The sequence below is a fragment of the Trematomus bernacchii genome, unplaced genomic scaffold, assembly GCF_902827165.1.
Source record: "Trematomus bernacchii unplaced genomic scaffold, fTreBer1.1, whole genome shotgun sequence".
Lineage (NCBI taxonomy): Eukaryota > Metazoa > Chordata > Actinopteri > Perciformes > Nototheniidae > Trematomus > Trematomus bernacchii.
Window position 1 is genome coordinate 4,927,882 of NW_022987342.1, and position 288,358 is coordinate 5,216,239.

Genomic DNA, 288,358 nt, shown 5'->3' on the forward strand with positions numbered 1-288,358 from the left:
TTTTTTTTTGGATCCATTCTAGAGCAATTTTAATTCATGAGTTTATGAATTGTGCTTTGTCTAGCTTTCCGCTCAAAGCTGTTGTGCGCTAATGTTAGCCCCCATGACTTGTTACGGTCACTACGGCTAGCTATTAGCATGAAGCTAAACAATGACCATGTTCTTAACATCTCTCATTTGTCTCTCATAATTGTTTAGCCCTCTAAGTGATTTCACTGTTAGCAACCTTATCTTATATTATTCCACACAACACTTCATATTAATTAAGTATTTTATTAACAATGTATTCAAAAAAGGACTTTAGTTTAAGTTGTGCAGTTGATGGTGGTAAAACAACATCACACTCCACTGTAATATTCCTAGTTTATACAATAAGGATATTATTCATAGTCAAATTTGCTATTGGAAAAATGGGTTAAGGGCCAGCTGGAAAGTCAATTAAACCTGAGTTTCTGTGGTTAGTGGTCAGAAATACTTTGCACTTGGCAGGCAGGTGTAAAAGTGTGTAACTATGCAGAATGAAATGTGAAGCACAACGCTGCTTTTAAAAAGAGCACACTTATAATGTGTTTAAAGTCTCTTTACAACATATTAAACTTACAGGGGTAAATATCTCAACCGCCTGTCATTACATCTGCCACAAATAAATTAGAATACCAACGGACAATAACAATTTAGAGTTACATAATTAGACAATGACCTTTTAGTGTGTATCCGAATGTTGTGTTTTTCAAATCGCTGTGTCATTGAGAGGTTTAGGGAGACAACTCTGCAGACAGCGATTCAGTCACTGAGCCAGGAGTTTAAATGGCATCACATTAACGATGCCTCCAGGGTATAGACAGCATCTCTGTGCAGCATGTTTTTTAAACACCGGGCGGTCACTTCACTGCTGTCGTGTGGTTCTGACTGCCCCTGTGTCATATCCAGACTGTTTAATAGCCTCATAGCAACAGAATGACTTTAATTACTGTAATGAACAAAAAAAAACGAGCTCTCTTTTAATTCACGACAAAGCCAACCTGCATACGTTACATTACATTTCATTTAGCTGACGCTTTTATCCAAAGCGACTTACAATAAGTGCATTCGACCAAGAAGATACAAACTTGAAGAAAACAGAATCATATAAGTACATTAGGTTTCATAGAGCCAAACAATTTCAAGTGATACTCAACAGACTTTAGATAAGCCAGTCCTTTGTTAGTATATAAGTGCTTAGTTAGTATCAAAGTGCGTATTCTTTTTTGTATTGCTCGAAGTGGAGTCGAAAGAGATGAGTTTTCAGTCTGCGCCGGAAGATGTGTAAGCTTTCTGCTGTCCTGATGTCAATGGGGAGCTCATTCCACCATTTTGAAGCCAGGATAGCAAACCGACGTGTTTTTGCTGATGGGAACTTGGGTCCCCCTCGCAATGAGGGTGCAGCGAGCCGTTTGGCTGATGCAGAGCGGAGTGCACGTGCTGGGGTGTATGGTTTAACCATGTCCTGGATGTAGGAAGGGCCAGAACCATTCACAGTATGGTACGCAAGTATCAGTGTCTTGAAGTGGATTCTAGCAGTTACTGGAAGCCAGTGAAGGGAGCGGAGGAGCGGTGTGGTGTGGGAGAATTTAGGAAGGTTGAAGACCAGATGAGCCGCTGCATTCTGGATGAGCTGCAGAAGTCGGATGGCACATGCAGGTAGACCAGCCAGGAGGGAGTTGCAGTAGTCTAGGCGTGAGATGACGAGAGCCTGGACCAGAAGCTGCGTCGCTTTCTGGGTCAGGAGGGGACGTATCCTCCTGATGTTGTAAAGAGTGTATCTGCAGCAGCGGGTTGTTGCAGCGATGTTTGCAGTGAAGGACAGTTTGTTATCCAGGGTCACACCCAGATTCCTTGCAGTCTGAGTCGGGGAAACAACAGAGCGGCCGATGTTGATTGTTAGGTCAAGAGTGGGACAATCTTTTCCCGGAAGAAAAAGCAGTTCAGTCTTCTCAAGGTTGAGCTTGAGGTGGTGAGCAGACATCCACTGAGAGATGCCAGCTAGACAAGCAGAGATGTGTGCAACGACCTGGGTTTCTGAACAGGGAAAATACCAAATTAATTGAGTGTCGTCAGCATAACAATGGTATGAAAAACCATGCGGGCTAATGGCAGATCCGAGCGAGTTTGTGTACAGAGAGAAGAGGAGGGGACCAAGGACAGAGCCCTGAGGGACCCCTGTAGATAATTGACACGGGTCGGACTCGGACCCTCTCCAAGTTACCCTGTAGGTGCGGTCTTCGAGGTAGGAGGTGAGGAGGGAAAGTGCAGGGGGTTTTGTGCCACAACCGCAGAATCAGGACAAAAACCGCCCTACTCAGGGATAGTTTTATCCCACAGGGCATAATATTGCTTAATGCCTGAGCTTGCAATATCTTTATTGTTTTTTTAATTTATATTTAATTGAATTTGTATTTGTATATACACACCGTAGTTGTGTATATGATATGACAATTCACTTTTTGAATCTTTGAATTTGAATGTTACAGAGGTAGTTTTATTGTTTTATGTCCTATAACTATGTTGCAATGTTGGAGGAGCTTGGGACTTAAGATTTGAATTGCCATTTCTACACTTTAGCTACTGTGCATATGACAATAAAGCCTTTGAATTGAACTGAAAAAAAGTAAACAAAGGAGTCCAATGGTGGCGTTTCAGGCAAAGGGGGAGTGTGGTGGGAGAGAAACTCCCTGTGGAGGGAACTTTGGGATTTTAGCCTTTGCAGACCATTTACACGGACAAAAAAACTATAACATGCTACGGGAAAGGAAAAACACAAAAAACAGCTCCCTTAAATGTCTTTCATTTAGTGTTACCCTTACCCTAACCCTAATCAATGGCAGCTCCTTCAGTGATGCCACAAGCTCTGCTCTATTCTTACTCTTCTATTTGGCCAACAGTGATCACTTCCTTTCCATGGACAATTTAGAGCCATTGCCTACAGCAACATGATCTGTTGACCATGTGGCGCAGTGTGCTGATATATCCCCTTCTAATAGAAATGACAGATTGACTGTTTTGCTCGCTAAAGCCCTTTATAAAGCGATAGATTGCAGAGCAGAGCCTCTGCCAAAACCACAACTCTCCCCTATAAATCCAGGGGCCGACAGAGTGTCTATTTAGTCATAAATATGCATGGTGGACTCAATTACTCAGCATGTTATATGCACGGCCGTCCTACCCATAGTTTACTGTGAACCCCTTTCAGAAACAAGCGTGTTATTTATTTGGCTCAGGTGGAAGATTCCGAAGTGCAAGAGGTAATTGTCACCAGTTTTGCAGTGATTTGTTTTCAGGGCAGTAATGGCTTGTGCCATTTTGGAGATGGAAAACAATTAATTCTGCCACATGTGAAACGTGCACTCTACTAACATCCAGTTAGAGCATTCACGGAATCTTATTTTTTCCCTTTCTCCTCTTTTAGTGAGTTCATTAAAGGAAGCTTTGCTATAGAAATCCCCAGGAGCACATGCCTCTTGATAGAACAGATGTGTCCTAATATTCAGTCCAGCATACTTTCATTAATTCTAGCCAATATATCAGATACAGCCAAGATTGAAGATGAAGAGAGTTTTCTCTAAGTACATGTCTCTGATGTTTAACAAGAGCCAGTGAGTTGTACTTTAGCTTTTTAGCCTAAGGCAACCATGCAAAGTAAATCTAAAAAAAACATCCAGCCTTCCCTTTTAAAGTAGTAAAACATATATGTTTTTTTGTTTAGTTTAAACATATAGTTTTGAATCTGACTGCCTACAGTATGTAAGTTTATAATTATAAACAAAATGTCTTCATTATCTTTCTCTTAACTCTGAAGGGACCAGGCATACGTATTAAGCACAGTGAGATTGTTGCCTATTCTTGTGATTATTCAGCAGCATCTCAGATCAGGGAACAGATGCTAATAGCTGGTGCGAAGTGAGACATAATACCTATTAGGCATGCTCAAACTCAACTCAAAGACCACCCACTGTCTTGCAATTATTATGCGGTCTCTGCCTCGAATTATGGCTTAATTGAACTTTTCACAATCCTACCAGTGCAAACTATTCCTCGGGTCAAAGTTGACAAAATGGCGGAGGGCACTGAAACTTAAAGACATCATTAGCACAGATCCTCTCATAATTATCCTCTTAGGCTGGTGCCTCTGCTCAGATGTGAGGTCAATTACAAATACACTTATTTGCATGGAGGTGCATGTCATAGAGTGGGTGCAGTTTTAACCTCAGGAAAGAGAAGAAAGTTAACCATCAACTGTGGTATATACTCCAACATGTGTTTTTTTAGAGAAATATATCGTTCTTGATCAAAGGCACCTACAGGTCAATAAACTTAAGATGCTTAGCTAGACTTACATGCTATAGTGTGACCAGTAGCTTAAGGTGACAGTATTACTCTGCACTATATTTGCTACTGTTACACTAAACATGTCACGTGTAATCATCTAAATCAGGGGAGGGGAACCTTTTTCCTCTCAAGGACCATTTCAATTTTTTCAACATCCTCCGAGGGCCGTACAAATTATTGACCTCTGCTTAAAAATAAGAAAATCACAGCCCATTTATTTCGCCTTTCTTTCATGCTGTGCAAAGAAAAAGCAACCTCTTAATCCAGATATCTTACCATGACTCGCGCATGCATGCAAGTGCACGGTTGTGGCATGACTACCAAAACAGAAAGATATGGACACAAGATGTGTGCAAATGTATTTAGTTTCCTATCCATGTGAACATGATTTAAGTGGGGGGGGGGGGGGACCTAACCTCCTCTAGGGGGGTTCGGGGGGCATGCTCCCCCGGGAAGATTTTTTTTTAAATGTTGAAATTAAAAGCATCAATCTGGTGCACTTTGAGAGCAACATTAAGAGATCTATGGATACATCTCTCAACACCCATATGAAACAGAACTGTAAGCAGATTTTATTTTTCTTTATGGATATTATACAAATCACTCCCCTTTCAAACGGTATTCTTTGTAACAACCTTTTTTTACTGTCATAAAGTATTTTATACCAGTTTACTTTATTCTCTTATTTTTTTATAACTATAATGATCATATAAAGATGTGCCTTTACCTCACTGGTTGTAGAAGCTTCTTATATTCGTTAGCATAGCTAGCTAACCAGATGCTAATAACAACAAAGTTATTGACTGTATGATCAGTATGACAGATGAACAGATCGCCACTGGGCTTTCAACTAAAGACACAGCCACGCAAAAACTGCGGCATGTGTACGGCTCCTTATGGGTACTGCAATTTCTGAAGTGCCGGAGCGGCGGTCTGGTGCTCTCCGTCAGCACTACACCGCTGTCAGACGAGACATATACCACGTGATGACACATTAGGCTCGTGTTGTGTTCAAGGACCCTGACCTTGGCCAGGAAAAACAGGGACTCGCTTGTTTAATTCTTTTGCGGTCTAGATTTCTTTCATTTTTTCTTTTTTGCGTGTGTTTATAAATTACCTCGAGGGCCGTACCAAATGGTCTCGCAGAGGCCAGAGGTTCCCCACCCCTGATCTAAATTATAGCTATTGTTTGTCTGAAAATGTAATCTTTTAAAAGCTACCCTTACCCAACTGGTTGAATAATTATTGAAACCTTTAAAAAATAAAAAAGGAAATAGCTTAATTTGAAACAAATGGACACAGGGCTGAGTATTAAAGGGAGAATAAGGAGAATTAGAGATATTCAAATGAGAAATGAATTGCTAGTTTTGTCTATCCATAAGATTTGTTGACAATGTAAAATAACCTCATTCTTTAAACCAGCCTTACTATAATATTGGCCTGTTGAAGGCAACAAGCTGTAAACACATTATTGACCTATTATCACCATATAAAGATGTTATGGGCAATTTTTTTGCAAACAGTGGTCTATAAGGCAGTAGATAAAGTCCTGCAACATTAGCAGTAGTTTGGATTCATGTTTCTAGCAACCAATTCAAGTCCAATGCTAATCAAGACGCTACTTTACTTATTAGCTTTTTGAGTGTTAGTGCGTCCCAACGCCAAGTATAGCAACACTATGAGTAGTCTAGATCAGCGGTTTTCGAAGTGTGAGGCGCGCCTACCCGGGGGGGGGGGGCGCCAGAGAGCTTCAGGGGAGGCGCAGCGTGAGAAAAAAATAACGAGAAACAGTGAAATCTAGCTAGTTAACTTCAGCCGACTTTATGCGAGCGGCAACATGGATCGATTTTTAGTGAAGTTACCTAAAGTGAAAGAGGAGACAGCGTCTGGCAGAAAACGGAGTAAGTATGACCACGATTATTTGAAGCTAGGATTTTCATGGCTCGGTTCGCTGACGGCCGGCACGCCCTTTATTTTAATTTTTAATAATACTTACTTTGATCAAAAGCAAGTACCGGTCAAGGCTGCAGCCAGAGGATGATCTGCGTTTACAAGCCTACACATCTTCCGGCGCAGACTGAAAACTAATCTCTTTCGACTCCACTTCGAGCGATAGAATTACTAACAAAGAATTACTAACAAAGCACTTATATACTAATAAAGGACTGGCTTATCTAAAGCTAGTTGAGTATCACTTGAAATGTTTTGGCTCTATGAAACCTGATGTACTTATATGATTCTGTTTTCTTCAAGTTTGTATCTTCCTGGTCGAATGCACTTATTGTAAGTCGCCTTGGATAAAAGTGTCAGCTAAATGCAATGTAATGTAATGTAATGTTTACTCCCGTCTACATTGCATCCCCGCATCATCTGCCTGTGCGCATCAAAGACGCAGACTCATTGTTCCCACTAAAGTAGGGGTGAGTGTAATAAGGAGGCAAAGTTGACGTTCAGTGTGTTGCCTGGAGCATATAAGGATTTATCCACGATGTTGAAAATGTTAAAAAAATAAATAAAACATTTTTAAAACATAAAGATAAAAAGGTTTAGAAAAGTTGTTGTTTAATGTTTTAAGGAGGTGACGCTACTCAGCCAATCAAATCGGTGCAGTCAGTGAGTCAGCACGATAGATTCAAACACACACACAGAGACGAGACAAGAAGAGAGAAACAGCAGTGAGTAATTTCAAATGGCGTGCTCAAAAAAGAGAAAGGTAGACAGCGAAAACAGAGCATTTAATGACATTTTCTCTTACTGGACCTCTTTGAAATGCAATTGAATACCCCTGCATTATAGCAACAACAACAATAATAATAATAGCAATAATAACTGGCAGGGGGGGCGCGGCTGTTCTTATGTTCTCTGAGGGGAGGCTCACCTTCCCACACTTTGAAAACCCCTGGTCTAGATAGATGGTACACTCATAAGGAAAAAAAACATCTGGGAATGCTCACTTGTCACACATAATGATTGCCATCTGGGCTACAAAACAGACGCTACACGACTGGCCACGATTGCAGTTGCTCAAGGAAAAACAACACTACATGAATAAAAGTATTGCTTGTGTATTTGTCGCTTTTCAAGTAACTTACCACTATGATGGTGTCGAAAAGAGGCGACCGTTAATTATTTAGGGGTTATTGAGCAGTCTGTAATGATGTGCTACCACAAATGATCGTTGCTAGCTAGCTAACAGGGGGAAATGTAACTTCAGACGAGGGCACAGCAGCCACGTGCTATTTGAGACAACACTAAATTGTCTAAATTCACAAACTTCACTCAAGTTTATACAGTGTACAACATGACAGTGTGCCTAGGCAAGTACCCACATTTAGCCAAAGAAAAAGTATTGACGGTTTGAGGGAACTCAAGTGTTAAATGTCGTCTACTGTAGCTAGTGGCTAACTTTGAATATCTGATATGTTTTGTTCAGGGGGCTTATCAGAGCTTTGTCTATTGCTGAAAACAGCTGCCTGCTCTGGCTTAAACAAGCTTGGTAAGAAGTGAGTTTTATTGCACACTAGACTAAATGTAAACTAAAGCCTTTATAACTGCTTTCATGTGTAAGGCTTATGAATTGCATAACCTACATACTCTTCATTGGCTGATGCTTAACCTAACAATGTCTCTGTGTAACAGAGTGGTGACACAGGCTCTTTTAAAATGATCTGCCTGCCTGAAGCATCATTGAGTACAAAGACTCTCATCAGGCTATTCAAATAAAAGTGTGACATCTTCTGGAGTGATGCGGTGTTCCACATGTTCATGAATAAGTCATCTAGAGCACCACTGCTGCAATAAACAAATCGGCAAGATGAGCTCAAACTGCAGTAAGAGAATTGTAACAGATTGTTATTTTATAGTCTACTGACTCCTAAGAGAAAGCAACGCTATGTTCTGCTTTCCCTCTGAAGGTCGCAGACACTTTGAACATCCAGCACAGTGGCCTGAAAATGAGATTCATTAATAATTATCGTTGCCTCACTCGGAAGGATACTGGTAATGTTCCTGAGCAGCAAATATTAATATTTCAGCCTAGGTTGGAAAGCTTCTAAAGCTGTCACTCATTTGGACCTTCAAGTAGATGAAGACAGATCTTTCTCTTACTTTTACCTGGCTTTTTAATACTTTTTCCTCCTTTAATGGCTGATTTTGGTTTTGTAACTCATCATTTAAAGTGGCTTTATTATTTTTGGGGTTTTCCCTTTCCTGTAGTGTGTAGTATCGTTTTTTTGTGCATATAAGTCAGGGGTGGGGAACCTTTTTCCTCTCAAGGACCATTTCAATTTTTTCAACATCCTCCGAGGGCCGTACAAATGATTGACCTCTGCCTAAAAATACTAAAATCACAGCCCATTCATTTCGCCTTTCCTTCATGCTGTGCAAAGAAAAAGCAACCTCTTAATCCAGATATCTTACCATGACTCGCGCATGCATTCACGTGCACGGTGTGGCATGACCACCAAAACAGAAAGGTATGGACACTATGTGTGCAAATGTATTTAGTTTCCTATCCATGTGAACATGATTTAAGTAGGGGGGGGACCTAACCTCCTCTAGGGGGGTCCCATGCTCTCCCGGGAAGATTTGTTTTTAAATGTTGAAGTTAAAAGCATCAATCTGGTGCACTTTGAGAGCAACATTAGGAGATCTATGGATACATCTCTCAACATCCATATGAAACAGAACTGTAAGCAGATTTTATTTTTCTTTATGGATATTTTACAAATCACTCCCCTTTTAAACTGTATTCTTGTTTATTAATAACAACTTTTTTTACTGTCATATAGTATTTTATACCTGTTTACTTTATTCTCTTATTTTTGTATAACTATAATGATCATATAAAGATGTGCCTTTACCTCACTGGTTGTAGAAAAAGCTTCCTAGGATCTATTCTTGAGGCAAACCTCTCCTGTGACAAAATGGCATCCAATGTAATAAAAAAAGTCAATCAAAGAACTAGATTCCTATACCGGATCTCCTCTCTGGTAAACAAAAACACCCTGAAAACTCTGGCAGGAGCACTCATTCAAGGGTACTATGACTATGCTTGCACGTCATGGTACCATAGCACCTCCAAGGCGCTAAAAATAAAACTTCAAACATCGCAAAATAAACTGGTCAGACTACTGCTTGACCTTTCATCTAGAACCCACCTCACCTCTGCCCACTTTGACAACCTAGGATGGCTTAGAGTAGACGACAGAGTACAGCTACTTGCAATGGGCCTGGTCTACAAGATCCACTACACCTCTATGGTACCCATGTACATGTCAAAATTCTTCCCAAAGGTCAAGGAATACCATGATCATAACACCAGAGGGAGCTCCACAAATCATGTAAAACCCAGATTTGGCACAAAAAAAGGGGAATACACGTTTCGCAATTATGCCACATCAAGGTGGAACGCTCTTCCCACAACTGTAAAGGAAAGTAAAACTATACTTACCTTCAAAACCTCTCTTAAAGAGCACCTTCGGGGGAAAGCATTGCAAAACTGGCCCCGGTAATGGTACAAATCTCAACCTGTCGTACAATGGACAGCTTCCCCCCCCCATCTATGTATATACTCGCATTTTAGACTCTGTTACTAACTGTATATCTGTAGACTTGGTATGTCTTAAATGTCCGGTTAGGATGTATTAGAACGAAATCTAAAATGAAAATTGTAAATAAGCCATCTGTATGTAAAAAACCACCTGTATGTAAATTGTAAATAAGCCATCTGTATGTCAAATATGTCTTATATGTCTTAAATGATATGATGAATTGGAAATGGGGGACCCTGATGTAAACAAGACGAAAGTCTTTCTCTGGTCTGCATCCCCTTAACAATTGTATGTTTTGAGCTGTACTGTACTGTACCCAATATACAAGCTGTTAATAAACTTTTCAATCAATCAATTCAATCAATCAATCAATCTTATATTCGTTAGCATAGCTAGCTAACCAGATGCTAATAACAACAAAGTAATTGACTGTATGATCAGTATGTCAGATGAACAGATCAACTAAAGACACAGCCACGCAAAAACTGCGGCATGCATACGGCTCCTTATGGGTACTGCAATTTCTGAAGTGCCGGAGCGGCGTTCTGGTGCTCTGCGTCAGCACTACACCGCTGTCAGACGAGACATATACCACGTGATGACACGTTAGGCTCGTGTTATGTTCAAGGACCCTGACCTTGGCCAGGAAAAACAGGGACTCGCTTGTTTAATTATTTTGCGGTCTCGATTTCTTAAATGTATTTATTTTTTGCGTGTGTTTATAAATTACCTCGAGGGCCGTACCAAATGGTCTCGCGGTCCGTATACGGCCGGAAGTTCCCCACCCTTGATATAAATGGTCTGCTAAGGCTAAGGTGTCTCTCCCACACACTCCCCCCCTCCTTTGGACTCCTCTGTTTACTTCCGCAATATGATCCTGAAAATGAGCATAATATGTTGTCTTTAAGTAAATGATTATAAGCCAGCCTGATGAGTAGAAGCCAGAATTAAACCTTGTGAGTAAACAGCAGGTAATTTCAGTTTCTGCTCTAAATATTAGGAGAACGTGTCCAATCACTAGCAGTTTATCGAAGAGTAATTTAACCCCATAAGGATAGGGTTGGGCGGGGGGATTTCTAGGAAGGCAGAGCACATCTCAGAAGAATCTGAATGTTGCTGGTGAGAGCTGTCTTTGTGTTCAAAATATGCACATTTCCTAAACCGTATGAATGGAGTCCCTGTGTAGTGGAATGCCGCCTTTCAGACAGAGAAATCCCTTGTTCCTCTTCTGTTGTTCACTGACAATTACAATTTCAACAAGCCACAGGAGCTGCTTCATGGGTTATTATCTATACTGTAAGAAAATATCAATTTGTGGCTTTTTAAATTTGTATTAAAGGATTTAAGGAGATTACAAAAAGATTGGCCCCAAAAGAGTCATTGGAAACTGGGCAGCGGGGCATAAACTGCTAGTTAAAGTCCAGTGTGAGGAGAATAAATAACTATTTTGCTAACAAGTAATCTTGCAGAGAAATAGTGAACTCTGCGTAGAAGTGCTGGAGTTTCTCAGAAGCATATTCACACAGCTGGATCGATCCTGTCAAAGTTACTGTACATCTTGTTGGAGATGACAATATTACTCACTCTCCACATTCATTAGGGAGATCCGTCACTGCCATTCATTGGGGGCTTCATAGGCATCTTTAAATGGATTATCCAATTACTGCCTTTCAAATGCCATGACAATGCAGAGCAGATCTGCGGTCAGGCTCAGACAATTTGGGACACTGCTTGAAATTAAATTCAGGAAAAGGAAATGGAATCCTGAGTAACCACTGGTCTATTTCTGTAAGCATTTTATTTTATTTTTTTAAGGATTGGCTTTGATTTAGGCTGCAGTCTGTATATCAGCAGCTCGCATTGTTATGGGTGGATGGTTTTGCAATTAATGGCAGGCTGAGACACAAACATGCCAACAAGTTTGGGAAATTGAAAGATGCTGAACTCCGATGTTGAACCCCCTATTTGTGAGCCCACGGCAGGCTGATTGCTCCTGACCCCATGTCTGCTCTCTGCTATGAGTGAATACCAATAAAGTATTATGGTACGGGAAACTTATTTATCTTCAGGAACTTTACATTTCAGTCCAAGAAAGCCATAGCGCCATTTATAGCACGCCTCGCCTCCATTCTTTCTCTCTTTGACTTCTCTGTCTTTTTTTTTTTTGACTTCCGTCCTCTTTTCAACTTTTACTTTGATCCAACATTTATTTGGCGTCTTTTAACTCCGGGTCTTTTGTTTGAAACTGGAATGTTTTGGCTCGGAATAAAAGGACATCACTGTTACTTCCACTGAGTCCCACTGTTGTTTGTGTTAATGCTCTAAAGCTTTTATAGGGCTCAGGGTAACCCCGGGAGCTGCGGGGGGGAGCAACGTTGTAAAAGTTGAGAAAAGACACTTTATGAATCAGTGTCATTGTACAATGAAATGACTGGTTATTTTGAAGCAAAAAAGTTCAGGCAAGTACTTTGAGTTTAGAGGGCATATTGTACATGTTGTGCTTATCTGAAAAGCCAGACAAGCTACAGTCTTTAATAGAACTTTGAAAAAATGTCAATTAACATGTGTTGGTAGCACGCAGTGGTGGAATGTAAGTAGATTTAATAAAGACATTTTATGTTTCTTGTACTTTTGTTGAGTATTTCCATGTTATGCTAAATATACAGTACTTCTACTCTACTACATTTCATAGGCAAATTAAAGGTACGTTTACTCCATTACATTTAATTAAACATTCATAGTTACTCATTTAAATATAAAACATATGTTATGCTTGTATGATATGGTTTAGTATCAACTACTGATAAACCCAGCATTTTGCAAAATATCTCAAATTGGCTCCACTTTAAAACTACCAATTACCAGAGGTGGGGACTCGAGTCACATGACTTGACTCGAGTCAGACTCGAGTCGCATATTTTTTGACTTGAGACTTGCTTGACTAACATTGATAAAAGACTTGACTTGACTTGGTATTCATGACTTGAGACTTGACTTAAGCTTGAGACAGATGACTTGAAAGGACTTGACTGTTTAAAATTAAATATTTGCGTTTGTTTTTGTAGTGAGATATTACGTTTAGTTTTTTCGAAAAACGTGATTGGATGATTATAGCGCCGTGCGCGCAAACCTGGCAACCCAACCCACTAGACGGTAGGAGCGTCAGTTAACATGGCAGCGGCTAGCGTTACTCCAAAAATAGTGAAGTTTGGATTCAAGGATTATGTTGTCGATGACGCTAATAAGAAGAGAACAGCGGTATGCAGGGTCTGCAGCATAAAGATCAGTGACACGACCACCAATACATCCAACTTCATTCGTCACTACAAAAAAACCCACAGAGAAAGGTGCGTGGATGTGTTGTGTTAGCTAGAAAGCTACGTTAGACTTGGTTTCAAATCGATTAAGCATTGCAAAGAGAAGACAAAACGGTAAATGAACACTAGAACCGCCAAGGGATTCATTTGTACTAACCCTGATACTGACGGGCTGTCAGGAGAGAGAGAGAGAGAGAGAGAGAGAGAGGAAAAGAGATGCCTCGTTTATTTCCCCTGTGTTATTATCAGAAGTTACTGTAAACTGTTGAATAATGTAGTTCATCTACTTTCAGTAGTTTGTTTAAATGTTTTAATTATGTTGTTTTTGTTTGTAGAAGTGCATCATTCCTTGATTTATTGTAAAATGAATCTGAACTTTTTGATCTGTTATGATGATAAACTGAAGCAATTTCTAAATTAACCCAATTAAGTGAGTTTTAAATCGTCCTACTTAGTTTATAAGGAAATTATGAAGAGGAACAAATTAAATGATTTGAAAATGATATCTATGTAGGTGCTGACGCTGTTGGCGGTTCTAGTGTGAACAGACATTTAAATTAAATATGTGTAATGGCAAATGCCATATATGATTTTCTTACCTGGATTTCTGCCTTTTTGAACAGACTTTTTGATTGAGTCCTAGCTATATTGTCTGCAGTTCTAGGGTTAATATTAATCTAATATGATTGTCATCGGTCTAAATTAGATTTCAAATGATTAACTGTGTATGTAATGAAGATCATAGTGTGGGTTAAATCCATTTTCATAACCACTGTCTTTTAACTGATTTAAATGCGGAAACTGGGCTTATTCATCAGAATTTCTTATGACTTGACTTGCTTGACCTGAGCAATGACTTGACTTGACTTGCTTGACTCTCACCACAGTGACTTGGGACTTGCTTGATACTTGTAGGTCAAGACTTGAGACTTGCTCATGACTTGCACATGTAGGACTTACTCCCACCTCTGCCAATTACCAATTGCTTTTACCTGTAGTTTTGTAGTGACACAATATAGTATTATATAATGATAGAACACTGTAAAAAGAGCTGTTCTGCATAATCAAAACCCCTTTATTTTTTAGACTTTTTGTACATTTTTTTACTATACTTCTGTACTTTTACTTAAAAGGGCCCTATTATGCTCAATTTCAGGTTCATATTTGTATTTTGTGCCTCTACTGTGTCATGTTTCCATGCTTAAATGTTCAAAAAGGTCTTTCTTTTTCTAATACTGCCTGTGCTTTCACCCCTCTGACCAGAGCCCAGTCTGCTCTGATTGGTTAGGTCAGGGGTTCACAAACTTTTCAGCCCGCGACCCCCAAAATAAGAGTGCCAGAGACTGGCGACCCCCCCACCACGTGAATTGTCAACGGGTGGGGGGGGGGGGGGGGGGGGGTGCTAGTGCATTGTCATTCTACAGATGGCCAGTCCACCCCTGAAAAATGTCTATGCACACGTTATTATTAATAATAGTAATACAAATAACAGTGTTTCCCATACATCGACATACAAACCCCTCAGATCCTCAACTCCAGTGTGTCTCACTCATTAAGGCGAGACACGGCAGGCAAAAACATTTGATTCCATAAGATGTTTTCTTTCAGGCTTTTGGAAGGAAAACGTACAAAATACACAGGTGTTTATATTTAGGTGTTTATTTTACTATAGTTTGTCTATTTGCATCTGTAGATTTCTCCTAAATTTACCAAAAGTTAGCATTCTAACGTAACATAAAGTACCCCGACCGCTGTTTGCACCATGTAATGAGAGGTATCGTTGGAAAGCTCCGTGGGTTTTTCTCAATGTCAAGGAAGAATGCTCCAGAGCCACTATTTCAAGGATGCTACATCATCGAGTCCCGTCGAAGGACTGTTCCAATGTCCAGGCTCCTTGGAATTCTACCGAGCCCGGCGTCCTTCGTAGCGAGAAATTTCGAGGCTACATATGTGTATCCTCTACGGTCTTAAAATCTCCACAATGCTTTGCGCACGGACCAATTTCCAAATCTTTGGCGGAAATCGCACTCCATTTAAGGCGGGGCCTCGCATATGACGCACGCCTGTTCCACCATTCTTCGTTTTCCGAGGCTAGGAAGGATTCTTGCCTCGCTTCTGAAGGAAGTGACTCGGAAGACATGTCCTACCAAGGAAGCGTCCTCGACATTGAGAAACACCCCGTCTCTCCTGCACAATCTCATCGGATCCAAATATGGTCATTTCCTTTGTATCAGCATCCAATCGTGAAAGTACAAAGGGGTCTTAAACCAAAAAACTAAATCTCATTGGCTGGTGTCAATTTCTGACAACGTGATTCGTTGAGATGCGTCACGTGGTGTGCTTAAACACTTATTGGTTTAGTTTTCACTGGAAATTAAAATCTCAAAATGGCAAAAGAACAGCGAAAAAAACGTTCACAGAGAAGAGGACAACAATCAGGGTGCGTACGGGTGCTGGAAATCCTTGAAAATGCTTGAAATTGTACGAGGTGTTTTCAAGGTTTGAAAAGTGCTTGAATTTTGGGAATGGTGCTTGAATTTGGGATAAAGTGCTTGAAATTGTAAATGCTTTACTTCGCTTTTTAGATTAAAAGAAAATAAAGAAGTCGGAGCGCGCTTAATTGCTTCGCTTTTACATAAAACAGCTCCGCTCCGGCCTTCCCGCGCTATGCGCGTGACCGGCAAGTGTTTTTGTTACGTGTGTGACCTGGGCATTCTGATGAGAGTGATAGATGACAGTATGCCAGGAGGTTGCCGTTTCAACGAGCGTTGGCTAGCAGAAGACAAATACAAGCCATGGCTAAGACGAGGGTCAAGCGAAGCCCAAGAGTAGCCTCCTGCAAAGTGTGCAACAATAACGATGCGAGAGTCTGCGCTGACGCCACACACCACACGAAAGGTACGCCAGAGTAGAGCATTTTAGATTAGGCTATCGTTGCATGTAAAATACATGACACTTTTCTCTGTGCGCGGTAAAACAAGCTCGCCAAAATGGCTTCACTAGTCTGGCAGTATTTTAAGTGTCCGAAAATGACAATAAAATAGCGGTATGCAACGTGTGTGTGAAGCAGAAATCCTGCAGCTCCACCCGCTGTGACGGACCGGTGAGCGGAGCAGAACACACATTAAGAGTTAGACCTAACACACTTAGCTATTTTATCTACCTCTGGAACAAGCTAAACTAGTTATAAATATATTTATTCTTCACTGTCGGGTCGCTCATTACTGGATTATTAAACTTAGTTTTCTTTTCTAACATTTTTAATTTTTCATCCTCATGTAGAATGCTATTATGAAACACACATTTGGTTGTTTATAGCATAAAGAACATCTGATTTAATGTGAGGTAGGGAAATAATCATTTGAGTATAAGTATGTGTATATAAATATGTAATTTACAACAGCTGTAAGATGCTTGAAAAGCTTGAAAATGCACCTTGAAAATGCTTGAAAAGTGCTTGAATTTGACTTTGGAAAAGGTGTAAGAACCCTGAACAATTGTCACTTGCACGAAGCAATGTTAGACAAAAAACAAATGATCCCGAACATGAAATACCTTCACGGAGTGCGTCGAGGCGCAAGCTGTCATCCAAATAACAGCAGGGTTTAGGTATACACAGCAATCTTTAAAGGTATTTTTCTCAAAGTGAGAAAAGGTGCCCCTACAAATAGAATCAAATTCTGTGGGAAACACTGGATAATAATAATAATTTAAAAAACAATTTTTTTTTTTTAAATTTTTTTTAAATTTTAATCATCTCGACACCCCTCCTCGGGGTCTCGCGACCCCCACTTTAGGAGCCCCTGGGTTGGTGACCCGCTGGATAGAACACAGGGATTTTAGCCTTTCCAGACCATTAACATGCACACAAACCTGTATAACACACTACAGGAAAGGGAAAACCCCTAAAAGCATAATAGGACCCCTTTAACTTGTTATGGAGTATTTTTAGACTGGAATATGTAGGAGACCAGAAAAGGATGACCTTTGGAAAAGCTTTCAATCATGCTCTCTTTTAAGTTAAGTAAAGACAGAGGTCATATTCTCTGCCCTGACTTTTGCAAAGAACATTTTCCTTTTAATTCTTGAAGCCACCTTGTTGTGGATTCACAGTCCGATGGGGTACATACAAAGCAGACAGCTCAGCCCGCATCTGCCTTCTGCAACATCCTCACAAATCCATTCCTGCTATTGGCAGGATATCGATTCCCTGTGAATGGATGGTGAGTCCAGACGGGGACAGCAGTGTGAAGCGGTTACCGCATGACACACACACACACACACACACACACACACACACACACACACACACACACACACACACACACACACACACACACACACACACACACACACACACACACACACACACACACACACACACACACACACACACACACACACACACACACACACACACACACACACACACACACACACACACACACACACACACACACACACACACACACACACACACACACACACACACACACACACACACACACACACACACACACACACACACACACTGATAACTGTCTGCGAGCCATGTGGTCCCTGTCCATTGCAGCACCATTAATCCAATACAATATGTCTGCTTAATGCTGTGTGCCATGAGGAGAGGCAACACTTATCATTTTTAATGTCTCTGATAGGACATGGCCGGGGAGGATCGCTCCTAAAAATGGGAGAGTGTAATCGGACTTCACTATAAGAGCATAATTTAAAAGGGTCGTTTCACCCATATTACACAAAAACATATTTGCTCCTCCCCCTAGTAGGATATAGCCATGCAGATACTTTTAAAGTTGTTTAATGTTGCTACAACGGTGCAGTTGGTTGCAGGAGGTTGTAGAATAATATAGAGAAATTGTTCTTCAGCAAACCAAATAATAAGTGGTCAGGGCCAGGGCCGTATCCAGGATTTCCTAAATACCGAGGTCCAAACATGTTCGGGGGGTACCCCCCGAGATCTTTGGGATTTTCATGATCTAGTTAGGTGCTTTTTAAGTCCTGTGGGGGGTCACAAATTGGATAATATATTGATTTCAAACCATGTCAGTGGGCTGCAGCATAAATTATTTTTGAAAGTGTAATGCATAAGAATCAGTTGATTGTTACTATTAATGATCTGGACATGCAGAAGAGGCTAAAATGATCACATAACATTGTCAACATTCATTTTCCATGTCTCTCTCCTTTCCATAACCTGCACCCTCTCTTCCATCTTCTTGAGTCTCTCTGTCTTCTTCCTGTTCATTACTCTCTCTGTCCTCTACTCTTTCTCTTTGTTCAATCTCTCCCTCGTTGTTCACTTTTTGCTCCTCCTCACTTGTCGCTCCTGCCAGTGAATGAAAAGCAATTCAGCAATTTAGTTCATTTCACTTGTTTGCATTCTTTTTTAAATACAAATCTGTTTTGTTTGATTCTCAAAAGAGAACAAAGATGTAAGCAAATGGTGTTTTATACAATTGTATGTTATTATGACATCATAACTGCAATAGATGTATGTTGTTTTAAAATTATGCCTATTGTCTATAGTGTAAATGAAGACTATTGTTATAGATATATAGATAGATAGATAAATAGATGGATAGATGGGGTTATTAAGCCTACATTCTTTTGTGTGACTGTACCTGCAGTTCCTCCCTGACTTCCATCACTTTCTCTCTCTCTCTTTCTCTCTGCCTGTCCTGTCTCTTCCTTACCAAAGCTGAGCTTCGACTGACTGTAGTCTTTTCATTATATCTGAGTCAGTGTAAAAAGAAAACAATACAATGTTATATCTTCAATGTTTTACTCAAATTGAAATGAAAGAAAACCATTAAAACGTTTGTTAAAAGGTAATCCTTCTGACATTGGATGAATGTAATTAACTGTAGCTCTCTAGCTAGTTTATTCACGCAATTTAAATCAAAGTATAGCCTATAGCTGCAATATAAGTTAGTGTGCATGTTGTCGGACGTCCACTGACTAACGTAGAGCGTTCACACAGGATCTGCTGGTCATATGATGTCCTGATGAACAGAAACACAAGCAGCCCGCTGGACTCAGATCTCTAGATACCTCATCACTCCTCCGCTGCTCCGATACAAGTCCGGGCCATAGACTGGTCCGGGCTGCGGTGGTTTGTTGATACATGTCGTCGTCTTCTGTTTGCGTTAACCGAGGCTACGTAGTTATGCAGCGCCCCTATCGTCAGTAAATGGAGGTACTACAAAGAACCCCGTTTAGTGCAATTATTTCACAAGTTTTGTTATACACAGCTCGAAAAATATTACCGAGGTCCGGACCTCGGTGACCTCAATGGTGGATACGGCCATGGTCAGGGCTGGGTGGATTTGAGCAGACTCTGATCACATGCTTCATAATAACCCATGGAGAAAGAAAATGCTTCTTGAAGCATCATAGCATGAGTTCAAAAGACAGTATATCGCATGTTATTATTTATAAACATAAACCCATGACATAAACTAACAATCTTGTTACGGATCCTTTCGATTACATTTTTTTTTTTACTGAATTGGGCCTTTGACTGGACACACTGTTAAATTACTTACTCAGACCAACCTTAACACTTTGGTACATCATTTGCATCAGCCTGCATGACTTATCTGGCTAGATAAAAAGTATTGCTACTACATATAAATAAAAAAATAGATACAAAAACTCTTACAGGGGTTTTTCAAGAAAAATGTAGTATGAGAGCGATAACGTCACTTCCTGCCAAAATTACGTCCCCGCCCACTTTCCGGCAAAAATAAAGCATTAGAAAATATGTTTCTTCGATAAAGCTGAGTCATATATCAAACAACAAATAAATCCCGAGTTACGGTTTATTTACTTCCTCTACAGAAAAAAGGACAGTAAAAGAAACGATCAAGTTCAGAAAACACAGTTTAAGTGTAAGCCTGTTGGCGGCTGGTCAATAAAGGGCACTATTCATTTTTTACATTTTTTAAATAGAATGTATGCCTTATGTACAATAATGTTTAAAGGTCACGTATTATGCAAAATCCACTTTTTCATATATTTTATACATACATATGTGCAGGGCCGGCCCTAGACTTTTGGGGGCCCTAAGCGAGCTTTGGCTTGGGGGCCCCCCTCACTCTAGCGCGTTCTCACTACACACAACACGGAACCAACTTTTGTCTTATGATGTTAGCATAAGCACACATATTGTATAAATAAGCATGTAAACACCGTGGACCTAACCTCCTCTAGGGGGGTCCTCACCTCCTCTAGGGGGGTCCGGGGGCATGCTCCCCCGAGAAGATTGTTTTTAAAATATTGAAGTTAAAAGCATCAATCTGGTGCACTTTGAGAGCAAAATTAAGAGATCTATGGATACATCTCTCAACACCCATATGAAACAGAACTGTAAGCAGATTTTTCTTTATGGATATTTTACAAATCACTTAAACTGTATTCTTGTTTTGTCATATAGTTTTTCATTTATTCTCTCTGGCTGTCCATCTCATAATGTTCACATAAAAACTAGCTGTCAATAGGAATACCATTCAGAAGAATTATAATTTCTTGCAAATATCTGTCACAAAAAGAGGTTGCACATTTAAATTCAGGTGTTGTTATGGCAACGTCAGTGGCCACATTTACTGCTGCAAATACGTTCAAACATGCTGTCGACACGTAAAGCAGTGGCAACTATGCCACCATTTCAGCTGACTTTTTCTCAGAAATACTGTCACATAACATCCATATATTTCAGTGCTAGGTTGATGCTTAGCTAAGCTAACTATGAAACACTTTAACTGACAGGACTCAGGATCAACTGTGTACTGTAAGGTAGCTTCTAGCTTCATGTCGAACAGTAAGTCAACATTTCCCAGAGAGCTTTCTTTGAAATCACCAGGTAACGCTAAAAAACATTACATTTAGATTGTATGACAAAGTGTTTATTTAATATATCTGGCTAGCTATAGCTACTTGCTAACGGTTTAGCTTACCCCCGCGATTCAAAGTAACGTCAACGTAGCTGTAATTTATGCTTTGCTTACATGTTCGCATAACTTGGAAGTTTACTGACATTTACATACCTTGTTTACCTGGCTCAAGTGGTGGCTCTGGGGTTGTTGTGTGAGCCACCACTTGAAAATTCTCGTATTTTTTAAGAAAAAATGTTCTTATGTCCATCTTCAAAAACTCTGAGTCCAACTGACAGTTTATTTGAAACATTGTCACAGCTCACAGGATAGGTACCTGTCAGCCAATAAGACATGTTTATTTCCATTCAACTCTCAGGTTGGTCTGGTGCCTTGCCTCTGTTGCATTCACTGAACACGGGAAATTACAATCCTGCCGTCCTCTCTAGTGTCATGATGAGGTTCAGGTAAAGCACGGTTAATGTATTATATTATTGACTCAATAATATAATACATGACTTTGAGAGTAGGCAATCTAGGCATATTAACAAAATGAATTAAACATACTTATCACGGCAACGGTGTACTGAGTTTCTTTTTTTTTTTCATTTTTTCATTTTTTTTGTTGTTGCTAGGGGGCCCCTTAGTGGCTGCGGGGCCCTAAGCGGCCGCTTATGTCGCTTAATGGGTCGGGCCGGCTCTGCATATGTGCCCCCTCTGTGTAAAGAGATTCTGAAAGTTTCAGGAAAAAAGATTGTCTCTCTTTTTGTCCTGATCCATTTACATATAAAAACCTGTCTGAAAATGAGCTGATCAGATTTTGGCCACTTTATGATGTCATAACGATTTTTTGGCTTGTGTAAACATTAGCCAATCACCAACCAAGGTAACCGCCACCCACCTTATCACCTGAATCTCCTCCTAGAGCACCATTGTGTTTTTTTTAACCAAATATCTCTCAGAGGGGCGTGGGGAGGGGCTCCTTATTTTCATCTAAAGTAACAGACAGAGAATCAGCACTTTTGAAACAGGTCTGAAACAGAGGGGATTATGGGATGCTACAATGCATGATCTGTTTGGTGTTTCGACTCAAACACTTCAGAGACATGTTTTGTATACATCTAAGACCTATAATACATTGATGAAAAACAGTATAATAGGGGACCTTTAATATATAACATCTTAACCATTATTACAGTATGTTTCATGACTCTCTCTCGTTCTCAGTTAAGGTCAACCAAATGGTGACCGTTGTCACCCGAAAACTATGCAAGCAAAACATAAATTCAGCCAATTATCGTCCTCAGATCTGATGGCCAGAGGGCGACAAATTCAGCGCCCAAGGCAGTGGGAATACTTTGAGGTTTTAAATTTGATAAAAAATGGCTGCTTGTAAAAGTACTTCTGAAGACTCTCGACTTTGGAGCCACTTAAAACAGTTTATACTGTATAAACTATGTCCAGGACAAGGTGTTTGGAAGTTTTGATTTATAGTTAACCACACTGAAGATTATGGAGTTTTTTGTAAGGTCATTACTAGTCAGTCAGCAGCATTTGTAAGCCCTTCTACAACCTAGTCAGTAAAAGCTTCCCTGCAGTGCCAGCCACTTTGAATCTGTTGATTAGTCTTCTCATATTTGTAAGGCCTCAATTTGTCCACCCCCCTCCTAACATCACTAGAATTCATCATTCAAGGTGTTATTTTTCAAAAATGTTCTTCCCGGCGAGCACCTCATAATGATTCATATTTAATACAAAGGTATGATTATGGTGAAATAACTCTAACAACTGTGGGATAATAAATGTGGCAGAATGTGCAGCGCTGAGCTGTCATCACCACAGATGGGTCATTGAGAACATATGACACTGGCAGTGGCGGCCGGTGGTCTTTTTTTTTGGTGGGGCTCTTGACGTACCGTAAGTGACCTGTCCGGGGGGTCCGGGGGGTTTCCCCCCAAAAAATTTTTTCGAGAAATGACCCCTTAAATGATGACTTCTGGTGATGTTAGAGGGGGGGGGGAAAGGAGAAATCGAGGCTTAAAAATATGAGAAGACTGATCAATACCTCCATAATCTTCAGTGTGGAAAATATTATTTATCAACCTGAACATCTACTACTTTACCAGGAATTTGTGTTCTCAGAACTAGTCTGTTTTTTTCTTTCTTAAAACTGTTCATGTTTTATGAACCAACACCTTCACCAAGTAGCTTTACAGTGAACTGCATGTGAGATATAAAATTAATAGCATCTTTACAGTAGCATTAATTATAAATATTTAAGTGGTTCAATACAAGTCACTACAGCATTTCAAACTGAACTGTGAATAAATGCAATTTAAAAAAAATAACCACAGCACAAAATGTCATAAATTGTGTTTTTTCTTTGTTTCTCTGAGGATTATTTACAAACAGGCTTATTTACATATAGCAATAACTCAGAAATGAAAAAGCTACATCGTCTAACACGAACAACCACTTAGCATAATGATAATATATGTGTTATGTACAATGTAACTGGCAAGGCTAGAGCAAAAAGAACATAAAGTTTGCAAAAGGTTTAAATAACTTCAAGTATCTGTCTTCAGATTACGTGGAGGTTTTAGTCCGATGGGAAGCAGATTTTAAGCGACACCGAAGATAAACCAAAAATGTGGTGGAGCTGCAAACCGTGTAGTGTTGCTGGGACAGAACAGGAGCTATAACCGTTGGAAAATACATCACAGACAATGCAACAAACGTGGAGACAGAACAATCACTTCTGTGATAAATGCCCACTTATTAATAAACTTCTAACAACCATGGGAAACCTCCTCTCTACATATAAAGTGATATCCAAGCATGGGAAACAAGACAGCATTTACCTGTTTGCATCCAGCTAGCCAAGCCTTTTTTGTGTACCAGCTACTTGCGAAGCCTCGTGTATACGTTTTGTCTTTTTCACGAGATTGCTGCGATATATTCAAATCGGGTTGGTCCGGTCCAAGGTCTTTAAGCAACAATTTATCTGCCAAACTTCTCCTTTCGAAAGGATTGGAGATTAGCTCTTGAACAGAATTAGGCGGGGACCGAGGTCCGGAGACTCCACCTGCACACGAAGCCATCCTCATCAACTACTGCGTCAACCGGATACGAGTCACTGTCCAAACTACTCACAGACTGCACTGGGCGCTGACATTGGCGCCCGGTGACCGTCATCTTTGACGACGCTGATTGGCTGAAATTATATTTTCGCGGCGTAGTTTACACGTTACAGATAGCAACAGTCAGCTGCTAGTGGCTGCTGCTGCACTGGTTGAAGGCTCCTCTCTTAGCGCCCAGACGAGAGAAGGTGCATGGGCAAGGCCAGGCAGGAAACATGTGACTTATCAGTAACTTTAGACATCGTAACACAATTTTAAACGAGATTTTATTGTAGATTATACATTTTACTGATACCAATTATATAATATTTACCTTGTTCATTAAAAATAAAAATAAAAATATATATTTTTTTTTAAACATATTTTTTTTTTTTTATTTTAATTTAATTTATTTATTTATTTATTTTTTTTCAATATGGGAAGAGGTGGGGCGGCGCCCCTAGCGCCCCTATGGACCGGCCGCCACTGGACACTGGTCTTAAAACCAATGTGTCCATATCCAGCAGAACACAACATGTGTCAGTAGAGAATATGAGCAAGTTTTAAAAAGACGCATGACAATCCTTTAATCTTAATTTGAAGCAGCCTATAGAAAAAAAGACTCCCCTCTAGAGACCCATTTGGCTCGTTTTATTTGCCTTCTCTGCTGTGAACTAGGAAGCTGCCAGCTGGTTTAGTAGCTGTGACCATTTGTATATCCCTTTGTGCTCATCAGCAATCACCATAACCTCCAGTCATTAAATACAGAGAGCTGCAAGGCTGATATTAAAGAGATGAACTTCTGGCCTTGTTTTTTCCCAATCGTTCCCGCCGCTTAAGACTCTTGGGCTGCTTGTCGAGACAGGCAAACATGATGTCCCCTTTTTAACTGACTACTTAAAAATTCATTATTTGGTCCAGACTACATGTTTCACATTACTCGTTTTGGTTGGGTGCGCAATAAATGCAAGGCCTTCACATGATCCTTGAGGGACGCCGGATCGGTTGCGAAAATGCGCGCGGATAGAGATGTGTTGTGTAAAATCTTGTGCTCCTTTGTGGGCTGTTGAATTCTTTATTGCTGTTTAATAAGTCATAGAAGCTACCATCCCTGACACTGCACTTAATTGAAAACATATTAATATGTTCCAATTACAGCAAGCCCCCTGAAAGGATTGAATCCAAAAAGGATCAGCTCAAATTATCCAGTTTCATTTGGTAAATTAAGCGATTTACTTCCCCTGAAGAAAGGCAGCTGATAAAATATGCTCGGGAGAAAAAATAAATACCAGTATTTGCTTCTCAAAAAAAAAAAGTGCCTGTGAAGAGAAATAAAAGAGCAGCAGAACAAAATGACTACATTACTGACTGCTTTAATTATAGCGGAGCATATGGTGGACTATACAAATATGGAGAAAGTCAGTCCAACATATCCTCCATCTCTCAGACCTCAGCTCCTCCCCTATTCGTGCGGGGCTTCATTTGATCAAATCCTTCAACTTGGACCACTTTTTTTTACACCACACTGCATTTGAGCACCGCCACAAATGGCAGCAGCACTTCCTCTTCCCATATCCTAGTGGCAATTTACACCCATACAGGCAGGAGAGAAGAGTGGAGGATAAAAAGGACTTCTTACATCCTCTGCATCTTTCTCTGCCGCCAGCAATGGAGAAGGATCTCATATTTAGCCCAAAGTGGCACCTTGTGTTTTGCTTTTTGATTTTGATGATGTTCCATGCCGCCGAAGCGGAGATAACTTGCAGGTCGTGCCAGTCTGGAAATAAGTGGCGCGCTCGGGAATTAATGCTAAAATTCGACACGAGTGAGTCCGCAACAGGATTAAAGAGAGAGGTTGTTGGACAGGGAGACGGGGCAGGGAGATCTGCAAGTGCGGAAAGTGTGCGGCTCCCCTGCGCAGTTGGCTCCGTTGAATGCGCTCCAGCTCCGGCGGAACACACGGAGCCGAGACGGAATATAGACGCAAAAAACAAAAATGTTGAGAGCGAGAAAATGAAAGTTTCCAATGTCAAAACGAGTCAGGAGAGCAGCCCGGGTTTGACTTTTAGCAGAAAGCGTGCCAGGAGGAGCAGTGATGACGGGGAGGAAATCACATCCCCAGCCCAGAGTCAGGACCCGGGAGAGGGCGCGCGCAGAGTTCCGCGCTGGAGCGGAGAGGACCGTAGAGGAGCCGGCGCTCCGAGGCACGACGAGCTGAAAGTTGACAGCACAACGTTCGCCTTGACCGGGGACTCCTCTCACAACCAGGCTATGGTGCACTGGTCCGGCCAGAACAGCAGTGTAAGTGACTTCTTATGTCCACTTTAAGCATCACTGGACACAATCCCCCCCAGAGCATGTGCGCTTATGTTTGTCCGTCAGGTGGGCACGAGCCACCTCAGGAGAGAGTAATCTGATGGGAAAAATGTGTGTGTGTGAAAAAGAGAGAGTCCACACTAATTGTTATCATCATTTGTCTGACACTAAACATGTCATTTACCACATGAGAGGTAAAATACTTTCAGAAAGATATTATTCCCACGACCAATAAAGCATTTATTTTATTATGAAACCTTTAAATATAGAGCAATGGCTTAAACATTGTTAACTATTTTACCACATGAGGTAAAATACTTAGAGTTTCAGAAAGATATGAATCCCCTGTTCAATAGAGCATTTATTATATCATGAGGCTTTTAAATATAGAGCCATGGCTTCAAAATGGCTAACTATTTTCACCAGATTGAGTCATATTATCATGTTATTATAAGCCCTATCTTTCTTGAGTGAAATGGCTTCCTCTGGAAATTGTACAATGTTTCAAGTTTTTCCCCTGTAATTTCGATTTTACACATTCAAAATGATACTGGTCTGGTCATGGCTTTTATTATTTGAGTTGTAGAGAGAGACGGTGGGGGTTTAGGGTCTTTACTTCAGGAGCTTCTTCAGTGCGAGCAGCTGAACCGATGTCAGGCTGAAGCTGTTCATGTTGATCACGGAGCGTCTCTGACCAGAGGGCAGGATTCTCAAGTAGCTGCAGGTTATGGGAGAGGTTAAGCAATTCCAGCCGTCCCTCCTTCCTCCTCTAAAGCCAGGTTTCCTCCGCCAAAGGGCTGAAGCACCTGCCTGCTTCCTGGCCTCTTTGCTAGAGGGTGTGAGGTTCTTTCATTTAATTGCAGGAATGGGGAGATGAGGGGTTCTTTTATCAGGTGCTCAGACTCAAGAGTTGTTAGTGCAGATGCAAAGAGCTGGTTGTGACATGCAATATCCTTCATCTACCAAAAGCTGAGCGAAATGTGACACACATCGTAACTTGTTTTGTCAATCAAACAGTACAACATTTAGAGATAGAGAGCAAATCCTCATGAGGTGAAGATGTCCTTCACCTGAGTTCAGCTCCAACATGGATATTATTATAATGTCTGTATGTATAAATCACAAATTGAATAGGATAAAGACTGCAAAATATTCGAGTCGCAGGAAGCTAAATATTTGTGAAAGACTAAATATGTGTTAAAGTACCATTTTGCATTGCGGAGCTGCAAAATATCCCGTGTGTTAAAAATCACACCATGATGATATTCATATATTTTGACAATGATAATGAGGGCAATGATGCTAAAATGATCAAAATCAAAGAAGCTTTATTGGCAAAAAGACAATATTGCCAAAGCACATTGTACAAGGTGGTACAACAGAAAACATTAAACAATCATGTTACTTCAATTAATGCAATTCAAATTCAAGGAAAGAAACATAACTGATGGAGGATATCATCATCCAAATAGAAGTCATGATTATAAAATGTGTGGTCAATCAATGCTCTTACACATTTTTCAGCCCTAGATATGATTTAAGTTTGCATTAAAGTGCATATAGTTATTTTAATTCTGATGGAATCTGTAACTTTTTTATTTTGGGCAACCTGTGCCTTTATTGAAGTGATGGTGAGGAAAGGGTGACACAGAGGGCCTGATGGCAGCAAATGGTCCCAGGCCAGGTTGGACCCAGGGTCCTACAGTGCCCAGTACATGGGTTACCAGCTCTGCCAATTGTATACTATAGCGGCCCAGAATCCCACTTTTAGCCCGTCTTCTTGAAGCATTAATGTGAAGCGTGTCTTCCCCAACACTGTTGCTGGTATTCTGCACGGTGCCATCCATGGCCCTACACATTTTATCACTTGTGGTACCTGCTCCGCTGACTTTTAATGCAACATTTTGTGCATTCTTCAGAGACAACAAGTGTTCGCTGTAGGGGGCGAAGAGAAAGCTTTTTCTTGTGTTGAATCTGAGCATGAATACATGCTTTCTGTTGAATCCCATGTGATAATATCAGCCTAAATGCATTTTTAGATTATTGCTTTTAACTTTAATTAACATGGGAAGAAGAAAGTCTGTGGGCAGTAAAGCACTGGAGCACAGTTCAAATGTATTCGTTTGCTGCGGGCGCTGATATCTCAACACTTCTCTTCTTAAAACATAATTACCACAGAGTGAGAATCAAAGGGAAGAATATGGATTAAACATTTATTTTAGCCCAGAAAATGTGCGGCCCTGATTTTTTAAAATTTTGTTAACGTTTGTCCTTAAACTATTCTCTGTGAGTCAATGTCCTTACTGTTCCACCGCTCAATGTAACACCCACAGCACTTAGCCCTGTCTGTAACAAAGCCAATTACAGTCAAACACGTATCACCAGCTCCCATGCCCTCCACTCCGCCTCTGACTGAAACTCTATCCGTGCCTCAGGTGTTTCCGACTTGACAAACTACTATAGCTCACGACAAAAAGTGACCTTACAGAAGAGGCAAAAAATCCTGAAAATGTCAGAAAAATGCACAATTTCCATGCTTATTTCCTTTTTCTGCCAATTTGTGTTTACGCTCCAAACAAAACAGTCATTAATATTGAGCAGCCCTGTTTGATTTTGTGATGGGAATAGATGCTACTTGTGTAACTAGGAAACGATTTGCCCCTATTCTTTCAGTCGACACAAACAATTTACTCGAGGCGTGCGAGAATAGAGCATGCTAGAGTCGCTGCTATAAGCAGGAACAGACGTCCTCGCTCTTTACAATCTGAGCCGCTGTATAAATAAACAGATGACTCCACAACATGCCACGGAGTAAACGTGAAGAAGATACAGATAAGGGTTTGCTGCTCTTAATATTTAACCTTAAATGCATTTACAAAGCAGATCTTTTAACCGCCCGCATTACTGGGAGCATGAATGTCACATTGCATCTGAGGGTGTAATTATAACTCATAGTAGGGAAAGATGTAGTATGAGTAAAAATACATACACACAGCAGCTGAATGGAGTAGTAAATGATGGGAACATAATAAGCCAGGCATGCAGACTGGAGACGTAGACACGGAGACACCGCAGGCTTCACTCAATTAGCAGCGCCCTGTATGTGTGCTTGCAATATTAATTTAAATGAAAGTATAGGAGCAAAAACAAGAAAGTAAAAAAAACACTTAATTTTCCAATTTCACTTTGGGGAACGTTTTCAAGGGGTCAATGATCTGATCATGACTTTTAAAATAAAAATGTATGTAAGTAGCCTAAATAAAAACCAAAGAGGCAGTACGTCTAGCTATAATATATCAATCTTTATTTTAACCCTAATTCTGCCAGTAATCCCCATTATTTTAGAATAGTAAAAGTAATCTGATCTACATTTTTTTTATGTAACTATAAGGGAACATCACTACCTTTTTTTGTTTCCTGATTACATAATTCCGTTACATTTAATAATTGACTCCCAATGCCTGCTTGTACTACATTAGGAAATGTCCCAATGGAAAGAATGATCAATGTTTTTTTTTTAACTATTCCTTTCAGGATTTACCCTGTAATTTTGGATAGAATAAATGTTTTATTGGAATCCACTTTAAGATGGTTCCTTTGTTCTGTCTAATGCTTCTGCTACTGATTTCCCTTCAGTCTCTTTAAAACCAGTTGACAGCGCTCAGAGAACTGAATGTGGTGTGACAAAGTAAAATGATGTCATAAAAAGTACAACATCCAGCTGTTAAAGAACTACAGACAATAGCCTAATAGAGGTGTTACTCAAGGGATAACATTTATTATGATAGCCAGAAAGGCCTGAGCGGAGACTAGTGTCATAATAATTGGAATGTTCAATGGTGGAAGAAGTCCCTTTACTTAAGTAAAAGTATACTACAGTGTAGAAATACTCAGTTAAAAGTAAAACCCTTGCATTTATTGTTTGTTACCTAACTGAAAGTACAGAAGCATTAGCATCAGAATATAAAAGTACCACATCTAAGTAGTAATAATGCAGTACGGCAATTTTCGGAATAATAGCTTTTATATCACTGGGTTATAATAAGAGATCCATTAATGTGTATAAAGTTGCTGAACTCAAAGTAGGGTTTGGGTTAGTATGTCAACCTGTAATCTGGTCTGGTTCAGAAAATAAAGTCACTCCTGAGCATGTCTCCCTTAACACACTGGACTAAAAGACCCAACAGCAATACTGAAATCCCAAACTTCAAGACATCATTGTCATGAAAATGTTAACTTAAGTTAGGGTTAATAATTCAATCTGCAATCCCGACTGGTCCCAAAAATCAAGTCACTATTGTGCCTGTATTTGAACACATTTTTAATATTTACCTTTTCATCTTTTCACATCTCTGTCAGAATTATACATGGCCACTGTTTTCCATTCAACTCCTATCTTCAATTATGGAAACAAAGAGAAATACATCTGATCAAACAAATACCCACTGAGTTCTTACTGGCAGATTCTGAGAAAAAGGTTAAAGTCAAAGAGCAGTCTCACCGTGGGGCCCGCTGGCATATTGCTCAGATGGATATACAATATGCACCCGGACACTGTTATTTACATTATAAAATGTCAGCCATTTAGAACCATGTTCTGTGGATTCTGGCTGTCATATCGCCCATCAGTCGTAGAAGTTTACGCTTGAGCTTTGATGGTTCCAGAAACGTTTTATTGGACATGTCCGTCTGGAACATGAGGCAAACAGAAGCATGTCAATAAGAAATTAAACAGAAAACAATTTTTGTTGGATTCCAATGCTCAGTCTGTAGGGACTTGGCATTGGAACCTGAGGGTCATGGGTTCAAGTCCCACAACAGACCAGGTTAAATTTCCCTTGAGCTAGGCACTAGCCCCCAGCATTGCTCCCCGGGCCCCCCATTTCTCCCAATATCGGTTAAATGGAGTCTAAATCTCACTATGTGCCATGAACATGTACATGATGATTAAAGAGGAAATCATCCGAATCCTCCATTTCAATTTAATATATCAAAAGATTATCTCAAAAATGAATGAACAGTCTCTCACACGGTGCTCTTTGAAGCGTTGTCAGAAACAGACTCACATCTGCCGTCTCACACCAACTCTCGAGGTGTTGAGGAGATCTATTTCAGGTTGTGTATGCGTTTTGATAGCCATGGCAACGCCCAATTTACCGCAAACTAAATATTCATTTTTACAAAAGTTGCATATCTCCTCTGTAGTGGAGTTCTCTCCACACCATCAAGCCTTCATGATCTGCTCATTTCCAGACACCTGAGGGCTGTTACTGCCACGTGGAGTCGTAGGACGAGTTATAAATCAAACACAATCACAACCTGCTCATCCAAGATGGCAGGAATCAGACGTGTCATTTGGAACAGACATATGCTTAACTGACAATCGGGGAAAGTGGTTTCTGCTGAAACACATGGATTATTTCTACTTATGTTGATGCAGCCCCTCCAGAGAAAGATATTTTCTATTTTATGGTATGTAAGACTTGAGTGGAGGGTTACAGCGTAAATGACCTGCAAAATCGTTTGGCATTGTACTTGACTATTAGTTGTTGAGAGGAAAGACTTTTATTTAAACAGTTATTTGGGCCTGTCACTTTCAGATCTTTTTTCAGGTGGGAAGAAACCAGCACATGAGGTGTGTTTTTGTTGAAATTGAATTTTATGAATACTATCGTTAGGCCTGTCGCGCTAATCAATAAATTGACTTATCGTACGATAAATAAAAATGGACTCGATAACTTTTCTGAGCTCGATAAATTGCCGTTTACATGCGTGTTTGTTTACATAAGGATGTGACCAGAATTTTAGCCCGGCGTGCTGTGAGGGGCGGGGCTCACACACAGCCAGGTCAGGACACTCCGCGTGCAACAGTGTAGCAGCCAAATTAATAATATAGAGACAAGCAGGAGACAATGTGTGACTTACTCGAGGGGAATTTGAAGTTAAATGGAATTGGTTGCAAAACCTAATACCACATCTCCTGTGTGGGAATATTTTGGATTTAAGCCAAATCAACGAGGCGAACCTACGGACTTGAATGAGCCGAGCGGTGTGTCGCATTTGTTTTAAAAAGGTAGCAACAAAAGCTAGCAATACGACCAACCTTAAACTGCCTCTGAAACACAACCACCCCATTCTGTTTTCCCAGCTGGGAGCAGGCAGCTGGAGATGGAGAGCCCCCATCTTCCCGACAGTTTACAATCAAAGATGCATTTGCCCGACAATACAAACATGTTGGTGTTCCTTGCTCAAAATCTTTGAAAAACAGATTTGGATATGGCCTGTTGAGGCATCTGGGTCTTTGTATGGACAGTGGACTGTACACTTGACTGCTATTTTAAGGAGGTTTTTTTTGCTTGTGAGATCATTTGTGCTCATATTTATTTATATATATATGAGAGAGAGAGCTCTGTTTTCCAGCCTGAGTCTATTTAATTGATTGTTTTGGTTGTGTGTGATTTAATTAATTTTTTATAATTTAATTTGTTCTATTTATTATATATAATTTATATATTTGAATATTATTTCACATTTCATTTGCAATGTTGGATGTTCAATCAAAAGTTCTGTTTGAAAGGATGTACTTGAATTATTATTATATATTATCATTATGTCAGTGGTCTAAAATGGTCTTACAACGGTGCCGACAATATTATCGTTTATCGTAATAATTTCCGGAAAAATGTATCGTCCAACAAAATTAATTATCGTGACAGGCCTAACTATCGTACCACAAACACTCTGTAGATTTTGTTTTCAGTTGTTTTAAATATGCTTAATGAGTCACGTATTGATGTAAACAGTCACACATTTTGGATGCAAGTGATTGGGTGTATTTATTTTAGACGTACAATACTCAGTTTATATGCTTAAACTTCTGTCTATCCCTTTTAAAATAATGGAGAAAAAAAAACAGAAAATCGAAATCTTAACAAAGATTAGTTATTTTAATTATAGATAAAAGGTTTACTATACACTCTTGAGCCATCAATATGTTAATGTGGGGCTTAGATTTGGTCACATTTGATTTACCTGACAAGGACTTTATTTGAAAGTTCTGCGTCTCTTATGATTTTGTTTTCTTAAATCTGTTCTCCCTCTTGTTCCTTTCTCTACGCTCACATGCACCTCCTTGTGTCCTGGCCACATCGTCCCGTGTAACAATTCCAATGTAAGCTTCCAAATCAGGTTGCGAACATTCCGTTGCAACACGAGCAGAGTCTAATCTATGCGGTTCAGACCTTTAACTCAACACATCCTGCTAAGAGGAGAGAATAGAGGGGGGGGGGGAAAGCAGAATAGAAACACTGAAAAAAAAGAAACATAACCAAAGCCACTGTGTGGGCTAAGCGGTCCTTGGGGTACATGCCCAGGAGTGATCAAGCAGGCGGACGCTGTGATGCTTCAATAAGCAGCGTTTACTTGCCATCAGCCTGCCCGTAAACAAACTAGCTTCCCAGTTCTGCTTTCCTTTTAGAAGCTTAAAATCCCATGAGAAACTGTCACAAATAAGTCATTATTCCCTTTAATTTAAAGTTTAAATGCCGTAAAACTATCTTTCTTTAGAGGAGTCAAAGCCTCCCTATAGGCATGACAGAAATATACACTCTTTGGGGCACTCTCAGTCAAGCCTATGAGGCTTCAGGTACACACTTTATTTTAGTAAGTGCCCTTAGGTGCTTCTGAGGGAATCGTTCCTCTTGCTTTCACCTTTATGTTTCTCCCTCTTATGGTCTTTTTCAATCATGCAATGACAACATTTCCACTTGTGTAATTTTTCACCGCCCACTCACTCTGTGGCCCCTTCAATTTACAGTAAGTGGGGAGAATTTATCTTGTGCTGTACTCACATGAATTAATTCACCAGCAGCAGGGAGAACCTCATGAAGGGGACTGGAGGTTTATGAGTTACTAGTTCATTGGTTGCCTTTTTAGATCCATCTGGGGATATTAGCACACATGTTGGCATTGCATGGACAACTAGTGATGGAAAGTAGCGGTCTGAAAAAGTTGTTATCAGATTGTTTGATTTGAAAGTTAGAAAAATGTATCCTAATTAAAAAAAAGCTTGAAGGTGTGTGTAAAGCTGCATTCACATGATATGTGATTTTCTTTTTGCTTATTGGGAGATGCGGTGAAAACAGGAAGTTTAGTTTTGTTTCTTGGTTACCTCCCTGCTACCTTGCGGCGCTACAAACAGCTGTCTGGTATCATGTTAATGCAGCTTTGGGGGCGCTGGTTAGATGATGTTTGATCATCTAAAAAAATCACTTTGTAGCATACTAATGCTTTGGGCCAGGCTCAATGAACACATTCTAACCTAGCCTTGTGTTAGTGCTACGTCTTTGTTTGGCTTGGATTTTATACTTTGTTGCTGTGCTTAACGGTTCAAATATTTCAAACTTTCACCTTATTTGTTGGTGTCGTTCAAATAATGCAGCACAATGAGTGGACAGTTGTGTTTGCCAACACCTGTAAGAACCGTCCAATCAGGTACCGGTACTGACTTAGTACCGGTACCTGATTGGACGGTATTGGTATACCGTTAAGCCGCTGGACAAACGGTGCTGCTATCAGTATATGAATTACGCTACATCCTTAGTTTAAACAATTTTGGTTGGTTGGGAACCCTCATCCCATGTGACGTATCCGGTTTGAGTACCACTCTGATTGGCCACTGTGAATGCCACTCGTCATCTCTCCTAACAGCGCTCTTATTATTGTGAGACTCCTAGGGGCAGACCATAGGGGCAGACGCAACATCTTGCAAGAAACAACTTCTCAAGGCTTCTTAACATTTAACAACCTATTAATGATGCATACCCACTTAATGGGAAGAAACTCAGCTAACAGACAATATTAACCATTTTACCTACACGGAACAGAAGTCCAACACCAAGAGTCTAAAATCAACACTTAGCAAAACGGGCTAACGGGGCTAACGGCTACTTTAGCACATCACTGGCAAAAGCGATCTTTTCGACGTCATTTTATCTGCACAAACAACATATCACATGAAAGCTGAGATTCCACAGATTCCATTGGTATAGGTCTCATCACTGTACGACCAAAACTCACTGAACTAGCAGCCAAGAAAGAGCAAGAAAACAACTTCACTTTAAGTAGCCATGATGATAACTATGTCTTACCTTTGCTGTTTTGTGATCAAAAGTTGTGTTCAAGGGCATAAAAACGGTTAATCCAATGTCTCTGTGTAACTTAAAAATGATTATTGATAATCCATCATTACAATTATAAATAATAAACGCAATAAACGGATTATAATGGTTAGCCGACCGGAGCTTCCGGTTTAGGAGGTGCGCACGCAGCGTCTCGTTTTAACTGAATAATGGTCATGTTTGCATGGATTTATGAACTGCCCCTAATTACCGCACTCATACCTGCTTGGTCAACCCAGTCTCACGGCATTTCGTGTTATAGTCACAACATTTAATCTATTGATTCGTGTTCACCAACACGATTTTCCCCTTTTTTTCGTGTCACACAGAACGATTTTAAAAGCAATGTATTTCTATTGGTAGTATGTTTCGTGCCTGCACCACGTCTTTTTGTCCGGTCAGGTCTTGAAAGACCGGAAGCTGTGTGGTTCATAAAAACATGTTCTTACTCAATATCAAGCCACGATTATTGTTTTTATTTGAAATCGTATAATGTCGGACTGTTTTTGCCGTCCGGGAGGAAAATAAATGGGGCTCAGAGCCTCAGAATACTGAAATCTGTATTTTTTAAATCTTTTTTTCCTTCTAATTTGTTATTCTTTTCTAAATAACACACTGTTATTTACTCAACAATAACACACGATTATCCTTGTTTTTATTTATTTGATTAATTCTATAATCTCTTTTTTGGCGTCCAGCAGGAACTGATTTTTTTTTTACACACGTTCTTATTATACATCCATGATACACACCCACTGAACTGATTACCCAAGATCCTCAGCTATGGTTTAAGCTCGGTGATTGGATGTTTAGCCGCAATGCACGTTGGGATATGGTGTTAATGCGATATGAAATCCGAAAAACATTTAGGAGTTTAGGATGGCCGAAGACACTACACTACCCATAATCCTCAGCTATCGTTTGGGACTACAGTCCCGTTGCTTGACAAACCCCGTGATTAATCTTCAAGCTCTGGGATTGGATGTTGGAGTGGCAGTGTGCCAAGGTTACGCCGAGCGTCAGACAGCTCTTTGAAATGGAATGAAACCCACGGCAGATTATCCAAAACTGGACTCGAACGGGTCCAGCCCCACTCCACTACATTTATTTTAGATTCTGATTAATGATGTGAAATATATACAACCCTTGAAGCAGACTTTAGTTACACCTGAGTAACATTCAGGGAAGGTGATTGTCAAGTGCCAACAATCAGGCGAGATATTTGATAGTTGGTGCTTGAGAAAACTAAACATTTATCTGCAGATCCCTATAAAGTATATTCATTACTCGTTAATTAAAAACTGTATATAATGGCTATTTTGCACATCCCTTTCAAGATTTTTTAAGGTTTATGGACATATCATATTCACAACTACGGTGTAGTTATGCAATGAATGAAAAACTTGGGTTGCAGGTTCCTCAACAGTGCATTACAAGACATCTATCAATATGTGTGTACCTCCACCATTAAACTGTCGTATTCTGCACATTTCTTATACTATCTACATACATCTTATAAGAGTATAATTAATATGTATACTATCAGTTAAAATAAGTGCTTCAACATAGTTAACATTGCAGGAAAGCAATATATTAGACGTTAAGTACTTTGTGAGGCTTAATATTTAGCTGTAGATACCCCCAAAAGCTTTTTTCTTATTTAAAAGAAGACCTTAACCTAAAGTATTCTTTAATGTTTAAATAAAGGTTAATTCTCTTACAACCTCAGATCCAGTGCCTGGATACGGTTCCAGGTACCTACTGTACGGACTGAGGCTGGAAAAAGGAGTCTTTCTTATTATGGTCCTTGGTCTTGGAATGACCTTCAATCAAGCCTAAAACTGATGGCACTTGTCTCTATATCATGTTTTAAATTGAAGTTGTCTGAAGTCCTCACCACCAGCTGCTCTTGCAGTAACAAGTAGTGTACTTTTTTTACTGTCCTAATGTGCACAATGTAGTGACTGCTTTTTCGTCTTTTGTTTTCTTAGTTATGTTCTCTGTATTTTATATGTTTGTGTTATGTGTAACGTTGCTGCCTTCTTGGCCAGGTCAGCATTGAAAATGAGATTTTATCTCAATGTTTTTATCTGGTTAAATAAAGGTTAAATAAAAAATAATAAAAAAATTAATTTGTTTTTCTGTTTTGCACATCCTCCTATTAATATCTTTGTACATCCGGCACTAAACAGTTTTATTGTAGAGATCACTTACAGTATCTTCTTGATTTTTTATATTCTATATTTCTATCATTGATCTTCTACTTTCCCCCTATTTTGTATGTAAATATAACATATTCAACAAAAACAATCAATAACGTGCTTTAACCACTAGGCGGTGCGGGTTAAAAAACGGTCAAGTTTAAAGTGTTAAAGGTCCCATGTCATGCTTTTCCGGTTATTACCCGTCCCCTTGTGTGTTATGAAGGTTTTTATGCATGTAAACGCTCTGCAGAGTCAAAAACCCTCAAAATACAACCTGTAGCGAGTAAAACTCTAACACAGAAAATACCTCCCCAAAACGCCTCGTTGGAGATTTCTCATTTTCCATTGTTTACTTCCTGGGTACTGTGACTTAGGAATGGCCAGTAGCCACGCCCAGAGCTATGGCCGCACCCTCTGCCAGCCTTTCGCGTAACAAAGCTTCCCGAAACCTTTCAGGATTCATGTCGGATATGTACAGCGTAGGGCACTGAAGAACGATGCTGTTCCTACTTTGTTTGGACCAGCGGGAGTTCGGGTACACAACCTGTAAGTATTCATTGTTGTTTGTGTATTTATGATGTTTAAAACAAACAAGGTATCTACCACGACTGTTTAAATGGGTAAATGTTTTTCGGACTATTACGTTGAAATGCTCTCCGCAGACCCATGCTCACAGCGTTATAAACCTTTTTCTTACTCAATATCAAGGCACACTTATTGTTTTTACTTCGGCTGTGAGTGTTTGTCAGGATGAGTTTTGCTTGTTCTAGCTTTATCGCCAAGCCTGTCTGCTCCTCCAGCAGTGTGTGTGTCTGTGTGTGTGCGAGCAATGCTAACTGGGCTAACTAAGTTGCTAGCGTTTCCATATATCAACTCCAATGTTAGCAGATGGCCTTACATGTATCTCATAGCTGGAGAATGTCTGCAATCACACACGAAATACTCATAGACAGTATACTCCGGGTGATTTACCGTACGGTCAGTACATTATAGTTGGCGTTCCTGGCGTGTATGGTACCGAGCTACCGTTCATAGCGTGTATGCTACATAGCTAAACAACAAGGCTACCTAGAGCTAGACATGCTAGGGAAAACATTGTTTTCATGCCAGCTACAATGAATGACCAAACGTAGCAGACTACCCGTATAAGATTGCAATTGTAAACATGTTCTTGCTAGCCTAGACTAGCCATTGTTCATAGTAGATTGGCATATTACACTGAACAACTAGCAAACGTAGGTTAGCATATTAGCTGGCAAGCTAACTGTGTTGATTAGATAGATAGATTAGATAGATACACACTCCTACCACAACTACTACTAACGAATCTAAAACAACTAAGTTTCTCTAATATTTTGTGATTTGCATTTGATTTCGTCCAGCCAGATCAGGAAACTCCTGGCGTATCTGGCGGACAACACACACACGGGATGACCCACTCTGATGCCTCGTCCTAAAAAGCCCCGGCAGCCGCTTACAAAGCTGCGATAGGCAAGATGCCGACAACGCCTATAAGGGGAGGAATGGATGATATACAGTGTATATATGTATATTTACACATTCATTTTGTACATTTCTAAAAATAAAGTTTGATGGAAATACTTAGTATCCTTTCTTCCCTGAATTATTTGCTCCTATAACATATCATTCATATATAGCAAAGCATGATTTGATTTCTCATCAAACAGTAGTAGTTTATTACAGGTAAAAATAACTTACTCTTCTATAACAACAGTTGTAGGTACAGTTCGGTTAGTTAGCGTATAAAATATACGGCTGTACCGAGGCCAAAGACTGATGTTCCGCTGAGAGCGAGCCGAAAAAAGCTCTGTTAGACATGGGCGGAGCCTCTCTGGTGGTTGACTAATCAGAACAGAGTGGCCGAGCTGACCAATCGGAGCACACTGGGCTCACAGGGAGGGGGGGGGCAAGAGCTCCAACGAGCCGTTTAGTGGAGAGAGTGAATACTGCTGAATACACACACTTTACAGAGATGCTGTATGCGAAACCAATGTGAGTTTGGAAAAATGCACAGTATAAAACTATTTTAGTATACCTCAACAATGGAATTATGATCAGTGGAAATGGCCATGACATGGGACCTTTAACACAATAAATTATACTTTCCAGTATAAGTTTCCAGCTTAGTTGATGACGGATGTATTTTGTTATCCACACGTATATTTTTTTGATATTTGAACCTACACCTGCAACAGTCAAAGACAGGCAACTGTTGAGGAGTTGGAAAGGTCTGAAGATGTTACAAATAAGGTACACACAGCATACAATGCCATAATAATTTTGTATTATTAGTGTAGGACACTTATGTATGTATAACATCTGAAGATGTGTAGTTTTATTCATGTTTTCACATAATTTTACAGGATATTGCTATATTATTTCACATATTGTAGTTCTACACATTAATATCTGATTTGTAAAACATCATAGACAGAAAGGTATATCCGTCATTTAATGGTAAGCTATTGAAATTCTGAATCCATAGATGTGTCTTTCATCACCCAAAACCCCTGACTATTTACATTCTTATATTCAGAGAAAATCAGTAATATCTTTAAAAACTACAAGTCCCTGTCTATCAGCTGTGCACCGTTATGGTGTAAATATAACCTATCTACCAATTGGATCAAATATAAAAGTCAGCCGAATTAATGTTGATACTGCAAGGAGACGTATTGTGTGAAGAGAAATTGAAGATGTTGTTTAATTGCTGATATTTATGATTCACGTCACATTCAGTTTCGGTGGCAGTTCTTCCAGTTTGTCTAGAAGTCTTCTAATCAGGGCTCTATAAATAAAGAACTACGGCAGATGTGTCATATTTAATGCAGCCGAACCGTGTATTACAATGCCGTTATGTGATGACTTTCAAAAAGAAAAGCAAGCACACTCGGACCGACTAGAATAACCAAAACCTCCAAGACTATGACAGATTTAGTATTTACTAACAAAGGTGACAGAATAGAACATACAACTTCCTGACTGGTCTTTCTGACCATAATCTTGTTCTTTTTGCCAGGAAACTCACAAAAAAAAGGTTAATGGCCACACCTAAAACCCCTGCCTTGGGTTCACGGTTCATCCCCAAAAACCTGCAACAACATTTTATGGAGGCAGTGAAAATGATTAATTGGGGGGACACTGTCCTCTGAAGATATTGGTGAAAACAGTGATCTGTTTATATCTCAAATTAATGATACAATATCTTCCTTGTCAAGGAGAGGGTGCCTTAGGGACAGGAAGGAACATCATCTTCCCTGGCTGAATCTACAGTGCAGGAATTTAATGAAATCTAGAGACCAACTATTAAAGCAGAGCTTGAAATCTGGACTATCCACTGACAGACAGAAATTCACTCATGCTCGTAACAAGGTAACACAAACAATAAGACAGGCCAAAGCAAACTTTTTCATCAATATAATTGAAGGTGCGAAAGGTAACGGTAAAAAAGTTTGGCAAATCTTAAATAAACTATTAGGTAAACATACCAAACAGGAAAATAATGTACTAGAATTAAAAATCAATGATGCCCTGATAAAAGACCCTGCAGTGTTGGCCAACTCTCTAAATGAGTATTTCATGAATAGTGCTCTGGACATTACAAAGCTCAGTTTTTGACCTGGAGGAAATCACAGAGGTTGAGGTAAAACATATAATCTTAGGGTTAAAAGGTTCTAAGGCTAGGGATGCAGATGATTTAGACACCAACTTTATAAAAACACATATCGACGGTCTAATACAACCAATTACTATGTTAGTAAATCAATCTATCAGCACGAGGGAAGTTCCATCATCCTGGAAGGTGGCCACGGTGACACCGATCTTTAAATCAGGGGATAAGGCAATAATGTCCAATTACAGACCAATCAGCATCCTCCCCTGTGTCTCTAAGGTAGCTGAGAAATGGGTGTCAAAACTAATCACCAAACATTTAGACAAAGGTTTCGCTCCACTCCACCCAATGCAGTTTGGTTTTCGTGCTCACCACTCCACTGAGACAGCTAACTGTGTCTTTGTGGAAAAGGTTAAATGTATGTTGGACACGAGCCCATATGTAGGTGCTGTCTTCCTTGATCTCAGGAAGGCTTTTGACACTGTTGACCACCAAGTGCTCCTTACAAAGCTGAAGTATTTCAATTTTTCAGCAGATTCAATACAGTGGGTTAAGTCTTACTTATCGAACAGAAAACAGTGTGTTTTGGTCAACAGAGCCAAATCCCCCTACCTTGTGAACCCTGTTGGGGTTCCACAAGGTTCCATTCTTGGAGCATTACTGTTTTCTCTGTACATTAATGACTTGCCTAATGTATGTCCTGAGTTGAATGTGCAATTGTATGCCGATGATGCGGTCATCTTTGTACATGGGAAATACACTGAAATTATCTCATCCTGTCTCTCAAATGCTTTGGACAAGGTTCAACACTGGCTGAACAACATTTGCTTACAGTTAAATGCAAAAAAAAGAGTATGAATGATGTTCAGTAGACGACCAGTCAACATCGAAGGATCCAATGTGTTTTTAAACGGAGCAGAAATAGAACTAGTCCCCCACTTCAAGTATCTTGGAGTCATAATGGACTCGAACTTGACTTTTAAGAAACATATTAAGAAAGTATCCAATACCATTAAATTCAACTTGCAACATTTTAAACAAATTAGACCTTTCTTAACTGTCAATGCTGCAAAGTCATACCTCCACTGTATGATTCTATCCCACATTGAATACTGTTTGGCCCTCCCTTAGGGGAATTCATCCACAAAAAACACACTGGACGCTGCACTAGGTCAGAAACCAGAGGAGACTGTGAAGTCCACGGTAGACGGACCACTTTTGGACAAAATGTACTTTCCATTAAAGGCAGCTCATTCTGGAATAGCCTCCCAACTGAGATACGGGATTGTCCCACTCTCAATAGTTTTAAAGGTCAACTCAAAGAATGGTTGAGAAACAACCAGACGTGCAATCACCGCTAAATGCACTTTAACACAGGGGTATCTCCTCTTGCACTTTATGCATCTCTTGTATCATCTCTTGCACTTAATATGTCGTTGCTGCTATATTGTACAGCCATGTGGTAAATGGTATGCTCTTTTGCATATCATGTATTTATTTTTTGCTATGTTTACAAATGTCATGTTCTTATATGTTGTATGTCAGGATGGAAATTAGCTCAAAGCTAAAATCTGGCATATTTACACTTGAAGCATTATTTGTCTAAAGTGTTCATTAATGTGCATTGTCCGTATTCAAATAAACGATTAAATGAAATGAAATGAAAGTATTATTTTCTTTTTTGAAAAATGTTTTTCAATTTCATATTGCATAAACACCATATCCCAAGGTGCATTGTGGCTAACACATCCAATCACCGAGCATAAACCATAGCTGAGGATCTTGGGTAATCAGTTCAGTGGGTGTGTATCGCAATGATGCTCGAAATGTCCCTTATAGGCCTACGTCTGTTTCCGGTGACTTTATTTTGAAATTCAGTTCCTGATGAACGGCAAAAAAGCCAGAAATTATAGAATTAAACAAATAAATAAAAACAAGGATAATTGTGTGTTATTGTTGAGTAAATAACAGTGTGTTATTTAGCTTCCGGTCTTCCAAGACCCGACCGGACAAAAAGACGTGTTGCAGGCACGAAACATACTACCAATAGAAATACATTGCTTTTAAAATCGGGGAAAATCGTGTTGGTGAACACGAATCAATAGATTAAATGTCGTGACTATAACACGAAATGCCGTGAGACTGGGTTGGCTTGGTATGACATTGAAAAAGTTACATTAAATAATAAATAAAAATAAATTACTGTTGTTTAATCTTCACATCTGGTAATAATGTCTATAATTTTGAGCACCAAATCATTGAAAAGTATCGATAAGAGTATAGAAAAATACCGGTATCGATAAGCAGTATCGGTATCGGTATCGATAAAATCCTAACGATACCCATCCCTACCTGTAAGTGAGTTGAGACGGATCACATGCAACAGCACTTAAGAGTTGTGCGGCCAACATTTACGTTACATTTCACTGAGGTGATGCTGTTTGATTTACAATAAGTGCATTCAACCATGAAGTTATAAACTCATAAAAGTTAGGATCATGGCAGTAAGTTCGATTAAAAGAGACACCATTGAGGCTACTGCATTGGCTTCAAATGAGCCAAACATTTCTACGTACTACAGACATAAGTACGATTTACGGAAACAGATGTGTTTTTAGTCTGCAATGGAAGATAGATAGATTGATCTTCTGCAGTCCTGATATCAATAGGAAGCTCATTCCATCATTTTAGAGCCAGGATAGCAAACAGCCGTGTTTTTGTTGAGGGGTATCTGGGTTCCACTTGCATTGAGGGAGCATTGAGCCAATTGCCTATAGTAGAGTGAAGTGCACATGCTTTATTGTATGTTGCAGAACAGAAGATTACTGGATGACACAATGCTAGCAATTAGACAGTAATCTAAAAAGAGCAGAAAGCAAATAATGACCTTCCTGCTAGCTAACGCGTGCTGGTGACATATATCTACCACAAGAGCCAGGCTGGCAGTTTCCCCCACTTCCAGTCTTTCTGCTGGGCCAAGATAATTGCACACACATGAAAGTGATATTGATCTTTTCATAAAACTCTAGGCAAGATGCCAAATAATCATATTTCTCAAAAATGTCAATTTATGTCTTAACAATCAGTCATTTAAAGCTCTTTGCAGAAAGGACATTATTGAAGAGAGAGTTTGATTTTGCTCTTCAGACAAGTTACTTACCAAATTATGGAACTAAAGCTTATTTGATGTGCTGCAAGCTGAGTCTGTCATATCCTCAGACATTGTCAGAGACGGTGTCCTGAATTATTTTGACTAATGGGCACTAAGAGAGATAGAAATGTTGTTAAACGATTGCTATGAAGCTCATATTAGACAAGGCTGCTGCTTTTGGGATCAAAAAGGAAACCGCTATCAGGGTTAGCCTTGTCTTGTTTACTGCATATGACTACGTGGTACTGCAGTGCCATTTTCTCGTCATAAATATAAGTGCATTGTATTTTCAGCCACAGCTGGTGACATTACTGCAGATGCCCCACTGCCCTGTGATGTGATTGACACTTTGATGTGAATGATGGGGATCGAGGTGATGGGTTTGTGGGTAAGAGGAGCTCGGCACACTATTAGGAGAGAACTGAAGCGTGGCTAGAGGCTGAGCTGCGAGCCGGAGCACAGTCACATATCAGCTCTGGTCTGGACATTTGTGACAGTTATGGGAGCAAATGTAATGTATACACTACACAGAGAGTTTTAAGCAAGAGCAAGAAGTTGGATTCACTTTCAAATATCTGAAAAAGTCAAATTTGCAGGACGGAGTTCATGGAGATAAAGCTGATACCGTCACAAGCATTCAATTGCTGGTCATGGTGTTTATACATTATCTGCTTCCTTTGAAACCTCTTAGCCCTCGTAGCAATTCAGATTGACAAGGGTGATTTTTATAGCTGTTCAAGGCAGTCAGAGGTCTCCTTTCAGGCAGGCAGAGTCCCATCTCACCCGCTGATCAAGTTCAAAATTGCACGGGACATTTCAGTGGCACAAATTGAATCCCTGGCAATCTGTAAAGCGCAGGAATGTGTCTGAAAGTGAAGATGGAAAGAGGTGTTTCTCAAGTGCGTTGACTGAGAGAAGCAGATGAGATGGCTGGTACAACATGCAGCTACATCGTGGTAAAAATAGCCCTAAAAGACCTTGAATTACAAAAAAAGAGCAGGAGATAGATGGTTATTTGATTTAAACACGTGACGGTGATTGTCAAGCAGCTGTGTTTTCTTGCTCTGGTTGCGTGTGTTTCAAAATAAGACACGGCAAGAGACCTAGTGTTGCCCACTCACGCTCTTAAGTTTGACATGGCATACACTGAATACTTAACGTTCAAAGAGAAAGCAACTGAGCCTTTTCTTTTTCTTTACAACAACCCACACACTTCCTGGAATGGCATTCACAAATGACCCAACATAACAATCTACAAATCTTATAATGAGTCGGTATCACATTACCATCATTATGATCAATGGATCCTCCTGCCGCCTTTGTACAAATGCTGCTGCTTGAAAAATACAATACAAGTAATGCTATTTAGAAGATTTGCTAGAATGTTGCTCTGATCTTGCTTGGTGGTGAAGTTCACGCGATGACTCTTTTTCTGTCAGAGACCGAGGTTGTTCAGGTCTTATGTATGGCTTCCATTGTGAGTGTGTGAGTGTCTATGTTGGTGAGGAACCACTGAGTAAATTACCAACCGTGAGCAGACAAGCATTGGAAGAATAAAATGCGTTGAATATTTATAATTTGATAGTTACAAATACAGTCTGCTACAGAGTCTTTGTGGTTACTTATAATTACGATCTATGAGACACGACTGTATATTAATCAAACATCTGCCATTTAAAATGCTTATTTCTCTGTGTGACTAATAGCCACGTTAACACCTCTGTGCAGTGGAAGTGCATAGTGCCACATTAGTGCTGCAAATCAACACAATGCATTTTAATTGGCAATGCAAATTTCACAGTCCAATTCAATGGAGACCCTCACAGCTGATCCTGTAATTATGATGTTGTTTGATGTAAAGATGATTTAAAGACTCCTTGTCTTTGTAGAGAGACGTATGTAATAATTTGTTTACATTTTAATTTGCCTATAAGGTTGTTAATGGACTATGTCTAGCCTCTTTGTTGTAAAAAAAGGCATTACAAGTTTTATTGGTTGGGGGCGTATCATTTCTCTGCTGCTTCCATGCCTTAGTCACACTGTGAGAACCTTGAATAAAAAAAAAGTACAAATGATATCAAACAATACAGTAAGTGTATTGAAAGTAAATGATAATAAACACAATGACGGTTTGCACAAACATAAAACTAAATTCAACAGGTAGAACAACTTTTTTCAACATTTACTGACATATTGTATGTCGCAGAACAAAAAGGGAAAATCTCTTCAGCTTGTGCTAAACACGGGTCTTATTTCAGGCGTCTAACCTAAATCACAGATCACTTTTGAGATGAGGTAACCTGAAGTTGTAAGATGCTCACTAATTTCCAGGTTTTTGGACCTGTTCCTGCACCACTCTTTGGTCTGGAATGAATCACTTAAGATGACTTCTCACCTTAAAGGTAGGGTAGGTAATTTTGGAGAAACCGGCTCGAGATCGCTAGAATTTGAAAATACACAACCGGAAAAAATCTGCCACTTCCTTACAGAGCCCCTCCTCCAACACACACAAACGCGCACATGACCAATGAGGGCACGAGATAAGTTTGTGCACAGATGGAAGGCTGACAGGCAGGTAGGCCATCCAGTTATGATTGGTCGTACTTTTTACAGTATTACGGCTTCCACAGATGAATTTTTTTTATGGATTTTTTGTCAAAGCACTTCAGATATTCATTGCTGTCGGGATGTTAAGAGCATTCCATGGAATATAACAAAAAGTGTATCTCGAGCCGGTTTCTCAAACTTACCTACCCTACCTTTAAGTGATTCATAACCATAAATTGACTTTATGAAGCATCATTACTTACAACAGTCAACTTTTATGTTATGTGTTGACATAGGCAATGTGGCTAAAATAGAGTTTAACCAAAGTAAACACAGGGAGTGAAATATGTTTTGAGAGCGCTGTTTAACTCTAGAATGCAATGCACAACTAGATAGAAGAGCAATTCCAAGCTCGTAATCAAAAATATAACTTTGTGAAGTGCGGTGAAACTAAACTCTAACAAGTCTTGTAAAACAAAAGAAAGTGTTAAATCATAGCAAAAATGTATTTATGTTAAGTTGTATTGGGAGCTGCTTTCCAAAGTTGCACTCACTAACTGATAAGTATACAAGGATATTATAATTAATAACCCATGTAGTGTGGATTTATTAAACAGCTATGGTGCCTATACTTTATTCTAAGCATGCTTTGAGTGTAGTGTGTCAACAACGCCTTGATAACTAAATGTGATGATTTATGAGGCAACATCCCACATTCAAAAGCAGCACGGAGATAGAGTAGTGCCATTTTGATGCAAAACACGTCAATCAGGAGCCAAGGGTCAAAATCATCCAATTACAGATTAATCAGCTTTCTTTCACTACAGCTCATTATAGGCGGTGGTCTCTGGTTCTATTAATGACAACTAAACAGTATATGAAAGGGTATGTAAACAGAAGTAGAAGACATTTGGTTTTTACAGTCAAGTTTTCATTGTGCAATATGGTGATTTAATATCTCTTTCAATAACCTTTGCGGTAATGGTAAACATTATTCTGCATCTTCAAAGAATAATGCATCATGAGCCCTTCTGTGGAGTACAAGTCTGTGAAATCAAAATTTCACAGCTGCTACAGTATTTATTTATTTTATTTTGCAGATGAGTGTGAATGTATACATTATATAGTGTTCTGTACAAAATATGTGGACAAACCACACCGTCCTACATTCTTGCTGACTTTTGGCACCGGCTCTGCATGAACAGTCTTCAGTTTTCTCCTGCCAACGGCAATGCCCTGCAAGAGGTGTCCATGTGTTTTATGAACCAGGAATTCTTGCCCAGGGAAAGAAATCTCCTCCTGATTTTTGGCAGGCCCCATCTGTGTAAAGAGTCATCCTTGAAAAGACACACTGGGGACATATGAAGACATCTGGAGATACAGTACCTGCCACATCTGCTAATGTCTAAACACATTTACCTCAACCCCGTCATTAGCATGTGAATTAGCATGTATCCTCCAATGATGCTTTGATCGGCCGGCTCCCTGTGTCACCGCTGTTGAAGGTAGCATCCAGCCGTCCCAGTCCATTAGACTGCAGCAAAGTAAAGCTGTTGACAGCACAGCTACGGCGACAGAAGCTGGATCTTATTTAGAAAATATCCTTATTTTATTCATCATCATCATCATCATCATGCAACCTAAGTCAAGAGACCTTGTTCTAAAGTCTTACAGCATATCTGGTTGCTCATCCAGTCCTGAGATTTTGGAGACTGATACAAGTGTCTCTCACAAGGATATATGTGTGGGTTACCTTTCAACCCCTTCAAAGGCTTCCATAGGATAATATCTGAAATGAGTTCACATTTGACATGGAAACTGAGGCCAACAAATATAGACCGCCATTGAATTAGGCGCCTACTTAGACGTGGGATCTTGCCTTATATCTGCTGTATCATTGGTTGCATTTTTACCCTTCAATGGAGGTTGAGCATTGAGGGTCCAGGTGGCGAACATGAGGATGGGCTCGATGGTCGTCCTGAACTGAACGAGTTTCATTTCATTCATTTCAGGTCAGATTGCATGCTGCCCAGTATTTGGCTTTTCAGTAGAGGAAGTCTTTCTCTTAGAAAGTGATAAATTATCCCATGTCTTTGAAATCATTGACAGGTTTTTTGCGAGGATCCATTTCTAGCATTCATGGTGGGGTTTTTGGTGTTCGGCGAAGTCAAGATTGGTGATGTGCATATCTGGTATACTACAAGTCAAGTGCCTATTTGGACCTGTAATCTTTAATTAACAGCTACTTGAACGTTTACAAATAAAATGACGTAGTATCTGGTTATAAGTCAGGGTTTGGCTGGTACTATAGATGGACCTGTACTATACTGTAAATGCTCAACTGGTAAATAAGCTTTCTGCACCGATAATCCAGTCCAACAACAATGTTCTGTTATATTTCTTGCTCTTTTTTTATTGGATTTTGGAATTTTGCAGAAAATAAGATCCTTGGCAAAGGAATATTCATGATACTAACACATTTTGTTAAGCAGGATAGTTTCTACATATCACCACTTTTATGAATTTGAATGCCAAAACGCATTTTAGGCCACTAATGTTTGCCGTGATGACGTTTTCTAGTCAGCAACTGCTGTTTTTTACAACACATAGAAGCTTCAGATATTCACAAGTGGGGTATTTAGTGTTGTATTTTATGTTGTAAAATACAATTTTAAAATCTCTTAGCCATCTTATTCTAAACCTCATAAATAAAAAAACATTGATTTCGAGAGAAAGGAACCAAAACTGGTAAAATGGTAACTAATTTTTCTGGTTCTATGACTCATTCCTGCACCACTCTATATAAAAAGGGCATTATGTAGATTTTCTATCGGACCCACCTTGTTCATCATAATAACTCACATTTCCATTTATCATCCATCTATCAAATGCAAAATCTAAAACCAGACATTCCATTTTAAATCTTTGAGAAGTGTATTCTTCAGGTTGTTTTTGGATGTATTTTGTGTAAAGCACTGGAGTGCCAGTGGCAGGATGATAGATTGGATGAGTGTGTCTGACTATATATATATATTTTTTTTAATGTATTTGACAGGGACAGTGCACATTGATTGACATTTCTGTAAATGCGCCAGAGTTAGCCAACAGGCTATTTTTCATCTGTAGTCCCTGGACAGATGTTGAAAGTCATCCTAAAAAAAAATTAACTTCAATCAGGCGTTAGCTTATTAGTATTTCAGGTCTCTCTGTTGGACACCAGAAACAAGGGTCTATTTAATTCATTCACTCAGTAGTAAACAAGTCCAGGGGGCAGCAAGGACCTTATAAAGCGGGACTATATATTATCAGGAATCCTTCCCAGGGCTAACACGGGCCGAAACGAAACTCTGTGCATCAAACCTTTTAGACTTCATTCTGCTGCTGAGGTAATGCAGAGAAATGTAAAAGGAATGGCAAGTTCAACCGTGTGATCATCATTGTGTGAGCAGAGGTAGGCACTTCACATCTTTGACTCACCACTTGCCCGAGTGGAGGTATGGAGGAGTGCGATAGTGGGAGGAAGAGGAATATTTCATAGAATTCAGGACGATACCTCTAATATTGTAAGAATCTAAAAGGCGTTGTTTTGACAATAAAGTACAAACTTTAATCAGTCATCCGAACAGCTTTTCATTTCAGAAAGAGCTCTGAGCTTTTAAGAGTCAGTGGTGTTTTTGGCAGTAGTTTGATCAGTGGAAAGATAAGTTGTTACTACAAAAGAATAAACACTACCCCATTAATTATTCCACTCGTTGATGGCAGCTTTTTCAGATTTTATTAGTTTACAGGAAGTGTTAACATGATTTTGATTTTCAAATATTGAATTCCTTTTTCATTTTAATTGTATATTTGTATCAGAAGGACTTCAATTGAAAGCCCTCTCTGTTGGACATGTTTATAACAGCATCAGCCCCCCTAAATCGCCTGAGGAAATTATTGTAAGTAAACACCATTTAACCTCTTAAGGACGACGGTCCCCCCAGTGGACCCCCCCCCCACCGTTTTTTTTCGAGACTGTGTCTCAGGGCTTCTTAACATTTATGAAACTATTAATGTGTAGCACCAGATTAACGGGAAGAATCTCAGCTAACTGAAGATATGAGCCGTTTATACCAAAACAAACCACAAGGGTAATACCAAGCCTCTGAATTAGCACTAAGCGAAAAAATGCTAACGCACTTTAGCACAGAACTCAAGATAAAGATACCCTTATTACTTATCGTAGCTCCACATACAATATATCCGATTAAAGCTGAGACTCCACAGATTATATAGGTATAGTATCATCACTGAGCGATCCGAACTCGCGACAGGGGAAGCAAACACAGACATCACAACACGTACCTTTACGGAGCTTTTACGGGAGATCGTCTCACCGTATGTCAATCTGATCAAAAGACATTTTCAATGGCATTAAAACGAGAAAAAACGCGGCTGAATCGGTTGATCCATAGGTTAATAATGTATCTGTCGCTTTGAAAAAATTATTTATAATCCATAATTCCATTTTTATGTAAAAATCGGAGAGAAAAAGTTAGCTGCTAATGGTAGCCAACAGAGTGTATGCAGCTTCCGGTTTTAAAAGTAAAGGCAAACTGATGTTGGTGTTCTTATGGAATATTGATACTGAATATTGTCATCATTGTCCTTTATGTGTGCCTTTTATCTTTTCTTATGTATGCCTTTTATCTATTATTGTAATATTATATTTTATTATAATGTTATGTTTGCTGTGAAGCACTTTGGTAAACTCTCTGTTTTTAATATGTGCTATAGAAATAAAGTGGATTGGATTGGATTTAAAGGGGACCTATCATGCAAAATGCAATTTTGTATGTCTTTTATATATGTGTCCCCGGTGTGTCAGGGATATCACCAAGTGTCAGAAAACACAACCCTCTCTCTTTTCCTCCATACCCAAATCTCTAAAAACGGGGCTGCAACGGAGCTGATAGAGATTTGAAATTGTTCTGACGTCAGAAACAGGGAGCTCCGCCTATATGGGAAACTCTCCACCTATCAGGGGAATGGGGGGTTGGGCCACGGCCATTGCCGCTCGAAAGCGCTGGAGACGCTGTAGTACATATGCCAGGCCTGTAAGTGGCGCTGTAGTCTGCCACAAAATCAGCGAAGAAGACTTCTCACAGAATCAGCCCTTGCAAAAACATGAGGCATGGCTAAAATGCATGATCTGTTTGGTATTTTGAAAAAAACAACTTCACAGACATGTTTTATATAGGTATGGCCCTACAATATATTATTCAAATATGGCCTGATAGGTCCACTGTAAGTCCTTTCAATAATTAAGTTTCAACAAAGGCTTGTTAATGATTTCAAGAGAAACCATTACACAGCGTTTAACTATCTTAAGTCTACTTTTGCAGTAAATTAAGCTTTAACTGCACTGCAATAATTCACTCATTCATATATGAGGCTATACATCTCCTGAAATGCTTCCCTATTTAAGTGAGTTAGAATTTGTGAGTGTGAGTTGCACATGAATCTCCAGCAGAGCTGCTCTTTGAACTTCCTTTGCTCCATTTGGTAACCTTCCAGCCGGAGGACCTCCATGCTGAGTGGGCCCGTCCAAAAAGAAGTGCTATCTTTCCATTTCTGGCGGACTGCCAATGCATGCTTTGCCAGCTTTACCAGGTGCCTGTGGCCCCGATGTAGGGTCCTGAGTCAGGTAGCCTTCTTCAGGCCAGATGGCCCTTCCATGGCGCTACATCACTCAGCCCCCCTCCCCTTGAGCCTGAGTCCTTCTGGAGACCGCTTCTCATGAAAAAGAAAAAATTATAAAAAGACAGCAATACATGACGACAAACAGCAATGGGATAAAAATTAATTCATTACAAAAAGAAACTGTAGAAGTTGCTATAGTACAATATGTCCCATGCAAAATGTACATTATATCTATTCCCTTGGACTTAAAAAGTTGTACGAAAAATATCCTTCTAACAGCAGTCTGCCCAAGTTTAAAATGAAATAACAGCAATTCCTCACACAGTACGTTCAATCAGGACAGATTTCAATCCAAAATCCATCAATGAGCTTTACTGACCATGTAGGTCTTTTTCAACACTTCACCCAGAGGTTGATTGCTGTAAATGAAGAAAGGTACAATCAATGTTCAAATGACAGACTGCACTGCAGCATAGCATGCTGAGGGAAGTTGGTGCTCAAAGTGATCCACTCTCTCCACACAGAGTACACTCCCCCCGCAGGCCCTGCAAGGTCAAGGTTACTAGCAGAATAAACTGTACAAGCATATGTATTCACTATATCTGTAAAAAGTGGCTCAGTTCATATGAAAATTCCTCCGGGCTGCTCACAACCAAACTGTCGATGGAATGCTATCGATATGTGGATGGAGATTGTATGCATAGCGAATTTAATGGTTTCTATTACAAAAATATAACATTTAAAAAAAGGAGATAAATCTAATCTCAGAATTGAAATTTGACTTTTAAATCAGAAGAGTTTAAATAAATTAGATTTCCTTTTTTTGGTTATCACCAGTACCAGCACCATCGCTTCCTGTTCCCTTTTTTTAAAATGTTGGATTGGAGTTGAGTTGCAGAAGATGTACTGTATCAACATGATCTATAACAGCATTAAAGTGGTGCGGGAATGAGTCCGAAACAACTTAGTGGCATTTTACCACTTTTGGTTCCTTCGTCAGTGGTTTACCATAACTTCCTCCCGTGATTCAACAGTTTTTTTGATGTGTTTTTAGTTAGAAGTCTGAAATTAGGCCTGTGGTTAATACAAGCTGAACATATTTTAAAGGTTTTTTTCAACATAAAATACATCACTGGTGAATGGCGAAGATTCTGTCGTAAAAATGAACAAGTGGCTAAATAAAGTTAGTCAAATGAAAATTCAGTCAGCACATACATTAATATGCAGTATTCATTCATTAGAATGATAAGAAACTAATAAAGCCTTAACATAACAGAGTAGTACAGGAATGAGTCCTAAAAAAACATGTAGGTATCGTGTGTTGCCAATTATTTTCTGCAATATTCTGAAATCCAATGGAAAAATCCTGTTACTTTTTGTATAGTGAGCCCTTGCGATGCCAACTCCTGATCCGCCTAGAATAATTTGACATCACTCCAAGTCAAGTCCTAACGAATGAGCAGACTACCAATAAGACATCATGCTGGTGTATTTAAAGTAACACTTTAAAAAGAAGCCACTTCCCATATACAACATGGCACCTCTCACACTTCTCAGTGGCAGAGAAAAAGACAGAAACAGTGTTTGCTTTGTGTGGGGGTACTTCCTTACATCTCCCGTCTCTCCCCTCTTCCACTGTTTCTTTTTCCATCTCACTCTCTACTGTCAGATGTTGACTGAATCAGGTTAGGGATGGGCGGTGCAGAAACAGAGGCACTGCTGATGAAAATGACAATGCATCTACCCTGTTTTAGATATTGAGATGCATAAACTTGCCTTCCTCCACAGGAAAAAAAACATGAGCTTATGTAACCTGTAGAAAAAAAAAGAAAAACGAAAGGTTGGTGCAGGTGACTAGGAGTATTTGGAACGGGAAACAGATTTGAAAAAGGATTAAACAATTACAAGCACCGACTATTGAAATATTCATGTAAGTCAGAAATATCTCTCACAAAACGCGAAGATATTGTAATACAAATGTTTTCTGATTCATATGCAGCACAGAGACAAAAAGTAATAAAGCGCTTTGCAGATAGCGGCGCAGTGACAGAAAGCTCCACAGTTTTATTTGATGTGACTGTGACATTTACTGATTTGTTATTCAAATAAAGTCTGACACAATGAGCACAGATAGTCGTGACATTAAGGAGCTCTCTATCTGTTGTCTGCTGTCACTAGTTCCACCAACAAAACATCCCTATACCTTTTGTTAACTGTGGGTTCAACTAAGTCTACTTCATTTTTCTTCTTTTTAACTTTATTTGAATTTGATTTAACACCCATGTTTTACACAAAATGCTTAGACGTATAACAAACAGAACAGAACTGACACACACCAAAAGAAAACCAGAACTTAAGTACTCAGATCTAATCACAAGGATATGACACAGCTGTGGAGGGAAGGTAAAACACAAAGGCACCAGGTGAACAGAAACAGATAATCAAACATGAGGGAAAACCTAGACACAGGAAGTAAAACGGACATAACACAGGGAGGGAACACTTTTCAAAATAAAACAGGAAACATATAGATTGTGACAACAATACTGAAAAACAACAAAAGAAAGTGTCCATGACCTCAGTACTGACCATATTGTGTCATTTATACGCACTATACTTATGCAGTCCATTTAAAAAAAGAAATTTAATCTGCACAATTAAAAACATATTTTCTTAATGAAAACAGATATCTGGAACCCTTCCTTGTCATTGGTCCCAGTTCATTTTTGGTAAATGCCCCTTTGGGCCAATATGTTAACCATCTGTTTGGTTCAAACGTCTTATTAGCCAAGATCGGGTTTGGTCTACAATTGACAGAAAACTACGGTGGCCCTGAAGTGCAAGACACCACAGCATTTCACAAAACACTACAGCATTTCAGAAAACACAACAGCATTTCAGAAAACACTACAGCATTTCACAAAACACTACAGCATTTCACAAAACACAACAGCATTTCACAAAACACAACAGCATTTCACAAAACACTACAGCATTTCACAAAACACTACAGCATTTCACAAAACACTACAGCATTTCAGAAAACACTACAGCATTTCACAAAACACTACAGCATTTCACAAAACACAACAGCATTTCACAAAACACTACAGCATTTCACAAAACACTACAGCATTTCACAAAACACTACAGCATTTCAGAAAACACTACAGCATTTCACAAAACACTACAGCATTTCACAAAACACTACAGCATTTCACAAAACACAACAGCATTTCACAAAACACTACAGCATTTCACAAAACACTACAGCATTTCACAAAACACTACAGCATTTCAGAAAAGATAAGATAAGATGGACCTTTATTAACCCCCGTGGGGAAATTCAGTTGTACAAAGCAGCAACAGGGTAAGCGTTAAAAAACAGGACAGCAAAGATTCACACAGATTAATAAAATCAGATTAATAAAATCAAAAAGAAAATCAAGAAAAGAAAAAATTAAAATAATAATGATAATAATAATAAAAGACTATGAAATAGGAGATGAGTAAAAATAAGAGTAAAATAACTGTCAGCATATATACATTTTTATTTTTTATTTTTGACCCCTTGTTGTGCAGCCTGATGGCTACAGGCACAAAAGACTGTCCGAGGTGCTTGGTGCGTTGTCGTGGAGGAACACAACAGCATTTCACATTGGACGGAAAGGGTAATCCTTTAGGGAGAACACTTCTTGTTTGTGATTTGACAGAGCCAGCCAGAGAAGCACTGCTGTGATTGGTTGTTTTTGCTGCCAGTCAAGAAATGACGCTTCGTGATTGGTCAGCACCCGACAGCGCAACATGTTCCAACACATCAGCCGTTAGCTGTTAGCACACACTCAGAGCTCACAGCTCTTCATATCTGTTCAGAAACTGGACAAAAGTTAAACATGTACAAACCACAGACTGTCTATGTCATGGTGAATACAGTCGCTGCTTTATTTATGTCTGTATGACGTTGTTGTGAGTGTGGACGGAGCAGCTACAGGTTAGTTTAGCCTGATGGATCCGATTCCATTCAGAGATACGCCCCGCCCCCTCTCCAGCGCGTCTTGTTTGAATGACAGGAGCAAACACAGCTGACAGTCGCTGTGAATCTCAAGCGATTAGAGCGAGGCGAATATTGGTATAGTCTACCATAGTATTTACATGGAGATAAGCCCCTTAAAAACCATGAATTAATAAAGCATTAATTCATGGTTTTTTCGCATCGCTCTAATCGCTCGAGTTTCACCGCAGCTGTCAGCTGTGTTTACTCCTGTAAAAGAATTATTTTATTTCTATTGTGCACTCTAATCAATATTAATCAAACTATTGTTCGTTCATACATTTTAAGAATGGCGTTTATCTTTTTTGAGAATGAGTTCTTATTTTATTTATTTGGACCTACAACAGATGATACAAATGTTTGTGTCAGTAAATGTGTACTAACAGAGGCGGGGGTGTTTGTGAAAATAACGGGGACAGAGCTGGCTGCTTGTCAGACGATCAGCTGTGCGGTGTCATCACAAACGGACGTCGCTTCACGTGACGCTCCGGAGGAAAGGACGTCCCATTGCTCTTAAAACTCATTTCCCTGCTTCTCGTGGTTTCCTTGCGTCTCTCCATGCTTCCCTGGTGGGAGGGACTAGTCACAGGGAAACGACGCAAGTGAGGGACGCAAGGAATCCATTTAACCGAAGTGAGACGCAGCCAGTGACTTGTGGTTCATGTTTACAGCTTGTAATGATTGTTAGAGTGCAATCTATGAATAGAGCTTTACATTTGTGACAAATCATTTGATATGATTTGACTTAATTGCCAACTAAATAAGCAGGATACCCTGAAAAATAACTAAATAAGACAGTATTAAACATGGAGACTTTTGATTTTGGATCATTTTGTTGAATTAACAATACAAAAAGCAAAGAAATTCATTAAAACAGATTTTTGTACCAGGAATTATCACAAAGCCTTAATACCTCCTAGTTTAACCATGTGCAGAGAAATAATACATTGTAAAAGCTTATTTGCTAAATCAATTTTGAATTTGCATAAACTCAGTGACTCTGGTTATATAAAGGCAAGATTGAAAGTGGGTGATTCATTGACGACAAAAAAGTTCCTCGATGAACATCTATAAATAAACGTGTAAAGAATGAGGGAATTCTTCTTAGTACCTTCATGATAGCTCCAGCAGCTTCTCATGGGCAGGAGCGTTGACTCATAGAAAGGTTCAGAAAGCAACAGAACAAAGTCTAGACTTGTTTGAAGCCGTCTATTTTTATCTCTGCAAGATGTTTTTCTTGTTATCTTGGGAGGACTTTATTCTGTTTATATGTGCTTCGTATGCAAGAGCTTCCATTCCTCCACTGGGAATCCAAAATATTGCTAGTTCAAGCACTTTAACTTCATCTTATGGCAGGAAATGTGCAGCATGGCAGTTTTTTTTATTTCTATAAAGCTCCTTTTTCAGTGGCACCAAGGCACATCTAAGCAAGCGGATGTCTTTGTTTCTTCAGGTTGCTACCTTTTTATCGCTGTCCTTAAACCTGACTGCTGGGATTCCTTAAGCTCGACATTGTGATGGGGCAGCGGTGTGAAAAAAATAGTATTGTGCCTAATGAGATTTCCTCTTGCTTTTCTCTTCGCCCGGAGGCTTTAAGTGCCTTGCTTAGTTCAAGTGGAGGTCTTATTACCGTATTTCTCTATCCAAGGACTTCAGATTCACACCTCAAGCAAATTCCAGCCTGTTTGATCCCTCAGTACTGCACTGATGAGTTGATCTGAGGGTAAAAAAAAGTGCTTTACTTTCAGATGATGAGAGATGGAGGCATACTATAACTTTGCAGGTTTTAATTGCTTGAGAAACGGGGATCAGGTCAGAATGATTCAGGCATAAGACTGAATAAGGCGTTTTTGTCCTGTCAACCAGAACTCTTATGGTAAGGGTCATTACACCGTTTTAATTAGTCTACCTTTCAATGACAGGTGGTAGCGTCAATATATACATTTTCTGAATCTGCAACTGGTCCCTAACAAGGTTTTATTTGGTCTCTAATGCATTTTTTATTGCGCTTTGGCAATTTGATTATGGCTTCTGACTGTTCTTTGATCACACAGACAGCAAATAAGGCTATAGACATCCGGGGACAATTTCTCTATTTTTGACAGTTGGCTGTTTACATGAACCCAAACCAACATCAACCAGAGCTTCTGCATCAGTGGGTAATAAAGCTCCAGATAAAACAGATATCTCCAGCATCCATGAGGGTGTTGAACTTGGCTAATGGAATTCACAGGGGAGGAGAGTTGAGGCAGGTTTTTCATTACCATCAATCACAAAATTGTTAATTCCAGTGATTAATGTTGGCTTCAGTCTCCTTTGTTATTTCTGTCTGTCTTTATACACATATTTAGCTCATAGAGGATGGTTACAGCCAAAGCAATGTCACAGCAAAAAGAAATTAAGGCTTTTTATTCATATAAATTAATGTAGCTGAAATGAATGTGAATGCATAATGAGCAGGCTTCATTAACAGGGAGTGATTTAGGATTTAATGATGAATAGAAATGAACTGTTTGTTTAAAAATATTGTTTATTGGGATGGCAGCGAGTGGTTGGATGCTCACACCCCTAATTTAGAATTCAAGATGTTCCCGACTATAATTGGAATATATTACAAGGGATGTAACCAGAAAACAACAATATTTGAAAATGAACAGATGATGAATTCTTAACAGATGTGAACGGCATCCAAATGAACGCATTATATTGTGATTATTTGCCTATAGTATTGAGTTTTAATATTGAGACAATTTGCTGGGTTAATGTTCAAAAGTGCACAATGATAAATGGAATTTATAGTGTGTCTCAAAGCTGCACATTGTCAACAAGCGTTACGAATCAGCTTAAAAGTGCAAAATAACAGGTCAAGGTTAGGGAAAAAAGCAAATGACAATTTTAATTTTAGGTAAAATATAATATGTATAATATAAGTATATAATATGAAGACTATAACTAGTAGTAGAAATCAATTTAACAGAGAAAGTGATTCAGAAAATGGGACTTACAGGCACTTTAGACAAAGACATGTTGGTGAAATTAACACAGTATATCTCATAAATAAATTAAATGTATCACCGTCATTTATTAATGGAGCATGCTGCTGCGTACCTTCCAACAAGAAGCGTCTGTATGAGTTGCTTTTCACTTCTTATTACCTGCAGCAGATCTTAGCGGGTAAAGCATATTTAATGACAACATCTTGTGTGAGAAAGTAGAAGTCATGATATACATATACAATGATGCGATGTGAATTATGCATTGAGACACTCTACCTGAACCCGTCACCTAGCTGATGTTGTTTTGCCATAATTACAGTGCGGCACAGCAACATTTCCACTGTGCTGCATGATATACTGTGTTAATGCTTTTAACAGGTTTTATCCGAAGATGACTGAGAGGTTGTTGGAAAGAAAAGACAGCGGTTGTGAAATCAAACTTCTGTGCAGAAACATAACTCATCCTCACAGAGGCAGACAAGTGTGATTAGCACTGGGCTGCTTTGATCCACAACTAAACATTGTGCGTGACAAATCAAGAAATTAGATGAAATAGAGAGTTTGCAATCTAAACATATTTAGCTGCAAATTGGACAGACATCTGTTTTCGTTCCCATAATGCTGTTTTCTTCTCCTGTTCCCCCGCGTGGGGGTGATAATCCAGCTCTTGGCTGTCATTTGAATAGCATGTTTGTGGAGATCCCTGCAGTGTGAAACTTTGTGATGCGTTCTCTGATCTCCCCCCAGAGGATCATAAGTCTCTTTATAATGTCACAGACATTTTTTATTCTGACTGCGGCCCCCTCAGCACCCAGAGGAGAGGACAGGCTGTGTATACCCATCAGTCATTCAGTGTAGTCATTCTATCAGCCAGACATCAAACAGGTAGGAGATTCAGCTGTGATGTGCATGTGCACCATATTGTAATGCGTAATTACACCTCATAGTTGCATTGGGACAGATTTATGTTGCACCATAGGTGGGTTTGGATTTATTTTTGTATCATTGCAGAAAGATAGCTGTTTTCATTAAAATGAAATAAACTAGAATTAAATCCGCATGTGGAGCATTTACCAAGTCTTGGTCTAACATACTGTGTTCCAATGGGCTCCTGCTTGTAAAACTGAATTATTGTTTTATTAAAGGTCTTGACAAATTAAAACAGCTTCAGTTATTCATTGCCTTCAAGCTGTAGATGAGGTTAGCTGAGACACTCACATGTTTCTGTAGAGTCTCACAGATTCCTCAGTCACTGTTTTCACACAGTTTACACCTCTTTATGACACATACATTTGCATTTTTGAGCGATGACAGCAAAACAATGCATCAAGAGTTTCTTAACCATGTGTAAATGTGCTCATAAAAACACTTTATAAGCCATTTTTAAATTGGTTATATGTGCCCGTTTTAGTTTAAGGTCCTTTTCATTTCATCTATAGATTTGGGTTGGAAGCCATTTTCTTTTGGTCATGGTGAAATTAGAAATAAATGGTTTTGCTCTCGAACTGCTCCAAACAGGAGCAGTTGGCCAACATGGCTGATAATGGAATGTGTAGCTCCTCCAGGGTGATGGCAGAATAAATATTTTCAATATTGATGGAGAAGTTCCAATCGCTGCGCACGGTTAGAAGCTTGGTGTGTGTTCCTTCCAATGTGGGGAGGTCTTCAGAGTATAATACGGAGGTTTTAGTTTCGTATATCCAGTGGCAAACTAAGTATTAACATCATTTACTTAAAACACTTTTATAGCCCTTATTCAAATCATTGGGGTGTAAAAGTGAACTGCAGAGTTATTATCCCTCACCATTCATTTGACTGAGCCAAGACCAAGCCCCCCGGAAGCTGGACGTTGAAGTGAAAAATGTGTATTGGCCTAACAGTGGTACTACAAGTTCCGTGTCAGTCAATGTGTGCAAAAATACTTTATCTGAATGACCAACGTTGGTTAAGAGACATTTATAAAAAAAAAAAAATTGTTTTTGTTGCTAAATCAACCAACCAGTACGATCAGTTTAACCTGTTAAGCCCGGGAGCCCCCGCCCCCGGGACAACAAGCAACATCTTGCAAGAAACAGCGTCTGAGGGCTTCTTAACATTTAACAAACTATGAATGTGTCATACCCACTTAACGGGAAGAAACTCAGCTACCTGACGATATGAACAATTTGTACCGAAACAAAACACAAGTCTAACGCCGAGCCTCTGAATTAGCACTAAGCGAAAGAGTGCTAACGCACTTAGCACATAACTCACGGTAGAAATATTGTATACTTGGATCTGAATCGGATCTGCACAAACTCGATAGCATATGAAGGCTGAGATTCCACAGATTCCAATGGTATAAGTCTCATCACTGTGCGACCAAAAGCCAGCAAAGACAATACACTACTTCACTTTACGTAGCCAAAACGGCAAATACGTCTTACCTTTGCTGTTTTCTGATCAAAAGTTGTGTTCAAGGGCATTAAAACGCAGATAAACGCTGCTGAAGGTTAATCCCATGTCTCTGTGTCACTTTGAAATGATTACTGATAATCCATCATCATATTTATGGCAATAAGCCTAGTTTTCAGTTTTCAGTTTTCAGAGCGTAACATAGCTTTCGGTTTGGGCAAACTGCGTGCGCATCACTCTCACTCCTCAATGGTAACGTGTAGGTGGATTTAGGAACTTCCCCTCGATTCTATTGGCTCTAACGGTTAAAAAATGACCCCAGAGGTGTTTTTTTCTTCTTAATCTCTCTAAAAAGGTCAAATATCACTTGTTTTGCATCAATCTTGATACAGGGTACTTATTAAATGTTATTGTTTGGATTCCTAAAGCTTTTTGTCTACTATCCCATCATTCAAGGGTGGTTTTCACTATAAGTAAGGGTTTTTTTTGGACGGAAACTATAATTTGTTTTACTATGTTCAATCTGAATTTACTTTAAAATAAAAACATCTATATTGATTCTGACTTTACTACATCCAACTCACAGGTGTATCATTGCTTTGAGAATAAAGATTATTAATTGACCCCTTTTAGAAGTGAAGATATAGTCATTTGTTCTGGGCATGTCATTTTCGAGCCTGAAACCTGAAAAACAGGCTCAGGGCTTAACAGGTTAATAGCCCTTATTTAAATCATTAGGGTCTAAAAGTTGTAAAAAGCGCTAATAGCCATATCCAGTTATATCCCTCTCATTGAGCCGAGATCTGCCCTGACTCTACGGATTGGAGGCGTGGCTTGAGAAAAATACAAGTGTGCGTGCTCTATGGGCCCACATCGGGTACTTTTGAACTCCAAAGTTAAGCCATTTTGGCTCAGCAACTTTCATAGGAATGAACGGGGTCCCACCTCCAACTCTGGATCTAGTTCTGACATCCATGGTCGAGGCCGGCAGATTGGAGGCGGGGCTTAAGGAGAACTCATCCGGGTACCTTTTGCATCTACAGTAGGTGCATTTTGGGCCACTTAGCATCTATCATAGGGATGAATTGGGCTTTTCCTCCAACACTGTTTCCACTTTTCTTTATACATTCATGGTTCTGACATTGAAGTGACTGTCCATACCCATTCTGTCTTGTCCAAGTAATTTAAATCCTTGAGCAGCACTTGAAATTGAAAACACTTGCGTCTGACTGATATAGTAAAAACTTGAAGACAGGAGGCATTACCATTTGCACTGTATTGAAGTTCTGAAGAGGTTCTCAGCTTAAAATGCAATTCCTTTTTATTTAGTACTTTCCATTCACTTTACAGTGAAAGTGAATCAGAAGACTTTGCAGTGTATAGTGTGAGTTTGAAAGGAAGCCCTTTGTTATCCCGGATAAACAGCTGGTGGAGACAGACAGCTTTGTGCCCAACTGAAGCTCATTCTGCTTTGGGTTTGTTTTGCCTATCAAGGGGCTGCAGAGAATATAGCTTGATGGAAAATTGCATTACTCTGCATAATTACTGTGCATTATGCACCATAATTTGTCAGACAAATGTTTGGTCTCTCAGTTGTTACGTCATTTGCAATAGGGTATTTTTTTCAGAGGAGCAACAAAGTCTGTCAAGTCATTTGTAATTGTTCACACAAAGGCAATCTGATGCTTTTATTGCCTCTAACTGAAGTCATTTAATCTTATAATACCTTTAAAGGGTCTTGTCAGCTTACTGAAATATCAACATTTCTCTAATTGAAAAGAACAATCTTTTTTATTCTTTAACTCTTTTTTTCTCTTCAGCATGAATCAGGTAAAACCCCTTTATAATTAGCCTTTCTTTAAAAAGGAAGCCTTTTCTTTTTTAGAACACATTAATTATATATGATAGTGAGTGTAGCATCCTTTAAACTGCAGGGATTTCTGCCAACACTTTCTATACATGATGTTAATATATTCATAAAGCCATCATATTTCAAGCAACTGTTCATTATTTATAGACCCTAGTATGAGTTGCATCAAGTCACGAAGTAGAGCCAAAGATTTACAAGTGTATTTTTGAAAAGTTCTAGCTGCCTGCTGCTTCCCTTTTTACAGCTCGACTTTCTTAAGGTTGTACTTTAACCGGAGCTAAAGAGTCCTGGGTAAAATAAATACAGACAAATAAATAAACAATATAACATGTATGTGATTTGCTTTGACTGACACAGATGTTTTGGAAAAAAACACATATACGTATTCCCAACAAGCATGCAAAGCTCTATACAACGTTAGCTTTAGCTGCCATCGTTAAATCTGTCACTTGTGCCCAGGAGATCCACTGCTACAGGCCATCGCTACATTTGCTGTCTGTATGACTCAGGGCAAGCGGGAACTGAGAGAAACTCAGCCAGGGGCTTCTGGGCTTTCCACAACATAGGATACTTCTTATGATTTATGTGGATTGTTTTTTGTCCCTGTTAGCCTAATAAATCTGGGCACAGTCTGTCCATGGGGGGGGAACAGACTGTCATAGAGGATTTTTTTTACTGCACAGTCAGTGGCACTGTACATTAACTTTTGGAGTTATTGAGACCCTCTCTGGAACTTGCTTTTTCTTGGCTGTGTACCTTTGCTGTGTAGTTGTGTATTTGGTTTCCAAAAATGTGACGCAAACATTAAAAGTGAACGTGTCGAAGTTAAGGGTTTGCTCATTCGTGACCTTAAAATATTGTCGACTCCAGTTCAGAAAAATTATTAAAGTTATTATGAAATAAATTATGAAAAGTAAATGAAAGTCACAAATCCTTTCTATCGACATGTTTAAAGCTCCTAAGTATTTCTATCTATCTATTTTTACATATGAAATAATCAAAATGAGTCATAGGTAGATATTTTTACACAAAAGTTGCTTATTTGTTTCATCAGTGCGAAATGGCAGAGGTTTGATTAAGTTTGATTGACAGTGGCAAACCAACCCAGAACTGTCATTACATTTTGATCAAAATGTTACCAAAAGAAGTGCATTAGAAAAACCTTTATCCAGCTGAGCTCTGCACACTTCGGTTGAAGTGTGCAGAGCTCAGCTGGATAAAGCTTTTTCAACTTTGGCAGGAAATTGTATGCCTGTGTGGAAACCCATTGCTAATTTAGCAATATATTTTTAAAGTGATTTGACATTGCATTGAGTCAAACAAACAAATGTATCTGGAATAGTAAAAACTAATTACAGTTAGAAATACCTTAAAGGTCACCTATTATGCAAAATCCACTTTTTCATGTCTTTTATACATAAACATGTGTCGTGTCCCCTCTGTGTAAAGAGATTCTGAAACTTTCAGGAAAAAAAGATTTGCTCTCTTTTTGTCCTGATCTATTTATATAAAAACCTGTCTGAAAATGAGCTGATCAGATTTTGGCCACTTTATGATGTCATAATGTTTTTTTGGCTTGTGTAACCATTAGCCAATCACCAACCAGGGGCCCCCACCTTATCACCTGAATCTCCTCCTAGAGCACCATTAGGCGCTTTCACATCGGAGTATTTTTCCCGTACTTTTCCCTTTTAGTTCCGATAGTTCCTGGGATTTTGCGTTCACACCAAAAAGAGAACTTAGTTCATGAGAACGTTCCCCCCCTTTTCAGGCCCTGCTAGAGAGGTGGTACTTTCCTGGGGAGAAAAACGTTCCAATTTCTGATTTGCTGGGCGAATTGCAAACCACGCCCCGTAAAACTCTGAAAAGTTTTGTGAAGCCGCCATTGTATTTGCTGGCATTAGCATTATTAGCATTAGCATTAGCCCAGCGCACCAACGGAGAGAGACTAACTTATGGCAACACAAAAAAAAACATGGGAGAGGTGGAGATGAGGAAGGTGTCGGCGTTCTGGCGATTTACTCGGAAGGCTTCAGTAGAAGCTGCTGGGACTCCCAGCAGCTTCTACTGAAGCCAGTCCCCAACTCCGGGGACTTCCGGCCGGGGACTTCGGGTGGCAGTATACGCCGTGAAGTTGTTTGCGGCCTGCCAGTAAACCCAAAGCAGAAGAAGTGACGTCAGCGGCTTCATTTGCGTAATCTTCCCTCAGGGATTTATTCCGGTGTGAACGCGATCTGCTCTTTAGTTCCATGGGGGAACTAAGTGCTGGGAACCAAGTACGGCAAAGTATTTGGTGTGAAAGCGGCTAGTGTGTTATTTTTAACCAAATATCTCTCAGAGGGGCGTGGGGAGTGGCTCCTTATTTTCATGTAAAGTAAAAGATAGAGAATCAGCACTTTTGGAACAGGGCTGAAACAGAGGGGTTTATGGGAAGCTACAATGGGTAATCTGTTTGGTAACGAGCCAAACACTTCAGAGACATGTCTTGTATACAGGATTGGGTTGTAACGGAATACATGTAACGGCGTTACGTAATCAGAATACAAAAATCAAGTAACTGTATTCAGCTCGCGTTACATTTGAAAAACGAGTAATCTGATTACAGTTACTTTCGTAAACCTGAAGTGAATACATTTTGGATTACTTATTGGAATTATTGGTGGAAAGATTTCCTCACAACATTTAATATTCATTACTAAAGGTACAGCCGAATCATCACAGCGCACAAAACCTATTACCACCGCAGATGGACCAAAAAAGGGAGCGTTTGAAAAAAATGTGCGGGTCCGCTCAGTGAAACAATAACAACGAAACATGGAGGAACAAAAGTCTGCGTTTAAATCGTGTGTGTGTGTGTGTGTGTGTAGAGGTGTGTGTGGTTAAAACACATCAGCCCTGCAGGCTCTTTAGCCTTTCTAATGACTCTGAAGGTAAGCACAGTGAAGGCGGTGTGTGAAAGGCGGTGTGTGAAAGGCGGTGCGTGAAAGGCACTGCGCGCTCCTCTTCTCAGAGGCTGAGTTAACCCTCCCGCTGCCTCCTGGTGCTGCAGAGATTTCACTGGCAGGACAGAAGGCGACACGCCCGTTCTAAGCCGTGTCCCTCACTCCTCACATCCCAAGCTGCATCCCCAAAAAGTGTATTATGTTGTTACATCGTTTCAGATGTTATGTTTCAGTTGTGCTCTTGATAAGCCATTAAAACAGTAAAAACACGTTCAGTTTCCTTTTGCTTTTTGTGTCTCCTGTACACCAAAACATGGAAAAATAAAGTAATCCAAAAGTAATCTAAAAGTAATCTGATTACGTTACTTTTTTAAGACACGTAACTGTAACTGTATTCGGATTACTTTCAGAGCCATTTATTCAGTAATCAGTAACTGATTACATTTACAAAGTAACCCTCCCAACCCTGCTTGTATATCTGAGACCTATAATATATTGATGAAAAAAAGTATAATAGGGGACCTTTAATATTTTGTGATCACTTTACAGACAGCAGCTGTAAACAGTTATTGTTTGTTTGTTTGTAGCCTTTATTTATCCAGGTTAAAAAAATCCCATTGAGATCAACGATCTCTTTTACAAGGGAGACCTGCGGCACAATATTCAACATATCTGGAGACATTCATTGTTAAGAAAGGGGAATTAAAGGGTCTTAAAATGTAGGTTTAGGACTTTCGATAAACAGTCTTGAATCCATTCAATTTTGTTGGTTTCTTGACAAGATTCTCAGCACAAACTTAGGTAAGTATGGCTATAATATAGAATAGTTAACTTCAACCCCGATCATATTATGTGTGGGAAAGTTTTATCCTAAAGGGGAGCTGTTAGGAAATGTTACACAAACTATACAGTGTATGCTGTGTTTGGACTAATTACATTGTAAATGGATGTAGAATCTTAATGGGATGTGCGGTTTGTAACATTGGTCCAAAACCTCCTTATTGGCTTTGAAATCAAAATATTCCGCTCCAGATGAATTACCCCAGATCCCCAGGCCTTTCATTTGTCAGCACTAATGATCACCGTTCCCTCCCTCTCACTCTGCTGTTGTTTTACCTGTAATAATGGATTGATTTGCGACTCTCAAAGCAGCTGCGAGTGAGTGAGAGAAAGTTTGCATTGAACTCATTAAAGTTTGTATTATCCAGTGTTTAGCATACTGATCATAGCAAAAGGAGCCATCTGCTTGTGGGAACGGGGTCCCATCACAGCTCTGTATAATTTAGCAAATAAAGTTTGCCGCTCACGTAAAATATCTGCAATCTAGAGCGGAAGAGCCGAGGTTTGTGACATATGTAAACTACAAGGTGTTTTCAGTGAATGAACATCATGTAGATGATGTTTTCATTGGGTCCTCCTTGGTGCTCTCCATATCGTTTCGTTAATGGAGTGAGCTTGCTGAGAAATTAGATTGACTTGTTCTCATTAAAGTGAAATATTGTAGGGCTTTCCTGGAGGTCCTTTTTCTGTGTAACATTACCATTTTTCCCTCTTGCATTACAGAATGGTGTTCAAGAAAATGACATTGTTTTTAGGTTTGTAATGATTACAGATTATTATTATTTTATGCTTCTTTTATAATACTGACCTAACTTTTACATTCTTTACCAAAGATCTTAATCTTAAATTCCTTCAGAACAAACAATGGTGGTACGCTTTTGGTAAACAAGTCGAACATCTCAAGTGAGAAAATCGTAAGGTTTAATGGAACTTGATTGGATTGATTGGAAATAGATTTTGGTGAAACAGGATCCTATATATTGGACAACATTCTTTTTGTTTTTCTTCTGGTGCCGACTGTTCTGTGGTTTACAGATTTTCCTGATGGACAGAAAGCTTTGTGCTGCTTCACTTGCTGCCAAGATTAGCTGCTAACATTAGCTGCTAACAGAGCGGGCAGCAGAACTCTATGGACTCTGTGGCAGAGACAAAGAGGGGAAAAAATGATGTTTTCAGAGTAAGATTACAAAAAAGAGAGAAAGGAGAGCGTGATTGAGGCTGCCTTGGAAAAAAAGTAAATCTCGGATGTCGCAGACGAGAGCTTGGCAAAATCAAAAGCTGCGAGAGCTAACCTGCTATTTCTTGTGTTGTGTCACATGGTTGATGATTGGCAAAAAAATGTTACTCGCTAGTTTGGGCTAATAATGTAATCTTAACAAATGCATGTGTACAGCTATCAATAATTAGTGAATGCACTCCTAAACTGTGGATCTCATAAATGGTAAAAATATGCAAAGCAAAGGCAGAAGTATCAGTGTTGTTACTGTATAGCATCGTATAAATAGTTCTTAAATTAGCATGTGGCTAAGAAATAAGTGCATTTTTTTTAATCGAGGGTAGGCCGGTACTGTACGAATGCAGTAAACAGGAATGGTTTGTGCTTCTTTATTAAGCTAACCAGACCAAAAACATGCCCAAAGCCACAAATGTTGGTCTTACTGTAAAAAAGAAAGACTTTTCCAACAGCTAATCTTAACCCAAACCCCAATGCTCTTCAACAGTACATTGAGGTAACATTGCAATAGCAATACACATAGTAGGCTATGCATCAATCTAATAGAACTATCTGTACAAAGCTAAAAAGCTATGTAGAGCCAATGGGAACCAAACAGTTTTGTAATATTTATCTGTGGGCTCATTTCTATGAGTTACCATTCTTTTCACAGTATATACAGACTTTGATATGCATTGATTTACATTGATTGGTGGACCTTTAACCATAGCAGTATATGAATAACTATATTGTTTGTTGTTTTGAAGGCAGTGAAGAAATGTTTTGGTGTCTAAGATTTGACAATTTATGTGGTAGAAAAAAATCAGCGTTAGCAATCAATGAAATCCATCCCACATTGAAAACTTGCTAATTAGTAACATGAACGTTTGATACTTAAAGCCTGATCATTTGTTTGGATTCTTATGTTCTCTCTTGATTGCATCGTGTGAAAAATATCACATGGACAGCGAACCAACTTGACTGCTATCATCACAATAAACAATATTAAAGATGAAATAGGGCTCTAGTATTCAAATGTCAGCTGCGGATGGTCTTACATCATATCTTTGTGGACTGCTGGGGGAAGAAGTTGAAAAACACAAAAGCCATAGCTCCCGTGTTTTTGTCTGCCCCTCTGGATTTGCTGCAAAGCTGATTCAAAGACCTCCGTTGTATTTTCAGCCACTTTGCTTATTTAGAAGTCAATTTATGTGTGTCATATATGGTGCCTTTTCTATTTGTTTCAACTACCAAAGCTAGCAGCTTCGTCGGGATGAAACATGTTTATACCTTTCAAAGTTCACTGGGCTTTTATCTGTCCTGTTAAGAGGGTTTTAAGAGCCTTGTTAAGTTGCTCATTAATTCAGGTCATATTGATCTCACGAGGCCGGCCAAATACAATTTTCTGAAAACTTCCTCTTGACTGTTAATGCTTACATACTAATTATTTGTTGTATGTTGGGACATTCTACACCCTCGTCTAACCATTAGTGATCAATTGTGTTTGATATTTCCCTGCACGCGGTCATTATTTGATTCACTGCTGCAATTACTGCATGCTGGGTATTGATGCAAAGCTTTTGCTAGTCTCCGGGGGTTTACACTGTGTTAGTTAAATGTCTGACGGAAGATTTAGCCCTGATCCTCGTTAATCGTACGAGTTTTCATCCTTCGCTCGCCTCTTACATCTATTCTTGCTTGCGTCTTTGTGGATCTTTCAGTCGATAGTTTACTCAAGCAGTGTTTGATAATGTAATTCAAAGATTTTCTATCGTTCAGACCTTTTACCACCAGTTTTGTGGTGTCCAATCGCTTTTTCTGTGAGCCTCGTGTGTGAGACAAATCATTTTCCGGAGCACATTTGAAAAGCCAGAATAGATCAACGACCCAAACAATCAAAACATCTAAAATAGTTTCTCCCGGCATATTTCAGACATCTGCTGGAACTTTCTTCGTCTCTCCCTTCAACATCACACATAAAAGTTTGCTCTTCCTTTTCTCCTGCGTCTTTTGCCTTCCATAAATAAAGACGTATGTATATTTTAATTCTAAATGTACATGCAGCCCTATCTATCAACTCCCTTAGTTGCTGGGCGGAGTCATCAATTATTTGTGTATCTGCAAGCAACCCTCATGCCTCCTTCACATACAGTAGAGTCAGGGCACCTTAACTGAACCCACTGTAATGTATATATTAAACAACTATTTATTGTTGTCAAGGTATTAAACATTTGAGGCATATTCTTTTCTTTGTATCTTTTGTTTTCAGCAGGGGAGGTTGTTGTTAAGCTTGACATCTGAAACATACTTGTGATAAAGGTTGATTTGCATTTAGTTAATAAATGTGACCTGCTCTATCGAAATCAGTCGCCCGAAGACACATTTTGAGTTGTATACACTGTTGGAAAGAGGAGATTCCTAGCCTTCTAATGATATCAGGATTGTTTTTGTACTCCAAATATTAAGCAAAATATGTCACATTATATAATGACTGTCACCGAGTCATCATTTTGAGAAAAAGGCCTTCAAAGTTTCCTCTTCTCTGGAATCCATCGATCTGATTGATTATTAGCGGAGCAAATTATCAAAATACTACGGAGGGAAGATATTTTCGTTTGGATTACTGGTCTGGGGGAAGCTCGCGAGTGTGTGTGTGTAATGTGTGTGTGTGTGTTTGTGTAATTTTGCGTTTCTGTGTATTGTTTGTTTCCCGGGGAAAACACTCACGAGAAACACCGGCTGTTGTTATGCCTGCTGTGACGTCAAATTACTCCGTTCTCCGCTTGTAATTATGCCGTTACAAGCTTCATAGTTGTATTTATCATCTGAATTTGCCGAAACAAGTTTAATAGTCTGAAAGCCAAGACTTTGTTTAATTGAAATCAGATGAAAACAAACTGTAACGGACCCTGCCGTGTTATCTATGATTACTATACGCCTTACATTCATAATGTCAGCCGGAGGGAGGGGGGGCGGCGCTGCGGAACAGCAGAGTGGTGAAGGAGAGCTGTCATCTTCCCTTTACAAGCTTCAAAAATGTATTTATCGTGTGATTTTGGAAATAAAAGTTTCATATTCTGAAAGCCAAGACTTTGTTTATTTAAAATCAAACAAAACACCCGAACCCCGAAAAACTATTTTTTTACGCAAATCCTGTTTTTTTTTTTTAAATGAATCGTTGCGACTTCCGACTGATTTCGATAGAGCGGGTCACAAATGACGTAATAAAAAAAAGGTAAAGGGTTTTGCCCGTTTTAAATTAATGCACCAGCACTAACAATGGTTTGGATTATTTGAAATGTATATACCTGTATTTCTTGTTGTTCTGAGCTTGTATCGTTATGGTTTATTGCAGTTATTGTAAATCACTTTGGATAAAAGCATCAGCTAAATTATATGTAATGTAATTATAATCCTTTTAAAAGATGATAGATTTATAATTTTTACTTGTTAGATAGTCTTTGTGTTTTTTATTGGTAATGTTTACAAGAATGGGTTAAGCCCCGAGCCTGTTTTTCAGGCTTCATGAGTACATGCAACCCAGTCTCACGGCATTTCGTGTTATAGTCACGAAATTAATTTAATCTATTGATTCGTGTTCACCAACACGATTTTTGCATTTTTTACGTGTCACACGATTTTAAAAGCAATGTATTTCTATTGGTAGTGTGTTTCGTGCCTGCACAACGTCTTTTTGTCCGGTCGGGTCTTGGAAGACCAGAAGCTGTGTGGTTCATAAAAACATTTTCTTACTCAATATCTTACCCTAAGCCTATCCCTTTTATTTTAAATTGTATAATGTCGGAGTTTGTTTGCCTTCCGCGAGGAAAATAAATGGGGCTCAGAGCCTCAGAATACTGAAATCTGTATTTCTTTCTTTTTTTTTTCTTCTAATTTGTTATTATTTTGTGCAGGCACGAAACATACTACCAATAGAAATACATTGCTTCTAAAATCGTTCTGTCTGACACGAACGAATGTTGGTGAACATGAATCAATAGATTAATTTCGTGACTATAACACAAGATGCCGTGAGACTGTGTTGGTACATGATATGAGAACAAATATTTTAGGCAGTTAGTTTTAAAGCTGATCGGTGAAGGCATTGCCAATCCTTTGCAAGATCTGCTCTCAATATCAAATCACACTGGGAAGGAAAGAAAAGCTGATCTAAACGTTAAACCACAGCTCTGAACAATGATAATCCTTAATTATTTCATCCTGGGCTACTTTTAAAATCTAACACACACAATCCCACAACTTTGGCATTTAAATGACAGTAAAGTCTTTGCTGCAACACTATCACAATAGTATTATCATATAATCTTATTTTCAGGGGCACTGGCCTCCCTATAACAACCAATCCTCTGTTAAATGTTTTAAATATCATGGTATTGAGGGTCCTCGAATAATTTGAGGGTGGATTTACTCTAGCCTTGAAATGGGGAGAAAAGCTGCCATATAATATATAGCGATTCTACAGGGTCATACAACAATGCAACAACAAATGCTTCTAGTGATTCGCCTTTTTACATATTGTCCCAATTATCTGAAGATTTCAACAATAAAACATATAAATTGGGTCTGTAGAACAGCATGTAGCAGACATACTTATGTCAAATAAAAGAAACAGGCGTGATTTGGCATAGCTACTCACCAAACCACTCAAACCACCTCTGAGCACATTGAGTTATTCCCTATTCACTTTTGTTGCAAACTTAATAAGCTAAGTACCCAGATGCAAATTCAGTAAACTGGGCACAGCACACACCAAACTGTCCTTGTAAACAACAACAAAGAATTTCAATAATCACACAGGTAATACATTTGAGATAAATCGGAGATTAAAAAAGTATTATTCCGACACTTAATTACAGTAGTCAAATAAAAGCAAAATCGACTCTACGTTTTAGGTGAAATCATATTATGTCAAATCTCTAACAGATTTGACAGACTCTGGATAAAAGTTGTCTTTGTCTGAATAAGTGGGTTGGACCTAGCAGAGGAATGAGTTCACAGCACCTTCAGATCTAAATGACTCTAGTCTCTTACCAAATGTTTTTTTTTTAAAACAATTCCTAGTGTCCCTCCATGTTATCTCTTCCTGAAGCACCTTCTCACTTCAGGGACAGACCTCAGTCCTTTTAATCCTTGAGAAGAACAATGCTGTGTCTACAGTGATTGATCTGCCTGACCTGGCAGCTGGATGACATACTTCCATCTCTTATTCATCCTCCAGTTGAATGTGCAGAGGGACTTTTGAAGGTCAGGCTGGCAGGCATCATTCACAAGTGACTGCCTGGAGTGTTGTACAAACACATCAGTAACACTTTTACCTTTTATTCACATTCATATGTCAATTTGGGTGCTACCTTTTTCCTTTTGGTGTGTCCGCTCATTCAAAATGGCATTGCTGCAGTGAATTCACCAGCAAAGTTAGCAGGAGATATAAATAAAACTGACCTATAACACCAATAAAGTGGTGCAGGAATGAGTCAAAATCCAGAAATTAGTAAGCATTTTACCGTCTATGGTTACCACTAAATGGTTGACTGCAACTTCCTCCCGTAATTTAATGGTCAACAGTTTATTTAACATATTTTTGGTTCGATTCCTAAATAGAAGTGAGACTTAGACTTTTTTTATGTCATAATATACATCACTAAATAATCCCACTGATGAATGTCTTAAACTTCCTTGTGTGAATAAGATAGCGGTTGCTAACAAGCGGCTAAATAACTACAAAACATCATCAATATGAACATTAGCTGCCTTTAGCTTAGCGGTATTGAAGTGAAGTTGACCCTGATTTCCTCCCGCAATTCAAAGGTAATTTAATTATTTTTTAAATTAGAACCCTGTAATAAGATCTGCACCCAACATAAGCTTAAGATATTTTAACGTTTGGTTATAAAACATAATAAACGCCAGTTAATACCCCACTGATGAATGTCTGAAGATTCTATTCGTCTTAGGGCCCGGACACACAGGGCCGATTTCAGCCGTCGATGAGCGTCCTGTCGCCCTACTCAGATTGGTGTGTCCAGCACCGTCGTGTCTTTTCGGCCCTGCCGACACCTTCCGCCGCCGATTCAACATGTTGAATCGGGAGGCTGTCAGCAAAAGGCTGTCGGCAAAATAAATCACTCTGATTGGCTGTTTAGCTTAGCGAATCAGTGCATGAGAAGCGAAACTGAAGTGAAGAAGGCACACACAGATGGCTATTATTTTTAATTTTCCAGTACTGCACTAAACATGTGTTCGATTATAAGTCGTTATGTGAAACAGTCTGTGATGGACAAGAGTGAAAATGGAACGCACGCTATTTGTTGTTTGTATATATATCACGCAGTCTGTCTTCCGGTTGCCTCTTTTGAATGACGAATACACACTACCGCCGCTTGCTGGTAAGGGGAGTTATTGCCACTCAAGCATGCGCAGTGCGTACGTGCTACTTGGCCATCGGCTGAAGTCTTTGCGGTGTGTTCCAGTGCGACTTTTTGGCCAAGACGCAGGAGACGTGAGGCGACACAACAATCAGGTCCATCGGGACGTGTTCTTTGGTGTCAGTTTGGTGTGTCAGGGCCTTTAACAACAGCTATCAAGTGACTAAAACAGACTGCTACTAGATAAAACATGAGCCGCCTTTAGCTTAGCAGTGGTGACATGAAGTGGTACCACTTTACAATAAGACTACCTTTATAAAGGGTTTATGAATAGTTTGCAATTAATTTATTAATTAGGTTGTGAACACTTTATAAATCATTAATACGCTTTTATAAGACATGAGATAAACAGGGCAACTGTGACCGGTTGCTTGCCAAATAGTGGGCCCACATTTATCTGTACTGCTAAGCCTTATATTGGCTACCTAGCTTACTTCGTCTTCTTCATCAGCCAGCATCCTTGGTATCTGTTGCTCACTGAGTTGATACTCCCCCCTTCAATCTTGAAGTTTCTTGGCATCTCTTATGACCATTTATGAATGAGTTACTAACATTTATAACTGCCAAAAGGGAGCCTTATTGTAAAGTGTAAAACACATTCCCATTTATTGATGAGTCACTAACATTTATAACTACTGAAAGGGTGCGTTGTTTTTAAGTTTAATACACATGTCCATTTATGAATGAGTTATAACATTCACGCTGACCTAATACACATTTTTCACATGAAATGCAAAGTAAAATGCAAAAGAGCCAAGCAAAACATTTTATTCACACATGAAGAAAATTAGGACTCAAAGTAATGACTGTTTAGTATGACTGATACACATATTTAAACATAAAAGCTTTTCTCAGACATAAATGAAAGACTTGGTAAGACATACAGTAATGGTACTCAGACTGGAAAGGCTTTGTGTATATTCTTGAACAAGCGTTCAAGCAGTCCATCAGGGTGAGCAGAGCCAAGATGACCATTCAAGAACCTTGAGGTGTTCCTCCAACAAACTCTCTGTACGGTTTCCTCTCAGTCTACGGACATGTCCTTTGACGGTCGACCAAGCTCTTTCATTATGTTGGGAATGACTGCCAGTCTGGTGGTTCACAAACCACCTGCTGTGGTTTATGGTGAAGTGGTTGTACCCCATGTTACTCAGCACTCTCCTGTATGCCCTCCACTCATCACTCATGATGCTACTTCCTGACTTAACATGCCGTCTAATCAGAGGGACAAGGTGGCATCTTGATCCTTTCTCCACTAGTTTATCATTCCGAAGACCCATTTTTTCCTTCTCCAGGTATGTCCAAAGCGTCCACGTGCATACTAACAAAAAATAAATCATAACATCATCTTAGTGAACAACAAAATGCACACACATTACAGTAACAATTGTTGCACATCATTTTTCAAAATGCCATACTTGTTTATTAGGTGCATTGTATAACATAATTTAAGGATCATTATACAGTAATGGTCCATATTGATTTTTGTATTTATTTGTATTCTCTTGTACAAGAAAGTCCAGTCTATAACTGCCGAACATAGGAACTGGGTACAGTACCTTCTCCCAGACACAAATACTCAAATAAGTATCAGCATTGGTGTTACCAATGCTTACTATTTATTTGATACCAATTTGGTAATACAATTAATAAAAATAACAAGTTTTGGGTTCGTTCTTCAGATATGACTGTGACGTTAACGTGTAAGCTCAATAATGAACTCCCGCTCAACCAACCATATTGTAATATCTAAGTAATCATCTTGAAATACGACATTAATAATTGTAATATACACACATCCTATAGTGAGGTTAATTTCACATACACTACGCTGCTCTTCAACACTACTTTGACGTTAGCTTGTCTACATAATCGATCATAGCAAATTTAAATTAACCTTATCAATGCATAAAGTTACCTACCTAATAAAATATCTCTCTAACTTACAAGGATGACCTTATTTGACCAACCTCAAACAGAAGCCGTTTGTTCTACAGTATTATCCCACTTAATGCTTAACACTTCTCTATTACGTTTTAACTTGGAGGCTACGATTAGCATCGTTAGCACAGATGTAGCTACCACGTGCTTACACAGGGTTGCCAACTCTCACGCATCTGGCGTGTGACACACGCTTTCACTCTCAATATCACGCTCTCGCGCTGCCCAAACTATTCTCACGCCAAAAACAAGAATACGAAGACTAGAAACGGTTTTGAAAACTTTTGTCACGTAGTGATCGTCTTCTCAATAGAACATCTTTGATAATGTCTTCTGGCCAATCAGAATCACGATAACGGCGTGGTGTTGTTGCAGGAAGTCCCGACGGAGAATGCTTTTGCTGTAGTACATCTCTATATACATCGATACAACATTACGTGTTGATAGAAATCAACACGTAATGAAATAAGACCCCACGGTTTGATGATTGATAGGTGTGTGGGCTGTCTTTCATTTTGACACACAGAACAATGGGGGCTATCCACCCTTATCCACAATGTAAAGTAATTCACACAGCCTCTTCCCTCTTCTCTCTGTGAGGAGCAGCAGGTTCAGCTTTCAGAACAAAGTAACAAAAATCAAAAATGGCATTCATTTTTAAATGTGTAGTAATAGATTTATTTATTTTTCTTCTCAAGAAAGTACCAGAATGTGTATTTTATGTTAGTATTTAAAAAAATCTCCTGGGGGAGAATCCCCCCAGACCCCCCTGCAGGGGTTGGGTTTTCAGCATGTCAACTCTTTCACCTGTTGCAGGATTGGCTCCAGGTCGCCCTTTTTATTTACTACAAGACAAATGTGCCTTTTTATTTCATACAGTTCAATTTTGATTGAGACAGGGAAATAATCTAAACCTCACGCGTGGCGTTTCACTGTCAAGGGGGGCGATATAGCGTGTATGTAATTACATTGCAAATACTGACTTGAGCCCCACCACTGTATGGGTTAGCCCTACCATAGATTACCCAACAAAAATACTCTGGAGCGCATGTGCAGATCTAAGATCCAGTAGAAATGATAAAAAGTAAAAGTCTGCTCCTTATTGTTCTACTAGGCCAAAATAGAGTCAAAGAGTATATGAGAGTGAGAGTGTGTTAATTAATATATTTGGCAGTTTGGAGTAAGTCTGTAGATGTGTTTGTGTTTCATGTATAGACCTCTCACGATAATTAATTTTGTTGGATACATTTTCCCGGAAATTATTGCGATAAACGATAATACTGTCGGCACTGTTGTATGACCATTTTAGACCACTGACATAATGATAATATATAATAATTATTCAAGTACATCCTTTCAAACTGCTAGTCACATCCTCATGTAAATGGAAATTTATCGAGGTCAGAAAAGTTATCGAGTTCATTTTTATTTATCGTACGATAAGTCAATTAATTGCTTATCGCGACAGGCACACAATAAAACAGTGGAAACAAACATGTTTGACTTTCATTAGTGAATGAAACTGTGTGCCCTTTATAGTCTGTGTCCATTATTGTGTATTTGTATATATTGTATATATATCCTATATATATGCTAAGGTCCCGCTGCTGACACGATAGCAGTCACCGAATTAAACCCATGATATCAAAATCTCACTCCAGCCAGGTACCCAAAGTTGGCAACCCTGGCTTACATGCTAACCCAAGCCTTAACAATCATTATCATTAGCTGATTAAAAACATAAGCAACACATAAATAAAGTACTCAAATTTCAATTACCTTAAAACGGCATTCATGCACCGTCTGTTTTAAATGTGGAGCGAGTCACAATAGTCAGCACAACAAACACGGCAGAATTCAAGTTATCCCGGATGAGCTGAGCAAGCAGAGCTCCTGTAGCATCACGGAGCTGCTAGCAGAGAGACAGGAAGCTAACAGCAGCAGTCACTGGACAGACCTGTCACTCAATGTGACCATGCCCTACTTTATGCATAACTTTAATTATAAATGTTAGTAACTCATAAATAAATGGTCATAAAGAGATGCCAAGAAACATCAAGATGGAAGGGGGAGAATCAACTCGGTGAACAACAGATACCAAGGATGCTGGCTGATGAAGAAGACGAAGTAAGCTAGATAGCCAATATAAGGCTTCGTCATCTTGCCAAATAGTGAGCCTGTGTTGATGTATGAAAACTATGTTAGAACTGGTTTATAAATGGTTCTTAATTATTAATAAAGTGTTTACAACCTAATTAATAACCTAATTATAAACCCTTTATGAATTCTTTATAAGGGTAGTCTTATTGTAAAGTGGTAGCCATGAAGTCATGCGAATGTCATGTAGTTGGTTATAGCATGACGTTAGCTTTTTACTTCTGGCAATTGCATTTACACTTAAACAAATCATACAAGTGGTGTTAATATGAGGTGACCCTCCTGCTGAACAAAATTAGTAAGTATCATAAAGTATAATTTCATTTCTGCAATATTCCAAAATCCAATGAAACAATCCATTGCTTCTTGTTGAGGGTTAGGTTTATAGTTGCAATTGTAATTTCAAGGTCAGCCTGACAAAATAGGTCTTTGCTGCACACTCCAAATATTGATCAATTAAGGGAATGAAGAGTCAAATTGGAGGAAGCTATGAAGGCTTATTAGCAGTTGCACCCTTGACTTCTATTTAACCTCCTCTTCAGGAGCGCTCCATAAAACAGGAAACGATTGGTGACAAGAACCTGTGATCTGTATATATATATATATATATATATATATGTGTTACACAAATTACACATGTTTTCACAATTGCCTTTTTTAAGAAAGAGAGATAGAGTTAGGAATCTGTCGCAGGAACAATATTGTTGTTGTCATTATGTGGTATGCTCCCCTTAACATGAGGCTACTAGAGATCCCAAAACTATATTTTTAAACATTTAAAGTGTTTGCTAAACAATAAGTTGACATCACAATAAGCCAACATGTCATTAAGGGTCCGTTCCTTGTTTTTATTCGACTTGCGCTGAAGAGGACCAGCAATTAGTGAGAAAAGGCGCCACTCTGCTGTAACACTCATGTTATTTTTCCACTCTGTGAGCAATTCAAAGCAACACATTTAATATGCGCACATCAATCACTAATTGAGACTTCTTTTTTAAATTGCATCCATGTAAAAATACAATGAATAAAAGGCCTTTTCATTGAGAGAAAGAAAAAAGACTATGCTCTAGGGCCTTTGTGTCTTTGGCAGGCCTGTAGAAGACCTCAGTACGCCAACATTTTGTTTATTCTCTATGTGAAATTCTATGTTCATAAATTGTTTATCGTATGAATAACAAGTGTTAAAATCAAAGAAGTACTCTCCAGGTAAATCATTTAGCACATAGAGAATTCAGAAAACGCTGCCAGGCTTCGGGGGAAAAAAAAACTTTTGATTTCCTTTTGCCAAAAATGTGCAGCTGCTGCCTCCGGACCTATGAACTCTTTTAGAAGAAAATGGCATTGATGCATGTTCCCTTCTTGCGGGTAATGATTGATACCACCATTGGAAAGACTAAATTGCCACAATTTGTTTAGATCCTTGGCAGAGAATATTTTTGCATTAATGAAACATTATCAATCATTAGCATGGAAGTGTGTGTGTGCAAATTGGTCTCCCATTTTAGTCGGAGATGTGCTTCTCATAAAAAAACGAAAACACATAAGTCTTGTCATCCGCAGACGCCCAAGACGAGAAATTTGAATAAGGCAAATAAAACATGTAAGTGTGCCTGAGGCTCATACTTATCATGTTTCTGGGAGAAGTGCTGACAGCATGATTGAAAAAACAACAACAACTTCTACCACTTTTTTCCTGGAATACAGTTTGTGATCATTTACTGAAATGTTGGCAGTAGTCTTTCACTATGATTACACTGTCAAGAGAAGAGGCTTCAGCGTGAATATGATGAGATGATGCAAAAGACCAACAAAAAACAGACAGGTTGTTTGAACGCCGATAATATTTCTGTTTAGCAAAAGGTAAATTGTGGTATACTGCACATCATTTATTTTTCTTGTGAATATCATATTTCTTTTATAGTTTTTATAGTTTTTTTATATGTATTCATATTTCTTGCAAACAATTTTCATATTTTTTCTATTAAAATAGTTTTTACAGTAGTTTTATCTTTGGTCCTTTTTTAAAACTTAATTCCTCTTATTTACTTTTTCTTATTTTTTCACCATTATACACCTAATCAAGTTGCTTGTATGTGTTAACCTTCTTGGTAATACAGTACAACTCATTTTGATACATTCAAACTCATACAAAAATATTATTGCATAATTAATTCCAAATGAAAATGAGGCAACATACCAAAACAAGGGGAGAAAGTATACCTGCCCTTCATCAAGAAGATCCATTTTTGCCGTTGTCGAGACGAGTTTAAATATAAACTTTTACTTGATTAATGTTCTATAAATAAAATGAAATTTTCTAACTAAAAAACAAGGGTACACCAAGAATAGGATGTGAATGAAGAACTTGTAAACTGAGCTTCATGACATTGCCAAGCCGTTCTGTGACAAGCCTTTTTTCTTATACACAGGTATCATTTACTTTCTCTTACCTGTGATATTTAGTTCTGTTTGTCTGATTTCAGACGTTGTAATTATTGCAATAACCACAGAGTTGTAGGGACATAGAGGAACGGACAATCTCCCTCCTCTTAAATCTTTTCTGGTTCTGGTGATTTCACTGGAGCCGGATGTCAATGTAATAGATAGATTGGGAAACATATTTCTCCCTTTATTTTAATCCTGTATGAAATGTTCTTCATTATGATGTGCTACTCCTGTTAAGAAATCCTCCTCACAAAATATACACCTAATAATCCTCCACAGCAGAAACACTTAACTTTCTTCAAGTAAATGGAAATGTTTACACATAATCGCTCATCAAACTTGTTGTCTTCCTAAAGATCGATGTTCCCATCATGCTTTAGCCGATGTGATGCTGTCTGCCGCTGGTCCTGATGCTTCCTACATACAAATGAAATAGAAAGCTTGACATTTAAGTAAGTGCCATGCCTATGCTGTTTTATTTGACTCTACCAAAGTCTCTCATGTTCTTATCTTGGACGCTGACGCAGGAAGTCCTCACCATGAGTCTCAGACAGTGGATCCCGCAGAGGAACACCATGTATCATTCGCTTCTGCTGAGACCATGGGGGGCCCAAAACAGCCTGGGGCACATGTGGCAAGGAGGTTGTCATGTCTGTTCCCAGTATTTGTAAAGGACGCTTCTTGTGGCCAATCCCAAGAACTCATGCTGTGCTATTGAGTTATTTGGGCTTTTAGAAGGATCCTGCTGAACTGAAAGTCTTCTACAATGTGTAGTCATGTCACAGAGGATTGAACAAAATCAGGGGAAACTGATAACATTTGGTATTTTACGTCAAATGAAATGCTCCTTCACAATGTCAAAATGTCAAAAAGAATCAGGTACTATGTCTTTTTCTAACCACTTTTCCTTAACCTTAGTCACTAGGTTAAGGAAAGATGTTATCAGGATTTTTAGAAAAAAGCCACTGCAGTGCTAAAAGAATCAGTCTGCCATTACAGTGAGTGACGTAATTATTGATGGATGTTATTGATGTATGTCCGCTGTTGGAAAAATACAATTTTCTGTAGATGGACTACTAAAATCTAGATACTATACTTACCCTGCATTCCCTTCATGTTATTCCAAGTATTTCATGTATATTGCTGGTTTTATAAATGTGTACAACAGTAAAACAAATATCATTAACAATGTTTGAATAAAGGAAAGGAAATGGTTGGTCAGCCTCCAGTCTACTAGTAACCATCGACATGAATCCCGATGTATGATTGAGTGAAACAATTTGAACAAGTCTTACTTTAATATATGTTTAATTTGTAATGCCTTCCCATCTCCTAGTGTGCATATCATTCATTCAGAAAAATTGTATTAAAAAAAACATGCTTAAAAACCCTCACTAAACTCTTTATTATTTTTACACTAATTAGCGTTACGTTCAAAGTTCGCCTCTTACATATTTTTGAAAGCTATCATAGGGTATGAGTTGTAAAATGCTTAATAAGCAACGTAACATAACAAACAGGGTTTGTCGGTCACCAACGGTTGCATTTGTGAACGGCCGAATGGTGTGTCACTTTACATTTTGCGGCAGTAAGGAGTTGGATGCAGCAGTGTATCCTAAAGTACAAAAAAAAGAAAGTATTGAAGCTCCTTTCCTATCATCTATAGCAGGGGTTTTCAAAGTCTGAGAAGGTGAGCCTCCCCTCAGAGAACATGAGAACAGCCGCGCCCCCCCTCCCAATTATTATTGCTATTATTATTGTTATTATTGTTGTTGTTGCTATAATGCAGGGGTATTCAATTGCATTTCAAAGAGGTCCAGTAAGAGAAAATGTCATTAAATGCTCTGTTTTCGCTGTCTACCTTTCTCTTTTTTGAGCACGCCATTTGAAGTTACTCCAACTGTTTCTCTCCTCTTGTCTCGTCTCTGTGTGTTTGAATCTATCGTGCTGACTCACTGACTGCACCGATTTGATTGGCTGAGTAGCATCACCTCCTAAAAACATTAAAAAAATAACTTTTTAAAACCTTTTTATCTTTATGTTTTAAATATGTGTTTTAAACATTTTTTACATTTTCAACATCGTGGATGAATCCTTATATGCTCCCGGCAACACACTGAACATCAACTTTGCCTCCTTATTACACTCACCCCTACTTTAGTGCTGGGAACAATGAGTCTGCGTCTTTGATGCGCACAGGCGGATGATGCGGGGATCAGAGTCCTGCGGGGATCAGAGTCCTGCATTGGGTCGGTACCCGACGGGTGACCCGCAAAAAAAGTGATTCGCGGGGTGGTAAGATTCCTCAGACCTCTCCCCGCGGGACCGCGCATAATCATAACCTCTGCACCGCATCAATCTGCTGCTGAGCGCGCCACATTCGAAATGGCTGAGGTGAAGCTCTAGCGGAGAATACAGCATTGTAAATAACTCTTCCTCAAGAGCGAAATCCAACGTCTGGGAGGCTTTTGGTGTCATGGAGAAAATAACCAACATCCCACGCTTTTTGAGCCAAATACGCAACTGCGTGTGTTAATAATGGCATGTTTTCAGTGCTCCTAGGATATGCGGGTTCGGGTCGGTTTGCGGATCTTGTACCGACGGGTCGGGTCGGTTTGCGGAACTAATTGTCAATATGTGCGGGTGGCGGGGCGGGTTCGGTATTGCACGTTGCAGGTGCGGGGCGTGAGCGGGTCTTGAAAATCAGACCCGTGCAGGACTCTGGGGGGATGCAATGTAGACAGGAATAAACGCAGATCATCCTCTGGCTGCAGCCTTGACCGGTACTTGCTTTTGATCAAAGTCAATGCGGAAAACCCGCACTCACACCGGTAGGTGGAGGTGAAGGGAATGAGCACTTTTACAACCTTTTTGGCGAGGTGGGGGAACTCGGTCTCCACAGACAGCCAAAAGTGTGCAAGTGACACTTTACTCATCTTGTTCTCGTTACTTTTTTTTCTCATGCTGCGCCTCCCCTGAAGCTCTCTGGCGCCCCCCCAGGGAGGCGCGCCTCACACTTTGAAAACCGCTGATCTATAGAATTCAAACAGTTCTTATCATGGCTAGCACTTACCAAGTACTTTCAGGTCATTTCACTAGCATAAAAGACTACTCTACATCAACCCATGTCTTCACTATAAAGGAGGTATCACCAATGGGTATTACATGTTCAGTCGCTCTATCATTTCTTAAGGCATCTCTCCATATTCATAGAATTTACTGAGCTGCTTTTTTGAGGCAATTTCGCTGCAGCGTATGAAAAATGCACAGGCCAACTGTGTAACGCTGCTTCATATTGTGTCAAGTGTGAAGCTACCCACAGTCCTATCAACCCAGAGAGGCCACTCTCATTGGAGCTCTGCTGACAGCTTCCAACAAACCAGGGCCTCCATCCACTTCAAGGTATTTAAGATAAGGCCCAGGGGGGAGGGAGTGAGAGAGACCCAGAGAACATTTTCTTTTGTTATCAACCAGGCTGAAGGCTGTATGGGATTTCCCATGCGGCTGGGAGTGCAAACAGATCTTATGAGCAACTGGATGAGCAAACCTCTTGCACCACCAGTTGGACGGCTGCGCTTTGCACCATGGGACTTAAAACAAAAACCTGTCATCGCTTGCCAATCAGCCCCTTGGAGAACTTAATTCAATCAGCACAAGCTGAGCTTCCTGCGTTTTTACAGTTCAGCAGTAGTACATTTCAAATGCAAGATTTCCATTTCCCTTTAGACGTCATCATCACTTTCAAATCAAATCATAGCGACAAACATAATCCCTAGTTAAGTTTACGTACTGATGAATTTAATTGCGCCACATTGTTGCCAAATTGGATCAGAGATTTCAATCTTTCCCTGTGTTCCCAGAAGTCCTTGGCATATTGGAAAGGGCCTTACGACACAGGCTACAGTTAACACCTTGTCAGCAGTAACGGATTCCTTCTAATCTATTTGATCACATTAAAATGCTCCATAGCATGCAGTCGTGTTGCAGCAGGCTCTCTGCAGCGGCCAGTATTTAAAACGTATGTACTGGAACATAAAGAAATATCTACAATAATGACAAATCTGTTGTTTGTTTAGTAGAAACCTAGACTTCACATAGATTACATTTAGAAACACATTTTAGTGAACCAATTCAAAACTAAGATTCAGATAAAATGGTTCTACTACAAAGATTGGTATTTTCTCATTTACTAAGTATAAGTAGGACTTAAGTGGTTAGTAAGTACTTTCAGGCATTTCATTGTTCTAGACAAAACGTTCAGAATTGGCAACGTCCATATATATTTCTAAAGAGGATAAAGGGGCCCTTTTGAGATACTATTAAACAAACTAAGTTACCTTTACCTTTGGGTTTTCCCACTAAAATGCATTGTGTCTTAATTTGCAACAACAAAATAAGAGTTGTGCTATGTTAAATGACACAGTCACATAGCAATTCCAGGTGGAATTCAAATATACTTGTCATACAAACAGAGCAGGAACTCAATGAACACTGAGTTCTATACTATTATTCCACACGGTTCTTAAGAAAATTGTCTTTTTGGGCCAAAGGACATCACAGACTGACACAGATGTTGTAGTATCACCGTTTGGCCACTAGGGAGATTTGCTTCAATTTGAGCAGCACACTTGGTAATGGAAATTGGTCTCGGCTCAGTCAAATGAGCATTGAGATGACATAATGGACTGACACTAAAGCTGTTGTACCACCGTTTGGCCACTACGGAAATGCACTTCAATGCACTTCAATGCACTTCCTGGGGGCTTGACTTAATTATTTTGATTTTCACTCCACCAAAAGATCTACATTTTCTTTGACTACATTGGCTAAATAAAGCATTTGGACTTTGGATGAGACGGACCACTTGCTATCCCTCTAATTGCAACAAACGTATTATGACAGATGCACATATCGACTGCTTTTGCTCATTTGTGACACCATTGGTGAAACCATGGCTGCCATCTGTCAATCAACATGATTGTCTGTCAATGTTATGTTTTTTGATGCAGTTCCAAATCGAAGATGCTGATTAAAGCTGTTGAAAACATTTTCCCAAAAATATGAACTTGTGCTTTTTCATTTTAAACAACATTGTATACATCAATGTTTGGCCCTTGTGCTGCTCTGTTGAAAAAAATAAGTATCTTTAAGAAAGTATTCTAATAAAAAAGTTCTTTATATAAGTTGCAGAGACAGCAGCTCGGTGCCAGTGGGGAGAGGATGACTTTGGTGTCTGGCAGAAGTCCCCCCCCCCCAGCCCCCCAGTGGGACGGGCAGAATTTACATAACTAACATCTTGATTTGCTGTAAAGTGAAATTAGGTTCTGCGCGATGTTCAATTAACTCCGCGGAATCTTCTTGTAATTAAAACTCAGCGCTCCCCCACTGTTCAATAACTCTGTGCCAAGAGAGGAAAGAAAAAGACGGGGAGTGAGATGGAGTGAGAGGTAGATAGAAGGGGGAAGAGAAAAAAGATAAACTGCTGCTTCATCATGTTTTCATCAGACATGACCTTGGCAGTCATAATGGTGGGGCTGAAGATATCGCTGGAGAACAGCCATACTATCCATAAGTTGAAAGTTAATGTGAGGAGCATCAGGCCTGGTGGCCCCTTTATAGCGCCCCTGCCAGCTGTTGTATATAGATCAGGGGCCCCGGATGGGATGTTTCTCCTTAAAGTGATTACATAGAGGAGGGATTATGTCAGGCTATAATGTTGAGTACTTTTGCTTTTAGGATAACTATTTACTTTTCCGACACAAGTCCCCTGCTCTTTGGTAATTGCTGTAATTCCAGCATTTAAGAGGAGACAGGTCTTGTTATTCCTCATCCCTGTGGAAGGATTACGCTAAGAACAAGTGAACTTATTCCTCAATAAGCACCTCTTTGATTTCTGTTTTCCTTTGTTGAGCTGTGCTGCAGTGCGGTGATTCTGCACAGACGGTTGAAACACACATGTCATTATGATATGCTGTTATTCTAAAACTGCACTTTAGATCCCATCCTTTACTTTTTATGCAAGCCATTAATCCTTATTATACATTTGTGTGGAAATTGCAAAGTGAGAGCGTCTCCTTTGCTTATACAATGCATGTAAAGTGGCTGTTTTATGGGATCAGTTTGAGAGTTTTAACTGAGTCATAATCCCTAAATTGATCAAATTGCCTCCAAATGTACCTTAATGTTTAATTCATGAGAAATGAAAAGCAGGTAATACATTTCAATACAAGGGAAAGGGCCTAACGTTCTGCAACTGTCTGCCTTTTAGATTGTTTCACTTGCTTCTGAAATTGTGTGTTTGCTGATTTTGTCTCATAACGACCCAAGTGTACATAAAATGCATTACTTACCAGCAGATCGAAAGCTATATTATCATCTGAAAATGTGTTTTGTTCATTTTTTTTCTCATAACACTATTTTTTCTTTTAGTTTGTAAACTAATTTAAAAAAGATGCTGTATGATCCTGGCGCATTAAAGTGGAGCTAAGGACCATTTTAATTGTAAGCATGTTCTGCTTGCACTGGCGATTTCTGGTCCAAGTGTCCCTAGCTTACTATAGAATGGGTAGCATATATATATATATATATATAAATTAGGGCTGTCAGTCGATTAAAATATTTAATCGCGATTAATCGCATGATTGTCCATAGTTAATCGCGATTAATCGCAAATTAATCGCACATTTTTTATCTGTTCTAAATGTGTGTGTGTGTGTGTGTGTGTGTGTGTGTGGACACTGTGATGGAGCTATGTGCAGCTCAAGGCATATATGCTCGAATGGGAGCTGCCTGGACGCTGCAATCATGTTGCGCGCACTATCCGTGCTGAGTGTGCTGACTTTTCGTACAATGTCCCACTGTCTGGCTACCTGCATAAAGTCAAGTGCTCGGCGCAGTTGTCGGCGAAATGTCCTTGAAACAGCTCCTTATATCCGTTAGCGCAGCTAGCTAGCACCAGATGCTAACAACAACACCAACACGTAAGGTGTGCCTCGCTCGCGCGAGTCGCGCCACACATACACACTCCCTCCCGGTCCTCCCGATGGTCAGTCCGGGCCTGCCAGTGAGCGTGGAAGTGTGGTCTGCCACAAGCGGGCTGCAGGAGCGGGGCTGTCAGCATCAGCTTGTAGATGGTATTTTACACTCGATGCGCTCTGAAACTACGGCGGACGAGGACAAAAAATACACATGCGTTAATCGCGTTAAAATAATTAGTGGCGTTAATTTTTTTTTGCGTTAACGCGTTATTAACGCGTTAACTTGACAGCCCTAATATAAATATATATATATTAAAATCCTCTCTCTAGATTGCACTCCCTCGCTCCCTCCACTTAAAAAAGTGCATGTTGTGCACGTGGGGAGATAATGAACATAATGTTAAACCAACAGAGGGTTGGGAGGGGTTACCTGTATTATTTTACAATTACCAGTTACTTGTACAAAAATGTGATCAGTTACCTACTCTAACTATCACAACATACAAATAAAGGACCTGATTACTTTCCATTAACTCAACATCAGATTACTTTTACTTAAGTGTATTATTTTTAAACAACAGAACAATGTAACCTCAGAAAATGATCATACATGTGGTATCATAAATCTTAAATGGAAGGGTTAGGCCTACAAATGCTGTTTTAGTTTAATACATGAATACAAAAAAAATGCATTTTTATGTCAGGCAGGGGGGAATGTGAGCGAAGTTTGCGATTTTAGCCTGTGCAGAACATTTATGTATATGCACAAAAACCTATATAACAGGAAAGGGAAAACCCCTAAAAGTATAATAGGCCCTCTTTAAAAATGTACCAGTAATCTAATTATGTTACTTGTTACTTTTTTGTATCCTGATTACGTAATCATATTACATGTTGCAAGCCTGCACATAAAGGTCATTTGAAAAGTGGTAACCGCAATGATTATATCTCTGTATAAAAACAGGTTCAGGCTGCCTTTAAAATAAGAGACAGTCCCCTTTAAAGGCTTGGAAGCATCAGCGACAGTGTTGGCAGCATGTGTCCACTCGGGACACTCTGAAGCAGAGCCCCGTCGTGAGGCATTGCTCATAGATATCATAGATTTGCTGACAGTAATGGGGGCTGCGGCTGGTGGTGGGGGGGGTGGTGCTGGTGGTGGAGGGAGCAAAAGGCAAGATGCCTTCCGCCTTATGTCCGCACCGAGGCATCCTTCTTTGAGGATTTTTTTTTTAATCACAAGAAAGGTTAATCCTCAATCAATGAAAATGTAAAGCAGTAGCTTTCTGTTCTATTAGTGCTGATAGCAGCTTAAAAAGATCGCTATTGAGAGGCTCAGAGCACATTTGCAAGTGCCTGGCACAACTCCTAGTCGTGTCTCGCCCCGCTCACACCGGGGAAAAAGCTTCCTTTTACATTTTTGGACGCCCCTGAAAGGGTTGGGGAGATGCATCTATTTATGTTCTACAATTTCCCCAGCTGCTCGTGAAGGCTATTAGAGATTGTTTGCCTGATACTGTAATAAAAACCCAGAGTGGTTCGAAAATGAGTACGTTTTCTTTTCTAAATTTGAATCCTAGAGCATGTTTTTTATCACCTTACTGTGTTGAACAGTTATCACATTAGCATCAAATACATAATAAATGTAATTTCAAAGGCTGCTGCTCTTGTATCTTTTCCTTTCTTCTCTATTAATGTGTTAAGATCAGCAGAGTGCATGTTGTTTTAGCGATATTTTGTGTTGAACACAACAACAATTCTGCCGAGTCATGAAAATGCAACGTGGCTTGTTATGGTAATACTTCAGATAGCGTGTCAGACCCTGATAAGGGAAGTCGGGACATTATTCACCCCTTGAATCTATATGACTCTCACTAAGCTTTAAAGGCCCCAAAGAAATGCTGCATCAAAGGGAATCGGGTTGTGGAATAAAAGGCAACAGTTAAGTTCCATTTATGCAAGCTGCAATTCTTATTATGCATTGATGATAAACAGAAACTGTTTGAGAGATATAGCCTCTGAATGTATGTGTTCCTTACCCTGCTTTTTATTTATCATTAAAACATTTTTGCTACCGTGGCTCGGAGGGATTTCAATAAATAGTGTCCTTATACACATATTTTTAGAACAACTCAATGTACTGACGATCTAAGCAACCCCTAAACCTCCTATACACTCAAGATGGCAGAGGATGAAAGTGATGCTGGATCAGCAGATTCATTTTTATCAGGTGAACACTCGTCAATTGGTCCCCTATAAATCATATCTGCAGTGCCTCCAAGAAAGGCTCAAAGCAGATTCCCTCCACCCTGACACCTCCGTAATCACATTTGCCACCTGTTTTTGTGGCTGAGAGACATTTTTCACCACAGAGACACCTAATTACAAGTCATCTGATGCTATTTTTGTGAAATCATTATGGAATGTTGGAATGGCTTCCAGGATTTGCATTAGATTTGGTGGTGATACCATGTGTTTACAGCAGCCTGTCCTTCTACAAAAAACGACCAAATAGGTCGATTGTTCAGCAGCTTATTACGACCCATAGTCACGTTTTAAAGTGTAGCACCTCTAGTGGTCGTGTAAGAAACAACATGCTCCCGTTGATTGCAAACGCTCCGGAGGGTCGTTTATTCACAAATAACCCTCTCTGGAAAATTCTAAATTGTGAAATAGTTTGGCCATTAAAATGCTTGTTGATTAGATTTCTAGCGAGAAGTGTATATTGTACTTTTAGAATCTACGTCCAGTGGATGTGTAGGATCTATAGTTTGATAGATATTACGAAGATGATTTGAGATCTCACCAGGAGAACGTGTATACTACGTCTTTCCGCAGCGTCCATGTAAAGTTAGAGTCAACCCTCACGGGGTGAAAACAGTATTCATAATAAAACCGGAATTATTCCCCTCACTGTCAAATGATTACACAGTGATATCTGCGTTACTCATCCACTAAAACACATCAGTTTATCCTTGTTGATTACACAATATTGATTGGTTTAAATTGTGTTCAATGCTTTTGTGTTTTTAACCTTCGATTCGGAGAAGCAAATAGTTTTTTCGGAGTTTAGACACTACAGAGTTTCCGAAGACACTACACTACCCAGAATCCTCAGCTATCATTTGGGACTACAACATCCGCTTTGCTTTACAAACCCCGTGATTAGTCCTCAAGCTCTGTGATTGGATGTTGGAGTGGCAGTGCGACAAGGTTACGCCGAGCGTCAAACAGCTCTTTGAAATGGAATGAAACCATGGCAGATTATCCAAAACTGGACTTGGACGGGTCCAGCCCAGCTCCCCCTCCCCAGAACTACACATGCTGGCTATTGTGTTTTGCAACATGTTCTATGGCACGTCTCTACTGGGAATTGTAGTTTTAAAAGACGTTTTCGTATTTCCCATAATTAGAAGTTGCCAGTATTAAACTGTGTACACCCCTGGAGGTTTAGTGGATACGAAACACATTGGTGTTATCAAATTTAAAACATATAGTTAATAAATGGGTGAAAATTGCTTGTGTCCATAATGGGCAGCATTAATATACCCACATGACAGCTAAGGTCATGGCAGTAGCCATCGATCATCTTAAGATAAGATAAGATATAAGATAAGATATACTTTATTGATCCCAAGTTGGGAAATGTTTTTGTTACAGCAGCATGTACTACTTTGTTTACTCCACTACAATTCAGAGGTTAACCTGGTATTTTTACTCCACTACATTTATTTTTGTTACTTTGCAGGTTCTGATTAATGATGTGAAATATAAACAACCCTTAAATCAGATTTTAGTTACACCTGAGTCAAATTCAGGGAAGGTGATTGTCAAGTGCCAAAATAAACGATGCAATATATTAGACGTTAAGTACTTTGTCTGACTTCATATTTATCTGTAGATACCCCCAAAGCTTTGTTCTTATTCAAAAGAAGACCTTAACTTAAAGTATTCTTTAATGTTTGAATAAAGCCTTATTAGATTGTCTGTTTTGCACATCCTCCTATTAATATCTTTGGACGTCCTCCACTAGCTGTTTTATTGTAGAGATCACTACAGTATCTTCTTGATATTTTCTATTCCATATTTCTATCATTGACCTTCTACTTTCCCGCTATTTTGTATGTAGGCTACTCTTAATATTTAAATGTTTTCATCAAATATAACATATTCAACAACAAAATTCAATAACGAGCTTTAACCACTAGGCGGTGCGGGAAGATGTTACAAATAACACACAGCATACAATGCCATAATAACTTTGTATTATTAATGTAGGACACTTATGTATGTATAACATCTGAAGATGTGTAGTTTTATTCATGTTTTCACATAATTGTACAGGATATTGCTATATTATTTAACATATTGTAGTTCTATAGAACTACAATATGTGAAATAATATAGCTGATAATGTATATATATCATATATATTATATATGATATATATAATGTAATATATCAGATATTAATGTGTATACACATTAATATTTGATTTGTAAAACATCACAGACAGAATTATCCGTCATTTAATGGTAAGCTATTGAAATTCTAAATCCTTAGATGTGCCTCCCATCACCCAAAACCCATGACTATTCTCTCAACTCAGTATTTACATTCTTATATTCAAAGAAAATCAGTAATATCTTTAAAAACTACAAGTCCCTTTCTATCAGCTGTGCACCGTTATGGTGTAAATACAGCCTATCTACCAATTGGATCAAATATAAAAGTCAGCCGATTTAATGTTGATACTGCAAGGAGACGTATTGTGTGAAAAGAAATGGAAGATGTTGTTTAATTGCTGATATATTTATGATCCACGTCACGTATTCAGTTTCGGTGGTAGTTCTTCCAGTTTGTCCAAAGGTCTTCTAATCAGGGCTCTATGAATAAAGAACTACGGCAGATATGTAATATTTAATGCAGCCGAACCATGTATTACAATGCCGTTATGTGATGACACTCGGAATAAAGTATTATTTTTTAATTTTTTTAAATGTTTTCGGATTTCTTATCGCATAAACACCATATCCCAACATGCATTGCGGCTAAAACATCCAATCACCGAGCTTCAAGTTCGATGTTTTAGCCTATCAAAACCTCTGAAAAAAGAAATGTGTCTCTCAGAATCGAAAGGGAAAAACCTATGGGAAAAACCCAAAAGCATTGTACACAATTTAAAGCAATTAATGTTGTGTAATTAACAAGGATAAACTGATGTTTTTAGTGGATGAGTATTGCAGATATAGCTTTAAAATCATTTGACAGTGAGGGGAATACGGTTTTATACGAAACTTCGAGACCGGAAATACTGTTTTCACCCCGTGAGGGTTGACGCTAACTTTACATGGACGCTGCCGCATATACACGTTCTCGTGGTGAGATCTCAAATCATCTTCGTAATATCTATCAAACTATAGATCTGACACATCCACTGGACGTGGATTCTGAAAGTACAATATACACTTCTCGCTAGAAATCTAATCAAAAAGCATTTTAATGGCCAAACTATCCTACAATTTAGGATTTTACAGAGAGGGTTATTTGTGAATATACGACCCTCCGTAGCGTTTGCATTCAACGGGAGCACTAGAGGTCGAAAACTTTAAAACGTGATTATAGGTCGTAATAAGCGCTTGAACAATCTACCTATTTGGTCGTATGAGTCGGAGGACTTGTTGGTTTACAGAGATTAATTCACCTTGTTTTGCTAACATTGATGGAAAAGTTACTTGTGTAAATACTTGGACCTTTGTAACCATTGTGTCTGGTACTTTTTAATTACTTTGTTGTACTTAACTATACTAGACAATTTCTATCATGGTGGTGTGCTAGGTATTGTCCTTCAATTATGCTTGCAGCAGAAACATCCCTGTTAGCATGTTTATGGGTAAGTTTTGAGAGCAATGCTAGCAACTTAGCTTCATAAAGGAATGTTGGTTGACCACTTACATGTTTTCCAACACTTTGGAGGATGACAAAAATACATTTCCAGTTGTATCATACTTTGTATTTTATGCTAATTAGCAACTACTAGCATGCTTACAATGTTAAATTATACAGTGAACACGATACTAAGCATCAACATTTTAGCATTTAGTTACCAAGTGCATGGCTGTAGATTTTCTGTTTGGTTTTGCTGAAAATATCTCCCAAAAAAAATCAAGATTAAAAGGTTTTAAAATGTATTGCTAGCCTTAATGTTAGCAGCTGTTTTTCAAAAGCTGAACATTTCATTGAAAATATCTAATGTAATATTTTGTATTTATATGTTTAAATGATATCAGTATTATTATTTGTATTTGTCCCTCCAATGCAAACATGAACCAATGAAGTATGGTTGGTAGAGGTCCACAATACTGCTTTTGAAATGTTTTCAGTAAAGCCCAAAGCACAATAACCGTTCAAGCTCCTCACTCTGATTGCTTGGGGCTGTGAGGCTTTTGCCAAAAGTTTGCAAAGTCCATATTAGGGAGTAGAGGAAACAGTCTTCCACAAATTGGCAGGTCGGTGGGATGATCCCCAGCCCCTGCAGTCAAAATGTATAAGTGTCATTGGACAAGATACTTGACTTCAAATTGCTCCCGACCGGCATGGTCAACAGTGTTAAAATTTGAACAGGTGCCTTATATGTTCCATACCTCTCTTTGTGGGACGATTTCGACTTGTTGTAAAGCACTTTGATATGTTGCAAAGATAAGCGCTACATAATTGTGTCCAATTTACTATCTTGTTCTTGAATAAATAACGATGGTTTGTCAGACCCCTATTGCCTCCAAAATACTATTTGTTTTTATTCAAATCTAACTTTTCTTTTACTTTGTTAGAAAAAATACATGCAGATATGTTAAAGTGTGTTTAAGCATTTAGGCTACAGAAAGGCTAAACAGTTTTAGAAAATAATATATAATTAAAAATATATATTTTTAAACGTATTTGTTATTAACAAATAAATAATGCATATGGTTCCAAATACTGTCTGGATATATTCAACATATATTTATTTTTCACTTGAATTTTTCGCCTCTGTATGTGCTGAAACCACAAAACAAACGTTAATTTGAATACATCCTCAGGCTAAGTGTTTATTACATTTATTATTATTATTGTTATTATTTTAATTATAAAGGTTTTAAATATGTTTCGCAATAATTAAATGACATCACACACATAACAAGGTCAGAAGCAGATACTTTCTTATGTTCTAACCATTTGATTTCAAGACATTTTTGGCCAGGATATTGGTGGTAACAGTTTATTTTATGAAACAAAACATAACATGTTTGATGGGTCAGCTTCTCAGATGTACAATCCCTGCTCAGAGTGTGTGACAGCAAGTGCATGCCAACATTGGAGAAAAAGAACAGCGAGCTATAAATTGTTTTTGAAAAGCAGCCCTTGGAATGCTTTGTCAATGCCAGAGCTTGCAGAAAATTGAAGCAGAGTGAATGTGTCTGAACTTCGACAGATGAGATATCAAATTGGCGGGCAGGAGTGTGATAATCAGGGAATTGGAGAGAGAAAATTGCATCAGAATGGAATCATAAGCCTGGCCAGAAGTGAGGATTTGCTGATCCCTGACCTTCTGTTTCAGAGCTGAGGATTTTACGTAATGAGATATATGCAGTGAAACAAGAGAGCTGCTCCTGCTACACAGAGCACAACCAATGGATTTTACACATATTTAGAAATGTGCTGTAGCAGCGGTGGAACACACTAAGGGTTAAGGAGGAAGAATGACATTTTGTTGCAATAAATAGACCTTGCATGAAGGTATAATGTGCTGGAAGGCTTTCATGGTGTCTGATATTGAATATGTAATCCACTAGTCTTCTGTTACAGGAAACAGCTGCCTGGAATTAAACATAAAGGAAAGTGAATTAGCTGCAGATGCACTAACTACTTGATATGTTTATATACTCTACTATCACTAGATTTAGCTAATTGTTCCTCACTGAAGCTTGTTATATTGGTTGAAAATGGTCATTTATCGAAAAGAGGGTATTTTTCAGGCTGACACCTTGAACATCGCCACATCCATCCTTCTTTATCAATTACATGATAAAATTGTGTTTGGAGAAAGTTCGGAGAAGGTTAAACAGCTTGGGGTTGTATTTTCCTCAGTCAAGAGAAACACTTTAATGACATCATTTCATTTGGATAATTAGTGTAATAATTAACCTAATTGGGCTCATTATCTTCCTTTCACAGTCTGGGTGGCTCATGTTTTCAATCCTTATATTAATTCTTATCAGATAATTATAAACAATCCAATGACCTTCCATTTAAAACATTTAACTCAGAAAATGTGATTATGTAGCTTGATGGTAATAGCAATTTATTGTAATAATTGTATAATATGTGTAAAAACATACAGGTAGAGCCATCACCTTTTATGTTAGTCCATTATGTGAAGACAGAAAAGGTCATAACCCAACACTGACACATTATATCATCCAGTAGACATGGAGCAATATTAGCATTCATTCAGCTGTGTGTTCACAACACTTTTACCAAAGAAAAAACAATTTAACATTAACAAAAACAAATTAACAAGATGCGAAACACTTTTACAAAGCTAGAGACAAATTTACATTTTATTAAAAAAAGTTACATTTTATAAAAACAAAATTACATTAGCGAAACACTTTTACAAAAACTGAGACAAATTTACAAGTGTCGAAACACTTTAACATTTCCCGAAACACTTTAACATTTCCCGAAACACTTTAACATTTGACGAAACACTTTAACATTTCCCGAAACACTTTAACATTTGCCGAAACCCTTGAACAAACTAGAGAATCAAACCGGAAAGGGAATGCCCATCATACCAGAAGTGACGTGCAAGTGATTGACACAAACTTAAGTTTGTTTTGGCGGATAGACCGCCGGTACCTATGGACGGTACGAGTGTGTTTATGGTCGTTAAACATGTTTTGTCCGTTCTGTGGAAACCACCTGGGCCAAGTGACATGGTTTTGCTCATCACGATATACTTTCTCGTGCGCAAGAGATACGTTCTCGTGCACATGAGAAAGTTACATGTTCGCCAAGTAGGAAGTGGAGCTGTGCCTTTTACACTCAGCCTTCGATGTGTTTACCTTCATTAGACAGCTAAAGATGCTGCTTCGTTTTAAACACACACACACACACACACACACACACACACACACACACACACACACACACACACACACACACACACACACACACACACACACGCGCGCACACACGCACGCACACACACGCACACACGCACACACACATCGAACTGCCCGATTATTCCCCCTATTACTCGTTTTATGAAGGAGATGTCCGGTCCACAAGGCGCATGACGTGTGTGTTTGTGCTCTGCTCAGCTCCGCTCTGTGTGTGTGTGTTCGGTGTGTTTGTGAATGTCCGACACGGGCATTTGTTTTCAAATTACCAGCTTTGTTAAGTGTTTCACACTTTGTAATTGTCGATTGCACTTCTCAGCCACCGTAGATTTAAGAGCAGTCCCTTTCATGTCAAACCCAAGGATTTTAATACAAAAAAATTAGGGCTGCACAAACTATCATATTTTGTATCGAAATTGCAATACAAACTGTATTCTACAGACGTAATACAAATTCCTTGTTCGGTACAAATCCTCTTTCAAAGAAATACACCATTTGTTCTTCAATAACAATGTGAACAGTAGGTAGGTTAACCTTTAACCCTAACTTATGAACCATAATTAGGGATGTCCCGATCACCTTTTTTTGCTCCCGATCCGATTCCGATCATTTGATTTTGACAATCTGCCGATACCGATTTTTCCCGATCTGATCTTTATATTAAAGGAGAAAAGCATTCAAGTTGTCCCTTAAACCCCACGTTCTCCACCACAGATAACGGCTGGTCATCCAACGCGATGAATTCAGCTATCTTGGCTGTTATTTTTTTGGCCTTTTCACTGTTCTGGGGCAGTTTCTCTTTCCTTTTAAAAGTCTCTGAAAGTGTCAGTTGTTTCAGTGCCGTTACCTGAATGGCCGCTGTGTACTCGTTGTGTTGTTGTTGGTGTTTGTTTCTCAGGTGGCGTATTAGATTGGTCGTAGCTCTGTTCTTTCCACCACGTGGAACCTCCGCTTTGCAAACATTGCATCTGGCTGTTACACTGCCTTCGCTTTCAATTTTATAATACTTCCAAACTCCTGACATTTTCTCTGTCCCGACTCCCGAGTCACCAGCTGAACGTAGCCTCTCGTTAGCTTACTGCTACTATTAGACACTGCGTCCACTCTGTTGCCAGATTTGAGAGAAATAAGCAACCAGGTCTATGAAAACAAGCCCAAAAGAAGCAACACATACATGATGTTGTGTAATTTTAAACCAAAACTAAGGCCTCAGGATGACTTTAAGACGTCATTTTTGTCTTGTAACATTAAATGAAATAATAAAAATATTTTATAAAAAAAAAATAAAAAAAGATTCCCGATCCCCGATTTTTTGAAAATCACGTGATCGGCTCCGATCCCCGATCACGTGATCGGATCGGGACATCTCTAACCATAATCCTTTTTCTTAGATTTACAAAAATGCATATCATTGTATTGATTAATACATATTTTAGAGAGTTTCAGTAAAGAATTTGGCAGTAGATGTCATATCTGCGAGTTCAAAGTAAAAAGACAAATTGATGTCCAAATAAACCAAGAACAGTTGAAAGAACAAGCTTTAAAGACACATGGATATCTTGAGGCCTCTAATTTGGCCCCATCACATGTACCACCATACAGACAGTGCTCGGCCCTTATAACAATCATCCCGTGCTGTGTTGATGGGCTCAGCTCTGCTTGCTCCAGTTAGTTCTTGCCTCCAGCTCACCACAGAAGTCTGCCTAACTACAAGCATCAGGGTAAAAACAATTGAGCCCGTCCTGTCATTGAATCCCTGCTTAAAGAGATGGGGATGATTGGATGGTATGGTGGAAGACAGTGGAGGGAAACCTGCTAAAACAAGAAGTAGGAGAAGTGTGGGGAAATTGTATGGAGGGAAAACGGGGTGCAGCACCCTGTGAAGATTGACTGGAGATTGCAGAGCAGAGAATATACGTGGCAGATTGTGAGCACCATGGAAGAAACTAAATATCTGCACAATTCCTCCCCATTTACCAGCTGCACTCCAGAAATCCCTGAACTACAGGCCAGAGTGCACGGAAACACTGATTTGTTCAACCCTTTGACCACACACTCCCAGTGTACTGGTTGCATCCACTGGACCTTAAACCTCCCTTACCAAAACACAGGTTCAACAGACAGTGAAGTCAAAAGACAGAGAAAAGAATAAGCTATAAATAAACTCTTCAGAAAAGGCCACATTATGCTCTTTTATGGTTTTTCCTTTCCTGTAGTGTGTTATATAGGTTTCTGTTTATGTAAATGGTCTGCAAAGGCTAAAATCACAAAGTTCCCTCCAGAGGGATTTCTTAAGTGGATTTCATTTTTTAAATGCTTTCTATCCTGATGTTGCATGTTTTGTGGTAAATCAATCAATACATAGTTTATATCAAGTAACTGCATGGTAAACATTTTGTATACCAAAACTATGGTATTGTTCAAAATGAGCATAACAGTTTATAAGTTTATAAATGATGAGTTAACCAACTCATAATTTATTTAACAACTAGTTGGGTTCCAAATGGACCTTTACTCTCCATCATTATTATGCAGACAGTACTCTGTCCTGCCACTTTTTATAAATGTAGTCTTCATGAATGTGTATGACAATATCTTAAAATTAGATTTAACTTGCAATTTAAAAGACAGTGAATGATCTATTGAATGATATCAAAGCCCTGTGATGAAAACAGCTTTCATTGGAAAGCATTGGTATGAGAAATGAACATATCCATCAGTAATCATTTCATTTGTTTGCCAAATTTAGTGATTAATAAAACATTAACATTTGACTGTATTCCCTATTTGACCATTTTTATATTCCCTTTTTCTTTTTTCATGGTTGGTCTGGAGTCAGCTCCATACATAAAATATGTTTTATGTTGATTTGTCTTATTCTGCAAGAGTCTTATTCTGGAGATGAAATAAAGCTAAATATATTTATATGAGATTCATGAATGCATGAATGTACACAATGTACAACGATTCACTGGAGCAGAGACTAAGGGACATACAAAAAAACCCAACATCATAGCATTCAGTGACATCACTTTCAGGCTGTACACAGCAACAATTTTCCCATCCTGCACTTCTTAAAATAATAATGATAACAATAATGATAATAATAACAACTAAATTACTTTCAGACTTTATCGGAAATGCAGAGCATTCTGGGTGGTCAATAGGTGGTGATGGTGGTTTTATAGAAAAAGTATATTGATCTGTGTACACGGTGTATCACTGATTGTGCCATCTTTCTCAGGACTCTAGGAATTTAGAATATCACGCAATACAAACACAGATGCACAAGTTAAATATGAAATTGTTGTATAACAGAATAAGTGACAAAATACTTTGGACATGTCAGTCTGGAGTGTCTGAACACTTAGATAATATTACAGGTTTTATAGTATCTGTCACCCAAACTAAACAATCATTTGAAAATGTAACACTGGACATTTGGACCTTATGTTGATAGCATGTCATTCTTATTTGAGTGACACCCAACCAAGTTTCACAAGATGTACAGTAGCATCTTCACCAGGAAATATGGTACTGTATGCTTGATGGTAAAAAACCTTAAATGTTAAGTTATGCTACAAACTGATGATTTTACTAGGGTTTACAACTAATAATCATCACAGCAACGACTACTTCTACCTGATGAAGGAACTTTTTTTACCCTGCCATATTAATCTCTGGTTGTCTTTGTTGTTTTCCAGCGGTTAATGAGCACAACACCTGACTTATTTTACTGAATGAAGCATTTCTGAGATGTTTGCAAAACGCAGGTCAGGGACCATTTTGGCAGAAGCAGGATTTCGGATTGATTAGGTGTATCGCAGCTCGTAATTGCTTTGCATTGCCATTAACATTTAGACATGACATTTAGTTTTTCTGTTGGATACTGACTTCCAGTGTATCTTTTCAGTCTCCTTAAAACATCCTTTACTAAAGCCCCATTTCATTGGGATATGAGGCAGTCCTGTACAAAGTGTTATTGATTATATTAATCTATTAGAAAAGACTTTCTGAAATTTGACAACTTTTTACTTTATCACAGTTTTTAAGTCATCGTTTGCCATGAAATCCTTTTTTTGCCTTGAAAAAAACCTCCTTCAGAGGTCGGCCACTTTTAATTATAGAAGGCAAATATGCAGACAGTGAAATTGATCAGGCAAATGACATGCAAGTGCTGATAAGGCAAGTTTGGAAATGATTATAATGTTGAGCCTTGGTCCTTTAGGTGCCCGTAATGTACAACCTTTGCTAATCACAATATCTCCTGGATACACAACAGTAATTACATTTAGCTGAATACATCCAAGCTGAAGTACAACAAAGCCCCTCTATTCATATTCCTCTAACATTTGAAAATGTAATTTACTCAGCAGGAAAGTGCAGATTTACTGAGGATTGTCAAAGCCCACTAATCAATCTGCCCATAACTATTTGGCAAATTAGGCAATGACCTTTCACAGATTCACTATCTGATTTGATCGGATAAGTTTCATTTCATCAAGTCTGTATGGAAATTGACAGCTCTTCTCCCACGAAATCCAAGGCATTAGTCAGACAAAGGCACATTTTCTTGTTCTGAGCTTCCAGTCCATAACATATTTTGTGGAAAACATCCGTGTCTAAAGTCTTCTATTCATCCCTGTGCTTTGTTAGTTACAATATTTTGTACAAGGTCAGGTCTAAGTCTAATTATGGGTCTTAGACATGGTCAATAAGTCATTATTGATACAATTAGAGCTACTGATGTATGTGTCAGTTGGTCATTCTTACGTATATTCTCTCCGGACTTTAGCTGACCACAAGAAATCCTAATGGTTCCCTCTTTTCTAGCAAGCAAATGTGAGCTGAGCCATTGTTTTGTGGCTATAGAAAGCCACAGTAGGCAATACATATACTTGCAGATAACAGAGTGGAAAGTTATGGTTTACCAATAGGCGCTTTCACACCGGAGTACTTTTACCCGTACTTTTCCCGCTTAGTTCCGTTAGTGCCTGGAATTTTGCGTTCACACCAAAAAGAGAACTTAGTTCAGAGAACTTTTACCCCCATTTAAAAAAAAAAAAACATGGGAGCGGTGGAGTGATGAGGAGGTGTCGGCGTTCTGGAGGTGTCGGCATTCGGGGGGCTTCGGGTGGCAGTATACGCCGTGAAGTTGTTTGCGGCCTGCCAGTAAACCCAAAGCAGAAGAAGAAGAAGTGACGTCAGCGGCTTCATTTGCGTAATCTTCCCTCAGGGAACTTATTCCGGTGTGAACGCGATCGGCTCTTAGTTCCATGGGGGTACTAAGTGCTGGGAACTAAGTGCTGGGAACTAAGTGCTGGGAACTAAGTATGGCAAAGTACTTGGTGTGAAAGCGGCTATTAACTCTGGGGTTTATTGCTTTCCATGGCAGAGCTTTATTTAGAGTTTGCTCCTGCACCCTACGTGCTGCAATAGACTCCACATCCCCCTCCTAGTCAGTCCCTTATTAATTTATGCATTAACTTGGACCAGGTCCAGTTTGAAATTTCCATTGGTATCCACTAGGCAGTGCAAGCTCAAATGATACCACAGTAAGTAATTGGATGGTGTTAGAAATGCCATTAAAAACTATAAAACGGCTGGCAGAAGCAGGTCAACAATCAATCACTGTGGCTTCTAAACCTGGAGGCTTCCTCCCAGACAACATCACATTTCAGTTCCTTCTAGTTATTTTTAATAAAAATGTGCTTGTTTTTGTTTCCGGCCCCCTGTTAAGAATTTTTTTGATTTATAGTGTATCTTTGAGCTCCTATACAAACACTTCACATACTTGTAAGTCATCACTTTGGATGCATTAATACAAGTACAAACAGACATACATTCCTGGAATCAGTTTAGAACTGTAGTGTTAAAAATGTGTTTCCCCAAATAGATGTAATAGGATAACAGAACAGATACAATCCATGGATATTAGCTCTTAATATGTTTTTTCTGACAGTACTAAAGCAAAGCTTGTCCTGTGAACAGGGCTCTTACTTCCTAGAAAAACAGACAGTTTATCAATATATATAGAGATATTTGGTGTGTGTGGAAAAAAATATGAACAGCATGAAAAAACCTTCAAGACCTTTGAGTTAAATGTAATCTGTCCTATAACTTTTACGTTAGCACCAACAAGGAAAGTCATGGTATTTCTATTTATAAAGTCATTCTAAAAGAAACCAATGACATAGTTTCTAGACCAGGGGTCGGCAACCATTAAAAAAAATATCAGCGTGCAGACGATCGTGAATTATCAACGGGGGGGGGGTGAGGAGCTCGACGCTCGTGAACTGTCAACAGGAGGGCGGGGGAGCCTCGGACCTGTCAGCGCAACTTACATGATGCCGAATTTAACAAACAAATTTAATTAATTGGTTTAAACGGCATAATAATAAGGACGTTTTGTGATTCTCCAGAACACACAGATCCGCCCCTTTGTAGCATATTATTTCAATGAGCAGATCGCCACTGGGCTTTCAACTAAAGACACAGCCACGCAAAAACTGCGGCATTTGTACAGCTCCTTATGGGTAGTGCTTTCCTCTGTGGTGAAACGATCAGCACTGCACCACGGAGGAGTCGCCTGGAGTTAAAGAGAGCGGGGCTGCGTTGCGTGCATGGCTTCCTTCTGCAGGTAACGGGGAGACGCGCTCTGGCGGCGGTCTCGTTCAGGATCGGAAAATAAAATGTTAATATTTTGCACACTTATTCCACTTATTCCTAGTGTGCCACTGGTTACGGTACCGCGGGCCACCATTGGCACACGTGCCAGGGGTTGCCGACCCCTGTTCTAGACATTTGGTGACGTTATAAGCTTTTAACATTTTTCAGGGTCAAAACACATTCTTAAGGCCTCAATAATGGTTGTTTTGGCAACACCTGTGGTCACTTGTCTTAAAAAGTGTCCTTTATAGTACAGGAAACACATATTTAAACAAAAATGACCCATGTATTGACAATTCAAGGAAGCGTATACAACTTGAACAGCTATTCTGCAATTTCAACAAGAAGAAAAGCAGAGTTTATCTGTCTCTAGAATACCTAAAGAAATACTCAGCTGAGGGTAACTGACTGATCACATCTTTTGACACGATTCGACATGTCTGCATCTCGTTTCATCATATTTTCGTCATGTTTGCTCTAAATTTGTCCTCGTCAATCACACTTTTTCTCACTCCTTTGTATATGCTACAAGCATTGGAGGCAACTATAGAATGTTCATGTTCAACTCTAGAATGTATTATAGCATGGCATTAACAATACATAAAAGAATAGGGACATACAATAGTGGAGTTTCATATCATGTGATTTCTAATCCCAGGAAATCACCTCCCACAAAGAGATACAAAATGGGATCTGATACAATTCATCTCTAGGACCAAATCTTCAAAAAACACAGTTAGAGGTGAGGTTCAATATGATATTGTCTATTCAATCACAGTAGTTTGAGAAACCCATCAGTTGCATTGAGCTGCGGTTCAAATGTCTGGCCCCTGGTCATTACCACCATGCTGACAGGCAAGAGCAGATAGACATTGATCATGTTTACTCATGTCGTCGCCATTAACCTGCAGGTAATGACACCCATTCAGATCAATGGTTCTGGCTCTACTGTCTGCAAATGGATTATGTGGTTTAGAAGCCACTAAGCTTGTACAGATGATAACTTAAAGAGAGAAACGACTCAATTTGTCTGATACGCCTGCTTTCCTTTCACTCTCACTCCTGCCAAGCTTGCTCATTTGTCCTTGGATTTATTCCTCTAAAACGGGGCCAGCCTGCCTTCTGCCTGGCTTGTACAGGCGCACTGCAGCCAAGGCCACGGCTGGCCCGACAGCCTGGCCTTGAACGACTTCCTGTGTAGGCCGGGTTGAATCCTTGGTCAGGAATGGTATCATGAGGAGATGGATCGAATGCCAACAGTAACTCAATTACCTAGAACTCGAGTAAAATCCAACCGTTTGGTTATGACCTTCCTGACTAAAAGGAGAATCATCTCTATTTGTATGTTGTCTGCATATATGTACAGTAAAATGCTTTTCCCTGTGTACAACACATTATCATCTCATCAAATCAGTTCACAAACACTGTGATCATAACTTTCATTTATCTACAAAAGCTCAGCAGGTCACGTTCTTTCTTGAAAGCCTGTTTGTCTTTTATGTTATCTTCCATCTAATTTCCCTTTAAATACTGCCAGCCTCTCTGGTATCCCACACAAGTGTAGTACATCTATAATGCTGGCATGTGCGAGAGCAATTTACACAGCGCTTTGATGATACAGAAGCAGAAAACAAAAGAGGGTCAATGTCAGATCTGCGTTCTTGTCTTTGTTGATTAAGCCGTAGCAGAGGTAAGGTGAGCTGCTTCATTTTTCATTGCAGCCTCATCTAATCACCTTTAATCAAATGCAAATGGGGAGAATAGGGAATCTTTCATTCAGAATAATGGGAACAAAGGGAGAGATGAGAAGAACATTAGAGCTTGTTAGTTACCACGTTCAGTTGTCTCTTCAGGCAGCTCCTTAGGGGGCTTCTTTTAATTCAGCATCGCCTTGGGCAAGAGCTACCCAGCCCTAAAACGTCCAAACTGGATAAAATTAGGCAAAATCAATGAGGCTTAATTGTTTTTGAGAAATTGACACGTTCTATTTTTCCTTTGTTACAACAGCATCTTTACTGGATATTGCATGTTCCTTGATTGGCCTATTAATCAATTAGCTAAACAGATGTATTCCAACAATGGCAATTTGAATAATGAATCTTCTCTTGCAGCAACATGTCTCTGGTTCACTTCATCACAGTCCATCTACCTAACCAATATGATAGAGTAAGCTAAAACATGACAAAGATTGGCCTGCTTATCAGATTTATTTTCCACACTCCAAAAGCCTCTCTTTTTAAACATTAAAACTCCTGATCCTACTTCTCAACACTGCTTGGGGAGGAATACATCTATCTCTGGGGCTAAGCACCGCCTTCAGCAGTTCTCTCAAACTTCACAGAAGTTTATGATCTACCAAGCAGAAATGGGTTCCATGCTTTTTATTTATTGGCTCATATAAAAGTCATCCTTGGCTAACATTAAAATTGATAAAAGTAATCAGACTTCATATATTCAGTCTGTTGGTTGATGATTAGATTAGGGAGACGATATTTGTCTGACAAACGACGGGCCTATTTTAAAATTGAAGGACATCTTTTTATTATTCCTCTTTCGATGATTCCTTCTCTTTATTATTCCTCAATTGTATCACATTTTTAAGGGCCTTAACATACTGTCAAACGCGAATATATTTGGCACATCATTTAAACATGGTGAAAATGTACACAAAATGGGGTTCTTTTGCATGTGCGTGGCAGAATTGCTATATATACTACTACTACACTATATCATCATTTGGTGGGTAACACGTTGAGACGCCCATTTTCAATCTTTTGTTTGTTTGTTTTTTACATTTGAGGGTACCATACTTAAACAAACTCTATCCAAAGGTTACATTTGATCGACTTCAAATGTCGCAGTAAGATCTTTCGACTTTGAGGATCAAAATTCCATCATGTTTTTTGAAGGAAAATGTATTTGGCACCAAATTAAAACCTGGTAAAATGTAAAATACGGTTCTTGAGCTGGGGCGGGGCAAAATGGCTCAGCAGCGCCACCTAGAACAGCCTTTATATATGATTGTCCTATATGTATAACATTTGGTGAGTATATGTAGTGGAGACAACAAGCTCTATTGGAGGTATACAGGCAGTCGGCCATTTTGAATTTGATGGTGTTTTTTGGACATTTGAGGTTACCATTTTTTTGAAAACTCTTCCTTAGATTTATCTTGAAATACACTATATTTAGTTAGTACCATCTTAAGCGCTTGAAGATCAAATTCTATTGAAAGCTTTGGTCTCCGTGGGACACCCTCACTTTGGAATGGCGCAAAAAAGCCTTATGGATGTGCATGGACCGGCTTTCAATATGAATTAAGTTTACTATAGTGCAGTTAAACAAAGTTGTTGTTAAGCTTGTCATTCAGTGAAGGGACACACATTGCTCTTGAGTTATGTAGTGTTGTTATCAGCAGGTGTCCATGAATTTCTACTCAACAGTTGTGTCAAGTGTTATCTTCCCCTCACGACAGACTGCTAAACAGTAATTTATCATCTAAAATATACCTTCTATCAAATTGCTTTCAAGCTTTGAAAGTTTTTCGCAGAATTTCCCACATATATAGGAGCCCATAATGTATTCTGGTCTTCTCACATAAATTCTCCTTTCACACACATCCATTTCCACCCACACATGCTAACATTTTGGGCCTCTCACATACATTTTCCCTCTTACAGATAACAAATGTCACTATTATGCATTTTTAATACATATACAAATATTAATATATAATTATCTGGTGATTTATTGCAGTCTATTTGGAAGCGAGTAAAGCTTATCGTCTTGAGGTCTTGATGTCAAGACATAACTGAAACAAATAGTGTATTCTTCATCTGCTTTCATAAGCAGTCAGCAACAAATGATCCCTACAAGGACCTCAGTGTGTCGATTAACAGTCAACTAATCAATTAATCAAATTTGATTTACAAATTACACATTTGTCTCAGGGAGCTTTACAGTGTGTACAGCATACAACATCCTCTGTCCTAACACCCTCGCAGGGTACAAGGATAAGCTCTTAAAGAAAGCCAACAATTAATGGGGAAGAACATTGAAAAAACCTTGGGGTAAGCTACTGAGAATGGCTCCCTCTCACAGGAGGGAACAAGGTGCAATATATTTTGTGTGTATAGAAAGAAGATACAAATACAACAATCCAAATAACAAAAATTAACATTACGTAATTAGAAAAATAGATGGATCCAGCAGGATGCCAAAAACATTCCAGGTTCTGCCATTATAACTTAAAGCTAATGTACATATAGAAGCGTGACTAGGGGCTGGTTCAAATTAAGCCCGAAACAGCCCTAACCATCACATCATCTTTCACAAACCAAAATCTCTACAACCGTTTGGATTTTGGCCCATATGCAGTGTCAGCTGCCAAGTACGTGGGTTTGACTCCCGAGCCCGTGGGAACATTTGAGGCAATGTCATCCCCTCTATCTCCCCCTTTCACATCGACATCGCTGATAAAGGCCCTCCATGGCCCAAAACATTTCTTTAAAAGAAATAAAGAAAGTCAAATATTGTGTGTAGAATAACCCTTTATAACATCACTGCAGAGAAAAGCTTTAATAAGTTAACCAAGCAAATGTATAACTGGGTTAGGCTTACTATGTCAGTGAAAGGCAAGTATGACAAAAAAAGGGAAGTAAAAATACATATTCATACAGTATACACTTATGTATGTTTAAATGTAAATCAAAATATATATGACAAAATTATGATATTGCAATGTGCAAAGCATTTTCAAAATAGTACATATATAGAAAAAAGGCTGCACAATTAATCAAACTATATTGTCATTTTATTGAAATAGACTAGTGTAATATTCAAATATAAGTGTTACAACACATATCTCAGAGATATTCTGTGCTACAAATCCTTTTTTACAGACTTGAAACATATTTTTTTGGAACAGATCCTCTTGAAAGATCACACTATGATAGTTCTTTTAATAGTTGTCAATGATAATGACGGTTAATGAGCCAACATGATCAATCTCTCCAATGTCCTTATTCATATCTAAATTGCAATATCAGTAACATATTCGCAATTTGATTTTTTTTCCGAATCTGGCACCCCATGAAGAAATGAAAATACATGTATGTAAGGGTGAAAAATTATGTTTGTGTTTGAAAGTAGAAAGCATTTCCATGTAAGAGATCATTTAAGAGGAAAAATTATGTTTTTTGAAAGGCCCAACGTGAAAAACAGTACGTGGCAATATACACATAGAACATAAAAGTGAACTGTTCTCATGTACATAATTAATATACTGGTAAACTCGTAGTTGAGACGGAAATGAAGAGGGTTTGTAGCTCGGTCCTACTGTGTCACATCAAAAAAATAATAACGATGTGTAGCAATTATGTAGATTTAATCATTCCTCTGCATACTTTTAATGCTTATTACAAGTAAGCATCCCCTTGATGTCTTCCTTAAGCCTTTCATGTTTTGAAATGCATTAACAACTTCACACTTGAGAGATCGGCTCCTTAACTGCAATCGTTTTTATACACGATTTCCTAAGTGGGTTCACAACAAATTAGGAGCAGCGAATAGCTAAAAGATCAAGGAGAATTCACGGCGGAAACCTTACGACCGCTCATAAAAAAACAAAACAGAACCAAGGTGACAGGTGTGCGCGGATCAGAAGAGGAGCACATGAATCTGCAGGAAGTCACAAAGGACTTCCTCTGTATTCTGAGAGCATCTCTGCAAACATCCGGCTTGCAAACATAATCCGCTCGAAAACTGAAAATGTGTATGTTATTTGAAGAAAGAGGAATGACATTTTTAATCATTCTACGGAATAATGTAACACACTTACAAATAATGTTTTTCTACAGCCTCTGTCACCTAAAGAAATGGGGTAAATGAGGCCCCAGCAGACTGATCATATGCCGCTTATAGGAAGCCCAGATTGCTGAACATCAGTATACGCAGCGGCATATATAACCTCCCTGGGAAACTCACCTCCGACAGGTCTTGATCAATTTTTGATCCTGATAAAGACGTATTATTTTTAGATTTTTGTGACAAGAACCTCCAAACCCTGTTTCCCAAGATATGTTTTACTCCGGCACTAGCGATAGGCACAAGTGGTGAATCTCGCAAAGGAAGATGTGACAGGCTAATCCGAGAGGAGCGAGCCTGGTTCCATGAGCCTGACAGTTTGAGATATTTGGTGGCAGGTGAAACTTGTTTACATCATTATAATATGTGTTACTGCAGTGTTTTTCCTTTCGGAGACTTTATTACAGTGAAAATGTATTGATATAAAAAGAAAAGGCAAAACAGTTTCATTTTCCATAAGGCAAGAAACTATTTTTGTTCCTTTGATGCATCGCCTTCTGTGCTCTGATCTTTTATTTTTCCAGTAATGAAATTATGCAAAAAGATCTGTACCCTAGGGAAATCTGGTCTCACGTGATTACAAACATTTGAAGTGAGAAAAACAAATAGACCATAATGCCTTGCAGAACATGAACCCAGCACATCTCTCAGTTTGGGTGGCTAATACTCTGCATTTCATATTTGTTTATTCTGCCTTCATGTGCCCCAGGAAATGGTAATTGTTGTTTGTATATGCATGTTTGGGTATTTTGATTCATGATGATATTTTCTCTCCTCCATCCAAGGACAATTACCAAACAGTACAGGAGATAACAGTGTTTGCTACAAGCAAAGGCAAACTTTGATTAAAAAGAAATAATGGGGAGATATTTTAAACACCTAAAGCTTTGCACAGACACAGTTGTTACTGATCCCCACCGCGAGCTGAGACTTCCCTTTGCATGACTAATGTCTCTGCACTTTTTCTTTCTGTATTTGGAAACTGTGTAAGAAAACCTCTAGAGATCCATCAACACTGTTTTGAACCATACTTTTTATCCTTTAAAGTCATGTACATGGTCGAAGCCCATCAATTGATCAAACATAGTGGGCTTTTACCCAAATATTTTAGTTGAATTGTTTAAAAGGGAATGCAAAAAAGAACAAATAAAATGAGGACAATGCCTTAGACTGTAAAGAATATACACTGCCCGCCCAAAAACAAATCAACAACTGGATTTAACTAAGCCAATCTATAAGAGCCTTCCATTGGATAATTACTGCAGTGAATAATATGTTTCAGCTGGCAACAAGTTATTTAACCCTAGCTGATGGTGTTTAGCTTCTCATTTCTTAAACAACCATGTCGGAAGAAGACATATCCTGTGGTTGTGGAAAGGATGTCAATCCGTTTCAGAAGGGTCAAATTATTGGCCTGCATCAAGCAAAGAACACAACTAAGGAGATTGCTGAAACTACTGAAATCGGATTAAGAACTGTCCAACGCATTATTAAAACCAAATCAATGAATCCAGATTGACCCTGTTCCAGAGTTATGGGCTCATCAGGGTAAGAAGAGAGGCGGATGAAGTGATGTACCCATCATGCCTAGTGCCTATACCGTAAAGCCTTTAGGGGCAGTATATGATCTTGGGTAGCTGCAGTTGGTCAGGTCTAGGTTCAGCAAAGTTATGTACCAAAAGAATGAGGTCAGCTGACTACCTGAATGACCAGGTCTTTCCATCAATTGAGTTTTTCTTCCCTAAATCTCTAATTATCACTTATGGCCGCTGTTGGTAAAATGACAGTGAGCCTGGGTTACGCAGCAGAGCAAACAGCAAGCAGTTAGCGACCTAAACTAAAATACTTGTCTCCAAGGAGGGTCACGCCCTTAAAAATGCGTAACTTAAAACCTTAAAAAAAGTTAAAAGGGAGAGTTGTAAGCCCCTGTATAGTTGTCGAAAATAGGGAAATTAGCTTAAAGAAATTAGCTAAAGAGGAAGTCTTTTGTACCAGGCTGTAAACGTACTTCTTTGTCAAATTGGGCATTTAAAATGGTCCTATGGCTTTGAAGTAGGTTCAAGTAGCCATTTGGACCTTGAGGCATCAATGCTTTGCCCATGTTGTTCATATCATAATGATTTCAAAAATATTTTAAGTAAAGACAAAACAAGCAGACTCATGTAGTTGTGTTTGAAATTTACAGTATTGTCAGTGCAAATAGGAATAACATCATTATTAAGTTGCCTTTTTATATAACATGGTTTGCTCATGCTCACCGTGAGATTGGGCGCAGAGGCTTGCTCGAAAACAGATAGTTAGGCTTTGTTGCTATGGTTATCTCCCTTGCTGGCTTGTGCGATACTTTCAACTGGCATCTGATTGGTTGCATGTCGAAAGGTTCAACTGTAAACAAGTTCAAAGTTTAAATGATTTGAACTTTGAACAATTTCCAGCGGTGCGTGTCGCCGAGGGTAATGCTTCTGCCTAATAAGGCTCTCTCTAAAGAAGAGCCGTTTTTATTCGTATCATGTGAAAGTATCCTCACTTTTAACCCTAAAACATGCAAAATGGGTAAGTTACATTTCGCCCTCATACAATAGGGAAATAAAGACCAAGGCTGTAAAAATGTTTCTTTCTTTTGTTATATTGGGCATTTTAACATTGGGGTCTGTGGAGACTCAGTTTGAAGCAGGTTACTCATGGAAGTTGATGACTTTACTAAAGATGTTCGAGATATTATTAAATACATTTAATTTGTTGTATTGGTTTAACAAACCTTTTTAGTAAGCAGAAAACAAGCACACATGTTTTTGGAGTTTATCAGCAGTGGAAACGGGAATAATTAAACCCTAACCTTTTGGTATCGATCTAGGTTCAGACCACAGCCTTTGGAAAAAATCTCGGCCGCGGTTAGAGATTGCAGCTCTATCTTTCCATTAAGCATCTTGCCACTAAGATAACAATGTTCTCGCTGTTTATTTCTCCTGTTATCTTGACTGTTGTGTAGAGGGATGATCCTGATGCTACTCATCCATGTTAAATGTCTTTGACACTATCAGTGGACATTGTTGTGGTTGTCCTTTAGAGGATATACATCTACGAGGCCATCCTATCTCTTTTGCTCGATACAGCCCAAAGACAAACACACAAAATCAAAACAGTAAACGAAAGACTGCCTTCTTACTCCATGGGGCTTGATACAGCAGTATTTCAAAGAATATCTGTTAATTAAACGTCTCCATTCTTGAACTTAACACGGCCACCAGCCACCGACTCATTTTGATGCCTTCATGCTCCTCTGAACATCTCCAAACTGTCAGAAGAGGGTGTGTGTGCTCCCATCGGCGGACTCTGCCTCATCGTAGTATTTACAGTGGGAGAAGCCCCAGGCCTAATTGGCATGGTCAGTGATGGAGCATATGCACTTTCCAGTGGGAGCCCATCTGACAGGGCCACTCGCTGATCGCCTGCCTAGTCTCCATATGTGGTAGACAGAAGGGCCCGTACGCACACTGCCCTTCAACTAATGAAGCCAAGTCACCCGGATTATACCTCAGCCTTTTAGAGGACTTTATCCAGAATCCAGAGCCAGAGCACTTCCACTCACAGCTTGAACACACACACACACAACTAAAAGCCACAAGGGAAAACTTAGAGTTATAAAAGCATAACCGCTTCCTCACCTTCACCTACATCCAGACAGATACACAGACACAGGCTTGCAAACACACAGCAGAATGACTCAGGGATGCTGAAAACATAATTGCACCATTACCCTACCCTTCACCCCTCTCACATAAAAACGTTTTAGAGAAATATGAAGGGGGGGGCCTGGGAAAAAAAAGGGCAAGGGAATACAGCCAAAGAGAGAAGCTGCGTGTTGCGAGTGTGAATTCAGCCTCCAGCTGGGCAGCTAAACAGACATGGTGCGTCATTAGCATGCACAGGTCTAGAAGTCCTGTGTTTTAAGGTTATTCATTCCTATGAAGGGCCGTGTAGGCCAAAATTAAAACTCACCTCGCACACACACTACTGAAAACATCTGGCCTTGCACACACACTACTGAAATACTGTCATATTCACTACTGAACAACTCACACACAAACAACTGAAAATTAAACCTTGCACACATACTACTAAAAATTAACCTCACACACATACTACTGAAATACTCTCACATTCACTACTGAAAACCTCACACACACACTCCTGAAAACATTTAACTGAAAGGTTCTCAGTAGGGAATGTGCATGTGTTTCACCTATGTGTGTGAGGGGGATTCTTGCTGTAACGGAAGTCATTGTAATGAAACGGAAGTACCAAACTGCTAGTGGTCTCTCTGCTAGCTCCGTTAGCTCCGTTAGCTCCAGGCTGCTACAGGGGCTCAGCTGCTTGGCTGATCTGGAGAACTCAACTTGAACTCACCGTTTTCTCAGAGGGGCAAGAAGAAAATGAAAAGCTGATATCAGATTAAAGACCACTACAGGACATTCACTAAGAAACTACACTTTTATTGTGAACACAAAGTCAAACAGGACCATCATTTGTTTCTGACAGCTGTGCCCAGTATGGGCTCAAAGATGCAGTTTGGTGGTTTTCTTCATCAAGCCTGGTCCTCTTCCCAGAGAAAGACCGCTCCACCTCAGTCCTCTCCATCCAAACCCACAGACAGGACATCCGTCACACTGAGGTTTCTCCCAAAGTCCCTGCAACTATCCAACACAGTCTCACGGCATTTCGTGTTATAGTCACAAAATTAATCTATTGATTCGTGTTCACCAACACGATTTCGCCATTTTTTTCGTGTCACACAGAACGATTTTAAAAGCAATGTAAATAATAACAAATTAGAAGGAAAAAGACATTTAAAAAAATACAGATTTAAGTATTCTGACACAGAACGATTTTAGAAGCAATGTATTTATATTGGTAGTATGTTTCGTGCCTGCACCAAATAATAACAAATTAGAAGGAAAAAAAGATGACATAAAATACAGATTTCAGTATTCTGAGGCTCTGAGCCCCATTTCTTTTCCTCACTGACGGCAAAAAAACTCAGACATTATACAATTTAAAATAAAAGGGATATGGTTAGGCTTAGGGTAAGATATTGAGTAAGAACATGTTTTTATGAACCACACAGCTTCTGGTCTTCCAAGACCCGACCGGACAAAAAGACGTGTTGCAGGCACGAAACATACTACCAATAGAAATACATTGCATTTAAAATCGTTCTGTGTGACACGAAAAAAAGGTGAAAATCGTGTTGGTGAACACGAATCAATAGATTAAATTAATTTCGTGACTACACGAAATGCCGTGAGACTGGGTTGAACTATCTGGACACCACCCTGACTCAATTGATCCACACTGTGAATATGAGAGGGGGAAATCTGTGTAATAAATGCTTTAGACAATAAGAAATATGAAGTTAACTGTAAGGAGTGGCTCAGTTTTTATTTTAGATAAACAAAACCATTACTATATTTCAATATCTCACGTCTGAAAGTTTAATTTAAAAGAAGAAGAGGCCCCAAAAATAAAGATTGGTATATCAATAAATGTAGTTGATTTTGTCTTTTTTATTGTTTAAAGTAAAGTAGATAGAACTGGTACTTAAAAGTGTTAATACAGTCTGGTTGTGGAGGAGGCACACAGGTAAGAGCACTAACTACTGTAGCTACCATCGCATGTAACTAAGCTTGACTTGAATTTATTAAAAGTATAATTAAGTGACAGCAAAAAATCAATATTAAAGTCATGCAAAAATGTGAATCTTTGCTGGATCCACTGTTGCATTTACCACATATTATATATTTTAGAAACCTGAAGGCATTTATAGATTTGTATGCAAGTATTATCCCAAAAACTCAATACCTTAGATTATTATTGAAAGCTTTGCTGAATAGTTTCATGTTCACTTACCTTAAGCAACGTAAAACGTGCAGACCGGGAGCAGCACCGTTAGCCGGCTAGCTGGAGTACATAGGTTACTCTTATATTTACTTACTGTTAACTAACTAATGCTAACATAACTGTCGGCTAGAAGTACACAGCTTAATTAACCATATTTAACTGGCCATTGACCTCTCAGCCTGAAATATGAATCACTTGTCTTTAAAGTGTGCTATATAAATCAAATGTATTATTATTACTTCATTAAAAGGAAAGGTTCTGGCTCAATTTTGGCTTAGTTAGCTTGTTAGCTTATTGCAGCTGTGCATTTTGCTAGCGGGTTGCTAGGCCACCTCACGAGCTGCGCCAGGTGATGTAAACAAGAAATCCTCGATAGACCAGACCGTCTCAGTTTGTAGACCACTCAGTCCGGGGTCCAGCCTACTGTTTCTCTATAAATCATTATATAAATAATTTTCAGTTGTGTGTGTGTGAGGTGTTCAGTAGTGAATGTGAGAGTATTTCAGTAGAGTGTGTGCAAGGCCAGATATTTTCAGTAGTGTGTGTGCGCGGTTAGTTTGAATTTTGGCCTACACGGCCCCTCATACATTCCCCAGGACAATCCCTGCAATGCTTTCCAGCTACTTCCCCAATCCCTCTTAATGTGTTTTATTACAAATTTATTTATCAATTTTTAAAACAACAGAACATACTAAAACATAACTGTTCATGACAAAAGTTGTAAACCCACCAACCCCACCCACACCCCTTTTAGGTGGCATCCCCAGATTAAAATAGAAATACACAGCAGACTTTTACATTAATAACATGTATACACATCTAAGACATATGTATCTAGAAATTGGTTTTCTTATCAATATAACTGTTTACGTTAAAATACAAAAAACATGTCTACATACATAAACATATATAGATATAACCATATATATACATACATACACACATACATACATATACAGTATACATATAGTACATTAAAGGGGACCTATCATGCAAAATGCACTTTTGTACGTCTTTTATACATGAATATGTGTCCCCGGTGTGTCAGGGAACTCACCAAGTGTCAGAAAACACAACCCTCTCTCTTTTCCTCCATACCCAAATCTCTAAAAACGGGGCTGCAATGGATCTGATAAAAACTGATCCAGATTTGAACATTCTCTGACGTCAGGAACGAGGAGCTCCGCCAATATGGGCAACTCTCCACCTATCAGGGGAATGAGAGGTTGCCGTGGCATGGTAACAGCATGGTAACATGATGCTCGTGCCTCGCCCCCCTCCTTTGTAGGGGGGCGTGGTCAGCTGCAGCGCATGCAAAGACAGGGCTGGAGGAGAGCAAAATAGAGCAAAATGAGGCATGGCTAAAATGCATGATCTGTTTGGTATTTTGAAAAAAAAACTTCACAGACGTGTTTTATATGGGTATGGCCTACAATATATTATTCAAATATAGCATGATAGGTCCACTTTAAAATAGATACATATATAAATTCTTTCATACAATCATGTCAAACTAAATACACATACATAAAACCAATAAAAATACAATTGTGATAATAATTAAAAATGTATAGGCAATGGAGCAAATGGAAATAGACCATCTCACAACAGACTCTAGCTGACCTGTTTAGTTTAATGCTACTCTTATAATAAAGACATACATGTTTACAAAATGTCCCACTTATCAAGAGAAATGTATTCCTTAACCTGTTACGCCCGGTACCGGGCGGATAAACGCGTCATTTGCAGGAAACAACGTCTAAGGAATCTTAATATTTAATAAACTATGAATGTTGTATATCCATGTAACGGGAAGAAACTCAGCTAACTGATCTTTTTAAAAAAGAAATCCAAAAAAAAAACACAATGCTAACACTCAGCCTCTGAATTAGCCACGAGCGAAAAAATGTAACCTATCACTGCACCTAAACTCACTCATAACTCCCTTATTACTTATCCTGTGCATGCATTACCAACGCCTCGATTAGCATCTCCTGGAGACACAGAATCTGGGGGTGCCCACCTCAACTCTCAGTGAAAAACATTTGCGACGCTATAAACGAAAACGTACATCAAAACATGTGGCGCTAGGTAGCTACAAACGCTAACATGGCTTACCTTGGTCAAAACTGGTCTTCAATGGCATTAAAACGATAAAAAAACAATGCTGCAGTTAATCCATAGGTTAATCCAATGTGTCTGTGTCCTCTTTGAAATGATTTCTGATAATCCATAAGCAATAAAACTGCTTTTTCGTTTCCAAATGTCAGAGCGAGAGATCGCTTCACTCTGGTGCAAACCTGCATGCGGGAAGCCCCCACCGTATGTTTTCACAACGAGTGTGTGTGGGGGCCTCCCGCTTCGATTCTATTGGCTCTAACGGTCAGAAAGAGGTGTCAACAATCAAAATCGACCAAGGGGGCCAGAGATATGGAAAAAAAAACATTGTCACCCAAATCACCTCAGAGGTGGAGTGGTTTTGGCTAAACCTCTCTAAAAAGGTCAAATGTCACTTGTTTTGCATCAATCTTGATACAGGGTACTTATTATATGTTGTACTTTGGATTCCTAAAGCTTTTAGTCTACTAACCCATCATCCAAGGGTAGTTTTCACTATAAGTAAAAAAAGATTTTTGGACGGACACTATAATTTACAGTTTTTTACTATGTAAAATCTGAATTTTCTTTAAAATAAAAAACATCTATATTGATTCTGACTTTTCTACATCCAACTCACAGGTTTATCATTACTTTGAGAAAAAAGATTATTAACCCTTTTAGAAGGGAAGATATGGTAATTTGTTCTGGGAATGGCATTTTCGAGCCTGAGACCTGAAAAACAGGCTCAGAGCTTAACAGGTTAAAATACAAGAAATACATATTTACAGTATATACATACATAAATACACAAAAACATATATAAACAAAGACACATACATACATACATACAGTACATACGTACATAAAACAAATAAAATAATGATAATAGCAAACAACAATGGAAAATTGAATATACCATCAAACAAATAACCCAAACTGACCTGTTAGGCTTTATTCTACTCTTACTAAATAAAAACATTCTTGACCTATAATGAGAAAAGGTAAAAACGCAATCATAATCTTAGGAGAATCCAAGTAAACCATCAAAGATTTGAGATATACAAGTGATCAAGTTAGGGGTCGGCTGCCTTCATGGGTAATATATAGTGACCAGATTGTGTCATGCTTATTTTCCAACCCACGTACTGTATACCTACGTTTTTCCAAATCTTATACCAGCATCACTGTCCTGAGTCAATAACTATAGGTCTGGGGACTCCCTTCTTTCCACTTAAGCAGTATCAGACAATGGGCAAACAGTGACACATAGGCAATTTCAGCTCTGGTTATTTTCTGCAACAAACCCTCAAGATCGCTCCAAAACCCTGCAAACTGCGGGTCGGCTGAGTGCCCCGCACGATTACAGAGCTTCAGGGATGCAGATGCCGGCGCATACCTAATAAGCTTAATCACAGGAGCCCCCACCTCGCAATGTGATTCTGCGACCCAATGTGCATCTGTTTTCCTTGTACTCACAGGAACCCTGTGGAGGTGGAACTGTTTCACAAAGTCACACAAGTCATACAGTGGCTGGGCTGCTGCCTCAATAACCAGCAGTGGAGGAATCAGAAGGCGGCAGGCCAAGGGGAAACAGTTGGATATTGGCTGTGCACAGCGTGGAACACGACTTAAAGGCAACAAATATAAATTGTATCGACTCCGGTTGTTTATTTTACTTCACGCACTGGGAAATATCTTCCTGCATCACCTGCCTTGTACATACAGCTGTTTTCCCCGGTAACGAAGTCGGAGATAAGGATGTACCAGCGCATCACAAGCCATAAATGATGTTGAAAGGCATTTTTTTCCGTTGGCAGCATCTCCTCTTCGCCCACGCCATATCACCTGGACATTGTGCTGTGGGTTACTCACATGCACAGGGGTCATCAGATAATTGTCAAAGTCACCACAAAATATCTTTAGGGATTTTCTCACATTGTTATCAAAATGAAACAAAAATCCGGAGCAAGAGGAGTTAGAGCACTACAGAACTATAATGAAGTGAAACTGCAGCATTCCCTCTGAAGATTGTTCCCTGCCTCTTCTGCTTCTGCAGAGTTTTATTCATTTCAAATACACCTCCAGTCACAAAGTAAATAGATTGTGAGTTTCCGTGCTGCTTAACTTCTTTAATGCTCGGAGCAAAATGTGATGTTTCTGCCTCTGTTTCTCCCTTAAGACTTTGGCTGACCCACTTTCCCTCATCCCCAGCCCCTTGAGGGTGTTCTGTGAATAAGGAATATTTACGGTGGAGTGTTTAGAATCAATCTGATATGATTAAGTAATGAGTTTGAAACGAGGCTGCACGTGTGTATCCTCCGCGGTCTTAAAATCCCCACAATGCTTTGCGCACGGACCAATTTCCAAAATCTTTGGCGGAAATCGCGCTCCATTTAAGGCGGGGCCTCGCATATGACGCACACCTGCACACCTGTTAGCCTGTTCCACCATTCTTCGTTTTCCGAGGCTAGGAAGGATTCCTGCCTCGCTTCTGAAGGACCTGACTCGGAAGACATGTCCTACCAAGGAAGCGTCCTTGACATTGAGAAACACCCAGTGGAATGGAAGTTCCATTCCCTGCATGCAGTGATTGAAGACTACTAAGTACTTACTTAAGTAAATATTTGAGGTACTTGTACTCCAATTGAGTATTTGCACTATTGAGTTATTTTCACTCTGTGCTACTTTAGACTTTTACTTCAATTCTTTTATTTTCACTCCTACATTTATTTTACAATTTTAGGTACTAGCTATTTTAGCAGATTGCAGATTAAGATGAATAATACAAAATATAAATCATGCTATACTACTATAGGTTAAGAGCCCAGAAGTATATCAAGTAATTAAAATAAACCCAAACTTTACCAAGTGCAACATTGACATTTATAAATTAACAATTATAATATATTTTAGATATTATAATACATGTATTTCAATCTGAAATGGGCAATACAGCATTATGAAAACTTTAACTTGTTGTACTTGAAGTACATTTTGATGGCAATACTTTTGAATTTTGACTTGAGTCCAATTTTGAATGCAAGACTTTCATTAGTAACATATAATGTTTACACTGTAGTAATGCTACTTATATCTGATTACTTTTCCAACCACTGCCTGCATGCATACACGTTTAATTACCTTTTCTTGAATCCTGATAGAAATGTTCAAGGATTGACAGGCTGGTTTAAAGAACAGAAATAAATAGATTTTAGTCTTATAGGATTCTAATGATTCACAATTTACAAAAACAGATTATTTCCTTCATATGAAGCTAGATATTGCTACTGATGGACAGTAAGTGTTTCCTAAATAGGATTAGATTCTCGATGTGGCCGTAGCAGACTGGGCTCAGATTGTGTTGATGAGAGAGCAGCGCAAAGCTCACAGTGTAATACAATAGTGGCGGCTTTAGGGAGGGAGGCGGAAAACCAAATTATGGCATCATGTTATTTTATTACTACTTTCTAATGTTTAATCAAAAATAAGCAGTAAAACAATGGGTTTGTAGATGCATTAACAACCCTCTCGTGTGCGATATACGTCACTAGAAGCCTGAAAGTTTATGGAAAGAAAACTAAATGCAACAAAGTAATATGAAAAGTAATTAATGAAATAATTCATGTCATGAACCATATGACTTATTATTATCAATCTGCTCCACTGGAGAGACAAATAAAATCATCGGAAACAATCATCGGATCAGTCTGCAGTAATGAGAATGTAAACTTCCTCAAATAAATACATGACACAAACATAAATGTAATTCTATCATGATTTCTATGTTTTTCACTGTTTGAGGTGTGACTCTTTTGAAGAGGCATATTATGCTCATTTTCAGTTGGGAAAGAAACTGCCTCTGGAGGGAACTTTACCCTTTGTAGACCATTGACATGCACAAAAACCTACAGGACAAGCCTCTTTAACCTGTTAAGCCCGAGAGAACCCGGTACCGGGGCACTGCCGCAACATCTTGCAGGAAACAGTGTCTGAGGGCATGTTCATTTAATAAACTATGAATGTTTTATATCCATGTAACGGGAAGAAACTCATCGAACTGATCTTTTTTACTGCACCGAAAATCACTCACAAAACCTTATTATTTATCTTTTCTCCACATCCATGACATCGTTTCACATCGTGAGGTGACACAGAATCGAAGGGTACCCTCATTATCACTGAATTATACAACATTGCAACGTTATAAACAAAAACAGACATCAAAACATGTGGCGCTAGGTAGCTAAAAATGCTAACATGATTACCTTGGCTCTGTAGTCTCTCCAAAGTGGTCTTCAATGGCATTAAAACGATAAAAACGCTGCTGAAGTTAATCCATAGGTTAATCCAATGTGTCTGTGTCCCTTTGAAATGATTTCTGATAATCCATGAGCAATAAGACTGCCAATAAGACTGCTTTTCTGTTTCTAGATGTCAGAGCGAGAGACAGGTTCACTCTGATGCAAAACTGCATGTGCGAAGCCCCCACCTTTTTGTTTTACAACGTGTGTGTGGGGGGGACTCCCCCTTCGATTCTATTGGCTCTAACGGTCAGAAAGAGGTGTCAACCATCAAAATCGACAAAGGGGGGCCAGAGATATGGAAAAAAAAACATTTCCACCCAAATCACCTCAGAGGTGGAGCTTTTTTGGCTAAACCTCTCTAAAAAGGTCAAATGTCACTTGTTTTGCATCAATCTTGATACAGGGTACTTATTATATGTTGTACTTTAGATTCCTAAAGCTTTTAGTCTACCTTACCATCATCCAAGGGTAGTTTTCACTATAAGTAAAAAATAATTTTTGGACGGACACTATAATTTACAGTTTTTTACTATGTAAAATCTGAATTTTCTTTAAAATAAAAAACATCTATATTGTTCTGACTTTTCTACATCCAACTCACAGGTTTATCATTACTTTGAGAAGAAAGATTATTAATTTAACCCTTTTAGAAGGGAAGATACAGATGAAGCGTCTTATTTTGGACAGTTTAAAGTGCGAGGGTCGTGATCGGTTCATGCACGTTCCGTGATGGCCGGCCGGCCCCCAGTCAGACTTGATACCGCCCCCATGATAAATACATTTAATTATTGTGAAGCCAGCTGCAATGGATCATTGATCCACCAGGGGGTGCAGTGGGGTTCCACACTGGAGTCATGTGAAATCAACTTCTAAATAATAGATGTTGTTTAGTCGGAAAAAACGAACGAGCCGGCTCTCCCGATTTTTAATCCTAATTTAATCATCATCATTGATGTTTATGTTCGCCGAATTGACATGAAATCACTGACAAATATGAATATTCTGTATTCAACTTCATTGAAACGATCAGGATGGGTGTTATTTTTCCCCACAATGACCAAGTCGCTGCAAATGATCCCATGTATTACATGTACATGGCCACATTCTCAACAAAGTTACGTAACGAAACATTCTGTATTCCTTGCTTACTTTTTATTTAATGCTTTATAACAGCTGGAATAGTTCGTTTAGAACAGGCACCTCACTCGCAATCTGCTCCTCCGCAACGCCTACCACCTACCTCCGGCTGAAATTATGAATGTACAGTAAGGCATAGTAATCATAGATAACACGGCAGGGTCCGTTACAGTTTGTTTTCATCTGATTTCAAATATTTCAAATGTCTGAAGTTAATAAATACATTCTCAGTGTTCAAGTCAATAATAGTCATATAAGAAAAGTACTGATCTAATAACAGAGATTTTATAAGGACTTTTCAATGTTCGACATCGCTCATGTGAAATACAGTAAACTGGATGTTGTGGTGCCGAGAGGCGGGGTATCAAAAGTACAAGCTAAACTTTTATTTAGCATCTGAACACACTTGTAAACAACGTGATGCCCGGGAAGCGAAGACCCGGCGGAAACAGCTGGTCTGGTTCACTAAAATGTCCGTGTACAGTATATCTGGTACTAATGTATAGCGGATTTTTGTTAAGATCCATATGTCACGGATAGATATTATATATAGAGATGGGATGGCAGAAGGTGCTATATATATATATATAATTCCAAAGCTGGTAAAGACCTTTCAAATTTAGCAATAATAGTCATATAAGAAAAGTACTGATTTGTTCTTGAATATTATAATAAAATAAACACCGGCTGTTGTTATGCCTGCTGTAACGTTTACTTTCTCCGTTCTCCGCTTAAGTAATTATTACTTCCTGGTTAGCTTTCCGCTCGAAATTGAAATCTGAAAATGGCAAAATAACGGAGAAAAAAACGTTCACAGAGAAGACGACAACAATTGTCACTTGCACTTGTCATTTAGCATCTGAACACACTTGTAAACAACGTGATGCCCGGGAAGCGAAGACCCGGCGGAAACAGCTGGTCTGGTTCACTAAAATGTCCGTGTACAGTATATCTGGTACTAATGTATAGCGGATCTTTGTTAAGATCCATATGTCAGTAGAGATGGGATGGCAGAAGGTGCTATATATATATATATATATATATATATATAATTCCAAAGCTGGTAAAGACCTTTCAAATTTAGCAATAATAGTCATATAAGAAAAGTACTGATTTGTTCTTGAATCAACTTTTTTATGGAAAATGTTTTATGTAATTTTATTTCATTTTAAATAAAATGAAAGACATTCACAGTTAATGTAATTAGATATACATTATTAATGCCATACATTTTTAAATGTAATTAGATATACATTATTAATGCCATACATTTTTGCATAAATATTTATTCAGTATGATAGCTGTCTAACAGAAGTTAAATCCATTTCTCACTTATTCTGACAATGTACTTAACCCCAAATAAAAGAACCCAATAAAAATAGTTGTTAAATAATAGTGAAGTCACGTTGTAATAACAATAACTCATCTCTCTCGGTTTTTTTTGTTTTCTTTGTGTGCTTTGCCAAAAGCCACTGTGTCAAGTGTCCTAGTTGGGTTACCGTAACGAACAGCAGCCGGCTCTCGATTTTTAATCCTAATTTAATCGTTTATGTTCGCCGAATTGACATGAAATCACTGACAAATATGAATATACTGTATTCAACTTCATTAAAATGTTATTAACGTGCCTAAACTCAGTAATTCACTAAAAATTACTGATCCCTCCGCATCGCGGAGGGATCTTGATCCCTGGGTGTTATTTTTCCCCATAATGACCAAGTCGCTGCAAATTATCCCGCTTATTACATGGCCACATTCTCAACAAAGTAACGACATGACTCCCAATATTAATTAAAATGCTTTTATGGATTTAGAAAATATTTTTATTGATTTAAAACATAGTTCTATGTATTGATTTAAATTGACATGCATCCGCTAAGAAAAATAGTCCGTTGTTACCGTTTTTTAAACAGTCAGAATGAAACGGCAGCTCTCAGCTGTGTGTTCACACTCCTAACTCTGATCTTTCTTTTCCAACAGTTAAGTTAACTGTAGGTTACTCTGAGTGACAAGCTTACAGTTAGTGAAGTAACACTTTTTTTTTGTGAGTCACGACCTCGCTGTTTCATTCTAACATAACGCTCCAAATATATGACTGTTTCCACTCGGACTTCAATACAGCAACACCATTGTTTGGTTTCCATGGTAGCGTGTCTCTTTAGTAGCGTGCACTCCTTTCCTGTAAATTACAGGTCCAGCCAGGCAAAACAGTAATATGAAATATGAACGTTAGTTTTTAACTGAAATGATCAAATAAAGTCAAAATGTCACAGTGTTTACAAACATTGACCATACCGTTCACCAGCCCCCACCCCACTCTTTGTTTAAAACGAATTGGCCATCGGAATGTGTGTGTCCCAACCCCCCCCTGTGATATCTCTTCACAGGGGGGAGAGAGTTAGACGCTCGTGAATTGTCAAGGGGGGGGGGGGGCCTCTCTGCACGGAGGAGCCGCGGAGAAGTGAATCACAGTGATCTGCTATTTTAAAGTAAATTCAACACATATCGACCCTAAATATAGCATATATTAAGAACGAGAAAGTGTTAACATCGTTTTTTGTAAACATATGACCAATGTGCGAGGGTGATGACATCAGAGCATCGTCCTATGGGCTTAGCCCCGGACAGGTACAACAGGTATTCACTCAGAGGGGGGTAGTTACCCATTTACATGTCAAAAAGCAACATACAGTAGGCGGGTGGGGGATGGTGAACGTTTACATTTCTCTACAGCAGTGGTTCCCAAACTTTTTGTGCCCAAGGCACACCAAAGGACAAGTAAAAATCTCAAGGCACACCTATTGTGCGAAATAGCCCTTATAACACGTGTTATCACTCATATCATGTAAAATATCTGTAAATGTGCATAATTATTTACTAATGCCAAATAAAATGTATAGATAGAACAATCAGTGGTTCAAGTTAGTATATTCCTCAGTGTAACATATCCACTAGTTGCAAAGCTTAAACATTTTTATATATTTTTTTATTTTAAGGGAAAGGATGTTTTCACTACTCAGTTTGTCAACTATGTTACGGACAAACTTGATGTCATTACAATCATTTGATTAAGTCCTGCACTTCAAGTAAAATCAAATTTGAAAGGCTCTTGAGTCTATTCTACCATATATCCAAAGATTTTTTAAAGTTTAAAAAATAATTGTATTAAAGTTTTGTTTTTTCATGTGATATGTTCAGCACTGTCATTAAGTTTAGGGATATTTTGTATTATAAAACTACCATACAGGTCATTTTGATAGTTTTAAGAGATGTCATGTAAAACTCCAACCTGTGTAGATATACATTATACTATAAAGGATATCAGAAGCACTATTTTAGATATTTTAAATTTGAAAAAACGAGGTGCAACATAGTTGACAATGAAAGTCAAACATTTGACGCAAATAACATAGTTGACTGGACACATTATTAACCATCAGCACTATGTTAATTTCAAGGCAGAAGTGCAAAATTCCATTGATAATGATGTGTAATGACGTCTACATGTCGTACAAATTGTCAACTAGGTTACCTGTCAACTAAGTTACTACAGTTATTACAGTACTGGGTAACTCAGTTGACAGGTAACCTAGTTGACAATTTCCCTATTTTGACACATCATTTCAATGGTAGGCCTTGCCTGGATGACCACATGTCATTTTCTTGAACAGGTTAACATCACATTTGCACATATAATTGAATTAAAATCATTAAACAATTGTAAACCATAACAATGTACGTAACATTGTTGATTGTCAATGAGTATATTAATTGACCATGTGCTATTATACATAAAATATTGTAAAAATGTAGAGGTCAATCACCACAGTGTGTTCAAAATGTCTGCCAAAGAGGAACATGGCATCATGTAATGCTGGTGACATGGTATTGGGACAAACAATTTTTGAGTTAAAGGGGGAAGTTCTGTTAGTAACATAGTTGACAGAACTTTTGCGGACATTCATATATTAAGATATTTAAATTATTTAAAGGGGGAAATCAATTAAAAATATGTTATTATTCTTTAGTATTTAGACTTTTGAAATAAATGAATCATTTTTTAAATTTACTTTAATGGTTTTTATTCATTATTTTGAATCCAAGACACCCTCAACTGAAAAACGGACATAGCAAAAACTGACAATTTAAGAACATCATGACACATTTCAAGCTAAATAAAGCATAGGATGCACATAATGTTTGTGTGATATTATAACATGCTTTCCAATAATAGGCAAAATATGATATTTTTGAAGAAAATAGTTAGAATAATTATAATTATCATCAATGGACATGGAATGTACCCTAAATTGTAGAATCACTCAGCAGTTACATACACCAAACCTTCCAGTTATATTCCTATCAATATTATGAAGGCTTTTACAGAAGGGTTTGGTCATATATAATTCATAGCCTGAATTATATAACATTTTATAACTAAAAACATGGTGAAAATTGATATTTTAGGGCTGTTGACAGTATTTTCTGATTTATGGAGTGATACAAAGAGATATCCAAAATCCCTTCTGTAAAAGCCTTAGATACTAATATGACTACAAAATGAAACAATAATTTTGATCCTGGCTTTATCCAAAGTTCAGATTTCGGTTCCTGAAATGTGTTAAAATATGCGCATATTTCATGAAATAATGGTTCATTTGGATATTTAAACATGCTATTTCAGAAAACTTGTAATACAAAAAACAATTGCCTTATTGTAAGTAATTAACTGGAGAAATATTTAGCTGATATCTTTAAGTTAAAAATACCCTATTCACCTGGGGTGTCTCGCCTTAATTAGATGTTTGATAAGTGCAGATCACATAGTAAAACACGTACACAGATACATTATTTTGTATTTTTATTAAATTCGACAATGTCAATTTCACTTTCCACTATGTCCACCGTTGTTTTTCACAACCAATGGCAGAACTTTATTGAGGCCTGTAATTAGTCAACTACAGGTCTCTTGAGTCAGTCTTTTTCTTCCAAAAAGCTTGTGACAAGATGTTATTGCTCTTGGGGCATTAAAAACAAGATTTTAACTTTAGTTTTTTATATAATATCTGCATTTTCTATTGTGAAAAACTAAGTCTTAGTTATTTAATATATAGCGCCATCTCCTGGTTAAACCCTGAAATTGGAGAATAGTGGGAGGGCCTAACATTCCTGAATACTGGTCTTTGGCAGGCAACTGGCTGGCAACTGGCTGGCAGTCGGCAGGAAGCTGTATGCTGGGGTCCAAAATAAGAGGCTCCATCTGTATGGTCATTTGTTCTGGGAATGTCATTTTCGAGCCTGAGACCTGAAAAACAGGCTCAGGGCTTAACAGGTTAAATACTGTTAAAAGTTAGGTTAAGCTATATTTGGTTGAAAACTTTGAAACGCAAAGCCATAGAATAATACCCACACTTGACATCTGGTCCCAATTGACAATATCTAACTTGGAACAACTTGCTTGCAATATCTACTTCAGATGAAATCTGATTTATAGAATAAGAAATCCACAACACGTGGGAGAAAGGTCATTCAAAGACCAAGCATTGCTTCCACCATAAAAGATCCATGGGTCTCTCACAGTTTGACTGCTGTTTATTTTCTTTCCTGTCAATTTAGCTTTGAAACTGTTTAACTTTCTCATCAGACATTTGATCAATAGGTCTCAGTATTGATTGCTATACTTCTTTGTCTCGTTCTGCAGGTGATTTTGATGCTGACCAAACTATTTGACTTCAACCTCAACAGTGTGACAGAGAGTTCATTATGGAGGTAAGCATATCACACTACACGAGCTCGTAACATTTCTAGAAAAGCCTAGAGCAGCTGTGAGTTTGACACACTCGGTCAGAGGGGACTGCTGGGCTTATTTCTATATATGTTTTTATGTTTTCATTCCTGTGGTGTGAAAAGCTCCCGGCACTGTTTTTAGTAATACCAACACTCACAAGGTTTACATGATGTGGATTAATGAGACATTCAAAGCTTGAAAACGAGGCAACAGTCAAAAAATGATCTCCAAAACAGCGCGTCTGAGTTGCCGACTGTGTTCAATTGGTTTTAATGTCTGTGGGCACAAGAAATCCTTCACATGAAAACCAATAATCATCGTGACTTGAGCTTGCAAAGTTATCCAGTAAATTACCTCGACTGGCCTTGAACGCAGCGTTGCCTTCCTAAGAGCCTCAGTCGCTCTGACTCCAACCTGATGTAACTTTGGAGGGAAAGGAGATGCATAAATGTCTTTAGGAATACAAGTCAGAATCAAGAATATCTGCAAGTCACTGATTATCAAATGTATTTGGTATTACCAGTGTTGTCTATACTAAACAATGGAACAATCCTCTGTAGGAAAATCAGACGACCAAACAATGACAAGTAAAATGTAGAAATAAGCAAACTATCTAACATGTATTGTACATAGTTTACTTATACCTGCATATTTCTTGCACCGTTGTATCACTTATGATTATTTTTTGAAACTATTTTATTTCCTTATTTCTTTAGCCTTTGGTTTATTGTATGTTGCACTGTTGGGGGGTGGGGCCTCATATGTCCATTGCCAACAACTACTACAGTGTAGCATTGCACATAACAATAAAAAGTTGGAATCTTTAAAAAGGGCATCAACCCAGTCTCACATCCAAATGTCTAATAGCTTTGTAGTAGTGATGTAGTAGTTTCACCATAACGCCTCTGAAATTGTCAGATTGCTACTTTTTCCCCCATTAGTTTCTAATGGCCAGCATACATGTCACATGATCATCAAGATTATTATTCCCAATAGAAATGCAATTTTTTGGGATATCTTTTACTTTAAAATGTGTTTTGATTACAAAAAAAGTATATGAATGAATGTTTTTCAGTTGATGTGTATGATCTTTTGTTGGACAGTTATACCGTATAATCTTTTAGGTCTCGTAACAAAATCATATAGATGCAAAAATGTTCATGGTTGCCAGGGTTGTTGCTAAGGGGCTGGTATAGAGTGGTGCTATAGAGTGGTGTAGGCTCAGCATTGTAAAGTAAGCATCACAAGGGCTCTCTCTACAAAAAGCAATAGGATTTTTAGATTAGATTTTGAAATATTGCAGAAAAATTACATCTATGCCAAACACACTTTCACGATACTTGAACATTTTTCAGCAGTTTAACCTCCACATATTAACAGAACTTTTATGATTATTGAAGAGTAAATGCGATCACCAGAAGTCAAAAGCTTACCTTAGAACAGGGGTGACCAAACATTTTTCACTGAGGGCTGCATACATAAAGATAAAAGAAGGGCCGGGCCACTCACCAGAGATGAGGTATATTGCCTCATAAGTTAAGATATAAGTTAGCAAATTCCATTATACTTTTAGAATTTGCTTTTAATTTACAATTAAAAATGGATCACGGGCCGCAGTTGGCCCTCGGGCCGTAGTTTGGACACCCCTGCAATAGACTATAAACCAACTACATCATGGGCACATTTCTGTGCGCAACCGTTCGCATAATGAAAAAGGCGGCTAATGTTTGGGGTGATGACATTTAGTTGTCTCATCTTGTCACTTGTTAGCAACCGCTGTCGTATGACACATGGACATTCAAGAGTAGGGTAATTAATAAGGGATTTTTTGTCATCGAAAAAACTTGAAAATAACATAACTTGTGGACCTTATTGCTGGCATCGAATCTAAAAACACATTAAAAAAAACATTAACTTTGATACAAGAGAACCAAAAGTGTGTAAATGCTAACTTGTTTCCCTGTTAGCAGACTCATTCCTGCACCAATTGCTTAGTTTAATCAAAATGCACATGACGGCTGGCCTATAGAAATGATTCAGGGGAAAACAGTAACCGTCTCATTATGATTCTACATTTAGCACTGTGGAACAACTTAGCTATAATACATTTCAATGGGAGAAGATGTTGGAAGGACGAGTAAAGAAGTAAAGAAAGAAACAACTTATCAGCTAAATGGAGTTCATTCTCTCTACATCTTTTAAACTCAAACTATTGTCAAACTGTATTCTTTTTGACAGCCATATTTCTCCAGTGAATGTTTTTTTCCTAAACCACCTTGGATACTATTTAACATTTAAACACTTGTGATGTGCAGCTCTGTGATCTTCTCAACTGAACTTTGGGTAACACTTTATATTAAGGTACACAAATTAACCATCAACTAGTTGTTAATTAACATGCATATTAGCAGTATATTGGCTCTTTATTAGTCATTATAAAACACTTATTAATGCCTTATTCTACATGACCATATTCTACAAGTAATAGGCCATTAGTTGAGAGTCTTTCCTCAAAAACCCTCTAATTAGTGCTTATTTATTGCAAGTAAAGAAGTTCTTGTACATGAGCTTTGGTCTTAATATGCTCTGCTCAATATGGGCCTAATAAGGCAGTACTACCACAAGAATAGTAATTCTCCCATAATAACACTTAAAGGTGGGGTAGGTCATTTTGGAGAAACCAGCTCGAGTGCGCTAGAATTTGAAAATACACAGCCGGAAAAAATCTGCCACTTCCTTACAGAGCCCCTCCTCCAACACACACGAACGCGCACATGACCAATGAGGGCACGAGATAAGTTTGTGCACGAGATGGAAGGCTGACAGGCAGGTAGGCCATCCAGTTATTTTAGCCGGGCCGGCTAAAATGATTGGTCGTACTTTTTACAGTATTACGGCTTCCACAGATGACATTTTTTATGGATTTGTTGTCAAAGCACTTAAGATATTCATTGCTATCGGGATGTTAAGAGCATTCCATGGAATATAACAAAAAGTGTATCTCGAGCCGGTTTCTCAAACTTACCTACCCCACCTTTAACAAATATGATCTATTCTTATGTAACAAGACATGAAACTATAAGCGTTAATTGTGTCTAAATAACTCAAAATTAGATATTTATATCTAAGAATATGTTTTGGGGTATTGACAGTTCAGCTACCAATAGCAAGGTGATATTGACCTGTGTGTTTCATATTTGCGCATTTATATTTTTCTAAAATTTGTACTGAAGGTTAGACAGGAAACCGGGTACAGGAAGTAGGAGAAAGTGAACTGAATAGCATGGCAGTAGACTGCTACTAATTTTCCCGATGCAACCTGAAGAGTAAAAGGGTAAATTCCGTCAGAAAACAATGACTGTAAGTGTAAGTTTAAGCCTTGAACTTACACTGTAAGGATTAGTAACATGTATTGTGTTTATGTGATGACATTTGGAGATGTTTAAACACAATAGAGTGGCGAAGTCCCTCCCCTTCCGGTGGACCTCCATGGGACCTTATTTCGGAAAGATTATGTATTGAAGTCAATGGAGAGAGAAAGATTATCTTTCGATCCCGTTTGAATTGTGCCACGAATTACACATAGCCTATGATAATTTTGCAAGTCAAAAAAATAATAATGTGTCGTAAAACTGTGAAGTAACACATTTTTTTGTGTGAAACGCTCAATGAACTACATCTCTGGTCTCGCACAAAAACACACGTCACCAAGATGGCCGTCACTACTGTCTTGCCAAAAAACGGATTGACTACCCTCACTATCACCACAATGAAACACGTCCAGAAGAATGTCATGCAACGCTGCCTGCCTTCCTTTGATTCTTTCTGAACTGCCTGATCTTTTTAATGTTTAATGTCAACCATTTGTGCAGATAGCATGAAGTAGAATAGATCGCCGATGCTAATGTAGCGTTAGCGTTAGCATTTCTCCCCCAGGCTTAAATGGTGTATTATAGAATGATCACACCGGTGTGACAGTACTCTTCAAAGGGTTCACGAAATATGACTACTACTCTTACTGTTTAACATTTTGGGTTACTTAATGTTACTTCATGTTAAGGCTGATAAAAATGACAAGGCTAAGGCTGTAATGCTAACTAACGTGCTTGCTACTAGCTAGGTAGCTAACTTGATCCAGCCACTCCTGGTCCTTTCATCAGACGGGAAGCGAAAGAACGAGCAACACCCATTGCTGGTATGATAACAACCTGGTACTAAGCACACAGGCATCTTGTTAAAGTTATCTTATCTTAGCTATCTCTTATTTAGTGGAGGAAAACAATTGTGACATCAGTTATGACATCACTTAAGCGACTCTGGGATTTGTAGTCTTTCTAGTTGCGTATTTTTCATAGTCTTATATTTCAACAGTTTTACGACAAACTGTGACTTTTTTGACATGGAAATTATTTTTTAAGATTGACAAACATCATATGTGTAATTCGTGGCACAATTCAAACGGGATCGAAAGATAAGTTTTCTCTCTCCATTGACTTCAATACATAATCTTTCCGAAATAAGGTCCCATGGACCGGAAGTAGATGGGCGTGACTTCGCCACTCTATGAGAAAATGCGTTAGCATTCGCGCTAGCATTTGCGTTAGCATTCACGCTAGAATTCACGCTAGTTTTAGCATACACGGTAGCGTTAGCATACATGCTAGCGTTAGCCATACTAGCCTGTATAGATGCTTATTGCACAGCTAGCATTAGCTATATTTACCGTGTTTACACTTAGTGGTCCTATGTGACAATCTGTGTATGTTACACTTGCATGTATGAGATCATTAAATGCCTTGTAACTTCTTTGTTTATAGTTTCACTCCGTTTGAATGTCAGTGGACTACAAATAAGTCAATAAAGGAGCAGGCTGCTCATTCCCTGGCTCTCAAAATAGTTTGGCTGGCTGTTTAATCTATGTTCACACTGAGACAGTACAACACATAGAGAGAACAGTACACCTATTGTGTAAGTACATACAAGCAGGTCACACAGTATGATCACAAATACAAAGAAATCTGTTCAAAATCTGTTTTTATTAAAAAATACAGTCTGCATATGTGTTCTCAGCCTTGGAGAAACTTGACATGTTTTGGTATGTGTTTGAACCTCTCTTTAGTGGTTCATTAATAAAACAGATATTTGAACTTTGTTCTTGTACTGTTGAGGTTAATTTCAGTAGTTGTGTGCTATAATGTATTTACAAAGTGTGAAGAGGAGGCAACTTTAGAATAGGGAACCTGTTCAGGTCAATTAGAGTCAAAATACTAGCTTATTGGTTATGAACAAGACTTCACTTTAATATAGGGAACATATTCTTAGATATAAATACCTAATTAGAGTCAAACCACTATAGCTTATTGGTTATGAACAAGACTTCACTTTAAAATAGGGAACATGTTCTTAGATATAAAAACATAATTTTGAGTTATTTAGACACAATTAACACTTATAGTTTAATGTCTTGTTACATAAGAATAGATCATATTTGTTAAGTGTTATTATGGGAGAATTACTATTCTTGTGGTACTACTGCCTTATTAGGCCCATATTGAGCAGAGCATATTAAGACCAAAACTCATGTACAACAATTTCTTTACTTGCAATAAATAAGCACTAATTAGAGGGTTATTGAGGAAAAACTCAACTAATGGCATACTACTTGTAGAATATGGTCATGTAGAATAAGGCATTAATAAGTGTTTTATAATGACTAATAAAGAGCCAATATACTGCTAATATGCATGTTAATTAACAACTAGTTGATGGTTAATTTACCTTAATATAAAGTGTTACCGAACTTTGAAATGTGAAGGGCCAAAGTGTAAATATGTTTTGAAAGATCTATATAAATATGTCTGCAAGAATAATAACTTGAAAAGAAAACCTAAACACCATAAGATATACTTAAAGACTGTTCAAACATTGTAAACCCTAACTTTTATAGTGCTGTAACAAGGCTGTTCTGTCTGGTAAGTTTTATTCAAACTCACAGAATTGTTTTTAAAGTCTAGTGAAGACCCCAAACTTTGAAAACATACCAGATATGTCAGACAGGATTAAGAACAGGACACATAAAAAATGCACGAGGCAGCTAGATGATTTCCATTTGATGTAATGGTGCAGCCCCTAAAAACACAGCATCCTGGATTTGAGTGTTTCACTTGGTATACACATCATGTGTTTTCAATGAAGTGCGGAAAACAAGCTGATGCTCAGGCTGCTTATGTTATCTGTGATGTGTGGAAATGTGTCTTTAGAAATCTTTATAAACAGAGAAGGGAAAGGGGTAATAAAAAAAGGTAAAAGATTTATTGAACATAACACAAGTTGAGACTGGGTATGTTGTCCAAGTGTGACAACATTCTAGAAGAATACCCAATTCAATGCTTGCACAATTGAATAAAGGGCGAAGATAACATTTTATATTAAGTCTACTTTTTCTTATGACTTTGTAGAGTCTCAGCTCCACTAACTTTTTTGTATAGCCTCTTTTGTATAGATGGAGAAACCCGTCCTTGGGTTATGTAAGGAAAAAGCTGAGGTTATTACTTTTTAGCTTATTTCTTTATATTAAGGTTTAGCCTGGGGACCCCTTTGCAAGATTAAACATTTAATTTCTGCTACAAAGGAGAGATGTTAAGGCAATATACTTTGGACGCATTAAAACATTTTGTACCTAGCACTTAAAGAAGATGTCATGCGTGCCAGCCAAATAGGGATGAGATACCTTTTTATTTGTATTTATCTGTTTTCATCAGAATTTCAGACTTAGTGAGGTTTGCTGAGATATACACTCTTGGGCTATCATTGTTAACGCTTGGAATTCATCTGGAAACCTTAACGCATTAAAAAAGAAAGCCTCAAATTCTTCATTCCGCAATTCCAGCGCATATTTTTAGCAAGAATTGCATGGGAGTGAGAAGGCAAAGAAAGCACAGGAATTGGTAAAAGTGTAATGCACTGAATGGAGATCACTGGACATCCATAAGAACCATCATTACCTCGGTTTATGTATGCCTAATCTATTACAAATGGCAACTGCAGTCATTCTTTAAGTGAGGTGAAAATGGAGGAAAAGCATTTTGCCAAACCATGCGCCGGTTTCTTGAAGTTTCCCAGGAGGTTCAGGTTCTTTATTCGTACCCATATGTAGATTTATTAAGGTGTGGGAGATAGCGAAAACGGTCACCACTGTAGGAATAAATAATGCTCGCAATATGAATACCACACGAGCATATGCCCTGTGTAGTGCAAACTATACAGAGGGCGATCAAAGCGACTCTGTGACAGCGTCTTTTTCTCTCTCCTTTTTTTGGCCTAGTGTTGGTAAAAGGCTTCATGCCAATCACTAATAAATCATGTTATAATATAGTTGAAACAAATGTTCTCTTACCAGTATGTCATGCATTTTTGCGTTTTGTTTTCACATATTGTTATTGCAATTACGTTTTTTTTAACCGACTGCCACCATGACACAACCTTTACAGGGTTGATAACAATTTACACAAAGAAGTGGCCAACTCAAACATCTAAAAAGTAAAAGAGCAACATAGGGAATAGTACCCGGTTGACAGTCTTTCAGAATCTCAAGCATCTTTCCGAGAGGATTACCAAACATGAAAGCAACAGGACAACACGATAACATCGGGATTTCTCTGCAGAATAAGCTATCCAAATAGACGGCGCATACAAACGAGCAACTGAGCCGTGTAACAGCAAATTGAGGAGACTATCACCTGAGATAAATTGTGTGGAAAATGTGAAAAGCTTATGTCGAATTATAAAATTGGGTCATTTTATGGTTTTTGAATTTGTCCATATCTGTTGTTGCCTCCATTATTTTTTCCCATCTAAAATGTCATTGTAAATTTAGCATTGTGTGACTGACCTCGTAGAGGCCCAGGTGAGGCATTTACCCATGATTGGTGCATCTGCTACTGATGTGTCTTTCTTCTTTTTATAAATGTGTTGCCTTTGATTTGATTTAATGAGAAATCGGAGCAACTTCTGATGGATGGATGATTAAAGGTGCATGTGGGTAAGCAGACAGATTGACAGAAAGACGGATGAGCTAACAGATGATATACAATTTGAGAGAGCAAAGAGGATAATGACAGTGCAGAACATTAGTTGGCAATTTACAGCCAGGAAGATAGACAGAGCAGTAGAGATACTGATAACTGCATTTAAGATAGCCAATAAGTCTTTCAGCAATCTTGCACTCCTCGGGGGGAGTTTAAGGCTAAACTAGGCCCCTCTGCCTGTCGGGACCACGAATAGCAGCATGAGGTAACAGATTGAAACTTTTATAACTAGGAATCACGTGGCGCATTAAGAGAATGCACAAGTCTGTCAACCTGTCTATCACTGCTTCAGGCCAAAGGCATACGGTGCAAAGTATCTTACATTGGTAAGCTTTGATTTTTGGTTTTGCTCAATTTTTTACTTCACTTATTTACATTTTTAGAAGACATTTGTGTCCTGACCAAACCTAATTTATACTTCCAAATCTTACAGGCAAACCTCACTAAAAAGCCAAGGCTAAATACGGTCTGTTATCCATTCCTGATTGCTAATGCTAACGTGTGCCTGCCTTTTTATATAATATGCAAGCGTACTCTTTTTACTTTAATCTGCACTGTCCCTTTGCTGTTGTAATGCCGTGTTGGGTGGGCATTACAGGATTTCTGATTATGATTCTAATGCCAAACCAGAAACCAGACCAAACACTGGGTTTCGGAATTCCAAAGGGTTATGTTTGAACTGAACGCAAATTCAAAAGAATGTACTCTCAGATCTAACGGGGTGAGTTCAGAAACCTAGTGTTCAAAGTATGACGATAAATAAGTTGTGAAACATTTGACTTCCCATTCACAAGCTAACAAGATTAGTATTGCTCATTGTTTTAAAGTTTAACTTTTTCACCAAGTGTTCAGGTAGGTATTACAGATCTCCTATCATGCTATTTTTAGGCATATATTATTAGTCTCAGATATATACAAATATGTAAAAAACATGTCTATGTGTTTTGCTCAAAATACCAAACAGATCATGAATTTTAGACATCCCTCATATCCCACTATTTCAGCCCTGTTAGAGAAGTGCTGATTCTGTGACTGTAGCTGCTGGCCCCGCCCCCTTTAGAGCACGCAGGCAAGCTGTGAGCTGCAGAGGGAAGACACACATACTCTCTCCAGTACAGGTTAGCTCTGAGTGTTTGCGATGCTTGCTAATTCAAACAAAGACCATATGTGACCCGCTCTATCGAAATCAGTCGGATGTCGCAACGGCTCATTTCAAAATAAACGTGGATTTGCGTAAAAAACTATTTTTTCGGGGTTCGGGTGTTTTGTTTGATTTTAAATAAACAAAGTCTTGGCTTTCAGAATATGAAACTTTTATTTCCAAAATCACACGATAAATACATTTGTGAAGCTTGTGAAGGGAAGATGACAGGCACCTCTCGCTCGCAATCTGCTGTTCCGTAGCGCAGCCCCCCCTCCCTCCGGCTGAAATTATGAATGTAAGGCATATAGTTATCTAGATAACACGGCGGTTAAAACAAGCAACACTCTGCCGGCCATCTTAAAGCACACACCTAAAAAACTTTACAGGAAAAAAAAGTTGGAAAACCTATGCTCCACACTTTGTTCCATAGTAATACACTGACACTGTCCAACTGTTAGTGTAAGCATTAAGGTAAAACATCAAATAATTGACACATTAGTTGATGGCTGGTGTTTAACCTCAGACAATAGGGAATAATGTCCTTAGAGTCAACGGATCTATGTTCTTCAGAGCTATTTCAGGCAGCTTGTCATAAAGGGCTTTAGGGACGTTCTTCTCTGTTGCATATTCCAACCTTACTGATCCTCACTGTGAAGGACCATGGTACGCAAAACTAGGAGAGCAGGTGAAGATTGAAAAAATAGGGATTTTATTCACCCAAAATATATATACAGTTTAGTAATTGGTTACAAAATCAATTAAGATGAAAAATGGTTAATTATTTAATATTTATCAAAGTCCATTGCTAATCCATAGTTAAGTGCAGGGGAGCAAACTCTACTAAAAAACAGGTGGCTTAGGTGGTTTCTTTAAACACCCCTCAAGTTTTAGCTGAATGACACAGTTCAATTAGCCAGGCACATCTACATAGGCAGGTGTTGTTCAGCAGCTCAGCCTTTTGGCAGGAGCAAGGTGAGCTGCAAGACAAGACACTGACAAAACTGGGGTTAACACAAAACACATTAACAATCACTTAAAGTGTTTAAATGATATATTGTAGGGCCATACCTATATAAGGTATATTTATACGTTTCTGTTTTCAAAATACCAAACAGATCATGCATTTTAGCCATGCCTCATTTCGCTCTATTTGCTGTTCTCCAGCCCTGTTTTTGCAGGGGGCTGATTCTGTGAGCTGCAGCTGACCACGCCCCCCTGCAGGAGAGGGGAGCGCTCCGAGCGTGCTCTGATCAAGTCAGAAGAGGGGGAGGAAAAAGATCTCCGTCCTCCGTGTTTTATTATATTATTATATAGAGTCGTTATTCATTTGTTTTAAAGCTCAATAAATAACAAAGAAGACCTTTGACCGGCACTTTTCTAATTTTGTCCGGAAGATTTAAACTTTAACGGACATCTTGACCAGCGAAAGAAAACTGAACTGAAACTCTGCCGCACGGTCCCCTCGTTCCTTGGAAGAGGCGGAGAGGTGGGTGTTTGTAATCTGCTGGTGGACTAACCGGAGATAATTACAGTGCTTGCCTCGACGGGGAGGGATTGCTTTGAATTATAGCAGCAGGAGCAAACGCTTGCCTCGGGGAGGGAGAAAAAAAGCCACAGCGGAGAATAAACAGAAGGAGAACCATGGCAACCATGCGCGGGAAGTCTTCTTCGCTGCTTTTGTGGCAGACTACAGCGCCACTTACAGGCCTGGCATATGTACTACAGCGTCTCCAGCGCTTTCGAGCGGCAATGGCCGGCCGTGGCCCAACCCCACATTCCCCTGATAGGTGGAGAGTTGGCCCAATAGCCGTAGCGCCACCGTCCTGACGTCAGTAACGTGTTCAAATCTGGATCAGTTGTTATCAGATCAGTTGCAGCCCCGTTTTTAGAGATTTGGGTATGGAGGAAAATAGAGAGGGTTGTGTTTTCTGACACTTGGTGAGTTCCCTGGAACACCGGGGACACATATTCATGTATAAAAGACGTACAGAAGTGCATTTTGCATGATAGGTCCCCTTTAATGCACAAGATGGCGTGGCTCAATTTAGTAAAAATAAAGTTGGTTAAAAATGTGTTTAAAAAGGTGTCTTTCTATTTATGATGTTTAACCAAAAAAAACATAACCTTTAGGATGTGTGGTTGGTTCCAGCCTTCACACCAACTTGTACTTCCAAATCAGAGATGCAAACTTCTCTAAATAACTTAGGCTATATTATTTGTCTTTATTTGATCCATTACTGACTGCTGATGCAACACATTGGAAAATAACCTGACCAAACACTCTCTAAAAGTATAAAGCTCGATTGCAGAAATCCAAAGGGTATGTTTGGACTGATGCAACATTGGTGGTTAGGTTACTTACAAAGAACGCAAATTCAAAAGAATGTACTCTTCGATCTAACTAGGTGAGTTCAGAAACCTATTGTAAAGATGTTGCAGAAATATGACGATAAAAAAGTTCTGAGGAAAGGGAGACGGACAACTTCTATGCGTCGTTTTTTTTACCATCTGAAAATGTAACAACAAATCGCTGAAAAATGCTACTCTTGTTTCCACAGTAACACACTGACAGAGTCCAATTGTTACTGTGTTTGTGTAAAGGTAAAACATGAAAGAAAGGGCACATTGCTAGTGTGGGACCACAGACAATGGTGAGAATAGGGTGTATGTTCTTCATAGCGATTTCATCAGGCAGCTTGTCATATAGGGTGTTGGGAACGCTCTTCTCGGTTGAAATCTCCAATCTTACTTTTTAACCTGTTAAGCCCCAAGCCTGTTTTTCAGGTCTAAGGCTCGAAAATGACATTCCCAGAACAAATGACTATATCTTCACTTCTAAAAGGGGTAAATTAATAATCTTTTTTCTCAAAGCAATGATAAACCTGTGAGTTGGATGTAGAAAAAAGTCAGAATCAATATAGATGTTTTTATTTTACAGTAAATTCAGATTGAACATAGTAAAAAAATGTAAATGATAGTTTCCGTCCAAAAAAAAACATTACTTATAGTGAAAACCACCCTTAAATGATGGGATAGTAGACTAAAAGCTTTAGGAATCCAAACTATAATATAATAAGTACCCTGTATCAAGATTGATGCAAAACAAGTGAAATATAACCTTTTTAGAGAGGTTTAGAAAAAAGAAAACACCTCTGGGGTCATTTGGGTGTATTTGCCGTTTCTCTGGAACCCATTGGACAAATGTGGTGATTGTCATGGTTTTGGATTTATGTTTTAATTTTCCACCTTTTGTTTTGAAATGTTTTCCTCCTTGTGTCTTGTCTGGTCCTACTCCCTGGGCCGTTCTCATTTCATCAAATTCCCCTCCTCGACTCCCCTCCTCGACTCCTATCCTCGAGACTTAGTCCCGCCAACAGGAGATGCGAGCGGAGGAGCCGAGGAGGGGAACCGAGGAGAGAGGAGGGGAAGCAGCAGGCGGTTAGAGAAATGAGAACTCCTCTCCTCTGAGCGGTCATTTTAAAGAGACGTCCATTAATGATGACAGGAGGCACAGCAGTCCTCTGTCTGATGGACAGATGTGTTCATGACGACTTATATATTTACTTTTAATTCATTGACAGTGCGGTATAATGAGACAATAACAGGCTACAGATGCGGGGACACACACACACACACACACACACACACACATATATATATATATATATATATATATATATATATATATATATATATATAGATATATAGATATATATATATATATATATATATATATATATATATATATATATATATATATATATATATATATATATATATATATATATATATATATATATATATATATATACACATACACATACACAATTTCAGAATCAAACAGAGCACTCTCATAATAACGTAACACTATCAGAGACTGGATATATCCCCCCCCCCTCTCCCCTCTCTGGTCGCTACAATGAGGAAAATAAATTACGGGCCAAAAGTTTTATTTACAAGTATTAAAAGTAAGCAGAGGACACCAAACCAACTGAGACCTGTCTGTCCGCTGCATCTACGCACACACTGCACCACACACACGCACCTACAGCTCCTAAAGCATATAATCAGGCTACAGCCGTTGTGTAGTTTATTATGTGAAGCACTAAATGGTTTTAGAACAATATCGACTCTTTGTTTGTAGATATCTACTAAACTAAAGCAAATAAAGAGAGTAGGCCTGTTATACTGAGTGATATGATATATATTATACACACTGCTCTGCTTTCTGCACGGACCTCACAGCTGTTCTCACTGTAAACATCGCGTCGCGATGAAAGCAGTTAATAAAATAATATCCAGGGGATGCATGCAGAGCTGTCATTGACTGAGATAAGTCCGGCGGTGCGTCACGACTCTTTGAAACATCTCTGTTCCTGGAAATGCATCCACGAAGGAGCCGTGGAGGACCGTGGAGGACCCATCAGTGTATCCTCGGTTAGAGCTCCTCCAGAGAGCCTCCTCGACGCTCGATGCTCGGTCCTCGATGTGCATTTAGAGAAATGAGATGTCCTTCAACATGGCGCGCTAAAATTCATTTCCGGGTCACTACCGGAGGACCGAGGAGTCGAGGAGGGGGATTTGATGAAATGAGAACGGCCCCCTGTGTTTGCCTTCCTGTCGTTAGTTTCCCTGGTGTGTCTGATTGTGCCTCATTGTGTTCACCTGTTGCCCTTGTGTTTCTGCCTCCCCTGCCCAGCTGTGACTTGTCCTGTGATTACCCTTCTGTGTATTTAGTCTTGTCTTCCCCTGTGCTCCATGTCTGTTCGTCGTCGTCGTTTCATGTCCCTTCTACCTGTCGTCTATGCTTGTCCATGTCTCCTGCCTGTTCCCGCCTGTAAGTTTGTTCCTGTCTGTCGTGCTCCCCGGTTTTGTTTTTGTTAATTAGTTTCTTGTTTTTCTTGTCTTCAGCTTTTTATAAATAAAGCTCCCCTTTTGTTACCTTACCTTTTTTAGTCCTTTTTTAAACTGCACTTGGGTCCTATTTTTCCCAAACCTGACATGAGCAGCATTTTGCACCCACACATATCCACTGAATAGGCGATCAAAAGCCATGAGCAAGCCAACAAGTTTCACTCAGAGTCATCGTCCTTGAGAAACTGTCTTTTTTCCATTTTATGTAACTTCCATCATCCTGCTGGGGTTGGCCATTTTTATTGGTTCATGTTGAAAGTTGCTGGGACACTAAAAATAAGTCATTGGCCCCTAAATCAAGTGATTCTGTGACAAGGGCCTCTGAAGAGCCGATCAATAGCCTGATGATGTCATTTTCCCATGGTCCCGGCTGTTGATGGTTCCTGATGAATTATACCGGAGACTTATATCCAGCAGAGTTCGCCTGGTGGCAATTTATTTTCTCACCAGGGAACCAGGGAAAAATCTTAAAGGGCTAGTAAATGAAACATATTTGCCAGTGAATATATCTTTATTTCCATGGCTGTTTGTAAAACTTCAAGCATGAAGTTCTCAGTAATCTCCATCAAAACCCTTCAAACAAGGACTTAGTCTGGATTTAACAGCTACACCGAAAATAGGTGGAAAAAAAATCCGTCCGTGTGAATTATTTCTTCATTTGAAGTCACACGAGGCATTCTGCGGCGTCTTTGCTGCATTTTTAAGATTTGCATGCTTTGGGCTTTTTCTCTATCTCCATGTGAAATTAGAAAAGCTCATTGAGCTGAGCCTCAGACTGCTCAAAATAAATTAGACCTGACAGCTCACATCGCTCAAACTTTTGGACACGGTCTGAAATGCTAAATTTCAACAGAACACAAATGTTGCATTAGGACTTTGACCAACCTTTGAATATTTTAGCTCTCATTGAAAGCTGGTCTTGATTTAACTGTTTATAGCTGGTTAATCACACTTTTCTATGCAAATTAAGTGACGAAAATAATAAAGCGACTCTGCTTACCAGTCAAGTTAGAAAAATGTTAGTGAATGTAGCTTGAGCTTGATACCACCCTAAATTTGCCATGAAGTGGACCCTGTACTGTATATATCATCATGGCCAAATATCATGCTATTAAACATATGACAGCTAACATATGTATGGGCAGGTGGCAAAGACATTTCAGATATTTTTGTTCTAAGACAAATTATTGATCCATGCAAACATTAATTAATTTGTGTATTTCAAATTTAATTAGATGCTTGAGCTGACAATTCTCATGTATTTATTTGCTTTGGAAGAAAGACATTCAGTTTCCTGTCGCCTACATTAAAAAAATCACATCATCTGCTTCAGTTTTAACAACCTTAAAAAACATTTTGACTGCACGAAACTACACCCACTTGATACCGTTTTATTCTCCCCTGGTGTTTTTCCAAGCAGTGAGTATATGCAGATTAATGAGTGTTTGTTAGCCGTTTCTGTCATGCAAAGCTGCTTTTAATCTTCACGACAGACTTAAGAGCTCATTAAAGTTAGCGTCAGGCAGCACGACAGCCATGTGTACTGTGTCTGTAGCCTCTAATTTGAAAACTTTGACAATTTCTTTTGCAGATAATCATCTGTCATTTGATCTTTGGACAATCAGTAACAACATACTGTATAATAATTACACAAACTACTGTGTTTGCATCAAACTAGTCACTTTAACCACTTTGGAAAGATGCAGAAAAAAATAAAATGTGATCATTTTACTCTCACAATTTCCATGGGGTACACATTGTTTCTTAATTTTGTCATACTTTTAAATTCCTTGTTTGTATTTGTGTCTTTAGGTACCTATGTCTGCTCCACCATGCAAGCCCGATTTTACTGTGATGTTGTGCTCTTTTTATTTTTGCTTTAGATATTGAAAGCCTTTTTCTCAACCTGATAAAATTATATTTTTTGTTAAGGCCAAGCGGTGGTAAGGCAACTGCCTTGTCAGTCTGTGACGTCACTCGGCCCAAAAGACTTTCCTATTGACTTGCATTGGGAAAGACATCTGTAAATCCACTTATACATTTTGGTAAATCAATTAGCCTGTACAAACACTTGAATAGCCCTTGTTCAAATCACTGGGCCCTAAAAGTTGAAAAAACACATTAAAAGCAGAAGAATACAACAAATGTTATCTACCCTGTCCATTAATTTAACTGAACCAGTGGATTAGATACAGGGCTTATGGTAAACTATGGGCCCAAGACTGGGCTGTTTTACCTCCAGTTAGTCACACGGCATCTATTGCACGTCTGTCCGTCCTGGGAGAGGGATCCCTCCTCTGTTGCTCTCCCTGAGGTTTCTCCCATTTTTCCCTTTGAAATGTGGTTTTTCTCTGGAAGTTTTTCCTTGTACGATGTGAGGGTCTAAGGACAGAAGGTGTCGTTTTCTCATACTGATATTATGCACAAACTATGCTGTTGTATTTGCTGTAAAGTGTCTTCACTGTAGGGTATTTTTTATTATATGTACAGCACTTTGGCTCGACCAAAAATCGTTAAAAAATGTGCTATATAAATAAAACTTGATTTGATTTTGGGCTTCATGCACCACTGAGCAACTTTCACAGGAATGAACGGAGTCACGCCTCCAATGCTGTATCCAGATGACTTTGGTTCCATGGTTGAATGTGATTATTTACACCAGCAGTTTGGTTTAAAACAATTGCCCTTGGCTGGTGTGCACCGAGGTGTTTAATCAACATGCCCTTTTATCGGTCCATGTCATAATGCTATTTATTGAGCCACTTCAATTGTAGAATAATGACAAGTAATAGCATCAGATGTTTTATAATGAGGTATTAATCCAGAATAACATTTCTAAGTTACTCAGTACCAATAAAAGAGACTTTTTCCTGCAGCCAGCAGGTGAGTAAAAAGCTTAAAAATGTCCTGTTTTTTCTGCATGAATAGCACAAAAACTCCCGTAGACTTCATTTATACAGTCTTGCTAATAGCGAATTTATTCTGACGCTGTTTATTTTGTTCCTTGGCTCTATTTGAGCATGTTCAAATTATTCTAGTAGCATTGCTCTTTCATTATGATTTGTGTGATTGCATGGTTGCTTGTAAATACAAAATATTTATAATGGAACGAACTGATGATCCAGATGATGAACATCTGGATACAAAAAAAGGTTTTCTTTGGTTTTATTATGTGTTGTTTGTGTTCAGCAGTCCCCACACACTGACCATAATGATGTAGCCGCTGTTCTCCTTGGGGATTCATGTCGCTGCGTTAAACACAAAAGAGACTTAATAACGCAGATGCTCTTTCCCCTCTGCCACTGAATTCTCGAGGGGGGGGGGGGGACTTTTAATTGCAACAAGTAATTCATCAAGTGTTCATCAGACCTTTCTGATTACATTTCAGGTCAACTGACTACGGAGCAACGTACCAGAAGCTTAATGAGAAAGTGGGAGCAAAGACAATACTGAGTTATTTGTACGTGAGCCCCAACAACAAGAGAAAGGTAATGTTCATCTTTTCCTTATTCGCTTCAAATTTCATCATTGCCCTGATTGTGTGCACTGCTCTTGTTTCCTATCAACTGTTGGTGTGTGCAAATTCAAATACAGGCATGACTCATCATTATCTGTATTTTTGGCTGTCTGTCTTTTCCTCTATAACTTTCTGCAATGTCAGTTAGAGGCTTTGAACTGTAAGTTATTTATTAACAAGTTCAATCCATGTAGACAGAACTCGTAGCAAAGAAAATACTTCCAATATAGCTTGTCTATAGTTCCTCTTTTATTTCTGTCTTTCTGGAACTAGGCTAAATCAAGACCTAAAAGGATAGCAGATAACGATAGGTTCATATTTTCCTTCATGCTTAGCCCTAGCATTTACCCAGGTTTGGGTCAATTGACAGTTAGAACCATCTGTCTTTGTTAACTCCACAGATTCACCTTCCTCCCCTTACATGACTCTAATCAAAAAGGGTCATTTCCTCTGAGTTAATTAGTGTATAATAATGATTATGAAATTCAGCCCCACCTCAGTGTAACCCTGGCCACCCACCTGATCCAGTTAGGAGTAGCTGTCAGTGACTGGGAAATCCCTGAGGTTAGGTAAAGGTGTAAATCCAGCCGATGAGACGCTGACTGTGGGTGGAACATGAACATAGTGACTAAACAGGGAGCCTGGATGTCAAAACATTAGAGTACTGGGGTGCACACAGCCACAAACAGATGACATGGTATGTAGACTGACACCCATAATGTGGTTCCACATTTCGACAAGCTTTAGTTCTGCCTTGAAACTAGCATAGGCAACATTTAGCACAACTAGCTAATTGGTGTGCCAGGCAGATGGAAGCATATAAATGCTAAGAGTTGTGTTTAAGCTAGGGGAACTGTGTCGTTTCTTCACAGCTGTAGGGTGGAAAACATAGATTGTGCTAACGCGCATCGAATGGAATATTGCACATTACCTGGATGAGGAAAAGTAATTCTAGCTGCCTTTTAGATTGAAAGCAAAATGGGATAAAACTATTATTCAATTAATTATTTTGTTTAAAGCCTTTGTGACCCCTTTTTATTTGGAAAGTGTTTGTTCGGTCTTCTCAAAGAGTAATGCAAGTGTTTGAAGTTCCATATTTTCATAATGAAAATGTTCCACCAAAGTTCCCATTTGGCAAAATGCTGCGTTGGTCCTCAGAAAAGGGACCCTTTCTGCCACTTTTATAATAACATTGTTTTCTAATAGCCATACAATGTAATTATTTTGTTCTTTAATTCTTGGTTGCACTCACCAGTAGGTGGCTTGTCTATGCACATTCCTGCAAGACAGCAAAACCACGGTCTGTCATGAAGTGTGTTGTTGAAGTGCTGCAAGTCTTGCTTGTGAAGTAATACAAATTAAACATGTTTTTACCACTAGTTGTTGCACTCTAAATGATGGAACATCTGCCACATGTGTCAATAAAAGTCAATGACAAGACGCAGTCCAACACAGCCAGTGGTTTTTGCCCTTTCGACTTTTTGATAAATATCATAATCCAAATCATCATCAGAAATCCTTTATTAGTCCGACAGCGGGGAAATGTACATTGTTACAGAAAAAAGTGGCATAAGCAGTAGCGATGACGGTATATAAGTCCAAGTACGCATTACATTTCATTTTCATCCACTTGCAATATGCAATATACAACAAGTCCAATCAACAATCAAGATTCAAACTAAAATCAGCAATAATTGTTCAAGTACATTAGCTTTAAAAAGGCACATCATTATGATTGCTACTTCATTGTCTTCAAATAAGCCGACCTTTTAAAGTGCTACAAATATATAAATGGTTTTCTTTGTTTTTAACAATTTATTTGTATTAACAATGCATGTTCTGTAGGAGATTGAAAAATCGATGAAGAAGTTTTGAAGCTTTTGAGTACAGGAAACGAGCCAACTGAACAACACAAGGACTCAGTTTAAACAGTCTGAACAACCGGCCGATGAAGACCTGCAAACAACTTGACAGGTTGTTAATATCTCTCACAGACACTCAAGGAAACAAATAAAATGACAGACACGCATTCAAACCATCAGGGTCTTACGCACACACAGACTGACTTTGTCTGTCATCCTCGCGTCTTCTCTTACCACCCTCATTTACATACACATTCACACACAGGCAAGCATTCCAATTATCTTTTTCTGACACATGTTTACACCCCCTCTCTGGCTCTTATTTCGCTCGCACATTCATGATCCCCATGTTGCGAAGGCATGACAATTGTAGTGACCACGATATCCATTTGTTTTTTGTCCTTTGTTTGTGATTCACTCGTGGGGCTGACCAACGAATAGACGCTTGTAGTTTGAGAGAAAAAATATAAATGTCCAGATGCGATTGAAAAGTAAGATAGTTTATTCCAAAAAAGGCAAAAATAAACATTTTTAAACAAACTATTTCTTATATAAACTGATACTTCAATGTTAAAGGCACAAGAAAGAACCAAGCTGTGACGCTCCCAACCAGCAAGGTCTAAAAACTGTTTGCTTCAGTCAGCCACACCAGTAGGCTGCAGCACCTCTCCTTTTATGCTGCAGCATCTTGACCTGCAGGAGTAACGCACTCAAATTAAATAATAAATAATATACACCACAGAATCTCAGGCTATGTACTCTAAAAAGATAAATGAATATAATCTAAGGAAATGGCTCCGACATAACCGGCCTCTAATTGTATTTTGGAGTACCACAAAAACAATTATCAAATATCCATTTTTAAAAAAAAGGAGCCTATAGTCAGGATTTCTATTCATTTCATGAATCCAGTCATCTATCAATATGAGTTGTGTGGTGTTACTCATCCTGTCTACATGATATCATCGTGCCATCAGCGGAAGAAGACTCTTTGCTGCCGTCACTCTTCACATTCTAACAGCAGACAGATCTTGGTAATTGGCCTCTCCAGCACACTGGTCTGTGTTTTAACTTTAACAGCTCGAACCAGTCCTTTAGTGTCTGCCATAGCTTCTAGCACTCTTCCCAGGATCCATATCTAAGGAAATGGCTCCTACAACAATTGTAAAAATATGAAAAGGACTAAAAGTATTTTGCTTCACCAGCAGCCCCATGAGGCAATAATAATGACATGCATGTTACAAAAAAAAGCAGTTGGAAGAATAAGAAATAGAGACAACGTTGCTATTCTTAGGTGATTTAAGTATGACAATGTTGAGCTGATCCTGACAAGATGAGTCCAAACATAGCTCAGACCACATTGGTCGGATGGAGGTAATTACCAGTTTTACATTTGTAAAACGTTTTTTAAATCATATCCAATGTTGTATTCAGAACTTGACATTTATGGTTAGGGTAAATGCCTGAAAGCTATACAAACATGGATTCCTCAAATCAGCCAAAGTCTGTAGTGAAAGGTGACCCAAATTGTGTAGCTTTAAATGCAAAATGTTTTTACTTTCACCATATCTTAAATTACATCTGCACTTCATTTGGCTGTCAAAAATGTAGTCTTGTTATGTTAACATGCTAACGCTAAAATATAAGTTTGGTCACAAGTATCCTGTCATCAACTAAAGTGCTTGACAACATTTTTTTAACTGTTGTACAATCTGCTCTAGCCAAGCCCCATTAAGTGAGCCCGGAATTGAAGCACATTTTCGTAGTCACTAAACAGTGATAATACACTTCCACCTCAATCTTGACGTCATTTGGGCCCTACAATACTCTTTTTCCATTGACTTACACTGGAAGATACATCTGTAAATCAGCATATATTTGTATCTTTTAGGTAAATCAACCGCACACTAAAAACACTTGAAAATATCGAGATATATTTTTCCTCTCCATTCATTTGACGGAACTGAGATCAGCAGTGATGCATCTGCTCGGATGTGGGGGTTAAGGAAGACTCAAGTATATATGCTCTATGTGCCCAAGACCTCAGATGATTCGCATACTTTTTTTTATCTCGAGACAGGCCGCTTAAATGTATTAAATCCTGCATTTACATTCAATGTGAGAAATCAGGAGATCACCAAAGACATAGGCGTCTTTTTTTGTCATATGCACAGTAGCTACAGTGTAGAAATGCTCCTCCAGCATTGCAACATATATAGGACATAAAACAACAATTGAAAAAGAAAAAATAGTGCAAGAAGAAACAGTAGAATGAAATAGTTCAGATTATGTAGCATGACCAATGTGCAAGTAATACAGATGAAGTCAACTATATACATGTCAGAAAAATATATAAATACAATAAGCTAAATAATGCAGAGAATGTTGTAAGTCAATGCAGGAGCCTTTATACATGTGAATAGAATAAGGTATACAAGAACAGAATGTAAAATGTAATATTGTACAGTAAAATCAAATGAAGTTAAGGGCGGTGCAGCTGCCGTACCAGGCCGCTCAGGATGCTCTCTATGGTGCACCTGTAGAAGGTCAGGATGCTCTCTATGGTGCACCTGTAGAAGGTCAGGATGCTCTCTATGGTGCACCTGTAGAAGGTCAGGATCCTCTCTATGGTGCACCTGTAGAAGGTCAGGATGCTCTCTATGGTGCACCTGTAGAAGGTCAGGATGCTCTCTATGGTGCACCTGTAGAAGGTCAGGATGCTCTCTATGGTGCACCTGTAGAAGGTCAGGATGCTCTCTATGGTGCACCTGTAGAAGGTCAGGATGCTCTCTATGGTGCACCTGTAGAAGGTCAGGATACTCTCTATGGTGCACCTATAGAAGGTCAGGATCCTCTCTATGGTGCACCTGTAGAAGTTGCAGAGTATCCTGGAGTCCATGTTGAACCTCCTCAGCCTGCGGAGGAAGAAGAGCCGCTGTTTTGGTGATGGTGGTCGTGTGAAGAGTCCATGTCAGGTCCTCAGTGATGTGGACACCGAGGAACCTGAAGCTGCTGACTCTCTCCACCGTAGTCCCATTGATGGCGATGGGGGCGTGTCCCTCTCTCTGGTGCTTCCTGTAATCCACAATCAGCTCCTTTGTTTTGCTGACGTTGAGATGGAGGTTGTTATCCTGGCACCAAGATGTCAGGGCTCTAACCTCCTTACTGATCAGCCCGATGACGGTCGTGTCGTCAGCAAACTTCACGATGGTGTTGGAGCTGTGTATGGCCACGCAGTCGTGAGTGAACAGGGAGTAGAGGAGAGGGCTGAGCACGCAGCCTTGAGGGGCTCCGGTGTTGAGGATCAGGGTGGAGGATGTGATGTTTCCCACCCGCACTGCCTGGGGTCTGCCGGTCAGGAAGTTCAGGATCCAGTCACAGAGGGCGCTGTTGAGCCCGAGGTCTCTGAGCTTGATGACCAGCTTGGAGGGCACAATGGTATTGAATGCTGAACTGTAGTCAATGAACAGCATTCTCACATATGTGTTCCTGTTCCTCTGGTCCAGGTGTGAGAGGGCAGTGTGGAGGGTGAGGGCTATGGCGTCGTCTGTGGACCTGTTTGCTCTGTAGGCAAACTGCAGGGGGTCCAGAGAGTCAGGGAGGGAGGAGGTGATGAATGATTTGACTAACCGCTCAAAGCACTTCATTATGATGGAGGTGAGTGCTACTGGGCTGTAGTCGTTGAGGCTGGTGATTTTTTACTTTTTGGGGACAGGAACGATGGTGGAGTGTTTGAAACATGTGGGGACTACAGACTGCAGCAGGGACCTGTTGAAGATGTGTGGGTGTGGGAAGTTTGGGGGAACACATATAAAACACATCCAATCTTCATCCTGCAAAAAAGAGCAATACTGTACGAATTATACATAAAACTGCGTACAGAGAACCAACAAATACATTATTTATCAAACTAAAAACACTAAAACGACAAGACCTGGTTGACTATAAAACTATTCAAATTATGTTCAAATCCGCAAATCAACAACTAAGTCATATCCAGGGATCTTTCACACGGAGAGAAAACATGCACATGTTGAGAGGAAACTGCATTTTCAAAAAACCACCCATACGAACAAATTCCAAACTTCATTGCATCTCATCAAAAGGTGTTAGTCTGTGGAATAACTCTAATGATGCACTGAAATATTGTACAAGTCTATCTAAACTGAAACTATTATTAAGAAGCCAAATCATTAATGGTTATGAGGGGGACCTGTACAATCATATTTGTTATTTCTTGTAATTGTAAAAGTGATTTCTTTTTGATTGTTTTGTTAAAACATGACGCTGATGACGATAACCTAATATTTTATTTGCAAGGAAAATGTACGCTAGACGGGGTAGGACCAGAAAAGTGTTTTTAAGCTTCTTCTTGCCCCTGTTGAACATGACAGAGACTATTTGAGATTGTTGTTTTTTTTGTTTTTTTTTTTGTACTTTGTTATAATTATTATTATAAGTAAAAATATATATATATATATTATTATGTATGTTTTGTTTCTGACTAGTTCAATAAATTGACAAAAGAAAAAGAAAGAAAAAAAAAGATGTCTGTGAACACCTCTGCCAGCTGAACTGCACACACCCTGAGAACACGGCCAGGGGCCTTGTGTGGGTTAACCCTTTCAAAAGGATCTGCACATATCTGCCCAGTTAAAAAAAAAAAAGGGCAGGGCCTACAATTTGTGTGGACAATTATTGTGAGCAGCAAAACCAATGGAGATCCATCCAACAGTTGTTGAGATTTTACACTTAATTGAAACATCTTAATTGAAACTTGAGTGACAGAATCAAAGTGTGACATGGTCAAAGCATCAAACCAATTAAAAAATATTACAAAGAAACAGCTTGTTACTCTTAAACACACGCATACAACCCATTTGCACTTCATCCCAATCACACACTTGCATGTTTGTAAGGGAGGGTAGCAGGGAGCGCAGGTTCGCCACTCTCGCTGTCACCCCCGGCATGACGCCATGAGACTGATGTTGGTGGCAGACAAAAGCCCCTCTCTTCACCAATAGTGAAAGTAGATCAGGCCTCTGTGGCTGCAGGGGATGGAGTAAAGCACTGGAGTACCGAGAGGGAGGGAGGGAGAAATGGCACAGAGAGGGAAAAAGAGAAAGTGAGAAGAAGAGGGAGAAAGACAGCAAATACAGAGTGGACAGAGGAGAGGAAAATAACATGTAGAGTGACAAAGCAAAACAGTACAGAGATGACACCAGGGTCACCCATGAAGAGAACAGTCTAACAACATAGCAATTACACCAATTTTCATATTGTGGCTTCATACAAAGTCTGTACATGAGAGAGCACATTTCCAGTACACATTAGGGGGAATTATTTTGGGTTTTAGACAGAAATGTTGTGTGAGAGCCCATTATTACAGTAAATGGGTCGGGATGGTGAGTGCTGGTTAAAAAACAACAACACAGCCTCATACAAATGGGTAAAGCCTCTAATGGCTAGAAAACAAAGCGGAATATTCCAGAGGAAGCATATGAGTGACGGATAGATTCAGTCTCTGCTCTCTGCACTCTGTCTGTGAGTTCTCTTTTAGGAATACATAAGTGTTTTTTCTCAAGAATGTATTGACTTAAACAGCAATCGCTAGGCTCAAGTGTTTTCACGGCAAAGACCTTGCTTGTGTGTGTCGGGGTGTGCATTCATGTGTTTGCATGCGTGGCATTCAGAAACAATTACGGCCTTGTGTGGCTCAGACGGCAACAACAGGCAGGTGGGTGGAATATGAATTCACCTCAGACGAGGCCTCTCCCACTGTCGAGCTTCAAAGACTTTAGTTTATTGTTTCACTTTGGGATACAAGCACAGACTTTAAAGTGAACTGAATATTTCATGTCGTCAAAATGTCCTTAACAATGGCAATGACAAGAAAAGTTTAGCAGAAAGTATCCATCTAATAAAAGACCACAAAATGATGCAACTACTTCAATTTCAAACATAAACGCAGAAGTGACACGAAGGTTAGGTTTGATATCTCTCACTTTATTATATTTTAATCGAATTTGAAAGCTTCCTAATATTTGCCTTTGCTTGGATATTTCCCTTTTATTTCTTTACACAAAATCTGATTATGATACTCTGATAGTTCAACACATGTATGCACAATTTAAAATATATTCACTGTCAAAAAAGTCTTGTTCTATAGATTAAATTGGACGAATGGTTCCTGACAATTACAACAAGTTTCATCCCTTACAATTAAGCCACCCAGCATTTTGTTAGTTGAACAATTTCACTATCGGATAGCAGAAGGATTTTCTGTAGTTACTCTTTAGAGCTGTGATACAGAGATAGGAGCGTAAAAATAAATAAGGCTATATTGAGATAAACGTTGTGATACTGAGACAAAATTATGATGGATTTCAGCAATACATCGTCAATAAAAACTGCTATTCAACTACTCATGAATATTTATTGGCCATCAACTACTCATGAATATTATATTTATTTATTTATACCATCAATAGTATAAAAAACCAGATATGATTTTCTCCAAATCCTGAGACTATATTGGGTTGGCAATGCGAATCCCCAGTTTTCAACAACAGTTTTATTTTTCAGAAAGCTCCAAAACATATCTGAATAAACACTTAATAATGCCTTATGAAATCTAGCTTTAAATTAGTTAAGAATAAGCAGGCTAAAATGCTTATTTGAGTGTTTTCTATTTAGCCTAGGATAGGCTACTAACAAGATAGCCTTTTTAATAGTGCAGTTGTTATGTTAACATGCTAATGCTAAAGTTTAGTAACACACCCAGTTCTGTCCGTTTTTTACAGCTCTATGATAAGAGTATATTAGCGTGTTGTAAACATGTTAGCATGCTATGGAATAATTAATTTCAAAGTAAAGCTGACAAGAACTAGTTCTTAGGTAGTTTGAATTCAGCTCGAGAGTGGTGGGCTGCTATACTGAGAAGGATTAGGTACATTTAATATATTAAAGTGCTATTGCAGCAAAAATGAAGGCAATCAATATAACACAACCTAGCTTTGATTCACTTTCAATCCTGAGACTAAATTGGGTTGATAATGGTGTTTACCAATTTTAAACCTGTGAAAAGCGTTTTACGTTAAAATCCAATGTTGTACAACTTTCTTCTTTTTTTTTTAGAATGCTCAAATACATTTCTTAATTAACACTTCATAATGCCATATGACATCAACACTTAACAACTGTCACATTAGCATGCCAATGCTTGGCATGTTGGTTAATCTAGATTATTTGAACTGCATATCATGTCAAATCTGCTAAAATGCTTATCATTTAGTGTTTTCTGTTAGTTTTGAGGTAACCTTTATCCTATCGAGGTCAGGAATTTCGAACCCCACCAATTCCAATAAAAACCTCTAAACTTAGAGATAACCAAATATAAATATATTAAAGTGCTAAAAAACAGGTCATGAATACACCAGTATCAAAAACCTGCACAAGTGTTCTCTCAATCCTGGTTTGACATATTTTCATGCAATACATTTTGAGTTGTCACAGTGGGAAAAGCAGGTGAATGAATTCTGAATTTAGTCATTAGGCTGTTTTTAGGCGTTTCCTGTTTCTGCCGGAGAGAGGGGAGTTTGTCCCAAAGCTTGCCGCTGTATTTACTCCCTCCATCTGACAGGAGGGAGCCTCATTAGGCGCTTTCACACCGGAGTACTTTTCCCAGTATAGTTCCGATATAGTTCCGAAAATTTGCGTTCACACCAAAAAAATCCGGAACTAGAATTTAGTTCATGAGAACCTTTCCACCCCCTTTTCAGTCCCTGCTAGAGAGCAGGTACTTTCATGAGAGAAAAAGGTTCCCATTTCTGATTGGCTGGGCGGATTGCAAACCACGGCCCGTAAAACTCCCAAAACGTTTGGCAGTATACGCCGTGAAGTGGTTTGCGGCCTGCCAGTAAACCCAAAGCAGAAGAAGAAGAAGTGACGTCAGCGACTTCATTTGCCTAATCCTCCCTCAGGGACTTATTCCGGTGTGAACGCGATCTGCTCTTTAGTTCATCAGAACTAAAGAGTTCTGATGAACTAAGTTCGGCAAAGTACTTGGTGTGAAAGCGCCTATTGAGCTGCGAGTGTCACTCCACGTAGTTCACTCTGTCACGGAGGGGGAGTGTGTAGGGGTAGGGTGTAGGGCGTGGTTTGGGATTGGGCCTCAGTGTCCTGATGTTGTTCATGCTGTCTCGCTGTCAGGGCATGCTGGGACATTTCTATATAACCATCCATGGTTAATGTTTCTGATAACACTTGCTCTTTTCCTTTGACAAATACAAATGTCTGATCAGATAAGAGCCTTAATGAAACTTTTTTTGGACCATGTTGGAAAACTAATTGAGAGGATGTGTAATGATTAAATATTTCAAACTCAAAGTACGTAAGTGCAAACAAATTGAGTTTCAAAGACTATGAAATATTTTACAAACACTGCTCACATAATGATATAAAACAAACATGTTGATAGTTTGACCTTAAAACCCAAATGTGAATGAATAAACCATGCAAAAACAATGTTTTATTATTACTTGAATTGTACAGAGAATATAAATATATATATATATATATATATATATATATATATATATATATATATATATATATATATATCTATATATATATATATATATATATATATATATATATATATATATATATATATATATATATATATAGACAATTCTGGTAGCTACAGTACAGGTACAGGTTTGTCATTTCAATGTATTTTAAAGGTTGCCTGTAATTGCTGGTGGCGACTAATTTAATTTGGGCCAAGCTGTTCATATGATTGTTATGGTTAAAAATACCATATTTGTATTGTTTGGGCAACAGCTTTTCAACCAGATGTCGACCAAAGAGGAAAGATCATTTGAAAAAAAACTATTCATTAAAATCAAGATACTTTGTACTAACAAACCAACATACAGTAACGAGTGGACTAATATTGTTACATTTCAGGCTTCACAATAATATGTCCCATCCTGCTTTGGACTTTATAAGCTAAATGTTTTAAAACACTGGTTTCAAAGGTGGGGTTCCCGCCAAGGATTCACAGTGGGTTGCGAGGGCTTTGGTAAGACAAATTATATTTGGTCTATCCAAGGATTTATTTAAATTCTGTAAAGCAAACTTAATGAAACTCTTGTGTATATAAGTTTGGAGTATTATTTATGTATATTAATGGAATAATGGCACGGTGAAGATCACAATCCGCTATTTTCACAAAGCCTCGTCCGAGTCCAAGTATGCAATAAAAAAAACTGAGATAAAAGTACAAACAAGTAACAAGGACAAACAAAACACATAATTTGTCTTAAAAGCAGCCTATTATGTATGTATGATTGTTAGAGCATTATAAAATATGTCACACATTTTAAACATAACAGTAAAAGTAATCTCTGCAAAAGAGTGGTGCGTTAATGAGTCCTAAAATCCGGAAATGACTTTACCCCTTCTTGTTCCTTCGTCTCGAAGTCAATGGTTTTTTCAACAGGTTTGTAGTAAGATGCCTGAAATAAGATCTGTGATAAACACAAGCTTACAGGACTTTTACACTTTGTTCTACGCCATAAAATATGTCCGTAATTACCCCTCTTATGAATGTCTGAAGCTTCCACGTGTTGTAGAAACAGCAGTTGCTAATAAGTGACAAAATAATCTGCTAAAGGTCATCATTCCGACACAAGTCCACCTTTAGCTGAGCGGTGGAGATGCGCAGCTATGGAACCGTACCATAAACATGAACAGCCCACAAAGTTTATTTTTTGTAATAATCCGAAATCCAATGGGGTAATCTCACTACTTTTTGTTGAGGGAACCCTTGCGATGCTAGATATATCTTATTTTAATACTAAAACCTCCCTGCAGTTTATATACAATTTATCATTTTTTTTAAAGACAGTTATCTTATTGATTGAGTATAATTTGAAATATCCATAACATGTCACTTAGTCAGATGTCATCAGTTTACTACATGATAGCAAAGGGGTCCTTCAAGGGAAATGGTTGGGAAATAAATCCTTCTGCATGACTGCGTTCATCAGAAAAACAACTTTTCAGATTTCTATCACATCAGCTAATGGATCACTTTAAGACTGTAATTCAGCTAAGAGTTGTTGTCATCTGAACAGATGTACTGCATTTTCAATGACTACAAATCAGGGGAGATATTACCCCTCGAGACTAAAGGAATCAACATTGCAGCTTATTTATGTAAAATAAAATAATACATTCAAAAAGGTAATACATTATTTTGTTGGAACTTTGAACAGAGTCTAACACAAAATGCTGCATCAACCAGCTAACAGCAATGTTCTGGAGTTCCTGATGAAACAGGTCAAGAGTGATGAAGGCACATGCTTACACACCTGCAGCAATACCACCTGGTGCAAGAATTACATAAAGATATCAACACATCCTTTAACTTCACATTGCGGAGGGGCAAAGCAGGGAAATTGGTCTTAAAATGTCCCTATGTCCAGCAGCTTTTTAAGGACACACTGCATGCCAAATGAATCACAGTGAATCAGACATGCTTTGCTGGCCGCAACAGTGCGCTCACAGCGGTGGTAGCGCAATCGAGGACAAGCTAACAGATGATGGTTCTGTTCGAGGTGGTGGTGTAGGGGGTTGGCGGCGGGAGGGGTGGAAGTTGGTGGTGCTTAGAGGGGGGGACAACATCTGTCAGCCCTGAGGCACAGTCTCCAAATGGCTATGCAATGAGCAGAGAGGGAAGCGGCCCGGGAGCCCGTGAGAAGACACAGCGGCAGAGGAGGAGAGACAGGCCGATAGACACAAATACAGATGGACAGAGAGATGGGGGGGGGAGACGGAGACGGGATGACAGAGTGTGAGACACGGAGATGGAAGAGGGAACAGGGGTTGTAAAGAAGATGGGATGGGTAACTCTAGGTGAGCAGTGGGATTCCATCGTTATTCTTTTACGCCTTTACGGGACATTACCCACTTTCTCAGCAGGACTGAAAGCTAAACAATTCAATGCACCTGCCAGGATAAGGGACCTGGTTTCCCCCTCTTAAAGCATTGCTAACATAAAGTATAAATACATCCACACAATGGCATATGCTGGTATGTGATTTATTTATGGCCACTGTAAATAATTCATTATTTCCATAGCTCAAAGCGGATCAAGATGTCTAAAGTGGGAAGCTGCCGGTTAATTATCTAAATGTTTGTCTTGTTTTTGTTCATTCACGAGTAAAGGATCTATAAATCTGCATTACTCATACACGCCTTCAAACTTATGTACAGCCATAAGGGGCAGCTGTAGCTGAGATGGAGACCCAATTATCCTGGAAGACGGAAACTGACATGTTACTGTTTGTCAGGTCTGGCAGGGCTTTGCGTTAGCTAAAATGTCAGGCAGCATTCAATTAGCCGTGGGCTTAAATGCCTCCGATCAAGAGACAGTAGTTGAGTTTAATAAGTCGGATCAAACAGTTGAAAGCACCTGGTCGATGCAGCAGGGAGAAGAGAAGTCATAATTATGAAAATGTGTATCAACTATCTTTACTTTCATGTCCTTCACTTGGAGTAGCATCGATGGACTTTGATAGGTAGCATTTGTCATGAATATTAATGGGGAGATTAGATTTGATACGTGCTGTCAATGCCGAAACTTTACATGGATACACATGGATACCCTCGCAATTAACTCTTAAGTTATACTACCAGTCTACCCTTATGACTGTTAGCATTAGCTACGTTTAAACCATTGTATCTAGTGGCAGCTGACAGTAGATACAGGTATATGTGGTATTAAACTAATACATCAGTGACATAAACAAAAACATCATACAATGAGGTCTTCACCAGTGTATTTGACATCAGAAGGTATTAACTGCACACGTCCTGAGTCCTAAATTGCACTTACTTTTACTGAGTCTCACCTTAAAGTGCATATATATTTTTCCTGATAGAACTGTCTCATCAGCATTGCTGCACACTTCCAACAGATGTACTCAGGACTGCAAAGAATAATCAGATCTGAGGATGTCATCTATAGGTGTCCTATCAGCTGAAGGACATTGTTTATCACTTCTCTCTTATCACTTCAAGGGTTTCCAGTATAGTTTGATTGTCTGCACACAAAGCTGCTGCAGATATGTCGTTGACTATGCAGGTGCCCAAGTACATGTATTTGGGCTACAATTACACGCATTTCAATAAAGAGGGAATCATTTGCTTCCGGTTTTGGGCATTCTGGCTACGCATCACTCTATTCACCAATGGGTAATGTTTAAATGGATTTTAGGAACTTCCACTCGATTCTATTGGCTCTAACGGTTAAAAAGAGGTGTCAATCATCAAAATCGACCGATGGGTTCCAGAGATATGGAAAATGCACCCAAATGACCCCAGAAGTGTTTTTTTTTTTTCTAAATCTCTCTAAAAAGGTCAAATGTCACTTGTTTCAAATCAATCTTGATACAGGGTACTTATTATATGTTATAGTTTGGATTCCTAAAGCTTTTAGTCTACTATCCCATCATTCAAGGGTGGTTTTCACTATAAGTAATGTTTTTTAAAGAAGTGAAGTTATAGTCATTTGTTCTGGGAATGTCATTTTCGAGCCTGAGACCTGAAAAACAGGCTCAGGGCTTAACAGGTTAACTAAAGGATTGGATGCCCATAATCAACTTATCAGAAGCATTTAAAAGAGTGAAACATGGTATTGAGAATTAATAAAAGTAGTCTCGCTGATTGAACCCACGCAGAGCTTTATCAGGGCTTCGATGTCTACAAAAAAAACTTGCAAATAACGCAACACCTGTGATTGGGCAGCATTTCTCCCATTTTTTTTTAAGGCACAGTAATGTAATTTTAGGCAAAGCCTCTGCAAACGTAATGTTTATTAGAATCACTGCTCTCCATCCCATTTTATAAAAAAAATGTTTCACACACCAATTGCATCGTAATCTTCTCCTATTAAGAGACAAAACAAATGTTCCTACCTTCACTCCAAATCACAAAGAAATAATAAAATACAAATAACTGTTTGGAATAATGGTTTTGATCGAGTACACACAGTTTGGCATTGCTGTGGTTTCTTGGTGAACTTATTTTGAGTTTTCTCTGGGTTCTTGGCGAATGGGTTGGCAGTGACACCGGCAGATGTTGAGACCTTTAGCCGCTGCTGCTCACTGACATTTATCAACCTCCTGTGAGTACTTAACTCTCTCCTGGCTAGACCTGCTCACCTTTTACTGCCCTTTAGCTTCAATTGCGAGACTCAAAACCAGTGGATTCAGGTTACAACTTCAACAAACTCGTTGACGATGAGCGGTAATTGCATCGCCGCCAGTTCATAATTGCAATAGTGGACAAAGTATTTACAGCTTTTACTGAAGTAATTTAATAACACCAAAGTGTAGAAATAATAACACTTTTCACATGTACCATTAGCTAGTGCATGCATACCATTAGAACGTCAACTCACCATAAAACACTTACTAATGTCCTATTCAGCATAACCATAATTAACAACATCTAGGCCATCGGTCCTTACCCCAAGTGAAGGAGTTCAAGTATCTCTCCGTCTTGTTCAAGAATCAGGGTACAATGGAGCATAAGGTGGGCAGCGGGAGGGAGACTGCAATCACTGTGATGAAATGAGAACTGAGCCCGAAGGCAAATCTACCGGTCCATCTTCACTCCTAATCTCATAACAGGTTTTTCTCTGGAGGGTGGCTAGCATCTCCCTAGGGATGAGGTGAGAAGTTCCACCATTCCTTAGGGACTCGGAGTACAGTTGCTGCTACATTGCTAACCCATTTGAGGTGGTTCTTGTATGCTTCAACAGGAGTTCTAAAACGAACAGTTGCTGACAAACATGAAGAAAGTGCTACTCAGATTATAGGATAACTGGCCCTGACCCTCCACGTTTTCATTCAGCTGGCAAATACATATTTTAAATACAAGACAGCACTGACTCGTGCTCATTCTATCAATCCCAGTTCAAAACTGTAACCTCAGTCAAATTAATCAAATTAGCTAAAAACCAGTTTATTAACTTGTATTAAATAATTGCCAACTAAGTAGTTCTCATGGAGAAGCGAGAAAATTGACCTCCCAAGAGAGATTAAATCTCAACAATTTTCTTTGTTCCACTTTTTATAGCCTTTTCCAATCTGAACACTCTTAAAGTCTAACAACATAAACAAATCAATGTATTGCACGGTGGGAAATCAGGCATAGATTTATGGAGAGGAGTCACAATCCAATTACTGTGTGACTGTGTGAGATGGTAGGTATGAGGCTAATTTCATTTTCATTAATATTCTATCTTGGACTATTTACGGTACTGCATTGGCGGAATGAACTCAAGTATTCCTTACACATATCTTAACTATCCTCCAGCTGGCACGTATACGCTTCATTAACCTTTGTCATTTTCAACCTTTTTGGCCTCATAATTTAAAGTTTCACACACACACACACACACACACACACACACACACACACACACACACGCACAGTTTCACTGGCTTAAATGTTATTTTACTACTTTAATTGTGCAAGTGTGGATTCTTTACTTATTCAGTGCTGATGAGAAAAGTGTTATTGATAGGACTGCTATATTTCTAGGAAGCACTTAGATGACTGATTTTAACCACATTGTTTTTCAGAATGCTTTCCGTTATTTTTTATATTCCTAAATCCAAAAACAGGACATTTGATACCAAAAGTTATACTCAGGCCATTTTTGATTTTGCTTTGGGAGGAAACTAAAACTGAAAAAAAAAAAAAAAACAGTTACAAAACATGATTAACAAATTACATTTAAACTTAAATAGCTTCCGCACCATATTTTCCTGGAACTGAACAACATTATGCTACAGGAATCCTTTCCATATTGTAGCATCTGATCTTGAAAAGGTTTAATAAAATGTATATACATAGAAAAAGCATACTTTTTGCTTCAGAATGTAGCAATGTCCATATTTAGTCACCATGGTGTATGAATCTTTATATTTCATTGTATTTTAGTGTATACACATTTCTGTAAGCAGGCCAAATAATATCATACTGTGCGTCTGTAACCCACTAGTGACCAACACAAACATCAGTACATTTTAAGTTGTCTACTATTCCAGCTGAGTTGCAGTTCCAGGGAGTGAGCACAACGTTAATTGGGATTTGTAGTTCAGACAGCGTTTGAGTGCATTTGATTGGATTGGTCAGCATGGGGCTCACGCATGTGGCATTATATCTGCCTTTTGTGATTGATGAACTGCTGTTTGTAGTAAGTGCCATTACCCAAGTGAGTGCTGACAAATGACTCACTAGCATGAGAGAGCAGAAACACTTTGCTGTATGCTGCCATACTGAGCAGGATATTGACTGTGAGAGGAGTGTGTATTCTTTTTCTCACGGCTGTCTGATGATATAATAGGCTCACAGAGGTTGTCATGCCAAAGGCCATCTCTAGAGCGCATGTAAGCCTCTGTGTAGCGACTGAACTCCAGTACTAGCTCTTGTAGTGGCCTGTAATTGCTACATGTATTGCACTGACTGGACACCACTAGACATCAGTAGGAACCATTGGTCTAAAGGCCTTGACACACCAAGCCGATTTCGGCCGTTGATAGATCTCTGGCCGCCGATGAGCGTCCTATCGCCTTACTCAGATTGGTGTGTCCCGCACCGTCGTGTCTTTTCGGCCGTGCCGACACCTTCCGCTGCCGATTGACCATGTTGAATCTGCAGCGGAGGCTGTCAGAAAAATAAATCACTCTGATTGGCTGTTCAGCTTAGCGAATCAGTGCATGAGAAGTGAAACGGAAGTGAGGTACGCAAACAAACGATTAGGCACACACAGACGGCTATTACTTTTCATTTTCATCTCACCTGGACGCAAGAATTATACGATTATAAGTCGCTATGTGAAACAGTCTGTGAAACAGTCTGTGGTGGACGAGAGTGAAAATGGAACGCACACGCTATTTGTTGTTTGTATATATCACGCAGTCTGTCTTCCGGTTGCCTCTTTTGAATGACGAATACACACTACCGCCGCCTGCTGGTAAGGAGAGTTATCGCCACTCCCGCATGCGCAGTGCGTACGTGCTACTTGGCCGTCGGCTGAAGTCTTTGCGGTGTGTTCCAGTGCGACTTTTTGGCCAAGACGCAGGCAGTGGCGGCGCCAGGGTGTGGCTGGGGTAGGCTACAGCCCTACCAAGAAATGGCTTAGCCCCACCTTAGCCCCACCATGAAAAATGATGTTAAAGTAAGCAAAATAAAGTCCGCCAACTCGCGCGGAGTAAATTGCACAGACAGCAGTTAGTAAGATTGATTTCAGTAGCCACTTGTCTGGAAATACCGAAGACTAGAAACGATTTTAATAGAAATCAACACGTAATGAAATAAGACCCCACGGTTTGATGATTGATAGGTGTGTGGGCTGTCTTTCATTTTGACACACAAAACAATGGGGGCTATCCACCCTTATCCACAATGTAAAGTAATTCACACAGCCTCTTCCCTCTTCTCTCTGTGAGGAGCAGCAGGTTCAGCTTTTAGAACAAAGTAACAAAAAACTAAAATGGCATTCATTTTTAAATGTGTAGTAATAGATTTATTTATTTTTCTTCTCAAGAGAGTACCAGAATTTGTATTTTATGTTAGTATTTCAAAAGATCTCCTGGGGGAGAATCCCCCCAGACCCCCCTGCAGGGGTTGGGTTTTCAGTCAACTCTTTCACCTGTGGGGAAATTGCAGGATTGGCTCCAGGTCGCCCTTTTTATTTACTACAAGACAAATGTGCCTTTTTATTTCATACAGTTCAATTTGGATTGAGACAGGGAAATAATCTAAACCTCACGCGTGGCGTTTCACTGTCAAGGGGGGCGATATAGCGTGTATGTAATTACATTGCAAATACTGACTTGAGCCCCACCACTGTATGGGTTAGCCCTACCATAGATTACACAACAAAAATACTCTGGAGCCGCCACTGGACGCAGGAGACGTGAGGCGACACATCAGTCGGGTCCGTCGGGACGTGTTCTTTGGTGTCAGTTTGGTGTGTCAGGGCCTTAAATACGCTGACACACCATGATACATGTTCTGCACTCATTTGCTCTAGGTGTGGCAAAAAATGGAGGGAAGAAATGTTGTCGAACCATGCGTCCGTTTTTTGAAGTTGCACAGGAGTGAAAGATAGTGGAAAGGTTCACCACTGTAGGAACGAATAATACTTCCATACGAGCATATGCCTTGTGTAGTGCACATTATACAGAGGGAGATCACAGCGGCTCTCTAATGGCGCATTTCCATTGCAGCGCGTAGCTCGCTTTAAGCGTGCCGTGTCGTGCCGTCCCCTTTTTGGGTTGTGCTTCCACTAGGCCTCGTTCCGGCGCGGCACGGCGCGGGGCCACTTTTTCCCCTCTTTTCTGGCCCTAGAAAATTGTGGTTCTATCGGGGCCAACAAACAGGGCTGAGTCGGGCTGAGTATGCTAAACTAGAGAGAGGAGCGCTGGCAAGAGGGCTAGAACTACAACAAGATGGACATATTTGACCGTGATTTAATTGTAATACACGTTTCAAAATGATGCCGAAGTAACAACATACTGATACCGGTTAGTAAAAACCATGAATTAATGCTTTGTCAAGTCTGCAGACAGACGGCAGGCGAAAAACCTTTTAAAATTCGTGTTTTTCTAGATGGAGATTGGCTAAGCTAACGCAGTATATGCTCCGACCGTCCACACTCACAACAACGGCCTATACAGACATAAATAAAGCAGCGACTGTATTCACCATGACACAGGCAGTCTGTGGTTTGTACTTGTTTAACTTTTGTCGAGTTTCTGAACATATATAAGGAGCTGTGAGCTCTGAGTGCTCACAGCTAACGGCTGTGTTGTTTTTCTGGGGTTCTCATTGAAGATGACGTCACGGCTCCGCCTACACTGCGTTACTATAGTAACTACCCCAGTTCCTAAACTGTAATGGAAGCGCAGCATGAAGTGAGTCGGCCCTGTTAAGGCCCAACGCGGCCAAGCCGTACCGAGTGTGGCCGAGGCCGACCGTGTAGTGGAAATGCGCCATAACAAACTCATTCTTTTGTTATTGTTTTGATTTAAGGCCCCCTGGGGCAGAAAATGACATGTTTTGAGTTTAAATCTGATTGCCTTGAGGTTTAAATTAACTTTCATGAACTGAAAACAAACTCCAAAATCTGACTATTAGCAAACTAGACAATGCCATAGTAGAACTCCAATCACAAGGTGGCCACGCTCTAAAGCGTACTCTTTGTCGTTCATTTGACTCTAAATTGGACCATAATGTACAAAATGACCATCATGCCATTTAAGAAGACTCTTAGCTAGCTATTGAGACCATAAACTTATCAGGAAAAAGTTTACTGAGGTATAAAATCTAGTGAGTAACGGAGCTTACACACGGCGGCATGCGTTGAAGCTTCAACGCTTCTGCCCATTCACTTTGAATGGGGTGACGTCACGCTTCGCCGAACTGCATTGTGGGAGCAAAGCGTAGCTTTTGCTCGCGTTGCTCGCCTCAAAAGTAGAGCAATGTTCTACTTTTGAAGCTTCGACGGAAGCGTCAGCCAATCGAATCATATGCCAGTACAAGCTCTAGCCAATCAAACCGCTGCTTGTGTGTCCGGGGCGGGAGATTCATGTGATTGGTTGTTGGTCGAGCGTCAGACATGCCCGTCGGCAAGCATCAACGCACGCCGCCGTGTGTAAGCTCAATTTAGGCAAGTAAGGCAATTTAGTCATTGACTTCTATACAATCCAACTACTTGTTGCCCCTGCTGGCCATTTGAAAGAGTGCAAGTTGAAGGCACTTATGATTGACATCACTTTTCAGACAGGGAGATGATCACCTGATGTTAATATAGGGCAGCCTGTGTGTGCAAAATACTCCTTTCTCTTGTCTTGATTATGGTGGCAAAACAGTCACAGAATCATTTAAATAGAGAATGTAGTGAGATAATAACCCTGAAATATTAAAAGTGGGGGGTTGGGCCGAACAACGCCACTGGCTGTGGAAATTACACCCCTGGAGTGTGACTAACAATAAAAGATGCTGACCGGGCCTTTGTCTGATTGCTAAACATCTATATGTTGCACCTTAGTCATCATGCATTTTTAATGGGGTTACACCGTGGGGGAATGTTGGTTATAGACTTTACTCAGGAGCACATTTCCACAAGCGTCTCTGCTACTGTACACTCTCCTATTGACACGGTCCACTGATTCAATTATGTCCGCATCGGATATTACCTGGAGATTTCTATTTGATTTTGTGATTTTTCTTCCGTAGACCGTGTGAGAATTGCACGAGAATTTGGCAAATATGTGGGACCTCTAACAAAAGAAAGAAGCTCATGGGAAATTAGTGCTTGCTAGGCCTGATTGAGCATTGGCAGAGAGAGAATGGAGAGAGACAAACAGCAGAAATGTAAATGATGAGGCCCACACAGAATAAAAAACGCACACACACATTTGCTACATGATTTACCACACTGATTATATCATCAAGCCTAACAGAAACAACGTATTATTTTATCTATGGCATTATCAGTTGAAGTCTTACTGTCAATGACATGTTACCCAGATGCTTATAAGCTGCCTCAGTTGCAATAATACGCTTTACATTACAAATATAATCAGTCTCTCTGTATTTTTCACGACTGACTTTGCTTTGGTTAAAGAGCACATATTGTGCTCATTTTCAGGTTCAATATTGTATTTAGTGCCTCTACTGTGACATGTTTCCATGCTTTAATGTTCAAAAAGGGTTTTATTTTCCTCATACTGCCTGTTGTGTTGTGATTGGTCAACCGCTTAGAGATGTCCTGCCCCTAAGCCTATCATGAACAATGTGTTGGAACGCCAGCCAATAGAAGCGAGTGTTACACAGTGATGCAATTATGTTACAGAAGTAAACAAACGAGCCCAATGGAGGCGTTTCAAGCAGGGGGGGGGGGGGGGGGGGGGGGGGGGGGGGGGTAGGTGTGTGTGGGAGAGAAACTCCCTAGGAAGGAACTTTGGGATTTTAGCCTTAGCATGCACTAAACCCAATGTAACACACTGCTTGATTGGGAAAAGAAGAAAAAAAGAATAAAAGCGCCTCTTTGTTACTGAAAACTAATCTGTCCTTCTTCTTCTCTTCAGATCATGCTGCTGACTGATCCCGAGGTGGAGAGCAGTCTGCTGATCAGCTCTGATGAAGGAGCGACCTACCAGAAGTACCGCCTCAACTTCTACATCCTCAGCCTGCTCTTCCACCCCGAGCAGGAGGACTGGATCCTGGCTTACAGCCACGACCAAAAGGTTAGAGAGGTGTATTATGTAAAACAACAGAACAATGTAGCCTAAGAAAAGAAGAAACCAAGATATTTAGCTTTAGTGTCCTCTTCTCAGATATTTTATTTATAAGAAAACCTGCCTTTCATTAAACAAATCAGGCAGTAGGCGTATAGTTTCACACTTAAAGTATTAGCCTACAGAACAGTAATCCTGCTAGTAATCCCCAATTCGGAAAAATAACAGCGATCTGATTTTTATCGTTTTTTGTAACTGTGGGGGAATACAGTTACGTTTTTTTCTATCCTGATTACGTAATCCCGTTAGATGTAAATGTTACATGTCCATTTCTCCCAAAGCCTGCTGAAAGGGATCATAAGGAGCTGAGTGTTGATTCAGATGAGAAGAGATCCTGTTACACAAGAGAGTGACTCAAAGCACACAGTCAGTTCATGAAGTCCATTTTGGAGAGAGTTGGAAACACATGGATTGTATAATTCATGTTGGAAAAAAAAAAAACTGATACAGACTTTCACCTGGTATATAACAAAAAAAAGAAAAAGAACAACACACTTTTGACTTCTTAAGTCTACATTTTTGTATTTTTTACTTTTACAAGAAAACGTTTGGAATGACTCCTCTTTGACTTAAAATCTAGTTATTGACTTAACATTTAAACTTGATGATTGGTTCGTCATTTTGAATTTCTGACCGAAAAGATTTCCGCAGCATTTAAGAGGTAAAAAATCTCTGCGCTGGTGTTGCAGATGTGTTTCTTTGGAATGAGTGTTCCCGCTGACTAGAAGAAAACACAACCCTTGGAGTTGCACATCGCTCGAAATAGTCGCCAACCGCAGCTCCCAAAGTAAAAAAATGTTCAACTTTGACCTTGTTTACTGGTGACATTTCGACACTCGACTAATCAGATGATGTATGTTGCGGCGCGAGCTACCTGGGGACGTATCCATAGATTTAAATTAAATGGCTGTTTTCACTGCAATGCTCTGCTCCTGAACTCACGGTGAACAAAGAGTACATCGGGTAATATGTGAATGCAGCTTAACAGTGATTCATATATTATTTTATTTAGTATCATGTGCTCATCATTTAGATTTTTTTATGGGAAGAAAATGGCTGTAGAAATTAATGAATGTCTGGTCAGATAAATAATCATGTTTTTTGATCACACCACTTCTGGTCTCGTTAATGACAGTGGCGAGCCGTTACTTTTATACCTATGCCCTCTGACCCACCCCCCCTTCCCTCGAAAAAAATAAAAATAAAGAGTTATTACGTCACAACGTATACTTCAGCGGAATATCAAAACAACGGCCCGGGGTGCAAAACGCATCAATGAAAGCGACCCTCTACCACACAAAACAACACCTGTAAATAACCCAATTTGTGTTCTTTGAAATTGAAAAGGATATTGCATTGTGTTTGTTACTTTCGTTGCAGTTGTTTATATGTCTTAAGTGTAATTTGGCTTGGCTTCCTATTTTGTATGGACATGCTTATTGCTATGGAAACAACGTGACGGAGAAAAGCTTCACAGCGGGCGGAACTTGTCATAAAGTCCGCGATAATAAAACCCACCCATTTGGAGGGAAGATATGATTGGTCAATTGTACTGTCATTTGACATTCCTCTCTCGTTCAGTTACTATAGCGGGCCCTCTGTGAATTTACAGCAGGACCACCAATCAGCTCCTATCTTCACCTTGCGGAGACGGCTAAAGGAGCTTCTTTCATTTAACCCTTCACATTCCAATAGAAATTGATTAGGCAGATTCGAAGGATTTATTTATTTGGAAATGTTATTTCAAATACAATTAAATCAAGTTATTTTGGTAAAACTAATGGAAAATCTTTTTTTTTTTTAAATCTTTAAAAAACATATAGGCTATTAAATGTTTATAAATATTATTTTGTAGAATATCTTAGGCCCTGACGGCTCGCCACTGGTTAATGAGGTCAATCTTAAACGCAGCTTTATTATTGATCAGTCAAAAGTCCTTCAAAATTAACTTACTAGGTCTTAGAGCAAATGTTTTTTTTTATTAAAAATCGAACGAGGCGAAGTGTAATAAATTCATTAATAATTGTATCTTGAAAATACTGAAGCAGAGAGAGATACTTAAAGTAAGAAAAGGGAGAGGTCATGTTTAAAAAAAACTTTGAAATAACCGTTTGCATTAATAAAATGCTTTTCTCGTAGCTCAGCCCATTTGGGTCTAATGTTTCAGCTGTGATGAATAATGAAAGCATTCTCCTTTGCTGAGGAGACGTGTGTGTGTGTGTGTGTGTGTGTGTGTGTGTGTGTGTGTGTGTGTGTGTGTGTGTGTGGTGTGTGTGTGTGTGTGTGTGTGTGTGTGTGTGTGTGTGTGTGTGTGTGTGTGTGTGTGTGTGTGTGTGTGTGTGTGGTGTGTGGTGTGTGTGTGTGTGTGTGTGTGTGTGTGTGTGTGTGTGTGTGTGTGTGTGTGTGTGTGTGTGTGTGTGTGTGTGTGTGTGTGTGTGTGTGTGTGTGTGTGTGTGCGCATGCCCGCCCCCTGCCTCTGATTTGGCTTTCCCTACTCGAAGGAACATCTAACAATCATTCCAGCGAGTATAATCCCTCTATCACACACTCCTACACTTTTGTGGTGCGATAACCCACAAACACCATCACATTTCTAAATTAACTTTCAAGTTGTGTTTCCAGCCATTTTTTACTTTAGTTTACCTGTTTTCGAATTCGGCTTCGCTTCCAACTTACTGACTATAAATGACTCAGACTCAATGCAGTGAATGAATAAATATGTTTTTAAAAAGGGGCCTGTGGCACCGGGGCCAATCACAACCTTGTTACGCCACTGGTGTGAGAAGTACCCAGAATGCTTTTCACATTTTCCTCTAATTGTTTGACAGTGGTTCTGCTAATTTCACACAGAATGTATAGAAGAATATTAGGTCATTTTGGTATTATGAATTAAGTAGAAAGCATTTTACAGACCGTGAAGCTGGAAGGTAGTAACCTTTTCTGAAGACATTAAAATAAAATGTCTATAGTTTATATTAATTAAGGAGGGTACAGAGAGAAATGGGAGTTCATGTTGTCTGTATTTTGCAATATATTTTGCAACACAGCGTTGTAAAACAAAATTAGATCAGATTAGATAAGATTGTATTTACTTTATTTATCCCAAATTGGCAAAATTGTTTTGTCACAGTAGCAGAAAGTTAACAGATATTCCACATGAGTCAAAACAAATTAATATAATAAAAAAAATACAAATAGAAAAAATTAAAGATAAACATAAACAGTAAATATATACACATCAACAGTAGAAATTATATATATTGATAGAGAATATCTAAATAATACACAATATAAAAATACTGAATAAATGTGTATACTCTATAATAGACAAAACTAATACAAAACTGAAAAATATAGATATATGATACTGTAAACATTACGCAAGTTTTTTTATAAACATTTAAAATATCCAATAAGGGAGCATGAGCACAATATGTACAATATGTGAAAATGTCCAAGCTCGTTAAAAGGGATAAACAGTTGTATCTCATTATCCTACAACAGTTATCAAAAAATACCAAACTCGTTTTTTGGTGGAGTTTGGAGTTCTTCATTTGTCGCCTGAGGAAAGAAACTGCTCTGTAGTGTGAGGGTAAGACAGTGAATACTTCTGCAAGTCTTGCCAGACAGCAGTAAGATGTACCGGTGTGACTGGGTGGTATTTGGGCTCTTTGCAGGCACCACTTCTCCCCAATATCATTGACGCTCAGTAGATGGGTACCAATCATGTTCTGTACACTTTTAATCACCTGCTGCATTTCCTTCCTGTTCTCGGCTGTGCACTTACCATCCAAGTTTGTCATATTTTCTGTCAGTTCGCCTTCTCTAGCTCCTCGGTAAAAGTTAACTTTTTTTAGGTTTTGCTAAAAAACACAGCCGTTTTTCACCAGGATGCCTAGGTGTGTTATTACTATGTCAGGTTGTCTGTGAAGGAAACTTTAAAGTCTCATAGCTGCTTCAAATCTGGTAGATGATCGTAGTGTAATACAAAACCTTAACAACAGCGAATCTTCCATGTCTGCAGTCATGGATGTTCAACATGAACAGGAGTGGGCCGAGAACACAGCCGTTTTCAATAGAGTAAAGGAAATGTGACCACCAATCTGAACTGCCTGATGTCTGTTTGGGAGGAGGTCCAAAATCCAGATAAGTGTGCCAATAAGTATCATGGGCAATATTAAATTGAATGCTGAGCTGAAATCAACAAACATCCTCATAATGGGAGCAGTTGTTATTTTCAAGATGTTTGAGGCTGAGGGTAGGGCAGTGAAGAAGGCATCCTCTGTGGGTGTGAATGGAGAACAACTGAAGGGCGTCCTTTGACAGAATTTTTGACAGATTTTGGAGCCATTTTGAAGGTTTTGGTGAAACGGGCTATGTTGTACAAACTAATCATGCTGTTTGGTCACTCCCTATATTACCCCTCTTCTGCTGAAATCCAGTTGAGTTCCGTGCTGGGGCTAGTTTGGTTCGCAGTTGGTTCAACTTGCATACAACTTAAGAACCAGTTAGTTGTTCAACCAACTAGAGCCAGAGAGGTGATTATCCCTCACAAAAACCACAATGACAGACTACGCTAGAGATGTGCTAAAGTTGCTTTTGAATGTTGCCTGGATGAATTGCAAGCACCTCTTCTCCAACTTAAAGGAGACCTATCATGCTATATTTGAATAATATATTGTAGGGCCATACCTATATAAGGTATATTTATACGTTTTCTTTTTCAAAATACCAAACAGATCATGCATTTTAGCCATGCCTCATTTCGCTCTATTTTGCTCTCCTCCACCCTGTCTTTGCATGCGCTGCAGCTGACCACGCCCCCCTGCAAAGGAGGGGGCCGAGTTACGAGCGTCATGTTACCATGCTGTTACCATGCCACGGCAACCTCTCATTCCCCTGATTGGTGGAGAGAGAGTTGGCCATATAGGCGGAGCTCCTCGTCACTGACGTCAGACTATTTTCAAATCTGTATCAGTCTGTATCAGATCCGTTGCAGCCCCGTTTTTAGAGATTTTAGGTATGGAGGAAAAGAGAGAGGGTTGTGTTTTCTGACACTTGGTGAGTTCCCTGACACACCGGGGACACATATTCATGTATAAAAGACGTACAAAGGTGCATTTTGCATGATAGGTCCCCTTTAATCTCTTCTCCAGAGTGACATGGCTAATAGTATGCTGCTATTTTTCAGCATTTTCCAACCGGTGTAGTGATTTACAGCTTGCGCTCCACTGGCGTATAGCCTACCGTCTGCTAACTACAGCTGACTGTCTCACCACCAGTAACGTCCCCTGCTGCATATTTCCTCAGAAATGTATTTTTGTCCGCTTTAAAGTAACAATTTTTGGCACAGTAAATACAGGATTGTATAATGTTACATTTCTTTTGTTATATAGAGGATATTAGCATAGCCACCAAAGCACTCTTGATCACGTAAATCGAGCCCCAGCCCCTGACTTATGCGGCTTTTTGTTCTTTGTGCTGGCCGAGCTGGTAGTTGGTGCTGGAGTTGAACCAGTTTTTGGTGTTGCCGCGTTTGAAACACATAAAAACTGTTTCGCAATCTGGCACCGGCTCCCAACTGGAACCATGAACCACCGCATTGGAAAAGGGCCTACCCACCAGCTCCCCAGCCCATGCCCTATCTGGCACACATTGTCTCCACCGAAAACGTGCTTCTCTTTCTCTATCCTTTTGGCAGTTCTGTTGCATTTGTTGATTGCGAGACCTTTGGAGGTTGGAAAGGCTGCTTGGACCCTCCGCCCCCTCACCTCCCACGCCTCCCGCTCTCTGCTCTTCCCTGTCACTTGCTTGGCTACATACTAACTCGCTGCAGGAGGATAATTAGTCAAAGTGATTTGCTGCATCCCCCCCACTCCCCCACTCTCTTTTGCCTGCATCTGCTTAGCACAGCTTGGCATGGAAGTCATGGAAATGTCAACACTCGTGCCGTTTGTTTCTCTCCTTTTAGACATGACAGTATACACACACCAGGTGAAATAGACACAACAGATTTGTAGTTTGTATCTGCCCACTTTGGAGTGAACCAATGAATCGAATATAACGGAGGAAAATATATGTGCTTCACATTATGTCAGATCATGCCTCAATCAATTTGACTGTCATTTTAATTGGTGTAGGAACATTTAAAGTCTTGAGCACATTTTTGTCCAGGAAATATCATTAACAGTCTTTTATTGTAAAAAAATATAAAGACGCAATAAGGAATTTCCAAAATAAAAGACGATTATTGAGTTGCCGTCAGTAACAGTTAGGATTTAAGGTGGAGATCCTGTTTTCATGGATGCTTTAAATGCAGGCCGCACTTTACCCTACGGGATAGAGTAAATACATGTAATTAGAAAACAAATGAATATAAACAAAGAGTTTTTCTGTGAATAAATGATTGTTTACACATCATGCATGGCTGCTCTTGCTTAAAATTAATAAAAGTCCAGCCCGAAACATTGAAATAAGTTTCATGCCAGCTGTGAGCTCCAGAGTAATCTGATGTATCATTGTGCTTTGTCAGAGAATGCAGGTTTGTTTGGAGACAAAAGGACATCAGTGAGGTTGTTGAGCAGCTAGGAGTATATGTAGGCAAAATGCTAAATGAATAATTTATTTGGGGTTAAGGAGCCGCAACAACCCTGCCGTTGACATTTGTTGGAATGCCATTATTTCCTGTTATCTCTCGACTTTTAAATAACACACAAATGGAACTCCATTCATCTCAATCACATTGAAATGGATGTTTGACAAATCAAATAAAAACTAATTGCATGGCTAGAAACAACAAGTCGGAAAAGCTATCTTGATATGTTTTGGTCCGTTGGGGGAACCAACCCTTTAATATTTATTTAATACGTTAATCTATTAAAATAATTCAAACTCAAATTCTGATGGAACACAATCTTCACAAAAGTCACACAACAACCATTGGAACAAATAAGGGGGTTTTAACAGTTCATTTTATTCCGAAATTGTTCACACATTCTTTGCCCGTAGTAAAATCGAGCAGAGCAGTGATTTACTGACTTGTGAACAGTGGTTGGATTGAGAACACCCACCACGCTTGGGATCCTCTCCTATTATCCCACGCCCATTCACAGGATTATTACAGCAAGGTTCATTTGTGTCGGGCAGGATTACCAACGCCTTGCATCTTCCTTTATGCTTCTTTTCATAGCTAGGTGGTCATTGTGTGTTTGTGTGTGTAGCAGTTATCTCTATAAGGTTTCTGCAGTAGTCTTGTGGGAAAGCAGGCAGTACTACTTGTATTCCAAAATGTCCTGAGGCAAAGTTTTTGAATCTGCATTGTCTACAATTCTTTATTTGGAGTTCTTTATCTGTGGATTCAAATAAAGAACTTGTACACACAGTATGTGTGTTATTTGTGGTTAAAGGGATTACTAAGTAATTGTATCGAAGTGTGAAGACAAACCAAAATAAATATCCTGTGCAAACGCACATCGAAAAGGCTTGGGTTGTACAAAATGATACATTTGATTGGCTGTTGAGTTGGTATGTGAATACTTACTGGTGTATGGTTGTCTTGCTACAGCTCTACAGCTCGGTGGAGTTTGGAAGGAGATGGCAGGTGGTTCACGAGAGAGTGGCTCCCAATCGCTTCTACTGGTAAGTACAGACATATGGACTTTCACTAGCAATGTTATTTAAAGATTTAATGAAGGAGGTCCAATGAATGGATGTTGGGTGGGGGGTTAAAGGCGCATTCCCGCTGGTAGAATAAGACATTCAGAAATATTGCAGAAGTTGAATGGGAAAGCATTAGAGGAGATGGGTACAGAGGGTGAAGGGATGAAGGGCCTGAGGGGTGAAGGGAAATAGGGTTGAAGGGATAAGGTGAGTTAGGGTTGAACTGATTTAGGGATGAATGGATGATGGGGTTGATGAGGTTGGTGAAGTTATGTGGGTGAGGATGAAGGGATGTGGGAATGTGGGGGTTAATGGGTGGAGTGGTCAAGGGGTTTGCATGATACCTGGTACCTGTCTTTGTGAATACGTTTGTAAATTGTACCCCTGTCATTATGTTGTATGTGTCCTTTTTGTTTTCTGTTACATGTGTAACCAATGTGCGGCAGGTCTCCCTTGTAAAAGAGATTGTTGATCTCAATGGGATATTTTACCTGGATAAATAAAGGCTACAAACAAACAAATGATGATGAAGGGCTGAAGGAAGTGTGGGATGAAGGGTTTTCTGGATAAAGGGGTCGATGGGCATGGGGTTAACGATGTTGTTGAGGATGAATGAATGAAGGGAGTAAGTGATGGAGGTATGCAGGGAGGAGGGGAGTAAGGTATTAAGGAATGAGGGGAGGTAGGGATGTAGGGATGAAGGGGTCAATGGGTGTAGGGGTGAAAGGATGTGGGTGAGGATGAAAGGATGTACTGTAGGGATCGATGGGTGAAGGGATGCAGGGATTTGACTAAGGTTGAGGTAGGACAAAAAAGCAACATAGTTGCCAATATAATGATACAAATAATGCTGCTGACAAGCTAACTGGTTAGCATCCTAAGCTAATGTAACAATAATGGTAATGTTTACGTATACACGCTGACACTACAGCTTAAGACAACAGCCACATTTTTCATTCTAACCACCTCACAGCTAATACTGTTTATTTAGCTAGCAGGCAAAATGTGAAGGCGACATTAGTCATTAGTCATATTGTTTAAGTCAAATCTTTTTTTGACTAAAGGTCTTCTAGGATGTTAATGAACATGAATAAAGACAATTACTCTGGCACTTTTGCAACGCTTTTTATAAATCAGCTTTTATTTGATTAATTCGAATTTTAAGGTTAAGACATTTTTACATATGCGCACAGGATTGGCCCATTGTTAGGAAAGCATAGGAAAACTATACTTCCTGATAACACAAAACTAAAAGACTGAACAACACTATGGAATCTTGAACATACTGTAAATATGTTCTTAACACACTCACAATAATTGCGTGACAACAACTCTTATGTTAAACTAATCTAATGAAGAGCACTTTTGACATTGTGAATGTCCTCGACAGACTACATCTTCTCCACAAAGGGAGGAGCATTTGAGCCAGAGAGGTTTTTAAGATTTGTATTATTCATGTGTCTGACATGCTTGATCTTGCTCTTTGGCAGACAGTTACATTATATGACCGACAGTGTTCAGCTGTGGTGAGAGGCTTCAATCTGAGTCTTGCTATCCTTTGAGACGAAACAAAGTATACAGAGATTCAAACCATCCAATGGTTCCTCTCAGCAAGGCCCTATTTCGATGTGTATCTTGAATTGTTCCATAGTTATTGTTTAATCACTTCAGATTAAAGGTCACCTATTATGCAAAATCCACTTTTGCATGTCTTTTATACATCAACATGTGTCCCCTCTGTGTAAAGACATTCTGAAAGTTTCAGGAAAAAATATTTGCTCACTTTTTGTCCTGATCCATTTATATAAAAACCTGTCTGAAAATGAGCTGATCAGATTCAATCAATCAATCAATGTTTATTTATATAGCCCAATATCACAAATGTTACATTTGTCTCAGTGGACTTCACAGTTTGTACAGAATATCAGTATGACAATACAGAAAGATTTTGGCCACTTTATGATGTCATACCGATTTTTTGGCTTTTGTAACCATTAGCCAATAACCAACCAAAGTAACCTCCCCCCCACCTTATCACCTGAATCTCCTCCTAGAGCACCATTGTGTTCTTTTTAACCAAATATCTTTCATCTAAAGTAACAGACAGAGAATCAGCACTTTTGAAACAGGGCTGAAACAGAGGGGATTATGGGATGCTACAATGGATGATCTGTTTGGTATTTCGAGCCAAACACACGTTTTTTGTATATATCTGAGACCTATAATATATTGATGAAAAACAATATAATAGGGGACCTTTAAGTCTTACAAAACGTTTAACTGTTACATCTACCATTAGGGTTCCATGCTTTAGAGTCTTTCCCTCAGCTAAATGGTCTCAGGCCACAGGTAGTATCCAACTCACAGGAATCTACCATGTCTGGCCTCTATACAATAACTAACAGTAACAAAGGATTTTGCCTCAACAAACTGTCAGGGTGGTAACAAGCTGGGCAGCCAGGAGTGAAGGGAGCCTGGAGTGCTGATGCTGCAGAAGCTGTCAGAGTTCTATTTTGGGACACGACTGTGTGGTAGGTGTGGTGCTAGCCCTGGTAATGAGGCTGCAGAGCGAGCTTATGTCTGCCGTAAATGAGGCCACCCAACATGCAAAGAAGACGAAGAAGCTCATTTTCGATTTGGTCAACCTGAGCAGTTCTTGGTCACGCAGCACAGGTCAGCTTAAGTGGAACTAACCTTCACTCATTGAGCTATAAGCTAGTTAAACCGTGGAATGTCTCGCATATGACACAACACATCTCTACAAAACATCTGGAGCTGCCTGAATGTCATATTTTCAGAAGGGTATTGTTCCACCTGGTGTGACATCTTTTCTCCTCAAAAACCAAACAGCTGTCCAAACTAATGTCGTACACACACAGAGAGACACTACTGTAAGCTGTCAACCCTACAAGCTAAGTGAGCTTCCCATCACTTAGCGGTAAAACCCCACAAACCATATAGCTGCTTTTACTCAAAGGGTTATTCTTTTCCTGCCGCACACTGTTCTTGGCACCTGAATGGATTATTCAGTGGGAATGCAAATGCGGTTTGGATAAGTAGACTATCCTATTCAAAGTTGTGTTTCATCTTGGAAATCCCTAATACTACCAATAAGTATAATGATTAGGAGCCATAGTGGTCTCTCACTGTGCCTGCTCCTCATTCACCTCACACAGGCAACCTTTATTCCTTTTTCTCTTTATGCGTGTGCTACCTGCTCCCCCACCCAGCTCTCCCTCCATGTGTGTGCTGCCTTTGCCTTTCCTCTCATCCCCCAGTCTTTTTAATACATATTTAATGCCGTAATGATTATATGCTATTCCATCTGTGGACATCCCTACTGTAGAGGGAAAATCAATGGCTTCTCCTCTACTAATGATGTCAGGAAACGTCTTCTTCCATTCGTCTAAGGGGGGGAAAAGGACCTTCTGGGAGCTATAAACATTTAGATCACACAGTAAACCCCCAGGTCATTTTTGCTCACACTTTAAAGTGCCATCAACAATGAAGAAAAGGCAATATCTAACTGATGTTTACCACAACTGCCATAGCACTTGTCTTAACCTCTCTTTAGTTACATTTGTATGACTTTGCAGAGTGCAATCCATCAGGTCAGGTTGCTGCTACAGTCCGCCTGAAGGCAAAATACCGGTGGTGATGTTCCTGAAACACATTTGTCTGCCTTTCAGGTCGAAAATGGGTTTGGACAAAGAGCCGGGCTTAATTCACCTGGAAACCAGCATCTCTGAAGGACGTGAGTAATTGAATTCCGGGTTCAGAGCTCCATTTTCCTGTGTCTTTGTACTGTATCCTGAGCAGTGTGCTAAAGTAGAGGGGAATTGGGAGTTGTGTAGAGAACTCGGATAAAGAGTAGTGCAAGGGGACAGCAGAAATGGTCGAGTCCGGGGACAGACAATGACAACGGAGGAAAAAGTAATGCATATATTAGAGTGCTTTTAAAAGCAACTGATTTAGCTCATACTACAAAATAACTATAATAATGGGATATTATGGGTTGATAAATAGTATTTGGTTAAGTGAGTCTAATTTAATAATGCTTAGAAAAAATGTAGTTATTATTATTATAAATATATTCATTATACTTTTATTAAACTATATATTATTCTTATTACTATTATTATTGTATTAGTCCACTGCTTCTCAAAGTGTGGTCCGCGGACCACTGGTGGTCCGTGAGGGCCCCCTAATGGTCCGTGAGTATATTGGTAAAATTTCACATTTTAAATAAATAAATAAAAGTTGTCTGCACTCTCGCGGAAATATCTCTGCAATGGAGCGAGCTTAAGTTTCACGTTGGATTGCATGATATAGCCCAGCGCAACACCTTCATCACACATGTTGCCACTTGTTTGTACCATTTTCAGGCGATTTATAATCTGTTCTAGAAAAACGATGTGATTTTGGATATTTGTGGAGTTAGGTCAGGCATGGGCAAACTAAGGCCCGCGGGCCATCCCGTTGGGCTTTTTAATACGGCCCGCCGAATATTGGTACAAAATTGTCCAAATTATAGTAAAGACCGCATTCATTTTGCCTTTTTCCTGCAATACCCAGCATTTCAGTTGATCCCACTAGATGGCGCACTCTAGACACAATTGATCTTTGCTGGAGTCGGCAACCTGGCAAGATCAAAGAACCAAATACGTCACGCTTACGTTGGAGGGGGTCGAGATTAACCTGAGCAATAACAGTTCATAGCGAGTACAGCGAATACAAGTTGTAACAAGCAGTAGCGCTGAGCAAAGTGACTAGAACGCGACCACACACTTATTAAAAACACTTATATAAAGTCAGGCAAGAGGCAACACTAACCAGGCTTAGTGTGATTCTGTTTATTTTACCTTACTTTAATGACCATCCGTTCGCTGTTATTGATCATTGTGAAGAGGCAGATGTTTTCCTGTTGTTTTGTATTATTGCAGCTATCGGATGGAATCAATACATGGGCTACATGTGGCCATCACAAGTAAAATCATAACGAAAACTACGCCGGTAAAATATGCGTGTAGATAACGGCTTATGCCACAAAATGATAGCATCAAGTAGTCAAGATAGTCTGATTAGCTTCGGTTGCTATGCTAACATCACCTGTAGAATGCCAGAGAAACTTTCATAACAGCGTTGTGATGCCAAACAGCGTCAATTCAGACTGAAACACATTCACTGATGGGGATGGCGGATATTTATCAGCTGCTTGTCTGACAGTCGGACAGTGAATACTTTACAGCGGCCGTTGCCACGAGTTAACAGTTGACTAAACTCCGGTGGACGAGCAGCACTGCAGCAGGCAGTAATGCAGCTGCACCACATTAATAAACAATGAACCACGGCACTCTGGAGAAAAGTATATGGTTGGAGAAGTCGTTCTTTAATTTAATCTAGCTTCGTATGATTAAAAACTACCCGACGCAGTCCTCTAATGATGTTGTTGTGAGCGGTGTTGCGGAGAAAATCAACGACGTAAAACGCTGTGTGGGTCATAAAAAGGCATGTAAATGGTTATGTCATGACGCAAACGATGACGCAATAATTCACCTTTGAACCTAATTCACCTTTGAACCTGCATCTGAAACAATGAGTGGCCCAAAGAAAAGAAAAGTCGACATTGAGTGCAGTGTTTAATGAGGAGTGGACAGCTAAATATTTTTTCACCGATCTGCTACTGGCCCGGCCCGTCTGACACATTTTAAAACTCATAGTGGCCCCCGAGCCAAAAAGTTTGCCCACCCCTGAGTTAGGTGGTCCACGAGTGTTTTTTTATTGGTGAAGTGGTCCTTGGTATGAAAAAGTTTGAGAAACACTGTAATTAGTCGGAGTCAAAATAATGATTTGGGTGCATTGTTATTTTCATTTTTGTAATTATAATAATGTTTATACTATGATTATACCTTATTATACTATTTATTATATATTATTATTATTATAATGTTGAGTGTCTGAAAAAAAATTGTTTGTTTGAATTATTTTTTATTAATGCAAGTATTATAATTTAGACATTGTAAGTATACTTTAATATTATTACTATTATTATTATTATGAATTTTTGGCAAATTAGGCTTCAGTGTTGTCAAAGCTTGACCCATACCAGGGTTTGAAAGTCAGGATACCTCAGTCCCTACTACAATTTAGACCCTTACATTTTAAAAGCTGTATCTTTTCACCCTAACTTTTGTACAGATAACTGTTGTTGGAGTTTCCCTTTAATGAATAAATGTTGGATTATTTTTCTTAGCTTTCAGAAAGTCCATTAAGCATCAGTGCCACTGTTCTGTCAGAACACTTACACAATAGAGAAATGCCAATCATGCAAACAGACGAAGCAAACACCAGTGTTGTCAGATATTACGGTTGCACACACAGCCACAGACTATCACTATTGATCATGTGCTTGCAAACAAAGCAGACATATATTTGGCAGAGGCTAACGTGTGGGGACAGGCTCTCACCCAGCACTGCGATTGAAGGCAAAGAAAGCAATTGGCCTCTCCGGTCATCTGTCTTCCCCCTCTGCTGCCCCCCCCCTCACTGGGACCACTTTATTGACACGAGTAATGTAGGAGGCCAAAAGAAGCCGCTTGGCTCTGGGTGAAGGCTGCCTTTCTTCATTGGCTAATACCATCACTGATGCCATGGCTTGACGTGTGTGTGTGTGTGTGTGTGTGTGTGTGTGTGTGTGTGTGTGTGTGTGTGTGTGTGTGTGTGTGTGTGTGTGTGTGTGTGTGTGTGTGTGTGTGTGTGTGTGTGTGGTGTGTGTGTGTGTGTGTGGTGTGTGTGTGTGTGTGTGTGTGTGTGTGTGTGTGTGTATGTGGTGTGTGTGTGTGTGTGTGTGTGTGGTGTGTGTGTGTGTGTGTGTGTGTGTGTGTGTGTGTGTGTGTGTGTGGTGTGTGTGGTGTGTGTGTGTGTGTGTGTGTGTGTGTTGTGTGTGTGTGTGTGTGTGTGTGTGTGTGTGTGTGTGTGTGTGTGTGTGTGTGTGTGTGTGTGTGTGTCTGGAGCAGAGGCGCTGTATGTCACCTGCAAGCTGCAAAACTGCACAGATGCCAACAAGGGCAAACCATTCCCGGGCTACATTGACCCCAATTCTCTGGTGGTGCAAGATGAGTATGTGTTTGTCCAGGTGAGTAATTGTCCAGTTTGCTCAATGAACAACATTATAGCAATGTATGAGGCAGAAAGTATTTTGTAGGACATTTTCCAAGGTCATTCTAGGAGAGATGCTATTAGTGCAGCTTTATGTGTTGCTGTGGTGTCTCCAAAATGTTTTCACTCAACGGTTTCATCACTTTAAGGTGTCAGCCGCGGGGAGGCCAATCTACTATGTGTCTGCTAAAAGAGATGTCTTCACACCAATGAAGCTACCCAAGTACACACTGCCCAAGGTAAACACACCGCCTGATTAGAATTCAACTAACAAGATCTTGATGATTAAAAAATAATGAATGGATCATTGGTATTGATCCCAATCCTATCATAGGTCACCAATAATGTACAAAAGATGAAAAAAGGAACATATTATGCTTATTTTCAGGTTCATATCTGTATATTTTAAAAAGTACTTTATTTTTCTCCTACTGCTTATGATGCATCATCAAGCCCCTCATTAGGGTCTTAAAGTTGTAAAATGCGCTAAAAGAGAAGTTCAGAGTTATTTTCCCTTTACATTAATTTGACTGAGCCAAGTGAGAGCGAGATTTGAGGCAGGGTATAAGGAAAACTCAAGTGCACATGATCTATTGGCCCAGATACGGGTACATTTTGAATCTACAGTCACTCAATTCTGGGCTTCATTTGCTACTGAGCAACTTTAATAGGACTTAACGAGGCCATTCTCCGACGCTGTATCCAGTTCTCTTTATACATTCATGTGCAGCACCTCTTTTCACCATCTGAATGAAACGATAGCCCGGTCTGCTCTGATTGGTTAGCTGGCTGGCACTGATGTTAGTGGTCAACTGCTTAGAGATGTGCCGGAAATGTCCCGCCCCTTAGCCTATCACGTACATTATGTTGGAGCGCTAGCCAATAGAAGCGCAAGTGTTACTTATCGATGTCAATTTGTAACTGAAGTAAACAAGGGCCAATGGAGGCATCCAGGCAGGGGGTTGAGTGTGTGGGAGAGAATTTGGGGAATTTAGCCTTTGCAGACCATTTATATGCACTAAAAACTATATAAAACACTACAGGAAAGGGAAACCCCTAAAAGCACAAAAGGGCCTCTTTAAGATTTAGTTAATCCTGCAGTTTGTCGACTTTTTATGCAATCAATGGCAGATAATACTTCCAGCTTTGTTCGCTGAAGTTGCAGTGAGGCGTCACTTCATCGCTGTCTCCGCCTGACACTCCCCCACTTTGTTATTTATGGACAAATCAAGGCCAAAAGTAACTCTCACAGTGTTTCCAGAATTGTTATTCCGTGCGGCTCAGTGTACGCATGGCCCTGGCTTGTCACGTCCCCATTGACAATTAGACATGTTTTATTCAATCAAGCCCCAGGCGCCCCGGTTGCTGTCGGCTCACTGCGAGGTGTTTTTTGGCACAGTCAGAGGTAGATGAAGCGCGCAACCAAACAGCATGGCCTCAGCTGCATAATCTCTGCCCAATAAGCCTGACAAAGGTATAACGATTGTAGTATCCTCTTAGTTAAAATATGGGAAAATCAGAAGATGAGGCTATTCTGATTATTGACTATGATTAAACCCAGCATGGGGGCAAAAACAGTAAACAATGTAAAAGCTTGGATATTTCACTTTGAGAAACAAAGATTGTGTTTCTGATTGTAATGGGCACATTAAAATCAACTTCAGAGAGTTTTTTTTTTCCGGTTAGCTGATTATATATCCTATTCATTTTGGAATAAATAAAGGATTATATTTAAAAGAAGGTGCCTTTCATTTAAAGTTACACTATGTTCAATGTTGAGAATACAGTAAACTATAGAATTACGGCTGCCAGCATTACACATACTGCATTCTGCTCAGTTTCCTGATAAAACAAGTATATTTGTCATTTTAAAGAGGCCCCATCATGCCTCTTGGGGTTTGTACCTTTCCAGTGAGTTTTGATGTTCCGTGTGAAGTGTTTGTGCATGTAAATGGTCTGCAAAGGCTAAAATCCCAAACTTCCCTCCCTAGGGAGTTTCTCTCCCACACACTCAATACACATCACTATGTAACACTCGCGCTTCTATTGGCTAACATTCCAATACATTGTACGTGATAGACTAAGGGGGGGAGACATCTCTAAGCGGTTGACCAATCACAACCGAGCCATCCAGCTAACCAATCAGAGGAGACTGTGCTCTGGTTTCAGACAGAGGGTGAAAAGAGGTGCTGCAGCACAGGCAGTATGAGGAAAATAAAGACCTTTTTGAACATCAAAGCATGGAGACATGTCACAGTAGAGACACACAATTAAAATATGAGGCTGAAATTGAGCATTGATGGCCGCTTTAAGAGATTCAGTACATGTTCAAAACGAAATACATTTCAAGTTATAACAACCTTTTTTTTCTAATGAAATACCAAATTATTTAAAAGAAAATTAGCTGTTGAAACAAAATATGGCTACACTTTATTTTAATTTAAACAACACAAAAATCTCTTATAAACAGGAAACACATATCTTACATGACAGCATTATAAAAAAAAAATGCCTAAAAGCCTGTACATAAAGCAAAACATAATAAAAGGGAATATTTAAGGACTATAATACACTGTGGTAACCTGTTACATTATGTCTCATACCCTACTGGTATTAACGTTGCCTCTCTTCCAGGACCTGCATGTGATCAGCACAGATGAGAACCGTGTGGTTGCGGCAGTACAGGAGTGGAACCAGAACGAAACCTACAACCTGTACGTGTCGGACACGTCGGGGGTGTACTACACCCTGGCTCTTGAGAACGTGGTCAGCAGCATGGGCCACGAGGGTAACGTCATGGTGGACCTCTATGAGGTAAGCAAACATGACTCTGTTTTAGTTTTTGATCAGTTTACCGCACATCCCCAACGTCCCAACGCAACCTCTTGCTGTGTTCTTTCTGGCCAATTTACTCTTTTTATATAACACTATCAAATAAAGGCGTGCTTGATGGGTGCTCAGCCTGCAAGTTTAATATGAACACTGATCAATATTTTATAGCTGGGAGGCAGAGATGATGAAATGTACTTGTTTTGTCACTTTGGAAACAACCCCTGCTGCTGTAGGCCTACAGTCTTCACAGTGCATTGTGTGAATACGAAGTAGCTTCAAAGTGCTGACACTAACAAAAGTAAAAGGGGGGGATTGTGCCAGGGATATGGATTTTTGTAAGGCTGAGATTATTTCTTTCTTTGATGAATAACTGCAGATATTACTTCACAAAATGCACCTAATCCAAAATGGAAAAAAAGTGTGTTGGGGGCTAATGTTGAAGCTTAGTTATTGGGATTTTAAAGACATTGCCGCACTAGCTGAAAGTATATCTCTCTATCTGAATCATATAATTAAGCTGTTGATGATGCTGCTCATGTCTTGCCGTGGCCTTGGCGTTCAAATCAAATCCACTGCCTTGATTGGGGTCGCCACCCAAAACGTAGGATATGCTAAATCTCTCCTCCAAGGGAGATTGAAGTATCTGTCAATTACTAAAGTGGAGTTTCATCGGCTCATGCGACTGTCACTGACTCAATTCAGTAGCCCTGAGCTATTCCTAGGGCCCTCCAACAAGGAGTCAGATTCATTTAAGACACACATTGATTACTCAAAAGTCCCCAGACAGTCAATCATTTCCCACTCAGTGTTTGTTTTTTGTTGGGAATACAGAATAGGTAAGCTGTTGCAGGGTTAGGATGGTTGATTTAAAAATGTATTCTGTTGCAATTACAAGTGACCTGCAAGAAAATATAACCTAATCTGAGTATCACAATATAAAAGTAATGTAACCTGATTACTTTCCGTTTGTTTTGGGCAGTAGTTTATACACCAACAACGAAACACATGAGCACATACTAGAGTTTAAAAAAGCAGAAATAGCTGAGCTGACAGAAAATGCTCCGTTCTAATTTATAAAAATAATAAAATTCAATAACGTGCTTTAACCACTAGGTGTCCCTTTCTATCAGCTGTGCACCGTTATGGCGTAAATATAACCTATCTACCAATTGGATCAAATATAAAAGTCAGCCGAATTAGTATTGATACTGCAAGGAGACGTATTGTGTGAAAAGAAATGTAAGATGTTGTTTAATTGCTGATATATTTATGATCCACGTCACGTTTTCAGTTTAGGCGGCAGTTCTTCCTGTTTGTCCAGAAGTCTTCTCATCAGGGCTCTATAGAGTTAACTACGGCAGATATGTAATATTTAATGCAGCCGAACCGTGTATTACAATGCCGTTATGTGATGACTTTCAAAGAGAAAAGCAAGCACACTCGGAATAAAGTATTATTTTATTTTTTTTAAATGTTTTCGGATTTCACATCGCATAAACACCATATCCCAACGTGCATTGCGGCTAAACCATCCAATCACCGAGCTGAGGATCTTGCCTACGTCTGTTTCCGGTATTGTTTATGACGGATGTATTTTGTTATACACACATTCCTTCACATTTAAATTTGAATTTACATTAAAATGTTTTTAAATATAACTACGGTTCTAGTTGAAGAGTTTGTAAATTAACATGAACCCAAGCTGTTGCCTGGCAACGCAATCGCACAACGTCACGTCCGTTAATTCCACACACATGGATTAACATCGATTTAATACATTAATATAGCCTTTCTTTCTGCTAAAAGAGGTGTCGACCAGCTGGGGCAACACGAAAATCGGCGAAATCGAGTGTAACTATTACAAAATAAATCATTATTATATTAATATTGACAATAACAACCGACCGTCGGGGTAGCATTTGCTTGGCATTTCCGGATATTTCTCCACTGGTTGGGCCATGTTAACAATACCGTGTAACTCACGTTTGAAGGGACGAAATCGTGACATCTTCACGTCTCCCAGCATGGTAGATCGTCACATGTTCACGTCTTGCCGTGATACCGGGTTGGATTAGAGATGCAGCTTTATCTTCATATTAAGCATCTTGCTGCAAAAATAACACTGTTTCTTGCTGTTTATGCCTTTTCATGTAACTGTAGGGGAATACAGTTACCGTTTTGTGTGTCCTGATTACGTAATCTCGTAACACCCCAAGCCTGAGCATGTGTGTGTATTTTCTGCATTGTGACTCAAAGATACAGAAATGCTTACTATCTTTTGGACATGTGAAGTCTGTTTTCAATCGGAGCTGTCTAATTCCCCAGGTAGCTGGAATAAAGGGGATGTTCCTCGCCAACAGAAAGATGGATAGCCAAGTGAAGACACACATCACCTACAACAGAGGCAGAGACTGGAGCCTCCTGCAAGCCCCGAGCAAAGACCTGAGGGGCAACAGCATCCACTGTGAGCTGGTAAGCATCTCCGTTCATACATGTTTTTGTACGTGTGCGATTCCATCAAAGAGCAGCCCTGACAGGAGTTGACTGATCCCGCCAGCAATGAGGGGCCGAGCTCAGAAAGAGCAGCGCCCGTCAAAGCTGAGTGCTCTGAGGCTGTTATGCTGAAAGGTCAGCCATTTTGATTCAGTCCAATAAGCTGACCTCCCCTTTAAACTACAAAGACAAAGAGGTGTCAGACAGAAAAGCTTCTTACTTCTTGAAATAATCGGAAAGTTGGGCAAGTCTAGTCGTATTTTCACTCTAAAGCAAATTTACCGAAGTTAATCTTGCTTTGTGTCTTGAGTCAGACAGATGGGTTAGGGTTAGTGGTTGGTGTCGGTGAAAAACACCCCCTACAATAATGTTATTGCAGGGGGTGGAAGAAGTACTCAGATCCAATACTTAAGTAAAAATAGTACAGTCTAGAAATACTCCATTAAAAGTAAAAGATTGGGTTTCAAAATGATACTTAAGTGAAAGTACAGAAGAGCCCTAAAGCTGCATTCACATGATGCATGATTTGCTCTTTGCTCAGAGCGAGGTTGGGCGCAGAGCTTTGTGGTGATGACGGCTAGTTAAGTTTAGTTACTTAGGTAACACCCATGTTACCTTGCCTTGCTACAATCAACTGTCATCTGATGGGTTGTGCATCAAGAGGTCAGCGCTACATGAGGTCAAAGTTGCGATAATTTGAACTTTAAAAAAGCGCTGGGCCCAACAAAAACTTAGAGCGATGCACAGCGCTAGGGGTTGCTCTTCAAGGTAGTCGTGATACACCGCTCTCTACATAGAAACATAACGGCAACGCCAGCGCAGAACCATTTTGCCATGTATCGTGTCAGTGTAGCTTCAGCTCCTCTTCAGCAGGCTTTTTAAATATTCCTAAAGTCCCTCAAAATAAATGAGATGAACCAGCTTTTATCCACTAAACTCCCAAACACTGGAACACCCTACCAGGATATATAAGAGGCAAACACTTATTATTATTTTCATTTTTTTTAACAGCTAAATGTACTTAAAGGTAGGGTAGGTAAGTTTGAGAAACCGGCTCGAGATCGCTAGAATTTGAAAATACACAACCGGAGAAAATCTGCCACTTCCTTATAGAGACCCTCCTCCAACACACACGAACGCGCACATGACCAATGAGGGCACGAGATAAGTTTGTGCACAGATGGAAGGCTGACAGGCAGGTAGGCCATCCAGTCATTTTAGCCGGGCTAAAATGATTGCTCGTACTGTTTACAGCAGCGGTTTTCAAAGTGTGAGGCGCGCCTCCCCTGGGGGGCGCCAGAGAGCTTCAGGGGAGGCGCAGCGTGAGAAAAAAATAAAGAGAAACAATGAAATCTAGCTCGTTAACTTCAGCTAACTTTATGCGAGCGGCAACATGGATCGATTTTTAGTGAAGTTACCTAAAGTGAGAGAGGAGACAGCGTCTGGCCACCCCAGTTGGCAGCTTTGTTTTGAAATAAAAGTTGTGGCTCATCGGACATTTATCAGAGAAAATCCCTGATGTCCGAGTGCAAGTGAATGCAGCACAAGACGCGAGCCTTGTAACCCTGGCGCGAGCGAGGAAATGTGATTGGCGGCGATTTCATTTGAACGGGCGGCAGAAAACGAGAAGCATTCGGACCCAAGTACACGGAAGGAATAAGGTATTGCGGTCTACAATGACAGAGAAGAGACTGTCAAGTTTGGCTGTGCTCAGCATTGAATCAAAACGCACTAAAGCTTTGGATGTTAATACGTTTGTGAGGCGTTTTGCTGAACAAGATGGTAATCGCCGCATTCAGCTGTAATAGGCATGCCAACTTGATGCTCTGCTCACGGATGACTCGAGCATTAAAAACTGTTAAGATGAATGACCTTACGTGTGTACATATATTTTTTCTTTGTGGGGGTCTGCCCTGAGAAAGTCAAATAAGATGGTGTGTAAAACTACACTGCCCAGACAAAAATAAGTAACCACTTTGATTTAACTAGGCCAGTAGGTAAGGGCATTCCACTGGATAATAATACCCCTGCATTATAGCAACAACAATAATAATAATAATTAAAGCTGCTAGCAGCGTTGAGCGGGTCTTCGACGCTCCGCAGGCTGTTGTCCGCACGTCGACGTGTGTGTCTAGGTGTCTCAAGGACTCGGCCGTTGGCAAACGTGGGAAGTTTCAGGCCGATCGGACAATGTATTTAGGAGTTACAGCAGTATCATAAACATTGTGTTTGATGGCGAGTGATCTGTCGCCATGGCAACGGAATTTGATGACACCCCATAATACGCCTAGATGTGTTGAGGGCTGCATCGTTATCAAACCTGTGAAGTTTTGGGCCGTTTGGAGCATGTTAACTGGAGTTATGAGAAAACCGTGTTTCACGGCGACCATTTTGTTACCCTGGCAACGACATTTGACGAATCTAAAAACTGACACGTATATGTCTCGAGGGCTTGACGGTTAGTACACATGTGAAATTTGCGGCGAGGGATGCGTTGCCATGGCAACAGCTTTTGAGGAAAACTCACTATTGTCATATTGAGGTGTTGAGGGCCGGACCATTAACTGTCATCTGCAGTCTCGTGCCGTTTGGACCATTTTCCATTGATTTAAGACAACATTGTGTTTTATGGCGAAGGATACGTTGCCACGGAAACGGCATATGATGACATCCCATAATTGGCGTAGAGCTGTTGAGGGCCGGACCATTAACTGTCATCTGAAGTCTGGTGCAGTTTGGAAGCTTTTCCATTGACTTAAGAAAACTTCGTGTTTTTTGGTGAGGGATGCGTTGCCATGGAAACGGCATACGGTGAGATCTCAGATTTCACGTAGAGCTGTTGGGGCATGGACCGGTGATATAAAAGTGAAGATTGGGGGACGATGGGACCGTGTCCATTGGAGTTACAGCGACACCGTGTTTTATGGCGAGGGATGCGTTGCCATGGAAACGGCATATGATGACATCCCATAATTGGCGTAGAGCTGTTGAGGGCCGGACCATTAGCCATCATCTGAAGTGTGGTGCAGTTTGGACCATTTTCCATTGACTTAAAACAACATTGTGTTTTATGGCGAGGGATGCGTTGCCATGGAAACGGCATACGGTGAGATCTCAGATTTCACGTAGAGCTGTTGAGGCATGGACCGGTGATATAAAAGTGAAGATTGGGGGACGATGGGACCGTGTCCATTGGAGTTACAGCGACACCGTGTTTTATGGCGAGGGATTTGTTGCCATGGTAACGCCATATTAAGTAACATCAAATTTGACGTAGAGCTGTTCAGGGCCGCAGTGTTAACCATCATGTGAAGTTTGGTGGCGTTCTGAGTATGTCAGTTGGCGTTATGACATCATCGTGTTCCATGGCGAGGGATGGCCGAGCATCGAGCGAACGCGAACTTTGGCGCCAAATCACGGCTATGCCGTACGAAAGAAAAAGACTTCCGTGATAACTTTGAATTGCCCATGTCTCGAGACGCTACCCGACAAATTTCGAGTCGTACGGATAAAGTCCCTGGGAGAAGATAGATTTCGTGCGGAGGACGAAAAACGCGATAAATCGCGTTTTTCCGACGCCAAATTCAAAATGGCCGGCTTCCTGTACGTTATTTTATACCCCTCCAAGAGGCTTTTTGGTTTGTCTCCGCACCCTAGATATGCGTAGCGAGTTTCGTTCGTTTACGTGAAAGTTAAAGTGGGGGGAGTTTACGTTAAAAACGGAAGTGGGCGTGGCCTACGCAATTTTTGACGCAAAGTTCCGGAACCAATTACACATCTGAAGTTGCACCACTTCTGACGCGCGTGCAACATTTGGTGAGTTTTCACATATGTTGCGGGGGTCAAAGGTTTATCGGTCGCTGCGCGACCGATTTCAATAGGGTCTTCGCCGACCTAGGTCTCAGACCCTAATAATAGCAATAATAATTGGGAGGGGGGGCGCGGCTGTTCTTATATTCTCTGAGGGGAGGCTCACCTTCCCACACTTTGAAAACCCCTGGTTTACAGTATTACGGCTTCAATAGACGAAATTTTTGTATGGATTTTTTGTCAAAGCAAAACTAAAAGGTACTCATGAAGCAGAACGGCTCTATTCACATTATTTTAATAAAATAATGATGTGAATAATAAATTAGGTAGTTTTTTCACAACAAAAATTCCTAAAACAGCATTTTAATATTGTAAATGTCAATTTGGAGTCAATTGTAGAAACTTATACTTCGCAAAAAGGTTTCGGAGATGTGCCTGGTGCTCTTCTTCAGAGGAGCTGGCGACAAGAATGTCATCTAAATAGACCAAATCAAATCAAGTTTTATTTATATAGCATATTTATAAACGATTTTTGGTTGAGCCAAAGTGCTGTACAAATAATAAAAATACCCTACAGTAAAGACATTTTACAGCTAATACAACAGCACAGTTTGTTCAGAATATCAGTATGAAAAAAAAAAAAAAAACGACACCCTCTGTCCTTAGACCCTCACATCGTACAAGGAAAAACCTCCGGAGTAAAACCCACAGTTTAAAGGGAAAAAATGGGAGAAACAAAGATGAATGGCATGTCTCTGAGCGCCAAATTCATCAGCCGCTGAAAGGACTAAGCTGCATTCTTAAATTCAAACGGCATACGCAGAAACTCGAACAGCCCGAACGGCGGAATCACCGCAGTTTTGGGGACGTCCGAGGGGTGCACCGGAACCTGGTGGGTAGCCCCGCACCAGATCCACCTTGGAGAAGACCAGCTTGCCCGCCAGGTGTGCAGAGGAGTCCTGGATGTGAGGGACCGGGTAGCGGTCTGGCGTAGTGGCGTCGTTAAGGCGGCGGTAGTCACCACACGGTCGCCAGCCGCCGGCTGGTTTAGGGACCATGTGGAGCGGTGAGGCCCAAGGGCTGTCTGAGCGGCGGATGATGCCCAGATGCTCCATGTTGTCGAACTCCGACTTGGCGACCGCCAGCATGTCAGGGTTGAGCCGCCGGGCCCTAGCGGAAAAGGTGGGCTGCGTCAAGTCGGGAAACTCACTGAGAAGGCGTTGAAACTTGTCACCCTGTGAGAGTGAGCTGGAGAGCCCGCTGAATGATGCCTCGCCGCGGACACATGCGAACGAGGCAAACGTCAGTGCGTCCACCAGGCGGCTGTTCTTGACGTCCACCAGCAGTCTGTGAGCGCACAGGAAGTCTGCGCCGAGGAGGGGGAAGGAGATGTCAGCCGTAACGAAATCCCACTTAAACCGCTGGCCCTCGAAACACAGGTCCACTGTCTTTGTGCCATAGGTGCGAATAGGGGTGTCGTTAGCGGACGTTAAAGGTGGGCCGTGGCCCCCACCAGCGGCGTCTTCCACCATAGCTGGCAGGACGCTCTGCTGGGCGCCAGTGTCACACAGGAGTCTGCGACCAGAGAGGGTGTCCCTGATGAACAGGAGCCGGTTGGATGTGCCCACGCTCGCGGCCACTACTGAGCGCAGGCCTTGGCGTTTCCCGTTGCCTTATAGTTGCAGGGGGAACGGCACTTCTTCGCTTTCGCGCCGAAGCGTGTATGGAAATAACACACGCCAGGGCTGGAGCGGCTGTCGTCGGCCACGGGGCTTCTGCTAGGTAGCATGCCTCAACCAGGGAAGATGCCACTGCGTGTTGGGGCCAGCACCTCGGGGGTAAAACGCTGGGTGGCCAGGAAGAACCGGTCAGCTTCTTCGGCTAAAGCACGGGGCTCAGTAATAGCCGTGTTAGCGAGCGCTGTCTGGATATGCGGCGGCATGTGCCGAAGAAACAGTTCCATGAACAAAAAGTTGGGTTCTTCCGTACTTAGCAGGTTGAGCATCATCTCCATGTGGTCGGAAGGCTTGCTGTCTCCCAGGCTATGAATAGCGAACAGGCGTGACAACTCAAAAGTCTTTAGCAGGAAAGCCTTGAACGCTGCATATTTATTTTGGGCAGGGGGAGATGTACTTGGTGCTATGATTTAAATGTACTTATCAAAATGAAGATTCAAAATTACTTGCAAATTCAAGTAACACATTAAATGAAAGGAGAGATTTTGAGTAAAAGAAAATTATTAGTAATTTCTTGTATAATTTAAACACAAAATCATAGTATGATCGTTTTTATCAGTGTATGAAAACAATTGCCGTTTTTTGATAAACCAATTAGTGATTGTGTGGAATGCCGAGCCCCTCCACACATATTGTACACTCATTTGTCAGGAAATGTCAGAGTTTTAATAAACCTCTAAGCAGCCAGTCACAACACGGCCTGCACTTCTGGCATTCTGCCGGGTCGTAATGAGAATTGTGTCGGTAAAGGTTAACCCAATCAAAATTAATGGTGAAAGCAGCCAATGGGGGAAATGGTGTTTGTGATAAAACTCGGGACTTGGGAGGGTTGTGCATCTACACAACAGCTGTTTTATTCACAGGCGTCTTTTGAAGAGTTTTGATAAGTCTGTGATTTTTTTTTCTGCAGCCCTACTGTTCATTACATCTCCATCTACACGTCTCCGCAAATCCCTACACATCTGGAAACATAGCCAGCAGGGACTCAGCGCCGGGGATCATTGTCGCGTCAGGTGGGTGAGAGAATCTCTTTGAGTGACATGTTGTTTCTCTTTTCTTTGTCTACTCAGAGATCTGAGGGTTTTTTTTCTCAACAAACAAAACCCCTGTTGCAACCCTTCCTGGGCTTTTTGCTTTGTTTATTACAAACTAATTAATAGATGTAATCCCAAGCAGGTGTGGTAGTTTTTATACTTTTTGAAGCCATTTTCATTTTAGTATTAAAAAGAGCAAGCACTGCAAAAGGCAAGTCTCAGCCAATTGAGATGTAAAATTGCATATTGTATAGTTTGCTTGAATTGAATCCAGCTCAGAACAACAAAGGACATACTGTACCGTAAGAGAACTTTTGTTTTTATTGGCAATGACATTCACAATCGAGTGTCTTTTCCCAGTCCATGGACGCAGTAGATAGTGTTACGCTAACTTGAAGAGACAAAGACCACGAAAATCACTTAGACTCACAAAGCCAAAAAGAAATGTGCCTCCTTCAGTTAGTCGAAAATGTTGGCACTGATGTCTCCAATATGTCACTGCTGCTTTCAACGCTATGCAATTACATTTGGCTGTTTGCATCTTTTTGCTCTTTACTTCTATTCTCACTTGTTTTTCCTTATTCAGCATCAGGACATGACTTCCAACAGCGTCTGACAACATGCATGTGTCACCTCACCTTTGAACAGGGGCAAATTACAGAACAAAGCACTACATAATCCTTGTTGGAGCCCTCAGGAACAATGATGATCTCATCATTGTTTCTGAGGACACAGGGGAAAAAAGCAGTGACTCTTATTGACTCAGTGGAGAGAAAACTAAAGAAATTGAGGAATATAAGACCAACAGTTCTTAAGGTGAATTCACACCTCAGTGATATTTATTCCCACATGGACCGGCACTGTCAATAACACATGAGCATACGCCTCTCGTGTCTGGAGATGGTGTCTAGACCTTGGTGAAAAAGGTATTAGGGATTTTGGAAAAAACAATTGTGTGATTTAGTGGGATCTCTAATATTATTGAATCTATAAATTATGCGGGAAAATCTGGTATTGTTTTATATTGAACTTGGAAAATATGCAAGCAAACCCTAAACCTAGCCCCACTTCTTATTCCAACCACTAACGATGGTAAGGACAAATTTAATTATATTACATTATGGCTCTTATTCTGGTAGTTTTGGCTATTGTTTCCACCACTTACTTACCCAACAACTTCAAGTGAATTGTAGGGAAACAGCAACATTGCCAGACCAGCAGCGTAAGGAGCACACACAAGCACACAGCTATAATTTCCTGCTAAACCAGTACCGAGTGCGTTAAAAGAGGTATAGTCTAAGATAGATTCCAGTTATTTATTTTTCATTTGAACAATGCGATACACAGAATAAGCAGGTTCAAGCATTGGAAGTATGGGATGAACCATCGACTCAAGTTACTTTTATTAAGTTGGCATTAAAGCTGCTTTGAACAATGAAGAAAAACTAAAAGCTATTTTTTTGGTTTCAAATTGTTTACTTGCATAGGGAAAGTAACAGAAAAGTTGGAAAAGAGGACAAACAAAACCAACACGAAAGAAAAGGTTATCCTCTCCATTACCATTAGCACTTATGCTGTTACCCTAAGTTGTAGTTCAAATAACATGAACTATCATGTTGGACAACAGTTATGGCAGGAGATTGAGTACTGAAACTCAAGCAAAAGTAACCCTAACCCTAAGTTTGTCTAGATATGGACAAAACCTTAATAGCAACCTGTACTGCACCTGTGGTGTGTTTCACATGTATACGCACCTCAGTTCTGCAGTAAGTTGTGAAGATCAGCCACTGGAGGCAAGAAAGATTGAGATTTGAAGCTGGAGTTTGGTCCTTCTCTAAATATATGGATTGTTAAGCAAACTGTTTCTCAGGGAGGGCTCCCACAAGGGGACGACTGAAACACTTACATTACTTTCCTGCCTCGTGTTTAACCACCTGGCACCAATTACAGGCTAAATTACAACAATTACAGCAGTCTGCACTGCATTAGGAAAGTTCGTCTTAGGTCAGAACTGCTGAAAGATGAAAACAGTAATCTGGATTTATTGGTTGATTTAGGGGTTTTGGACAAATGTCGTACTACATAGTGAATCTCCTGGAGCCGTGTAATTACAGCCTCAGTCTGCAGCTGCAGGCTGGAGCCCCCTGCAGTATTACCACTGCTGTTTTAAAGGCTCTTTAAAAATGTTTTGGATTTTATTTGTTCTCAAGTGGAATTAATTTCCTCTGTCTGCATTTTGCCTCATCTCCAGGAACCATCGGCGCAGAGCTCACCTCCACCAACATTAGTGTGTACGTCGCCTCAGATGCAGGAAACACATGGAGACAGGTGAGGGTGCTTTTTTTATTGGAATAATAATTCAAATCCTATGACGCTACAGCTGTTTTGCATGTTATTTATAATTTATAATATGGTGAAAAAGTTATTTGAAATGTTTAAACTTCAAATCTGCTCTGACATTTCCGATGGACATGGTTTACTGACATTGGAGTGCTTTTGTTGTTAGGAGGGTCATGATCCTAGTAGTTGATGTGTTTCCCGTTTTATTTTAAAGTTTGAAGTGTTCTCCCCCTGTGTCATGTCTGTCTTTTACATCCTGTCTTTGTGTATTTTCCCACTTGTTTTGATTTTCTGTTCTGGTCCTATTAGGGCCACCTCTTCAATTTTGTTTGATCCATTCATTTGTTCTTCTTGTATTGAATTTCTGGTTGTTATTTAGTTGTTAGCGAATACTTGTATGATGTTCAACAGGAAGTTCTGTTCAGCTGTGTTTGTCTTGCCTTGCCTTGCCCAGACTACTCAAATTATAATTATTTGTTGTTCCTTTCAGTGCATTAGGGTCCACCGAACTCTACAAAACAATACATATTTGTACATTTTAAGTGTATATTAATACATATATGCATTTATACTTTTAATTCAGTTAATTCATATTTATGTTTAGTGCCAATTGGATCCTGGTAAGACCAAGCCCCACGAAGTGTGCTGGACGTTGAATCAAATGTTTGCAGTGGCCAAACGGTGGTACTAGGGCTGTGCAATTAATCGTATTTTAATCGCGATTACGATTATGGCTTGCGACGATTATGAAAACAGCATAATTGACAAAATACGATTATTTTGCTGGGTGCGCTTTCGCCCCTCCCTAAAAGCCCACTCGGCCACGTGGGAGTGACATGTGTGAGTGTTCAGCGCGAGCGAAGATGTCAGAACAAGAGCAGCAACTCGTTAAAAAGAAGGGTAAAACTATTTCCACTATTTGGAAGTACTTTGGCTTTCAGGAGTCCGACGTGGAGCAAAACAAAGTACAGTGCAGGATTTGTTACCAGGTTGTGTTGGCACCACACGCTAACACAACCAATCTCTTTAATCATCTGAAATACAACCACAAAGTGCAATACGACGGGGCAATAATACAACAAAAAGCAGACCAAAAAGATGCCCGCTCGACTTCATCCACAACATCATCACAGTCATCGATTCAGGACGCATTGCACAGAGCAACGGCCTACGCGACGAGCTCGCAGAGACACAGAGATATTACAGGTGCCATTACATTTCACATCGCTAAAGATATGTGCCCAGTTAGCACTGTTAGCAACCAGGGCTTTAAGCAACTTGTCAACACGTTGGACAAGCGTTACGCGATGCCGTCTCGGTATTATTTCAGCAGGTCTGCGCTGCCTGCGCTATATGACAAATGCCGTGGGGAAGTTGAGAGAGATGTGGCTTCAGCTGACTACTTTGCCACCACAACGGACCTATGGTCTAGCCGCACCATGGAGCCATACATGAGCCTCACAGTTCATTATATCGATGCCGATTTCAATTTGAAGACAAAGTGTCTCCAAACCGCATTTTTCCCTGAAGACCACACGGGGCAAAACATCGCCCATGGACTGAGGGAAGCGATGGCTGCTTGGGGGTTAAAAGAGGATAAACTCGTCTGTATGACTACGGACAATGCCGCAAATATAAAGCTGGCGGCTGAGGTCAATGGATGGATGAGGCTCCAGTGTTTCGGGCATAGACTCCACTTGGCCATAGGTGAGCAGGATTCCTTCCTCCTGTTGTATGTAATATGTCATTTTAACAACAGCAACAACAATAATAGCAATAGTAAGTCATTAACATTGATGATCTCTCTCTTAATATGATAATATTAATTACATATTATTATTATTATTATTATTATGTTATGTGTGAGCTACTCTGTCATCTCTCTCTTTTTTTTCTCTCTCTCTTTCCCTCTCTCTCTCTCTCTCTCTCTCTCTCTCTCACACACACACAACACACCAAATTATGCTTTGATGAAGATCATGATTATCATCATGATACTAAATAATATGTATTTGTTGTAATCTTAGAGAATGCAATGAAGGATCCCAGGATCGGCCGTGCAATGGGGCTTTGCAAGAAGCTGGTCAGCAGCTTCTCCTACAGTTGGAAAAAGAAGAGGGAACTTGCAGTGGCACAGCAGCAGCTGAATCTGCCTGAACACTCCCTAAAGACAGAATGTCCAACCAGATGGGGATCTAGGCAGGCCATGATCGACAGGGTCCTCGAGCAGCAGAAGGCCATTGCCCAGGTCCTTTCCAGCGACCGAAAAACCAGACATCTCTCCCTCACGTGGCAGGACGTTGATGTACTGGAGGCAATCAATAAGTCGCTTAGCCCTCTGGTGGAATTCACAGACGCACTTTCTGGAGAGAAGTATGTAAGTGTGTCTTTTTTTAAACCAACCCTGCACCTCTTCAACAACTCATTGCTGGCAGTGCAGGAGGATGACACAGACCTCACAAAAAGCATAAAAAAGAAGATACTAGACTATCTCAATGATAAATATGATGACGCAGCGACACAAGAGCTGCTTGACATGGCCTCTGCCCTGGACCCGAGATTCAAGCTCAAATATGTCAGTGAGGACAATCGAGGATCCATTGAAGCCAGCCTGACAACTGAGATGAGGAGGGTGATGACACTCATGGTAATAATAATAATAAAAAATAAAAATGTCAGATTTGACAGTAAATACAATTAAGTGAATGAATGTGTTGTCAAAGTGTTATAATGTAATTCTAGGTATAAATGTTAATACCCATAACCATTTAGTCTGATTAAACATGTCATTCTTATTTTCTTTATAATACTCCAAGGAGAACGCCCCTCTTGAGACGGCAGCGGTGCCTGCAGATGACACGGAGGATGCTGCTGCAGCTGCACCAAAGAAGAAAAAGAAGGGACTGGGGAGCTTCTTCAAGGCCACCGTAGACCAAGCTGCAGAACCTCAACCTGCTCTGGAAAAGGACAAGGCCATAGCTCTTGAGCTACAGTCCTACCTCCAGGCAGTGCCACTGGATGCTGAGGAGGACCCACTAAAGTGGTGGAGGGAATCCCGGAAGTTCTACCCACGGCTCTCCATCCTGGCAAGGAAGTATCTGTGCATCCCAGCCACAAGTTCCTCTTCAGAGAGGGTCTTCAGTACAGGTGGCAATATTGTCACCTGCCTGCGCTCGTCTCTGAAACCAGACCATGTAAACAGGCTGGTTTTTCTTGCAAAAAATCTTTAAGAGATGACATGAGCAGCCCTACCAGCATTTGCCATGGTGGCCATGTTGGCTATATGTTAAGGAGTTGTCAGTAGGTTGTGACAGTGCACTGCAACATATTTGATTTAATTTATTTTGGTCTAATTTATTTTTATTTATCATATTAATATATGTTTTGTATGGTTTTGGAAGTGCGCTCCATTATGTGTTGACCTTGTTTATTGGTAAAATATTATTTCTTTTAAAGTTTAATAAATGGTCAATGAATAATCGTCAAAATAATCGTGATATCAATTATTGACCCAAATAATCGTGATTATGATTTTTGCCATAATCGCACAGCCCTAGGTGGTACTACAACTTAGTGTCAGTTCGAGTGGTGCAGGGATGACGTATTTCCCCGGAAGTAAACTCCGCATGGCCACTTGTTAACAACCATCGTTTTTCAGACACGTAAACTCTTCAAAAATCACCAGTGGGGTCACTGCTGATGTATTTAATGTCGTAGAACAAAACGTGATCCGTCTCTTAAATTTGTGTCAACCACAGACCTTATTTCGAGCTATTTTCCAAAATCCTATGGAGAAATCCCATTGGCTCTGAGACGAGGGAACCCGTAGTGGTAAAATGCTAACTCACTTCCGGGTTTTAGGACTTGTCACTGCACCACTCAATTGGGCCCAAAAATACCTTTTCCACATTTACTCTTTTTAGACTAAATTAAAGGAGAGGTGTCATGCTTTTCCGGTTATTACCCGTCCCCTTGTGTGTTATGAAGGTTTTTATGCATGTAAACGGTGTGCAGAGTCAAAACCCTCAAAGTACACCCTGTAGCGAGTAAAACTCTAACACAGAAAATACCTCCCCAAAACGCCTCGTTGGAGATACGTCATTGTCCATTTGATTCTTCCGGGACGGCATGATGTCAAGCCGTACCCGGAACGAAATGGACCAATCCGTGGAGCCGTTACGTTACGTCCGCGGAGCCGTTACGTTAAGCCCCCGCTGATTGGTCCAAATTGCCCAATCCACGGACTTCCTCACACACACATCTGTGTGCAGGGAGCAGGCAGCTCAGCTGATTTCTCCTCCCTGGCTGCAGGCTGATAACAGACAGTTGGGATCGCGGCGAAATTCTCTCTGCAGACCCATTCTCACAGTGTTTATCAACCTTTTTCTTACTCAATATCAAGCCACACTTATTGTTTTTACTTCGGATGTGAGTTTGTGTGTGCTCAGGATGAGTTTGGCTGTGTTTCGCTATGTATCCTAAACAAGGAAACAACACCTCCACGGAGCTCAGCGCGATTCACAACGTCCCGACCAATCAGAGCACACTGTGCTCACAGGGAGGGTGCGGGCTGGAGCTTTGGGAGCTACAACGAGCCGTTAAAGGCAGAGAGTGAAATTCAGTGAATACACATACTTTACAGAGATGCTGTATGAGAAACCAATGTGAGTTTGGAAAAATGCACAATATAAATCTATTTTAGTATACCTCAACAATGGAATTATGATCAGTGGAAATGGCCATGACACCTCTCCTTTAACTCCCCAGTACAAACACTTTTATAGCTCTTTTAAAACCATGAGGGTCTAAAAGTAAAATGCAAGAAGACCCGAATCCAGATTTATTTTCTATCTTAATTAATTTTCCTCAGCCGAGATCTGCTATAACACTTCAGATTGGAGGCGGGGCTTAAGCACACAGGTACGGCTACGGGTACTATTTGGCTTCATGCGCTACTGAGCAGCTTTCATAGGAATGAACACCCTGTCTCCAACACTGTATCCAGATCTCTTTGTACATCCATGGTTAAAACACTTTGTACACTTTAACGATTATGTAAAATTAATAAATTAATTTTCCAATAAATTAAAGCCACCATATGGACGATCATGAGCTTACTGACCTATCCCCTCACTAAGTATATCCTCCTCCTCACTTGCTCTCACTGATTTCATCATACAGCCATTTATTAAACATTACGCACTAGCCAGAGCTTTTTAAGGTCGATAATCAAATTAAATGTTAAGAGTTATTTGATTCACTTCCAGCCTACAGTGCCTGTGGGTTGCCTTTACCTCACTTGATCCTAGCACTCTCAATTTATGGGCCTTGTTTTTAATTAAACACGGCATTGAAAAATAATAATTTGGAGGCTGATGCAGCAAGTTCGAAACAGTGATGTGTATTGTGTTCAGGGTTGGGAGGGTCACTTTGTAAATGTAATTAGTTCCTGAAATACTGAATACATGGCTCTGAAAGTAATCCGAATCCGAATACAGTTACGTGTCTTAAAAAAGTATTCAGATTACTTTTAGAATACTTTTGGAATACTTTATTTTTCCATAACAGATGAGGGTATATTTTGGTGTACAGGAGAAACTTATTTTACTGTTTTAATGGCTTATCAACATCTTGGTGTCATTCTGGAATATAGTCCTTTAATCCTGTCTTAAAACTTTCCTTAGAATATTTTATGAATTGTAAGGTGTTCTTGGGTGCTTTGAAAGGCGCCTCTAAATAGAATGAATTATTATTATTATTAATTATTATTATCTGAAACGATGTAATAACTTTTAAAACTTGTTCCAGTCACTTGCCCCACGCATTCAGCAGCAGCAGGCCATTCACTTTGATTTTATCCCGTTATGAAATGTCATCATTTCAACAACAAAGAAATGCTACATAAACGTTATCTTGCACATGTTATCGAACCATCTCCGTTTCTAACTTTCAATATATTTGAAAAGAGATCAATTTTCAATTCAATTCAATTCAATAGCTTTATTAGCATGACCATAGTTACATACAGTATTGCCAAAGCTCTGTATAGTTGCAACATCTATACAAAAATACACACAAATAAACAGTTATAAACAAACTGCTAAGAACATGTTTTGTTTTTTGTACAAGGAATACAGATTCATATAATACATTAATACAAAATAGAATATGATATATATACATAAGATATATAAGATGTGAGACCTGGTGTATCTGCTCATTCCGATTCCCTCAAACTGTGGCAGGCAGAGACAAACTGTCCTGCAACAATGCAGCTCTCTTTATATTCCCGAGAAGTATTTTTATTTTTTCATTTTCATTTTTAAATATTTGAGGATGCTTATGATTGAGTTTTGGGAAGAATTTTTTCCGTATAGGTTCAAAAGTTGGGCATTGTGTGAGGAAGTGCTGCTCTGTCTCCACAGCAGTTCCTCCACATTGTTGGCATGATCGCTCCTCTTTTGGCAGCCATGTTTTCTTGTACCTGCCTGTTTCTATGGCCAGGCTGTGAGCACTCAGTCTGTACTTTGTCAACATCTTCCTGTGTTTAACATCAGTCACTGTGGTCAGGTAGGCTGCCACAGTGTACTGGGTGTTTCTCAATCGCGAGTACGCTTGCTTGGTAGCACATGTCTGCCGAGCATCTTGCTTCAGAAGCGAGTCAAGAATACTTCCTGGCATTCGGAAAACAAAGAGTGGAACACGCTAGCAAGTGTGCAGGTGTGCGTCATATGAGAGGCCCCGCTTTACATCTTCCACCACAGATTTGGGGAAATTGGTCCGTGCGCAAAGCATTGTGGGGATTTTAAGACCGCGGAGTCTACTCATGTGCAGCCTCGATATTTCTCGATTGAGAAACACCCACTGTCTTTTTAGGGCCATATAGCATTGCATTTTACTTTGTGTTTGGGATTTAGTGTTCCAATAAGTGAGGTAGTTTTTTGTGTGTTTTGTTATAATTTGGTTGACTCTAATAGTTGTGGGCTCAGACTGGTCCTGAGGCAGAACACAGTTCGAACCGGTTTGTGAACAGAGTGTCAGGACCAGCTGAGAGAGGGGACTCTTTCCCTTGTTCTGCATGCGGGGGCGGGGCCTCACAGACACGCTGCATCTTTCTCTCTCTCTGTCTCTCTGTCTCTCGCTCACAGACATGCTGCAGCGCAGTGCACAGACCTGCCGGTAATGAATATTACATGTTGTGAGGAAATATTTCCACCAATAATTTCAATAAGTATTACAAAATGTATTCACATAAGGTTTACGAAAGTAACTATAATCAGATTACTAGTTTTTCAAATATAACGCGAGGTGAATACAGTTACTTGATTTTTGTATTCTGATTACGTAACGCCGTTACATCTATTCCGTTACAACCCAACCCTGATTGTGTTTGTTTGGTGTGTTATTTCTTGGCTCACTCGAATGATACAGTGTGGGTGTGCAGTGGTGTTGGACCTGTACTCGTGTAATGGGCCACTGCAGTTGAAACTCTTTCTCTGTGCCTTCCTGTCGCTGCAGATCTTTGACGAGGAGTATGCAGTGCTGTATCTCGACCAAGGAGGAGCCTTAGTCGCAATAAAACACACTCCACTTCCCATCCGACACCTGTGGTGAGTCATTATGACAGAGACGCCACTTGCCACAGCATGACTAATTCCCTCGGAGGAAGCCTCAAGACTTAAGTTAGTCAAACAAAGGCAAATGAGATTGACTTCGAACTGGGGGATGATATTATTCAAGTTAGAACCCCCCCCCAAGCCTAGGAAAAGTCTGCTTTGACAATTGCGTTCAATATCACGTTTACGTGTTTTAAGCCTTAATGAGTCTAGCTTCTGTTGATCAGTGTTCACTGAGCAGAGCTCCTCAGCCCTGCTTGGAATATGAAATAAAGTTGTCAGACGACTCTCAGGGTCATTAGCTCTGCACTCAGTCGGGGGGGAATAGTGTTTGCGCCTTGTGTAATGGCTGTCTGTGTTCCCAGGTTGAGTTTTGACGAAGGACAACAGTGGAAGAAGTACAGCTTCACCAACACGCCTCTGTTTGTGGACGGGGTGCTGGGCGAGCCTGGGGAGGAGACTCTCATCATGACGTGAGTGACAACAAATTTGTCAGAATGGAAATCAATCAATTACATGGAGAAATAACAACATATGTCAAACTCAATTTCATCGCGGGCCACATTAGCATTATGGTTGCACCAACGGGCCGGTTGTAACTTTAAGACTATATAAAAATACTAGGGCTGTCAGTCGATTAAAATATTTAATCGCGATTAATCGCATGATTGTCCATAGTTAATCGCGATTAATCCCAAATTAATCGCACATTTTTTATCTGTTCTAAATGTACCTTAGAGGGATATTTTTCAAGTTTTTAATACTCTTACCAACATATGAGTGGACAACTATGCTTTATATGTTTGTTTATTATAATTTGAACATTAAACACAACAACCTCTGAACATTACAAATATTCGCCTCAATTCACCCTGGAACCTCTCTCATACAACAATACTGTGTGTGTGTGTGTGTGTGTGTGTGTGTGTGTGTGTGTGTGTGTGTGTGTGTGTGTGTGTGTGTGTGTGTGTGTGTGTGTGTGTGTGTGTGTGTGTGTGTGTGTGTGTGTGTGTGTGTGTGTGTGTGTGTGTGTGTGTGTGTGTGTGTGTGTGTGTGTGTGTGTGTGTGTGTGTGTGTGTGTGTGTGTGTGTGTGTGGAGAGACACTGTGATGGATCGTTGGAGCTATATGCAGCTCAAGGCATATATGCTCGAACGGGAGCTGCCTGGACGCTGCAATCATGTTGCGCGCACTATCCGTGCTGAGTGTGCTGACTTTTCGTACAATGTCCCACTGTCTGGCTACCTGCATAAAGTCAAGTGCTCGGCGCAGTTGTCGGCGAAATGTCGCTCCTCTGTTTTCATTGAAACAGCTCCTTATATCCGTTAGCGCAGCTAGCTAGCACCAGATGCTAACAACAACAACACGTAAGGTGTGCCTCGCTCACGCGACACATACACACACCCTCCCGGTCCTCCCGATGGCCAGTCCGGGCCTGCCAGTGAGCGTGGAAGTGTGGTCTGCCACAAGCGGGCGGCAGGAGCGGGGCTGTCAGCATCAGCTTGTAGATGGTATTTTAAACTCGATGCGCTCTGAAACTACGGGGCGGCCGAGGACAAAAAATACACATGCGTTAAACGCGTTAAAATAATTAGTGGCGTTCATTTTTTTTTGCGTTAACTTGACAGCCCTAAAAAATACATATATAAATATTTAATATATATAATGTATTATATTACATTATTGCCTCTGCATTGGATTATTATGGGATAGGGTAATAATAATTATAATTAACTACGTCTGAAAGAAGAAGTCTAGGGCAAATAATTGCAAGTCTCTTCAGTGCGCATGTCACAAAATGATTTAAAAAGAAAAGCCAAATTCTGGAAAAAAAGTCAAACTCAAAAAAAAGGAAGTGACATTTTGATAAAAAAGTCTAACTTCAGATGCATTGTGGGAGATGTAGTTTATGGGCAACGTGCTTCTGTAAATCGACATGTAACCGTATAATAAACATATTGTGGGGGAAACTTCTGTGTGGCAATGCAGTGGGATTCACCGACTCAGGAAGGAGACACGGTGAGAGTTGGAGCTTTTGATGTCAAACACTGATGGGTTTATTCAGAGTATCGGCCGGAGGATTCGCATCACAAATCACGAGTCAGAGGGTCTGACTTCACGGTAGAGTTGCCACGTCAATTCTGAAGAGCCTCTCTCTATGTTAGACCTTTTAACTGGTTCACAGAGAGTAATCAACATCTCTGAAGGAGTAGACTAAACAGCTGGGAACACTGAACCACTTGCGTCCGACACTCATGGCCTCAAAGATTTCACATCTTAGAGTCCACAAACACCGATAAAGAAGTGCCTCAGCGTTCTCACAACAATTACCATTCGTGCCAGACAAGTTGACCGGTCACAAACTGGTGACAACAACACATATGGCACCAAGGCCTTTCCTTAAAGGAGATAACAGATGTCAGAGTAGATCATAAAACGTCACAGAGCAAAAGGTTAGATATCTAGAAGAATTATTCCTTAACACATATTATATTATTTGCAAGCTCTTGTGGGGCCACAGAAAATGAAGTCACGGGCCGGATTTGGCCCCCGGGCCTTGAGTTTGACACCCCTGACTAGGGATGGGTATCGTTAAGGTTTTAACGGTACTACTACTTTTATCGATACCGCTTATCGGTCCGGTCTTTTAACGGTACTCTTATCGGTTCTTTTGGAGAGAAAAATGAGGTAAACTAACTATATGTTGTATGTCAGGGACTACGGATGGAAATTAGCTCAAAGCTAAAATCCGGCATATTTACACTTGAAGCTAGGGTGACCAGATGTCCCGCTTTGCACGGGACTGCACAGCATTTTCACGACTTTTGGTGCGTCCCGCAAATTGAGACGATGTCCCGCATATTTCATTTTGATTGGCCAAAACGCTTTTCTGCCATTATGATTATGTTTTAAACGGCATTATGTAAGTTGCGCTGACAGGCGACAGAGGTCCACAGTGTACCCCCCCCCCCCCCCGTTGACAGTTCATGCGTCAACATTACATTTACATGTCCCACATTGTCCCACACAAATATACTCTCTGTCCCACTTGTGGCTTTCTGTCACCTGGTCACCCTACTTGAAGCATTATTTGTCTAAAGTGTTCATTAATGTGCATTGTCCCTATTCAAATAAACGATTAAATGAAAATTAACAAATTGTGAACAAAACTAACATTGCTTTTTATTTAAATGAAATGCATAATATTTCACATCAACAGAAACAACAACGTTTTAACAAATCATATTAAATAATCTGATGACAGAACTGTGAACAGAATGGCTGAAACTTTAACAAACTAAATAACTCAGTTCCCTCTAATCATTAACCCATGTTTGAATCATTGAGTTAGCTCCGTGTGTTGCTGCTAGCATACATAATATACCTGACGTGGAAACGTTACTCGTGGATGGGGCTACAGAGCTACTAGAGAGACAGTCGAACCCGGTGCATTTCTCCGTCTGAACGTGGTGCACTTTTGCAAGATGTTTAGACAAATTGCTCGTGTTACCGCCCTTACATGCTAAACTCTTATTGCACTTTAGGCAACGAGCGAGACGGGTAAAGTTTAACCACACCTCGGAGCGCGTTCTCTCCGCCATCTCCTCCGTGTGTGTGTGTTGCTGCATGTAGCAGCTGCGTGTGTGTAAACTGCCCCGCCCCCTCGCACACAGGCGGGGGAGAGAGATCTCTCGTCTGGATTGGAGAGATCGAAAATACTAAAAATGACGCATTTTGCAGTCTTTTTGCGTATTATAAACGGAGTTGGCGACACTAAAACTGCAATATAATGTTTGTGTAGCAATAATACACATGACATATTTTTTAGATGTCTCCAGTACCGATAAAAAGACCGATAACGTCGGAGCTTAACGGTACCACGGTCTTTAATAATTCAGCCCCGGGGCCCGTTTAATACCGGGGCTCGGTACCCATCCCTACCCCTGACATATAGCCTCTGTGTATGTGTGTTTGTGTGCTCCTTAACACGTGCATCTATATCTAAGTCTGCAAGATTCAGCATTTCCCGACTGCCTGTTTTTCTTTTCATGAATAAAAGAGATCTCTCTCAAGGTCTACCCAACATCAAAACTGGCAGTCTACGAATTATGATCACAGGAGATCAATGCTTTGGCAGCCAGCGACAGCATGACTGTCCATTTGAAGAACATGAAGGAAAATGATCAAAAAAATGCCTGAGAAAACAGACTTTGGTCTGAAGAAGTTTTAACAGCATTATGAAGTCATAGAGTGTTTGGTATCATTCGCCCTGTCCTCAGAATCCAGATTTACCAAGATTCCTTTTGTGTTCTTTCACATTTATTAATAGAATAATAGCCCAGAGCTGGTGTGCGTGCATATGGTATGACACAGCGCTTGTCCCGTATTGCAGCAGAGATTTAGGGCTCGGGATGTGCTGGGAAAGGGTTTGCACAGCCATTACATCAATGTTTCAAGACACCTGCCATAAATGACAGTCTGACAGTGGGCTCTGTAGTCAGCTCTACAGGAGAGTGATAGGGCGCAGCTGGAGAGACAAGGAGGGAGAAAGAGAATAGGGAACATGCACAGCAATAGTCTCAACAAGAACAAAATAAAGGGTCGGTGTAAAGACAATGCAGACATTTTGTTTTTCTTCTTGAGCTAAAGAGCTCTGCGCTGGCAGACACACCATTAGTTCTCATAAGATTATCATGCACTGTTTTCTTATCAATTTGTACTCATTCTCACAGTAAGTGCCTGTCGTGGTCGGGTGCCTCCAGAGCTAATTGACAGATTGATTGTGATAAATATGTTGCGGTACAAATGGTGAGGGGGTCAGAGAAGAGAAACACCCACTCAATTTAGCCGGAGATGGAAAATTATCTGGTTAATCTCATAACCTTGGATTGTGATTTGTTTCTGACCATTCAAATATGGGTATTCATTATGATTAGACTTTCAGAGGGAATAAGCTTCCCAATGTACAAACTTACAATACAAACAAACTTAAAATGTAAAACTGGGCATTTTATTCCAGTTCCAACTTTTAGAGGAAGGCTGGCAGTTTTCTATATAATTAAATGTTAACAAATCCCAAATGAAGTAGAAAACCAACAATATACCAAAGTGCAAGTATGCTCCATCAAATTAATTGTCAAATTGTCCCTCCAACAATTCCTCTCTGATTTTTTTTCCTTAACCCAGTCTTTACCTGTAACTGTCTGGGTTTTTCTCATATAATTTGTTTTCTCATAAAGTCACTATTCTAATCTTTAAACAACATTTCTGTTAGTAGTTATTTGAAGCATGTTTTTTGTATAACAACCAACATCATGCATGTTTTTTCTCCAGGATATTCGGCCACGTCAGTCATCGCTCAGAGTGGCAGCTGGTGAAGATCGACTTCAGGTCCATCTTCAACAGGAGGTGTATAGAGGAGGACTATCAGACATGGCACCTTCACAACCAGGTACGGTACATGCTGGCAACCCTAACCCTATAACACACACAAATAAAGCCCCTTTAAATAGTGTTTGATACAGTGTTTAAACTCATCGAGCAGCATGCCTCAGCCTCAGGGGTAATGTGTGATCACTGGCTGCTTTTAGCCTGGCGCTTCAGTGAGTGGACTAAAAGCTGGACATCTCTGAGTTCCCAGAGCACTTATGCAGATTCTCCCGCCTCTCCTGCTGATGCTCTGAGTCAACCGACTCTAACCCCCCCGCCATCGCATACATTAAACATGCCTAAAGAGCCTTCAACATGGCCGGGGCCTGGAGCCCAGCCAGAGTCTGGAAAGCATGACTTTATTCACGGCCCCGCTCTGTAATTGGTTCAGACACCCATATGCTCGGAGCAGGCTAATGATCAAAACATATAGCACGGAAGATGACAAGAGTCCAAGCCAATTACAGGGCCAACTTACCGGGAATGTAGATGTACTGTATTTCCGTCTGCTGCAAGAAAAAACTCAACTTTACCTCAAAACGGAGGAGAGTATTTGTGTGAAAAGTTAATGACATTTCTAAGCAGCTGGGAGTCTTTTTGTATATACAGCCAGATTTTTGTAGAGCATCTCACTACTGACACCTAATGCACAAAGCCAGGATGTTCAGGTCATGTAAAGAGAGGATAATAGGATGCAGTGAAACAGTCTGGAGTTTGTACTCAAACTGATCTTATATTCACGTTTCATGCATAGATAAAAGGCTAAAAAAGGATTGGCAGCATTTTCCCCTTATTATTCCTTCATCTAAGAAATAAAAAACTCTTAAAAATAACTCAAGCAGCACATTCTATTGTGTGACATTTGCAACGCAGGAACAGTTGTTCAGTTTAGCACACCACACAGCACAAGGCCGTAAATATTCGAACAGGAAACAGGCCGAAGTTAAACAAGGCAGTGGGGATTTTCACACAGTGAGATGCCCACATGGTTGGTTGCATCGTGTCAATTATTTATGGTGGCAAGTTACAAAAGCAGCTCATTTTTTTAACCCTCTCTGCTCGTGTTTCTTCACGGATCGGGTCTCCCAGGGCAAGTCCTGCCTCATGGGAGTGAAAAGGATCTACAGGAAGCTGAAGCCCTCGTCCAGGTGTGTTATGGGAAAGACGTATTCTGTTTCTATGACGTCTGGCCCCTGTGACTGTACTGAGGCTGACTTTGAATGGTGAGTTTATTTTATTTTTTTACCAATCCCTTTTAAGACCAATTTTCTTTTCCCCTTGTTGTTGTGTAAAATGTTTTTAATCATTTATTTGGTTAAGTACATACTCAACCAGATGCAGTTAAAACTGATAATTGATAAAAATCCACGGATCAGAAAAATAGCAACAAACTGATTAACAATAGATAATAGCATACAGCTAAGATATAAGGGATACATCATTAATACTGATACGCACCATCATTGTCAAATCTTACTACAGGATCATTACTAATGTTTTGTGTCCTATAACTCCCTTTTTTACCATCATTCATCAAAGATATGACATGTACATGTCATTTACCAGAGTCTTTCATTCTGAAGTCATTACCTTTTAACCAGTTTGTTGTAATTGTCTAATAATTGCTACTCTTATTTCGAAGAATAATATGTTTTGCTTTTTCTCTTATGTTTTACCAAGTAATAGTATAAGTGGGTACTTATTGATGGAAACTCCCAAAAATAGTTGACAATTCTCTTATAGCTAACTCCCAGAAACCACTTCAAACTTCACAATACCTAAATCCATGACTATGGATTGCTTTCTGCTCACCACATTCTCTTTAGCATTTTGAAGTATTTTGTGCGGACTTTGGATTTGGAGTGTCTTAAAATACAGAATAACAACTGGAGTAAGCTTTTTACAATCTGAGAAATAGTCCTCATGATGTGCATAGAGACTACAAACAATTAATGCAAGGTATTGGTAACAAACGGAGCTTGACCAATCATTACAAATAATTAATGGACTGCATTTATTTAGCGCTTTCCCAGTCTTTACAGCCCCTCAAAGTGCGTTTACATACCAGTCAGCATTCGCCCATTCACACCCATTCATACACAGGGAGGGGCTGCCATACAAGATGCCCCCTGCTCAGGTAGACTCACATTCACACACATTCATACACAGGGAGGGGCTGCCATACAAGATGCCCCCTGCTCAGGTAGACTCACATTCACACACATTCAAACACCATTGGTTTAAGTTTCTTGCCCAAGGACACATCGACATCTGGAGTGCAGGTGCTAGGGTTAGGGGACTAGGGTTAGGGTTAGGAACCATCAACCTTCCTATCAAAGGAAGACCATATAAACCCTGGGACGTTTTAATGAGAGGACTGTTTTTTTAGGAAAAGAAGAACCCAGGAATGTTGGATCTTGAGCTAAACTACTGTCAAGTTCGGCTGCAGTTGGTTCCATTTTGACTGTTATCTCCGGAAAAACAGTGACAGACACTTTGGAATGCTGCTAACATTAAGCCTCAAAGAAAGCAAAAGCAAAGCAAAATCAGCTCGGAATTAAAAAATAGAGATTTTTTCTTTATCCTGTCAGTGACACCAAGACTTAATGCTATTAGAAATGGCTTACAAATGAGTAGTTTCTACATTTCTTCATTCATTCATTTTTATTTTTTTTATTACTCAAACAGGAGTAAATAACACATTATTTGGACTCTTTTAAACTCTGGAGGATTTCACATTTGTAGTATTATTCCCTATTTTGCTTTTTTGGACAATGGGGTACATTACAAGCATATTCAAAATCAAGTATACTCACTTTGCATTCTGACATCTTTGAGTAAATAGGGTCTTATAGGGAAGTTAGAAATACAGAGCAAACAGATGCAATCCTATATCACTATACAGCTCCTACTGTGAGCACTTCCAAGCCTTCCGAACCAATACAGACAATGACAAAGAACGAAAGAAAAACTAAATAGGAATGAATGCACAAGTGTCATTAGCAGATACTGAATTGATTGTACCGGAATACAAATGATAATTCAAAGATGCTTTGGTGGCTGCTGCTGGTGAGTCTTTCTAATACAAGTGTAGCTCACGAGAATGTTTTCTACACATCCTCACAACCTGCTTTTTTAGAGTCATCAGCAGTATTTCATTTTTTGTCATGCTTTGGTCCCAAATCTGGTCTCCTGAGCAAGCCGGCTCTCGGAACAAGCACCATCAAAACCATAAATCACTGAGCCTAATAGCTTTCATTAACAATCACAACAGTTTTGCATCTGTGTGCATGTCCCACTAATTGGGGCAATTTGTCGCTATCATTTTGGCGACATAGTGCTGCTCTCCCTTTTAATTTGTAGGACAAACAACTTGTGGGCTGTGTTTGAAAAGCACCAAAGTGGCGCTTTTACTTCTCTCAAGTCTAAACCAAAATGACATAATTTTAGGTTTTTGTTTCCCAAGATTCCGTTTGAAATACAGAGATGATGATATGTTTCAACAACACAGTCTCACTCCCTGATAGTCCAATAGCGACGCTTGGTCAGGGTCCTTTGGCGTGCAGTTGTGACGCACCGAGTCTCCTTCAGCTTCATAAACGGACGCAAAGAGCTTTCAACTGATTGCAATGTATTCCCATCGGCGGCGGTATTTGACGCTCAGGGAAGCACCGCATCGGTCCATGTGGGCGGCAGTTAAAGGCAATTTTACACCCGGAAGTAAGTATTCTCTTTACTGTCGATTGATTTTACAGTGATATCTGCACTACTCATCAACTAAAAAAAAATGGCTATTTTGCACATCCCTTTCAAGATTTTCAAAGGTTTATTGACATATCATATACACAACTACGGTGTAGTTATGCAATGAATGAAAAACTTGGGTCACAGGTAGGGATGCTCCGATCGCCAATTTTGGGGCCGATCGCCGATCGCCAGAATCAGTATCTGCTGATACCGATCGCCGATCCGATCGAGTGGGCGGGGCCTAAATGGAAGATTTAAACATCACTTTAAATCTTCCATTTAAAGTGATGTTTAAAACTCAGTTAATGGGGCTCATTCACTGGAGCTTCCACAAACAACAATCAACTTAATTATTACATTCAAATTATGTATATTATTCAAGTTTACATTCACTTTGGATAATAACACGGGAGAAATGAGCAAGCGCTCTCTTTTCCTCTCTCTCCCTCTCTCTCTCTCCCTCTCTCTCTCCCCCCTCTATCTCCCCCGCTCTCCCTCTCCTGACAGCCCGTCAGTATCGTCTCATGCAGCTCGCTGATCCAGTAATGTGTGAGGCCGACAGTGAAGAATAAACATATTTATAACTAGTTTAGCTTGTTCCAGAGGTAGATAAAATAGCTAAGTGTGTTAGGTCTAACTCTTAATGTGTGTTCTGCTCCGCTCACCGGTCCGTCACAGCGGGTGGAGCTGCAGGATTTCTGCTTCACACTCACGTTGCATACCGCTATTTTACTGTCTTTTTCGGACACCTTAAAATAATGCCAGACCGGTGAAGCCATTTTGGCGAGCTTGTTTTGCCGCACACAGAGAAAAGTGTCATGTATTTTACGTGATGCGATCGGCCCTCGCGATCGGCATGTTTAGAGAGCACCGATCGATCGGTAGAGAGTGAATATCGGCAGATCTCGATCGGTGACCGATCGATCGGAGCATCCCTAGTCACAGGTTCCTCAACAGTGCATTACAAGACATCTATCAATATGTGTATACCTCCACCATTAAACTGTCGTATTCTGCACATTTCTTATTCTATCTACATACATCTTATAAGAGTATAATAAATATGTGTAATATCGGTTAAAATAAGTGCTTCAACATAGTTAACATTGCAGGAAAGTTGATTGTCAAGTCCCAAAACAAACCATGCAATATATTAGACTTTAAGTACTTTGTCAGGCTTAATATTTATCTGTAGGTACCCCCAAAGCTTTTTGCTTACATGTATTTAAAAGAAGTCCTTAACTTAAAGTATTATTTAATGTTTGTCTGTTTTGCACATCCTCCTATTAATATCTTTGTACATCCGGCACTAAACTGTTTTATTCTAGATATCATTTACAGTATCTTCTTGATATTTTCTATCCTATATTTCTATCATTGACCTTCTACTTTCCCCCTAATTTGTATGTACTCTTAATAATTAAATGTTTTCATCAAATATAACACATTCAACAAAACATGCAGCAGACCTTAGGCAAGGCAAGGCAAGGCAAGTTTAAGCTGTCAAGTTTACAGTGTTAACACAATCAAATATACTGCTGTTTCCGGTTTAGTTTACGACGGATATATTTTGTGATCCACAGACGACCACTCATATATTGTTTTGATATTTGTCACACAAAAGCGATAGGAAAAACCCACAGCAACACAGAAAAGATGGTCTTAACATGAACCAGTTAATAAAATATAATAATATCAAACAAAATATTACTATTAACTTTATTGTGAAATTAAAACAGAACGGTAAAATAATAGTTTCCGGTCTATTCTGAGGCCCAATCTCTGTAGATAAATAAAGAACTAAACCAGATGTGTAATATTTAATGCAGCCGAACCATTTATTACAATGCATTTATGTGATGAATTTCAAGCAAGCACTAGCTGAATAAAGTAGAATTTTATCTTTTACGAAACGTTTTTTTCATATGGAATGCAGTTGGAGGTCAACCAATCACAGGGTTTGTCGAGCAAAGTGCATGGTGTAGTCTCAAACGATAGCTGAAGACAGGGTGCGTACGGGTGCTGGAAATCCTTGAAAATGCTTGAAATTGTACGAGGTGTTTTCAAGGTATGAAAAGTGCTTGAATTTTGGGAATGGTGCTTGAATTTGGGATAAAGTGCTTGAAATTGTAAATGCTTTACTTCGCTTTTTAGATTAAAAGAAAATAAAGAAGTCGGAGCGCGCTTAATTGCTTCGCTTTTACATAAAACAGCTCCGCTCCGGCCTTCCCGCGCAATGCGCGTGACCGGCAAGTGTTTTTGTTACGTGTGTGACCTGGGCATTCTGATGAGAGTGATAGATGACAGTATGCCAGGAGGTTGCTGTTTCAACGAGCGTTGGCTAGCAGAACACAAATACAAGCCATGGCTAAGACGAGGGTCAAGCGAAGCCCAAGAGTAGCCTCCTGCAAAGTGTGCAACAATAACGATGCGAGAGTCTGCGCTGACGAGCCACACCACACGAAAGGTACGCCATCGTAGAGCATTTTAGATTAGGCTATCATTGCATGTAAAATACATGACACTTTTCTCTGTGCGCGGCAAAACAAGCTCGCCAAAATGGCTTCACAAGGCAGTATTTTAAGTGTCCGAAAATGACAATAAAATAGCGGTATGCAACGTGTGTGTGAAGCAGAAATCCTGCAGCTCCACCCGCTGTGACGGACCGGTGAGCGGAGCAGAACACACATTAAGAGTTAGACCTAACACACTTAGCTATTTTATCTACCTCTGGAACAAGCTAAACTAGTTATAAATATATTTATTCTTCACTGTCGGGTCGCTCATTACTGGATCAGTGAGCTGCAGGAGATACTGACGGGCTGTCAGGAGAGAGAGAGAGGGGGAGAGAGGAAAAGAGAGCGATATCGGTATCGGCCGATACTGATTCCGGCGATCGGCTCCAAAATTGGCGATCGGAGCATCCCTAATAATTGTATATGATATGTTTTATAATGATTGATCATGAAAGTGTTATCAAAGCTGGTAAAGGTGCAGCTAGTTTGAATGACTTTGTATACTACAGAGTAGCTTGTGAATTTACTCCAGGTGGAACTAAAGTCTGATTTAACACTTGATTATATTTCACATCATTCATCCACATCTGTAAAGTAACTAAAGGTATTAAATACATGTAGTGGAGTAAAAGTACAACATTTACCTCTGACTTATGTTTACTGCCAACCTAAAAGTACCTCAAAAATAGTAATCAATAATATATTGAAAAGTTATTTGGCTGATTGTTTTATATTGGCTCAGCCAGGTTATATGGGATGCCCAGTCTACGTACAGATGGGTCACACATTTTGAAATATTAAACTTAGTTTTCTTTTCTAACATTTTTAATTTTTCATCCTCATGTAGAATGCTATTATGAAACACACATTTGGTTGTTTATAGCATAAAGAACATCTGATTTAATGTGAGGTAGGGAAATAATCATTTGAGTATAAGTATGTGTATATAAACATGTAATTTACAACAGCTGTAAGATGCTTGAAAAGCTTGAAAATGCACCTTGAAAATGCTTGAAAAGTGCTTGAATTTGACTTTGGAAAAGGTGTAAGAACCCTGTGAAGATTATGGGTAGTGTAGTGTCTTCTGCCATCCTAAACTCCGATACAACTATTTGAGTCGAAGGGGAAAAACACGAAACCATTGTACACAATTTAAACCAATCAATGTTGTGTAATTAACAAGGATAGTCTGCTGTTTCTGAGTTGATGAGTAGTGCAGATATCACTGTAAAATCAATTGACAGTAAGGAGAATACTAATTTCCGGGTGTAAAATTCTCCGATATCCAATGGGAATGGACGCTCACATTGCCTTTAACTGCCGCCGACATGGACCGATGCGGTGCTTCCCTGAGCGTCAAATACCGCCGCCGATGGGAATACATTGCAATCAGTTGAAAGCTCTTTGCGTCCGTTTATGAAGCTGAAGGAGACTCGGCGCGTCACAACTGCACGCCACAGGACCCTGACCAAGCGTCGCTATTGGACTATCAGAGAGTGAGAGTGTGTTGGTTTCAACATTAACCTGTTACGCACCGCCCCCCCGGTACCGGGCGGATAAACGCGTCATTTGCAGGAAACAACGTCTAAGGAATCTTAATATTTAATAAACTATGAATGTTTTATATCCATGTAACGGGAAGAAACTCAGCTAACTGATCTTTTTAATTTGTTTTTCCAAAAAAAAAACACAATGCTAACACTCAGCCTCTGAATTAGCCACGAGCGAAAAAATGTAACCTAAAACGGCACCTAAACTCACAATAACTCCCTTATTACCTTTCCTAGATGCACAGCCAACCCCTCGATTAGCATCGCCTGGAGACACAGAATCTGTGTAAAAAACCTCAACACTCAGTGATAAACATTTGCGACGCTATAAACGAAAGCGTAACATGTGGAGCTAGGTAGCTAGAAACGCTAACATGGCTTACCTTGGTCAAAACTGGTCTTCAATGGCATTAAAACGATAAAAAAACGATGCTGCAGTTAATCCATAGGTTAATCCAATGTGTCTGTGTCCTCTTTGAAAGGATTTCTGATAATCCATAAGCAATAAAACTGCTTTTTCGTTTCCAAATGTCAGAGCTAGAGATAGGTCCACTCTGCTGCAAAAGGACATGCGCGAAGCCCCCACCTCTTCTCTTCACAACGTGTGTGTGTGGGGGACTCCCCCTTCGATTCTATTGGCTCTAACGGTCAGAAAGAGGTGTCAACCATCAAAATCGACCAAGGCGGGCCAGAGATATGGAAAAAAAAAACATTTTCACCCAAATCACCTCAGAGGTGGAGTGGTTTTGGCTAAATCTCTCTAAAAAGGTCAAATGTCACTTGTTTTGCATCAATCTTGATACAGGGATATATGTTGTACTTTGGATTCCTAAAGCTTTTAGTCTACTAACCCATCATCCAAGGGTAGTTTTCACTATAAGTAAAAAAGAATTTTTGGACGGACACTATCATTTACAGTTTTTTACTATGTAAAATCTGAATTTTTTTTAAAATAAAAAACATCTATATTGATTCTGACACTTCTACATCCAACTCACAGATGTAACCTTGCTTTGACAAAAGAAATTATTCATATAACCCTTTTAGAAGTTAAGTTGTAGTCATTTGTATTGGGCATGTCATTTTCGAGCCTGAAACATGAAAAACAGGCTTGGTGCTTAACAGGTTAAATTATTTACTATCCTTTGATCGATTTGTCTGTGAGTGAAAAGAGCCATTATACAACTATGTCGCACTTGAAATGGTGCGTTCATCATTTTTCCAACAGCCTCAGGATTGTTTGTTTCCGTTAGCGAATCCATCCTGGTTTCTAATTGGATAACTGTTTCTGTTTTTTGTCTGCTTCCATCATTACAGTGATTATGGCTACGAGAGACGGACCGACGGCAAGTGCACCCCCGCCTTTTGGTTCCATCCATCATCCATGTCCAGGAGTTGTACCACAGGGATGACGTTCCTGAACAGCACCGGGTGAGCGCAGGACGAGAGACTAGAACAGGCGCACGTATTCTCCATAGTGACTCGCAGCCATCAGGCAAAATGAGTGGTGCATTTGCGCCGTATATCTCTGTGTATGTTAATTAGTTTCTCAGGGACAACAAGGACAGGCTGAGAAAATGTGAGGCTGAATGATCAAACATGCTACAAGTAATAACCGCTGGTAGTGATGTGATCCACTGTGGGTGAAGAACAGTTTGAGTCATGTTTGAAAATACTGTGAATTCATTATTATATATATATATATTGTTCAGTGTAGGCGGGTGTAAGTAATGTGGCCTTTCAAGATTGTACTCTCTTTAACAAAACAACCTTCCTTTCAAGGTCCATTTAAAGCAGTCCTAGAGGTTTTGAACATGTCTTACAGTAGATACAGATTTAAAACATGTGTTATCATTTGCCAGTGCAGTGAAATAAGTGCACTTAATAAGAATTCTTGAAATAATAACTCTGGATGATAGAAAACTGACAAATGTCTTGAAATAGAAATACATGTCAAGTTTACACATGTTGTGGTGTCCTGCATAAGTATATTGAAGCTTTCTTTATTTGTCCACCGGCAGCTACAGGAAAGTTGTCTCCAATAACTGCACGTCTGGAGTCAGTGTGGAGTACACCTCCCGCAGGCAGCAGTGTCCCATCCAGGCCCCCAAAGGTCTCCACCTGGTCACCAGTGAGGGCACGCTGTCAGCCACTCTGGGCACCAATGTCACCTTCCTGGTTTTTCTGGAGGAGGTAAGCGGTTTTCTGTTCATTTTTAAAAAACTTCACAAACTGTCACACCATACCAAGCATTTGTCACATTCTTATTTAGCTCTCCTGCTAGGTGAAAACTCTTTTTTTTCAGTTAAATTGTTAGAAATATGGCATATGGAATTGCAGTTAGCAGCTGTGGATCCTGCTTCATTACACTTCCGTATGTCCCATGACTGGACTGTTACTATGGAGACAAACACATGCTCAACTCCAACCATGTTATGTGCATACTCTCTTTACATACACTCACAGTTATATCATTGAAAATATAAAAATAAAACCTTCTGCTCTCCCTGGCCAGCTTGGTGACACTGCCATAGGACCAAGGACAGTGATGTTACTGACTGAAGTTCTGTACTTAAAGTGGTACTACACCCATTTCCAAAGTAATAGATTGTTGTTCGTAAGGTCTATGGCAGTGCAACATGTTAATTTACTATAACATCTCCAAAATCAGAGTGCTGAAACTCAAATGTTCTTGTCAAATGTGCCTAATGTAATGCCATGAACTGCTCCAGATCCCAACTCAACAATTGAATCTTTCCTCTCTACCGCCTGGATAAAGCAAAATATAGAGCGTTTTTTTTTTTAGCTATATAGCTATTTAGCTAAAAGCCATGGAAAATACTCTAATTCCTAATTTAAGGCATAACTTTACTTGACTTGTTGGTACTTTTCACTTTACTACATTTATCTAAAATCCACCTTACTAACCCTATCAAGATAATCATAGATAAATCTAACTAAATGATATCCTAAGTATATTTTATGTGTTCAAACCTCCCATTACAATGGCGCTTACATGCTAGTCATTTGTTGTACTTCAATAATAATATAAAGTTTATAAGGATATACCTCTCTGAAGGGGGCAGTTTTGCCCAACAAGTACATCACCATCTTAAATCTAAGACTCTTGTGTTTTTCCTGAGTGATACAGATACTTTTACTTATTTAAATATATTGATACATTTCCAACACTTCCCATGGATGTGTAACTGTAATATAGACGGAAACAATTTCCTTCCAGCATTCATGAGGGGCATCTCGCAGTATTGTTATGATAAAAAATCCCATATTTCCTAAAGAGATTTTCTCCTTATTTCCTCAAGTAAATCTGTAGTTGCTAGTATTACTAAGAATTTTACACATCAAAATCTATTCACAGATTAATTTATAAACAGGTGTTGCAACCCAATCATTAGGATTCCCTCCCGCAATAGCAGTACTTAATAATTAAAGCTATATAGACTTAAATACCATTAAGTGGACATATCTATCTAAAGTACCATACATTATGATAACTACAGTAGGACCACAAAAACGACCAATACTCGGACCCTGCAATGAAAGTGTCAAGCTTTAGGACATCATTTCACATCTTTGTACAAGAAGAACAAAGTGCCATGGTGGAGTGCGATGTTACAAGGTGTTTGAACCTGAGAGTATCTGTGGGTTTGATGTTTCCAGGGCGACGGGGCGAGGACAAGCATTACCCTGGACTTCGGAGACGGCCGCGCTCTGACCTACTCCAACGTGAGCTCTATTGAGGACGGGATCAAACACGTCTACAAAGCTGTGGGAATATACCGAGTGACGGCCACAGGGGAGAACATCCTTGGCTCAGAGACAGTCATGCTCTATCTGCATGTAACATGTAAGATACTGAATTTGGCGATATTTGGTGTTATTAATGTGCATATGTATTTATTAGGATAGAGTATTTAGAGCTAATGCTTGAAACTGATGTCTTAAATCACTGGTTTAAGGAAAACAGAAGATGAACAATACTGGCATATACAAGGGCGCAGTCACATTGTGTGCCACCAACCGTTCTGCCAAACTCTCCTCCAGTCTGCATAATTAACTGATTCTTAACCTGGTCATGCTCATGTCTGTCTAGAACTAGGGTTGTCAACGTTAATGTGTTAATGCACACCAATAATCTGGAAACCTTAACTCAACGCAAATTAATCAAATTACCAAAATTGACCCCAACTTCCTCCTGAAGTTCCATCGAATCATTTTAACCATGAATTGGATGGCAGTGAAAAATCTAAGAAAGCAGAAAAATGGGCGCAAACATGTATTTCACTGACAGGAGACCACCAAGACGACCTCAGTGTAACTGCAAACCCAATCCAACGGCAGCTCCACTCATTTGGTTTAGATATGAGAATGAAAATCGAGGGAAGGCATTTGTTTGAACCATGTGCTCGTTTCTTGAAGTTGCACAGGAGTGGGAGATAGAGGACAACGCTGTCTACCACTGTAGGAACAGATATTGTATGATAGCAGCAGTAAGATTGCTGACATACGAGCATATGCCCTGTGTTGCGCACATTATTCAGAAGGCAATCACAGCAAACGTGACAGTAGCTTTAGATAAGTGTCGGGAAATGGTCGAACTTGCCATGCCAATAATTCAAAATGTTATAAGAATGTAAAAAAACATTAGATTTTTCTTAATAGTTTGCGTTGTATTTATTTATATCTAGAAACGTATTTAATCTCTTGCTGAAATACAAGTAAATTTAAGACTTGCAATTAATCATGATATATCACAGATTATTATTGTTTTATCCTAAACCTTTTAACTACATGTCTACACTCCAAAAACAGTGGCACCACCTAAAAATTACAATGGACGTCACAATTGTAACTATCTCCTAACACTAGGACGGATCAAATGCAGAGAAAACATTTTGTTACTGGTACCTGCACTATGTAATGACAATAAAAGTAAAAAAACAAACAAATCTACCTGGTGTGACTTAAGACATACATATCTTCTAATATTTGAATATATTCAAAGGAATGATCTAAAAAATTACTTCTCTTTGACTCTTTCTGCTTTCCATTTTTTCACATTCAGAGGAATTGCGGCTCTCAACTTGTACACGGTGTACCACATTCTGTTCTTTATCTCTTCACAGAACATCCTCCCCTCCCATAACCAAACAAACAAGCGAGATAGAACAAATCCCATTAAACTTCCACTCAAGTCAGTATATGCCTCACAGCCGCTCAGCCCGTGGAGCCGCTGCAGCCTCACATGTAACGGGCTGACCACCCCTGGTGTATTCTGGGGGTGACAGATGTAACGTAGCTGACTTATTGATCAGGGAGCGCCGCTGTCCCCGCCAATCTGTCAATCCTGTGAGCCAGCCAAACAAATAGAGCCACCGCAGGCTCCCGGAGTGCAGCAAATGAAAAATAACACACATATGGCAGCTAACGGTCCCAGCGCAGGACGGAATTCTGAATAAACTCACCCTGCCCTCCTACTTAAAAACCCCACTCTCCACCTCTTTCTCCTTCATTTCAAAGTTGGTTCTTTCATTTTTTACTTGTTTTTGGAGTTCTGTGAAAATGTGCTATATCTGTGTACCTGAGTAGGTCAGCTGGAGCATATCCATCTCTCAGCTCCCTTTGTGGCGGTAAAGAATAAGGAAGTGAACTTGACTGCTGTTCTGCTGCCCAGCCAAGTGGGAACGGTCACCTACATCTGGTGGATCGGAAATAACACCGAGGTAGTGTACACTCAGGACTTTCCAACTTCTCTCTGGTACGCCTTTTGCCGATTGCAATTAAGTAGGTTGCTGACTCTTCAGCTCCAGAATGCGAGAATTGTTATTTTGCTAAGCAATTTTTGGGCATCCAGGTTGCAGAATATTATGGCCTTGTTAATCAGAGAATATCAGAGGCACAGCCTAATTACTGATAGCCAGTGAAGTGTATCCTTCTTTCATTATAACTCCTCTAACTAAGGTCAAAGACTGCCTGATCAATCCCACACATAAATGAGGTCCGAAAATACAATTTTCTTTAGTCTAACCGGTTCTACCGAGTGATCTAACCATGCAGAGAAACAACACGTAGCTAGAAATGAATGCAACGACCGCTGTATGTGGAATTTTCCATACTGTTTGTTAGTGTTATTTTTCTCTGGCCCATCTTTGGTTGCACATTTATGGAGTGGATTTATAGAGCTCAGGATTATTTTTGAAATGTTGTACAATAACAGTATATTGCTACCCAGAAGAAAATACAAGAATAGCAGGCTAATTGGCTAACTCGCGCTAGCCTCACAAGCTAGGCTACATATTAGCATGCTAAAACATGTTTTAGATTACACTTTCATCAAGTGACTTACAATAAGTGGTTTTAACCATGAAGAAACCAACTCAAAAATCATGCAGGTAAATTAACCAAAATTGAAGTGGTAGGGTGTTTATCTTTGTTATGCGTAAAATGTCTCATGTTTAAAAATCCTGTACATTTGCAACACAGAGTGATTTCACATCGATGTGTGCTTCACTTCAAAGCCGTTTTCCTCTAGTTAGTGCATTCAATATTTAAAACCCAGGAAATTCCTAAAGAAAATGTAAATCAGACAACTTTGGAGTTCCCAGAAGGCGGTTGTATCACTTGTCCTTTGGCAGAGGTTAAAATAGACTTCAAACCTTTAGCTCTGGTGCCAAGCTAACATGCCCCAGACCAGTCTCATTAAGCACAAAGAGAGGGAAATTAAGCAAATCGATGTCTCAGGCAGAGCACTAAAGCTGCGTTGGCACTAACTGGTTGGCATCAGCTGCTTCTGACATGCTTCAACAGCTGGGAGGCCACCAGCTAACAAGTAATCTCCAATCATCTTCATGCAAGCAGTGTGGTCGTTATGAACTGACACTTTTTACTATTTTGCTGATATGCAGCTCATGCCAATGCTGGTTTGCTGCCATAGCTCTAGCACTACCATAACCTCCTTGTTCTATAATAAACTTTAGGTATTGAGATTGAGGGTTAATGCTAGGGATGCTCCTTGCGCCAATTTTGGGGCCAATCGCCGGAATCAGTATCGGCCGATCGCCGATCCGATCGAGTGGGTGGGGGCTATGGGGATCTTCCATTTAAAGTGATGTTTAAAACTCAGTTAATGGGGCTCAGTTAATGGGGCTCATTCACTGGCGCTTCCACAAACAACAACCAACATAATTATTACATTCAAATGAAGTACATTATTCAAGTTTACATTAACTTTGGATAATAACACGGGAGAAATGAGCGGAAGCGCTCTCTTTTCCTCTCTCCCTCTCTCTCTCTCTCCTGACAGTATCGTCTCATGCAGCTCACTGATCCAGTAATGAGTGACCCGTCAGTGAAGAATAAACATATTTATAACTAGTTTAGCTAGTTCCAGAGGTAGATAAAATAGCTAAGTGTGTTAGGTCTAACTCTTAGTGTGTGTTCTGCTCCGCTCACCGGTCCGTCACAGCGGGTGGAGCTGCAGGATTTCTGCTTCACACTCACGTTGCATACCGCTATTTTACTGTCTTTTTCGGACACCTTAAAATACTGCCAGACCGGTGAAGCCATTTTGGCGAGCTTGTTTAGCCGCGCACAGAGAAAAGTGTCATGTATTTTACGTCATGTGATCGGCTCTCACGATCGGCCTTTATAGAGAGCACCGATCGATCGGCAGAGAGTGAATATCGGCCGATATCGATCGGCGGCCGATCGATCGGAGCATCCCTAGTTAATACATGTGTTTATCGGGAGGAATTTGTTCTCCAGCAGAATCCTTTTCTGAAAGGTCCTTCTGAAACAGAGCCTTTTTCAAACAAACACAGCTCCACACCCAATTGGCTATACATGCTTGATTTCTTGTTGATGTGTCCCCGACTGAATTCATAGAGACAGTAAAGATCAATACTAGGACACTGTTATTTAATAAAAATACTATTATAAATATCTCAGAATCTTATTAAAATCAGAATACTTCATTTATACCGGTGAAAATAAAATGTTGTGACATTTGTTCCTTTTATATTAGAATTAAAATATTTACCAAACATTAATAGAAACATTAATAGAAACGTGCAATAAACCTATAACATTTAATATGATGGATATATGTATATATATGGGAAACACAAGTAAAATAAAATAAACATAATAAACATTTATGAGCACTTCCCCATTATGCATTCAAATGCATAATGGGGAATGCAGAAACCTCTGAAATGCGATTGGAATGAAGATACTTCAAAAAGCAACCTGCTTTTTTCTGGACCAACAGAAGCACTGCACGCTTTAAGTCCTGTTTTACATATTCTCCACTGTGTCTGTCATCATAATTGTAGTTGTGTAAATGTGTTTGCTCAATGCCAACAGGGGCCTTCCACAAGGACAGCCAGTTATGTCAGTGGGTAATAAACCACAGCATTATTAGCATCTTATAGCTATTTGAAAAACAAATGGAGACGTGAGTAATGACAGTGAGGAGAGGCGGTGTCGCACAGGGAACTCTCTGCGGGCCCGACACTTTATTCAGCACAGCAGATTGTTGCCAAGCTTTGAATGTGTGTGTGTGTGTGTGTGTGTGTGTGTGTGTGTGTGTGTGTGTGTGTGTGTGTGTGTGTGTGTGTGTGTGTGTGTGTGTGTGTGTGTGTGTGTGTGTGTGTGTGTGTGTGTGTGTGTGTGTGTGTGTGTGTGTGTGTGTGTGTGTGTGTGTGTGTGTGTGTGTGTGTGTGTGTGTGTGTGTGTGTGTGTGTGTGTGTGTGTGTGTGTGAATATTTGACAGCGTGCCAGAAGGCTCGCACCTCTGTAGTGTAAATAACAGCAGTGTGACATCGGCCGTGGATAAGGGGTCTCTCTCTGGGACCTCCAGACTCTGACTCTCTTCATCTCCCTCTCTCCTACTTTCCATCTCCCTCTTTCTCCCTCAGCAACCGGTAATCACCCTGGAGGGAAGTGTGGCTTGCACGTTCTCCCGGGAAGGCATCAATGCAGTCACTGTGCAGGTGTCCGCAGGGAATATTATTCTGCAGGACAGAAAAGCCATCGCTGTCCACGGTGAGCCAACTCTGAAACTCCACCTCCGCTGGGAATTTGTATCTCTGTAAACACAAGTTCACTCAACACAATTTACTTAATAATACACAAATAGATTTTACTTTGCAGTATACCATGTTGTGTTTTTATACACATTTGACAAACAAACAAAACAGACAATAGACAGCCTCAAGGCTCCATTAATTCAAAAACAATTTAAAACAAGCACATTCATTATAGTCGCTTTATTAGCATTTCTGCAATAGAGTGGTGCAGACCAGGGCCAGGAAGTAAGCATCTCAAGGGCTCCCTAGACAAAAAGCTATGGGATATCCCCATTGGATTTCCTGGCTATTGCAGAAAAATAAGCCTTGAGGAAAACTCACATTTTTGATATTTATTACATTTTGTTCAGTAGGATAATCTCCACATATTAACACCACTTTATGATTTTGAAGGGTCAATGCAATTGGCAGAAATAAAAAGCTAACGTAAGGCTAAAAACGTATCAGCAACGCTAAGATAAGGGCAGACACATTTCAACGTGATGACGTTAATTAGATTATTTAGTCACTTATTACAAACCACAGTTTTTATGACAGAGAAAAACATTATGTTTTATTATTATGACACTCAGAGATTCACGAGTGGGGTATTTTATTAAGTTCATGTTCATTAACAAAATGTGAAAATCTCTTAAGCTTATGGCACAGACCTTATTACAGACTTCTAACCACAAACACGTTTAAGTGGTAAAATGCTGACTAGTTTCAGGGTTTTAAGACTCATTACCGCACCACTCTATGTTGCTCTGACTTTTTTATCTGAGGGATGGCCGCTGGAACACATTTCTTTTGATACCCTTTTTTTTGTAAAGTATATCCTTTATCGTTTGTGCAGAAGGAAAAAATTCCCTGTGCAAAGGGTAGAGGCTGTCGTTGTAACCCTTGTCTAAAGGGATCCTAGGTGAAGATGTGATTCACCAATCAACCTTTTAAACCATTTAATTATTAACCGTATGTTATTACCTCTGCAATAAGGTTTGGTTTTTGGCTCGGTTTGTGTGTTTGTTTTTTCTGTTTGTCAGCAATATTATAGAAAACTGGTACCAGATTTTCATTTATTAGGTAGAAGACTGATAGACTGCATTTATATCAGTTTTTAGGTACGCAAATTATGATTCACATTACAAGATATGGCATTTAAGTTGCATTCATATATTGTCGGAATAATGGGCAAAACACAAACCCTACTGAGAAAATGTATTGGCTTTGCCAATGGTCTGCACTTTTTGCATGTTTTTTTAATTTATGATTCTATAGTTATTTATCATATTGTACTTCCCAAGTGTTACCACTTTCCATGAATCGGCTTGTTCATGTGAAAAAGATTTGTTATGAAGTCTTATAAATAATGTATCAAGTATAGATAAATAATTAAGCAACTTTTACCAACTGTTTACTAGATTATACACAATGCAATAAAGTATTAATAGAGGTTTTTATGACAACATAGTTCAGCAGTACTTGAAGAGATTTGAAGACACTGGCGATAATATGGAATTATACTTTAAAGATGGTCTTAGATTTTGGTCCACCTGAGCTAAGGATAAGTAAAAGTAGCTCACACAAATGTATTTTCCTCCTTGCAGAATATTTCCGCTCTCATCTGCTCGCCTTTTCATCAAACCTGGACGACCACAACCCTGATGTTGCAGAATGGAGGCAGGACGTGAGCCGAGTCATCAAGAAGTCTCTGATCCAGGTAACGCTCTCTCAGGTCTTCTCATGGAAACCGATGCTTTCCTCCAGTAAGTGCTGTCAGCACTCGCCTGGACCTCTGACGGTCTATTAGTGCAGCCTGACCTCCCTACGGCTCTGAGACATGAATCTGACTTTTATGATGATAAATGACATGGCAAGATGGAAGAGAGGGGGGAAAAATACAGTTCAAGAGCATGCTGATTGCAGTGGCTGGCACACACTTGGAGTTCAGGGCCGTACAGGAACAAGGCTGGGGATGTTGTGTACAGAAGGATAAATGTCACTCGGTGCCTGCACTGACCTAAAAGGACGCGAGTGCTTTCAGACATGTGAAATGTAAGACATGATTCAAACTCCCAGCATGCAATGTGAGGTACATATTTTTGCCTCATTAACTTTGTTTCTTACATCATCCGCTGTACGTAGATTCTTTATTCCTAGCAACAAGCAATCTGGGCCTTGCATCACACTTTTTTTTGATCGTGCAAAAATCAAAATTGATGCCAAAACTATATTCGGTTTTTCAGTCTTCAGTGAACACGTCTGTTTTTGTTATTTGTTACTGACATCATTTGTTCATGACAACCCCAGCCTGGAAGGCAGAACACCAAAGGAAGAACAATTTCAGTTGAAAATATGACATGATATCTTAAAGCATTCACATTCACTGCGGCAAAACAGCGCAAGAGCTGGAAGAGGAACCAGAGGATTTATTAACTGACATGCTTTCTATTTGTTTTAAGTTCCTTGCAGTAGAACAGCAACATCTTAGCATCAACACCAGCAACATCATGCTGCTAAAGTGGTCAAATGGTTCTACTTAATGTGCTTAATGGATTATCAGATGATGATCACACAGATAGATAAAAGCCCTTGTGTTAGTACAGGCAGATACTCATTAAAAGCAATGGTTTAGATCTGTTAATATACATCATTTAAATCTAACAGATGACAAATTATGATGCAATTAGCTCATATCATGCGCTTCATAACTTAAGATAGACAATATTCAATATTACGGTAACAGTTGACGATGCACTAATGCCCTATAATCATCTTTAGTTTTGTTTTAAGACACCTTGCACTTGACAAATATTGTTATATTGTGATCTTAACAAAGGGCCCTGCACTGAAAAAACTGAAATGTAGATTCAACAAATGTCACATAAATGTATTTAGTTAGTTGAAATCAATAGGTTCAACTTAATGTTATTGCTTTTAACTAAAATAATAACTAACTAATATAGTTATATGAAATGTATTGACATAATTATAGTTTTGCTAAACTATGGTACTTCTACTTTTTTTTTAAATGTCCTACTTTGCCTATTTTTAAATCTTGTTTCAAGACGTACTTGTTCTCCCGTGCTTTTGCAGACCACGTATAAGAGTTATCAATCCTGTATGAGAGTTTTTCAGTCTGTGGCTATAGGTTTGGTTTTATAGTCTCGTGTTTTTACATTGTCCTATCGGTTTTTTCTAAATGTATTTATGCTGCTTTTTATAAATGTATTGATGTACAGCACTTTGGTCAACTCTTTTGTTTTTAAATGTGCTATGAAGTTGGATTGGATTGGATAGTACAATATCTGATACTTCTCCCCCTCTGCCTACAGGCCACAGGTGTGCGCGACGATCAGATCTTGGTCACCATCCTCCCAGGTTTACCTACAGCTGCAGAGTTTTTCCTTCTACCCGACAAACAGCTCACTGAGGGCAAAGCGGAGAAGAGCTCTGCTCATTTAGATCAGGTGAGTCAACAACCTGCTCCCTCTGCTCCCGTCTCCAGACACTGCATGTCTGGGCGGATATATTTCCCCTCGTTATCCTCATTGAAATTCCACCATGCTAAAGTTTGAATCAAATCTTTGCTTTTTCCTGCCTTTGTGAGTCATGGGTTGATCCCTTTTTTTGCAGCAGCAGCTTGTCCAGTAATTGCTCCCTGAAACAAAAGTTCCTCCTTCCTCCAGCAGATGTCAGTATTGTTCCGTTGAAGCCTTTCCAGGTCTTTCGGCGAGTCTAATTTTAGAACACGCCTGAGGAATCTCTGCAATAGACTCATCAATAAGCCTGACAAGTATTAACAAGTTATCACGGGGAATGGCTTTTTAACTCCCTCTAGTCACATCCTGTGGGGGGGTTTGAGGCAGGAGGGAGAGGGGGGGTTGGAGTCTGGGGCCAGACAACGAAATTGTCCTGCTTGATCAGTTCAGTGAATCACAAGTGTATCAAGATGGACCAAATTAGCTGGGAGCCCCACGTAATAGATAATGACTGATAATAATGTTGGACCGCCTCTCCGTGGGAAGAATTCCACAGGCATGTGTATAGGGAAGGAAACTGGAAAGGAAATCAATTCGATCTTCCTCTTCCCTCCCTCCGCTCACACCTGGTTAAACTCCCGCAAAGATCCTCTCCTCGACACGCTGATGATAAATCCTCATTCAAGGTTGGCATCTTAAAAGTGTAGAACGCGCTCTGCTTAATACCATGTATAATTTACTGACCCTGGTATACAGTGGGAAAAAGTAATTAGTCAAAGCATAGTCTAAATTTAAACTGCTAAGAAATATAAAGCACGGGAATGAAGCTCTGCAGAAATTAACCATGGGAGGCTGTGGCTCGGTGGATAGTGCGCTGAACTTCAAATCAGGGGGTTGCAAGTTTGAGTCCCACTGCAGTCAGCATGTCGTTGTGTCCCTGGGCCAGACACTTCACCCCAAATTGCTCCTGTGGGGATTGCCCACAGTACTGAACGTATGTAAGTCGCTTTGGATAAAAGCGTCTAACAAGTGAAATGTAATGTAATCATATCACAATTAATTTGGCAAATGAGGAAGATAAGATAAATGAAGCCGAGGAAAGAAGAGGAAAAACTTGGATGTGCAGAGAGAAACGGAACATTTTGTTTAGTTTTGTCAATCCATGTATGCTCATAAAGGCAGATTAAATAGAGAAAAACTGTTTTGTGGTTTTGGAAAATCTTTCAAAAAGAGCCACATTTCATTTATTTGGGAAAGGATTAAAGCCTCGGGATAGAGATTATATTTGCGTGAGTAAAGGATCTAGGGGGAAAAAGGTTGGGCTTTCTACAGTTTACCTTCGGGTCAGGGTAATCTGCCAGATTTATATCAGAGTTAGATGCTCTCACTGCAAGAGGTTACTTGCCAGTCTGGAAAGCAGAGATCAAGTGAGGCAGCATCCTATGCATTATGCATCGCCTGAAAAAGGTCCCACAGACAAAGAGTCTTACATAAATAGGAGAGCTCAGATGGGGTTGTTGGTGGAGACAGTGAGGTTTCTTTGGGTCACGGGCACTTACAAATAATGCAGGTATCACTCCCTTTAAGATGTTCTGAGTTTAAAGTGCATCAAAGTATTCATGTAATGTGCAGTATGTAGCCACTTTAATGTTGTCTTGTCATTTTTCTGTTCCACTTGATGTATTATTTTTATTTATTTCAAGAACTGCACTTGTTATATAACTAAATAACTATGTTTTATTTGAAAAGCGTCACTCATTGTAACAAACTTGCTTTGGGTGGCATGGTACGGTCCTCAGGCATCATGTTCAAACATAAAATGCTTTATGAGGATTGCAACCAGATTGTAGTCACAAAACAGTCGCAAAAACAATAACCTTTCAAAAATATAAATCTGCATTTCTCATCAGAACTATAAAGCCGTTTAACCAATTATTTTGTTTTGTTTAACTAAATCGACAAAAAAAAAAGATATTAGCGATTTACCAAAATTAGCAATTGGCTGATAGCTGAACATTTATTAGTAAAAAATGCCGTTAAAAAGTCTGAGTTGTGTTTCTGTTTTGCTCTTCACAAACCCTTTAGAAATAATCTGCGTAAACATGACTGTTTGCTAACGTGTTTGACAAATCAATTTTACAAGGTGAAAATTGGTCAATGTTGTGTTGGTTGCTTGTTTTGCTGCTCCCAAGTGGCCAAAAAAGCCATGTATGAAGCCTTTATCTGATTCAGCTTGTGATTTTTGCTATATTATTTCACAAGAAATAATCAAAGTCACAAAAAATAACCAATAACACACCTTTGTTACCTTATCTTAAGCTACATTTCGTTTCACAAAGTGTTTCAATTATGTTAACCACCTGTTGTTCTTGGCAACTGACTATCAGGCTAGAATATTTGTGAGTGCTTTCAAAGGCAAGTTATATTTGGACTCAATTATGTTTGTCTGGCGTACAATTAATTGGATGAATCATTTCAAAGATTGATCAAGAACACAACCCGATTTGCTCTGAAATGTCAGAACACAGTTAATAAGTCAAGGAAGTCAAAACCATTGATAGGTGAGACTGAGGTTTGATGACATTTTCTACATACAGTTTGTTCTACTGAATAAAGCTAAGTTTTCCAAATCCTGTCCCACTCTGTGTCCCCACAGCTCTCTGAGGTTTTGCTCAGCGCCTTGAATCAAAACCTTGTCCAGTTCACGTTGCGGCCAGGAGTCCAAGTCACCGTGTACGCAGCACATTTATCAGCAGGTAAACCATTTTGATTGTGTCTGTTAAGCCTGGTCTCCTAAAAATAACATTCCCAGACATGAGAACTGCATTGTTAATTTATCTTGGAATATGTTAGTTTTTGACTAATCAAAAATCATTAACAATCAAAGTCTGCTTAGGTATGACTGTAACAGGACTTTACCCAGGGAGATTGGTTTTCTCTGTGAAACCAAAAGTTGTGTAAAATAACAAACATAGTTTTTTCCTTACGATATATATTGTTACCATGCATTGTGCTGAAAGTTTGAATAAAGTCGACTTTACTGACCTCGATTAGCACTCACCCTTAGTTGGCAACCAATCAGATTACAGTGGTACCAAGCGCCGCAAGCTAGCATGGGAGGTTTACAATAGAAACTAAGCTAGCAAGCGAGCTAGCTGTTTTAAACCGCAAGGCTCTGGGCTCTACTTAGTGGTGAGCAAAGAGCAAATTGATTATCAAGGGAAGGAAGGCTGCTTAAAACGGAGGAAATTATTTTATTCAAACATTGATGCAGTTTAGCTTTATGGGATGTCATTTTGTAGGACACAGGGTTTTTGTACATGTGCTATGTAAGTGGGACAGAACATAAAGCATCCAGACTATGAGGAGCCCTAGATCAAGTGAACAGTCAGTTATATTTTTATAATTTTTCTGCACCCGTCAACTAATAACCCTGTGTCTGATTGGCTCCCACCATGTAGCTACACAGAGACATTCAGAGAGTGAGCATCGTTACAAGTATGTGTGCCTCTTCCTATTGGGGATGCTGCTACTGTCCTAAAGGGGCTTATAAGATAAAGAGTAAGAGATACTACTGTATATTAAAAATGATTAATTTATAGGTGTCAATTTTCTTGTGGACTGCTCATTGCATGATTCAGTTGGGTGGAAATACAGGTTGTGATAGTGTGTTGTGTTGCTAATACTCCACAAATCTTGTGTCCCTGTCTCTGCAGCGCCCCTAGTGGACACCAGCGAGAACCACAGTGGCTCTGCTATGCTAATGCTGCTATCAATAGTGGTTGTGGGCTTAGCTGTATTTGTCATCTACAAATTCAAGAGGTAAAGTGTTCACGGAATGCAGAGGTGGAAGAAGAACTCAGATAATTGTAGTAAAAGAAGCGATACCTAACTGTAAAATACTGTTATTAGTAAAAGTCCTACGGAAGAGGATTAGGGCAATGGTTGAGAATATTTGAGAGATAACCGAAAGTAAAAAAAAAATTCTGATATCAAAGTCAAAATTGTGAGAACAATTTCAGAATCCTGAGAAAAAAGTCAGAACTGAGAGAAAAACCATTAATTTCTGGCAGTTATTGTCTTCCGTAAAGTCCTTACTTGAAGTCCTACCTAAGTTAAAAGTACACAATTCTTAAATTACCAAAACTAAAAGTACTTATCTTGGGGAATAGCCAATTTCAGTGATTGAAATGCCTTTCTTTACTGCTGCTAGATATCTTAACCTATAATTAAATGAGTACGGATATTTAGAGGTTAATTATTTATTTGTATTAGCCTATAATCTGAATCTATAAAGTAACTATAGTTGCAACTAAATGTAGTGGAGTAAAAAGCACAATATTTACTTTCTAAAACGTAGTGGAAGTAGGATTAATTTAAAACGTTCAAATTGTATATGTACAGTACTTCAGTAAATGCACTTTATAACATTCCATCACTGATGAAATGTCATGTCTATACAGTCATCACGCTTTAGCCTAGGTGATAGAGAGGTGCTGAACGGTGTCATAGCGCTCTGACAGCTCAGTAAACAAAAGCTGCCTGCGAGGCTCCACAGAAGGCTGAAAGCTGTCTGTCAAACATCTTTACCGGCGCACAAAGCGCTTCTCGGAAAACAATCGGCTCACATCTGTGGATATCCTGGTGAGAATCTTTTGTCTGGTCATTCTTCGCAAAACAAATGTCAGTCAGGCTTCAGCCGCAATCGATAGTAAGCCTTTTGAATGCGGGCAGTTGACCTTTCTGAAATGTTAAATAATGTCCAAGGTGCAGTTTCAAGGGAAAATGGCACGAATGGTCATGGAGATTTACAGACAGATTAAAAAATCAGATATACAAACCTGCAAATTCACATCATCAAACAAGCTGGTGAAGTAAACAGGAATATTGCCTTGTTGCAGATGGTAGCATACTACCAATCCTCGGGTTGTGTCCTTTTTTTAAATTAAGGGTTCTGTCTGTATACGTTGCCTCACTGTAAATCTTTCCTCAAGGAAGATCCCAGGCCTCAACGTCTATGCGCAGATGCAGAACGAAAAAGAACAAGAAATGATGAGTCCAGCTAATCCTACAGAGACCACGCCAAGCTCACAGCGGGACTTGGTGCATTCTTTGGAGATTCTGGACACAGAGTTTAACTCACGGCCCATAGGTAAACACCCACTCCAGTGTTATCTCTTATTGGTGGTTGGCATTTTCATTTTTTGTTCTCCATTTCTTGCCTTTTACCATTGTGAGTGTTTTTGTTCTTGGGACTCATCCTGTGCTTTTTGTTTTGTGTTTCTCAGAAGTGAAATGATCCGGCCAAGTGGTGAACAACAGCTAAGCAAAAATGAGTATGATGAAAAGTGCAGCTGCTTCAAGCTAAAACTAGAAATGCATTGTCCTCATACTGTCGCATTTTAATAACCTGAGAATACAAATGGGTAACCAATGAAAGAATAATCTAGAATAAAAAGCGGTAGACGTTGCTAAGCAATCTCCCATTGGTGGTCAGCTGGGTTGAGATCAGGTGCGCTGAAGGCCTTAGCATATCATTTGTGTAAATGACATATTCATTACAACATTCAGTAAACCTTTGTAGAAACAGATGCTCTTTTGCATACCAATTCTATCATCTATTCAATCAATCAATCAATGTTTATTTATATAGCCCAATATCACAAATGTTACATTTGTCTCAGTGGACTTCATTCAGTTTTTTTCTCTATCATTTGTCACCCATCTGTGTATTATGATGTATTTTCTGTCCTAACATAATTGTGGGGGAAACTTCTGAAGCAATTGGAGTCAGGACTCAGAGAGACACGAGGAGAGCTGGAGCTTTGATGGCAAACACTGATGGTTTATTTGGAGCTTCGGCCGGAGAATTCACAAGACATGTCGCACGGGCCACGAGTTGACCACAAGGTTGAGATGCCACAATCAATTGCAGGGGTATTCAATTGCATTTCAAAGAGGTCCAGTAAGAGAAAATGTCATTAAATGCTCTGTTTTCGCAGTCTACCTTTCTCTTTTCTGAGCATGCCATGTGAAGTTACGCCGACTGTTTCTCTCTTCTTGTCTCGTCTCTGTGTGTGTGTTTGAATCTATCGTGCTGACTCACTGACTGCACCGATTTGATTGGCTGAGTAGCGTCACCTCCTAAAAACATTAAAAAATAACTTTTTTAAACCTTTTTATCTTTATGTTTTAAACACATTTTTTCAACATTTTTTACATTTTCAACATCGTGGATGAATCCTTATATGCTCCCGGCAACACACTGAACATCAACTTTGCCTCCTTATTACATTCTCCCCTACTTTAGTGCTGGGAACAATGAGTCTGCGTCTTTGATGCGCACAGGCGGATGATGCGGGGATCAGAGTCCTGCATCGGGTCTGGGAGGCTTTTGGTGTCCTCCTAGATGGAGAAAATAACCAACATCCCACGCTTTTTGAACCAAATACGCAACTGTGTGTGTTAATAATTGCATGTTTTCATTGCTCCTAGGATATGCGGGTTCGGGTCGGTTTGCGGATCTTGTGCCGACGGGTCGGGTCGGTTTACGGAACTAATTGGCAATATGTGCGGGTGCCGGGCCGGATTCGGAATTGCACGTCACGGGTGGGGGCGGGAGCGGGTCTTGAAAATCAGACCCGTGCAGGACTCTGGGGGGATGCAATGTAGACAGGAATAAACGCAGATCATCCTCTGGCTGCAGCCTTGACCGGTACTTGCTTTTGATCAAAGTCAATGCGGAAAAGCCGCACTCACACAGGAAGGTGGAGGTGAAGGGAATGAGCACTTTTACAACCTTTTCGGTCTCCACAGACAGCCAAAAGTGTGCAACTGACACTTTACTCATCTTGTTCTCGTAATTTTTTTCTCATGCCTTGCCTGAAGCTCTCTGGCGCCCCCCCAGGGAGGCGCGCCTCACACTTTGAAAACCGCTGATCTAGTTCAATATAGTAACTGACACCTGTTTCTTTCTCTGTTCCCGTTTATCCACAGGATGTATGAAACCTCATGTACATGTGAAATTCTCCACAGAACTCCCCACATACATCGTCTAAACTCTGGACTGGATTACCACTCCAGCTGCGTCATGGATATTTTTTAACATTCTGGACACAATGGTTTTGAGCTTTATACCTCTGCATGTTGGACCCTGCTGACACATACTGTGCTCTGTTCAAACCTGAAGAAACTGTGTACAGGTTTTTCATTCTCCTTCGACATGTGTCTGATAAATTAAACATTTTCCCATTTATTTATACAAGTCAGATACATAATTCAGAGGGAACGCCAGCATGAACTAGAGAGGATAACAAATTAATTGAACAACAATATTTTGGTTTTGCCTACATATCTGAGATTGGTTTGCTGTTCTATGAAGCTATCAGCAGTAGTGTATTATTTATTCATATGAATTGATGAAGTGAATTACACATTTATTTTGTAAATCATGACCGTCTGTTATAAATGTGTGTATTTTAATAACAAATGTCATACTAAACAGAAATGCTGTTGTAAAATGTGAATAGGGTAATTCAAAGCTTTTTGGTCCATTGTCTCTTGGGAAGCTGATTTATGGCACAATACACATTTTCTACTGAAATCTACTGAGTTTGGTTTTTCTGGTTTTATTTAACGTTTGCTGTTAATCTAATGCTTCTGGTACTATTTACGATACATACAACTTTGTAAAATGTTTCGTGCTTCGGAATAGGAGATTTCTCATTACCAACGCTACACCTTCAGACTGCAAGTGATCCCTACTGTTACAACTATTACAATAACTATTACACCTTCTAGGAACGGAAGAAGAGGACTATCCCATAAAAAGGAGTGGTTGAAGTGGCCACACCCCAATCACAGCCAACCTCACCACTGGAGGCAGAGTTCTATTTATCAAAGCTAAGATTTAAGGATGGTGCTGGAAATAAGATACTTTGTGGGAGAATCCAAAGAACATGGCAGCGAGAAAGAGAGAGAGACAAAGAGAAAGTGGTACGGATAGAGATGGTAGAGTGCTTTTTGGGGCCACGATGCATTAAGAGCATTGTACTGGATTGGATGGAATAAGTTGACTTCCTGAATACTTAATGTGGCCAGTCAAGCTCAAGGCCGGCTAAGGTTGGTGACACATTTAGGCTAATGTCCTGACTCGCTCTCAAGTAGCACCTTTCTCCATCCCGGCTCATTATACCAGGAGCAGGAAAACTAGAGCGCAGATGCTACCAGGCTACATGGATGGTTAGTTTGTTCAGAGGAATGGGAAGCCCTGCCGTTCTCTGTTTGTGAAATCTGACAGATGTAAATGCCTGATTGATGTATTTCAAATCTTCTGAGGCAACCTTTCCATATTAGTTGTTCCCCCTTTATTACTTTTTGGATGAAAAAATACAGAAGTGTGATTCTGTCAACTTTGGATGATTTTTTTTCACAATTGTACAGACATAGCTGTACATGAATTGCCACCATGGATTCACCTACAACACAATCAATAGAATGTACAGAAAAGCAACGATTAGGCACTTAAGGTGTTTTCACAAGTCATAGTCTTTTCAGCAAGTCCAGATCAAAGTGATATTGATACTTTTAGTTAGTTTTCTATTTAGCGTGCTATGGTTTCATAGTGCATAATCATTCCATCATTCTATTTGGTCAGACATTTGGCAGTAGAATATAGTAAAACCACCAGCCGGAGATAACACCAACAGAGCAACATGGAAGATAAACATTCCAAAGAAACGTTTGGTCCTGCTTTCATGTTCCCACCAAACACATTTGGAAAGTCTTCGAAAACCCCTGTAGTTAAGGCTCCAAGTTCTCTCGAACTCATTACAACCTGCCATGTCGTTTTAGATCCAAAACAGTCAGCCTTTTATCCTCTTCGTTTTGGTTTACTTTGTGATATTCAGTCATGTTACGTTCTCAATGGAATCAAAATACATTAGGGTTTGCTTGGAATCGTACTCGAATGCGGACAAAAACTACCGTTACAAGACTTTTTCAGAGAGTTGGTCCAGAATTGCTTTTTTTGGTCCACACTAGAGTACTTTATTCAGAAACTGCCTAAACTAACTTAAATGCAAAGCTGCATCTTCCTGGTAGAAGTAAACCTAGCAGCGATTAATTTTGGATTCTCATGTGAATGAATATTTAAGACTTGGTGGGATTTAGAGGTAGGTCAAGGAGTGTGTAGGGAAATCTATTGTTAAAGTAATTGGTAGTGGGTGGATTGCTTACAAATTTGGATGACCAACCAGACAATATTGGTATCCAAATCTGTGGTATGCAGAAACTCGGAGGGACCTTAAGGCTCCAGGTTCACTGTGTACCAATTAGTTTCTGATAATATTTAGTGTTCAAATATGTTTGTTTATGCTGTATAGCATATACTTTAGTATAGTATTCATTTACATTGAAATGATGAGGACATTAAGGGAATATTTCCATCATTACCGAGTGTTAAGGCCAAATCTTGGAAAGGGGTTCTGTTCGAGGCTTTCCTCCGTGAATTCGGTGGTATCGTGCCACATGGAGCATTTTTCACGTTACCAATTACTGACTACAATGTTATTTCAGCCATGGTTGCTAGATATCGCAATGCTAGCTAACAAGCAAGCTATGTAGGAAGTGTTGCTGCCCACAGTGGCTAGCTAACAGCTGGTTAGCTAGCCACTGTGGTTCAGGTATCTTCTGGTATCAAAGACTAGAAGCAGTTCATTTCCAGAGTGATCTGCACTTTTGAATTCAAGTCTCTATTGCTAGTTAAAGTTGTATTTAACAGAAAGGGTACAATCAGCTTTCCTCCAGTGAGTCAAGTTGACCCTTGACCTTAACCCTTTCCCAGCTTGTTGCACAACTGTTGAGACTTTGAAAAGTGGGTTGACCCTAACCCTTAAACACTTTTAGGGACACTTGGTTGACTTTGTTTTCAAATATTTTCCCTCCCCGTGGGCCTACTAACCCGTGCGTATTTTATATATTTTATCTTATATTTTACCAGCACTTATCTTTAAAAGCACTTATTTTACTAGGCACTTTTATGTATTTATTTATCATTTTTTCACACTAATTTTACCTGCATGCCGGTTTTAAGCAAGGTCAACCTCGGTACTTTTAGCCAGATGTTTTTAATCCACTTACCAGGTCTTTTACCAGATGTTGTGGGACACAGCCTCGGACACTCTACCGGGGGGGACCCCTCGGGGGGGGCAGGAGTACAGGTTTTAACCCCGCCGCATACGCTCTGTGCTTCAGCCGCTGCTCTCTTTTATCCCTTTTATTGCATTTTCTTTAAAACATGTTTAAACACAGACTCCAAACAGGGCTTTTATAAACTTTTATTGGTTTTATTACAGGAGTTTTTAAATAGGTTTTTAAACTAAAAATATTGACCCGAGAGCCACGCTGCGCTCCTACGGAGCACCGCGCGTTCCCCAAAACCCTAACCCTTTCCCAGCTTTTTGTACAACTGTTGAGACTTTGAAAAGTGGATGGTGCCCCTTGCATCTGTTGAGTCTCTGTTCTCTCAGTCCTTAGGTGTGGATGGGGCATGTTATGTCAAGACACTACCGGTGTGCATCACCCTCTATGTGGTTGACCTTTTTTTAGATGAAGCGTTACTATTTCAAAATGTAATGTTAAAAGGATGTTGGTAACAACTCTGCTGCCATTTTCATTTTTTATTGTAGCTGTGGCGTTTACCACGTCTTCCATGTTGGCAGGACATCATTTGCACTAAGCTACTGTATGATGAACAGCTTGAGGAGACGTACCGTAGCACCGCATCCCCATGGTCAGAATCAACTGCAGTACAATTCCAAACTTAACCCGATGGAACACGAAATTACAATATAGGAGGTCCGTCATGATAAACAAGCTAACTTCCTGTCTCTGGGGTTCATGGGGAGGAAAAAGGTTGAAAACAGGAAGTCCTCCTGGTCAGGAGGCTGTGATGTAACCTGAACAGTACCGAAGGTGATAGAACTAGCTTGAACCACTCCTGCCTCCCTCTCTCCCTCTGTCCTTTCTCTCCAATCTCCTCCTCCCCGCAGAATTAGCAGATTATTATTTTTGTAGAGAATAGATGAATAACGATAAAAAAACGAGTTTTATTACTGTACAGCTTTGGATAAAACAGACGGTAAAGGTGGTTACAGGTGTTTTTGTTTGACCTCAACTGTGCTGTGTGTAATTGTTTTATGCATTTATAATCATATTTATTAAATGGAAAGAAGTCTGTTAACTGTGTTCTCATTTTCTTACAATATTTGTAAAGAAATACTATGTATTTGAGGAAGTAATATTCAACCTATAAAGACAATAAAACAAGCATGTGTTAGTTTTTTCTTCTACACACGTATGAACATTTATCTACAAATGTTGACATTTGCAAAGATTTAAGAAAATAATTGGGGCTCAACTCATCGTTTACTGCTTTCAATTGCATACCATTGTGATCCCTATAGGCAATGACACCTGTTACTAAAGATATTACATATGATTGAATTACACAAACATAAGTATACCTTAGACCAGGGGTCAGCAACCTTTTGATATGAAGTGCCATTTAAAAAAAAAAATGTAATCAGTGTGCCAAATCCACATTAAGATTATCATTAATTGCAATTATCAACATTTCCAACGGGTCTGTAATTTTATTACATCAAAGTGCATACAGTAGCAACATTTAAAAGAAATCAGCCATCCTTATGAAAACATTCACATCTGAGTTGAAATCACTAATCACCAATGATGATTAAGCACCAATATTCAGCAATAAACTTGCAATGTGTTAACAGCAAATGTCAAAACAGGTTAATTAAATGTAACAAACAGAAACATGAGCAGCAAGTATGCTCCCATCCATATGAAAACATCCACATCCGATTTATCACACAACGGGCAGGCTTTTTTTTTAAATATTGAAGTTAAAAGCATCAATCTGGTGCACTTTGAGAGCAAAATTAATAGATATATGGATACATCTGTCAACACCCATATTAAACAGAACTGTAAACAGATTTTCTTTTTCTTTATGGATATTTTACAAATCACTCCCCTTTTAAACTGTATTCTTGTTTTACTGTAGAACAGGGGTCGGCAACCCCTGGCACGCGTGCCACCAATGGCACGCGGCACCGTAACCAGTGGCACACTAGGAATAAGTGGAATAAGTGTACAAAATATTTATTTTATTTTTGGATCCTGAACGAGACCGCCGCCAGAGCGTGTCTCCCCGTTACCTTGCAGAAGGAAGCCATGCACGCAACGCAGCCCCACTCTCTTTAACTCCAGGCGACTTTATGCCGCTTTCCTCCGTAATGCAGTGCTGATAGTTCACCACAGAGGAAAAGCACTTCACAAATTGCAGTACCCATAAGGAGCTGTAAAAATGCCGCAGTTTTTGTGTGGCGATCGATATCGGCCGATACTCACTCTCTGCCGATCGATCGGTGCTCTCTAAAAAGGCCGATCGCGAGACGTAACATACATGACACTTTTCTCTGTACGCGGCAAAACAAGCTCGCCAAATCGCTTCACCAGTCTGGCAGTATTTTAAGGTGTCCGAAAATGACATAAAAATAGCGGTTTTGCAACGTGTGTGAAGCAGAAATCCTGCAGCTACCACCCGCTGTGACGGACGCGTGAGCGGAGCAAAACATACAGAGTTAGACCTAACACCAACTTAGCTATTTGATCTACCTTTGGAACTAGTTATAAATATATTTATTCTTCACTAGTCACTCATTACTGGATCAGTGAGCTGCATAGAGATACTGACAGGCTGTCAGGAGAGAGAGAGAGGGGGAGAGAGGAAAAGAGAGCGCTTCCGCTTCTTAATTTCTCCCGTGTTATTATCCAAAGTTAATGTAAACTTGAATAATGTAGGCTACTTCATTTGAATGTAACAATTATGTTGGTTGTTTGTGGAAGCGCCAGTGAATGAGCCCCATTAACTGAGTTTTAAACATCACTTTTCACGAGTGTTTTCGTCGAGCTCTTCAACCCCCACCCCCCCCCCCCTGTGATAATTCACGATCGTCGGCAACGCTGATAAAGATTTTTTTTAGAATGACACTTCATATCAAAAAAGGTTGCCGACCCCTGCTGTAGAATAATACCTACCAGGCCTACTGTTTTTCATTTATTCTCTTATTTTTTTTAACACTATAATGATCATATAAAGGTGTGCCTTTACCTCACTGAGCTGAGGTTATCTGAGCCTCTCAGTCTGTCAGGAGAGAGCTCTCTTCCACCTGGTTGTAAAAAAAGCTCCTTATATTCGTTAGCATAGCTAGCTAACCAGATGCTAACAGCAATAAGCCACACACACAGAGCCGAGCTTCAATGACACACAGAGACCCAGAAGTAGTTGTACTGTAATGTAGCATATTATTTTTGATGGCGTTATTGTATGATCAGCATGACAGATGAGCAGATTGCCACTGGCTTTTTCAACCAAAGACACAGCCACGCAAAAAACTGCGGCATGTGTACGGCTCCTTATGGGTACTGCAATTTGTGAAGTGCTGGCCACGGCGTTCCGCTGGCTCCGGCAGCATTACACCCCCGATCGTTTCACCACGTAGGAAAGCAGCAGAAAGTCGACTGGAGTTAAGAGAGCGGGGCCTAGAAGTTATCCTCTCTGCGCTGCGTTGCGTGCATGGCTTCCTTCTGCAGGTAACGGGGGAGACGTGCTCTGGCGGCGGTCTCGTTCAGGATCCGAAAATACAATTTAATATTTTGTCACCCTTATTCCACTTATTCCTAGTGTGCCACTGGTTACGGTACCCGCGTGCCAATGGTGGCACGCGTGCTCCTAAGGGGGTTGCCGACCCCTGCCTTAGAGCTAAGGTTAACCAGGGGTCGGCAACCTTTTTGATATGAAGTGCCATTTAAAAAAAAAAAAATTATCAGCGTGCCAACGATCGAGAATTATCAACGGGGGGGGGGGGGGGGGGGGGGGGGGGTGTTGAGGATGTTGAGGAGCTTGACGCTCGTGATCTATCAACAGGAGGGCGGGGGGGCCTCGCTGCGGGGAAGCAGGTGTGTGGACCTGTCAGCGCAACTTACATGATACCGAATTTAACAAACACATTTAAATAATTGGTTTAAACGGCATAATAATAAGGACGATCGTCCGTTCTGTGATTCTCCAGAACACACATGTTATATATTAGGGTCATGCAGAGTGAGATGAGATCGCTGTCCCTTTAAGAGAGAGAGAGAGGGGTGTGGCGTGTGCGTGTGAGTATGTTTCTGGAAGTGAAACGAGGCAGCAGAAAAACAGAGGTCTGTGATGTATTTTGTGAAACAGACGAACAGCTAAATAAATGCAACGGCCTCTCAAGAAGAGCTCGCCTCTCTCCAGTCATTTAAGCTAAAGTGGGTTATTGAACCTGAAGCTCGTTGCTTCTGCCCTCCTCGACTACGGTCTGGGAGCCGACAGGAAAGTTCAACACACAGATGGCCAGTCCGCCCCTTTGTAGCATATTATTTCAATGAGAGATGAGCAGATCGCCACTGGGCTTTCAACTAAAGACACACACAGCCACGCAAAAACTGCGACATTTGTAAAGCTCCTTATGGGTACTGCAATTTGTGAAGTGCTTTCTTCCGTGGTGAAACGATCAGCACTGCACCACGGAGGAAAGCGGCAGAAAGTCACCTGGAGTTAAAGAGAGCGGGGCTGCGTTGCGTGCATGGCTTCCTTCTGCAGGTAACGGGGAGACGCGCTCTGGCGGCGGTCTCGTTCAGGATCCGAAAATACAATTTAAATATTTTGCACACTTATTCGACTTATTCCTAGTGTGCCACTGGCTACGGTGCCGCGTGCCAATGCTGGCACGCGTGCCAGGGGTTGCCGACCCCTGGGTTAACCCATTAATGCAATGTTACCAGAGATCCAACACTTCACTATGTAGCCTTTTCTGTCAGAACACAAAAGCCTTCCAATCCGAAGAAAAATATTGTGCTTTACAATACTACGGATAAAATAAAAAAACACTTGCCTTAAGGTACATTTAAGATCACAGAAAATGGAGACAACAGAGCTAAATTGATGAAGAGCAATCAGCTTCATTAACAAAATCTGAGATAATTCAGTGTTACAGACCTGAAATCTAAAGAGAAAGTAAATACATCACTGCAACTTATAAAGACAATTGGCTCCTAGTTCAACCATTGCCAGCTTTTGTCAAGTATGTAAAGTCATACAATAGATTTGTTTTTCGGCTTGTAAATGGTTCCTTTTCACTGATCATCTTGATTACATATCAACTGTTCTCTGTGATTATACCAATCAGTGTAATAAGGTAGGTGTTTACATGGTTCATGTTTCTCATCAGACACAAATGATGGCCATGATTTAACATCCACAACTACATGGTGCAAATAAAAGAACAAAATAGTTACATGATGACAATGTAACAACCATTTCAGTAGAATTCATTAAAACATCTTTAATTAAATTAATGGAATCAAACATAATTAAAACACAAGTATCATTTAAAACGGTATTGTATTTAAATACATGTATAAGGATGGCATTTATTAACCCTTTGGAGTCCTAATTTGGCCGTTTTCGCATACTTTTGATTTGTCTTACTAAACCCCATTAAGAAATGTTTGGCATGTCAATGTTTGGTATCTTTTTTTTAAGGACAACCTCACCTATATAACCTGATAGTTATTTTATTCATTTTGAGATACTATATGAACATATTAGACCCAAAATCACAAAAAAACGTAAAAACGGATTTTGAAAATGATATAATTTTTTATATAGGTAACACAAACATGCACAACGAAACAATTTGAAAGCTGGAAATATATACATGGGATGTCACTATGATAATGTGAAAGATTGATTGAGGTAGTATGAACCTATATACAAATGTTATGAACAAATAACAGGTGTATCCATAGGCGTTTTTTCCTCATTTCTCAAGTTCTGTCAACAGTGACACAGTAGGCACAACAACACATTTAAAAGCTTAAATAATGTACATGGGATTTCATTCTGATAAGGCAAAAGTGTTATTATAAATATAATACAAATATATATATATATATACACATTATGTACAAAAATCAGTTTGTTCTTTCTTTATCTGTGCCACCCTTCAAATCAGTTTCTGTCAACTACGACACAGAGGGCAACATCACAGGCCTTGCACTTCCAAGGTGTGAGGTTCCTTCTCCAGTGAGTTTCATGGCAGTGTTGGCAGGTCCTGCGTCATTGTGTGGCCTTTTTCCTCACATCTGTTGCCGCAGTGATAGCAACAGGAACACGATGAGCGCTCCTGTTGATGGGCAGTCCTGTCTTTTCAACTCCACACAGCTGGGACACCAGATCAGCCATGACATTTTTGTGGGTCATGTGCTGAACTTGCTGTGTGTTGCTGACATCACAGTGCAGGATGTAGGAATTTGTGGTGGCGATGTCCACAAAGTGCATGAATAGGGTCCTATACCAGCGAGCTGTTTTGCGGTGGGTGGAGTAGTACTGAATCAGTTGGTCAGACAGGTCTACTCCACCCATGTTCTTGTTGTAGGCAATGATGGGGGCGGGGCAAGGAATGTCCTTCACTGCCCAGTGTCCATCTTCACCCTTCACTCTCCTCTGGACTGCCTCACCTGAAAACGCCGGATGGATTGCAGAGCACACAGACACTTCCCGTGTGTCCATCCACTTCACAAAAACCAGGGGGCCCTCTCTGATCCATCTCAGTGCACCTCTTTCAGAGGGCATTTTCTCGCCCACTTGGACACCCTTTCCTATTGTCTCTGTATGTTCCACACGCTCCAAACTTCATGCTGGCCAAGTCAATGAACAATTTGGGACTAGTATAAAAATTGTCCATGTAAATGTGGTATCCTGTGCCGAGATATGATGGTTGGATAAGCTCCATAACAGCATCATAAGAGAGTCCATTTGCAGTGTGTGTGTGTGCTTTACCATGATAAATATTGAAGTTAATTGTGTAGCCATTCCTTGACTCAGCCAGCACGAAGAGCTTCATCCCCCATTTTGTGGGCTTGTCCCTCATATACTGAGTCTTTCTTGGGTGATAATACAAATTCTTTCTTGGGTGATAATGAGCCTGGAAGGCACTTCTGATCTCGTCGATTAGAGGCTTGACCCTGAACAATCGATCGTGGAGTGGTGTTCCTTTTTTGTGGTCATTCTTTACATCCTCCTCTGGATCACTGGGGTGGATATTCCACATAAGGGCCCTGAATCTGTCTCTTGTCATCACCATAGCTGGAAACGGCACAGACATGATGTGGTTTTGCTTCCAGTAGTCTTGTATGCAATACAAAGGCACAAGGGCTGTGTATATGAGGAGGCCAAGGAACTGGTATAGTTCCTCAATACCAACTTCAACCCACTTACATTTTCTCCCCATATTTAGTTGTTTTGCTGCATATCGGTTGGTATTCATGCAGAGTTTTCTCATTGTCTCCCTGGTGAAGAACAACTGGAAGTAGTCCAGGGGTGACATATCACCTGGGACCTGGGCTCCTGGTGTTCTGCGGAGCATAAACCTACTGGTGTGTGGGGCAGTATCAGGCTCAGCAGCTGTTTGCCAGGGCTGTGGCTGTACTGGATCTGGACCTGGACTGGTCTACTCCCCCACGTCCTCTACCACGTCCTCTACAACGTCTACTCTGTGTCTCAGTTGATCGTCCAGGCTGCTCATCATCTCTGTACATGTACATGACAATAAAACATGTACAAAGATTCAGGAAAATTCTATATTTTATTAACTTATAATATTTATTGTCATTATTTATATTTATATTTATATACAGCTCTGGAAAAAGAGACTTAAAAATAATTGTATTTAAACACATACCTATAAATAGTAAAACCAGAGAAACTGATAATACTACAATGGTCTCCTAATTTTTCCAGAGCTGTATATATATATATATATATATATATATAAACACGGTTATAATCCTGATTTTATATATATAAAAGGATTATATATATTATTATATATTATTATAACAAAAAGTCTTGTATCAATACCAATACTGTATCAAAAAGTTTTCATAAAGACATACTTCTTACCTCTCGTCAATCTCGTCAAACAAAGGGTCCTCCACTCCATCATCACTCTCAGACTCTGAGGATGAACTGTCTTCCTCCTCCTCCTCTTCCTCCTCCATGTCAAAAAACAAGCTTATAGCTTGACTCACGTTCAGAGTTCTCTTCATCATAGTTGAATCTTCAAAACTCTAAATCTATCTAACTATATCTAAATTCTCAATGTTTGTCTGTCACTTTACTTCAATCGCCGTCTCTCTTCGTCTCCCACCGTCTCTCTTCGGTTCCCGCCGTCCCTCTTCGTCTCTTTTCGTCTCGTTACGTATCACTCCGTTTACCTGATTACCTCACCCCCTCCCTGGTAAATACATCCTGTTGAGCAGGATCTACAGTTTCCAGTATTTTCCGTTTCGTAAAATGATCAAATACGGCGAAGATATTAAAATATGTGCTTCCATTTTTTATACTTTTGAAATATATTTGTATTAACTTTATGTCATCGTATCTCCGTGTTTACTGGGTCTTTTTGCATGAAACAAAGACTGGCATATAGTTTCAAGCCAGTACTTTCGACGGAAACACACGGCAATGTTGTCCGGACTGTTGTTTTTATGCGGCACCGGCTTGAACAGGTCATGTGATCTGATCACGCCGGCGTGACGGTCGACTCCAAAGGGTTAAGGATGGTATTGTTAGATACCAGTACAATTCCATGATTCTCTACACAGCAGATCCTAATTACTTCAATATACACTCCTTTATCTCGTTTGCATACCGTCTAATATCTACTTTAAATTGTGATAAAACATCTCCTTAACCCTCTGAGACCCACAGGGCTGTATACGATCCCAAATATCACGTTGTGTTCAAAGCGTCATAACTTATCAGCTGTTTCAGCCAGAGACATGCCGTGTTTTTCCTCTTAAACTACAGAAACGACAATAAACAACTCTGTTAAGTTTTTCATTGAGAGGCATTTACTTATTTTGGTGAAACGAATGTGCGTAGAGTTTTAAAATATGCGGATAGTCTCACCTTGATTCTGGCGCATTGCTTATCATTTTATAGATCTATTCTCATCCACCATCTTTGTTTGAGACGTAAAGAGTGAACAGTCACGCTTCTGAATCGGACACTCTGAGTGGATGCAGTCAAAGCCAATCGGAGTCTGATTCAGAGGGTTGCCTGTCAGTTCCGTTGTTATGTGTACTGAAACGAGAGCCGGTATAATTCCACGCGCAAAAACAAAATAAGAGTTGGAATACGTTATTTTAGTGTCTTAAAAGTAGACTGAGGTATGGCAAGGAAGTTTACTACAGCTGAGGCTTTGGAGCTGATTGTTCAAGGGGACGATGTCGATGAAAATTCAGACGAAACTGCTCAGCATGCCATGTGTGATTGTGGACAGGAACTGCCATGAAATATATATTGTGTAGTCTTCAAAATGGGCAGGACAAAAAAACGCCCATGGACACTGCCCAAAAGAATGGGCATAACTAATGAACAGAATATGTTAGAATCTTCTAATCAGTTCTGATACAATGATAATAAATGTGTGCAATTTTCAGTATTGAATGTTTCTTTCAATGTTATGGTTAGCAGTTATTTTTAATGAAATAAGTAAAGAATTAAAGCTCCGGTTTTTATTTATTTTTTATTTATGAGCAAATATCCCCTATTATAGTGTATATACGTCTCTAATGAGTGACATATATCATTAGCTGAGGTTGTGCTGATTTCTGGGATGTGTAAAACTTGATTATACTGTAAAGAAATTACAATTTATAAGGCAAAACACAAAAATATACAAAAACGGAAATGTCCTATGTGGGTCTCAGAGGGTGCTCCAATTCTTAAATTGGTGAGAACAAATCAATTAATAGATTTGGATTCTACCAAATGATAAGCCCTAATTACTTTTAGTTGACTGTTTTGGAACTTAAGAAATGTAGAAATCTTTAAACTTTGAATGTTCTCACAAAGACTTTTATGAGCTTTTCTGGTATTTTCCTCTAATGCCGCGTTTCCACTACAGCGCGCAGCCCGGTTTAAGAGGGCTGTGACGTCAGCGGCCCGTTTGTGGTTGCGTTTCCACTTGGCCTAGTACCGGCCGGCTGGTCCTAATTCTCAGTTTTTCTGGCCTCATAAAATCGTGGGGCCAGGGCCAGAGGCAACCGGGCTGTGTTTGTGACGTCAACGCTCTCGGCTGCTGATTGGTCGGAGAGAATCGTCACAATCTGCGCGCGAGATAATCCATTTTTACAAACAGCATTTTTGTTAACGGAGGAGCTACAACAATGGCAAAGAAAAGCACACCATGGTCGGTCGAGGAAGTGACGACGTCCATTATATTGCAGATGATAAGGTCCAGCGGGTGCTCGACGGGACAACTCGCAATATCAAAGTCTTTCAGGAGGTCTCTACACAGACACTGGACTCTCCAACGGCGTTACTGGAGTCTGCATGGTACGTTTTTGCTAACGCTGTGTTATTTGCTTGAAAGCTTTGTGTCCCTGCTTTGTGTCCCTGCTTTGTGTCCCTATCTGTTTTAAAGCTCACTTCTAACAAATAAGTCTATTTTATCCTTACATTTATGTTCGACAACCCCGATGGAGCCCCGAAGGCTAGCTAGGCAGATAGCATTAGCGAGAGCTATTGTTTGCTAACACCATATGTGCCATTGTTTACGTTCAGTTTGTCTTTTCTATAGTTGTTGTTGCTATTTATAGTATTGTGCTGCAGTAGTTTGTGGAATTTACAAGTCATGTTTCTGTTCTAGATGATTACATTGGGACTAGCGAGGAGGAACAGCGAGGAGGACACAACGTCCTCTGCATCAACAGCACAAACCGAGGAGGAGAGGATCTGGCCCTGCAGGAACGGCAACTGGCCCAGCAGAATCAATGCCATGTCTTATCTTATTGCTTGTTGATAAATAATTGCACCCACCAGCGATCGCACAGAAGATGGCATCATCTAGGCGTCCCTCTGCAGTCAGAAATATCATAAACACCATCGTCCACAAAGCACTGTACAGGGGTTTATGGATTTAAGAGAATACTTATCACAGTGAAACCTTTATCATCTGTTGCAATTAAAGCAAATAAGAGAATAAATACTTGGTTAAATAATACATTTTAACTCTTTAGCAGGACAACTCTGCATACTGTTTGAAATTGAGTTTGCTAGCTTGAGGTCCTCCTCTAAAACATAACATTACATAATGGTATTAAGAATACATGATAAATACATGTAGAAAAATTACTCAATTGTAATACCCTCGTTGTGCTAGACTCAAACACATTGCTTATATATTTCAAAGAGAAGAGAACAAAAGAAAACACCTATACAAAGAGAGCGGTGCACAGCGCTTAATATTTACTTGCACTATATTTCTGTTGATCTGGGTTATTGTGTTGCACTGTTGGAGGAGCCTGTGACCTAAGATGTTCATTGTCATAACTACACTAGCTATGTTCGTATGACAAAATAAAAAACCTTGAACCTTGAGGCTGTGTCTTTCAGACAAACCATCATAATCATATTATTTTATGCTGTGGATACTTTAGCCTCCATCCATGTTAACAATTTTTTACACTTGCATTTATGAATATAGTTCTGTTGTGTTTTACACTTTTGTATTTATGTTTATAGTTTGCTTTGATATTTGCTTAATTTATTAGATTATTATTATGGGGGCAGTACTTGTGCTTGAAATTCAAATATTTACTAAATAGTCAATTCTGATAACATTTTTTTGGTTTAAATAATTTGACAAACACATGTATGTGAAAAAGAAAAGATGTATTTATGTTCAATACAATACAATGAATATTTAGGTATTACACGTAGGTTTTCCTCAGGCATCCTGAAGTTCTCCACCCACTGAGTGTGTGAAAGATGGAACAATCACATTCCACCACTCGGTAGCTCGGTCGGTAACTTCTGAAATACACAAACAAAAGCATACATATTTTAATACGTAAAAGTGGTAGCTACAATTAATTAAATACTTGAAATACTTTGGTCGTATAGGGAGAGTGAGCCTAAACACATTGCTAGTTAGCGAACGTTAGCTTACCAAGTAGCATTGTAGTTAGTAGTGATTCGAGTCGTCCTGTAGTCTCTGCGGCGTAGGAGGACTGCCCGAACTCTCGCGTCAGCTTCTTCTATACCTCGTCTTGCTATACGTCGCCTCTTTCGAAACAACTCTTGTCTATTTCTTGTGATAATAAACCACACAGCAAAAAACAAGCAAACGATCGCTTTCACATCTCCATTGTTGTGTCGCATTGAAGATGACGTCACGGCAGTTTTAAGCAGCGTCGCTCCGCCTACACTGTTACTATAGATACTGACCCGGTTCCTAAACTGTAATGGAAACGCGCCACAAAGTGAGCTGGTCCTAACGAGGCCGGGCGCGGCCAAAGGAGGCCGAGCGGGGCCGAGCGAGGCTGTGTAGTGGAAACGCGGCATAAATTATTTATAGAATACTTAATCGGGAGAAACTTAAGCAAGTCATTTCTATTTCCCCTTCCGAGGGTAATTGAGACCATTTTGTCAAGGATTCTCTCGAAAATAGTGAGAAACTGAGTCATTAAAGATCCATCCATCCATCATCTCCCGCTTATCCGTGGTCGGGTCGCGGAGGTAGCAGTTCCAGCAGAGAGCCCCAAACTTTCCTGTCCCTGGCCACATCATTAAAGATGAAGATCTTAATTTGGGCAGTGATGTAACCTTATGAAGTTCCAGAATATAATGATGCCGAAGTGAGTGATTAAGTGCAGAAAGGATATAAGTAATTACAGCTGGCTCTTTTACACTTATAACTGTGGCTCCTAAAATATTAAAAGTGGTAATAATGATGATGGCCGCAGTTAAGACAACACTAACAGACTGATAGTTGAAACGCTGCCCGTCTCCTGTTGAGGCATTCAGGGAACAGGGTTGGGATTAATTATCCCTTTACATGGTTTCTGTATCCTTGGGGACATATTCATTTGACAGGCTGTGTCCATGTGTAAAATGTGAGCAAAAACAGTGTAATTGCAGTGTAATATGACTGTAATGTTGGTGTTATATGGGTTTATTATGTTATGGGTCCTAAGATATTCTACAAAATAATATTTAAAAACATTAAAAAAAGATTTTCTTTTTTTTAAATATTTCTTTAGTTATATTTTTCATTAGTTTTACCAAAATAACTTGATTTAATTGTATTTAAAATAACATTTCCGAAGAAATAAATCCTTCGAATCTGCCTATTCAGTTTCTGTGTGAATGTGAAGGGTTAAATGAAAGAAGCTCGTCTCTGCGAGTAACTGTGAAGATAGGAGCTGATTGGTGGTCCTGCTATGAATTCACAGAGGGCCCAGCTATAGTAACTGAACGAGAGAGTAATGTCAAATGACAGTACAATTGACCAATCATATCTTCCCTCTAAACGGGTGGGTTTTATTATCGCGGACTTTATGACAAGTTCCGCCTGCTGTGAAGATGTTCTTGTTTCCATAGCAACAACAACTTCCTGTCAATAGCGTAAACTCCCCTTCAAAATAAAAGCATGCCCATACAAAATAGGAAGCCAAGCCAAATTACACTTAAGACATATAAACAACTGCAACGAAAGTAACAAACACAATGCAATATCCTTTTCAATTTCAAAGAACACAAATTGGGTTATTTACAGGTGTTGTTTTGTGTGGTAGAGGGTCGCTTTCATTGATGCGTTTTGCACCCCGGGCCGTTGTTTTGATATTCCGCTGAAGTATACGCTGTGACGTAATAACTTTTTTTTTTTTTTTCGAGGGAAGGGGTGGGGGTCAGAGGGCCTAGGTATAAAAGTCACGGCTCACCACTGACATGAGCACATACTAAAGTTTAAACAAAGAAATTAAAGCTGAGCTAACATAAATACTCCATTTCATTTAATACAGTTAAGCACATACACTATGAACATATAGGTTCACCTACTGAATACAAAAAGAACCAATGAACCAAAGAAAAGCTAATTCAGGCAGTAGGCGTATAGACACAGCAGGCATATAGATAATTATATATCACTTTGCCTAATGCCTTTATGGAGGCGAGAAAGAAAGTGTATCCTTCTTGGCAGTTCAGAGTTTCTGTCTCTGTCAGAGGGCTAGTTATCATTCAAGGAGATTTTACTTAACACTAGAACCGCCAGAGGTCGCTGTATACCTAAAACCGCCAACGGGTCAAATTTACCCGCTATTGATTTTCAAGGTACAATGTTATTTTATTTATCATGTAGAACAGTGAGTTTTGATCGCACAGGGATGAAACTTATACCAATAGAATCTGTGGACTTGTGCAGATAGCATGACATATAAAATATCGCTACCAGTGCTGATTTAAACGCTTGGTGTACTGTTCTCGCTAGATGTTCCAGGAATCTAGCTATTCAGTCAGCATAAACATGAACTTCAAATAATTCCAGGAGGATTCCAAGCTCCTGAATATTCTTATATTCTTTATTGTAAAACTGTAACACACAAGAAAAATACATTGTTTTACAGTTGCAATGAGATATACATGACAGGTATACAGAAACAACGACATAAATGACCATGCTATGATAATGCTAGGCTAGTTAGACAGCTTACAAGGCTAACAAACTAATCTATTTTATAAGTGAAGAGAAAACAAGAGTTTAGCTAAATGCTAACAGTGCTAAGCTAACAACGAGCTAATATGCTAAGCTAACGACGAGCTAATATGCTAAAGAGGCTAAGCTAACGACGAGCTAATACGCTAACGGATTACTATTACATTGTCATTGACATGAGGCGTTAGCTTAGGCCTAGTGGTGCAGATGAAATAAACACTGTTCTACATTCATATAGTTTCAACTAACATATTTACTTACAGACAATGCACTTAACAAGTCTCCAGAAGATGGATGCAGCTAGATTGTGGAGCTAACAAAACGGGACTGCCACATGTAATTTCCCAACTGACTGACACAACTTCCTGTATGACTATTTCGTGTGATAGATAAAGCTGCGCTATTATCACTCGTGAAGTAAAAAGATATGATTCTACACTGTATTGAAGTAAAAAGATATGATTCTACACTGTATTGAAGTAAACATGTATTATTTTGAATTGTATTTTAGTGAACATGTATTGTTTGAACTGTTTTAAGTAATCACAACGGTTTTAAGTAATCACATATATAGAAATGATATTCTCTCTTACAACTCACTGACCCAGAGATCCTGTTTCACACACACACCGCTCCTTTTCACCCCCACACACACATGTTCTTTTTAAGGTCGTTATGGACATCATTATATATGTGCACAAAGGTTTAATTGTTTGAGAAAGAATAATTTATGTGAAAAACTCCCATGGGAAAGTAAGGGAGTGAATACCGGTGCAGAGATAAGGTTGACTTTTGACCTTGTGAAACTTTAGAATCTCACGTTCTGGTCAGAACTCTGATTCGCTGTATTGAACCCGACCAGGAGTGAATCCAACCAGTAAAAACACCTGGGGGATGTGAGCAGCTCATACAGCTCCTCCTCACGGACTCTCTCATTCGCTTTGGAGTAAAAGGGGAAGGGAAAAGTCAACACATCTCCGCCCCAAAATATGATTATGAATACTGTTGTTTTTGAATGTAAAATGCTTTCTTGTTTGGTGAGTTGGCAGGTCCCGATATCTGTGTCCGCATCGCATCACAAACCTGAAGTCAATTTCTTCTTGTTTGATGAGTTGGCGGGTCCCGACACCTTTATCTGCATCGCATCACAAACCTGAAGTCCGGAGTACTCTGTATAACTTGTATATGTGTTTGGTTTCCTACCAGAAGTAAACTCAGATAATTGTTATAATTTTTGATTCCGGTGTTTTCAATTCCTTTCTTTATTTAATAGAGATTTCAGCCTCATCCAACGAACGGCGCGTAGCAGAGGGGGTGGCTATCAGCCACCACAATAGGTGTTCTGCTCCAACACTCGCCACTAGGGGCTCCCACAAACACACAGCTCTATACACAGAACACAACACTTGGTGTTAGACTTGTGTTTTGTTTAGGTACAAATATCTCTATCTCTCTCTCTATAACTATCTATCGATCTATCTATAACTATCGATCTATCTATAACTATCTATCTGTCTAGCTCTCTATCTCTCTCTCTCTCTATCTATCTATCTATCTCTCTATCTATCTATCTATCAATCTATCTCTCAATCTATCTTTATCTATAAGGAACCGCAGTAGACAAAAGGCGTTGCTATAGCAACACGTCATGTTTACGCTGCATTTTCTATGAGGTAAATATTACCCGCTGGCGGATATAGGTATTTCAGTCAGACAACTCACGTGTTTCTTTAACATGTTTATTAGGAGCAGCATAGTTGAGTTTGGCGCCTAGGCTCGGGTCTCATCACTCCACAGATATACATAGCACGATGAGTGATGATTAAATAACTAACCCCCAGAGCCTACAGGTGGAAGCTGGGGTGGAAGCTGGGGTGGTGGTGGGGCAGGCAAGCAGCAGCGACGTAGAGTAGCTGCAGCAAAGCAGCAGCAAGCAATGCATAGAGAGAGATCTGGCAGGTTAAATAGAGCGGCATATTAAGAAGACTCTGTTTGGTTGGTTGTAGAGTGGCAAGGGGCGTTATGTATGAATGCAGCATAAGTGCTCGAGTTGACTGCCTGAACTAGCTCGCAGGCTTCGCCCCATTTCAGTCAGACAACTCACGTGTTTCTTTAACATGTTTATTAGAAGCAGCATAGTTGAGTTTGGCGTCTAGGCTCGGGTCTCATCACTCCACAGATATACATAGCACGATGAGTGATGATTAAATAACTAACCCCCAAAACTGCGTGGAAATTAGATACTATCCCCCAAAACTGCGTAGCCCGAGCCTGACGCTGGTGATGTAAATCTGATAAGTAGAGGGCCTGGCGAGCTGCCACGTGGCCATTCCCCCTAAGCACAGCGGCTTTAAGTGGAATATACTACTTAGTGAGACTGCTATGTGTAGGCCTGAGGAATAGCCCAGAGCCGATTCTTCCCCGAGCACAGCGGCTTTGAGAGGAATATACTACCTATATATGCTACCTAATGAAACGGAGGGTTACGTATTGTAACCCTAGTTATATAAACACAGGCGGAGCCCTCTACTGGACTCTATGGGTACTACTCTCTATCATGCTGTGCGTGCTTTCACCTACTGAATTTACGTAAACGTAGCCGGCCAATCGGGGCGAGCCTACCTGAATGCGCGCGCAGGCCCACAGTATATAAGGCGGCTACAGCCGCCGCCCCACTATCCTATACACCCTTCAGCGAGCGGACTAGGAAAGACAGGGCCCCCAGGTAGAGGGCTCCGCCTGTGTTTATATAACTAGGGTTACAATACGTAACCCCCCGTTATATCTCACACAGGCTCCGCCCTCTACTGGACTCTATGGGTACAGTGGGCGGAGCCCCGATGTATAAACGCCCTGTCGTCCAACAACATCGACCCACCACACCGTCCCTGACCGGCTTTTGGCTAACATCCACTGCATCCCCACTTCCTCCCATCCGGTTGTAACCGTGGAGAAGTCGGGGCCGCAACTTGGATAAGGCACACTCACAAACACTTACCTCGTGTAGAGTGTGCATGGAAAAAACTGTGCGGAGACTCCGTCTGGAGCCTACCGCGCACCATGTTCCCCAGGTCCCTCAGGAGGACGGGAAAACATAAGTGCACCACATCCCCCACACTCACACACGCTCCGTGTAGAGTGGGCATGGACAATAGTGAGGAAGGCTCTCCCCGCCTGCCCATAGGCAGGCGAGGAGAGTCCTCCAGCCCTGTATGGGGCTGATTGCGCACCATGTCTCCCGAGTCCCTCAGGAGCATGGGAAAAACACAAGTGCTTTATGTCCAGGGGGGGGTCAAATGGGGGTCAAATACCTGCTGACCCACAGCCACCCCCCTCTCACCAGTCATGCGTTGCCTCGGCAAGCACCGACGACGAGAAGGAGCCAGACATGTCCAGGAGATAACATTTTATGAAGGGGCCTGGCGTAGACCAAGACGCCGCCGTGCATATATCTTCTACACTCACGCCGCTGAATAAGGCTGTTGACACAGCCACAGCCCGTGTAGAATGTGCACGGACCCCAGTGGGGAGGGCTCTCCCCGCCCGTCCATAGGCATGTGTAATGCACATGCATAGCCATCCTGTTAGGCGCTTCTTTGAGAGGGCTTTTCCAGCCACACCATCCCCAAAGCACACAAACAGTTGTTCAGTGCGCCGAATGGCAGCCGTGCGCTCTACATAGCATGCTAGCGCACGCACTGGGCAGAGGAGGTGCAATTTAGCCTCCCTGGCCCCAATATGGGGTGGAAGATTAAAGCCACCTAACTGAATAGCCCTTGATCTGAATGAACTTCTGATACTCTTAGGAGTAAAGGAGGGGTTCGGCCTGAGTGTCGCCCCGCTACGGTCACCCCGGATCAAAAGACAACTTGGGTGTACCAACAGAGCGGTCAGCTCGGACACTCTTTTAGCCGAAGTCAAGGAAAGTAGCAATGCTGTCTTCCATGACAGTGCTTTCAGGGAGGAGAGCTCCAGAGGCTCAAATGGTTCTGTGACCAGAGCCTCGAGCACCAACGGCAGGTCCCACTGCGGGGCGGAGGCGTGCACTACTGGGCGCTGCCTCCTGACCCCCTGCAAAAACTGCGCCATAAGCGGCTGACTGAAGGCTGACCTGCCTCCAAATCCCTCATGGCAGGACGAAATGGCTGCTGCATACACCTTAATTGTGGAATGAGCCAGCCCCCTGTCCACCAGTATCTGTAAGTAGGTAAGAATAGAGCCCAGCGTGCACGACGGAGGCTCTAGACTCCTTCCTTCACACCATCGCCGGAATCCCGCCCACTTTGGCCTGTAACAAGCTGTGGTGGATTCTGCTCTTGCTGCTTGGATAGTCTGAATAACGTTATCAGACAGCCCCACCTGTCTCAGCCTGTCCGTCTCAGGAGCCAAGCCTGGAGAGGTTGGCCCAGAATGGGTAACGCCCCTATTGCACCTGCTTCCTGAGACAGCGCTCCCCAGACCTGAGGAATCGCCCAGGGCTGGCCCACCATCATCTGTGTTACCCCCGCGTTACCACGGCGCCAGGCGGCGATCTGGGGCCACCAGGATGATTGACAGCTGTTCCCGCCTCACCCTCTCCAGGAGGGGGGGGATAAGGTGCAGCGGTGGAAAGGCGTAAAGTAAGTAAGTAAGTAAGTAAAACTTTATTTATATAGCACCCTTCTCAACACGAATGTACAAAGTGCTTTACAGTACAGTACACAATTCACAGTACAACTAAAATGTAGAATAAAAGGCATAAAAAGGCATAAAAGAACAGCAGGTAATACATAGGATAAAACATAGGATAAAACACCAATAAAAGACAGCTACTAACTCACCTCCTCCGATGCCCCAAAGGCCTGACGGAAGAGGTGGGTCTTTAACTGCCCCTTAAAAATCTCTACTGAGGCAGAGGCTCTTAGTGTCTGGGGGAGTTTGTTCCAAAGCCTTGGGGCCACCACCTCGAAGGCACGGTCCCCCTTAGTTTTTAGCCTGGTTCGGGGCACCCTTAGGAGGCCTTGCTCAGAGGACCTCAGGGCCCGGGTTGTGCTATGAGGGAGGATCAGGTCATTAATGTAGGCTGGGGCTTGGCCATGGACAGCTCTATATGTGAAAACCAATACCTTGAATTGGGTTCTGAGATGGACAGGGAGCCAGTGCAGGGCAGAAAGAATCGGAGTGATGTGGCATGTTTTTTTGGACCGAGTGAGCAATCTGGCTGCAGCATTTTGGACCTGTTGTAACCGGTTTATTGATGTTTTGTTGAGGCAGGAGAACAGAGCATTACAGTAATCAAGCCGGGATGAAATAAAGGCATGAATAGCCATCTCCATTTCTGTGTTTGATAGAACCCCCCTGAGCTTGGCAATGTTTCTGAGATGGAAAAAACAGGTACGGGTCAGAAGTTTTATGTGTTTGTCTAGTAGCATAGACTGATCGAAAGTTACACCAAGGTTTTTGATGTTTGCCCTTATGTTACCACTGAAAGAACCCAGGTGGCTTGCTACCTTAGAGGCGATGTTATCAGCCGCTAAGATCAAGACTTCCGTTTTTGATGCATTGAGCTGTAGGAAGTTGCTTGACATCCAATCCTCAATTGCAGACAGACATGTGATGAGAGTGTTTACAATTTCCATTTTGACGGGTTTGAAAGAGATGTATATCTGGATATCATCTGCATAACAGTGATATGAGACACCCTTGAATTGGCTAATTATGCAGCCCAATGGGAGCATGTACAGGGCAAAAAGAAGGGGGGCTAAAACAGAACCCTGGGGCAGGCCGCAGGATAGGGGAGTGCTGTGTGATGAGAACGGGCCCACCGCCACGGAGAAACTTCTCCCACTGAGGTACGAGGCAAACCACTGGAGGGCAGACCCTGAGATGCCTACCCACTCCCTGAGTCTATCTAGCATGATGGCGTGGTCCACCGTGTCAAACGCTGCACTCAGGTCCAACAACACCAGAACCACGCAATCACCTGCATCCGATGCCATCATGATGTCATTGGAGACCCTGAGGAGAGCTGATTCTGTGGAGTGGTGTTTTCTGAAACCTGATTGGAATTTGTCATGGATTTTATTATCATTCAGAAATGTATTGAGTTGATTAGCAACAACTTTTTCTAAAACTTTTGACACAAATGGGAGCTTTGAGATGGGCCTGTAATTATTCGGGAGGGAGGGATCTAGATTGGGTTTTTTGAGAATGGGCTGAACAACCGCCTGCTTAAAGAATGATGGGACGGAGCCGGAGACAATGGAGATGTTTATAATGTGGAGCAGGGGTGGAGCGACACACGAAAAAACTTCTTTTAGCATAGACGTTGGTAAGGCATCCAGAGGGCTTGAGGAAGATTTAATAGTGCTCACTACAGCGGTCAGGTCGGCTATAGTGATGCAGGAGAAATTACTCAGCGTGGCCTGCCTAACTGGACAGATAGGGAGGGGGGAGTGGGAGGGGTTGATGCTCGACCTCACATCAGCTACCTTGTTTATAAAAAAGGTGAGAAAACGGTCGCAGTCGTCGTTTGAATAAATAGGAACTGAGGGGGTGGACGGGTTTACAATGGTATTTATGGTTTTAAATAGTACTCTGGGGTTGTGCTTACTAGAGGAGATGAGGTTAGAAAAATAGGTAGCCCGGGCATTTTTGACCAAATTGTTGTAATCGCAGTAAAGGTCCTTCAGATGGAGACGGTGTACCTGGAGGTTAGTGGTTTTCCACAGCCGCTCAACTTTGCGGCAATGCCGTTTCAGTATACGGGTGTCCTCTGTTAACCAGGGGGATGTGTTTACAGCTAGGGAGCTGCGTGTCACCATGGGAGCGACGTCATCTAAAATGGCGGAGCAGTGTGTATTGAAAGCATTGACTAGACAATCAACGTCATCAACATGCGACACCAAAACATTGTTGTCGAAAGCTGTTACAAATTTCTCAACCGCTGCGCTATTTAAAATACGCGAGGTTTTTACTCGCTTCCCCTGAACATAAGCGTTATCCAACGACATGACAAATAGTACGGCTTTATGGTCGGAAACAGATAGGTCTTCGATACAAACATTGCTGATATTTAGACCAATTGTGAACACGAGATCCAATGTGTCAATAATAAACCGGAGGAGCCAGGCATGGAGGGAGGTGGCAGAGACAGTGGTATATTTTCGCCTGTTTGGGGAGTTTATATCCAGTTTACTTCAAACTTTTTTGCTTCGTATGTCGGGGGCGGGAGATTTATGTGATTGGTTGTTGGTGCCTTGCTCGCAAAAAATCCCCAAGCTTCAGATACGCCCACCTCCAAGATTTTTTTAACGCTGCTGTGTGGACGGTCCGTAAGAGCTGCTGTAACTGGCTGCCACTAGTGCGGCGCCGGAACCGGCGAAAGTATCCTGGAATTCATGCCCTGAAGCGCTGTTTTAACCTCGAAAAGGGAGGACAGAATGGCAGAATCGTTGTTATCCGAAACAGCTTGTTTCTGCTTTTTTGGGGGCAAATTGACGACTGGCTGAGAGACAGCGCACCTCTTAGCAGTAGCTTTCCCCTTTTTAGGAGCGCTGGCGTTCGACTGTAGGTTAATTCCAGAACTTTCATTTGCCAGGAGAAATTGAAAAAGATTCTCGTGGTTGAAGCCAGACGGGACTGGTATATTATTACCGTACAGCTCATCGAGGATACGATGTACTGGCCATCCGGCCAGTCGTTTCGGCGTGATGCGAGGGGTGCGAGAGCTGCGGCTCGTTCCTGGGGCGTCTGAGTCTATCTCCGAGCCAGCCTGTGTTTCGGGATAATGCAGACTTCTTCCCCCGAGGATGTTGAATCAGTCCCGACTTCGGATAAGGCAGAAGACATTGCAACGTACAGCAGCAACAGCAGCAGGTAACTTGAAGATCGCATGGGCGACTTGTAGTAGCAGGCAAGCAGCAGCGACGTAGAGTAGCTGCAGCAAAGCAGCAGCAAGCAATGCATAGAGAGATATCTGGCAGGTTAAATAGAGCGGCATATTAAGAAGACTCTGTTTGGTTGGTTGTAGAGTGGCAAGGGGCGTTATGTATGAATGCAGCATAAGTGCTCGAGTTGACTAGCTCGCAGGCTTCGCCCCATAAATGGCAATCTTTTTGGCGATTTTTTCAATCTGACTTCATATTGACCATTTTTAACAACAGAGGGTGCTACATAACACACTTTCAGGAAAAGTCACGGACTTGGAGACTTTCATATTTTATTGAAAAAAAGTTACATACAATCAAAAAACAGCTGCGGGTAAAATTGACCCGTTGGCGGTTCTAGTGTGAAATAAAGTGTAATACACTTTATTTCTTTGCCTTTATCTTTTAATAACTGTCATGAAGCAGTGTTTGAACCAACCTTAGTCATGTGTTTTTCAACACTTAATCAATACATTTTATAAATCCTTTAGCATTATCACAAAAATAATCACTCCAGGCATATTTTTATTAAATTAGTAACAAAAATCGCCAACTGGCCCCTTTATGAATTTGAGTCCCTTCCCCTCTAACATCCTCTTCACGTGCCTGGCTGTAAAAAGAAAACGCTGCACGGCTGCACGGCTTGGAGTGCTTTTTGACGTTCAGGAATTATAAAATTAGTAAACACTGCGCATGTGATGTCAACTTGCTGAAGATTTTTCAGTTTTTTATTCTGCCACTGTTTTTCTGCATGCCATTGTCATGTCTTGTACAAAAAGGAACGTTTTACATTTTGGTTTTATACTGTTTTTTGCTGTTGTGATACATTGGACGGATCACAGTTTACTCTGTGCTCAAACACTGTCTTAAGTAATATTAATAATATTTCTATGGATGTTCAGTTGATGAACACTGCTTTTCATGAGAATCATTCCATTTCGTTGAAAACTGCTCCTATTAACTTCTTGGCTCCTCTTCTGTTAACGCCAGACAAATCCAATGCTTTTCTTGCCCTTACTGTGCTCTATTGTTTTTACAATGGAAAGACTGCTAAAGCTTGGCCATACCACTGTAAGACAACAAATGTTAAGCTTCATGAAAAATGGTAGATTACTTAAAATAAGGAGTTCAATTCAGTTGACAGAACCTGAGAAGAATAGTGTTTGCATAATAGAAAGGTTTAGAAAACCCAATTGAAAATCCTGAAAATTGTAAAAAATCTAAATGTGGATGTATAAATAAAACCGAAATGTGACACAGTGCAATTAAAGTCTGTTTTGGCACATTTGTGTTTTTACATTTGCCACATTTTTTAAAGTGCAGTGCGTTTCTTCTGATGGAAATGTGTTGGGCCATTGTAGCGAGTTTGCCCCTGTCGGCCACCATAGTAAGGGAATACAGAATGTTTTTTTTCTATCCTGATTACGTATTCCAGTGTCATGTAATTTGTTACTCCTCCAGCCTGTCAGGGAACATACAGTATATCATCTGAATAACAATGCTAACAATGATGTGTGTGTTAGTCACGGGAGAGAGTCATCGTGGTTCACATCAACCAAAGGCCTTTATAGTCCTTATCAAAAGAGTGAAGGGAGAGGCCGCAGGGCAGTTTCATTACTGATACTGATACTCAGCAGGGTGGGCTAGAATGGAACAGTTTTTTTTGGGGGGGGGGGGGGATGCCGGCTGATGGAGTCTTTAATCGTTTGAAGCCAAAAGATGCTCGGGCGCCCAGGGCAGGGGGGAGATTACCAGGAGATCAATTCCAAGACAGGGCTGGCTCTGCTGACATCTCAAGGTAGTGTTCATACTGCAGTGCCCCCCCGGGACACTGCTGCCAACACAGCCTGGTGTTACTGTGGATTTAGTGTGAAGGAGACTCAGAGAGAGCAAGAGGCTTTTAGGGAGAAGTAAATAGCGGGAGGATTACATAAAAATGCTACAGTGTTAACAAGGGTGGCACCACGGCTGAGTTACAGCTACACAAGGCAAGAGTTTGGGGGGGAATGTATGTGCTCTCAAAGTAAAGGCCAAAACAGAAAGTACTTTCAGATCATGCATCAACTCTTCTTACTGCTAAGAAATAAGAAGGTAACACAAGAGCAGATTAAATGAACCAGAAATAATTATTTGTACCTAACCATGTCCACACTGTGTAAATTCATCATGAAAATGTCTGGATGATTCAAGTTTGAATCCGACCTGGGATTTATTCAAGTTCAAATTCGGCCATCTCATGCTTGTCATCCCCTCTGTCTCTCCCGGTCAACGCTGCCTCTTCAATTAAGGCACCTGTGTTGCCCAGAATTTTTTATTTTTGAAAAGAAAGTACACACATCAATTGAATAATCGTACTGGCCACATGTGCCAGATTATTGTAGCAGTTAAATTACAATCTTGGTGGTAATGCCTGTGTTCTGATCTCACCTCCTAGAGATTTAGATATTGTTTCCTTCCCCGGGATAGTAGCCAGAGGCTAAAAAAAGGACCCCTTAAATGAAAGAAAGCTGCAGATTAAGTTTTTGTACAGCTGTTCCACTATTTTGGAATGCAGTGATGTACAATCAGACTGAAGAGAGATAATAAAAAAAGGCATGAATTAGCTTGAAAAAAATGATCGATACAAAAAGATAACCATTCTTTAACTGTACTTTATATAACTGGTCTCCCCTGCATGTGTCTGTGTGCACCTGAGCAGCATTTGAATCATACTAAAGCTGTGTTCAAACTGATTTTAGGGATAGAAGTGGGAAACATTCATATTTTCTGACTACTGAATTCTTTTTGGACAACCTGTACCACCGTTTATGTAGATCAGTGTCGGCCCGGGGTCAAGTAATTCCTCCTGTTCATTTCCAAATGCCCAAAGTTGTAACTATAAAATTCGCCACAAGAATACCAACATGCAGCCAAATGGTGACTTTCTCCAGTAAGTTCAAATAATAATAAGACAATTCAAAAGCTTTGTTCATAAGCCACAGGGACACACAGGAGCTTTAACCTGGATATTTTACTGATTGATGATGGTAGATTCCTTCAACTTATAATGAGCACTGTGTTCCATTTCCCCATACATTGCTTAGGCCACCACAGATAATGTCAGACTCAATGGCCCACGACGTCAGGTTCAATTAAAAGCTGAGCTTAATGATGAGTACACGAACACTGCAGTAACTAGATTGCTTGAAGAGGAGCAACTGTGAGAAGGAAGGGCATCAGGAGGACATTCTGGTACTTTAGCTCAGGGTTGTGTGCCTGTTTCTGCATGTGTTTGAATGTGCATTTGCAGTTCTTTTCATGTACTTCTTAGACCTAATTTTGTTAATATTGATTTTCTAAAACATTAGAAGATCAGAATATGCGATAGCGGACTTTATGAGGACAAAAGTGGAGTCAACAGTTGTTGTCAACAGTTGCGTTAGCACATTAACACATTCTGAAATGCTAGACAGCTGTTTGCGCTCAAATTGGCTAGAATGGTGGTTGGAACAATGCCTATCCCCGCTGAAAGGGTAAACGAACCAAAGGAGTTGTTGTCAGGTTTGGCAACCCCCGTGAAATTGTGGCCAGGATGGTCGTAATCTCACCAAATTCATACTGGTGTTTGTTATTGCCCTTGAGTTCAAGCAAACACAAGCATTTCACTCTTGATTCATGTTGTATAAAATGGCAGGGTGGCTTCTAAATCTTGAAGATCTGGTGTTATGGCTACCGGATTTGGCAACCCCCCTTTAACATTGGCCAGGATGGTAATCATTTCCCAAAAACACTCACACTGGTGTTAGTTATTACCAGAGTTGGGTGTAACGCGTTACAAAGTAATATTATTACTTTTGTCGGTAACGGAGTAGTGTAACGCGTTACTTTTATAATTCAGTAATCACACTACAGTTACTAACATTGCCCCGACACGCGTTACTTCGTTACTTTTATAAAATCAGTCATAATCACACTGACCGACAAGAGGGGTTTCCGCCACAGGTTTATATGTACGTAATCTGCGCGACTTGCGCGTCCACATCTCCACGTGCAGTGCTGCATAAACATGGCAGAGTCAGCGATAACTTTCGAGGGGTGGAGGTATGCCCATTATTTTGAGTTTGTCCGAAGAATAGACAGGAATGTGACGGTGAGGTGCAAACTGTGTCCAGGCCAGAAGCTGTTATCCACTGCTGTAAACACCACGTCAAACCTCAACAAACACCTGCAAAGAACACATGCTAAGGTGAAGCTAATAGCTAAGGACCCCCGAACCCAGAGTGAGGATGTTGTGAGTGCGCCGCCGCCGACTCCGAAGCAGCAAAAATTAGAATTTGGAGGACCGGTAACCAAAGCAGAGATGGACAGGCTTGTAGCATCCTTCATAGTAGAGGAAATGTTGCCCATTTGCACAGTGGAATCACGATCGCATCGTTCAGAGATATGCTGCGCAAAATACAGATAGCAGGAGACAGAGGACAGCCATGGTCAGAGCTATCTGGATCAGTCTTATGCGACAATGGAAACTGAACAAAAGAGAACATTTGAAACTTTAGCAGTCTGCGTGATCTGCCTGTAGGGAGGGGCGGGGCGGGCCGGCCCTGCGAGTAAAGTAACGAGTTACTTTATGTAGAGAGTAACGAAGTAGTGTAATATATTACTTTTTTTTTAAAAGTAATATGTAATATGTAATATATTACTTTTTTTTAGTAACGACCCCATCTCTGGTTATTACCTTCTGGTTTGACCAAAGAAAAGTAATATACTCAAATCCACACAATTTACTCCTCGGAGCCATACAAGTCTGGCAAGGAAAACAAGTCTTGACATTAAGCTGACCAAACCTGAAGGCAATCTGATTAACCTGCTGAGAGCTGTAAGCTAAAGTCTGGCAGCAGTCAATTCCTGTGGCCACTAGGGGGCACTATGATTGAAAATTGGCCTATATATGTGTTCAGGGCAGGACCCTCATCAAACGTGTGAAGTGTAGAAAGGTTTGTTCAATCATTTGATTGATCATGGCAAAATGTGCGTCGCCGTTGCATCCACGCATGCGCCTGCGACCGGCAGGAAAAAGTTTGGTGTCCTCCGTTTTGTTTTGTGTTTGTTTGAAAGGTTTTTAATGCACCATCGACCTATTCGATAAAGCGTCTGTATGATTGAATGCTCCCTGCGCCGCTAGTCAAAATGGACATTCTTTATTCGGTGATTCTGTGGATCGTATTCCTTCAACTGTTTGCATGTGATGTCAATGGGGCTCTCATCCGGGAGAAGACACAGTACACCAGAGATGTGCTGCTGCAACTGAACATGGCAAGTCTGGCTCGTGTTAGTTATTCTTGAACCCCGAGAGCAGGAGAGACTGAAAAGAGTCAAGGCAAGCTTATAAAAGTTAACAGCATTTAATTACACAAAATATGCGGTGGTGTACAAATGAAATGTGCGCGTTGGTGGCTCCCCCCTGCCAGCTGTTTGGTTCCGTCCGCGCTGGGTCAGCTGGGGGCAAGGAAAGAGACAGATCCTTTTTGTGGCTCCCGGGTAACAACTGTAGTCTTCTCCTATTGGCCGGCGTCGACGGGGGCGTGTCCAATGCAAATCCTGTCGGTTTCTGCTGCTGAATTACATCATTCTGATGTCTGTGGATATTTAAACATTCCCTAATAAACCTCATTCCAGCGTCAATAAATGAGTGTTAAACCCAGGGTGTTTAGTGTACAACATCACGTTATTTCACCTTCAATTCACGGTTTGAAAACGTAGCATTTTGCCACATGCTAATGCTAACCGGAAATGACGAAATTCACCAGCGGAAAACCGGAAGTCACGTGTGAATCTCCGGTTTTTAGAATAAAACAGATTTAAATTAAATACAGTGTATTTAATTCAAATTACGCCATATCAACATTGATTTTAATTTCTAACACTTGCGTGATAGATACCACGTTACAGTTACCGGACATTATTCGGAGAAATCCAAATGAAACCTGTGGTGCAACGGGGCACCAGAGGAGGAAGCGGCGTAAACGCGGTGGCATAAGATTACGCCTGAGAAGCCGGCGGCTCCCTCGGATTCCTCTGCCCTCGATGATCCTGGGGAACGTTCAATCGCTGAGGAACAAGGTTGACGAGCTTCAGGGTAATGTTCGGTTTCAGAAGAATTTCAGGGACTGCTGTGTTTTGGCCTTCACTGAGACACGGCTCACTGACTGTAACCAGGACAACGATCTGTTTATTGACGGTTTTGGAGCTCCCTTTCATCTGGATCGATAGGCGGAAGTGACAGGAAAAACTCAAGGGGGCGGAGGATGTTTGTACGTAAACAAACAATACTGTAGATCTGTGACTGTCAGAGAACACATTTGCACCCCAGATGTTGAACTTTTATCTGTTTCATTGCGTTCCTTCTACCTGCCCCGTGAGTTTCCCCAAGTTTTTTATAACAATAGTGTACATTCATCCCAGGGCAAATGCCACCTCTGCCTCCAGCACTATCTTTGACTTGGTGCAAAAACTGCAGTCAATTTCACCTGACGCACCAAACTTTATACTTGGGGATTTTAACCATGTGACCCTTAAAAAGTGTAAGAGTCGGGAGGGCTGATAATTTATTCCGGCAAATTACTCAGACCTACTAATTAACCTAACCGAAGTTATTGAGTCTATGTAAGTTTGCTGCTTGGCTCAGATCCACCAACGGCAAGATCTCACCTATATTAACTCCCCGAAGAACCAGGTTCAATTAACTGCTGTTTCAATTCAGACGACCCCCTAAATCTGTTTAAGCGATCCCGAAGGATTTTGATATCAGTAAATGAGGTGTGGCCCTACCTAAGTGTGAGTGTAGCAGTGTGCAATCTTACCTTTGAAGCAGGAGAGGAGAGCGCAGATGTCTTTTAAGTTTTCCCAATCCAAAAGGTGGGATCAGTTTATTTGAAGAAAAATAGGTCCAAACTAATACAGGGTTTTTACCTTCTCTCGTTACAACATTATAATCATATTAAACCTATTATGCTGTGATCATGTTCTAATATGAAACTTTAATTCACAGTTTTACATTTATTACCATCATTTGTAACTTCAACTGCCCAATTCAGTTGTGACATTTAAAATCTCCCGATAGAATTTAGAGGCATTTCCTCATAAAAGACCGGTGATAATAAAAAGCACATTCAAACTTTCATTCACCAAATCAATTCACATCAATTCCATACCTTTTTTCCGACACAGATGGCGGGACTAACATTCAAAAACCCATACCTATCCGCATGAATTCAGAGGAAGATTCCTCACAGATGGCGGGCCTAACACTTCACACCTATATTCCGACACAGGTGGCGGGTACTAACATTCAAAAACCCATACCTATCCGCATGAATTCGGAGGAAGATTCCTCACAGATGGCGGGCCTAAATTTCACAAACACATCACTATCATTCCACTCACAAACACATAAAATCATTCCACTCCTTCAACCCAGAAATTCACTCCGCATTCAACCAAGAAGTTTGAGAGATATTTACCAAGTTTGAGAGAACCTTACCGAGAGCAAAAACACAGCTCTAAAGCTGTTTCTCTCTCACCCAGTGTTTTAAAGCTCAAAACAGGATATAACAACCCAAAGACACCTCCTCCATACCCATATTTGTGGAAACTGGGCATGGCCTCTGATGTACAAGACTGGACATGACCAGACATATGCTATGGCATAAGACACACCTTCCCATGTTTGTGTAAAAAGGACATGACCCCTACTCTGCAGGACTTGCAAAATATTATTCTCGGCTATGACATAACCACCTTTTGGGGGCCTCAATGTATTTCTCCTTAAGTCAGGAGCCCCCCTCCCTGGGTACTGCTGTGACCACTGGGCTCTGCTGATCATAACTGTGTGCATCTACTGCCCATATACAAAACAGTTTTGAAGCGAGAGAAAACATTGACAAAAGACATAAATGTCTGGACAGAAGAATCTGTAGCCTGTTTGCAGGAATGTTATGACTGCTCTGATTGGGATCTATTTAAAGAGTCTTGTGGTGCCGACTTGGATGAACTTGTTGATGTAACATGCTCATATACAGCCTTTTGTAAAGACATGATTATTCCGTGTAAGCAAGTCAAAATATACCCTAATAACAAACCATGGGTGACCAAGGCGGTTCAGTCCAGCATTCAGAAAAATAAACAAGCTTTTAAACAGGGAAGTGCCTCTGATCTGCATAATGCTAATAGGGAACTTAAAATAGAAATTCTGAAAGCTAAACAGAATTTAAAATCTGAACTTCAAAACAAAATGGCTGCAAACAACCTTGGCTCAGTCTGGAGTAGCACGAAAACCATAACAGGCCTCCGGGAAACAAAGAATAGCTGCCATGTGACTCTGGATGGCTTTAATTCAGATGTTGAGTTTGCAAATCGATTTGACACATTTGATTTCAGTAATAATATATCTGAACTGAAGCTTAAACTTGAAGACAATAAGCATTTTAATATAGACCAGAGGGAAGTGGAAAAGGCCTTCCATAAATAAGAGTCATGGACCTGACAACATCTGCGGTCGTTTACTTAAACTTTGCGCAAAATAACTTAGCCCTGTGTTCCACTACATTTTGTATATGTCTTTACAGACACAGCATGTGCCAAAGGTTTGGAAGGATGCTGTGGTAGTCCCTGTTCCCAGATCCAGAGGCCCCAAAACTCTTAATGATTTTAGACCAGTTGCACTTACATCAATTCTAATGAAGACATTGGAAAAACTAGTCAGAGCAGAAATCTTAAGGAAGACTGAGCATGCACTCGATCCCATGCAGTTTGCTTACAGGCCACACAGAGGAGTAGAGGATGCCACTTATTTAACTTACTTTTTAAACACTTGGAGGGAAATGGATCTCATGCTAGACTTTTCTTTGTTGATTTTTCCTCTGCTTTTAACACAATTGTCAATAACCTGCTTAAAAAGCTGAGGGTTAGGCTAGGTTTATTTTACAGAAACAAGTCCTGTTTCTCGCTTGAGGCCAGTAAAAGGCTAGTCACTGTGACCTTTTTACCTGTGCTGACTATGGTGATTTGATATATATGAATGCACCTGCCAATTACCTGATCAAGTTAGATGCCGCGTATCACAGTGCACTGAGATTTGTGACAAACTGTAAAGTATTAACTCATCACCAGAGTTGGGTGTAACGCGTTACAACGTTTTTATAATTCAGTAATCACACTACAGTTACTAACATTGCCCCGACACGCGTTACTTCGTTACTTTTATAAAATCAGTCATAATCACACTGACAGACAAGAGGGGTTTCCGCCGCAGGTTTATATGTACGTAATCTGCGCGACTTGCACGTCCACATCTCCACGTGCAGTGCTGCATAAACATGGCAGAGTCAGCGATAACTTTCGAGGGGTGGAGGTATGCCCATTATTTTGAGTTCGTCCGAAGAATAGACAGGAATGTGACGGTGAGGTGCAAACTGTGTCCAGGACAGAAGCTGTTATACACTGCTGCAAACACCACGTCAAACCTCAACAAACACCTGCAAAGAACACATGCTAAGGTGAAGCTAATAGCTAAGGACCGGACCCCCGAACCCAGAGTGAGGATGTTGTGAGTGCGCCGCCGCCGACTCTGAAGCGGCACAAATTAGAATTTGGAGGACCGGTAACCAAAGCAGAGATGGACAGGCTTGTAGCATCCTTCATAGTAGAGGTAATGTTGCCCATTTGCACAGTGGAATCACCATCGCATCGTTCAGAGATATACTGCGCAAAATACAGATAGCAGGAGACAGAGGACAGCCATAGTCAGAGCTATCTGGATCAGTCTTATGTGACAATGGAAACTGAACTAAAGAGAACATTTGAAACTTTAGCAGTCTGCGTGATCTGCCTGTAGGGAGGGGCGGGCCGGCCCTGCGAGTAAAGTAACGAGTAAAGTAACGAGTTACTTTATGTAGAGAGTAACGAAGTAGTGTAATATGTAATATATTATTTTTTTTTAGTAACGACCCCATCTCTGCCCATCACTGTACCCTGTATGCAAGGGCTGGTTTGCCTTCACTAACTGTACGGAGGCTCAGTCACTGGTACATTTTTATATACAAAGCCATGTTAGGGAAACTTCCATCCTACATCTGCTCCCTGATCTCACGGCGAATTGTAAGTGCCTACTGCCTGAGATCGCATGCTGTGGTTTTATTAAATGTGCCAACTGTCTTAGGGAAGATAGCTTTTAGATGCGCAGCTCCTCTGTCTTGGAATAGTCTGCAATTGAAATGAAAACTGAGCAATCTGGTGCCACTAAATGTTTTTAAAGCTCGGTTGGATGCTACTCAATCGGATGCTGTTGGTACCTGTTCATGTGGATAGTTTGTAAATTGTAACCCCTGTAATAATGCTGTACGATGTCCTTTTTATTGTTCTGTTGTTTTATGTTTTTATGTTTCATGTGGAACCTACTTGAGCAGGTCTCCCTTGAAAAAGAGATCAATGATCTCAATGGGATACACCTGGATAAATAAAAGGTTTGAAATTAAATGAAATGACAATTCAACCTCATATTTTAATTGGCAGACTTTTAGAACAATTTGAAATAAGCAATAATCTTATGGGCTGGATTCTTGATTTTTTAACCAATAGGACACAAAGAGTGATGGTGAATGGGATCTTATCTGATCAAGTCAGCTCCTCCACTGGCTCCCCACAAGGATGTGTCCTTTCGCCACTATTATTTATACTTTACACTAATATGTGTCAAAGTAGGTGGGAAAATAGGACTATTTTAAAGTATGCAGATGACTCTGTAATTGTTAGTAGGCTCCAGGACAAAGAGACCAGCCACAGCCCTGTCATTGACGACTTTGTCAGGTGATGTGAGGAGTCCTATCTACAACTGAACATAAGCAAAACCAAGGACATGATCATTGATTTTAGAAGACATCCCCACATACATGAAGTCAAATTTGTGCAATCATACAAATATCTCTGGACAATTATTGACTCAAAATTGAGCTCTGATCCAAACTGTGAAGCTGTGTGCAAAAGGGGGCACCAGCGTTTGTACTGTCTTAGGAAACTGTCCTATTTTAACATTGACAAAACCGTGATGATCATGTTTTATCGTGCTTTTATCGAGTCAATTCTGTCTTTTTCACTAATGTCATGGTTTGGTAACCTGACTTTAAGGATCAGAAACTCTCTGAGTCAGATCGTAAAGTGGTCCAGCAGACTAAACCTGGAGAGCCTGTACCTCAGGCAGTTACAGCGGTTATCCAGCTCCATATTAGATGATGACTCCCACCCTCTGCACTCAGAATTTAAGCTTCTTCCTTCGGGCCGGAGGTTAGTTGTCCCAAAGAGTAGAACGAAGTTTTATCCCAGCAGCTATTGCACAAATTAAAACATCATAAGAGCGTCACACAGATGCCTATTTTTATTTTTTTATTTAATGATGAATTTTGAATGTCCCTAACCCTAATGCACCGAAATTCACTCACAAAACCTTATTATTTATCTTTTCTGCACATCCAACACATCGTTTCACATTGTGAGGTGACACAGAATCGATGGGTACATACATTATCACTCAATGATACGAACTCGCGACTTTATAAACAAAAACAGACATCAAAACATGTGGCGCTAGGTAGCTAAAAACGTTAACATGGTTTACCTGTGTCGTAATCTGGTCAAAAGTGGTCTTCAATGGCATTAAAACGATAAAAACGCTGCTGAAGTTAATCCATAGGTTAATCCAATGTGTCTGTGTCCCTTTGAAATGATTTCTGATAATACATGAGCAATAAACCTGCTTTTCCGTTTCCAGATGTCAGAACTAGAGTATAGGTTCGCTCTGATGCAAAACTGCATGCGCGAAGCCCTCACCTTTTTTTTGTACCATGTGTGTGAGAGGGGAGATTCCCCTTTGATTCTATTGGCTCTAACGGTCAGAAAGAGATGTCAATCACCGAAATCGACCAATGGGTTCCAGAGAAACGGTAAAACCCCCATTTCCACCCAAATCACCTCAGAGGTGGAGTTTCTTTTGCTAAACCTCTCTAAAAAGGTCAAATGTAACTTGTTTTGCATCAATCTTGATACAGGGTACTTATTATATGTTGTACTTTGGATTCCTAAAGCTTTTAGTCTACCTTACCATCATCCAAGGGTAGTTTTCACTATAAGTAAAAAATAATTTTTGGACGGACACTATAATTTACAGTTTTTTTACTATGTTCAATTAGAATTTTCTTTAAAATAAAAAATATCTATATTGTTCTGACTTTTCTACATCTAAATCACAGGTTTATCATTACTTTGAGAAAAAAGATGATTAATTTAACCCTTTTAGAAGGGAAGATATGGTCATTTGTTCTGGGAATGTCATTTTCGAGCCTGAGACCTGAAAAACAGGCTCAGGGCTAAACAGGTTAACTTGCCTACCAAATGTCCAACTAGGAGCTGATTGTTAGATATTTATTACTTTAGTAAACAGTTGCCAATTTACAAATGCAGCAGACATGGAGCAACATTAGCAGTCATTTGGAGTCGTGTTTCTGGCCCCTGGTACATGTCCAATAATGACCCTGTTTTTATCTGGCTCTTTAACTGCTTAATGTTGTACCAGCTGGCCGCTAACTTTCTCAGTCTGCTGTCGGAAGATGGGCAGTTCAGTCTGTAAATAGGAGATTTTTTTTTTTCCTAAGAAAACGAGCAAGGAGTTAGCTCGAACCAAAACAGTGAATCTGCAGACCAGAAAAACAAAACAATGAGCTAAAACTCCCCAAGGAGATATACAAAGATACTTCATTTTTATATCAGCTTGTTTGAGAAAAATTAATTATAGCAGGACACGGGCCCTTATATTATACAAAAGCTAAAGTTAATCACACAAAAGATGTCTACAGAGCCATTCAGGGTGCAGAGTAATGAGTAGTGGTCTTTGTTTATGGTGAAAGCAGGAGATAGGCTCCAGTTGAAGGCTCCAGTTGAAGGCTCCAGTTGAAGGCTCCAGTTGAGGACCCCAGCCTCGCTGTCCCCTGAGGAAACGGGGCACAGGGAGGGGCGATGGAGCTGGAGCCTGGGCGTCCATCGAGGGAAAGTCGTTCTGCTCTCCTGGGCATTTTGCATGCTCTAATATTAATTGCTATTGGAAATGCTTGATTTGATTAAGGGGGAGTCCCAGCGGGTGAGCGTCTCTCTCTCTGCAGCTGAAGAGAAGGGAGTGGCCTCCTAACCTTGTTACGTTGAAAGGCAACTGGTACTGAGTCAATAATTCACACAGCACACATCAGTTAATTCTCTTGAGTGTGTTTACACATCTCTACATGTTGTTTTTTCACAGATCGGTGACACAATAGTTGCTGCAAATGAAAGATTAATAGAAAAAGCTTTTACACGTTTTCTTTTTGGGAAAACATACAAGCACAAACACTCCGGCATACGCGTGTTGAATACATTATTGCATGCACTGAATACCATCAGAAATGTTATTGGATTAAAATATTGAAGCCCCTGCACAGACGCACAACACATTTAGCATTCAGACAAGGCTAAGGAATTGATCACAGCGTTTGATATGGAAATGCAGCATAAGCACACTGTACCGCTGTGCATTTGCATTCTGCTGATCACTCCTTGATTCATAGCAGAGGTTTTTCTGTACATGTTTTCCTTTTGGTATGCACCAGACAACTCGAAAGGATTTTTTGTTTTGACTGCAAAGGGCGTATTTGTCTGTTGGCCTTAGCATAAATAAGGACTGACAATAAAATATAGCCTACAGGAACATTTGCTCATGACTAAGAATGAGGAGGAAACACCGCAAATTACCACTGGCTGATTTACATGGCTGTGCATAAAACAAGTGTCAGGATTCGGGAAAGGGTAGGACCCAAATGCAGTTTAAAAAGAGAAGAAGCGGGTTTCAAAGGGTAACAAAAAGCGAGCTTTATCTCACCAAAGCCGATGACAAAAGAAAACAAGGAACAAACTTAACATTACCAAATCAGGGGAGCACGAGTAAGGAATCCAGGACCAAAAACTTCAGGGACAAACATGGAGCGTGACGTGAAAGGAAAGACAATGAACCGACATGGAGCACAGGGGAAGACAAGACTAAATACACAGAAGGGTAATCACAGGACAAGACACAGCTGGGCAGGGGAGGCAGAAACACAACGGCAACAGGTGAACACAATCAGACACAGGAGGGAAAACACAGGAAGGAAGACCAGACACAGGGGTTGCATTCGAATAGTCCATTTAGCTTAGGAACCTTCCTAACGGAGTGAAATGACCCGGAAGTCCCTCAGTGGCAGCCATGATAAGTGCCGTTCGAATTCTCTAAATTAAAAGGAAAGGAGGTTTCAAACTTCCTTTATAACCTCCTTTAGCCTAGGAACCACTGGACCTCCCTAACCGAAAGGAGAGGAGAAAATGCTGCCCCACAATGCCTTGCGGCCGCAGCATTTGCCGTCACACAACAGTCGGCCGTTCACGGAAACAACCGATTATGAACGAGAAATGATATCATGAAAGTTACGGTGCTTATTAAGCATTTTAAAACGTATGTGGTAAGTTGCCAAAGTGCTTTGTTTTGAACGTTCATCAGTATTATAATCAAAAAGAGAAATATGAACGTTAGTTTTTACTGAAATGATCAAATAAAGTCAACATTTCACAGTCTTTACTGAGCTGTGTGGGGTTTGTTCAACTTTTAAAAGATGTTTGAATGGTGATATACACAGTGATAGATGTTAAGGACTAACGTTTATAATAAATACATTTGTATTGATTTTAAGATCTTTTCATACAATCATACGTATTGGGATCATTTGTATTAATGTGGACCGGAGGGAGAGGGTGACGAGCATAAGTTTCACTTTCCTTTTTTATTTCAATTCCAACTTTGGTCATGAAGAATATGTTTCTCTGTTGTCCCCGTTCATAAAGCATAAAACAACAGCATCAGAGCACGGTGCAGAGTCTCTAGATGAGTTTACAGTAGTCCCTCGTTCTTATTAAACATCCATGTTGTAGTCCGCTGTATAGAAAACTGTAGTTTCCATAGTTTCCCCACAGCAGCAGGCGCACATTTATGACCTCTGCTGGCGCATCATAAACACGTCGGATAGTGAAAGTGCAGTCGGATTCTCTAAAGTGCCGCAGTCTCTTCTCCTAAATCCTTTTGAATTCTCCTATCCACTATCCCTTAACCCCATGACGTTTCACTCCGAGGTCAAGGAATAGACGATAGGGTTAGAATTTAGGAGCTGTTTTTTTGGAGTATTCGAACGCAACCCCGGGCCCGTTCTCATGTCTTCAAATGTCCCTCCTCGACTCCTATCCTCGAGACTTAGTCCCGCCCACAGGAGATGCGAGCGGAGGAGCCGAGGAGGGGAACCGAGGAGAGAGGAGGGGAAGCAGCAGGCGGTTAGAGAAATGAGAACTCCTTTCCTCTGAGCGGTCATTTTAAAGAGACGTCCATTAATGATGACAGGAGGCACAGCAGCCCTCTGTCTGATGGACAGATGTGTTCATGACGACTTATATATTTACTTTTAATTCATTCACAGTGCGGTATAATGAGACAATAACAGGCTACAGATGCGGACATACACACAGACACACAGACACACACACACACATATGTATATATTTATATAAATATATACAATTTCAGAATCAAACAGAGCACTCTCATAATAACGTAACACTATCAGAGACTGGATATATCCCCCCCCCCCCCTCTCTGGTCGCTACAATGAGGGAAATAAATGACGGGCCAAAAGTTTTATTTACAAGTATTACAAGTAAGCAGAGGACACCAAACCAACTGAGACCTGTCTGTCCGCTGCATCTACGCACACACTGCACCACACACACGCACCTACAGCTCCTAAAGCATATAATCAGGCTTTACAGCCGTTGTGTATTTTATTATGTGAAGCACTAAATGGTTTTAGAAAAATATCGACTTTGTTTGTAGATATCTACTAAACTAAAGCAAATAAAGAGAGTAGGCCTGTTATACTGAGTGATATGATATATATTATACACACTGCTCTGCTTTCTGCACGGACCTCACAGCTGTTCTCACTGTAAACATCGCGTCGCGATGAAAGCAGTTAATAAAATAATATCCAGGGGATGCATGCAGAGCTGTCATTGGCTGAGATAAGTCCGGCCGTGCGTCTCGACTCTTTGAAACCTCACTGTTGCCGGAAATGCATCCACGAAGGAGCCGTGGAGGACCCATCAGTGTATCCTCGGTTATAGCTCCTCCAGAGAGCCTCCTCGACGCTCGGTCCTCGATGTGCATTTCGAGAAATGAGATGTCCTTCAACATGGCGCGCTAAAATTCATTTCCGGGTCACTACCGGAGGATCGAGGAGTCGAGGAGGGACATTTGATGACATGAGAAAGGGCCAGGGAGAACAGAGTTTCAAAATAAAACCATGACAAGACAGACAAATCTAAAATCGCGACAACAAGAATTTACTGCTCTGTTCACGTGCTTGAGTGCAACTCACGGGATTATTTGAGGCCAAACATTTTTTAACTACAATAAACAAACTCCTCCTAAAGAGGACTTATTATGCTAATGTTCAGGTTAATATTTGTATTTTGTGCCTCGACTGTGACATGTTTCCATTCTTTAATGTTCAAAAAGTTCTTAATTGTTCTCATACTGCCTGTACTGCTGCACCTCTTTTCACCCTCTGTCTGAAACCAGAGCCCAGTCTGCTCTGATTGGTTAGCTGGCCAGCTCTGTTATGATTGGTCAACCATTTGTAGATGTCCAGGAAAAGGGAAACATGATTGTCTCAAGATCATCTTCCACACAAGCCATTGCCATGGCAATTGTATGAAATCATATTGAACTTTATTCAAATATAACTTTTAAAACACCAAAGGTAACACAAATTGCTTTAAAAACGACCTCTTAGGTAATAATAGTTACACATAACATCCTGATAGATAATATTACTTGAAACTAATAGAAGACTATAAAGACAGAACTGAGTAAAGCAATATTTTATTTTTTTTAAATAAAAGAGAACCCTCTTTGTCGCCCTGAGGTCTTCTGGGAGGCTCAATTGTCGTCTTTTTATAAATCAGAGAGATCGGCACAAAGTGACAATATTATTTGACCTTTTCAGAGTCAAAAACAAACTATCTCTAACATTCTGTCTGGACCAAAAAAAAAGTTTATGTTGAACCATTCATTTTGCAAACGTTCTCTTTATTCCTCTGAAGTTGTGACCGCCGCCCAACATTAGCATACAGTAGCCAGCAGCATTCCCGCAGGCTTATCTAAATGGTCGTAGGCAAATGAAACTCGCACAGTTAAATCTAGAGCTCATTGGACTTACTTGTCAGATTTATGGACTGCACAGAACACCAGCTGATTAATTTATAATTCCTCTGAGGCTTCCCCATTAACATACAAACACAGGCGCAAAATCCCTCAGTCTTTAATTTGATACACTTAAGTCAGCCCCGTTTGTTTTCCATGTGGACGTGTTCGGTGATGCAAACAATGCAAATACCTTCTGAGACAGTGTTTCATTAAAGTCCCCATCAGAGGTGCAGACAGTCTTATCTGGGTCTGTGAGCGAGCTCTGAAGTTTAGGATATTATCTCTGATTCATATTTGTGAGGGCCACTGTTAAACAGGCACTGTGGATGGCTAACAGCAGCCGCAGGATTACATTATTCTGACACTGACCCTGTAAAGAGACTAACAGATTTTCGTAACAAATGCCTTTACTCAAGAGCAGTGGTATCAAGTAACTAAGTAGGCCTACATTTACTCAAGAACTGTACCTAACTACAATTTTGAGTCATTTCGATGTTATGCTGCTTTGTAATTCTACTCCACTACAATTTAGAGGTCAATCGTGTACTTTTACTCCACTACATTTATGTAGTACATTTAGTTACTTTACAGATATAGATTAATGATCAACACTTAAATAAGACTTTAGTTACACCTGGATTAAAATCACATGCTTTCCAGCATCAAATTAAGTAATTAAAATGAGTTCCACCTTTACAAGCTAGATGAACTCATTATTGCATCAATCATTGTAATCAAAACATATTACTTTTCAGGGTTCTTACACCTTTTCCAAAGTCAAATTCAAGCACTTTTCAAGCATTTTCAAGGTGCATTTTCAAGCTTTTCAAGCATCTTACAGCTGTTGTAAATTACATATTTATATACACATACTTATACTCAAATGATTATTTCCCTACCTCACATTAAATCAGATGTTCTTTATGCTATAAACAACCAAATGTGTGTTTCATAATAGCATTCTACATGAGGATGAAAAATTAAAAATGTTAGAAAAGAAAACTAAGTTTAATATTTCAAAATGTGTGACCCATCTGTACGTAGACTGGGCATCCCATATAACCTGGCTGAGCCAATATAAAACAATCAGCCAAATAACTTTTCAATATATTATTGATTACTATTTTTGAGGTACTTTTAGGTTGGCAGTAAACACAAGTCAGAGGTAAATGGTGTACTTTGACTCCACTACATGTATTTAATACCTTTAGTTACTTTACAGATGTGGATGAATGATGTGAAATATAATCAAGTGTTAAATCAGACTTTAGTTCCACCTGGAGTAAATTCACAAGCTACTCTGATACAAAGTCATTCAAACTAGCTGCAAGTTTACCAGCTTTGATAACACTTTCATGATCAATCATTATAAAACATATCATATACAATTATTAGGGATGCTCCGATCGCCAATTTTGGAGCCGATCGCCGGAATCAGTATCGGCCGATACCGATATCGCTCTCTTTTCCTCTCTCCCCTCTCTCTCTCTCCTGACAGCCCGTCAGTATCTCCTGCAGCTCACTGATCCAGTAATGAGCGACCCGACAGTGAAGAATAAATATATTTATAACTAGTTTAGCTTGTTCCAGAGGTAGATAAAATAGCTAAGTGTGTTAGGTCTAACTCTTAATGTGTGTTCTGCTCCGCTCACCGGTCCGTCACAGCGGGTGGAGCTGCAGGATTTCTGCTTCACACACACGTTGCATACCGCTATTTTATTGTCATTTTCGGACACTTAAAATACTGCCTTGTGAAGCCATTTTGGCGAGCTTGTTTTGCCGCGCACAGAGAAAAGTGTCATGTATTTTACATGCAACGATAGCCTAATCTAAAATGCTCTACGATGGCGTACCTTTCGTGTGGTGTGTGGCTCGTCAGCGCAGACTCTCGCATCGTTATTGTTGCACACTTTGCAGGAGGCTACTCTTGGGCTTCGCTTGACCCTCGTCTTAGCCATGGCTTGTATTTGTCTTCTGCTAGCCAACGCTCGTTGAAACGGCAACCTCCTGGCATACTGTCATCTATCACTCTCATCAGAATGCCCAGGTCACACACGTAACAAAAACACTTGCCGGTCACGTGCATTGCGCAGGAAGGCCGGAGCGGAGCTGTTTTATGTAAAAGCGAAGCAATTAAGCGCGCTCAGACTTCTTTATTTTCTTTTAATCTAAAAAGCGAAGTAAAGCATTTACAATTTCAAGCACTTTATCCCAAATTCAAGCACCATTCCCAAAATTCAAGCACTTTTCAAACCTTGAAAACACCTCGTACAATTTCAAGCATTTTCAAGGATTTCCAGCACCCGTACGCACCCTGGGCATAATTACTTAAGCGGAGAACGGAGTAATTTAACGTTACAGCAGGGATAACAACAGCCGGTGTTTATTTTATTATTATATATAGTCGTTATTCATTTGTTTTAAAGCTCAATAAGGAAGATTTAAACTTTCACACACAGCTTTTTCCAGCAGTACCTACCCCCCTCTGAGTGAATACCTGTTGTACCTGTCCGGGGCTAAGCCCATAGGAAGATGCTCTGATGTCAACCCCCCCCGTTGACAATTCACGAGCGTCTAACTCTCTCCCCCCTCCCCAGTCGCACCTTCTAACAGAGCCCCCCCACATATCAAATCCCAATTTAACCCCTGGCCTCTGGAGCAGAAATGAAAGAGTTTTTAAAATGTTTACGTTTTGGTACGTTTTTAGGGAAATGTTATATGTAATATTGCTACGTTGGCCTTAGGTGGGAGCAGAATTTCTGTATTTCTACTCACATTGTCTGAATAAATATATTGAACAACTAAGGGTTAATTTGCAGGATTGATTGCTTACTTAGCCCTATATCAGTATATAACATGAATAATAATCACACATCACTCATTTGTTCTGAATAATCATTTATCATTTATTAAATAGTAAGTCGCTTTGGATAAAAGCGTCAGCTAAATGCAATTTATGAAAGCCTCACTCAGGATTTTTTTAACAAGTGTTTTTATTGCTCTTGGGGCATTAAAAACAAGATTTTAACTTTAGTTTTTTATATAATATCTGCATTTTCTCTTGTGAAAAACTAAGTCTTAGTTTGGCCATAGTTATTTAATATATAGCGCCATCTCCTGGTTAAATCCTGAAATTGAAAATCTGGCAATGCCCTCTTGGAAAATAGTGGGAGGGCTTAACATTCCCAGATACTGGTCTTTGGCAGGTCTTAGGCAGGTAACTGGCTGGTAGTAGGCAGGAAGCTGTATGCTGGAGTCTGAAATAAGATGCTCCATCTGTAGATGTGCCTTTCTATCAGCTGTGCACCGTTACGGCCCGTCCACACAGCAGCGTTAAAAAAATCTTCCAACGCTTCTGCCCATTCACTTTGAATGGGGTGACGTCACTTTGCCTCACTTTTCGCCAAACTGCATTGTGGGAAGCAAAGCGGAGATTTCCAGGCATCTCAGGCTTCAAAAGTTGAGCAATGTTCAACTTTTGAAGCTGAGGTGGAAGCATCAATCAAATCCCGTTTATGCAAATCTGACAGTACAAGCGCTAGCCAATCAAACCGCGTGTAAGCTGGGAGTGACATACCGCAGTTCATTTCTATATTCCTAACAAAATGGAGGAGAAATTTGTTATTGCGGTAGCAAATCACCTGGTTCTTTACGACCAGTCCCTATTTACTTACCGGGATACAAACCGGAGGAACCAGGCATAGAGGGAGGTGGCAGAGACAGTGGGTGAAACTGGTAGGTTTTCGCCTGTTTGGGGATTTTATATCCAGTTTACTTCGTTTTAACATTGCTAGCAAGCATAGACAGTATATTTAGCCAGCATGGAATGTAGCATAAAATAGCACCATAGACATTAATCTCATAAATGTTCATCATAGCCCTCCTAGGTTTAGGTTAGGTTTTTTGCTTTGTATGTCGGGGGCGGGAGATTCATGTGATTGGTTGTTGGTCGCAAAAAATCCCCAAGCTTCAGATACGCCCACCTCCAAGATTTTTTTAACGCTGCTGTGTGGACGTACCGTTATGGTGTAAATACAGCCTATCTACCAATTGGATCAAATATAAGTCAGCCGAATTAGTATTGATACTGCAAGGAGACGTATTGTGTGAAAAGAAATGTAAGATGTTGTTTAATTGCTGATATATTTATGATCCACGTCACGTTTTCAGTTTTGGCGGCAGTGCTTCCTGTTTGTCTAGAAGTCTTCTCGTCAGGGCTCTATAAATAGAGAACTACGGCAGATATGTAATATTTAATGCAGCCGAACCGTGTATTACAATGCCGTTATGTGATGACTTTCAAAGAAAAAAGCAAGCACACTCGGAATAAAGTATTATTTTATTTTTAAAAAATGTTTTCGGATTTCACATCGCATAAACACCATTTCCCAACCTGCATTGCGGCTAAACCATCGAATCACCGAGCTGAGGACCTTGCCTACGTCTGTTTCCGGTATTTTTGATGACGTTTGTATTTTGTTATACACACATTCCTTCACATTTACATTTTAATTTACATTAAAGTATTTCGTGAGGCTTTCTAAAATGTTTTTAAATATAACTACGGTTCTAGTTGAAGAGTTTGTAAATTAACATGAACCGAAGCTGTTGCCTGGCAACGCAATCGCACAACGTCACGTCCGTTAATTCCACATCCACACACATGGATTAACATCGATTTAATACATTAATGTAGCCTTTGTTTCTGCTAAATGAGGTGTCGACCAGCTAGGGCCACAAGAAAATCGGCGAAATCGAGTGTGACGATTAAAAAATAAATTAAAAACATCTAATTTTGACAATAAAAACCAACCAATAGTCTTGGTAGAGCATTTGCTTGGCACTTCCGGGTATTTCTCCACTGGTTGGGCCATGTTAACCTCTTAAGCACGGCGGTCCCCCCATTGGACCCCTCCCACTGTTTTTTTTTGAGACAATGTCTCAGGGCTTCTTAACATTTATGAAACTATTAATGTGTAGCACCAGATTAACGGGAAGAATCTCAGCTAACTGAAGATATGAACCATTTTTAGCTAAAAGAAACACAAGAGTAATACCAAGCCTTTGAATTAGCATTTTGTGAAAAAATGCTAACTAATGCTAACTGACTTTTGCACAGCACTCACTCTCAAAATGCCCTTATTACTTATCGTAACTGCACAAACAAGATATCCGATTAAAGCTGAGACTCCACACATGTAGTGTCATCACTGTACGACCCCGAATTTGCGGAGCTTTCAGTCAGAAAAGAGAAAGTAAACAACATCCGGTTTCAAAGATATTACAATAATTACATCTTACCTTTTTTGATTTGTGATCAAAAGTTGTGTTCAACGGAATAAAAACGCCGCTCAAGGTTAATCCAATGTCTCTGTGTCACGTATAATTTTTTACTGATAATCCATCATCATATTTATGGCAATAAACTGGGTATAAAGTTTTGCAGTCAAGGCTTGTACTTTCAGATATGCTTCGTTTGCTTCTCTATTACGTCCGCAATGATGATGTTTACGTGGATTTGGGAACTGCCCATCGGATTCTATTGGATCTAATGGTTAAGAAAAAGGTGTAAATCACTCAAATCGACCAATGGGTTCCATAGATATGGTCCTGCGTAAAGTATATAGTATGACAGCCAGCGGCAGACCCATTACGCAGCAGACTCTACACCGTGTTTAGTACGTAAACAACAGGAATTGCAGCAGGACACAGAGCGGACAGCAGATAACGGAGCAGATTACAAGATTGGCGTTTAGGACTTTTTCTATACTTTGACTTTTGTCAAATAATGGCTTGCAGGAAAGAGATGCTTACTACTTTACAGGCAATGGAAATTGTGACTAATGTTGACAGCGATGCAGATATGTTACCCG

The 288,358-nt window shown here is 40.0% G+C and overlaps 2 protein-coding genes across 2 annotated transcripts; both read left to right on the plus strand.

Moving 5' to 3' along the window:
• Positions 1-25,910: 25,910 nt before the first annotated feature.
• On the plus strand, positions 25,911-240,215 carry LOC117483126 (VPS10 domain-containing receptor SorCS1). Its single transcript, XM_034131317.1, has 27 exons — positions 25,911-26,543; positions 130,063-130,130; positions 147,683-147,782; positions 169,854-170,012; positions 177,628-177,701; positions 181,412-181,476; positions 184,739-184,857; positions 185,030-185,119; positions 187,515-187,694; positions 190,038-190,184; positions 196,662-196,764; positions 199,037-199,113; positions 206,644-206,735; positions 207,107-207,214; positions 212,075-212,192; positions 213,260-213,393; positions 221,301-221,414; positions 222,005-222,176; positions 223,665-223,851; positions 225,594-225,727; positions 228,923-229,049; positions 230,680-230,792; positions 232,408-232,542; positions 235,211-235,310; positions 236,271-236,376; positions 237,549-237,706; positions 239,551-240,215. Exons 1-27 carry the CDS (start codon positions 25,911-25,913, stop codon positions 239,610-239,612), a joined length of 3,675 nt encoding a protein of 1,224 aa, XP_033987208.1. The 3' UTR covers positions 239,613-240,215.
• On the plus strand, positions 199,822-202,488 carry LOC117483132 (zinc finger BED domain-containing protein 1-like). Its single transcript, XM_034131329.1, has 3 exons — positions 199,822-200,832; positions 201,153-201,772; positions 201,942-202,488. The coding sequence occupies exons 1-3, from the start codon at positions 199,962-199,964 to the stop codon at positions 202,353-202,355; spliced, it is 1,905 nt and encodes a 634-aa protein (XP_033987220.1). The 5' UTR covers positions 199,822-199,961; the 3' UTR covers positions 202,356-202,488.
• Positions 240,216-288,358: the final 48,143 nt, after the last annotated feature.

What these genes read in the sequence shown, in the direction of transcription:
- LOC117483126 (XM_034131317.1), top strand. Translation starts at nt 25,911, where the DNA reads ATGGAGAAGGATCTCATATTTAGCCCAAAGTGGCACCTTGTGTTTTGC. An exon ending in TCATGGTGGACCTCTATGAG is followed by an intron (nt 187,695 to 190,037) that starts GTAAGCAAACAT and finishes CTAATTCCCCAG; the next exon opens with GTAGCTGGAATAAAGGGGAT. An exon ending in TCCTGGTTTTTCTGGAGGAG is followed by an intron (nt 222,177 to 223,664) that starts GTAAGCGGTTTT and finishes TGATGTTTCCAG; the next exon opens with GGCGACGGGGCGAGGACAAG.
- LOC117483132 (XM_034131329.1), top strand. Translation starts at nt 199,962, where the DNA reads ATGTGTGAGTGTTCAGCGCGAGCGAAGATGTCAGAACAAGAGCAGCAA. An exon ending in TAGACTCCACTTGGCCATAG is followed by an intron (nt 200,833 to 201,152) that starts GTGAGCAGGATT and finishes TTGTAATCTTAG; the next exon opens with AGAATGCAATGAAGGATCCC. An exon ending in GGAGGGTGATGACACTCATG is followed by an intron (nt 201,773 to 201,941) that starts GTAATAATAATA and finishes TAATACTCCAAG; the next exon opens with GAGAACGCCCCTCTTGAGAC.